We start from the raw sequence: 288358 nt of genomic DNA, 5'->3' as shown, positions 1-288358 counted from the left end.
ACAATCTTGAAATTATGACCCTTAGTTACCTCAGCATAGCAACTAGTGGATTGCTCATAACCTTGAACACTTCAATAAGTTCACCTCTCTATCTTCTCTGCTCCAAGGAGAATGAGGCCAAGTTCTCTCATCTTTCCTTTTATTTAAAAATTTTCATTCCTGCTATCATTCTAGTAAATCTCCTTTATATTCTCTCCAAGGCTTCAGCATCCTTCTTTAAGATACCCAGAACTGAATACAATATTCCAAATCTGATCTAACCAATGATTTGTAGAGGTGCAGCATCACCTTCTTGCTTTTATACTCCATGCCTCTATTTATAAAGCCAAGGATTCTGTAAGCCTTTTAACAAATGTTTCAATTGGCCTGGCTGCCTTCAGAAAATTATGCACTTGAACCTTAAAGTCCCTCTGTTTCTGTACACCCCTCAAAGTTGCATCGTTGAGCCTGTCTCTCCATATTTTATCAAATGTATTACCTTATTTCTCTGCATTGAAATTCATTTGCCAGATATCTGCCTATTTGGCCAACTTATCAATGTCCATTTAAGTCACTCAGCATCATCCTCACAATTCACTATTCTCCCTAGCTTAGTATCATCTGCAAAAGTAGAGATTTTGCCCTTAACACCCACCTCCAAATCATTTATATAAAATCAGAAAAAACAAAAAAGGTCCCAACACCAATCCCTGGGGAACACCACTTTCAAATCATTTCCAGTCTGAGAAATGCCCATCTATACCTACTGTTTCCTACCTTTTACCCAATTTGTAATCCATTCTACCAAGGACCCATCAATCCAAAGTATTTCGTATTTGCTAACCAACCTGCCTAATGGCACCATATCAAATGCTTTCTAAAAGTCTAAATATACAACATCCACAGCCTGTGCCACCTCGAAGAACTCAATTAATTTGTCAGACATGACCTTGCCTTGACAAAGCTATGTTGACTGTCTAGAATTAACTTTTCATAAATACATATTTCTCTCACCCTATATTGTGACCTCCATTAGTTTTCCCACTATTGATATCAAGCCGACAGGTCTGCAGCTTCATGGGTTATCCATTGTCCCATTTCTTAAACAATGGCATCACATTTACAATACTCCAGTCCCCAGGACCAATTCTGTATTCAGTCCTGTATTCAAATTTCTGTCAACAGCTCCACAATGTAGGAAAGACAACAACCCATTAGGCACAACATGATTCTACACTTTGCAACACAATAATGATCAGAATCTCTCAATAACATTTGATCATGGATAAATATTGCTCAGAACACCACAAATAACTTCTTTGTTCCTCTTCAAAAGTGTTGAAGAATCATTTACACTTGTACAGATATGGTTTAATATCTCCATCTTAAAAACATCTCTGACAGCACAAAATAATACTTTTAAAACACAGTATGAAACACAGTGCCTGGAGAGTAATGGGGTCTTGTTTTCATAAGCATCAGCTGCGCATGAGAGAAATGGATCTGGGTCTTGTTTTTTTCCAATCTGCTTCAGAAAAATGCAGATCATTTGAAGAATGCACTTTTTGTTTTGATTTGCAGAAGTCTTAGCTGAAACTGAATATGTAAGACAGTTGCTCCTGAAAAAGTAGATTGCTTAGAACTGTTAACAAATAATTTGCTTCAATGTAAGGAGTTAGTTTGAAAAAAGTTCCAAATCAGAAGAGCGTGGTTAAAATCATGCAGAGTTTATTTGAAGCTGAAAAAGTCTAAGCTCAGCTGTAAGGAAACATCTGGAAGGGGCTGCGATATTCTCAAAATGGGAAATTGAAGCCACAGTTAAATTACCCCCACAGATCTGGTAGAAAAAGAAATTCAGTGTGGGGTGAGTACTGTAAAGGATTAGTTGAGATTAATGGGACTGTATTTTACCACATGTTTTGAAATCTTTTCACTTGTATTATATGTAAATAGGATGGCTTATTCTATTTTATTTTCATTTATTTTTCTTAATATACTTCTATTTTATTATTAAAACCAAATCTGCAGCATTGTGCGCTTTTGTTTGAATAAAAGACTACCTTGTTAAAAGCAGCCACAAACCAGATATGATCCACAAAGCTATATGATGGTTCTGGACAAAGAACAACTATGTTGTGGTGAAGTTTACTGTACTAAATTTGCCTATGGCTGTGAGTGTTGCTAAGAGTTTTCTGGAACGGAAGATATAACAGAGGATTATTTGAAATCTTTGACCATAGCTGAACTGAGAGACAGTTAGCAGCTGAAAGGAGGGTAGAAGTAAAAGCCTTGATCTTAAGGATAAAATACTTCATGTAATTATTCAGCATTCAGAACTGGAAGAAAGGAAACCTAAATTGGGGTGTCAATGCTGAAATTAGCTAAGATACAGTTAGAAATGAAAAAAAAACACAAGTTAAAAGAAAAACCAAGTCTAGTGGACCGTGTAGATAAAGGAAAAATGTAATGGAGAGGGATACAGAGCAAAGAAACTTAAGTGAGAAGGGAGGAAAACCAGTGGAAGATGAAAAGTGAGGAAAAAGACAGGAATTAAAAATAAATTTAATGTCCAAGGACAGAGAAACTAGAGAACGAGTTGTCCAAAAGAAAAGTTACAGTAAAGACGAAAGGAGGAGGTGGTAGTTTACAAGATGATTCTGATTCCAATTATGGATATGACTTAAAAATGTACAATTAGTTTAAATTTACCAAAAAAGTGCCTTATTTATGGAGGTTGCTGAACAGACGAAGTCACCGAAGGAGACTTGAACATCAATGTTAAGGGTGTTTTGACGGGAACAGCTAAGACAGTCAATGCCAGTTTGTCAGAAAAACAATATACAAGATATGAAACTGTCAAAGAGGAAATACTCAATGTTTAAGACCATGACCCTGAAACTGATCAACTAAATTTTAAGATTTCAAGAAAGAAATCTAAATCAGATATTTGTCAAATTTGCAAGAGGAAAAATGCACTGTGACCAGTGAGTTAGGTCATTCAAGCTAGAGAAAGATTTTGAGAATGTAAGGGAAATTATGATCATGGAAGAATTCATAAAATAGCATTCCAGCAAATTCGTAACCTTATCTAGACAAGTATTCAGGCTCAAAAAAAGCAGCAGTTCTTGCATATGCCAATGATATCTCTCAATTACAGATGTGGAGATGGTCATATAGAAATCCCTCACAGCTTAAATAGGAGATCCATTGCAATTGTAGTAATGCCCAAAAAACCGTTAAAAAAGGGGCATTGGGAAAGGATACAGGTATTAAAACTGCAGCAGTAGTACAAAGAAAACTGTTTCCTTAGAATGTACTAAGAGGGGAATGATGGCTCAGGATAGTCATGAAGATTCTTTTCCAATTACTAACACGTAGAATTAGGTCACAGGATATTTATCGCAGAAGGAGGTGATATTTCCTTCTGCTTCAAATCTTGGACATAATCCAATAAAGATACTAGGAGACATTGGAGAAAATACCAGTCATTGATGCTGGCTGCTGATTTTAACGAAAATGGGTTAATAAATATTAATTGGAGATAAAGATGGAGGTTACAAACCAGCATCATTACAAAGAATTGGTTAAAGAGTGACTTGATAATTGGAGAACTTGGAGTAGTCAAACAATTTCATTTGAAAGGAATGTACTTTTGGGAAATGGTCTGGCAGGTTCAAGAATACTGATCTTACCAAGATTGGCAAAACAACCAGAAAAGGTAAACAAACTTAATTGTTACAAGAGAAACATGTTGGAATGCCTCCTGTGTATGTTGTGAATAAATCTCAGGTACAAAGAATTAAACAGGAAGAAGTTTTTGAAGCAGGGAGATTATTTGAAAATTCATATGTCAGATACAATTTTCAAAAGTTAACTAAAAAGATGAATGCGATTTTGGAGAAGATTTGTTGATCAGATTGCAAGTTTGCTCACTGAGCTGATAGATTTGTTCTCGGACATTTTGTCACCATGCTTGTTAACGTCATCAGTGAGCCTCCAATGAAGTGCTCATTTTCTGTCCCACTTGCTATTTATCTGTCTTGGTCTGCCTGTTGGGATGGGTGATATCACTTCCAGTTCTTTTTCTGAGAGGTTGGTAAAAAGGGTCCAAATTGATGTTTGTTAGTGGAGTTCTGGTTTGAATGTCAGGTCTCTAGGAATTTCTGTGCATGTCTTTGTTTAGCCTGTCCGAGGATGTATGTATTTTCCCAGTCGAATTGGTGTCCTTCTTCATCTGTGTATGGATATGAGTGATAGCTGGTCATGTCTTGTATTCGCTAGTTGGTGCCCACTTATCCTGGTGGCTAATTTCCTACCTGTCTGTCCAATGTAATGGTTACTGCAGTCCTTGTAGGGTATTTTGTACATGACTGGGAGAAAGTGAGCACTGCAGATCCTGGACATCATAGTCGAACAGAATTCATTTTTACTCTAATCTCTAGCATTTGCAGTGCTCATTCTCTCCTAGTTGATTATAGCCTTACTGCAAAGCCTCTTCCAAGGATGCCTTCCTGGATCCGTGTAGTGGGAGGGTCTTCCACTTCAAATCTCCTACTGCTCAGATGCTGCCTGACCGACTGTGCTTTTCCAGCATCACACTCTTTGATTTTGTATATGATGCTCATTCTGCTGGTTGTTGGTACAGGGACCTTTAAATTCATCACGAGCTGTTTCAGTGAGATGGTAGGTTTGTAGCCTACCATGATGCCTAGAGTCTGGTTGTCATCTCAGAGATATCTTTAATGTATGGCAAGGCATGTTGTGTCTTCTTGTTTAGGTCTGTTGTGGAGGAAATGACAGTCTGCGCTTATTTTGGACCTGGTCTTCCTGGTGTTTTTCCTCTGCTTTGCTTAGTTCCTGGGTGGTGCAGCGTGTTGTGGTTTGTTTAAATAAATGTCCAGATACTCAACTATGGGAACAATCATCTCAATATGCACAAACGAAGCTACATCTGGACATTATTTAAATGAGCCACAACAGATTACAGCACCAAGGAACTAACAGAAGCTGAGGAAAAACACCTGTACAATGCATTTAGGAACAATGGGTACCTGATGAGCACAGGCCGCTGATTCCTACACAACTTAGACTGGTCTTGGTAGAGCTTAATTCTTATAATTTAAAAATTTGACAAAAATGGAAGTCCTGTTGTTTACCACTCAAGATCCATCTACTGAGTTTTTGATTTTTTTTCCAATTAGTTTATGGACAAGTAATAAGATGTCTTCTGAAATAAGTCAAAGAAATTGTTTTAGGACAGAAGGGCAAAACTTCCATATTAAAGTATACATGTGTCCCAGGAACCGCTCATAGGTAACGTAAGCTCAAGTACACTTTAGAGCAATCCAAATAATTTCATGAAGAAATGGACAGATATGCATGCTTAATCCCAAATATTTCAACCAGGGAATAGATGTTAGTATCATTGCCTTAACAAGGTGAACCACTGAAAACAATTCAGTGGTCCACAAGGGCATTCAAAAGAATTGGTGCAGTAAGTTATTTGACTGACATCAGTCAAATTGCTGAAACAATAAGTGGCTGTGTCACATCAATATGTTGAAGCAATACTACTGTGACAAGGAGGATTAGAAAGTGCAGGCATGTCAAGTGGTAAGGATAGTGTAGGATGAATGCAATAATGAGAATTGGCAAAGAGCTGCACCACAGACAAATTTGCTCCAAGGGAAAGCAAAGATATTAGAGTCAGGAGAATGCCAGGCATCTTTTGAGAAACTGAAAACAATCTTATTCAATGAATCAGTGTTGGCTGTCCCTAATTTCACCAATCCTTTAAAAGTAGTAATTGATACTATGACTTGATTGGTTGGACAAAGCAGCTCGTGGAATACTTTTTCAGAAAGTGAAATTACAGAGATACTCAGCAGTGGAAAACAAAACACTGGGCTGAAACACTTTATTGTAATGTATACCATGCCTTTAGGGAAATACTGATACTTTGCTTGAACTCACTTCAGGAAAAGTATCTGACTATTGTTACAGCTGAAGTTTATGGCCATTCTGTGAAGACAGTGTTTTGCAGGGTGAGAGATTGTTTAGGTTTTCAGTTGGGGAAAGCTTGCTTCAGAAGAAGCTGCTCCGCTGATAACAAAAATATTTCAAAAATAGAAGGTCTGAATTCAGTTTTAAATCCGATTGCTCTCCTGAAGAATGTCTGGAATACTTAAATACCAGCTGAGCAAGCTGTGTCAGCTAACATTTGAGTTGAGAGTGTAGTGCTGGAGAAGCACAGCAGGTCAGGCAGCATCCGATGAGCAGGAGAATCAACATTTCGGCCAAAAGCCCTTCATCAGGAATGATCTGAACCAAAACCTGAGTCAACTACCTACGTTTAGTGATACAGATCTATATATACCAAATCCAAATAGCCATGTGGAGTAGAGTGGTGCTGGAAAAGCACAGCAGTTCAGACAGCATCCAAGGAGCAGGGGAAAAAAAGAAAAACAATGTTTTGGGCAAAAAGCCCTTCATCAGGAATACAGGCAGACTGCCTGAATGGTGGCGAGATATCCACCATTCAGGCACTCTGCCTGTAGTCCTGATGACAGGCTTTTGCCGAAAACATCGATTTTCCTGCTCCTCGGATGCTGCCTGTACTACTGTGCTTTTCCAGCACCACCGTACTCCAGCATCTGCAGTTATTGCTTTTACCCTTTTAACAGACATCTGAACATATCTTATTCTTTTTGTCTTCCAGAACCAAGACAAACCAATCAAATGGGTTTGTGTGTACTACAGATTACTTTGAGGAACAAATAGTTTTAATATGAAAACATGAAGAAGTAGATTAACAATTTTATCCTAATTGAATAGGTTTGTTATATAATTTTATTTATTAAAAGAAATCTTTGATAGATCATTTTACTTTAAAGTAAAAAATGAGGTCTGCAGATGCTGGAGATCACAGCTGCAAATGTGTTGCTGGTCAAAGCACAGCAGGCCAGGCAGCATCTCAGGAATAGAGAATTCGACGTTTCGAGCATAAGCCCTTCATTCCTGATGAAGGGCTTATGCTCGAAACGTCGAATTCTCTATTCCTGAGATGCTGCCTGGCCTGCTGTGCTTTGACCAGCAACACATTTGCAGCATTTTACTTTAAAATCTAACAGAAGCATACCATTAGTTCAATCAGAAACCAAGAATAACAACCACATTTATGTTGTGGCCCAGTTGAGAAGTGAATAGAGAGAAGGGCAGTGCATATTCTCATATTGGTTATAAAAAATGGTCTATGAATAAAAATAGGCATAGTGATCGCATGGATATGTAGTTGATTTCAGGATCAAAAATGGGATCAAAGTTGTAAACAGTCTGGTTCAGCTCAGGCACAAGAATGGAGTACATCAACACTTTGGTGAAAGTGAGTACTGCAGATGCTGGAGATTAGAATCAAGAGAGTGTGGTGTTGGAAAAGTGCAGCAGGTCAGGCAGCATCCAAAGGTGCAGGAAAATCGACATTTTGGGCAAAAGCCCAATTCCTGATGAAGGGCTTTTGCCCGAATGGTCGATTTTCCTGCTCCTCAGATACTGCCTGACCTGCTGCGCTTTTCCAGCGCCACACTCTTGACTACATCAACATTTTGTAATTCTTGATGAACAGTCAGGGGAAACAGCTGTGGCACACCTACTCAGTCTAATAATCAAGACTCATTGTTAGATTCACACATGAAGAATGCCCACATGAACAAAATATTGCATGCCTGCCAATATGCATGAAATCATATTTCAACACCAATTCATCATCAGGACAGGAGTGAAGAAATTGGAGGTAGAAAATACATCTCTTGGAAACCACTTGCTACGTGTCTGGAAGTAAAGAGGGATCTATTAAACACTCACCAGGTTAGAAAGTTTAGAGAGACTGGAAAACTTCTTGACCACGTTGCTCCTGTCTGTTTCTCTGTGCATCATTTTGTCTGAAAAAGTGGCGTGGAAGGACTGAGTACTGAGATGCCCATTTGGCTTTGCCTGTGATAATCCAAATTAACTGTCTTATTTTAGGGCTTATTTTCACATCATTTCAATTGGAAGAATAAAGCTGAAAAGGAAACATTTGTACCATCATGACATTGAGATACTTCTCAATATAAGGGAGATAAAGACTGACTTACATTGGAATTGCACCTTTCATAATCTAGCACATCCCAAAACTGCTTTACAGCCATCAAGTTATTTTTATAAAGCGTAATGATAGTTTTTGTGAGGAAATGCAGAAACCTGTTTGAGTACTGCAAGGGACTAGAAACAGTAATGAGACACATGATTAGACAGCTTTTTTTTAAAAAAGTGGTATTAGTCAGAGCACCAATATAAGTTATGTGTTCTTTTTTAAGCCATGCAATGGTTTGTGTAGAAACTTGTGGCCTCAGGTTTAACATTTCCACCTACAAGACAGCAGCTCCAAAAGTGCAGCATTCCCTAGGTATTGCACTGATATGCCAGCCTGGACAATGTGTTGAAGTGCCCATGGTAACCTAACTGCAAGATGAAAAGGCCATTATCTATCAAGCCAGGGTTTTATTCTGGGATCTGACTTTACTAGTATTACTAGCAACTGGGAATATCACACAACTCTCAGTTTTTGAGCAAAGAAGTTTAGCAATAACAGATGAAGGTAAATGGCCCAGAAATTGCTCAGGAAATAATAGCTGAATCACATTCAGTTTTCATTATTATTTCAACATAAACAAAAATCAGTCAGTATTGTCCAATTTCCCATAAATTACTAGGCAATATTGCTGCTCCATTCTAGACTTGATAAAACCTTAACTGCATTCTTGAGCAGGTAAGTGGCGTCAGTGAGCAGCACCTAGGAAAAAGGACAAGCTAAGGTCGTGGAAGTCTTTCCTGGTCTCTGGTGGGGAGGGGGTCAGAAAATTGCAAATATACAACTTTGTTTGAGGCAGGTTGTAAAGGATAATCCCAGCAATTACAAACCAGTGGTCTAACTTGGTGGTGGGGACACTTCTAGATTATTCAGGATAGAATTAGTAGTCACATGGAAAAAGTTGGTTCATGAAGGGTTAATTGTGCTGAACTAACTTGGAGTCTTTTTTGAAGAAGATAACAGAAGGGTTGATGAGGTTAATGCTGGTATACATGGATTTTCAGAATGTAATTTGATCCAGTGCCACATAACAGACTTTTTTCACACAAGGATTTAGGAGTTGGAATGCACTGCCTGGAAATGTGGCGAATGCAGATTCAAATAAGATTGCACATTCAATAGGTAATGGATGATCATTTGGATAGAAATGATGTGCAAGAACATGAATAAAGGCAGGAGCTTGGCATTGAAATATAACTAGTGCAGGCATAATAGGATAAATGGTCTCCCTTTGCGCCACAACAACTTATGATTCTACGACGTAGGCAGGAAGAGATTCTACATAGCCAGTATGGGGAACATGTCACCAAAAGAAGCAGAATGTCAAAGGAAGGAATATCTCCATTATTGCCAAAAATGCACATTGTCAAATTTTTCATCTTGTACACATGAAGACAAGTCACAAGAATACAGAGTTAAAGGAGTACCAATATTTATACAGTATGACAGGAGAAGGCTGATTCATTGGCACGTGAACTCTGATTAGTACAGATGTTGCCGTGGAGGATGATCCTGTTAAATGATATCTGGCAGTTTGGTTTAAAATTGAAGAAAAATAAACACCTATCACTGATTATGACTGGTCAGAATATTGTCCTGAGAAATGAACCATTGAATGCCTGTCACCTGTTTTTTTCAAAATATATTTTTATTGAAAAATAGATTTTAATATTACAAATACAAAACAGTACAATTCAAACCATACAAAGAAAGACCACAAATGTAAAATCCCCAACCCGTCCTCATATAAATGTATAAATATATACAGAAAAATATATATTGAAGACCCAACTATTTAAATTAAATAAACAATAACCAACAAACTAATCAATAGTAGTAACTCAACTCAGCCAAACAAGACACTCATACTTTCAGAGTTGCTCCACCCTGGATATTGGACTCGTGAAGCATAATTGTTACGGTTATATAAAATCCCTTATTAGTGTGACAGATAAATCCGTGTCTATGTATTCCAAAAAGAGCTGCCATGTCTTATAGAAATTCTTATTTTTGTGGTGTACCATACTTGAGAAAATCCAACAGGATATGGTCCTTAACAATCTACCGCCAGCCCAACAGGCCCAAATGTTTTTCGGATACTCGACCTAGCAAGGTATTCTTTCTTGTGCAGAAGTGAGGATGTTGAAAAGTTTTTTTCTTGCGCGTATCTTCAGGTAACACACTGGGCAGGCCAAGAGAAGGAGAGATTGGGGCCTTCTCCACCCTTACACTCAAAATCTCCTCCATTGGAGTGCTGCGGCATGTGCAGAATGTTTGAAGCCGATCACAGGACCAGAGACAAAAAGGGCAAGAGTGCCTGTACCAATCCTGCACTTGGAGTGTGATGAATATACCCTGGTTTAAATTTTGACAAAAGTCTGGAGTCAAGTGAACCCTGTGGAAATTCTTCAACTGTAGAGCATGGGCCCTACTGCAAATTGATATCTTTCTTGCATTTTCCCCAAATATCTTTCCATGCCTCTGAGGAGATCTCAACATCTATCTCTCTCCCCCACACCCTGCAGAGTTGATTGAACTCGTCTGAGGGGGCACCCCCCCCCAATTGTTGATATAAAGTGCTAACAGAAAGTGCATTCTTAGCATTGAACACCCGCCTCTCGGTCAGATTTGTAGGGGTCAGTCAAAAGTGTAGTTTCTTTTTGAATAAAATCCCTAACTTGGAAAAAAAAATGAAACAGGTCCCTGTTAGCTTGCTCGTACTTCCATGCTAACTGATCAAAGTACAGCATTGTGTCTCCCCCAAATAAATCACCCATGCAAGACACAATATTTGAAACCTGAATCTATCACCTCCAATAGAAAACCCAGCATACCCAATATAGGTGTAAGAGAAGATGCTTTACCAACATTGCCTTCCCTCTGCTGAACTGCCCTCCATGCTTTAACAGTACTTATAACTATTGGGTTATGGCAATACTCCCCAACTGTCCTCATTTTGTCCAGAAACAGGAAATTAGTAAGGGGGCACCTTGCCTGGGAGGTTTCGATATCTAACGATATTGAAAGATGGTCCTTACAAGCCCAATCACTCACATAGGATAATAACAACGAGCTTAGATGGTAGCTTTTAATGCTCAGGAGATCCACGCCTCCCAATCTGTGAGGCAATTGCAGTTTAGCTAATTTAACGAGGGGACATTTATGGTGTCAAATAAAAGAGCTGAACCAGCAGTTCAGTCTCCTGAAATGTTTGATGATTTAAAATCAGGGGGAGCATCCGTATAGAGAGTACAACAAAAGAGGGAGAATATTCACCTTAATAAGCATTATCCAACCCAACCACGAGACCGGAAGCACCTCCTATCTTTGAAGGTCTTGTTTGATTTTGTCAAATAATTGAACAAAATTAGCTTTGTATAATCGATCCAGAACGGGAGTAACGAATATACCCAAATGCACAAAACCTTCCCCGTGACCACTTAAATGGGAATCAATATTTGCCCTCAACACCTAGCACCTTCGTAAGACCACCCATAGGCATAGCCTCTGGTTTTGCAAGATTAATTTTATACACCATAAAAACACCAAACACACTGCTGAATTTGACAAAAACAAAAAGGACATTGGGAACAACAAGATCTTCTGTAATTTTGACCCTATTTCTGGAGCAGATATATTGGGAGCCATACAAACGGCCTCCGCCAATGGTTCAATCACCAATGTAAAAAGCAATGACGAAAGGGGACAGCCTTGCTGGCTGCCCCTAAACACATTAAAATTGCTTGATCACACCCCATTGATGACCGCAGCGAGAGGGCCACCATAGAGAACCTTTACTCATCTTATTAAGACTTCGCCCAAGCCAAATCATTTCAGAGTATAGGAAAGGTACGGCCACTCAACTCAGTCAAATGGCTTCTCTGCATCTACAGAAATCACCAATCCCTGCACTGACTGATGTGGACATGCTTGAATTACATTAAGCAGCCCCTTAACATTATCGGAGGATCTGCAGCCCTTTATGAAGCTAGTCTGGTCCTCAATAGAAGGTAACACAGACTCCAGCCTCAACGAGAGTCTGAAAGAGGATTTAAGTCCACATTTAAGAGTTAAAAGGGCCTATATGAAGCACAGTCCTCCGGGACCTTCCCTAAGAATAAGCGAAATATTGGCTCAGAGATGGCAGGAGACAATCATGGCTATATGAATCATTAATCATGTTGAGCATCGGGTCTGACAATATGTTTATAAATTTCTTATAGAATTCGCTGGAAAATCCATCAGGACCAGGCATCTTTCCACTCTGAAGCTGCTTAACAGCTTTCTGTACCTCTTGTTCTGTTAAGGGGACATTGAGAAAAGACTCTTGTTCAGGGGCTCCTGGGCGGAATCCCAGATCCATGAAAATATACACAATTTTGGCCCACCCCTCCTCACAACCCTCAGACTGGTATAACAGTAAAATCTCTGGGATGCCACATTAATCTTTCTGGAATCATATGTTAGGTTCCCAGACCTTTCCCTAATCGCCGTAATGGCTGGAGGGGCACTCCTTTTTCTGGCAGGATATGCTAAGTATTTGCCTGGTCTGTCACCATGCTCATATAACCTTTGCTTTGCAAAAGTAAGCTCCTTCTTTGCCATCTGAGAGAGCATGGAATTCAATGCAGACCACAGCACCATAATTCTCTGTAGCTTGACCAACGAGAGCCTGTCAAAGTAAGCATGCTTCAAGGCGATGTTGCTGCTCTCCCTTCTGCTGCTTCCTACTGGCAGATTGGGAAATAACTAACCTCTTGGCATCAGCTTTGGCAGTTTTGCAAAGGACAGATGGGCTACTAACCAAGCCTGAGTTAATGTCTAGGAACGCCAGAAATTCCCGAGAGAAGTACTTCACAAACTTATTATCCTTGAGGATAAAGGGATCCATTCACCAATGCCTCAAACCCATTGTAACATCCTTAAATCTTAATCAGCAGGAAAATTGGGCCATGATCAGTGATAGTAATATTACTAATCATCCAAGATGCCACCAAGTCCAGGATTGCCACGGGGGTCAGAAAAAAAACCAATCCTGTTGTGGCATCGTGTGGATTGGAAAAAACCGTAAAATTCCTGCCTGTTGAGTGGAGACGCCTCCAGACGTACACCAACCCTAACTCCACACAGATCCACTAAATATTTAGTTTGTACAGAGGATTTGGGGGCGGGGGGGTAGCAACCTGTCGACTGTGGAATCTGTGAGTGTTAAAATCTCCCCCTATAATGATTTGCCAGGACTAGAGACTGATCAGTTCAGAAAATGGATCTACCAAAGATTTGTGCGGGGGGGGGGGAATGGGCCAGAGAGCAATAAACATTTAAAACACCATATTCTTCCCAGTTTAGTAACTTAAATGGGAGATTCCTCTGAACTAAAAAGAGCCACCCCCCCTTTTTCTGGTATTAAGAGATGAAAAGTAAACCCAATCAAAGCATTCTGCTGTAGTTTCAATTGCTCCCCATCATCCAAGCGTGTCTCATGTAACAGAGCAATATCCACCTTCTCCTTTCTAAGTCTCAAAAGTACCTTCTTCCTTTTAATTGATGAGTGAGTCCGAGAGGAACACAATTTAATCAAGTCATTAGCTATTATCATCTGCAGTAAAATTCAAGTTCCAGATCGGAGGAACTCTAAGCACAAATCGCCAAGCCTTATCCAAACAGAAATACTACATAAACTAAAATCACTACAGTTAACAAACCTATCAAAGATTATGTACAACAAAAACCAAAAAAAAATATGAAGCACCAATGGTGCTGAATAGGGGAACTCAACTACCCATCCCAAAACCCAATTTCCCATTCCATTGCCAAGACTGCAGCCCGGGCATTTAAATACCTGAACTGGATATAAACTGTCCATAAGTAGGCATCTAGCCACCCAACCATTTTCCCTCCTCCAGCAAACACAAGCAGAAAAGAAAATACTCCATGGAATAGCAATGTGAATAAAGAACTTTAAAAAAAAAACAAAAGAGGGGTAAATACCCCACCCATCCTTTGGTATAACTTAACTTAGAAATTGAAAGTACACATCTCAACCACTGCCAAACATCTGATTTAAACCAGATTATTACCAACAAAAAAAAAGGAAAGAAAGCCCCAACCAGACTTCCTCTGTTCTTTTCTAAAGAAAAAAAAATCAAAAAGACATACCCAAACAACACCACTATTTGTACATATTAAATTGTTCAGATTAAGTTAATTTGTCCACAAAGTCTCTTGCCTTCCCTGACATGTTAAAGGGGTGTACAGATCTGTCTAAGGTGAACCGGAGCACTGCCGGATACCTCAGAGTACTGGATCCCAAGCTCCCGCAGTCTTTTCTTAACACGGTCATAGGATTCTCTTTTCTGGATCATGGTCGCTGAGAAGTCCTGGAAGAACATGATCTTAGAGCCCTTGTACATTAGGTCCTTCTGATCCTTCCCCTGGATTGTGGGAACTTCCACAATTCTCTCCTTAACACTATAAGTGATGAAACCACACCAAGAGAGGACATTGACCCAGACTTGATCTCTGCGCCGTGACCCGGTGAGCTCTCAGTCCACAATACAAAGGCAAGGAATTTCAGCAACCAGTCCTCAATAAATTCTTCCGGCCGCTCAGCTTCCTTCCCCTCTGGCAGACTGATGATCGGAGTATTTTTTTCTCCTGCCCCTGTTCAAGATCATCCACTTGGGTCACGCAAATTACAGGCCTGCATAATTTATCCTTGGAGGAACAGGTATCAGCTTCCACCACTGTGACGCTATGTTCAACCTCATCTGTCCTTTTTTCCAGGTCTCCCAGCTGCTGTTCATGCTTCTGCAGCATGATAGAGGCGAAGCAGACCCTGATCTCTATCTGCTTACCCAACATCTTGCGAGATTTTGAGAGATCCTTCACTGGGGCCTGGTAGGTAATCAAGTCCAAGGATCCTGCAGACTGGGCCGCTGGCCTGACATCAGACGCTTCTCCTCCCTTCTTCGGCATTCCTGGTTCGTGAAAATGCAGGTAAGTTGATTTTTCCAAAATTTCTTGGCACTCCACGACCTTTCCAAGGTCCCAGGATATCACAATGGCCCTGTCTGGGTAGGTTAGAAGTTCGTCCCGCTTGCATTGCCACACTTGCCACCATCTTCGTTCCCCTAGTCACCCATTTTGATCAGTTGAAACTGGTGCTGTGTGATGTATGTTTTTTCTCACTACAAAGAGCAGAGTGATATGCATGAAGAGATGGAGTTTCCAGAGGATCCAAGATGGCGATGATATAGAAAGATCGCACTGCATCACAAGCAGGACAAAGTTTTACCCCAGACCACCACGATATCCTAGGACTCTGGAACGGTCGTGGAGGCCCAGGAAACTGTCAGAGAGCAATTAACCTCAGTTTTCGCCGTTCAGGGATGCAGAAGGAGGGAGGAGGTTTGTCTGAGACTAGGCCACTGGCCCAGCCTGCACAATACTGACTATTTCCTACCAGGTCCTGGTAAAAGGAGCTTGCGAAACATCTCAAGGTATTGGGAAAGCATATAAAGGAGAAGCTGGCCTTGATCCATATCATGCTGCAGAAGAATGAACAACAGTTGGAAGACCTTGAGAAAAGGATGTATGAGGTAGAATGCAGAGTCAGTGGTAAAACTGATACAGATTCCTCCAAAGATAGGATCAGGGCCCTGGAGACACAGGTCCATACATTGCTTGATCAGGTTGATGACCTTGAGAATAGGGGCAGGAGAAAAGAAAATCTTGGGATCAGTCCGCCAGAGAGTAAGGAATGTGAGCGACCAGTGGAATTTATTGAGACTATTTGCCGAAATTCCTTAACTTGGAGGCTAGAATGAGAAGCTTGAAGATTGAGAGGATTCACCGGGTCATGACGCGGAAGTTAGGTCTGGACCATTGTCCATGACCTATCTTGGTGCAAGTTCATCACTATCCAGATAAAGAGAGAATCATGGAAGCTTCTAGAATCCAGAGGAAGGATTCGAAGGCCCTAGTTTACGAGGGCTCCAAGATCATATTTTTCCACGGTGGTGATTCGGAAAAGAAAATCCTATGATGGCATCAAGAAAAGACTGAGGGAGCTTGGGATCCAGTACACTGAGGTATCTAGTGGTGCTCTGGAACACCTTAGATGGATTTGTACATCTCTTTGACACGGAGAAGGCAAGAGACCTTATGGACAAATTAGTTTAATCTGAACAATTTAGTATGTATAAATAGTAGTGTTGTTTGAGTATGTTTTGAATTTTCTTTTTAAACAAAGTGGAAGTCCGATCGGGGCTTTCTTTTCCCTTTTTTAAAAAAAATTTGTACTACTCTGGTCTAAATTATGCTTGGGATGTGTACTTTCAATTTCTAAGTTAACTTATACCAGAGGATGGGTGGGGTACTTATCTATTTTTTTCAAAATTTCTGTTCACATTGTTATTCCATGGTATATTTTCCTTTCTTTGCTGCTTGTGTCTGTGGTGCGGCTCTAGCTAGGAGGAGAAAATGGTTGGGATGGCTAGATGCCTAATCACGGACAGTTTATGCCCTGGGCTGCAGTATTGGCAACGGGATGGAAAGTAGAGTTTTGGAATATGTAGATGTCCCCTATGGGCAGGAGAGAGTTCTCCTGTTGGCATGTTTTTGGTTTTTGTTGTAGACAGTCTTTGATAGCTTTGTAGGTTTGTTAGCTGTAGTGGCTTTAGTTTATGTAGTTTTTATGTTCAATGGTCCTTGCAACACTAAGGCTTGGCAATTTGTAATTCGAGTTCCTCCTCTCTGTACTCTAAATAATACTGCAGAAGGTTATGGCTAATGACTAGTTTAAATGATGTACTCTGGAATATTAAGGGGGTTCACTCAGCAATTAAGAGGAGGAAGGTACTTTTGAGCCTTAGAAAGGAAAAAAGGGGGATATTGCTTTATTACAAGAGATGTATTTGGATGATAGGGAGCATTTGAAACTACAGCAGAATTTGATTGGGTTTAGTTTTCATGTTTTAATACCAGAAGTAGGGGAGTAGCTATATTGGTTTGGAGGAATCACCAATTTAAGTTTTAGAGTGTGTTAAAGACACACACAGAAGGTTTGTAATCTTCAAAGCTCTGATAAACGGGGAAGAATACGGTGTTTTAAATTTTTATTGCCCTCCTACCCATACCCTCAAATTTTTGGTGGCGCTTTCTCTAAATTGATCAGTCTCGAGTCCCGGCATATCGTTATATAGAGGGAGATTTGATTGTCTTATGGATCCCACAATTGACAGGTTACCCAAAGACCCCACCGATGCTTCTGTACAAACAAAACAATTAGTGGATCCGTGTGGAGTTAGGTTGATGGACTTCTGTAGGAGTCTCCACCTTACAGGCAGGGATTTTATGTTTTTCCAATCCAGACAGATGTCACCAGGATTGATTTTTTTTCTCTGACTCCCCCCACCCCCGGGACAACCCTGGACTTGGTGGTATCTTGTACGATTGGTAATATTACTATCTCCGATCACACTCCAGTGTACCTGTTGGTTAAGATTAAGAACACTATAGTGGGCCCAGAGGGCCTGGTGAATGGATCCCTTTATCGTCAAGGATAATAAGTTTGGAGTACTTCTAAGGAATTTTAAGGGTTTCCTAGACGTTAATTCAGGCTCGGCTAGTAGCCCGTCCGTCCTTTGGGAAACTGTTAAAGACTATGCCAGGGAGTTAGTTATCTCCTACTCTCCCAATAGGGAGTGGCAAAAAGCAACATCTCCTTGAAGCACGATTGAAGGTTGCCAAGGTTATTTTGACAGACCCTCGTTGACCAAGCTGTAGAGCATTATGGCGCTGCAGTCTGCATTAGATTCTGTGCTCAAGCAGACAGCAAAGGAGCTTACTTTTGCAAAACAAAAGGTTGTATGAGCATGGTGACAAACCAGGCAAATACCTAGTATATCTCGCCAAGGAAAAAAAAAGTGCCCCGCAAGCCTTGCCATTGATTAGGAAAGGGTCTGGGAACCTAACATGTGACTCCAAACCATTAATGCGGCATTCCAGAGAGTTTACTCTGAATTATGCCAATCTGAGGGTTGAGAGGAGGGGCTGGTCAAGATGGAGTCCTTTTTCAAGGATCTGAAGTGCCCAGGTGTGACCCCCAAGAGAGTGTTTTCTCAATGCCCCCTTATCAAAGCAAGAGGTGCAGTAGGCTGTGAAACAGTTTCTGAGTGGAAAGGCACATGGTCTTGATGGACTTTCCAGTGAATTCTATAATGAATTTAAAAGCATATTGTCAGGCCTAATGTTCAACATGTTCAATGACTCATACAGTCATGATCATCTCCTGCCACCTATAAGAGAGGCCAATATTCTTAAATAAGCAAAGGTCCCAAAGGACTATGTTTCTTACAGGCTCATTTGATTCTTAAGTGCTGACTTTAAAAATCCTCTCTAAGACTCTTGCACTAAGGCTGGAAACTGTGTTACCTTCTATTATTAAAGAGGACTAGACTGGCTTCATAAAGGGCCACAGATCCCCCAATGTTAGGAGGCTGCTTAATGTAATTCAAGCGTGTCAACAACAGTCAATACAGGGACTGGGCAAATTCTCTGGATGCAGAGAAGGCATTTGACAGAGTTGAATACCTGTACCTTTATTATGCTCTAGAGCTGTTTGGCTTGGGCAAAGCCTTTATAAGATGGGTAAAGGTTCTCTATGTGACCGTCTTGCTGCAGTCATCACCAAGGGGGTACGATCAAGCAATTTTAATTATCTGTCCCCTTTCGCAATTGCTTTTTACATTGGTGATTGAACCCTTGGCAGAGACCATTCGTAGGGATCCTAACATATTGGCTCCAGATGTGGGGTCAAAATAACAGATTTTGTCGTACGCAGACGATGTCTTCATTTTTTTGTCAAATCAAGCAGTTTCGGTGCTTTGCCTGATACAATGCATCATTTTGATTAGCACATTTTTGGGGTACAAGATTAATTTTGCAAAATCAGAGGCTACACCTATGGGTGGTCTTACGAAGGTGCTAGGTGTTGAGGGCGAATAGTAATTCCCATTTAAGTGGTCACGGGGTGGGGGAATGTGCGTGTTTGGGCATATTAATCACTCCAGTTCTTCATCGGTTGTTTAAAGTTAATTTTGTTCAATTATTCAACAAAATCAAACGAGACCTTCAAAGATGGGAGGTGCTTCCGATCTTGTGGTTAGGTCAGATAGCTCTTATTAAGATGAATATTTTCCCCTGTTTGTTGTACCCTACATTGCTCCCTCTGATTTTAAATCAAACATTTCAGGAGAACAGCTGGTTCAGCTCTTTTATTTGGCATTGTAAGTGGCTCCTTATTAAATTAGCTAAACTGCAATTACCTCACAAACAGAGGAAAGCGCATCTCCCGGACATTAAAAACTACCAACTAAGCTCGTTATTTTTACCTATGTGTGAGTGATTAGGGTTGTAGGGACTCTTTTAAAAACCACTCAGGCAAAGTGCTGTCTTAATAGCTTGCTGTTTTTGGACAAAATGAGGACAGTTAAGGAATATTGCCATAGTTATCAATACTGTTAAAGCATGGAGGGCAATTCAGCAGAGGGGAGGCAATATTGGCAAAACATCTGTTCTTACACCTATATCGGGAATGATGCGTTCAGGATTCAAACACTGGGTAGCTAGGGTGCGTTTTGCAAGGGTGATTTATTTGAGGGAGACACAGTGACATCTTTTGATCAGTTAGCGTGGAAATAAAAACCACCCAACAAGGACCACTTTCATTTTTTTCATGTTAGGGATTTTATTCAAAAAAGGACTACACTTTTGATTGATCCCTACAAATCCAACATAGTGAGGAGGGTGCTTAGTGTTAAAAGCACACTTTCTGTCAGCACTTTATATCGTCAACTGGGGGAACTGCCCCCCAGAGGAGTCTGATCAACTTTGCAGGGTGTGGGAGAGAGCGCTAAGCATTGAGGTCTTTTCAGAGGCATGGGAAGATATTTGGGAAAACACAAGATGGATCCTATTGCAAATTGATATCTATGATTTACATTTGAAGGTTCTCCACAGCGTCCTCTTGGCTTCGGATCGTTTGTCAAAACTCAAACCAGAGGTACCTTCAACATGCCTCAAATGTAAAGTTAGTACAGGCACTCTTACCCATTGTCTCTGGTTCTGTGGTAGGCTTCAAACATACTGTAGCGCTGTGGCAGGTGCAATGGATGTGATTTTGGGTATAAGGGTGGAGAAGGACCAGATTTCTCCTCTTCTCGGCCTGCCCAATGTATTCCCTGTAGATGCACATAAGAAACAAAAAACAAACTTTTCAACATCCTCATATTCTGCGCAAAAAAGAATATCTTGTCAGGTTAGGAGTCCGAAAATGCCCTGGGCATGTCAGGTTAGCACAAGATTATTGGGGAGTATATCCCCTTGGATTTTCTTACAAGTATGGTACACCACAAAACTGAGAATTTCTATAAGACGTAGAGTCATAGAGATATACAGCACGGAAATAGACCCTTCAGTCCAACTCGTCCATGCAGACCAGATATCCTAAATTAATCTAGTCCCATTTGCCAGCACTTGACCCATATCCCATAGTGGCCCTTTTTGGATTACCTGGACACATTTGTCTGCCACATTAATAAGGGCTTTTATTATAGCTGTAACGATTGTGCTTTATGAATTCAATATCCAGAGATGGGAAACAACAAATGAATGAATGTGAAAATTAATGTTCTTGATATTCGAGAGTTAGTGTTTTATTTTGCTGAGTTGTATTATTATTTATCAGTTTGTTGTTAGTTATTATTTATTTAGTTAAGTAATTAGTTGGGTTTTTATGTACTTTTATATATATTTATACATTTGTACATGAGGGTGGTTTGGGTTTTTAAAATTTTTTGTATTCTTTCTTTATATTGTTGCGAATTGTAATTTTTGTATTTGTTGTAATATTGAAAAATATGTTTTTCAATAAAAGTATGTTTTAAAAAAAAAGTGGGGCTTCCAGTATGCACTGTTGCGTAATACTGCAAACCCAGCTGACAATCCTGAAGTGGTTGTCAGCAGAATTCTTCAAATGATCAGGATTATCCAGCAAATATTCTCTAATCACAGAATGAATGACACTGTTGTGCAAGCATGGCCTGGTGGGGGATGGTCAGTACTTGCTTGTTGCGAACAGCTACAAAGCTTCCTCAATGTGTATCCATTTTCAGAAATGTTCAACTTCTACACGAGCAAAAGAATTAAATCTCTAGATTATTACCTGAGCTATACGTAAAATTGTCATTGGGCAAAAACTAAAGAGAGAAATAGCACAAGTTCAGAAAACCAAGATGTAGAAATGATTTTGGAGAAAATGAAAAGACATTAAAAGGCAAGAAGTCACTTGTGGGAGTTACGAACAGGCCCCAGCTAATAAAGCACTGAAAATACAGTTAAAGGGCAATATAAAAATGTCCAGTAAGCATATCTCACACATATGAATGCACTTCAGTCATTTCTGTTCTATTGAGATGGAGCATAGTTGGATCAACTGCCTGCTCACATCCAGACATGGATGGCACTGGAGACAATGACTGTGATGTCCACCAGTTTGCTGGACATTTCCATGACTAACAAATACCAGAGGGACTGAAGTTCCTCATCACTTATGGGAATGTAAGTTAATGACTGGGAATATAATTTTAGTGATTTGTTAAGTTTCCTTTAAAAGTTTAATTTTCATTTTGTTAAAACTTATTAGCATATGCCTCCTGATTAAGGGTGCACTCAATCTTCTTTTAAAAACTGATTAACATAAATATGTAAATGCAGGTGGAAAGACTCTAGGATCAGTCAAAAGTTATGGAAGGAAGAAGACTAAAGTGCTAGTCAGATCAATCTTGAAGACAGCAAAGAGTATGGGAGAAGGCAGGAATAAGGTAATGAGTTACATGATCAGCCATGATCATGTTGAATGACTTAACAGGTTTGAAAGGTCAAATAGCCTATTCATTCTCGTATCTTCTATGTATCCTAACCAACTTAACTTCCTCATCCAACTCAACCAAAATACAATGATCATCACTGACTTCATCAAAGCTTTCAGGGCCTTTGTCTATATATAGCAGAATCGTTTTGCTGCAGAGTATGCAACTTAGCCTATCATAACTGCACCAGAGTATTTGAACATTTTGCCAAGTTTGTGTCTTTTCCTGATTTCTATGGACATTGTTTCTATATAAATAATCTTGAATACCTCATTGAGCTGCCACCACCAAACTAAGGCAGTACAGTCCAAACCCAAACCATTTGCTGTGTGAAAATTTCTTCTGACTTCATATTTGCTTCTTTTGCAAAACATTTTTAAACTGTGCCCTTGCGTTCTTGATCCTTTTACAAGTAGGAAGTTTCTCCCTAAACAAGCAATCAACTTAATTCAATGCATAAAGCTTTAGGGCAGTTGGAGGAGCTTTCCATATTGAAATAGCAGCTGCAATTCAAAAGTACTTCATTAACTGTAAAGGGCTTTGGCATGCACTGAGATCACGAAAAGCACTACACAAGTTATTTTCCTTCGTTTTTCCATACAGGTTTTATTCCTTTTTATTATCCTTTTTATTCCTTTTGATATCTCTATTCTTCAACAACATATGCAACCTACAATCTGTTCAAACACCAATTAAAGTCATAGAGATGTACAGCATGGAAGCAGACCATTCGGTCCAACCCGTCCATGCCGACCAGATATCCCAACCCAATCTAGTCCCACTTGCCAGCACCCGGCCCATATCCCTCCAAACCATTCCTATTCATATACCCATCCAAACGCCTTTTAAATGTTGCAATTGTACTAGCCTCCACCACATCCTCTGGCAGCTCATTCCATACAGGTACCACCCTCTGCATGAAAAAGTTGCCCCTTAGGTCTCTTTTTATATCTTTCCCCTTTCGCCCTAAACCAAATGCCCTCTAGTTCTGGACTCCCCAACCCCAGGGAAAAGACTTTGTCCAGGCCCCTCATAATTCTGTCAAACCTCTATAAGGTCACCGCTCAGCCTCCAATGCTCCAGGGAAAACAGCCCGAGCCTGTTCAGCCTCTGCCTGTAGCTCAGATCCTCCAATCCTGGCAACATCCTTGTAAATCTTTTCTGAACCCTTTCAAGTTTCACAACATCTTTCTGGCAGGAAGGAGACCAGAATTGCACACAATATTCCAACAGTGGTCTAACCAATGTCCTGTACAGCTGCAACATGATCTCCCAACTCCTGTACTCAATACTCTGACCAATAAAGGAAAGCATGCCAAATGCCTCCTTCACTATCCTATCAACCTGCAACTCCACTTTCAAGGAGCTATGAACCTGCACTCCAAGGTCTCTTTGTTCAGCAACATTCTCTAGGACCTTACCATTAAGTGTACAAGTCCTGCTAAGATTTGCTTTCCCAAAATGCAGCACCTCGCATTTATCCGAATTAAACTCCATCTGCCACTTCTCAGCCCATTGGCCCATCTGGTCCAGATTCTGTTGTAATCTGAGGTAACTCTCTTTGCTGTCCACTACACCTCCAATTTTGGTGTCATCTACAAACTTACTAACTGTACCTCTTATGCTCCATCCAAATCATTTATGTAAATGACAAAAAGTAGAGGGCCCAGCACCGATCCTTGTGGCACTCCACTGGTCACAGGCTTCCAGTGTGAAAAACACCCCTTCACCACCACCCTCGGTCTTCTACCTTTGAGCCAGTTCTGTATCCAAACGGCTAGTTCTCCCTGTATTCCATGAGATCTAACCTTGCTAATCAGTCTCCCATGAGGAACCTTGTCCAAAGCCTTATTGAAGTCCATGTAGATCACATCTACTGCTCTGCCCTCAATCTTCTTTGTTACTTCTTCAAAAAACTCAATCAAGTTTGTGAGACATGATTTCCCACACACAAAGCCATGTTGACTATTCCTAATCAGTCCTTGCCTTTCCAAATATATGTACATCCTGTCCCTCAGGATTCCCTCCAACAACTTGCCCACCGAGGACAGGCTCACCGGTCTATAGTTCCCTGGCTTGTCTTTACCACCCTTCTCAAACAGTGGCACCACATTTGCCAACCTCCAGTCTTCCGGCACCTCACCTGTGACTATCGATGATACAAATATCTCAGCAAGAGGCCCAGCAATCACTTCTCTAGCTTCCCACAGAGTTCTTCTGTACACCTGATCAGGTCCTGGGGATTTGTCCACTTTTAATCGTTTCAAGACATCCAGCACTTCCTCCTCTGTAATCTGGACATTTTGCAACATGTTACCATCTATTTCCCTAGTCTATATCCTTTTCCACAGTAAATACTGATGCAAAATATTCATTTAGTATCCCCACCATTTTCTGTGACTCCACACAAAGGCCGCCTTGCCGATCTTTGAGGGGCCCTGTTCTCTCCCTAGTTACCCTTTTGTCCTTAATATATTTGTAAAAACCCTTTGGATGCTCCTTAATTCTATTTGCCAAAGCTATCTAATGTCCCTGCTTGGCCCTCCTGATTTCCCCCTTAAGTATACTCCTACTTTATTTATACTCTAAGGATTCACTCGATCTATACTGTCTATTCCTGACATATGCTTCCTTCTTTTTCTGAACCAAACCCTCAATTTCTTTAGCTATCCAGCACTCTCTATACCTACCAGCCTTCCCTTTCACCCTGACAGGAATATGCTTTGTCTGGATTCTCATTTCTGAAGGCTTCCCATTTTCCAGCCGTCTAATTTTAAAATTAATGAAACCATTTTCACTTTAATAAAAATCAGTTATTTTTATGTAGGTACAAGAAACGTCAATGGATCCCTCAAAACGGCAATAAATCAGAAAAGGAGTCACATAAACTCTGTGAAGGAGTCTAGAGATAAAACGCACCAAAGATAAAACGATTAAACGGTAGCAGCAAAACGAGCAAGACAGTTTAAAACATTGCTGGAGAAACTCTGCAGGTCTGGAAGCATCTGTGGAGAGAAAACCGGAATAAACACCATCTACTCAAAGCAAATTGAAAAAAATAATAGATTTCGAGCAAAACTGGCCTCCATGAATTGCTTTGTTGTTTTCACTCAACGATCCGGGGGGAAAAAGTTATTTAGATGATAAAATACGACGTGTCTATGTCCTAAATTACTTACATCAGTAACATTTATAAGAGTTTACGTCAATTTATTTCGACATATATTTCTTCCGTTATCTTTTCTCCCGGTTGCCCAGGGAAACGCACGCGCTTCCCACCCCCCGACCATGATGACTGAGTTGACCAATAGATTTCACACTCTGACATCACGTGGAGCCAAGGCCATCGACCAGGTCACTAAGAAAGTTCGAAGGTAAAGATTGTTGCTTCACATCAGTGGCATGTGTGTGATATTCTCGGGGTGAACGTTGTTGACTAAAACGCAGGCACCTTTTACTTTTATACACAGCCTGACCTATCATTTATTCGTTGGCTATCGACTCAAAGTTGAGGCAAGATGCTGGGAGAGACAAGATTTTTTTACAATCATGGGTTCACCACTAACCTTGAACCATATGTCATTTTCTAAGACAATATTCAGGCAACCAGCTCTAATTCAACATTCTATATAGATTTTCTTAGAAAGAACATTAGCAAGAGTGATGACTCCCATCTAGTGTGATTCCAAATCATTAGGAGAGGAAGTAGTATACTTGCTGATGATTAAATTTAAAAATCACACGACACCAGGTTATAGTTTAATTGGAAGCAGTAGGTTTTGGAGTGCTGCTCTTTCATCAGGTGATCAACCACTTGATGAAGGAGTACTGCTCCGAAAGCTAGTGTTTCCGATTAAACCTGTTGGACTATAACCTGGTGTTGTGTAATTTTTAACTTTTACACCCTAGTCCAACACCGGCATTTCCAAATCATGATGATTTAAGGAGTCTTCTAATCCTCAGGCATGAACTACTGCTGCTGGCTCTCCAGCCAAAATCAAATTTGAAGGATGAGCTAAATTACCAACACGATTTCTGGGGTATGGACAGTAAATGTTTCCAGTCAACATCAGATCCATCCTGTGAACAAATTTGAAACAAATGTTTCTTAAAGCATCAAGAAGTTTGAAAATCAAGGTCAGTAAGGTGATAGATATGTTGATCATAATTTCTCATGCTACAAGTTCTTAGATTTCTTGCATGGGAGAGGTAAAGAGAAGGGGCAGAAGTATTTCTGCTCACAAAACGACGACTGCAGGGCAAATTCCACAAGTGTCTTATCTCCACTGAGCATTGCATTATGATACACATAAAAACGTAAAACCAGCTGGAGCATTCGTGAAATCATAGAATCCTTACAGTGCAGATAGAGGACATTTGACCCATCCTCCAAACAGCATTCCACCTGAACTCACCCTATTCCCTTAACTCCATATTTACCATGGCTAGTCCACCTGGTCTACACAATTCTGGATACTTTAGGGCAATTTAGCATAGCCAATCCACACTGACCTGCACATCTTGGACTGTGGGAAGAAACTGCATACCTTGAAACTTGTGCAGATGGAGGAGAATATATATACAGACAGTTAGCCAAGACTGGAATTGAATCCTAGTCCCTGGCATTGTGAGGCAGCAGTATCATAGAACTGAACAACACAGAAACAGATCCTTCGGTCCATCTGGACCATGCCAACCAAATATCCAAAATTCATCTAGTGCTATTTGCCAGCATTAGCCCATATCCCTCTAAATCCTTCCTATTCATATACCCATCCTGATGCCTTTAAAATGTTGTAATTATACTCCTCTGGTGGCTCATTCCATACACCCTCTGCATGAACACATTACTCCTTATGTCCCTTTTATATCTTTCTACTATCACCTTAAACATGTGCCCTCTAGTTTTGGATTCACCTACCCTGGGCAAAAGACTTTGCTTACTCACCCTATCCATGCCCCTCATGATTTTATAAATTTCTGTAAGGTCACTCCTCAGCCTCTGATGGTCCAGGGTGAATGGCCTCAACCTATTCAGCCTCTCCCTATAACTCAAACCCTCCAACCACAGCAACATCCTTGTAAATCTTTTCTTCACCCTTTCAAGTTTAACAACATTTTTTCCTATACAGTAGTAGGGAGAGCAGAATTGAATGGAGCATTTCAGAAGTGGCCTAATCAATATCCAGTACAGTCGCAACAGGAAATCCCAACTTGTATACTCAATGCTGATTAGTAAAAGCGAGTATACCAAATGCCTTTGTCACTACCCTGTCAACCTGTGACTCCACCTTCAAGGAACTGTGAATCCCTGCCCCCTGCATGCCAAAGTCTGTTTATTCGACAGCATTCCCCAGAAGGCTACCATTAACTGTTTAAGTCCTGCCCTGATTTGCCTTATTAAAATGCAACACCTCATATTTATCTAAATTAAATTCAATCTGCCATGCATCGGTCCATCTGATCAAGGTCCTGTTGTGCTCTGCGATAACTGTCCATTATACCACCAATTTTAGTGTCATCTGCAAACTTACTAGCCATTCCCCCTGTATTTACATCCAAATCATCTATACAAATGACAAAAAGCAATGGACCCAGCATTGTTGCCCAGCAGCATTCCTTGCAGCAAACACTGGTCACAAGTCTTCAGTATGAAAAACAATCCTCCATGACCATCCTGTGTCTCCTACCTTCAAGCCAATGTTGTATCCAAACTCAATCAAATTAATGAGACATGATTGCTCAAGCATAATGCCATGTTGACTATCACTAATCAGTGCTTGCTTTTCTAAATACATGAGTTGGAAAGAATCGGAAGAGCTTCCTGATGAAGGCCTTCTGCCTGAAATATTGACTGTCCTGCTCCTTGGATGATGCCTCACCTGCTGTGCTTTTCCAGTGCCATTCTTTATAACTCTGATTCTTCAGCATCTGCAAGTATAAATGTTTGGTTAGCTGTCAGCTGACCGTAAGTGAGACCATAATCATCACACTGTGGTTCTGTTCAAGTAAGCTTTCTAACTTGAAAAAAATAATGTCGTCAAGGTGATAGAACCCCAGTCATTGGGCTCTTAGTCTAAGTAGTAAAAACCCACCACAACTGATCATCAATTTATAATATCCTCTTCCATTCGTTCTTATGTACAATCTTTGGGTTTTAATATCCAAGTTTGTACACAGCTGTGGTTGCAGAGTTTTGTGAGATAATGATGAAGTATATGAGTGCCTCTAAGCATTGGAAACTCATTTTGTACATCTAATATACATTTTCAGATCAATTGCCATTTCGTACAGCATTGATATTAAGTTAATTGCAGTTAATGTAATTGAATATTAAGCACTGTGTATAATGGACTCCATTCCAATACTGTCACAACACTCCTGCGCCACCACCCAAAACCAATTTCTATCCCTAAATTCATTAACTTTCTACAACATTGCAGAGTGCAAAACTTTTTTTGAAAACATCTCTTCAGGAAAATTATACATGTGGTTGATTTTGTTCTATTGAAATCTGCACAAATGATAAAATAGGCAAGCTTTATTCTTGATGAAGGGCTTTTGCCTGAAACGTCGATTTCGCTGCTCCTTGGATGCTGCCTGAACTGCTGTGCTCTTCCAGCACCACTAATCCAGAATCTGGCTTCTAGCATCTGCAGTCATTGTTTTTACCTAAAATAGGCAACCACCCATCTATAAAGACATGTTGGGTCTTGTATACTGTAACACTGCTGCTAAGAATGAATTGACTTGCATATTTAAGTTGAGAACATTTCACGTATCTGAATACAGAATAATTTATGCTTGGCTATTGGTGTCATTGCAATACTGATACAAGACCAAGTCAGCATGAGTACAGCAAATATTTAAGATTTTCTGAGACCACTACTTGAAGAAAACTATTCCCTGTATCCATTGCCCTGTTATTTTATGAAGGTAAAATATCTACCTCTAATTCATTCAAACAGGAGTAGATATTTTACTTTCGTAAAATAACAGGGCAGTGGTTGCAGGGAATAGTTTTCTTCAAGTCATTAATTTGGAGTTAATGCAAGGAGATATATTATCTACAACACATACTAAATTGTACAGATCAGAACGGACTAGATTTAACTTACTCTCAGTCCTAAGTCACATGGTTGTGGAATAAAGTTCTACTTGAGCACAATATCAAGTCTGACCTTACAGTAAAAGCTTACAACTCTGTTGAAGGTACTGTCCTTTGGATGAGACATGAAACTGATAGCACATTTGCCTTCTCAGGTAGGTGTAGAAGATCCCATGATTTTATTTGAATTTAAGGGCAGGGCATTATCCCTGGTATCCTGAGCCCGATAAGTATGAACCAAAGATAGGTTATCTGATCATTATTGCATTTTATTTCTGGAAGGTTGCTAAAATAGCTAATATATTTCAAAAGTATTTAAGGTCACAAAAATAGCTAAATAAATTTAAACCTTTCTTACTTTTAACTGATCTCAGGCAAAGCAGGCAGAGTACTGCAGTTCACTTTCACCACCTTAATTGAATACCTATCTATTGTAGAACTGCATGAGGAACATTCAGCCAGGCCTAATCACTGTCCAGGGCTCCTGCTGGAAAAAATAATTTTTCAACTTGCTTCCATGCAGTAACAAAATCAAAGAAACAAGAGCAGGCAGATCTTACAATAGATGGACAATCCATTTTACCAGTTTACCTGCAGGTGAGAAAATTTAAAATTCCTTCTTGACTTTTGGACATCAGCCGAGAACAGTAGAAACAAGCTTCACATGAACTAAGTATCAGAAACGTGTAGCCATCCATAGAATTTCAACCCTGCAAGTAGTCAGCCTTTTTAGGGAAGGAGGTGAAAAACCTAACAGTTACAGTGAAGATGAAAATCAAAAGCCAATCACTACTCAGTTTTAGATTTTTTTCACAGAGAGAAATATTTTCAAGTGTATAGCTCCGAGACCACTCTAAGTGTCTGTTTCTAAACTTATTTTAATCAACTGTTCCTTAAGGCATATTTTAATACCACTTCAGAGCAGTGAGACTTGATCCCAGACTTTCTTAGATATAGGGATACTACCATTGTGCCACAAAACTCCTTAAATGTGGTTCTTTCTACTTAATTAATCATTCTGTTAATGTGTGCCCTCCATCACCTTTATGTACTTAAATTTAGTTTATGTAATTAACAACCAGAAGGGCTAAAAGTTAAGAATTAATAAAAGAGAGAATTACTGTTTGGGTGCAGAGTCTCCAGGGCCAGACCAAATTTATCCTAGGCTGCTCTGGAAAGCGAGAAAGGAGGTTGCTAAGCCACTGGTGAGAATATTTGCCTCCTCACTCTCCACAGGAATCGTACCGGAGGATTGGAAGGAGGCGAATGTTGTTCCTCTTTTCAAGAAGGGTAATAGGGAAATCCCTGGCAATTACAGACCAGTCAGTCTTACGTCTATGGGTCAGCAAAGTTTTGGAAAGAATTCTGAGGGATAGGATTTATGACTATTTGGCAAAGTATAGTGTGATTAAAGGCAGGTCATGCCTCACAAATCTTATTGAGTTCTTTGCGGAGGTGCCAAGACAGGTTGACAGTGGTCAAGCAGTGGATATGGTGTATATGGACTTCAGCAAGGCATTTGATAGGGTTCCCCATGGTAAGCTCATTCATAAAGTCAGCAAGTATGAGATATAGGGATATTTGGCTATCTGGATTCAGAATTGGCTGACTGACAGAAGGCAGAGAGTGGTTGTAGATGGGAAGTATTCTGCCTGGAAGTCAGTGTTGAGTGGGGTCCCGCACGGCTCTGTTCTTGTGCCTCTGCTCTTTTTAGTTTTTATAAATGACTTGGATGAGGAGGTTGAGGGGTGGGTTAGTAAATTTGCAGATAACTACAAAGGTTGGAGGTATCGTTGATAGTAAAGAGGGCTACTGCAGGCCGCAGCATGACATAGACAGGATGCTGAGCTGGGCTGAGAAATGGCAGATGGAGTTCAACCTGGATAAATGCGAAGTAATGCATTTTGGAAGGTCGAACTCGAACGCTGAATATAGGATTAAAGATAGGATTCTTGGCAGTGTGGAGGAATAGAGGGATCTGGGTGTGCAACATAGATCCCTCAAAACTGCTACCCAATTGGATAAGGTTGTTAAGAAAGCATATGGTATTTTGGCTTCCATTAACAGGGGTATCGAGTTTAAATTATGAGATCCCTGGTGAGACCACACTTGGAATATTGTGCCCAGTTCTGTCACCCTACTATGGGAAATATACAGAAGCTTTGGAGAGGGTGCAAAGAAGGTTTACCAGGATGTTGCCTAGACTGGAGGGCTTGCCTTATGAAGAAAGGTTGAATAAGCTCGGACTTTTCTCTCTGGGGAGAAGGAGGAAGAGAGGAGACCTGATCGAGGTGTACAAAATAACGAGAGCAATATATAGAATCAATAGCCAGAGACTTTTCCCTAGGGCAGGATTGACTGGTACAAGAAGTCATAGTTTGAAGATATTAGGATGAAGGTATAAAGGAGATGTCAGAGGTAGGTTCTTTACACAGAGAGTTGTGAATGCATGGAATGCATTGCCAGCTGTGGTGGTGGAAGCAGAGTCATTGGGGACATTTAAGCGACTGCAGGACATGCACATGGATAGCAGTGAGTTGAGGGGTACATAGGTTAAGTTACTATATTTGATATTAGGTTTAAATCTTGGCACAACATAGTGGGCCAAAGGGCCTGTTCTGTGCTGTACTTTTCTATGCTCTATGTTCTAAGTGAGAATAATTGCTTAATACGCCCTTCTCCAATTTTCTACCTGTCACTTCAAGGGTTTGGTGTTAATTTTTGTTAGATCCATTGAGATGCGCCTGCATTGTCAAATGTGCTGTCTTTCAGATGAAGTGTTAAATACTAAACAATATTAACTTTCACATGTATGCTGATGAGATCCAGTTAAGCACCACCCCTTCAGCTTTCCACTGTCTCTAAATTGTCAGACTGCCTGACATCCAGGACCAATGAATAGAAATTTCTTCCAATAAAATGTTGTAATGAACTTAAATCATTATCTTCTGGACCAATCACAAAATTTATTTCTTTGCCAATAACTTTATCCTTCTCAAATCTGTAACATCATCTCCCTACACCTCCTACCCCCAGTGACCTCCACTTCAGATCATCCACTGCTGAAGCCTTATCAATGCTTTTATTATCTTAAACATAAACACACTTTGGTTGGTCTCCTATATTCCATGCTTAAATAAACCTTAGCTCATCAAAATTGTGCTGTTCTTATCCCAACTCTTATTAAATCTGTTCACTCATCATACTATCCTTATTGATGTCCATTGGCTCTCAGTTAAGCAAACTTCTCTAAAATTCTCAAGCTTCTTTTCAAATCCCTCCAGGGTCTCACATCTCTCTCTCTCTCTCTCTCTCTCTCTCCAAATAGTCTTTCAGTCCCACAATGCTCTGAGATAGCTTGAACATAGCTAATTCTAGCCTCTTTGCATGCCTTCTTTTAATTACTGAAATATTGGTGGACATGCCTTCAGTGTGAGTCTTCTTAGATAGTTCCTCATGATTTAGGATGATTAGCTTCCACCCCATTCAATGGATTTGGAGTGGCTCATAAAACAAATGTGTGAAATGAGAAATCTGCCAATGTAAAGCATTCATGCTAGGCTATCAGGTAAACAAGTTGCTGGGAAATTTGTGTACTTTCCAAGTCAGGATGGTGAATGGTTTGGAGGGGCACTTGAAGGTGGTAGTCTCCCTGTGTATCTGCTGCCTTTGTCCTTCTAGATGGAATTGCTCGTTGGTTTGGAAGGCGCTGTCTGAGCATCTTTGGTGAATTTCTGCAGTGAATCTTGCTGCTGTTACTGAGCATTGGTGGTGGAGAAAGTGGATGTTTCTGGATGCAATGCCAATCAAACAGGCTACTTTGTCCTGATGGTGTCAAGCTTCTTGAGTGTTATTGGGGCTGCACCAGTCCAGGCATATTCCATTACGTTGCCTTGTAGATGGTGGACAGGCTTTGGGGAGTCCGGAGGTGCCATACACGCCACGGTATTCCTAGCCTTTGACCTGTTTTTGTAGCCACTACATTTATGTGGCGAGTCCAATTGAGTTTCTGATGAATAATAACTCCGAGGGTGTTAATAGTGGGGGATTCAGTGATTGCATGTAAAGGGGCGGTGGTTAGATTGTCTCTTATTGGTGGTGGTCATAGCCTGGCAAATGTGTGGTGCAAATATTACTTGCCACTTGCTGGCCAAGCCCGGATAACATCAAGATATTGTTGCATTTTGTCATGGACTGCTTCGATCTGAGGAGTCGCAAATGACACTGAACATTGTGCAACCATTGATGAGCATCCCCACTTCTGACTTTATGACAGAGGAAAGGTCATTGATGAAGCAGCTGAAGATGATTGGGCCTAGCACACTATCCGCAGAGATTTCCTGGAGCTGAAATGACTGACCTCCAACAACCACAACCAACTTCCTATGTTTCGGGTATGACTTCAACCACTGGAGAGTTTGCCCCTGACTCCCATTGATCCCAGTTTTGTGAGGGCTCCTTGATGCCACACTTAGTCAAATGCAGCCTTAATGTCAAGGGCTGGTACTCTCACCTCACCTCTGGAAATCAGTCTTTTTGTCCATATTCTAATCAAGGCTGGAATGAGGTCAGGAGCTGGGTGGCCCTGGTGAAACCCAAACTGGGTGTCACTGAGCAGGTTATTGCTGAGCATGTACTGCTTTAGAGCACTGTTGATGATACTTTCTATCACTTTACTGATGATCAAGAGTAGACTGATGGGGCGATAATTGGCCGGGTTGAATTTGTCCAACTTTTTATGTACAGGATACACTTGGGCAATTTTCCATGTTGTTGGGTAGATGCCAGTGTTGTAACTATACTGGAATAGCTTGGCTAGGGGGAACGGCAAGTTCTGGAGCATAAGTCTTCAGTACCATAGCCGGAAAGTTGTCAGTGCCCGTAGGCTTTGGAGTATCTGTTGCCGCCAGTGTTTCTTGACATCATGTGGAGTGAATCGAATTGGCTGAAGACTGGTATCTGTAAGGCTGGGCACCACTGGAGGGGACCGAGATGGATCATCCACTCGGCACTTCTGGCTGAAGATTTCTGTGAAAGCTTCAGCCTTATCTTTTGCACTGATGTACTGGGCTTATCAATCATTGAGGATATGGATATTTGTGGAGCCTCCTCCTCCAATGAGTTGTTTAATCATCCATCACCATTCAGAGCTAAGATCTGATCCATTGATTGTGGGATCAATTAGCTCTGCCTATCACTTGCTGCTTATGTGGTTTGGCATGCAAGTAGTCCTGTTTGGTGGCTTCACCAGGTTGATACCTCATCTTCAGGTATGCCTGGTGTTGCTCCTGCATTCCCCATTGAACCAGGGTTGATCCCCTGGCTTGATGATAATGATCGAGTGGGGGATATGCATTCCTAACCAATAATCTACTGAATTTTTATTGAATTCAAATTTCACCATCTGTCATGGCAGGATTTGAATCCAGATCCCCAGCACATTATCTGGGTCTCTGGATTTATAGTGTAGCGATAATACTACTAGGACATCGCCTTCCCTAAGGTACTGTGCTATGAGAACTCATTGAGGAAGACCTTAATTTTCTGGATGTAAGGTTTATTTTCCCATATGCTTTGAAGAAAGAGTTGATAATGTCATGCAGCAGTGTATCTGTGTACACACAAACATCGTCTTCATACAGAAGCTCAATGACTGGAGTTTGAGTGAGAGTGCTATCGACTGAGCCAAAGTTAACATGACTAATCCTTTCATCTTCTATTCCAACAATGCGTACCAACCTCCATAGAGCATTAGTACTAACCAAATGTTCTTACTCCCATTAACCTTTCTTTTTATTCTGGTGTTGATGGCACTTTTGTTATGTCTCCCTCTAAAAAGCAGTTTATGTTGAAATGTTTGAATTGAATAGTCACATGATTCATTTCTGTATTATCAATGAAAGTGAATTCTGTGAAAATCAACTAATTTCATGGAGTATTTTGCTCCCTTCTCTGTTTTGCTGACTCAGATATTAACTGGGGTGGACAAGGGCAGATACACAGTGTGTTTCTGCTGTCACCATTATTAAACCAGCTCAATATGTCTGTGTGGGAGTTTGTTTATTTTTACAAGTTTGAACAGCACCTGGCTGTAATATTTTTCATAGAGATGATCGTAAAGGTTGTAAATGAGTGTGTTAAGGGGTTCCCAACCCATCAGGAACTGAAGGTTAATTTCTAGGACACTCCTTTTTAGAAGTTGGGAGAATGGTTATAGCAGGTTAAAGAAAAAGTACTAATTCAGTTTTTTTGTACTTTTTTATTCATTACAAAAATAGAATGTGCCATTTAATAAAATGTCCAGATTATTTTGGATATTTCTTTAAAAGTCTAAAATTATCATTTTTATTACATAAACACCTTTAGTAAAGATGATCCTCTTAAGTTCCAGATGTGTCCATCCATATACTGTTTCTTTATACAACACCATCACTGTGTTTAAACTAAGACATGTCACACTACTACATTATTCTGATCAAAGCTTAACTGTTAGACAGAATGTTATCAAAGGTTGACTAAGTGTCAGTTTTGGGGAGTTTCATGATACTCTCCTGGAGCTCTAGTGACTCATCGCATGCAATTTTCCAATGCTCACCTTAGCATGTTTTGCGAAGATTTGTAGCTCAGGTTGAGGTTCTGGATGTAGGTTTGCTCGCTGAGCTGAAAGTTTCATTTCCAGACATTTCGTCACCCTACTAGGTAACATCTTCAGTGGGCCTCCAGGCAAAGCACTGCTGATAATTCCTGCTTTCCTTTTATATGTTTGGATTTCCTTGGGTTGGCGATGTCGGTTCCATGCAAGAACTGTAACAAACACTACATTGGACAAACAGGCAGAAATCTAGCCACCAGAATACATGAATATCAACTAACCACAAAATGACATGACCCTCTCTCACTAGTATCCTCACATACAGATAAGGAAGGACACCACTTTGAGTGGGACAACATATCCATCCTAGAACAAGCCAAACAGAGACATGCACAAGAATTCCTAGAAGCATGGCATTCCAACCGGAACTCTATCAACAAACACATCAATTTAGACCCCATCTACCACTCCCTAGAAAAAGAACAAGAAATGACATCACCACGGGAAATGACATCACCACCCCATAGAAACCCAGACATATAAATAGAAAACAAGAATTATCAGCAGTGCTTCGCCTGGAGGCCCACTGAAGATGTTACCTAGTGGGGTGATGATACGTCTGGAAATGACCCTTCCAGCTCAGCGAGCAAACCTATATTCAGAATGCTCACCTCTTAAATAGGTACACATGTCTCTATGGCACCACTCATGCTATCATTCAGCAGATGTGCTCACACTGCTGAGCCCTTCCAGGATTTCCACCCCCCCCAGTCATATTTAAAGCCCAGCTGATAACCAGGTCAATCACTGCCAGCCATGAGTAACCCTTCACAGTACACATTGTAGAAGGAAAAGAAAAAGCACATCTTCTGAGTGTACATACGTGGTACTTCATTGAAAATTAAAGCTTACATTTGTAAATATAATACTACTTTTCATCATCACCTTTCAATCAACTGTTGTAATTACAGCTGCAAGAATCCAACTTCACAGGCTACCCATCCTGCCATACCACACTGAATCCCCACGAAGGGAGTGCTATCCTTTCCCTAATGGCCAGTGTAGCATAACACCTTATCATCGTTCAATGTGGAAGCGACACCTGTTTAAATGTCTTCAAAAGTTTAAAGTTTTCAAAGTTTCACATATTAACTTTTATTGAACAACAGAAAAAGTAAGAAAAAACAAAATTCACTTCCGGGAATAAACGGGGTTGTTTGCTGTTTGAGCAACTACAAAATTACAGTCAATGAATGATCACTTTACCAAATTCAGATCTAATTGAGTGTCAGTTAAGTACTATCTGGCTTGTTGTGCCTGATGCTGCAGCACTCCATCATGCTGAAGGTAATGTTCCTCTTGCTTAATGTCCTCACCTTTCTCCTTGGAAAATTGCTGCCATTCTCCAAACTCTTCAGTATCTATCACTTTCTCTTCTTTGCCTCTTCTTTGCACTGGATGCAAGACTAATGCTGCACACACTTTCGGAACTGTACTACAATGCCAACAATGCAGACCAATGAACTTCATCTTCAACAAGTCTATCATCTGCTCCATAATTACCTTTTTGGAGGAATAGTAGACAAACAGGAGGTCGGAAGACCATCAGGAAGTAAAGAAGTCGACGTTTCAGGTATAACCCTTTTTCAGGAATGGACCAGCACTGATCAAAGTTCTTCCTCTGAATGACTTTGAAGGACAGTTCCAATGATTGATGAGTGTCCCCTGATTGATCTCTGTGCAGTTCCCAACTGATTAACTGCTAATGCCTTGTCTAGTTGCACTGGACCTGCAGCATTGCCATAGCTGTCTCCTGCACTGCGATAATACTAAACTCCTGACCATGAATACCCCAAGCAGCTGGCTGACCATTATCAAAGCCCCTGACTGAATTGGACACTGTCTGTGACTATCTGTGCTGGGACCCCTGAGTGACGACAATCCCCCTTGACTTCACTAAGGTCTATTCTCTTTTGAGTTTGAGACATGTCAATTTAATTGAAGCATGTTTGATGTGTTAGCTGCATAAGCCACCATATGTAGATATAGCACTGTGGCATACAGTATATGTCCAGTCTCTTGACTAATCACTGCTGACAACCATGCCAAGCTGTCTGGCTTTATATCTGCACTAAAAGGCAAGGTAAGCCAGAAATAAGTTCTGAATAAGGCAGCAAAGTGTAAGGAAATAAGGCAAGGCAAGACAGAGACGTCATGATCTTCCAAGTAGGTGCAAAATGAGTGAGCACTAAGGAAGCAAGCGAACAACCCTGAGATGCACCATGCTCTGATGCATGAGGTGGGTGTCTAACCCTGTGTGCAAAGTGGCTTAGCAGCAACTTACAATGAAAAATGTCAATGCACTCCAAAGTGCAGCATTGAACTAGATAAGTGAGTTGAAGATATGTCAGGACAATATGGTGAGGCTGGTGTTTGGCTGATGCAAACCTCCATGCATGAAGGTTTCAGACTGTTGTTATCCGTGGAACATGCCCTAGCTGTTTGGCAATTCTGACAAAGGTGAAGGCCTGGAGGAACATGTAGCAATTTGTATCTGCCAGGTACCTGCTCTGACTTTAACGTTAAGAACATAACAGCACAGTACTGGTCCCTTGACCCTTGCTGTTGTACTGATCTTTTATCCTACTCTAAGATCAAACTAACCAACATATTCTTCACTTTACTATCATCCATGTGCCTATCCAAGAGTCGCTTAAATGTCCCCGATGTATCTGACACTAGTACGACTGCTGGCAGTACATTCCATGCACCCACCACTCTCTGTATAAAGAACCTACCTCTGATGTCTCCACTAAACCTTCCTCCAATCACCTTAAAATAATGCCCCCTTGTGATAGCCATTTCCGCCCTGGGAAAAAGTCTCTGGCTATCCATTCTATGTATGTCTCTCACCATCTTGTACACCTCAATCAAGTCACCTCTCACCCTTCTTCGCTCCAATGAGGAAAGCCCTAGCTCTCTCAACCTTTCTTCATGAGACATGCCCTCCAGTCCAGGCAGCATCCTAGTAAATCCCCTCTGCACTCTGTCTAAAGCTTCCACCTCCTTCTTATAATGAGGCGACCAGAACTGAACACAATATTCCAAGTGCTTTTTAGAGCTGCAGCATGACCTCGCGGCTATTAAACTCAATCCCCCTGCTAATGAAAGCACACCACACACCTTCTTAACAACCCTATCAACTTAGGTGGCAACTTTGAGGGATCCATGGACTTGGACCCCAAGATCCCTCTGTTCCTCCAAGCCGCCAAGAATCCTGCTTTTAATCTTGTAAACTTCATTCAAATTCAACCTTGCAAAATGAATCACGTCACACTTTTCCAGGTTTATCTCTATCTGCCACTTCTTAGCCCAGCTCTACATCCTGTAAATGTCCAGTTGCAACCTTCAACAGCCCTCCCAACTAACCACAATTCCACCAACATTCGTGTCATCAGCAAACTTTCTAACCGACCCTTCCACCTCTTCATCCAAGTCACTTATAAAAATCACAAAGAGCAGAAGTCCAAAACAGATCTCTGTGGAACACCACTGGTCACCGAGCTCCAGGCTGAATACTTTCCAACAACTACTACCCTCTATTCTTCTAGGGGCCAGACAATTCTGTACCCAGACAAACAAATCTACCTGTATCCCATACCTCCTTACTTTCTGAATGAACCTACCACGGGGAACCTTAACAAAACCTTGGTAAAGTCCATGTACACCATATCCATTGATCTATCTTCATCAATGTGTTTTGTCACATCCTCAAAGAATTTCATAATGCTTGTGAGGCATGACCTGCCCCTTGCAAAGCCGTGCTAACTATCTCTAAACAAGCAATGCTTTTCCAAATAATCATAAATCTGTCTCTCCAAATCCTCTCCAATAATTTGCCCAGCACTGACATAAGACTGACTGGTCTGTAATTCCCAGGGTTATCCTTATTCCCTTTCTTTGCCACCCTCCAATCATCTTGTACTACTCCAATGGACAGTGAGGAAGCAAAGATCATTGCCAAAGGCACAGCAATCTCTTCCCTCACTTTCCGTAGGAGCCTTGGGTATATCCTGTCTGGCCCAGGGGACTTATCTATCCTCATGTTTTTCAAAATTTCTAGCACATCTCTGAAGACAGAAACCAAGTAAAGAAGAAATACTTACAAAATGCAACGTTGTGGTATGCCATTCCCAGAAACTTTGATCACTGTGTGCACATGTGCAGAACACAACAACATGGTACACTGTTCCCGGAAACAGCAATCTCTGCGTGCGCATGCACAGAACACAACCTGCGATTTCTACGCACATGCGCAGAACACAAGAAACCATCTTTCATGGGCTTTCGTTGTGCACATCATCCACACTATAAAAACTGCTGTATCTGTTGTTCGAGGAGAGATGGTGTGGTCAAGTCCCGCTGTTAGGGTCAGAATATGCTGCCCCTCCCAAAAGCTTTTGATTTAGTAAGTTTGATTGATCTTCTAAATTTGGGTTTTATGAACTTTGCTACAAGTTGACGCAACGAGCAGGCTCCTGGTCACAGTCCTGGGTAGGGTGGCCACCTCCCAGGAGTCAGAGCAGGACATCAGACAAAACTAGGTCAGACTACAGAAGCTGTTGATCTGGTTAGAGTGAATGAGAGTCTCTGTTGTATGGCCTCTGAGTTGAGTCATACTCAGATGCTAGTGTGATCGTTCCTGCCTGAGATAAAGGCCTAGATTAAATAAGTAGGATACGGGGAAGTGATCAGTCCCTCAAACAGGTATCGCCAGACTCCAATAGGACCAATTGTGGGTGAGACGCAGCCGGTAGGTAAACGTGATCGACCGACAGAGGACCTGTGAATATAAACTTATCAGTGTTATGGCAGGACAGGGAGATCATTGGGGACCCCCCCTGGTCTGTCATTAACCAGTAAATGATAGACAAACATTCAATCATTAGACACATGAGAATTAGTGAGTGGGATCTACCCAGACCCTAGATCAACGGCAAATTTGGCTCACGGGTGAAAAGAAAAGGTAAGACCAAGAAAATAAGTGTCGTTTTGGTCCATTAATTGGCTGGCCTCATAGGTCAGACTTTGGAATCCACAAGGAAATGGACTGAGGAAAAACAAATGTTTCAATCCCAACTAAGGGAACTGGAAAAGAAATATCAGTTCCTGGTGGATAGTCAGTGGGGATCATTGCCACCTTATAATACCTGGGATGGCCTCCCTGAATTGTCAGACAACCCTCCTGAGGAAATTAACTCGGCCCTGGTAACTTGCAGTGGGGAAGGAGCTAACGCAAATGCAAAATATAAGCAGCTTACACCAGGTGAATTGCAGCAGATATTAGCCTACCTGGGTCACTTACAGCCCCGCAGTAATAACACAAAGTTTTCAGCTTAATTAGATACCAACTACATTTAAGGGATATCCACTAACTGTATGGGCTGCATGCCCTCAGGACAAGTGGTGTCTAGTATCTGACGGATCTAACATAGCTGATGCCGCACAGCAACTAAGCGAAGATTATAGGAGAGGCAGATGGACCCAGATATAGAGCAGATATAGAGGATCAGCCAGAGCCCTTCGGCAGATTTAAGGCCTAAATCCAGTGTGATCTGGGAAAACCACCCACCAATTGGACAAAAATAACAAACACCAAACAACAGAAGGGGAGGGTGCCTCTGAATATGGGGAACAACTTTTTAGGGACTACCAAGAATGCACAGGGATTTCCCAAACAGACCACTCTGACCGAGCATTCATTCAGGCTCTCAAGGACAAGCTGTCTCCCACGCATCAGGCAGTCCTAAAAATGGGTGTTGTCGTTCTCCAAGTCTATGACATCCTGGTAGAATGGGCAACAGGCATTAAGCAGGGCACAGGAGGAAAACCTCTGTGCACATAAAGCAGGAAAACCTAGGCGCCATCACAAAGACAAAATCCAGACCCACGTGTCACAATTGTGGCAAGATGGGCCACTTTGCCTGGGATTGTAGGGGGAGGAAACAGAACAACAGGAAGCCCACTTGTGTCTGTCAGTACTGTGGCAAAAGGGGCCACTCTGAAGACACCTGTTGGGAAAAACACGGCAAACCAACAAACATCGAGAAGATATCGGACTGCTATCTGGCAACCCCCATGGGTACAGGTGATAAGGAGGGAAGGAGTTATGTCTCTGTAGGGAGCAGACAATGTGAGGTGCTAGTGGACACGGGAACCTCTATATCTATTACTGACCTACTCCTACCCACAACTAACAAAATGATATATGTGAAGAGGATTAATGGCTCGGATCCCAGCATACTTGAGTGAGACTACTCTTGTAGAAATCAATAACCTGTATATACCAATGCAATTTTATGAATGTAAAAATAATGAAGGAACTATTATGAGAAATGATTTAATGAAGGAGTACAAAGTCATTATAGATTGTGGGAAAGGTGAATTAATTTGGCCCGGTCCCGATGGGAATAAGAAAAGAATGGAGACTTATGAAAACCACTTGAGGCACAAGTTGCCTCCTCTATGGTACGTAATTGGCAGCTAGAGGATAATGGCTTTGGGGCCATTTGCACCTTTGTCCCAGGGATATGGATGGAGACTACAGGCTTGATTAAAATCGAACCCATAGCTGTGTAGGGTCTCAAACAAGCCACACCACCAACACCCCATAAAACCCGAAGCCAGAAGGGCACTTGTGGAAATTGTGGAAGGATTAATGAAGAGGGGAATTCTCCAAGACACTATGAGCACTACTAATTCCCCCCCATGGTCAGTCAGTAAACTGATGGAAGTTACCATCTCACAATCGATTATACAGCCCTAAACAGGGTCACTCCTAAATTACATTCTGTAGTTGCCAGTCTATCCACAATCTTAAATGTGCTCTCCCCAACCCCCCCACAAAATCTTTACCGTACTGGATATTGCGAGTGGATTCTGCTCTATCCCCCTCCATCATGACTCTCAAGATAGGTTTTGTGTATTTACTGTTGGGATAAACAGTATATCTGGACCAGACTTCCCCAGAGCTTCCATAATAGTCCAGTCATCTTTCACCGTGTAATGAGTGAAGTACTGAGGGAGATTGACCTGCTCCACAGCAATACGATATTCCAATACATTGATGACACCCTCCTGGCTTCTGAGTCCAAACCAAAACATCAGGAGGCACTATATTTAGTCCTGAAGCACTTGCAGGACAGAGGGTTAAAAGGCAGCCCAAAGAAAGCTCAAATTGGGAAAACTAGAATTCTTTACTTGGGAGATTTAATCTTCCAAGCATGAAAGAAATGCCTGCAGACAGGAAGACAGTATACACAGATGCCACGGCCCGTGACAGTCCGTGGTGTGAGATAGGTCTTGGGCTTGTTTAATTAATGCAGGAATTTTATCCCTGAGTTTGCCAAAGTTGTCGAGCCCACACAACGATTGGTAAAAGGGGTTAAACCTGCAATGATCCCCGTTGGCTGGGGACCGGAGCAAGATGACTCCTATACAAAATTGAAAGCGGAATTGATGTCAGCACCAGGACTGGGATTACCAGATGCTAATAAAGACTTCCACATTTACTGCAACGAAGATGGAGGTTTTTACTCGGCAGTAGTAGCCTAGCTCCATGGCAATAACCAACGACTTATTGGTTACCTCTCTACTGCTGAGGGTCCCATAGTGAATGGCTTGCTCAGTTGTATAGCTGCTTTCAACTGTGCCTCGTGGGTAGTGAGGGTCAGTGAGCCTATCGTGATGACAGGGAATATAGTCTTGCATACCAAACACACCCTCATAGAAATGTTAAGTATGGGAAAATCACGCACAGTTTCAAACATGAGAAGAGTAAAATGGGAGGCTGTTCTTTTGCCACCAACCAAATCCATTACCATTGAACAAGATACCCGGGAAAACCCAGCAGAAAGGATGTTAGGTGATGGTGAACCATGTGTGTGGGAAAGTGGACGGTGAAGTAGAGGAAAGTGGGATAAAGGATGTACTCATGGATGCACCAGATGAGACCCTGTTTGTGGATGGTTTGCGGAAATATGTAGATGGCTTGTCAGGATGGGAAGTAGTGAATGTGGAATTACAAGTTGTCTGAGCAGGGAGAATAGGAGGCCTGTCAGCCCAGGTGGCAGAGTTAGTGACCCTCACACAGGCCTTCATGTAGGCGACAGGGAAGAGGATTAACATTTACACTGATAGTAGATATGTGTTCGGGATTGTCCATGATTATATGATCATTTGGGGAAGATGGGGGATTTTGTCACCACAGGGGGCACCCCTGTCAAGCAGTGGGCAGATAATAAAGACCTCACTGGAGGTCAGCGAGCTCCCATCAGAGGCTGCAGTGTTGAAGGTCAAGGCCCACCAGAGGGAATCAGATAAACAGAATCCCAAGTGGCACATTTTTAAGGGGAACCAGGCTGCTGATAAAACTGCTTAATCAGCTGTAGAGACAGAAGACGTCCATCTTTTGTCTGCCACCTTTACTGAGGATGGCCCCACCATACGCATTACCCAACTACATACTGATACCTCTGAGGGTGAATGCACCAGCTGGGAGGTGCAGGGGGCCATGCCAGATGAGAAAGATATCTGGAGATTGAATGACAAGGTCCCGGCCCCCGTGTACATCCAACATACTCTTATGCAGTTACACCATGGCATTTCCCATGTGGGACATGATGCTATGATAACCAGCATCAGGAAAGAATGCTAGTGGAAGGGCATGGACAGAGATATAGTTCGATTCTGTCACTGCTGTGTGAAGTGTGCTCAGCACAACCCAGGCAGACCCATTAGAATTAGAATGGGCACCAGCCATGCCCAAAGGGGCCCTGGGAGCATGCACAGATAGATTTTATGGGACCTCTTCCCCCAATCCCATGGGAAGATGTATTGCATTGTGATTATTGATCAACTCACCAGGTGGGTCAAGGCCTACCCTACCTGGAACTGCTCAGCTAACGCTGTGGCAAGGATTTTAGTTGAAGAGATGATTCCCAGGTGGGAGAGTGCCGTCACAGATTGACTCTAACCAGGAGACCCATTTTCCTGGAAGAGTTGTGAAAACCATATGTCAGCTGATAGGCATTAAACAGAAATTTCACATGCCCTACTATCCACAAAGTTCTGGCATGGTGAAGCAAATGAACAGAACTCTTAAAACCTCCCTTGCTAGGGCCATGCAAGACTCTGATAAACGTTGGACTGAGGTCCTGCCTGCTATACTCAGACAACTCCGGTCCACCACAAGCCAGTCGACTGGTTTGACCCCTTTTGAGTTGATGACAAATAGGGCAATGCAACTGCCCAAGTCCATCATCATGGCAGGGGGCGTTCCGATGTTGGCCCACTCCACAACATAATACGTCACTATGTGCTCAAATTGAAGGAGATGCGGAAAACAGTCAAATAGGAGGGGTGGAATGAACAGAGGCAATTAGAGGATTGTCCGCAGGTCCCATCAGCAGGTAGTAAGGTGATGGTCAAGTCTCTACCCGCTAAACCTGTCTTTGCCCCTAAGTGGAATCGTCCCTATGAGGTTATCTTTAGCGGTGACACGTGCCCCTGTATTGACATGCGAGGGAAGAAGGTCTGGAAACACTGGTCACAACTGAAGACATATACAGACACTGATTGTTAAACCTCACCCTCTGCTTTCTTTTCAGACTGACTCCTTTGAAACCTGCTGACGTGTGCACGATTGTGAATGGACCAAGAGTGTGGGCTGTTGCACACGGGTGGTATAGCCTTTGGACCATTGTATAACTCCGTTTGGTAAGCTCCGGGATGTTTCTGTTTACTTTTTGCCTTCACCCTTTGTCTAGTAGCCACTGTGGGGAAGCACTGAAGGAATTGTGCCAACCTAAGTACTGTTCACCAGAGTAGGCGTGGGTTACATGCTAATACTTACTTATACATGTCCTACAGGCATGCGCAGCAAAATAATATCTCTAAATGCTGGGTCTGGGCACTCTCGTGGGGGGATTCCCCTGACACCCATTCCATTTAATAAATCAGCAGGTAGTAAGGTTATGGTCAAGATTCTACTCGCTATACCTGTCTTTGCCCCTAAGTGGAATGGCCCCTATGAGGTCATTATTAGCGGTGACATGTACGCCTCTATTAACATGTGAGGGAATGGGGTTGGAATGCTGGTAGAACCAGGACCGATCTCACAATTATCCACTGGGGGAGAGTCTGACAGAGAATCTCACAAGTCATTCATGCGAGGCCCTGACTAGACCATTTATGCTGCCAATGATAAGGTCACTTGGGAGACTGCGGGTTATAACATGCAAAACTATAAAGGTTGGTTTGAGCCTCACTACATCATTTCACATACACCCCCAGCCCGGTTCCTCACAAACACCACAGGTGAAAAAACACCCATGGGGACATTTTGTTTTAAATGTAATCACATATCAGGGTGAAATGCCAGAACCAGCGAATGTTTCCATTCCCTGCTTCTTACTCCGTCCGGCCGCTGATCATTTCTTTCTGGAAGTATTCTGAGCCTTGAGGTTGTCAACATGACTACAGATAAAACATTCAAAACCATTTGGACCACAATTCAGACTGATTACCTGAGGACTTATGATGGTACTTATTTTGTCTGTGGTCTCAAGGCCTCCCCTTGGCTCCCTCCAAATTGGTCTGGATCTTGTTACCTTGCCTATGTGGTCCATTTTGTTCACCATTACAATTCCAACACCTTCATCCCAACCTACGCCGACTTCGATCCAAACAATCCATCACTGAGACTGAGCGAGTCTTTATGATTGCCTTCCCCGCCTATGGGACAGCTAAGGTTCCTAAGGAAACGATCAATATGGCCTCAACCTTGGAAAGGCTAGCTAATGAGACTGCTGATGGCTTTGCAGCTGTTACCACGGCCGTCTTCGAGGTGTCGGCTGAGGTCATTGCCACATGTACTGTTGCGTTGCTACCCGTATTTGCTTGATGCACGAGGTGGCACCTGTGCTGTTATTGGCCCTGAGGGCTGCACATACATTCTGGACGCTTCAGACAATATAGCTAACCTAGCGGATCACAGCCGCTTGAAGGCTGATAAGATCTGGCAGGAAGGGAAACAGTTTTGTGATTATAATCCCCTGGGGTGGCTAGGATGACTACAAGGTGCATCTTGGGCCTTGTACCTTTTGCATGCCTTCATCATGTTCATTGTAATTGTCATCGCTTGTTGCGTTGTTATGGCTGCCCTCAACTCATGTTGTAAAGTTTTGACAGCGAGAATTATGCTGGGTGGTATCCTCCACTGGGTGCCTGGGAGTCACCCCCTTTCTGGTCCCACTGATGATTACTGGATGTAGGTGGTCTGTTTGTCATGCTTCCACATGTCTCAGACCACAAGGGGGGAACTGAAGACAGTAACTAACTAAAGAAGAAATACTTACAGAATACAAAATTGTGGTACGCTGTTCCCAGAACCGGCGATCTCTGCACATGCGCAGAACACAACGGTGTGGTACGCCGCTCCCAGAACCAGTGACTTTCATGTGCGCGTGCGCAGAATATAACATAGTGGTACACTATTCTCGGAACCAGCGATTTCTTTGTGCGCATGCACAGAACACAACGGTGTGGTTTGCTGCTCCCGGAGCCAGCGATCTCTGTGAGCGCATGCACAGAACACAGTGGCGTGGTACACTGCTCCCAGAAACAGCGATCTCTGCGTGCGCATGTGCAGAACACATCCAATGATTTCTGCGCACATGCACAGAAGACAAGAAACCATCTTTCGTGGGCTTTTGTTGTACACGTCAACCAGACTATAAAAACTGCTGTGCCTGTTGTTCGAGGAGAGAGACGGCTTGGTCAAGTCCTTCTGTTGGGGTCAGAATCATGCTGCCCCTCCCAAAAGCTTTTGATTTAATAAGTTTGATTGGCTCGCTTCTAAATTTGATTGACCTGCTTCTAAGTTTGATTGGCATGTTTCTAAGTTTGAGTTTTATTAATTTTACCACAACACCTCCTTCTTAACATCAAGCTGTTTGACTGCCAGTTTCATGCTGTCCTCACAAATGACAAGGTCCCTTTCACTAGTGAATACTGAAGCAAAGTTTTCATTAAGGACCTGCTCCAACTCCAGGCACAAGTTCCCTCTCCACTATCTCTGATCAGCCCTACCCTCTGGCATCCTCTTGTTCTTCACGTAAGTGGAGAATGCATTGGGGTTTTCCTTAATCCTACCTGCCCTCTCCTAGATCCATTCTTCAGTTCCTTCCTGGCTATCTTGTAACTCTGATCCTTGCTTCTTCAACTTTCAGTAAATTTCCCTCTTCCTTTTGACTAATGTTCCACATCTCTTGTCATCCAAGGTTCTTTCACTCTACTATCCCTTCTTTGGCTCAGTAGGACAGATCTGTTCAACACTCGCAGCAACTGCTCCCATAACAACCTCCACATTTTTTGTTGTGCATTTCCCTGAGAATATCTGTTCCCAATTTATGCTCCACAGTTCCTGCCTAATAGCATTGTAAATCCCCCTCCCCCCTCTCAATTAAATTCTTTCCCATACTGTATGTTCCTATCCCTATCGTAAAGGTCAGGGAGTTGCGATCACTATCACCAAAAAGGTCTCCCATCAAAAGATCTGACACCTGACCTGGTTCATTGCCAAGCACCAAAATCCAATATGGCCTCCTCTCTCACTGACTAATGTACATATTGAATCACGGATCCTTCCTGGACATACCTGACAAAGTCTGCTGCATCCAAACTATTTGACTAATACAGAAGTTGAAGTCACCTCTGCAACTTTTACAAAATCTGCCACTTTCCCAGCAGTCCCCATTAGATTGGATTACTTACAGTGTGGAAACAGGCCCTTCGGCCCTACAAGTCCACACCGACTCGCCAAAGGGCAACCCACCCATACCCCTACATTTACCCCTTACCTAACACTACGGGTAATTCAGCATGCCCAATTCACATGACCCGCACATCTTTGAACTGTGGGAGGAAACCAGAGCACTCGGAGGTAACCCATGTAGACACGGGGAGAATGTGCAAACTCCACACAGTCAGTCGCCTGAGGCAGGAATTGAACCCAGGTCTCTGGCGCTGTGAGGCAGCAGTGCTAACCACTGTGCCACCGTGCCGCCCATTGTGCCACCCCATGTCGACTTACACTCCTGTTCAGCCTTCACTCCGCTGATTCACGGGGCAAGTATTTAATATTCAAATTTATCTTCCTGGCCCGCGCTTTCTTGACTCCGGCGCTGAAATGTTGGGAATTGTGATTTTCTAGTTTCTCTTTGCTATGTGGGAGAATAGAAAACTGCATATAAATGAGGAGAGAATAAATAATAATGAGATGTTAATGTGTGTAAATTGGCCTTTTGCCCCACGCTAGTGAGATCCTTATCACACTGTTCAAGTCTGGATGGAAAATTAGACTTTTTCTCAATGTTGAGAATCCCGTTTTCTAATCTCACCATTTTTTCCCAACTGACGCGCCATTGCCCATGTTGTTTAGGGGCCAGGAAAATCCTGCTCAATAGTTTTGTTTCTCTCTACAAATGCTGCTTCACCTGCTAAACTTCTCTAGTTTTTTTTATTTCACACTACCACACATCCTTCCTACACACTACTAGTTTAATTCAGTGTATTGATTCTGCCCAAGGCATAGCATCCCTTGAGAAAAGGTTCTGCAAACGTACTCTTTATATGTGAAGATAGATGAAATAAAGATGTGCTTTCTACATTCTTTGTTAAAATAATAAAACATTTGGGAAACTCCCAGCTGACTGTCATTGTTTGAAAAAAGAAGAGATGTTATTGTTTGAGGTACCTTTTCTCAGAGATTTAAGTTCTCGCATTTCCTGTAGGGAATCTAATCTTTGAATTTGTCCAAATGTTGCATGTTTTAACTTTGAATTTTTACTTTTTATATTGTTGTCAATTGATTCCAAATGAAAACCTGAAGATGACTTGTTCCTCTGATTATTCTCTGTATCTCCTAATGAGTCCCAGAAGTAAGTTCTCTGCCCTTCCCTACTCCCCACCCCTGGCAGCCAAAGGAGACACTGTGAATAAGAAGACCAAAAGAGTAAAGATGAAAAAGGAACTGCTTTGTTTCAGGAAGAGGAAGGACAAAATGGATGACAGATTACATCCAGCAAGAAATCAAGATACTACGGAAGCAAAGCTCAGAAGAGGAACTTATTCAAATGGAGAATACAAAAAAAATTATTAAATAAGCTTGCCAAAAGTTGCAAATAAAAACCAAGTGTAATGTTAAACAAAACCTACAATAGAATGTAAAAGAGAGCAGTCTGTCTTTTTTCTTCAGTGAACAATTCTGGTTTCTATATAATGAAAAGAAGTTAAAGACACTGGAGAAGGTGCAAAATATATGCATTAGACTGAGAGATTGTGTCCATAAGGAAAGACAAAACAATCTAGGTTTCTTTCTTTACAAAAGAGAATGCTGAGGGTAATCTTATTAAGTATTTCATGATTAAGAAAGGGTGGATATACAGGAGATGTTTCCACTTGTGAAAGTGACTAAGACTTGCGACTATAAAAGCTGAAAATGTGTTGCTGGAAAAGCGCAGCAGGTCAGGCAGCTTCCAAAGAGCAGGAGAATCGACGTTTCAGGCATGAGCCCTTCTTCAGGAATGAGGAAAATGGGGCTGAAGAAGGGCTCATGCCCGAAACGTCGATTCTCCTGCTCTTTGGATGCTGCCTGACCTGCTGCGCTTTTCCAGCAACACATTTTCAGCTCTGATCTCCAGCATCTGCAGTCCTCACTTTCTCCTTGAGACTATAAAATACAACATAGTCACTAATAAATCCATTTTACTGCCTGATTACATAATCCTCAATTCCCAGTGAAATCAAAGATAAACTGATCCTAATACTGAAAATATTTAGCAAACAAGCGCTCCAGGTTCTCTCAGATAAAGAATTCCAACTTCTGAGTGAAGGAATGTATTCTTATCTCCATCTTAAACTTATTACTTTGAGATTGTGTCCCATGGCTCCAAACTCCCTAGCCAGCCTCTTAGCAACTGTCCAGTCTTACACTCGCAACTTAATTTTTCTTCCATTTGATCACTTTTCACATTATTCTAAACCCCATATGATATCGCCTATTCAAGCTGTCTTCATAGGACAGTCCTCTTAATGCAGGAATCAATGTGATGAACCTTTGTTGCATCTTCTTGAAGCCAATTTTTTTCCTTCCTTTCATGCAGAGTTCAGAGCCCAGGGAGTGGGCATTGTTATGGACCAGGCCAGAACAGACTTCCTCAAAATATTTTACAGAGGTAACCTAGACCCTCACTGCTTATTATAAAGGTAGATGTGAAGTGCCATGTTCCAAATGTGATGCGACTGGTCAAACTACTTCTTGTTAAACAAAACAGTATTTATTTAAGCACTATAGTTGGAAAACTAACACAAGAAAGAGGAATTTAGAATAACTTAATTATTGGAAAACTTAACCGAATAATACATACAGTACCAATTACTAATTAACGTGTTCCAATATAATAACATCCCATAACCAAAGCCCCTGGGCAAAAAGGCAAATTCAGACACAGATTATTCCTATATGCAGTTTTTTTTTAGATTGGAAACAGGCCCTTCAGCCCAACAAGTCCACACCGACCCTCCGAAGAGCAACCCACCCAGACCCATTCCCCTACACTTACCCCTTCACGGGCAATTTAGCATGGTCAATTCACCTAACATGCACATTTTTGGAATGTGGGAGGAAACCAGAGCACCCAGAGGAAACCCACGCAGACACTGGGAGAATGTGCAAACTCCACACAGACAGTTGCCTGAGGTCGGAATTGAACCAAGGTATCTGGCGCTGTGAGGCAGCAGTGCTTGCCACCGTGCTGCTCCTATCCAATCCACACAGGAAGAAACATCAAAAGAAAATTCAGAGTGTAGCAGTGACATCCTCTGAAGCTTCCAAGTCTTTTGAGATCCCAAACAGCTTCTGAGTTACTGAAAAAAATCAAAACCCAGAAATCTGGATCTGAGAGAGCTCGCCACACCCATTCAGGCTGCTTTCATTGTTCCAACTTTTAAAAAAAACCTAAAGGTTGTTTAGGTTGTTAAACAAGTTGTTCATTTAAGTCATCTTCAATTAATCAGTTTTGTACGTCTGCCTTACAACCTCTTCAAAAAAACCAGGACAAAATAACTTTTTAACATGATAGCATTGTCACATGTACCCCACCCCTCCTTAATGAAAAGGACCATCGATATACAAAGCTGGCTTCACTTCTAAAACTGTTAGTCTGACTCTATTAGTACACTACTATATATATTTTCAGAGGCGCCTCGATTATCCAAACGATACGGGCAATTCAATTATCCAAATTTGTTTGGATAATTGAATGTCTGGGTAACACTGTTTAGCCAGCATCAAGACTTCGGATAATCTGAAATTCAGACTATTGACGTTGGGATTATCAAGGTTCCTCTTTACATTATATTGACTCTAAGCATGCAAACATTCACTACTACATTCTATTTCAGTCCGTTTACTCCCGCCACCAAACACCTCCGTCTTTCTTCATCAAAGCCACGGCAATTATATTTTCTCATCCTGCCATGAACATAACTTTCAAATTGAATGGTTGCAATAATAAGTTCCATCTAAACAACCTGGAATTTTTGACCTTATATTTCTCCAAAAACTTTTAACGGGTTATGATCAGTATATATAATTATCTCAAACATATTACTAACAGTATTAATGTTGAAATGTTGTAACACCAACACCAAGCTCAGCACCTCAATTGTGCAATATTTCTATTGATGAATATTCAATTTTCCAGAAAAATACCTAACAGGCCTTTCTACCTTCTTGGCACCTCCTTGTAAGAGTCCAATACTGACACTCACATCATTCGCATCAATAGCCACCTTGCATGGCTTTGCGTTATTAGGTGTTGCTAACATCAGGACAGAGGTTAACACAGATTTCAGGCAGTCCGCTGTTTTCTGACAGTCTGTTGCTCATTGAAATTTTCTGCACTTCTTCAGTAGTCAGTCAGTGGAGCAACCACACTGCTAAAAATTGGTACAAACTTCTGATAAAACCCAGTCAATCCCAGGAATCATAGAACTGCCTTCTTCATCCCATGGAGTCATAGGTCCATGTCCAATAACATGGCCCAGGAATGTGTCTTGAGCTTTTACGAATTCACTCTTAGTCAAGTTGATCACCAAGTCTGCCTTCCGAAGTTGGCCAAACAATTTCAATAAATGTTGCATATGTTCCTTCTGTGTGTGACTAAAAATCACCCGGTCATCTATGTTCACCACATAATTGGTTAATCCAGCAATAAATTTGGTTATGTGGCTGGCACATTCTTCATACGAAATGGCATGACTTTAAATTGGTGTAGTCCATTCGGTGTCATGAAAGCCAAAATTGTCTTCACTCTTTCAGATAAAGGTGCCTGCCAGAACTATAAGTTGCTTGTCTCACCTTCTCAAGACAGTCTTCCAAATATGGAATAGGATTTGAATTTGTAACTGCATTGACTTTACAATATACCACACATTGGATATCTTCTGGTTTTAGCATCATTACAACGGGTGAGCTCCAGTCACTGAAACTCACTTTCTTTATATAGTCTTTGAGCATGTGTCCACTTTCTTTTCGAACCTGTGCCAAGTTTAGAGGGTTACGTCTATAAGCATGTTGCTTAATTGGAATAGCATTTCCTATATCTACATGCATAATTTGTATTTCCCAGCTAATTCCCATTTATCTTCCCATGCGGTCGTAATAATTCCTTTAGGTCATTTTGATATTCCTCAGAAAGTAACTCAATAATTTACCCCAATTTTTGAGAACTTCTTCATTGTCCAATGTAATTTGAGGAATGTCCAATTCAGAATCCTCTGAACCTGGTTCTTCAAATCATATTGCACATTGAAATTAAAGTGGGAGACTCCTATGAACAACTGAAGAGGAAAGCACAAGACTGAAAAGCGTGGAGAATTGAACAGAGGATCTGCCTAGCAAATCTCTATTACAGATATAAAGATCAAAACTATACCCAATACTCAAAAGATATGATCTTATCAAAGTTCTGTACAGTTGCAGCGACTTCCTAGTACTTGTACTCAAACCACCTTGCAACAACCACCAATTGAGTAGAATATAACATTGATGAGCTGAGATGGGAAAGGTGGGAAGAAACATCTTTGGACTATAAATACCAACATGAACCTTTTGAGTCAAACGGATTGTCTTATGCTGTAAATATTTTTATTTTTTATACTTGAAGAAATATTACAACTTATGGAATAAAAGGCACAATAGACATAGATGTAAAATTGGCTACATAGTGGGGAACAGAGATTGATATTTAATAGATTTTTTTGATGTTCAGAAAAGAAAAACAAGTCCTTCTCATGAAAGAGCCTTCACCTCTAAGCAGGCATTGTCCCTGAAGGTTTTAGCTAGTCCACCGTCATTACCAAAATGTTTGGGACCTTAATTATACTGATCTATTAATGATCTGCATCTGTGTTAACAGGGCACAATTTCAGACTTTCTTGGTGATTAAAAACTGGGAAGCATCACAAATGGAGAAGGTCAGTGTAGAACTTAAGAAAGACAAGTTGGTGGAGTAGACAGATAGGGGCAAGTGAAATTCAATATGGAGAAGTGATACATTTTGATAGAAAGAGAAGCAGAAGCTATATAAAATCTAGCCTCAACTCTAAAGAGGGCGCAGGAGCAGAAAGACCTGGATGTATATGTGCAAAAGTCATTGAAGATACAGAGAAGGTAAAGAAAGCAGTTACAAATGCCAACAGTATCCTAGGCTTTATTACTAGGGATTTAAGCGTACAGGAGCAAGGAGATAAGACACTAGTTTGACTTTAGCTACAGAATTGAGCCCAGTTATGGACATCGTACATTGGGAAGGATGTGAAGGAATTGAAGAAAGTGCAGAAGAGGCTAATGAAAATGATTCCAGGTATGAGGATTTTCCATTATGAAGATGGATTGGAGAAACCGGGATTATTTTCATGGAAAATGGATATCTGAATGATATAAAATCATGGAAGGTCTGAACATAGTTAAAAATGGAGAAATTATTCCCATTCGTGAAAGGATTGAGAGTGAGAGGACATAGATTTAAAAGAATAAGTAAAACAAGCAAAGGTGATATGAGGAAAACATTTTTATGCAACTCGTTCGAGAATGTACAGCCTGAGAATGGTGGAAGGAAATTCAGTCAAAGTATTTAGAAAGGAATTAAATGGTTATTTGTAAAGAATCCTGAGATTTCTGGGAATAGGCAAAAGTATGGCACCAGGTGAAATGCTTATTTGGATATCAGGCAACACAATGAGTAGAATGGCCTCTTTCTGCACTGTAGTAATTCTATTTCAATCCTGTGATATTATGTTGCATTTTCATTTTTACCTGTCTCCATTACCTCAATAGATAAGAGTGATTACTAGTATTTACCTGAACTATACTGCCAAGAAATGTGTCTATTCTAAGCTGCCTGATGACTTAAAGTATGGTGGAGGTAGTAAGATTGGTCTAATTACCCTGGTTCTGGATCAGTGGTGCTGGAAGAGCACAGCAGTTCAGGCAGCATCCAACAAGCAGCGAAATCGACGTTTCGGGCAAAAGCCCTTCATCCCACTCCTGACATATCTCCCTAATTACCCTGGTGCTGAAGAGGGTCGAATAAACTAGTGACCTCTAATGGAAAGAATACTCATATGAAATTATGTCATTGGACTTAATTGCTATGTAGCTTCTGCTCTTTGTGTTTGCTAACAAATAGCCACCAGAATAAAGCCATCAACGGGGAGGCGATGGCTTAGTGGTATTATTGCTGGACTGTTAATCCAGAGACCCAAGACATGGTCTGGGGACCTGGGTTTGAATCCCACCATGACATATGGTGGAATTTGAATTCAACAAAAATCTGGAATTAAGAGTTTAACAATAACCATGAATCCATTGATAATTATTGGAAAAACCCACCTGGCTCACTAATGTCCTTCAGGGAAGGAAACTGCCATCCTTACCTGGTCTAGCCTATATGTGACTCCAGACCCACAGTAATGTGGTTGACTCTTAACTGCCCTCTGGGCAATTAGGGATGGACAATAAATGCTAGCCTAGCCAGAGACATCTTCATCCCATGAAATGAATATTAAAAAAAAAGAAAGCATGAAAAGGAAAAGAACTAGAGAAATGTTTGGAAGAAAATAAATTAGTGCAGCTCAACCATAATTCTTCTTACCTCTATGTACCACACGTGTAGGTTTCATTTCTTCTGTAAGACCCATTTGACATATTGCTCAAATTCATATCGCCAAGCTGAAGGATACTCGCATTGGAGAATGGAACAATATCAGTACAAACACTTGCTAGATTTTCTTCTGCACAGTTGGGATTGAGAATGAAGTCCCATTTACTCTGTCCCAAACTCTGCAGTACTCACTCATGCATATAAATGATATTTTCCTAATTCTCTAACAGACAAGCCTTGTGTCACTGCAATCAAAATGTTTAGTTTATTCTGTGGACCTACATAGATCCTATTTCAAGTTATCTGTTCATACCTAAGGCTTGAATCAAGTGGCTTGTTTCTGTGCTGTAAAATTCTAGAATGATTCATTTGGATGTTAAAAGAGCCCATAACAAGAATGACAGTGAGTTCTCTCATTGAATTGTATACAAGTGTAAGAGTCTAAAGTGTTAATACTGAAAGTGCCTTAAGCATGTAGTCATGTCGACTTGGTCGAAAATCAGCTTAGGATCCTGAACATTTAAAACCTGCTAATCCAAGTGTTGATAGCCTTGAACAACATCTATCATATCATTCAGTTGCCAATATACAATAAATTACATCTTGTTTCAGAAAAAAAGTATTTTCTTACTTGATTAGGAGCTTGTTTTCCTTGACTACAACAGGCCAGCGGCTCAAATATTCCAACTCTAAAAGAGAATCATGATAATTCACAGTGAGCAATACTACACTGTTAATGATGAGTGGCATGGGTTGCTTGTACAACATGATGAGCAACAGTAACGATCCAATTTTGCTGCCTTCTACCACGTACTGGCAGTGTTGGAGCTTGGAGATTTATTCAGATGCAGACAGCAGCAGGGAGAGCTGAACATTCAAAAGCCCAACAAAAGAAAATCTTGGGCAAGTTTCAACAATGCAGAATCTGCAATCAGTGGTTTCAGATCTGGTAAGTGACAGTAAGAGAGCATTAGGAACTTCTTCGAGCTGGAGTATTAGTCACTCCACAGCAGGTACGGATTGTGTCGGGTGCCAATGATCTGGGAGCAACTCCAAATTGGGGTTGAGTCAGAGAGCAAACAGATTTGGATGATCCATGAGTTAAGTTTTTATAAAGTGCAGAATTATTGGTTGGGAAAGCAAGAAGTAAGGAAAAGTACTTATAGTCATACCAAGTATCACTGCCAAAATGAGCAGGCACCATGAACATGGCTACAGTGAGTGAAACATTGAGAGCCACGGTAGTAATCAAACCAAGTTTCTAAACCCAGGAGTATGTAAAGCCAGAATTAAAGCAACATTTTTAGTGGAATAGTAAAAGTCTGAACAGACAATGTCGAAGAGAGGAAGAAAGTTAAGAAACATTATTAAGGTTGCAGAAAAGATGTGAACGTTCCATTTTACTCCAATAGTAGCACAAAGTAACAGCACAGCTTTCACAGCAAAATTACGACTCTCCTAAGCCAGTAAGTTAAATAAACACATTGGGAAGACAAGCATCAGAAAGAATATTACCAGGAAATTTAATTTCAGAGAGGAGGGTACGCTTCTTTGCATTGTATATTCAACCACTTAAAATGGTAAGGGCTGCAAATACATGGGAATACTAGCCCTGCAAATTTCCAGAATGAGATAGACTGAGATTTTTAACCAATGAGGAAATCAACGGTTAAGGGGCAAAGGTAAGAAAATTGAGTTGAGGATTATCAAATCAGCCAAGATCTCATTGAATGGCAGAACAGACTCAACAGTCTGAATGGCTTACCTCTGTTCCTATGTCTTATTAAACCACTCAGCACGCTGTTCCTTCACCCTCACTGGATTAGAAACCTGAAATTCCTTCCTTAATTACATTGTGGGTCCATCTTCACTAACTGGATTGCCTTAGCTCTCTGCCACTTTCTCAAGGGCAACTAGAGGTGGCCATAAATGCTGGCCCAGCCAGCAAAGTCCATGATCTCTGAATGAATAAAAATATGCCAAATGGAGCACAGGTACGGACGTCTTGGGAAAAGCAATTCTTAAGATACAGAATAGCTTCTAAATTTGATTGTAAATTAGAGGGCAAGCAATTTAATACACTTCTGCATACAATTGGAATTATAGCTGATGACATTATAGCTCACCAAGATATAAAGGTAGCAGCAGACAGTTTTCAAGAAATCCTGAAATCTTTTGATAATCACTTTAACCGCAGAATAAAATAAAGAATGCAATTTAATAGAAGAATTCAGCATCCAGGGATATCTATACAGGTAATTTCATTAATGCTCTCTGCGGACTACTGGAGAAACATGATGATAATTATTAAAAGTCAGAATTCATAAGAGACAAAATTGTTGGAATTGCTGATGAGTTTTTGTCAGATTTATTATAGTCAGAAATAGATTTGTCTTTAGAGAAAATCTATAGTGGTGAATGTAGCTGAAGTTTAAAACAGTGTAGATCAACCCTCAGAGGACAACATCAACCTAATCACAGGAGAGTGGAAAAGTCCACTCAGTTCTTGACACATGAAAAACCAGCAAATAAGACAGACATCAGATACTAAAGAACCTTGTCAGCACTGGAGCAAGGACACCTCACAGTGCTCAACAGGATAGAATACATCCAACAGAGCATTATAGTGAGAAGCGACTGAGGAGGATTCTGTGAGATGTTGGCTTGCTCACCACAATTGAGAAGGGGATTACATAAGATCCAATGTTGAAAAACAGTGAAGCCCCAAACATTACATTACTGTAGTGTTTTCCTCCTCCCCTGCCGTCTCTCTCTAGAATGGTGATCTCAAAATCTTAGCAGAGGTTTGAAAAACATACAAAACAGCATAAACACGTGCAGTATAAACTCCATCAAGCAATGTGTCTCCATGTTGGCTTCCATGGCTAACATCAAAATGGACCACCTGCTTCTGTAAGAGTGCAGGATACTGCACCTTAGTAGTTACAGGAAATAGTACAGCTTGTGAACCCATGGCCATTGATTTGGTCAGAGGTAACAACTGTCATTCTTCCACATAGGTATTCTGATGCTAGGAGACAACTTCAGCATCTCCAAAGTTAAGGAGGCAGTGGATGAGTGTCTCCTCATAGCAGATATTATGTACAGAAACTCTCCCCTGAGATTAATTCATCTGGACACATAAGTGGCAAAGAGGCAATTTTGCTGGTGACGTCCAGGTCAATCACTCTGGGCAGGGAATTTGACTGCGTCGTCAATGTGGCTGGATGATCAAGAGGGCCTGACAGAAAAGTGGACACTACTTCTACATTTCTAATGGAAATGGTAAGCTGCATGATGTCTTCAGCATCCCTGCAGATGAAGAACAACATCAATAAACCTGGTTTTGGCCAGATAGGTCTGTTCGCTCAAGGACAGATTTTTTGTTTGCATCCCAATCATTCTTGATCAGATCTACCATCAAGGCAGTATTCATCTCTGACCAGTGCCTTCTGTGGGCCAACTGCCATTACAGGCCAGCCAGCAGGCCAGCAAGGCAACATGAAAGCTGAGCTTGAAGCTGTTGAACTCAGGACATGTTGAGGAGCTTAAAAAGGATTTCACGGATTAGAGAACAATGAAGCAGTTCTTTGAGTCTCCAGAGGACTGATGGGAAACAATCAAGGGGAACTATCAAGAGGTTCTTTATCTTCAAAGGTGTTCGGAAGGAAGAAAATGAAAGATGGGGTAAACTGTCCAAACTCCAGAAAATCATGCAGCATCTACACCTGCTGCAGAGGATGGGAATCGATGTCAAGGAGGAGTCCAGGAGGTGAACAGCCAACAAAAATTGTTCTTTGTCTCAAGATAATCTTCTGGGCCATGGTCTGCTCTGTGGAGTAGGGTGAGATGTACTTGCATTTCTCCTTCCAAAGTGCACACAGAGAGCTCTGTGATCAGCAGCCTGAAGGAAGAAGATGGCTCAGTAATGTCATCTCAGTCTGACATTTTGAGGATCAACAAATCCTTTTCTGCCACATCGTTTGACATGAAGCTCATGGACAGTACACCTTTTAGTTGTTTCTGTTCTTTATCACGAAAGTCTTTGGCAAAAACACACAGGAGAGGCTGGACCAGTCATTATCTCTGTATGAGCTGACTAAGGCCCTTGAATCCCTTGAGAAGAGCAAAATTCCTGAAGGTTTGGCTTACTAGCTAAGTTGTATTCAACCATGATTGGAAATATTATCCTGCAGTTGCAACAATGCAATTGTATCATCCAGGTGGTATATTAATTAATATTAAAGACATCCTATAAACAACCCTCCAACACAAAGAGTGTCAGTTACTGTAAAACCTATACATTCTTATCAATCAAACTCTTAAGCATGATTGTGTATCTTGACTTCATTCTTCTTCACTTGGCAGAAGGAGTCAAGTTAGTTACAGCCAATCAACAACCAATCCAGGAGTATCCAGATGGAACAACACATCAAGTGACATTATGTTAATGAACATCAGTCACAGAACAACTGGTCAAAGGATAATTGTTTAAAGATTGTTTGAGACACAATTTCCTACACACAAAGCCATGTTGACCATTCCTAATCCATCCTTGCCTTTCCAAATACACCTAGATGCTGTCCCTCAGAATCTCCTCCAACAACTTGTCCACGTCAGGCTCACCAGTCTATAATGCCTTTTGCTGACCAGCTTTCTTTAATTAGCCACCCTCCAGTCTTCCACCACCCCATCCGAGACTTTCAGTGTTACAAATATCTCAGCAAGGGACCCAGCAACCACCTCCCTAGCTTTCCACAACACTCTGGGATACATCTAATCAGGTCCTGGGGATTTAGTTACCTTTGAGCAGTTTAAGGCCATAAGCACCTCCTCCTCTGTAATATGAACACTTTTCAAGATATCACTATTTAGGCTTCCATATCCTTCTCTACACTAAATACTGACACAAAATACTTGTCTTGTATCCCAACTATCTCCTGCGGTTCCACACATAGATTACCTTGTTGATCTTTAAGGTGCCCTGTTCTCTTCCTAGTTACTCTTTTGCACTTCATGTATTTGTAGAATGTCTTTGGATTCTCCTTCACCCTGTTTGCCAAATCTATCTCATGACCCATTTTTGTACTCCTGATTTACCTCTTGAGTATACTCTTACCTGTCTTATAGCCCTTGAGAGATTCACTCGATCCCAGTTTCATTTCATTATCTTCCTAGCAGTGACAGTAACTGAGATCATGCCAAGCAAGAAGGAATCCTCAAATAGAAGAAATGAGCAACTCAACATAGTGCTTTCACCAGTACTAAAATTCCTGAAGCTGAACGAAAACATCCATACTAATCAACAAGTCAAAGTAGGAAATCTGTTCGCTTCAATATGGATAATCCAGCAGATTGAGAATGAAATTAAATCTGCTGAAACAAATTGAAAACATGGCTTATGGAACCCCTGAGAAGTCACAAGCAATGTCCAGAGATCCAGGATATGGTTTAGAAGACATTGCCTGCTCAGTGATCCAGGAAACCACAGGGAAGAAATTCCTGCTTCAACAGTACAACTGATCTCTGCAAATGAAATGCATGTGATCAAAAATGCTCTAGATGTTGCAATGAAGTAATTGCTTATTTCACCAGGAAAGATGCCCTCTGCAGAGGAAATCCAAGAGATTAAAGATCCTCCAGTTTAAAGGAATTTTAAGCCCACATAATGTCGGGTCCAGAATCAAAACCATCAGTCTTTAAACCAGAGATACGACAATCTTCTGTTTCTGAAGAGAACATTTTTTGTGAGAACAGTGAACCACCAGCTCTTTGGGATTTATGATTGTGTAGTGGTAAATGTAATTACATACACAACTGAATAATGTTAATAATGGAAAAATGTTTGGGAATAGATGTGTGCAAGTGTAAGGGTCTGAAAAGTTTAAAACTAAATGACTTAAGCACCACCTTTGATGATGTGATAGGGACTTTGAGGAAGGACAGCTTAGGACCTCAAAGGAGTAAGGTCTACCCTCCAGCCCTCTTAATCTCTATAGGAATATCTTTCACATCAGTATAACCTGTACTTTGTTAACATATAATGAACTACATTTTATAATACAAGAGTCTCTTCTTTTAGATTAACAAGTGTTTTCCCTCTCGCATACCTGACCAAGCAGTCGCTTTAGATCTCTATCCTCAAAAATGATGCTGGCAGCAAACCTACCACATGGTAAACAATAATGCAGATAGCCTCATAGAACATGCTGATCATAGAGCCATAGCGTTGTACTACATGGACACAGACCCTTCAGTCCAATTCATCCATGCTGACCAGATAGCCTAAATTAATCTAGTCCCATTTGCTAGCATTTGGCCCATATCCCTCTAAACCCTTCCTATTCATATACTCATTGAGATGCCTTTTAAATGTTGTAATTGTACCAGTCTCCACCACTTCCTCTGGTAGCTCATTCCATACATGCACAACCTTCTGTGTGAAAAGATTGCCCCTTGGGTCCCTTTTAAACCTTTCCACCTTCAACCTATGGCCTCTAGTTTTGCAATGACCATCCCAGGGAAAAGATCTTGGCTATTGACCCTATTGATTCCCCTCATGATTTTATAAACCTCTATAAGGTCACCCCACAGCCTTCATTGCTCCAGGAAAAACAGCTCCAGCCTGTTCAACCTCTCCCTGTAGCTCAAATCCTCCAACCCTGGCAACATCCTTATAAATCTTTTCTGAGTCCTTTCAAGTTTCACAACATCCTTCTCAAAGTAGGGAGACCAGAATTGCACACAGTATTCCAAAAGTGTCCTGTATAACTGCAACATGTACTCCTAACTCCTGTACTCCATGCACTGACCAAGCATGCCAATTGCCTTCTTCATTATCATGTCTATCTAGGACTCCACTTTCAAGGAACAATGAAACTGCCCTCTAAGGTCTCATTTTCAGCAAGATTTCCCATTACGTGTATAAGTCCTACCCTGATTTGCCTTTCCAAAATACCTAAATTAAATTCCATCTGCCACTCCTCAGCCCATTGGCCCATCTGATCAAGGTCCCATTGTACTCTGAGGTAACCTTCTTTGCCATCCACTACACCTCCAATTGTAGTGTCATCTGCAAATTTACTAATCATACCTCCTATGTTCACATCCAAAGAATTTCTATAAATGACAAAATGCAGTAGACCCAGCACCGATCCTTGTGACACACCACTGGTCACAGGCCTCCAGACTGAAAAGCAACCCTCCATCACCACCCAAGTGGTCAGGATCGTTCAAGCAGTAGTCCTGGTCAACATCGCTCCCTTAATCTGCATCAGAAAAGTTATAGGCTGATTGGTCAGTATTATCAATATTGTTTAAGAATATAAGTAATAGGAACAGCCATTTTGCAGCCATTTAGTAAGATCAATACTGGAGTCCTACAACACTTCCATTTTCTCGTTCTGTAGTAACATCCCTTTAGTTTATTAGTATCCAACCATCCATTGATGAATCTAAAGGTTCTGGGTTCAAGTCCCACAATAGGATACCAACACAAGAATTAAGGCTGGTAGTTCATTGTGATACTTTATAATCATGCTGTCTTTTAAATTAGATATTAAACTGCCTACCATAAGATTCAGAAGCAGAATTTTGAAGAGAGAGGTCTTAATGATTTTGACAATATTTAGCCCAAAACCCACATCATAAAACCACATTAAATGGTTATTATCGCACAGCTGGGATTTTTCTGTCTGCATTGATCTACTAGCTGTGAAAAGCATCCACCACCTTGCGGGTTAGAAAATTCCCAAGATTTATAACCCTCCTGAGAAATTTCCCCTCATCGCAGTCTTAAATGATTGACCGCTTATGTGTGAATGCTGCTTTCAGACTGTCACCCTCAATTCCTCTCAAAAACTTTTATCTTTAGACGAGACACACACACATTCTAAAATCCAAAGTATGATCTGTGTAACCTTCACTATAAACGAATGCATTTGGGATTTCTGTACATAAACAACATTTCAAACAAATAAAGAGTTGTGGTGTTATGGGCGGGGTGGTGATTTTATATTTGAGCACTACCGAAATCACTCTCTGTAACCCTTCCATTACTAAACATACCCTCTCAGTTTGCAAAATGTCTTTGGGGTTGAAGATCGGTTTCATCTCCCTTTAAGTACTCTACCTCTGAGCAAAGAGGTGTCTGGCTCAGGAACCCGGAAGGGTGGGGACAGTGCAAGGAACAGCTGTAAGTTCGGCGTCATTTTACAGTTAAATTATTATAGCTCAGTTTGAAATTCAGGAAGTGACATTGCATTTCTCACATCCTCTATCTGGGAGCTGAAGAAGGAATTAAAATGTACTTTCGGTCTGACTGTCAGTGGTAGTCGAGATCCGAATAACTGTGAGAGAGGTGGATCGTCTTTGCAATATAAAAACAAAATCACGGGTCAAAATCCAGGTGAAAAGGAAGAAATTCCTGGTCCCTCAGAAAACCTGATGTTGGAAGTGGCGTAGGAATCGATCAAGTATGTCCTTGTGACCTGCTTCCGGTCTTTAATCAGTATTCCTGGTAAGAGAACATAAATCTCAAATTTTAAAGAAAATTAGGACCTTGGCTCCAGATTTTATTTGTTGTTTGTATTGCACTTGAAATCAATTGTTTCCGTGTTTGTTTCACTTTTTATTAACATGAATCTTCCAGTTGCATCATTATGTTATAATGGTTTTACCTGTCACGTAGCACACGACAGTAAACCAAAAGAGAAAATGCTGAAAAATCTCAGCAGATCTGGCAGCATCTGTAAGGAGAGAAAAGAGCTGATGTTTCGAGTCTAGCCGACCCTTTGTCAAATTTTACACAATAGTAAATGTTAGGAATTGTCACTTTCTTGGAGGCTTTTAACATGTTTTGAATATGTTGTCATTGCAAGGTTTATAGCTCAGGTTGAGGTTTAGGGTGTAGGTTTGCTCGCTGAGCTGTAGGTTTGATATCCAGACGTTTCATTACCTGGCTAGGTAACATAATCAGTGGCGACTTCCAAGTGAAGCAAAGCTGTTATCTCCTGCTTTCTATTGATATCTTTCTCCTGGATGGGGTTCCTGGGGTTTGTGGTGATGTCATTTCCTGTTTGTTTTCTGAGGGGTTGATAGATGACATCTAGATCTACTCATATGTTATCAAGTCCACCAAAGACAAAATTCCCAGTTTCGGGTCGGTTTGGGGGTTGTTTGACTCCAGTTCAATTGACTGGGACTTACTGGGGATTATTTAATCCAATTGTTTTTAAAAATATGTCTGGAGGGAAGTCCAAATACTAGATACCATGAGACACTGAATTTGTAGTTGACTGTGTTAGGCCTTACAGAAAAAAAAGTGCTAGGAAAACTCAGCAGGTCTGGTTATACCTGCAGAGAGAGAAACAGAATTAACACTTTGAATCCAATATGCTTGACTGGTCTGTTTGTGGTAATATTGTCTCTAGATTTGGAGATATAACAGCCATCCCAAAAAGGACAAACACCGAAGCCAATCTGCATTAGATATCAAATCATCAGAGGTTAATAAGTATATAAGAGAAAATGGACTAAGGCAAGATACGATTGAAGTAAAATTAAGTTTTTTTTTTAATGACCTTTTTTATTTGCAGGGAGTGAGAAGGACTAAGCTTGTTGAGTTTGAGAGATAGAGAGAAAAGCACAGGAAAAACAAAAAGTTTCATATATGGGGTAAGGAATTGGGAAGGAAGATTAAAAAAAGTTGAATGACTGTGTAAGAATAAAAAATAAATGTATACGGGAAGGGAGAGAGTAGAAGTTGTGATGAACACTCAAGGATACCAAGCAATGCTTGAACATGAAAAGGTGGTAGATGGTGCTACACCTTTGAAAACCATACCCTCCAACGCAGGAAAACAAGAGGGTCCCTGCCTGCAAAAATTAAGAAACAACTGTTTTCCAAATCTTGTAATCCTTCTTTAATGCAGTGTCTTTCCATGCCATGTCTTCTGTTTACAGGGGTATGGAATATAGATGTAGGGACATGGAAATATAGAAAGAAAAGACTATCTAGTCCATCAAGCCAGTTCCTTAAATCATGTTGAATGATTTAATTACTAGAACTTTTACTACACCTCTTCCTTAGCCTGACATAATTGGATAATTTATAAACTGGATTAGTCTTTGCTGCCTATTCAACAATTATGGTGCCAATTAGGGAATACAGACCAGAAGATCATGGACTCAATATCAGTTTGTGTTGAAATATAGAAGAACTATAATTGACTTCCGCAAATATGGGTTAGTGGCACCAAAGCAAACTGTAGAACAATTCTGTGATTCTGCCCCATCTCACGCCACCCCCACCCCGTTCAGCTGGGATTTCTACATACTATCCACTACTATTCCCTGAAATATGTGGAGGTGAATACTAATGTAGATTTAGTGTTGCCTGTGGGGGACTTACCTACCAGCTGTCATAAAGACTGATCATTTGTAGGAAGCACCATATGGCAGAGTGTGAAGGAATATGTCATTCTGACTTCACAGCATCAGTGGTTCAGTATTGTACATTGTCATTTCTGTGAGGTGTAATGATTTATGTGATTACTTGATAATAGTACAATTCTGGATTCTAACTTTCCAAACTTTTTTTTTGTCTGGAATCCAGACTGAGGGGACCAAATGTAGTGTGTCAAAGTTTGCGGATGACACTAAAATATGCAGAGGGCAGCTAAAAGTATGCGGAGGGATATAGATAGGTTAAGTGAGTGAGTGAGGTCTGGCAGATGGAGTACAATGTTAGTGAATGTCAGGCCATCCATTTTGGTAGGAATAACAGCAAAATGGACTATTACTTAAATGGTGAATAATTGCAGCATGCTGCTTTGCAGAGGGGCCTGGGTATCCTTGTGCATGAATCGTAAAAGGTTGGTTTGCAGGTGCAGTAGGTAATTTAGAAGGCAAATGTAATATTGTCCTTCATTGCGAGAAGGTTGGAATTTAAAAACAGGGCGATTACGCTGCAGCTGTATAGGGTGCTCGTGGGGCCACACCTGGAGTACTGTGTGCAACTGTGTACAGTTCTGGAAATCTAAAACTAAAAACAGGAAATGTTAGAAATGCTCACCTAATCAAATAGCCTGTGTGAAAAAAGAAACAGAAGCAACATTTCAAATCTACGTATGTTTGTCAAAATTCACAAAATGCTAGAAATGTAACATTTTAAACAAGAATTCTAAACTTTATGAAACTGAAGGAAACTATTCAGCCCATCATGTCTTTTGGTTGAAAAGCACCTATTGTGCCTAATCTCACTTTCCAGCTCTTTGTCCACTACCTTATAGTTACAAAACTTCAAGAGCGTAGCCTAGTACTTTCTAATATAACCAATGACTCTTCACTATAACTTTTACACTGATTCTATCCCACTTATTATTAGGATACTCACTACTGGCATTATAGGCCTACCTACAACACGTGGTCTTCAGCTGTTCAAGAAGGCAGCACACAATCACCTTTGTATGGGCAACTTGGGATAGGCAATAAATTTGGTTCAGTTAGTGATGTTCATGTCCCACAAGTGAATAAAAAAAATTTTAAAAACTCCAAGTATTCCTGCCCTACTGTTTTTTCCAGTTCTCAGAAATTTATCTACATATTAATTATTCTACATCCATCTATTTGAGTTTATAATACAGTTCTAGCTATTTGTCAGTTTAACCTATACATCCTCATTTAATGGTCTTTCCTGCTTATCAATCTTCCTAGCAGTTGTATGTATATCATTAGCCAATATTGTGACCCTTTTTTTTCAATCTCTCCTTTCGTTTATCCAATGAACAATAATCACAAAAATTGAGCTGCTATTCCTGTGCTTCAGTAGGTCAAATTTCAGTAATAGTTATGATATCAAGCTTGCGAGTGTCTATCTCTGCTTTGAGCTCACGTACTAGATTCTTTGCATTGAAATATATACCTTTTAAGGACTGCTAAACTCTTTAGACAATTCTCTAGGATTCATTTCCAGTAAATTTTATGCTCATTTTACTAAACTATTGTTTTTCATTTTCAGTTTTGCCCCTTTCCCTTCTGGATCTATGCTCAGCTGCCAATTTCCCTGCTAAGCCAGTTTAAACCTTCCCACCAGCTCCAGCAGACCTCCCCACAATGACATTGGTTCAGGTCCTGTTTATATGTAACCCAACCAACTTGAATAAGTCCTCCTTTTGCCCAGAATCAGTCCCAAAACCTCAAGAGTCTAAAGCCCCCCTCCTGCACTACTCTTCCAGCTCCGCATTCATTCACTTTATCATTTGATTACTGTGTTCCCCAGTATGTGCCATCTAGTGTGGTCAAATTGTTATTTGGCAGTTCAGAACTTGAAAATTGATGAAAAAATACATTTTGCTGAAGTTTCTTCTTATCAGGACATTGTAAGAATACCGTTGTGATTCCACGATTGGACAATATTTGTTAAATTACTGTGTGAACACTGAAAATTACTCTGACAACGAATTGAAGATTGTCATTTGGGCCTGCAGAGTGACACACTTGTACACACTGGCAACTACTATATTTATACACAGGCCCGATTCTTTGCAAACAAAAAGAACATGTACACACATTGTGCCCATTCACACAACAAAGTAGGCCGTCTGATTAATTTCTTAGGGCAATGCCATGACCAATCAGAGTCATCCTACCTAGTTTAAATTTAAACAAAGCTTGGCAATTTATTGCCAGTCTTCATCTAACTGATGCATTTTCCATGGTAACATCTCATTAAATCAGATTCCATTTGCCAACCAATCAACACTGTTCTCATACTATATAAAATGTTGTTCCCTTTTACATTGCTACTCTAGTGAATGCACCAATGAGTGCAAGATGAAAATTCTCAACAAAATGTGTCTATTCTGCCATATTCAAGAGCAGTTCAGATTATTACCTTTTGAAGTTCTATTTTTTTCATTTATTTCTTTACTGCCTAAAATCTTCCTGGAGGAATGTATCCGTCTTTCTATTTGTGTCATTGATCGTAATTTTGACCATGATCTTTTGCTGTTGCCCTCCCCCATATACTGCAGTCACACAATGAGATCCTTTACCCTGGGACCAAGAAGGCAACATGCCATCCTGGAATCACATCTGTGGTCACAAAAATATCTCTCCGTCCCCTAACAATTGAACTTGATGTTTTTCTGGCCCACCTCTCTCACCGCCTCATATCAAAATTATCTGTAGTGCTATGGATTTGCCTCTGGTTGTACAGTATTCTCCAGAAGAACTATAGACCAGTGAGCCTGACGTCAGTGATGGGCAAGTTGTTGGAGGGCATCCTGAGTGACAGGATGTACATGTATTTGGAAAGGCAAGGACTGATTAGAGATAGTCAACATGACTTTGTGCGTGGGAAATCATGTCTGTCAAATTTGATTGAGTTTTTTTTTAAGAAGTAACAAAGAAGATTGATGAGGGCAGAGTGGTAGATGTGATCTATATGGACTTCAATAAGGCGTTCAACAAGTTTTCCCCATGGGAGATTGAATAGCAAGGTTAGATCTCATGGAATACAGAGAGAACTAGCCATTTGGATACAGAACAGGCTCAGAGGTAAAAGACAGAGGGGTGTGGTGGAGGGTTGTTTTTCACACTGGAGGCCTGTGACCAGTGGAGTGCCACAAGGATCAGTGCTGGGACCTCTACTTTTTGTTGTTTACATAAATGATTTGGATGCGAGCTTAAGAGGTACAGTTAGTAAGTTTGCAGATGACACCAAAATTGGAGGTGTAGTGAACAGCGAAGGGGCTTACCTCCGATTACAACAGGATCTTGACCAAGTGGGTCAATGGGCTGAGAAGAGGTGATGGAGTTTAATTCAGATAAATGCAAGGTGCTGCACTTTGGGAAAGCAAATCTTAGTAGGACGTATACACTTAATGTAAAGTCCTAGGGCGTGTTGCTGAACAAAGAGACCTTGGAGTGCAAGCTCAGGGCTCCTTCAAAGTGGAGTCACAGGATAGTGAAGAAGGTGTTTGGTATGCTTTCCTTTATTGGTCAGAGTATTGAGTACAGGAATTGAGAGGTCATGTTGCGGCTGTACAGGACATTGGTTAGACCATTGTTGGAATATTGCATGCAATTCTGTCTCCTTCCTATCGGAAAGATATTGTGAAACTTGAAAGGGTTCAGAAAAGATTTACAAGGATGTTGCCAGGATTGGAGGATTTGAGGTTTAGGGAGAGGCTGAAAAAGCTGGGGCTGTTTTCCCTGGAGAGTCGGAGGCTGAGGGGTGACCTTATAGAGGTTTACAAAATAATGAGGGGCATGGATGGGGTAAATAGACAAAGACTTTTTCCTGGTGTTGGGGAGTCCAGAACTAGAGGGCATAGGTTTAGGGTGAGAGGGGAAGGATATAAAAGAGACCTACAGGGCAACTGTTTCATACAAAGGATGGTACGTGTATGGAATGAGCTGCCAGAGGAAGTGGTGGAGGCTGGTACAATTGCAACATTTAAGAGGCATTTGGATGGGTATATGAATAGGAAGGGTTTAGGAGGGATATGGGCCAGGTGCTGGCAGGTGGGACTAGATTAGGTTGAGATATCTGGTCGGCATGGACGGGTTGGACCGAAGGGTCTGTTTCCATGCTGTACATCTCTTGACAAGGGAGCAGGATGTACTTGGGGCTTCATTATTAACTGTCTGGATCCCCTTGTCTATTTTGAGGTCACCCTTTCCCTTTCTACCTGCACACGTAAACAGCCAGGTAAAATATCAGCCAAGTGCTGACAGCTGCTGTCGAACCACAAAGCCTGGAGTTGGATCTCCTCTGGCTTTACAACACTTCCTGCACAAGGGCACCTGAGACATGAAATGCAACCTGGAGTTCCCATCTGGCACAAATGCACATTCAATAGGGCAAAAAGGAAAGGTTGTTTAGATTAGATTAGATTAGATTAGATTACTTACAGTGTGGAAACAGGCCCTTCAGCCCAACAAGTCCACAGCGACCCGCCGAAGCGAAACCCACCCATTCCCCTACATTTACCCCTTACCTAACACTACGGGCAATTTAGCATGGCCAATTCACCTGACCCACACATCTTTGGACTGTGGGAAGAAACCGGAGCACCCGGAGGAAACCCACGCAGACACGTGGAGAATGTGCAAACTCCACACAGTCAGTCACCTGAGTCAGGAATTAAACCCGAGTCTCTGGTGCTGTGAGACAGCAGTGCTAACCACTGTGCCGCCCGCCACTGTGCCACCGTGCTGCGTGATGGGTGGCAAGCAATCATGGTTAGATGAACTGCAGTATCACCCCCAGCATGTGATAGCCAAGAATATTAAGCATTACAGTATCAAAGCAAGAATTAAGGTCTCAGTCAACTGAGATGTAATTGAATAGTAGAGCTGAGCACAATCATTTCTTTGTTCCTATGTTTCCAAATTTTCTAAGTAAATCATTATTGCTGTAACATCTTTTATTCAATAAGAATTACTTCTATTTGTCTAATATATTTCATGTAATAAAATGCCAAGACACTTCACAAGGTTTTATAAAATAAAATGAGATACTTGGTCAGTTAAGCAAAATCTTAGCCAGAAAAGGTAGTTTTTAAAGTGTCTAATTTAAGCTTGGGACCAGGCGAGCTCAGGGTTGACCTGAGATGGAGCAGGATAGTGCAATCACGTTAAAGGCTGCAGACAAGCTCAAGAAGCATGACACAGGAAATTTTATCTTTTGTCATAGTCACTTATGATTTTGGAAAATAGCCATTTCAGTAGCTTGGCAGTGGTGGAATCTGGATTGAAGTATTCCAATTTGAAATTCCAAGAAAGCTTGGAATAGATTTTGAAGATAACGACACATTCAAGGAATTTGATAAGAAAAAGAGTGTTGTAGATGGGATGGTGGTTTGCAGGGATAGAGTGGTCTAGTGATGGATTTTTAAGGATCATGTTGACAGCGGCAGATTTAATGGACAAGGAAGTGAAGGGAAAGAACTATTCACAATATTGTACAGAAGAAATTGTGTGGTCTGCATCTGAGTGGAAATAGGATTAAGGAAGCAGTAGGTGGATGTTATGGGCAAAATGAGCTAAGAAGGTGCATAGAAACATAGAATCAGAAAATAGGAGCATGGGTAGATGATTTAGCCTGACCAGGTTGCTCCACCATGAAATATGATTATGACTGATCCTTTAACTCAATACCAGATACCTACTCTCTCCCTATACCCATTATGTCTAGAAATCTATCTCTCTTTTTCATAAGTGGCCTCCACCATGGCTTACATGGTAGAGATTTCCACAGCTTCACCACTCTCTGAATGAAGACATTTCCTATCATCGCAGTTCCTAATGGTATTCCTGGTATTCTGAGACTGTGACTTCTTGTTCTAGACCCTCCAGCCAGGCGTAATATTGTTCCTGTATTCGGTATGTCCAACCCCACCAGAATTTAATGCATTTCATTGATGTTCCCTCTCATTTTTCTAAACTCAAGTGAATGCAGTCTTAGTCAACAATATCTCCTCATAGACAAATCTGCTACCCAAAAATCAGACTAGTGAACATTCACTGATCTCTTTCTATGCCAAATATATTTTTTCTTAGGCAAGGAGACCAAATCAATGCACAGTACTCCAGGTGTGGTCTCACCAAGCCCATGTACAGGGGCAGCAAGACATCCTCCCTCCTCTGCTGAAATACCCTTGCAATAAAGAACAATATGGCATTATCTAGGCCATGGCTGCACCTGCATGCTTACTTTCGGTAACTGCGAAACTAGGGAACCCAGATCCCTTTACACATCAACATTTCACAATCAATCAATGTTTAAATGATATGCTACCATTCTATTTTTCCTTCCAAAGTAGATAACTTCGCATTTTGTCCATGTTATACTGTGTCTGCCATATATTCATCTACTCACTCAACTTGCTTAAATTGCCTTGAAGTTTGTTTATTTCCTCCTCATAATGGGCAGCACACTTGGAAAAACTACACATTAATCCCTCATCCAAGTAATTGATATATGTGAATAGCTGGGTCCAAATCTGATCCCTATGATCCTCGCTAGTCACTGCGTTCCACTCTGAAAAAAATACTTTTCAACTCTGTTTCCTGTCTGCTAAATAATCTATGCTAGTATATTATCCCAAATTCTATTTGCTTTAAAGTTGCATGCTAGATGTGTATGCAGGATTCTATCCAAAGTTTTCTGACAATCTGATACATCTGTGAAGCTTACTGCGGTTGGAGAGAAACCAGAGGAAGATGTGAATTCAGAGCTAGGGCAACAAGGAACTTTAGAGAACGTGTAGCCAGCTTGCATAACAGCCATTGCCTACAACCAGAGATACATATACATTCTTTTTTAAAAAATATTTGTTTTGGGATGTGAACATCAATGGCAAAGCCAACTTTATTATCCCATCCTTATTTACGGTAAATAATGGTGACAAGACACATATTACTGAATTATGTATCAGAAGGTAGTTAAAAGTCAGTCAGATAAGGCAGCAAATTTCCTTCCCTGAAGAGGATTAGTGAGCTAGAAGGGTTTTTAACTGCAGTTTGGTAGCTTTGTCATTATTATTAATAATACTAGGATTTTACTCCAGATTAAATGAATTTAAATTTATCCAACTCCCATAGTGGAGAGTCAAGCTCAAGTATCATTAGTTTTGTTTTGGGCCTATGGATTACTAGGCCAGTAATGTTAACACTACACTATTGGCCCTTATATAATCCTGTCCAAAAAAGGGGGATACAGACATTGAGAAAAAGTGCCAAAAACCCCCAGGGTCATACCAGAATTAAGAGGATATACCCATCAGAAAAGACTGAACATGGTGTGGTTCTTTGAAAAGAGAAGCTTGGGGGGGTAACCTGTTGTTGTGAATGCATCCACCATTTGTGTGTGTGTGCGCATGTGTAAATCTCTCCAATAAATTAGTACTGCATAGGAATCACTGATAGTACCTATTAGGGCTTAAGGAACTCTTTTAAGGTGATGATACATACATTGTATAATCATCTTACTTAATATTCTTCTTCTCCTATAGAGTCAATGGTATGGTGGTATTGTCAATGGACTAGTAAGCCGGAGATCCAGATAATGTTCTGGAGAACCAGATTTCAAATCCTGTCTGACAGATTTTGATAACCAGATGTAAGTCCCGTAGTCCTGACATATCCGCAAATATCCCTTTTATCAATGATAGGAAAGCCAGCACATCAGTGCAAACGAGAAGGCTGAAGCATTTGTGACAGTCTTCAGTCAGAATAAGTAATAACCTGCTCATTGACGTTGAGTTTGGGTCCTGCCAGGGACACTCAGCTCCTGACCTAATGGCAGCTTCACTTCAAATACAGATGAAAGAGTTGAATTCTAGAGGCAGGGTGAAAGTGAATACCATTAACATTAAGGTAACATTTGACTGACTTATTGTCCATTGCTGGTTGCCCTCAAGAAAGTGGTAGTGAGCTGCCTTCTTGAACTGCTGTCGTCCATTTGGAGCAGATAGACCTGCAATTTTGTTGGGGAGGGTGTTCCAGGATTATGACCCAGTGACTCCAAGGCAATGGTGATATATTTCCAAGTCAGTATGATGAATGGTTTAGAGAGGAACTTGCAGGTGGTGGTATTCCCATCCAGCTGCTGTCTTTGTCCTTCTAGATGATGGTGATTGTGGAATAAGCCTTGGTAAATTTCTGCAGTGCTTCTTATAGATGGCTCACAATGCTGTTACTAAGCATCCGTGATGGAGAGAGTGAGTGTTTGTGGATGTGGTCCCAATCATATGGCAACTTCATTCTGAATGATGTCAAGCATCCCAAGTGTTGTTAGAGCTGACTCATTTAGGCAAGTGGAGAGTATTCCAACACATTCCTGACATGTGTCTTGTAGTTGGTGGACAGTCATGAGGTAAACAGGATTCCTAACCTGCTAATGTAGCACTCTCTTTCAACTCTATATAGTTAGTCCAGTATAGTTTCGGATCAATAGTAGCTCTAGGATGTCGATAAAAGGGGATTCAGTAATGGCAATGTCATTGAGTATCAAAGGCTGATGGGTAGATCCTCTGTTGTTGGAGATGGTCATTGCCTGGCACTTGTACGGCATAAATGTTACTTGCCACTTGTCACCCTAAACCTTTATATTGTACTGGTCGTACTGCATTTTGACGTGGACTGCTTCTGTATCTGAGGAGTGGCAAATGGTACTGAACATTGTACAATCATTAGTGAACATCCCCACTTCTGACATTATAGTAGAACAGAGATAGCTGATAAAGTTGGATGGGTCTAGGACACTACCCTGAGGAATGCCTGCAGAGATACTCTGGAGCCGAAATGATTGACCTCCACAAATCATAACCATCTTCCTTTGTGCTACTATGATTTAAACCGGTGAAGAGGTTTCTCCCGATTTCCGTTGACTCCAGTTTTTTGCTCGGGATCCTTCGTGCCACACACTGATCAAATGTCAATGGAAGTCACTCACACCTCATCTCTGGAGTTCAGCTCTTTTTTTCCTTGTATGAACCAAGGCTTTACTGAGGTCAAGAAATTTGTGGACCTAGTGGAAACCAAACCAAGACCAGTGAGCAGTTACAGCTAGGCAAGTGCTATTTGATAGCACTGTTTATGACACTTTCAAACTGTCTGTATACTGTTGCAGAGTAAACTGAGGCTGTAATTGATTGGGTTGGATTAGTCCTGCTTTTGTGTAGAGGACACACCTGGACCATCTTCCACATAGACAGGTAGATGCCAATACTGTAGCTGTACTAAAAAAGCTTGGCTGGGGTAACAGTGACCTCTGGGAGAAAGTGAGGACTGCAGATGCTGGAGATCAGGGTCAAGAGGGTGGTGCTGGAAAAGCACAGCCAGTCAGGCAGTATGCAAGGAGCGGGAGCATCAATGTTTTGGGCACAAGCCCTTCATCAGGAATAACAGTGATTTCTCATTGACGTATTAAGAAAACAAGTCATTTTCTTAAGGATCCCTCCTTTGACTTCCAGCTTTTCCATTATTACCATTGAAAATTTGCTGGTCATGTGGTTACCCATGGCTTATAACTCTGAACATGCCTAGGTAATTCACAAATGCCCAGGGGAACCACCCTCTGAGGTCTCAAATGACCCTTCCAAGTCTCCAAGAGCTCCCTCATAAAGATTGACAGTGTTTCACTAATTGCCTGCACTCTCCCACATGTCACTTTTCTCCCAGTGTTCCAGGATAAGTGACTCTCCCTGGAGAGTCATTTATATTGAGCCTGTCTAAGACTTCCATCTCTGTTGCAACAAAATCATTGACTTTTTACTTGGGAATCTTTGTTTGGAGAAGGCGTGTTGCTCATTACTGCCCTCCAGTCTAGACAAGAAAATATATTTTTCAGCATTTTTGGTGTCTTGTGCTCCTTCTCAGTTTCAAGTTTACTCTCACCTTTTGTGTCTTCCATCAGTTCCCTGGACGCCCTCTTACTGTTGTGCTTCTACAAGGGAGTTTTACAGTGATGTTAAGAGTTTTTCCCGAGTCTCTCCGATCATCTAATTTCCATGGTCATTCTTGTATTTATATGTGTATCCCTTATCCAGGATCATTTCAGGATCTGAACATGGTGTTTTTCCCTTTCTCATTTTTAATTTGCTTGCATAATGAACCTTAGGAGCTTATTGGCCATGGGAATACACATTTTATCCAGCATGCTCAGCCTTATCCTTTATAGATCTTCCAGTTGTCTTCTACTGAAGTGTTATTGAACACCATTTTCTTCAGTTAGTTTGTTAGCGTTTTCCTTGATCCGATCTGCCAACAACTTCTCATGTCCCCTCCTGGCTCTTCTTTGCTCTCTCTTTAGGTTTTTTCTGGCTAACCTGTAACCCTCAAGTACCCTAACTGAGCCTTCACATCTCATCTTAACATAAGCTGCCTTCTTCCTCTTGACAAGAGATTCAATTTCTTTTGTAAACCATGGCTCCTTTGCTCGACCGCTTCCTCCCTGGCTGACAGATACATACTTATCAAGAACGTGCAGTAGCTGTTCCTTGAATAAGCTCCACATTTCGATTCTGCCCATCCCCTGCATTTCCTTCCCCAAACGATGCATCTTAAATCTTGCCTAATCGTATCATAATTGCCTTTCCCCCAGCAATAACTCTTGCCCTGCATTATATACCTATCCATTTCCATCGCTGAAGTAAACATAACTGAATTGTGATCACTTTCACCAAAGTGCTCACCTATCTCCAAATCTAGCACCTGGCCAGGTTCATTACCCAGTACCACATCCTTTGTAGGATTGTCTACATACCGTGTCAGGAAACCATCCTGCACACATTTGGACGAAAGCTGACCTGTCAAAAGTACTCAACCTATAGTATTTCCAGTTAATATTTGGAAAATTAAAGTCCCCCATAACAACTACCCTGTTACACTCAATCCTATCTGGAATTGTCTTTGCTATCCTTTACATCTCTGGAACTATTCGGAGACGTATGGAAAACTCCCAACAGAGTGACTTCTTTCCTGTTTCTAACCTCAGCCCATACTGCCTCAGTTGATGAGTCCTCAAACATCCTTTCTGCCATCGTAATACTGTCCTTAACTAACAACGCCTTCCCCTCTTTTACTACCTTCCCTGTTCTTACTGAAACATCTAAACCCCGGAACCTGCAACAACCATTCCTGTCCCTGCTCTATCCATGTCTCTGAAATGGCCACAACATCGAAGTCCCAGGTACCAACCCATGCTGCAAGTCCACCCACCTTATTCCAGATGCTCCTGCCATTGAAATACACTTCAAACCACCTTCCTGCTTGCCGGTGAACTCTTGTGATCTTGAAACTTTATTTCTGACCTCACTACTCTCAACCTCCTGGACACTGGAACTACAATTCAGGCTACCATCCCCCTGCTGAATTAGTTTAAACCGTCCCAAAGAGCATTAGCACATTTCCCCCACCCCGACCTCCCCAGGATATTGGTACCCCTCTGGTTCAGGTGTAGACCGTCCTGTTTGTAGAGGTCCCACCTACCCCAGAATGAGCCCCAATTATCCAGGTATCCAAAACTCTCCCTCCTGCACCATCCCTGCAGCCACGTGTTCAACTCCTATCTCTCCCTGTTCCTCACCTCGCTAGCACGTGGCACAGGCAACACATCAGAGATAACAACTCTGTTCTAGCACTAAGCTTCCACCATGGTTCCCTGAATTTCTGCCTTCAATCCCCATCCCTTTTCCTACTATGTCGTTAGTATGTATGTGGACCACGACTTGGAGCTGTTCATTTGTCCATGTATATAGTCCAGGATCCCATATGTCTTTTAAAACACTTTCTCAACCTGCCTTGCAACATTCAATTATTTGTGCAACATACTCCCAGGTTCCTGTATCCCATTCAAAATTGTATCTTGATTTTATGTTGCCTGTTCTCATCCTTCCTATTAATATGTATTATATCATACATTTTTGCATTGAAGTTTAATCTGTTATTTGTCATCCCGTTGCATCAGCTTGTTAATACCCTCTTGAAGTGCATCATTATAACCTCATAGTTCTTGAAAATTCCAAGTTTTGCATCTAAAATTTTGAAATTGTGCCCAACAGGGTCGAAAATCTGTAACTCCCTTTCTAACAGCACAGTGAGAGTACCTCCACCCCATGTACTGTAGTATTTCAAGAACCTGGCTAACCTCCTTGAGGGCAATTGGGGATAGTGAGTAAATGATGGCCTTATCAGTGATGTTCACATTCCTAGATTGGAAATATTGAAAACATTTGTCTGGGTAACTAATATACATCAACTCCTGGAAAAGCCCACTGAGTATCTTTTTAATCAGCCCAAAAACCACCCATTCAACAGTTCCTGGCACTCCGCTAACATATTCACAGTTCCACTCACACATGGGCTTCAATCTGTTGGGTTATTTTAAATGTACCATTAAAACATCTTTCCTAAATCTGTACAGTTTGCTCTTCAAGCTAATAAAGTCGCCTGTGGTGGAAAGTTGTAATGTACGTACCTCAAATTTTTCTGCTATAGATATCTTTTCATTGAAGCACATGCTTTTGCCACGGATCCCTGCCCATTATATCTGACAAGATTATTCCTGAGAGTTTAAACTGTACCTTCAGACTCTCTTTTCACTGATGCTTGTTGATACTGTTTGTGTTTTACTTCAGCTTACCTCACATTTTTTCTAGAAGTAATGGGTATACATACAACAAATTTAGACATCTTTGTCTTTTAATTAAGAAAGATGACACAAAGCTAACCACGACTTGGTTCCATGATGGTTAGTTTCACTTGGACATGGGACAGAACGACTGTTTTGGTAGATAGAAATGTTAGTACAGCACAAGAGAAGCATGTAAAATTTGAGGTCAGAGAAGCTGTGTGGACAGTTTTATAACCACCCCAGGAATCCTGACACACCACATCACAGTCAGCACATATTTCACATAATAATGCACTCAGTGCATCAAAAAATTCCTACATAGCTCCAAGTGCAGAGTGCTATAAGAGGGGGATTTCCACACATGCCTGATTTCATATTTCAGGCACCCCACTCCACCCACAATAATACAGAGGACTTTCCTGTTATGGCAGGTGTGCACATTTCTGCAACTACATGAACAGCACTGAGTCACTGGGTGGAATCTGATGAAGGGATCAAGTCACTTATATGTAGACTAATGAATGCCCATGAGTGAATTGGAGGCTGGAATTTAGTCAAGAGGTTTAAGTAGTTTATATGTAGAACAACAGATGCACTTGGTATTACAAAGTTTAGCATCTAATCAAAGTGTTTGAGTAAGTTTATATGTGGAATGATAGCAATTGAGGAATGAGTCACAGGCTGTAAGAGACTTGATGGATTTATAGGCAGAATAAGAAAAGCACAAGAGTGGGTTATAGGCTAATTGTAGGGTTTGGATGACGTAGGAGCAGATTTTGACTTTTGAGATCTGTTTGTGATGCTCTGTGATATCCTATAGTCTCAGGGTCCATGGCATATCTGAGCTAGGGATATGATCTGGATAACGAGGCAGGGTCGAGGCAAAACCACCTCAAAGTCCAAGGGATAGAATTGAGGGAAATTAGAGGTCTATGACATACTAGTAATTCTATAACTGACCACAAAAGACACTTGGGTCCAATTTGTCAGTTTACCCACTTGTGGTGTGTTCTTCACAGGATCTGATGAAACAGACAGAGAGAAAAGGGAACTTTTACTGAAATAAACCACTAGATTGCTAATCCTGCAGAACATGTACTCTGAATAAAGGGCCCCATTTGAAATGTAACCTCTTTCTCTGTATGTGTGTTGACATGTATATTTGTAGCAGTTCCTCTTTTTATTTCAGATTCACAACATTTCGTTTTTACTTCTTTCTGTGGCTGGTGATGTATATTTAAAATTAGATAAGTATTTGAAAAAGAGATTTGAATTTATATAACACTTTTCACATTTTCCGAATGTCTCAGCATTTTTGAGGCGTGGTCACAGTATAATAGGAAATGCGGCAGCTAACTTGTGTACTGCAAGTTCTTTCAAGCAGCAATGTGATAATGACCAGATAATTTGGTTTTGTAAAGTTGGTTGAGGGCTGGATGCTGCCCAGGGCACTGCAGTTATAACTCCCTTGCCATGGTATATGAGAGAACATGGGTCTCAGCTAAGCGTCTTATCCAACAGTGCAGGTAGTCCTATAGTGAAGTGTCCACACTGGTTAATGTGCCTAATCCCTGGAGTGGATTTTATCCCACAGCTTTCCAACTGAGATGTAAATATTCAACCATCTGAATTCTGGATTTTATTCAATTTTGGATCATTCCTGAATTCAAGCATATGGGTAGGATGAATTAGTCACATAAGAGTGTTTGCATTCATGTGGGATGTCATATTCTGACCATATTGTATGGTCAAGTGTCTGCACAGAGGGTACATTGGAAAATTGCTGTGAAGCCCCCACCATTGGATCGATTGCTGATCCAAAGCCATTACAAAGCCTTGAATAATAACCTCTTGGATGAACTGCTGGCATAAATGTCACTATATCATAACAAAGAGGACAATTGCACAAATCGTAAGGTGATCATTATGTTGACAGTAATCACAGAGACTATTCAACACAAAATGAGTCATACCTGATGAGTGAATTATTGACTAATCTAGCTCTTTACATCTAAAAATACATCAGGCATGAAGCTGTTTGGTTGGTCTTGCCTCCCTGGATCTCAGGAAGCAGTCACACCTGGTCGATTAAGTACCACAAATTCAGTCAGTGGCCGGGTACAGCAGGGTGTGACTGCAAGTAAGGCACATTGAGTTATCCTGCATTCAGGAACGGAGGGGTCTCAGTTCTCGACCTTGTCCAATAGGTATGAGGTACCTCTCCTTCCTGTGTGAATGAATAAGATGGCGATAGGAAGGATGAGCCAGCTGACCACACCACCATAGCACAGGAGGCCATTCAAGAGGGGAGAGTAAAAAGACAAGTGGTAGCTGTGGGGGGGGGTATTTTATAATTAGGGGAATAGATAGCATCCTTTGTAAGCAGGATAGAGATTCCCACATTGCGTGTTGCCTGCCCAGTACCAGAGTGCAGGACATTTCTGACCAGATTGAAAGGATTTTGGGGAGAGCTGGGACCAGTGTTCTAGCGCAAAGGGTAAATAGAGTGGTCAATCTTTAAACTAAAAAGTAAGGGGGAAGGGAAGGGAAAAACTCCAAGAAGTTTAATGGCCAATGGGAAACAAAGCAGCAGGTTAACAGCTGCTTGGATTCAACTGTTTGGAAAAGTATGACAAAAATGAAAAGAAAGGAGAACTCAGGAGAGGTTATTAAAGCCACCAGTACAGAAAATAGGACAGAGTGTTTGGAAAGCATTAAGAATCAAACTTCAAGCACACTGGATAAATGAATGACAATGAGAAGAGGAACAGTAAATACAGGACTGAAGGTGTATCTGAATGTACGCAGTATATGAAATAAGGTAAATGAGCATGTGGTACAGATCAAAATTGGCAGGTATGATGTGATGGCCATTACAGAGATGTGGCTGCAAGAAGATCAGGACTGGGAGCTAAATATCCAAGGATATACATCCTATTGAAAACACAGGCATGTGGGCAAAGGGGCTGAAGTTGCCTTGTTACTACGAAATAAAAATAAATCAGTAACAAGAAACAACATTGGGTCAGATGATATAAAAGCAGGGATGTACTTTTGTGGCTTCATGAAGCTCTGGTCAGACCACGTTTAAAGTATTGTGAGCAATTTTGGTCCACAAAGCTCAGGAAGGATGTATAGGCTCTGAAGTGGGTTCAGAGGAGGTTCATGAGAATAATCCCAGGAATGAAAGGCTTAACATTTGAGGAACATTTGATGACTCTGGGTCTGTACTCAATGGAGTTTAAAAGGATGAGAGGGGATCTAATTGAAACAAACAGAATACTGAATGGCCTGGATAGAGTGGACATTGCGAAGATGTTTCCATTGAGAGCAGACAGTAGGACCCAAGGGCATTGCCTCAGAGTAAAGGAAGACCCCTTAGAACAGAGGTAAGCAGGAGCTTCTTCAGCCAGAGAGTGGTGACTTTGCAGAATGCATTGCCACAGAAGGCTGTGGAGGGCAAGTCATTGAGTATATTTAAGACTGAGATAGTAACTGGAAGAATAGGTTGTGAAACTTGTGAATGGCAGAGCAGACTCAATGGGCTGAATGGCCTAATTTCTGCTCCTCTGTCTTATGTCTTATCTCTCTTTAGAATACTATTATGCTAATCAGAGTGATTGCTATCAACTAGAAATAAAATGTTTCACTAGCAAAAGCCTATAGGGCACAGAATGCTATAAACTCTAAGCAAAGCAAGTCTGCCTTGTACCAGACTTGGGAGAAACCAATGACTATGTCCTAACCAATATTAAACTGACATTGCCAGAGTTGTAACTCCTGTCAGCTGCTGAACCACCATGATCATCACAGTGAAAACTGACCCTGTCTTCATTAAACATATATGCACAAGCTATTTCCAGGTATGGTCACTGTATACAGAGTGCTGGAACTTCCTCAGCATGAGATGACCCTTCTACCACTCAGTCTAATGTCTGCTGCCTAACCATAGATTGGGAGTTCATCTCACTCCATTATGTATAACCATTGCTATTGGAAGTCCAAGAATATTCCTTTTAGTCGCATGGGAAAAGATATTTGTACACTTGAAATATGTCCTTAGCCTATTGAAACTCATAGTTTGAATGTGATGGACCTGATGGAGGCAACTTATTAATGATAGGGGATTTGTTCCTGTTCATAGGATATCTTGTGACACGAGAAAGGCTACATTGTTTTTATTACTTCATGGGATATAGGCATCACCCAAGAGGCCAATATTTGTTGCCCATTAATAATTGCCTTTATGAAAGTTGTGGTAAACTGCCTTCTTGAATCATGGTTAAAAATCACACAACACCAGGTTATAGTCCAACAGGTTTAATTGGAAGCACTAGCTTTCGGAGCAACACTCCTTCATCAGGAGGTACTACCACCTGATGAAGAAGCGTCGCTCTGAAAGCTAGTGCTTCCAATTAAACCTGTTGGACTATAACCTGGTGTTGTGTGATTTTTAACTTTGTACACCCCAATCCAACACCAGCATCTCCAAATCATTTTTGAATCATGGCAGTCCATGTTGTATAGGTATATTTCTGTTATTGTTATGGAAAATGTCATAGTATTTTGACTTAGCAGTAGTGAAAGAATGGCAATAAGTTCTAAATCAGGATGGTGTGTGGTTTGGAAAGGAACTTGCAAGTGTTAGTGTTTCCATGTATCTGCTGCCCTTGCCCTTCTATGAGGCAGAGGTTGCATGTTTTAAGGATGCTGTTGAAGGAGCCTTCATTGTCGCAGTGTATCTTGTAGATAGTACATATTTCTTCCGCTGTGTACTGATGATGGAGGAGGTGAATATGAAGGTGCGGGAGTGCCAATCAGTTTGGTTGCTTTTGTCATGGATGATGTCAAGTTTCTTGAATGTTGTTGGAGTTGCACTCATCCAGGCAAGTGGGGAGAATTCTGTCACTCGCCCAACTTGTGCCTTCTAAATGGTTGACAGGTTTTGAAGAATCAAGAGATGGGAAATTTAGCCTCTGACCTGCTCTCTTAGCCACGGTATTTATATGGCAGGGTCAATTCAAGTTCTGGTTACCACTTCAGACCTTATTATGACAGGTAGATCTTTGACGAAGTGGCTGAACATGGTTGGGCATGCACGTCCTCACTGGTTATAGGAAGTCCATTGGTGTTAAATATCATTTTTCCCATTGTAAGGAATGGATGATAACTGTATGCAAAGAGCTAATTACAGGTAGCCCCCCATATCCCGCGGATGCCCAAAAGTATGGATAGTAGCAAACCCTATCATTTAAATGGAAACATATCTCCCTAGTAGCCCCCTGTAATTATTTCTGGAATGTTCCGTGAAATATTTTCAGGCCACGGTAAACCGTGGAAATCGAATCCATGGATATGGGGGTTCTACTGTAACTAAAAAAGGCCTGAGAACGGGACTAGTGGCTACTAGTGACCATTAGGTTGATAAACTGAAAACAAAAAATGCTTGAAATCACACCAGGTCAGGCAGCATCCGAGGAGAGAGAGCAAACTAAGGTTTCAAGTCTAGATAATTCTTCATTAGCTCTGACCTACTGTGATTTCCAGCATTTTCTGTTTTCAGTCCAGATTCCAGGATCTGCAGTAATTTGTTCCTACATTAGGTTGAAAAAGTGTTTATCTGAAACAGTGGCCCACTTAATGCATAGTGATTGATACTTTTGTGATTGATTACAATGGACATGGGGAACAGTTTATAAAAATCATTCACATCGTGGAAATTGTATTTCTATAGCATCTGTTTTTATCTTGGGATGCCCCAGTGCACTGAACGTGCTGTAAAGCCGTTTTTCAAATTAAATGCATATGTTACTATACTATATGGGAAAACATCAACCATATAGAGCAGATTGTCAGGGCCCTTGTGGCATAATGATAGCTACCTCTGTGCTAAAATGACCAGGTTCAAGCAGCACTTGCCTATGACCGGGTTGTAAAATGTCTTTGGCTACTTCATTAAAAATACCAATAAAGCAGGCTAGTAGACATGTAATCTAGTCCAAGGGTAGGGTGGCAGGTTCCCCCTCACATTAGCAAAGCAGTTCAACTTCTACAACTATCTATCTGTTGAACTCTGTTTACGGATTTCTCATTTAGGGCCATTATTATATTAATATAAATTTATATAGATAAAATTGGGAGGGGTGGTGATGGTGGCTCAGTGGTTAGCACTGCTGCTTCACAGCGCAAGGGACCTGGGTTCAATTCCACGCTCAGGCAACTGTCTGTGTGGAGTTTGCACATCCACCCTGTGTCCTGTACAGCTGCAACATGACCTCCCAACTCCTATATTCAATACTCTGACCAATAAAGGAAAGCATACCAAACGCCTTCTTCACTATCCTATCTACCTGCAACTCTACTTTCAAGGACCTATGAACCTGCACTCCAAGGTCTCTTTGTTCAGCAACACTCCCTAGGACCTTACCATTAAGTGTATAAGTCCTACTAAGATTTACTTTCCCAAAATGCAGCACCTTGCATTTATCTGAATTAAACTCCATCTGCCACTTCTCATGCCATTGGCCCATCTGGTCCAGATCCTGTTGTAATCTGAGGTAACTCTCTTTGCTGTCCACTACACCTCCAATTTTGGTGTCATCTGCAAACTTACTAACTGTATCTCTTATGTTCGCACCCAAATCATTTGTGTAAATGACAAAAAATAGAGGACCCAGCACCGGTCCTTGTGGCACTACACTGGTCACAGGCCTCCAGTCTGAAAAACAACCCGCCACCATCACTCTCTGTCTTCTACCTTTGAGCCAGTTCTGTATCCAAATGGATAGTTCTCCCTGTATTCCATGAGATCTAACCTTGCTAATCAGTCTCCCATGGGGAACCTTGTTGAACACCTTACTGAAGTCCATATAGATCACATCTAATGCTCTGCTCTTACCAATCCTCTTTGTTACTTCTTCAAAAAACTCAATCAAGTTTGTGAGACATGATTTCCCACACACAAAGCCATGTTGACCATCCCTAATCAGTCCTTGCCTTTCCAAATACATGTACATCCTGTCCTTCAGGATTCCCTCCAACAACTTGCCCACCACCGAGGTCAGGCTCACTGGTCTATAGTTCCCTAGCTTGTCTTTACCGCCCTTCTTAAACAGTGGCACCACGTTTGCCAACCTCCAGTCTTCCGGCACCTCACCTGTGACTATCGATGATACAAGTATCTCAGCAAGAAGCCCAGCAATCACTTCTCTAGCTTTCCACAGAGTTCTCAGGTACACCTGATCAGGTCTTGGGGATTTATCCACCTTTATCCATTCCAAGACATCTATCACTTCCTCCTCTGTGACCTAGACATTTTGCAAGGTGTCACCATCTATTTCCCTACAGTTTAAAAATTCCGTATCCTTTTCCACAGTAAATACTGTGGAATCTGTACATCTCTTTGACATGTCGGAGAAGGCAGGAGACTTTGTGGAGAAATTAACCTAATTTGAGCAATTTAGAATGTACAAATAGTAGTGTTGTTTGGATTTGTCTTTTTTTTTCCCCTTTAAAAATAGAGGAAGTCTGGTTGGGGCAGCTCTTCCCCCTTCGCCATTACTTTTTATGTCGGTGATTGAACCATTGGCAGAGGCCATTCGTAGGGATCCCTATATGTCAGCTCCAGAAGTGGGGTCAAAATTACAGAAGATTTCGTTGTATGCTGGCGATGTCCTAATTTTTTTGTCAAATCTAGCAGTTTTGGAACCTTGCCTGATACAATGCATCAGTGCATTTTGCGCTTTTTGGGGTACACGGTTAATTTTGCAAAATCAAAGGCTATACCTATGGGCGGTCTTACGAAGGTCTTGAGGGCGAATATTGATTCCCATGTAAGTGGTCACAGGGGTTTTTTTTGTGTGTTTGGGCATGTTTGTGGATTGGCTGTTCAAAGTTAATTTTGTTCAATTATTTGACAAAATCAAACAAAACCTTCAAAGATGAGAGGCGCTTTCAGTCTCGTGGTTGGGTTGGATTGGATAGCGCTTATTAAGATGAATATTCTCCCCCATTGACTACACCATAGACAGATGCTCCCTCTGACTTTCAATAACCAAACATTCAGGAGACTGAGCGGCTGGTTCAGCTCCTTTATTTAGCATCATAAGTGACCCCTCATTAAATTAGCTAAATCGCAACTGCCTCACAGACTGGGCTGAGTGGACCTTCTGGACTTTAAAGGCTACCAACTAAGCTTGCTTTTATTCTACATGAGTGATTGGGCCTGTGGGGATATGGTTAGATATCAAAATCTCTCGGGCAAGGTGCCCCCTTACTAGCTTGCTGTTTTTGGACAAAATGAGGTCAATTAGGGACTATTGCCATAACCCAATAGTTATCAATACTGTGCAATCATGGAGGGCAATTCGGCAGAGGGAAGACATCTTCCCTTACACCTATAGTGAGTATACTGGGTTTCAACTGGGGATATTAGATTCAGAATTCAAACATTGGGCAATTAGGGGTGTGTCTTGCATGGGCGATTTACTTGAGGGAGACACAATGATGACCTTCGATCAGTTAGCTCAGAAATACAAGCTAACAGGGACCTCTTTCATCTTTTTTCAAGTTAGAGATTTTATTTTTAAAAAACTACACTTGTGACTTATCTCTACAAATCCAACACAGAGAGGAGGGTACTCAGTGCTAAGAGTACACTTTCTGTCAGCACTTTATATCATTAATTGTGGGGTGCCCCCTCAGATGAGTTCAATTGACTCTGCAGGGTGTGGGAGAGAGAGCTAGGTGTTGAGGTCTTCTCAGAGGCATGGGAGAATATTTGGGAAAACACAAGAAAGATATCAATTTGCAATCAGACCCATGTTTTATAGTTGAAGATTCTCCACAGGGTCCACTTGACTCCAGACCATTTGTCAAAATTTAAACCAGGGATATCTTCAACATGTCCCAAGTGCAGGGTTGGTACGGGCACTCTTACCCATTGTCTCTGGTCCTGTGGTGGGCTTCAAACATACTGGAGCACTACGGCAGGTGCAATGGAGGGGATTTTGGGTGTAAGGGTGGAGAAAGACCCCATCTCTCCTCTTGGCCTGCCCAGTGTGTTCCCTGCAGGTGCGCACAAGAAAAAAAACTTTTCAATATCCTCAGTATCTGCACAGGAAAGAATATCTTGCTCGGTTGGGTTTCCGAAAACCCCCAGGCCTGTCGGGTTGGCGGTAGATTGTTATGGACTACATTCCCTTGGATTTTCTCACTAGTACGGTACGCCACAAAACTGACAATTTCTATAAGACATGGCAGCCCTTTTTGGAATATCTGGAGACAGATTTGTCTGCCACACTAATAAGGGTTTTTATATAACAGTAATGACTGTGCTTTACGAGTCCAATATTCAGGGAGGAGGAACTGTGAATATATCAGTGTCTTGTTGGTTGAGTTGAGTTATTACTATTTATTAGTTTGTTGGTTTTCTTTTAAATTAATTAGTTGGGGTTTTTATTGTAAATTGTTCTATATTTATTTATACATTTGTACATAAGGACGGGTTGGGTATTTTTAAAACTTTTGAGTTCTTTCTTTGTATTGTTTTGAATTGTATTGTTTTGTATTTATTGTAATGTAAAAAAAATCTATTTTTTCAGTAACAATATATTTTAATAAAGAAGTCTCTTCATGCCATCAGTAGTTCTTCTGCCAACACCTTAAATGTGTATCCTCCGATTACTGCCATTTCTGTAAATAATATCAAAGAACCAAAGAATCCCTACGTGTGGAAGCTGGCCATTCAGCCCATTGAGTCCACACTAATCCTCCAAACAGCATCCCACCCAAACCCACCCTATCCCTGTAACCCCACATTTCCCATGGCTAGTACACCTAATCTACACACCCTGGACACTGTGGACAATCATACACAATGTACCTAACCTGCACATCATGAAGGAAACTGTAGGAAACCCATACAGACAGGGGGAGAATGTGCAAACTCCACACAGACAGTCGCCTTAGGATGGAATCGAACCCGGGTCCTGGTGCTGTGAGGCAGCAGTGCTAACCACTGAGCCACCATTCCATCCCCAATATATCAAAACCATTCATGAGTTTGAACTCTCAAATCTCTTGTTGTGCTTTGCTGTCAAAGGAGAACAAACACATTTCTCTAAGTCTCTTAACATAACTTCAGTCCCAGCTATATCAGAGCATTATGTATTCAAGTTGTACTCCTCAGATTACTCTATAGAACAGTGGTAAGAGACCATTACATGGCAGTTTTTGGGCGAGAGGTTAAACTGAGGTCGTACTTGCTTGTTCCAAAGATTCAGTGGCATTACATTGGGAAAAGCAGTGAGGTCTCTGGAGACTTGGCCAAATCTTTCCTTTGATAATACCATCATGAACAGATTAATGTGTTATTTATCTTATTACTATTCAGAATCTTAAACTGTGAGGTAAATACTTCTGTCTTCTGAATAATTATGCGCACAGCTTTGAGCTTCCAAAAGGAGGATATTGGGCAGGGACGAAATCCTAAATTGATTTCTTATCTTAGCAAGATAAGAGATAATATATAAATTTTAAAAAGTGTACAAGCAGTCCCCAGGCTGCAAATAGATTCTGTTATGGAGTCTGTTGGCAAATCAATTTTGAGAAGATTTGTAGCTCAGGTTGAGGTTCTGGATGTTGGTTTGCTCACTGAGCTGGGAGGTTCATTTCCAGACATTTCATCGCCATACTAGGTAACATCTTCAGTGGGCCTCAGGTGAAGCACTGTATGGGTTTCCTGCTTTCTATTATATGTTTGCTTTCAGAACACAACGCAGGACAATATAAAGGAACTTTAAAATCTCCCTGTATGAGAACGCATTCACAAGTTAGATGTTCCTAAATCAAATGCCCCAGTTCCCCATTTTGGACAAGTTAGTGAAGCTAAAGGGAAACATATCACCAGCACCTAGTGGAAAACATCCAAATATCCCGAGCGAAAGGAAGGTGGAATCAGCACAAGACTGAGACATTATAGACTAAATTTTACAGTTTCCACCTGGACTTGAAAGCATGGAAGGAGTCTTCTTATTCATTTGTGGGATGAGTGCATTGCTGGTTAGGTCAGTATTTATTGCCCATCCCTAATTGCCTCAAGGGCATTTTAAGAATTGGCCACATTGCTATGGGTCTGGAGTCACATGTTGGCAAGACCAGGTAATGATGGTAATTTCCTTCCCTAAAGGATTTAACTGAACCAGGGTAGGTTTTTCTGACAATTGACAATGGTTTCATGGTCATCATTCAACTCTTACTTCCGGATTTTTTTTTATTGAATGCAAATTCCACAGTCTGCCCTAGCAGGATTCAAATATGGTCCCCAAAACATTACCTGGGTCTCTGAGGTAACATTCCAGCGATAACACCACTAGGCTATCACCTCCACAAAATACATAAAATATACAAAAATATCTCATAAAATGCAGCACCTATTTTGCATGCTACATAACCTCCTGCCTTGATCTGTCTTCCATTTTATGGAGGGGAGATGTCAGGCTATTCGCTTTTGGGCCTTTTGAGGCCATTAAGTGACAGGGACATAAGATGGTCTGTCTCTCCTTCATAAAGTCATACCTGCTTTTAACCTCCACCCCTAGCCTCACAAACCTGGCTAATTCACCTTGTGCCTGGTGCCTGCTAGCCAGATGCTGCTGATATGCCAAATTAACCTGAAGTCCAGTGAATCTAACTTCCTCTTCTTTAGAGACTGTCTGTCTGTCGTCCCAGAAGTGGACATCACTTGGATTCGATTGTTGCAGCCATCTCGAACTTGAGAGATTAATGTCCTGTCGAGCCTTAATTGGCTGTGGGGCAGCTGACATTATTGAGATACCTTCTTCATCAATTCTTCAGGTGGGGTTATGGAAAACCTCACCTTCAAAAAATTCTGCCCTATATTTTAGGGTTCTATTGAGAGTGGACAACTACTAGAGAAATGGAAAGTAGTTAAACTAAGTTTCTTTTTCAGAAGGGGAGCTAATATTAATCCAAGTAATTATGGAATAAACAAGCTTAACAATTGAGGTGGGAAGAATTGTACAGACTTTTAAACATTTTTGATGAAAAAAAAGGACAACCTTCAGAAAGAAAGATTGTACTTGGCCAATTAATCAAATTATTCAATTTGAGGTAAAACCAAAGAACTGTGAATGCTGGAAATCTGAAACAAAAACAGAAATTAGGAGAAACTCAGCAGGTCTGGCAGCATTTATGGAGAAAAATGAGAGTTAATGATCTGAGGCCATTCTTCAGAATATTCTGAAGTTTCTCCAGCAATTTCTGTCTTCACTTTGAGGAGTTTGCGGTTATGCATAATGTGATGAACAAACTTCACGAAAGTCTACGGCAAAATGCCATACTAGAGGTTATTTCTTGAAGTTTACGCATAAAAAAAATTAAATTCAAACTAGTTAAAGGGGAGGAAAGAGAGCATTATGTGAGGAATAGGCTGCACTGTCCCAACGGAATCTCTTCTGTTCACAGAAAGTATTGCTGATTTGGATTTAGGACTGGAAGGTGTTTAAATTTGCAAATGATACTGAAATAAGCAATTTAAGTAATTTTGAGGAAGAAAGGAATCTGCAAAATAACACAGACAGGATGGTGGAATGGACAAATGTGAAGATGGATTTCAATGTCAGTAGATGTGAGATGGCACAGTTTAAATACAAGTATCGCTACATTCTGGTGTAGAGGGGAAATTGGGTGATGTCAAAGAGCAGAGGAAATTCGGGTTTTAGGGTTAGAGGAAATTTAAAGCAGTGCTTGAGGTGGATAAAGCTATAAAAAGCAAATTATTCTTGGCTTGATGGCATGAGGTGTAGAATATGAAACCCAAACATGTGTACTTATAAAACTTTAGTATGCTATAATTGGAGTACTGGGGTACGCTTTTGGACTCCATGTGAAAACGAAGGAAAGAAATGTATTTATATAGTACCTTCCATGATATCAAGACATCCCAGCATCGTTTCAGTCAATGGCGTACTTGTTGAAGTGCAGGAATTTGCACACAGCAAGCTCCCATAAATGCAATGGGATAGTTATATTTTAAAATGTTTGTTGAGAAATAAGTGTTGGTCAAGAAATCATAGATATACCCCCCTGCTTTTCAAAGTAGACCAATGGGACTTTCTATATTCACCCGATGGGACAGAAAGGGCTTCAGTCTTATGTGTTGTGCAATAAGAGCAGCCGCTCCTCAGTGGTGCACTGCAGTAACAACCTTGGCTTTTGTGCTAAAGTCCTGGAGTGAGACTTGAACCCACAACCCTTGATTCAAAGATGCATCTAACTATGGCACAGCTTATATGTATATAAATATACCAAAATAAAATATTGCAGATGCTGGAAATCTGAAATAAAAACAGAACATACTGAAATACTCTGGGCTCTTTCCCATAAGTACTGTCAGACCTGTAGAATATTTGTTTTATCTCCTGCGTATGCTGCCTGGTATAAGTACATTTACACAAATACCCAAGGTCAGATCTGGACAAGCAATACTGGTTGTGTTTGAATAAAAAGTTTAGGGGATAAATTAATGAAGGTGTTTAAAGTTATGAACGATTGTGTGATAGGATAGGTAGAAATGGACTGTTCCCACTGATTGAGGAATCTTGAAAGAGGAGCTGAAAATGTGTTGCTGGTTAAAGCGCAGCAGGTCAGGCAGCATCCAAGGAACAGGAACTTCAACGTTTCAGGCTAAAGCCCTTCATCAGGAAACATTCCTGATGAAGGGCTTTAGCCCGAAACGTCGAATTTCCTGTTCCTTGGATTCTGCCTGACCTGCTGCACTTTAACCAGCAACACATTTTCAGCTCTGATCTCCAGCATCTGCAGACCTCACTTTTTACATCTTGAAAGAGGAGACATACATATTAAGAGGAGCTACAGCAGACAAAATAGGGATAATCTACAGGCTAATGATTGAAACCGAGACCATATTAATATGCAAGACCAGAGAAAGATCCGTTTTTGAATGAAAAGGGATTAAAGGGATATGACAACATAGAGTTCTAAACTGAAAATACCAGTTTTGTTTTGTAGAAAAAGAGAAGTGTGAATTAATTCTCTTGGTGTGAAGCAAAAATGGAAATTTGATTCAAAAAGATTATTCAAAATAAGTGTTTATTGACGGGTTTTGTTATTATCAACTTGGGATTGAAGGGACTTCCAAAGTTAGCTGATTTGTCATGAGGAAGTTCCTTCTGGGTAAATAATATTTTCATTTTTAGTCTAACTGAATTATTCCATAGGAAGTTGTTACTTCCTTTTAGAAATTTGTTCTGTATTCAAAAAGAAAAAGGGTTTCAAGCAGAAAGTCTGATTTCCAATCCTTCATCCAACCAAGATGGCTAAATTCCTGTAATCCTGTTTTTATGCACACTCCCAGTTTCGTTTGGTCCATTATTGGCAGACATACCTTCAGTGGCCTCAGCCCTAAGCTCTAGAAATTTTCCCTAAATAATTTAAAATTAAAACCCACCACTTTGATAAGGCTTTTGTAACCTGTCCTAACATCTCCTTAAATAATTCAGTGTCACAATTTCTTTTTTGATTATAGTCCTGAGAATCGCTGAGGGTGTTTTACTGTGTTAAAAGTAATTCTTATCAGTTGTGCAAGTGTGCACCCACACCAATAATAAATAGCCTGCACACGAACAAAAAATCTTGGGGAAAACATTGATTAAAGGCATGCTATAAATGTAAGTGGTTGTTGTTGTAAATATTTAAGTAGTACTATATCATTGTCTTCATTAGTTTCAGGTCAGACATTCCAAGGAATTTACAATGATGGCAATGCAACCACGCAGGATTCGCTTGAAACCATGGCTTTTGGCACAAGTGGATAGTGGGCAATATCCTGGGCTTCAGTGGCTGGATGACCAACGGAAGCATTTTCAGATCCCTTGGCGACATGCTACCAGACACATCCCCACCCAGGACGATGAAAACACAATTTTCAAGGTAGCTTCTTGTTTGCTTTGTGCTGAACAATTTTGCTGTAAATTGTTCTGCTTCTTCCACCTATTCAGTGGAAATACTTGGGGGCAGAGTAATTTGGAGATAACTCACTGGGCATGAAATCAGGAGATAGAATGTTATGCTTATTCCATACCCATTGTCCTGGAAAAGGTGGTGGAGAGCTGCCTTGAACCACTGCAATTGGTGGTATGTGGTTAAAAAAATATTAAATTAACCTGTTTGGACATGTTATGTTATCACATCCTGGCACTTCAGGCTGTTACTTCTGACCCATAGGCAGGGAAACCATTACTGCTTTTGTGTGTTCTGTAGGTATATGCACCTATGTTAAGGATTTTCAGCAAGATGTTTAACACAGACAATAATATCTTTGCACATAACCAAAAGAACAGTTATTTAAAAAGTCATAAAATTCTTGTTGGTTTTCCCAATTCTTTTCATACCACAAACAAAAACAGAAATTGTTGAGAAAGCTAAGCAGATCTGGCAGCATCTGTGGAGAGAAATCAGAACTAATGTTTCTGGTTGAGTGACCCTTCCTCAGAAGTGAGGAACTACATCAGCAGTGTTCATACCATACCGAGCTTGTGAAACATGTTAGAGCTACATTAGCAGTGTTTTATATATATGTAAAGGAAGTAATAAAGACATTGCATTTCACAATCTTGATTCCCAAAGTGCTTTACTGTTGGAAACAGTGGCGCTGGAAAAACACAGCAGGTCAGGCAGTATCCGAGGAGCAGGAGAGTTGATGTTTCAGGCATAAGCTCTTCATCAGGAATGTGCTTTACAGTCAAGGGCTGGTTTTGAAGTGTTGACATTTTTGAAAATTAGGAAAAATAGTAGCCAAATAGCACAAAGTAAGCTCCCACAAACACAATGTCAGTAACTACATCATCAGTTTAGGTAGTATTGTTAGTTGATGAATAAATATTGACCAGAACAACAGGGATAGTTAATGGAGCTGTGCGCTTTCTTACACCTTCCTGAGAGAGCAGGCAGGATTTTTAACACCTCATCTGAAAGATGATGTTTTATGTCTGTAGAACCAATCACTGGTAGCCAGTGGTGAAAGTGGAATGCCACCAATCCACTGTTCTACTGTGTTTTTAAGTGAACAATAGGAGTTTAGACAGCTTTTGGTGGGACTGTAACAAAAAGGTTGCAAGATCAACAGAAACTTAGCACAAAAAATTATCAAAATTCAATCATAATATCATTACCAGGCTGATGTATCCAGCCCCTAGGGGTTGTTCCTTTCCAATTATTTTTAATCAACCTGTCCAGACGTGTAATGCATCAAGCTATGGTGCTGGAAAAGCACAATAGGTCAGGCAGCATCCGAGGAGCAGGAGAATCAACATTTCAGGCATAAGACCTACATCAGGAATGTTGGGGGTTGGGGGAGGGGTCTGAGAGAAATAGAAGGATGAGGGTATAGCTGGGGGGGAAGGTGGCTGGGAAGGCGATAGGTCTTTGGAGGTGGGGGGGTGATAGTGATATGTCGGAGCAGGTATTGGAGCAAATAGGTGGGTAGGAAGATGGACAAGTAGGACAGTTCAAGAGGGCAGTGCCAAGTTGGATGGTTGGATCTGGGATGAGGTGGGGGGGAGGGGAGATGAGGAAACTGGCGAAATTGACATTGATGCCATGTGTTGGAAGGTCCCAAGGCAGAAGATTAGGCATTCTTTCTAATTAAATGTTGTAATTGTAGCTGCATCCACCAATTCCTCTGGAAGTTCATTCCATACACGACCCACCCTCATCTTTTTAAATCTTTCTCCTCTCACCTTAAAAATATGCCCCAACTTGAAATCCCACATCCTAGAGAAAAGACACCTGCCATTCACTTTATGTATGTGCCTCCTAAATTTACAAACCTCTAAAAAGTCACCTCTCACTTCCTACGCTCCAGTGAAAACAGTCCCAGCCTATCCAGCCTCTCTTTATAACTCAACCCTCCAATCCTGGCAACGTCCTGGTAAATTTCTCCTGCTTAATAATATCCTTCCTATAACAGGGACACTATAGTGTCCTGGGATGTGCAAGCTAGGTGGGTCAGCCATGAGAAATGCAGGGTTACAGAGTTGGAAAGGGAGAATGGGTCTGGGTGGGAAGCTCGTCAGAGAGTCAGTGTGGACTAGATGGGCTAAATGCTCTGATTCCACACTGTAGGGATTCTACGATTCTATACTGAATTTAGAGGCCTGTTTGATTAACAGTTGTAGAGGATGAACCACCTGTGAATCTTAACGAGAAAACGTAATTGTCGTAACAATAATTTGTAGTTTATTGCATGGTAACAATAGCTACAATTTACAATGCCAGGTAGACATATTACAATGACTATCAAGAGCCAGAGAAGACACATCTAGCACCATTGGGATCTGGAATTGGACTCCTTGATTTTGTACCCAAGACTGTATAACCCCATCAGATTGGGAGGAGTCTAATGCTATTTTCAACATGAATGTTTCAGAATCATTACTTGATACAACAGATAACCCTTCTGGTAATATAGCACTCCCTCAGCACTGCATTTGAGAATCAGCATAAAATAGGTGCCAAAATGTCTGGAGAGGGACTTGAATACGTAACCTTCTGACTCAAAGCAACAATGTGGGTTTATATAGTGCCAATAAAGTGGTATGACATCATAATTTGCTTAATGGAAACATAATAGATATTGAACTAAAGAAGGAGAATTTAATGGAGTGGGCTAAAAGTTTGATCAAAGAGAAATGTTCTGGAGAAGTTTGGAGACAAGAGATTTAGCACACAACCTGCTGTCATTTGTAGTTCTATTTGTTTTATATTTGATTTGTCGTCATGTTCTTTCCAAAACTAGGCTTGGGCAGTGGAGACGGGCAAATACCATCAAGGTGTTGATGGGCCAGACCCTGCCAAATGGAAAGCAAACCTCCGCTGTGCCCTCAACAAGAGCAGGGAGTTTAAACTGATTTATGATGGCACTAAAGAGACCCCCATGCAGCCATATAAGATCTACCAAGTATGTGACCTACAGCAGTCCAACGGAGGAAACGGTACTCCAGGTACAAGCTGCAGAATATCTTTGAATCCCTCTCAGGTCTTCCTTCCCTCTTCTTTCCCTTTTTGCTTTATTCTGCCCTGAAACTTAAGGCAAACGTAAAACTCATTTGCATCATATATTGATCTTTCTTCATTCTCCTCCCCAATATGTGAGTAAAGGTTTATAACAGTGATGTGTAATTATGCCTCACTTAATGATTATTGATATTGGATCAGCAACCTAGAGGTGATTGATTCAAGATTCTACCATGACAAATGGTAATGGTGAGTTCAGTAAATGTTGTTAATGCTGGGTTTCATTCAGAAAAGAAGTGGAAGCTGCCAGATTATTACAAAAACCCAACTGCTTCCTTAACCTGCCAATAACATCCAATCCAGCGGCTCTAGTTCCACATTTTAAATTGGACTGTCAGTCATGCTTATCATCTTATTCCAAAAAGCAAGGTGAGTTGGATATCTTTCCAGCTTTGCAGCAAATTGTTCGACTAGTGTCAAGCTCACCTGGTTTTCATTCCATTCAAAAATCAGTAGAATAAAGATCAACCCATCTCCAGTCTAATATAGGGGAGGTGGTGGCCTAGTGGTATTATTGCTGGACTGTTAGAGACACAGCTGAAAAATGTGTTGCTGGAAAAGCGCAGCAGGTCAGGCAGCATCCAAGGAGCAGGAGAATCTCCGGCCTATCACCCTCACCTTAACCTCCTTCCACCTATCGCATTCTCAGCGCCCTTCTCCCAAGTCCCTCCTCTCTACCTTTTATCTTAGCCTGCTTGGCACACCCTCCTCATTCCTGAAGAAGGGCTTATGCTTGAAACGTCGATTCTCCTGCTCCTTGGATGCTGCCTGACCTGCTGCGCTTTTCCAGCAACACATTTTTCAGCTCTGATCCCCAGCATCTGCAGTCCTCACTTTCTCCTGTTAGAGTAACTTTTATTTGTCATTTCTACCATATACAACTGATACAGTAAAAACAAGACAGAAGTTTCTCCAGAACCAAGGTGCTACATGGACAGCACAAACTACTCGATCATTACAACGAGTGGCATAAAGTGCACAGAAGTGCAAAACTCACAAATGGCAGTGTAATAAGAGAATGATAATTAATAGACATTGTTCTTGCATTAATTCGAAGTCGTGCAAAGAATTTCAGATTAAAAAGAGTCCAATCATACAGCATTAAGAAGCCTGACGGTTTGGGGGAAGAAACTATCGCACAGTCTGGCTGTGAGAGACCTAGTGCTCCAGTATCTTCTGCCAGATGGCTGGAAGGAGAAGAATTTGAGCAAGGGGTGTGTGGGGTCTTCCACAATTCCCTTAGCCTTTCGGACGCAGCATGTGGTGTAAATCCAGAGACCCAGTTAATGTTCTGCCGGCCCAAGTGCAAATTCTGGCCAGTGGTGGGATTTGAATTCAGTAAAAACTGGAATTCATTGAAACTAAATTAACCTGAAGCATTGTCGAGAAAAACCCTTCCAGCTCACTAATGTCCTTTAGGGAAGGAACTGCCTGTTTCTGGTCTGGCTTATATGTGACTCCTGACCATAATGTGGTTGACTCCAAACTGCCCTTTGGGCTATAAATCATCCTTCATCCTGTGAATGATTTTTAAAAAAGAAACCCAAGAATAAATCAAAAGAAAAAACATTCAGGACAGCTGTTTGGAATCACGCTGAGGAATTCATCACTGTATGAGCTGAGGGTATAGAAAAAGGAACAATCTTTTAATTATCAGGGCACTTGGACATTGCCCTGGAGAGATTGTTGGTTTCAAATGCAAAAATAGCCTCCATCCTATACGTATATGTTTATCTAGGTAATGTGGCCAGTCTCTACAAGATAGTGACTGATACAACAACCAGAAAAGTTAGCTTCAAAAATGCTAAAGCTGTGGTATACCTCGGCAACAGGAAAATCTGCACTGACTACTCAGATGCCTTTCCCTTGTCTCTGGATCGCTCAGCCAGATACTCTCCATCACTGTGGGATTTTCACTATCTCTTTCTTTCCTCCTCCCTAAAAGCCACACCTCTCCATCTCTCTAGCCTGTTTTGTGCGATCAGCAAATCACAAATTACAGTATCCCAATTGTAGAATGGCCTGATGCACAATATAGAGTCATAGAGTTACACAGCATAGAAACAGACCCTTCGATCCAACCAGTCTATGCCAAACGTAATCCCAAACTAAACTATTCCCATCTGCCTGTTCCTGGCCCATATCCCTCCAACCTTTTCCTATCCACGTACTTAACCAAATGTTTTTTTAAACATTATAATTGTACCCACGTCAATGCTCTGATATTTTCAAAAGCCTTGTTGGTGTTCCCTGTTGAAAATTTCTCACTGAGTCACATAACACACTACAGGTCGTTCTTCTATAACGCAATGTGAATTCGCTGTAAAGTGATTGACGAATTGGGGACATTGTTTCTAATGCGCAAACTTTTAAAATATGTGTTGGCTGTAATGCACTGTTTCAAAAGCACAATTTTTCTATAATGTGGGGTTGTACAAGAACACAACCATCGCGTTGTAGAAGAACTACTGTACAAGTGATGGCCATTCAGCCAATCAAGTTTGTGTGAGTTTTTGAAAGTGCTCTCCATTTAGTTCCACTTATATGCTCTTTCCTCATAGGCCTACGTATACTTTCCTTACAAATATATATCAACTTTCTTCGAAAAGATAATATTTAAAATGTGTTTCCACCACCCTTACAAACAGTGCGTAATTATAACTTAAGGAAATTTATTTTACATCTCTGGGTTCTCCTGTAGATTAGAAACCTGTGCCATTTCCCTATATAAACACTTGCATTGTGTTATAGGCAAGTGTTACAGCATCCGTGTATTAGCTGGAGAATGTTGTACCATATTTGGCTTCCTGGAATCGGAAAACTAAAACAGATAAAAAGTCTGTGGTGTGGAAATGAAAGGCAAACTGTAAATGCTGGAAACACCTGGCAGGGTTAAACAAGGACTGGCTAACCATTTTGAATCTGACTGTTCATTAGAATTCAAATCCGTTCCAGGGATCAGTGAATATCCATTGTTTCTTTAATTATTATCTGATATGCCTTTTTCCTTTCCTTCAGAGGCTATTGACTGTGAAGTGGACGACGAGGAAGAGGTAAGTCTATCAATGATTTTAACGAGTTTCTCAAAGTGCCAGCTTAAGTTTGAAGGCCAAGGAGTCTCCTTCTGTGCTGTAATGTTTTGCCATTTGCATGCCCAGCTATCTGGAACTAACGTTTTATCAACTCCAGCCCTGCAATTTGAAACACTGAATTTCCTAAATATGAGACCTTTGAGCATTAAGTTCCTTTCTGCATTTGACAGAAAGCAGCTATGGGACTGAAAATAAACCCACCACAGAAATGGCCTCAAAGTTGGAACTAAAAGGATGAAATAATTAGGACAAATATTGCCTTGAATTCCCTGGAGTTAGAGGGTAAGGAGGTGTTTAAAATGATCAGGGGATCAAATAGTCTAAATACAAAGTAATGATTTGCTCTGGTAGGATACTTCAGGAAATGGGACCTGACTTGAAGAATGCGGCTGAAAATGTGTTGCTGGAAAAGCGCAGCAGGTCAGGCAGCATCCAAGGAGCAGGAGAATTGACGTTTCGGGCAAGACCCCTTCTTCAGGAAACTTGAAGAATGTAGACATTCAGAGGAGAGGTTAGGAAATGGAAGACTAGAACTTCTCCCTAAAACTTTATTTGCTGGGAGTCAATTAGGGCTTTCAAGGTGTGATTGATAAGTTATCGTTTGATAAGTATATAAAGGATGTGGAGCAAAAGTAGGTGAATGTAGATGAGTTACAGGTCAGTCATGATCTAATAAAATGCTCCTTGGAACAGGCTTGAGGGTTAAATGGTTTCCTCCTATTCCCATAAAGCTATATGATCCTCTCTCTAGGTCAAGGACACGGAGGTCAATTGTATACTCCACTAGTATCCCACCTGAGACCAGTCTTACACATCTGAAATAGAAACTGGGATCTTGCTGATAAGAGTTGCTCAGATCACCCTAGGCTGCACCTGCCCAAAGATGCCAGAGATGCTGCTAATTATTAACCTGGTGCAACTAGCGAGGTCTTCTTTTAAACAAGTAATGTTTCACAATGTTTTAACAAACCTCTACTCAGTGACTGATCAGTTTCTTTTATTTTTGCAGCAACAGCTCCAAGTTTTGTTTCCATCGATGACCTTAGAAGGTGAGAGTGGACTTCATTGTTCATTTGTGGTTTTTGGCAGGGGAAATGGCAAAATGAATTACTTAGTATGAAATGAGGTTACTTCTTCTTAGGCATTTCTCAGAATCAGGAACTCATATTCAATGGGTTTTTAGATGGTCAATAATTGCAATTCATGTTCTACAGCCTCTGCCACAAGTGGGAGGTTCTGTCAAATTGAGTGGTTGAGTTACTGGCAAGTTTGTGCACACTCTCCAACTGGGTTTGTCAGTGGCCAGGGACTTTTATGGGCAGGGGTGGGGATGGGTGGGAGTGGAGAGATTATGTTTGATCCCTTCAGCAATACTGTAAGGACTTCCCTAAAGTGTTTGAGTGGTTCTTCAGAGAGTCTCCTGCCAAATTTTGAGTGGAATAATTAATTCAGGAATCTGGACGTCAGACTTGGCTTGATCCTTGAAAATGGTGACAATCACAGTTTATCCCCCAGTACACTCCTCCTTCCCAGATGAGGGAAATTAGGTCATGCAGTTATGCCAGGAATATCTCTCTGTCATTCAATGGGAATTTCAGCAGGGATTCCATTGTGTTTTCCTGGCAAACACCAAAGCCAGTGCCTGACCCAGTATTCTATTGCCCTTTATCTTGTCTTTTAGAACAATATTTTCATTTTATTTTTCCTGTCCTTTTGATTTGTGCCAGATAAGATCAGCCTACCACCATACCCAACACAGACCTGGTCGAAACAGGAACTTACAGTGCCTGATTCCTGCATGAATGGAAGACTTGCTAACCCGACACTCCCGCAAGGGGATCTTTCCCATGCAAATCTAGACCACAGTGAACTCTCTCAGCCCAACCTTACTCATGGAGGCCTCCTTCAACCGAATGTTACTCCAATTGCTCAAGGAACTCTTAATCCACTTTCAACACAGCAAGTGGACCAGTTCCCCTCAATGACCACGTCTGAAATGTTTATCAACTCTCTGCCATGTAAGTTGCTATTTCTTCTTATTGGCTTCCTCCTGCATGATTTGAGAAATATTGGCAGTTTGCATTCAGGAGATGACTTTATAAATTGGATGTTCAGAACATTTAGATATAATTTTAACTTGTGCATTAGTGTTACATAGGCATTATACAAGGGCTCATGCCCGAAACGTCGATTCTCCTGCTCTTTGGATGCTGCCTGACCTGCTGCGCTTTTCCAGCAATACATTTTAAGCATTATAAAATGACTATCTGTTATACATCTCATTTGTTATTCAGTTCTGTTGAAGGAAGTGGATCTAAATATCCAGAAGGTAAAAGAACCTGTGGTTCACACAGTCTAGATTAGAGTGGTGCTGGAAAAGCACAGCAGGTCAGGCAGCATCCGAGGAGCAGGAAAATTGATGTTTCGGGCAAAAGCCCTTCATCAGGAATAGAGGCAGGGTGCCTGCAGAGTGGAGAGATAAATGAGAGGGGGGTGGGGGTGGGGAGAAAGAAGCATAAAGTATAATAGGTGAATGGGGGTGGGGATGGAGGTGCTAGATCAGAGAGGAGGGTGGTGGAAGATAGCAAAGAGAACAGTGGGTGAATGGGGGTGGGGATGAAGGTGATAGGTCAGAGAGGGGGGTGGAGTGGATAGATGGAAAGGAAGATAGGCAGGTAGGCTGTTTCAGGACATGGTTGAAGAGCTTCAGGGCAGAGGAGATGACCGGGGGGTTGCAGTGAGAGAGAGAGACTCACTGAGATTCTTGTAGAGAGAGGAGGAAAACTTCTTCAAGGCAGGCATCCTTGCAAGAGGATTCGCAGTAGGGTCAAAATCAATTGGTAAAAACAAGGGCTGCAGATGCTGGAAACCAGAGTCTAGATTAGAGTTTTTACCTAGTTTTTACCTTTTTACCTAGTCCACACTGTCCAACCTGTATAGGGATAGAAATAAAAGATTATGCTGATAGGATGGAAGGAGGTCTACGTGTAGCATAAATACTGCCTTAGGCCAGTTGAGCCAAATAGCCTGTTCCTGCACCATAAATTCGATCCTATTGTATTAGGCCTGAGATGAACTTCGTAAAGCTGTGTTGGAATACAGAGTTTGTTTGTGTCACAGCTGAGCTTTATCCTGCCCTTGCTGAACATTTGTATAAGTAATTTGCTAGGAGGAATTAAAGTTCTGGGGTATTTAGTCTCTCCTCCATCTTAAAGAAATAACCTAGTTTGTTTTATCATCTTGTCCAAAGTATTTTTATAGTGAAATCAGTGTTGTAATGTAGGAAATGTAGTAGTCAGTTTGCACTTAGCAGGTTCCCAGAAATTGCAATGAGATTAATGGCTAGATAATCTGTTTCTTTGGGGATTTTGACTGACAGACACATTCTGATCTTTGTGCTTTGAAGTAATGCCATGGAATCTCTTCATTTCTTAGCTGAAAGACAGCACCTCTAACCATGCAGCTTTCCCCCAGAGCTTTACTGGGAGTCTTAGCCTAGGTTTTATCCTCGTATCTGGAGTCAGACTTGAATCTACTGAGTTGAAGAACAGGAGTACTCCTGACAAAACAGTGGATGACACTGCATAACATTTGGTTGCTGTAACTACTGTACCATGGCCCTCATAAGCACCATCTGTGTCATCCTTTTTGTGTACTATAGCACATATAGCAAAGAAACGGGTCTTCTGTCTCAACTGCCTGTGTTTACGTTCCACCCATGACTCCTCCCATTTTTAACACCTCTAGCTTCTCTACCTTTTTCCTTTCTGTGTTTGTCTAGTTTTTCTTTAATTATATCTGTGTTATTTGTGTTAATTACTCTTCATGGTAACATGTTCAACATTTTATTTACAATCTTGGGCAAAGATGGTTCTCCTAAATTGTCTATTAGATTTAGTAGTGACCACGTGATATTTATGACCACTAAACTCTGCCCTCTAGGTGGTAACATTTCTACAGCTACTTTATGAAACTGTTCCTTTAACTTAAAAACTACCATCAGTTAACTATCAGCCTTCTCTCGAGAAAGAGCCCCAGCCTGTACAAATTTTCCAGATAGATCTGACCTCAGTTCTGGTGACATTAATGTTCTTTACACCTTCTCCACTGCCTCTATATCCTTATAGAGACCAGAACTATTTACAATGCACCGAGTGTGGTCTAACCAAGGTTCTGTCTCTTCTTGTGGGGCAGTGACTGACCTGGATGTGAAGTTCCAATACCGCGGAAAACAAATGGGATCGTTGATCACTGTCAGCAACCCTCATGGCTGCCGTTTATACTATGGTGATCTAGGCCCTATCCCAGACCAAGTGGAGCTCTTTGGACCCATTACCCTGGAACAGGTCCGTTTCCCCAGTACGGATCAAGTCTCTCATGAGAAGCAGCGATATTACACCAATCACTTGCTGGATGTCATGGACCGGGGTCTCATCCTGGAGATCCATGGGCAGGATATTTACGCCATCCGTCTGTGCCAGTGTAAAGTGTACTGGTCTGGGCCCTGTGCTATTGGAGCACCAGGACCCAATCCCCTTGAGAGGGAGAAGAAGATCAAACTCTTCAGTTTGGAGAACTTCCTCAGTGGTGAGTTGGCCAATTTCTTTTAACCTTTTTGTTTTGTTTTGTCTGTTTGAAGCAAGGTCAGGGATGTGAATTTGGGAATGGAGTATTTCCCAGTTTGGTTGCTCATTAGGTAAAGCATTTCCAGCTCAGATATAATGTGATTAAATACAATGTAAAGGTAACTATAATTCATCCAAACAACTTGCTTTAGCTTCAGTTTCAAAAGAATGTTCTCGAACACAACAGGGAATACAGCACCTCGACAATATCCGGATATCTTGGATAGCTTTCCAGCAATGAAGTGTAGTCACAATCGTACGGAAGAAAATGAAATCACCAAATTGATCACAGCAAGGTCACACAAACAGCAATATGACACTTGCAAGATAATAGTCTTTGGTGATTTTGGTGGTTGAGGGATAAGTATTGGCCAAACACTGGAGATTAGAGCCATGAGATGGATTTTTTACTTGCTTTTACTTTCACCTCAACAGATCAGCAGATAAATTTAATACGTCATTGGAATGATGGCAATAATTTGCATTAATATAGTACCTTTTACATAGGAAAACATTACAGGAGAGAATTCTAGAGCTTTGAGATGAGACAACTGAATGCATATCCAGTAATGGTGGACCAAAGGAAATTGGAGGTGCACAGAAACTAAAACTGATGGACAGAGTAGAAATCGAGGAGGGTTTTGGGGCTAGAAGAATTCACAGAGATAGGATGTAGTAATGCTGTGGAAAGATTTGAAAACTGGCATGGGAATTTCAAAACTACACATGGGAGTGCCTGCAGATTTTGTGCTCAAGATTTTAGATTAGGACATGAACCCTTTACTTTCTGACTCAGAAATATATGGTCCATCAGGATCCAGCCATTGTGCTGAAACAACATCTATCAATGACATTGATAATTTATCATAAATGATATTGTATGTGATTACAATAAGGATAAACAATGCTTCATCCTCCTCCTCCTCCTCCTCTTGAACTGTCTGCAGCCTTCAATATGGTTGATCGTAACATCCTCTCCCAAATCTCTCCCCATTGTTGTCCACTGGGTGGGACTGTTCTCATCCAGATCCATTCTCAATTACTTAATCATAGCCAGTTTCTAGATTAGAGTGGTCCTGGAAAAGCACAGCAGTTCAGGCAGCATCCGAGGAGCTTGAACTGCTGTGCTTTTCCAGCACCACTCTAATCCAGAATCTGGTTTCCAGCATCTGCAGCCCTTGTTTTTTACCTAGTTCATCATAGCCAGTGTCACTTGCAATGGTTTCTCTTCTTGTTCCTACATCTTTACCTCTGGAGTCTCCCAAGGATCTATCTTGCAATGAATCCAGCAACATCTGTGAAGTCGCTGACCGACATCACCACCTTCTATTTAAGCAGTATTTGGAATTTAATGTTTTCATGGGTTTTTTTTCTCTGTGACTCCTCCCTGGTCCTCTGGGATATCTATGAGAATTTCTTAACCATTCCAATTTTAATTGCTACAGGATTGCCAGCTGCAATTTCAACTTCCTAGGCCCTAGCTCTTGTATTTCCTCCCTGAACCTCTCTATTCTCCTTTCAGACAATCTCTTTAACCATGTTTGTGTCTCTCTACTACAATATCACCTTAGCTGGTTCATGTCAAATTCTGGTTTGAATGTCAAAGTGTCTTGAAGATATTTAGGGAGAGGATTCGAGAGCTTAAGGCCCAGACACCAACACTGGAACAATGTTGGAACAATTAAAATAGGAGATGCACAAGGGAAGAGAATTGGAAGAGCACAGCAATCTCTGAAGAATACTGTCTAGACGTTACAGAAGAGGGGAGGGATGAAGCCATGGGGATATTTGAAAACAAGATGAGAATTTTAAAGGGAGAATGCATATTTGTCTCCATTCATTATACTCCTTTCTTTCATAGAATTGATAATGTATCAGAAGGGACAGACTAGTGTTGCCCCACTTTACGAGATCCAGCTCTGCTTTGGTGAGGAATGGCCAGATGGCAAACCCAAGGAAAAAAAGCTGATCATGGTGCAGGTAACAGTCTTGGAATGGGGCAGAGTGGGTAGTTGGTTTCTCTGATCTGGTGACTATATAAATTCCTTGGAGTTTTCTCACATCTCTGGGCCCATACATATAAAGGCAGAGGACTGAATGGCTGCTGTCACGTTTGAACAGACACCATCCTGGGGAGGATCACACAGTGTGAACACTCTCTCATATGAGGAATACAACTGTCTGGACACTCTTTCCTGATGTCTAGATACATGTCTGTGAATGGATTCTCCTTCCCATGAGAGAAAAGGATCTTGTGCTAAATGTTTGTGATTTATAAAAGTGCTTGTGTTAGTGAGTTAGCCACTTTGGTTGTTGCCAAAAACGTGATTCCTACTACAAAGGAAATCCTGGTCAAAAGCTGCCTTTTGGTGGTGAACGCCATAAGATGATAAAATAAAGGAGAAGTGAGCCATTCAGCCCCTCATTGGATTAGATTAGATTACTTACAGTATGGAAACAGGCCCTTCGGCCCAACAAGTCCACACCGACCCGCCAAAGTGTATACCACTCAGACCCATACTCCTACATTTACCCCTTCACCTAACACTATGGGCAATTTAGCATGGCCAATTCACCTAACCTGCACATTTTTGGATTGTGGGAGGAAACCGGAGCACCCAGAGGAAACCCACGCAGACATGGGGAGAATGTGCAAACTCCACACAGAGTTGCCCGAGGCAGGAATTGAACCCAGGTCTCTGGTGCTGTGAGGCAGCAGTGCTAACCACTGTGCCACCGTGCCGCCCTCCACTGTGCCACCCTCAATTCCATTCTACCATTTAATTAAATCATGGCTGAGCTGACAATCCTCAATTGCACTTCCCTGCCTTATTCCAATAGTCTCTGATTCCTTAGTGATAATAAAGTTGTCTCAGTCTTGGATGTACTTAATGTCCTAGCCTCAACAGCCTTCTGTAGTAAAGATTGTCGGGAACCTAATCTAATCTAATTCCACAGATTCAATTCTGAAAAAAAAATTCCTCCTTATCTCTGTTTTAACTGAGTGACTACTTACTCTGGGATTATGCCCTCTGGTCCTATAGTCTCTCACAAAAGGAATAACTCCCTAATGGGAGTTCCCTCCTATGGGCATGTGGTTCTACTTACAACACATGGACTGCAATAGTTCAAGAAAGCAGTTCACCAGGGGACAGGCAATAAATGTTGGCCCAGCTGCAATGCCCACATCCAACATGTGAATAAAATACTCTCCCCATCGACCCTATCAAGCCTCCTCGAATGATATGGCACAGAAACAGACTCTTTGGTCCAACCAGTTCATGCCAAACATAATTCTAAATAAAACTAGTCCCACCTGCCTGCTCATGGTCCATACCCCTCCAAACCTTTCCTATTCATGTATCCATTCAAATGTCTTTTAAACATTGGAATTGTACCCATCTTGTATGTTTCAATTTGGCCTCATGAAGTCACTCTTAATTTCATTCTTATGAACTCCAGTTTTGTATGCTGAATTTACTCAATTTCTGCTCAGATGAAAACCCTCTCCATAGTTCAGATCAACCTAATTGACCTTTCTCTGAGCTGCCTCCAATGCCAATATATCTTTCATGAGCTAAATGGACCAAAACCATTCACAGTATTCAAGCCGAGATCTGGCTAGTGCTTTTTATAATTTTAGCAAGACTTCCCTATTTTTATACTCCATTTCCTGTGGAATAAAGATTTAATGTGAGTAACAACGTGCAATATGGTAACTTGACATTTAATTTTTTCCTTTTCATGGTGGTTCAGGTGATTCCGGTTGTGGCGAGAATGATGTTCGAGATGTTTTCAGGGGAGTTGTCATTCGATAGTGGGAGTATCTGTCTGCAAATCTCAAACCCAGACCTTAAGGACAACGTGGTGTTTCAGTTTAAAGAACTTCATCGATTACTTCAGTCCCAGCAAGGCCAGGGACAGTGGCCAGTGCAGCCTGCCAATCTACAATGAGGTTACAAAGTACCTAAGAAGAGGATATATTCCAGAATGCTGCCAATGGTTCTTGGGCTGTCATTCTAAATTTGCTGCTGACATGTTTTAAAACGAAAACTAGGAGTTGGAGCTCAGCGGTTTTTGGTCCTAAATGCTGGAACTCTAAGTGGGAGTGTATACGGCAAACAAGCACCTCTTATTCCTTCATCATTGATTTATGCATTTGACTTTTTATTATTACCTTCTCTTTAAAGGATTAAGGGCCGCTTCATCTTGCTTCTATCAGATTGCAACACAATGGACGCCATAGCAACTACTCTGAGGCAACTCATTCTTAATCCTAATTGTAATAAAAAGCACCTGTTAATGATTTAGCACCTCTGATTTGGAAATCATGTCTCACTATGTTTACTTATTGCGATCTTTGAAAATCTTTGAGGAGATTCCCTACTACTGTGTTGCTACATTGGTTTGGATTAGAAAAACTGCAGCTGTGGTAACAGTAGAATCAGGAACCATCCATTTCTGTGTGTGTCCACCAGGGTACTTATCTCTCTCACTCTCCAGATTTTGAATTGCATGTTTCCGCAGTATAAACTTTGCATTTTTTTATATATAAAAGCATTTTTATAACTTCCTTTCTGGATTGATTTGTTGGGAAATCTAGCACTTCAGGGTTATTTATGTCTTTAAAGGTGAATGTACATTAAATTGGAGCTAAAGAATTCAGTATGGCCTCATCCCAGCCACCTGTTCTGTGGAGCAAAACTGAGTTAATGTGTAGTGTTAGTGGCACAACCTGACTAGTGAAACTCATTTGCAGTTTCAACAGTCATGATGCTTCCAATCATGAAATGTGGCTGGAGAGCGCACTTTGGAGTTGTATAACACCAGAGTACAGTACTGGTGAATAAAGGTCAGTCACCGAGTAACATTGGGTGACAGTACTGATGAGTACAAATCTTGTTGTATAACAGGTGAAGAATTGGCAAGTACAGGTCTATTACTCCATAGAACTACGCCCAATACTGTACTACAGTTATCACTAATGTGTACCGATCTCACCATGTACAGTACAAATAGTTCCTAATCCATGTTCCATTCTACAAATCTTTTCTGCACCATTTCTTTTGACATCTTCATGCAATTTGGTGCCCAGAATGAAACATAATATTCCAGCTGAACAACCAGTGATTTTATACAGGTTTTTGCATAAATTCTATGCTTTTTATATATGGAAGTTCAGGAATAATATGCACTTTAATAGAATCATAGCATTCCTATAGTGTGGAAGTATATCATTGGGCCTAATAAGTCCACACCAGACCTACCCCATCTCTGTAACCCTACATTTCCCATAGCTAATTCACACACCCTGGACACTATGGACAATTGAGCATGGAAAATCCACCTAACCTGCATATCTTGGAGGGCAGAAGGAAACTGGGGCACCTGGAGGAAACCTGCACAGATGCAGGAAGAATATGCAAATTGCACACAGATAGTCGCTCAAGAGTGAAATCAAATCAGGGTTCCTGGTGCTGTGAGGGAGCAATGCCAACTACTGAGCCACCATGCCATCCCCAATGATTTTGAACTCGATCAGATCTCCTATTTGTTTTGCTGTCAAAGGAAAACAACCACATTTCTCTAGTCTCTTCACGTAACTTCAGAAATCCCCATACTACAGTATCCTATGTATCCTTGGATTTCTGTTTTCACTGGCAGCTCCCTTTTTCATCAGAGTAACACAAAGGTATTCTCACCCTTCAGCCTGTTCCATCATTCCCCAAATAGTGAAATCTAAACTGTTCACTTTCCCTCCAAACCTGGGACATACCTCTCGGTACATTGTTCCAGAAGGCAACGTATTTGCAGTTGTCCTTCTTGTTACAATGTCTAATTACTTAAGTGTTTTCTGTTGTAATGTTGATTCAGAAGATTTTTTTTGCATTAGGGGAATTCTTAACTTCCTCTTTTTCTAAAATCACTGTTCTGCAACATCAGGTCTGTTTTCCTTCCTCTTTTCTATGACTCTAGTCTGTGTGTCACACAGCTACTATAAAAGAGAGAGAAAGAAAGGAGGTTTTGTTCTGACCTGTATTGCTCTTCTGTGCGGAAAATTCTGGAGTAAAAATTGTAATTCAGGGTGAAACTGCAGTGTGACACATTCTAATCTAGTTACTCTTCAGCAGGCTTTGATACTGTGCAGAGTGTGACCCACAATACCAAGGGTTGAGCATTGGGCACAAACACATTCTCAACATTTCCGCAGCTGACATGTTTGAATCATTGATGTCTAATTTTAGTGTGGAACGTTCAATACTTTACAACATGTGGAAACAGTTTTAAATTAAATTCCCTATTGGAAGGGTTAAACTATTGGATTAGCTGATTTGTTCTCTGTTACTGCAGTAGTTGGGTCGATGGTCCCTACCTGAACCAGAGTTGCATAATGCTAATAGGAACTTTTGGGGTGGGTAGAAGGACACGAAGGATTATCATCTTACAGATGGGCAATAGAGAACTTTCAAGATGCGCAATAAATATTGTCTGAACTTGATAAAATATTTAACCAGACAGGGAGGAGGGCCTCAGCATTGCCTTAGGCATTGAATTAGACTTGTTTCCACAACAACGGGCACCTCTTGTATTTCAGGTTTGATCAGTGATTAAAACTTTTGACAATGATCTTACAGACAAGACAGGAATGTGACAGTCTAGTTGCCAACCAAATACTTGTCCCCCATTTACTGAATATATTGACTTATAAAAACAAGTGAGAAGTCTTGAAGAAGGGCTTATGCCCGAAACGTCGAATCTCCTGCTCCTTGGATGCTGCCTGACCTGCTGCGCTTTTCAATCAACACATTTTCAGCTGTAAAAACAAGTGCTGTGTTATCGTTTCCTGAGAACTGTACATAATTATTGTAATGTTGGGGGGGGGGGGGGGGGGGGGGGGTCAGTCATCCATTATTAAGCCACAAGTTCAACCGTCCCAAAACAAGAGGTTTACAGATACAGATTGAGTTTATGTAATTTCTGGTTATGATTCCAAATCACTTGCTGTCTGAAGTATTGTAAAAATGTAGAAATTTGACAGAAAAGACGCATGAGAATACCAATGAAAGGTTGCAATTGGGGAAAATAAAAATCAAAATATTGTACTTATCACCTGCTCATTATGAATGGATTGAGACAAATATACAATTAAAGACTGATAAGGGCTCTTACAGTGCAGTGGTAGTGTCCCTATCTGAATCGGGATGCCTTCCCCCTCCTGCTCTAAATGTCATATCTAAACAAGTTCTTCAGAAATATCTTATTATTAAAGATTTTCACAATTTGAGGTTATAACCAGGAGCCTAAACAGCTGCTTCCATTTATTCATTTTTAAAATTGGTTTGCAGAGATACTAGGTAAGAAATCAGAAGGAGGAGAGTAGGAGGGTAAAAAGACAGGATTTGAGAGCGTATGAGTGGCAGGAAGAGTCATGGAATGAATCACAGCATTATGCTTCAAGAGCTGAGGGCACAATCACGCAGTCGGGTAGAAAGTGATATCCCATGCTTTCATTTTTTTAAAAAATATGAAGCCAATTACTGCAGCAGTGGCAGTCGGCACCCTGTACCCTAATCCCATTTGTCAATTCACACCACAATTTTTAAGCCATCTCAGGTCATCTCGTAAAACAGGTTGATAGTCAAATGGCTGTTGGAAAGTCTTTGGAAGAAGTTTGTTTTTTAAATTTGATGAACAGCACATGTCTCTAAAACCTACATGTAAAAAAAAATCCTAAATTGTACACACATCCTAGTTTACCATGATAAGATTCAGAATAACCAGTTCTTCAGCATTTAGAATCATACAGCTTTGATTCCGAAAGAATAAATTATCAGTTCCAGAAAAAAAAAGGTTCTACAGAAACAATGATCTGCGTGGTCAGAAGATCCCTGGTTACACTGCTGCATGAGAGGTAATCTTCTGGATCACAGATCTCCTACGGTGTGGAAACATGCCATTCAGCCCAACAAGTCTATACCAACTCTCTGAAGATCATCCCACCCAGACTCTCCCACTCTTTCCCTATCCAGGTAATCCACCTAACCTACACATCCCTGAACACCATGGGCAATTTAGCATGGCTAAACCACCCAACCTGCATTTCTTTAGACCATAGGGGGAAACCCTCACAGATACTGGGAGAATGTGCAAACTTCACACAGTGTGTCGCCCGAAGCTGGAATTGAACCTGGGTCCCTAGCATTGCGAGAGAGCAGAGGTAACCACTGAACCACCATGCCACTGTTAACAGATGATCAAGTCTGCCTGTCATTCCTCTGAAATTAACCATCCCTTACAGTGATGCATTTCAAGTGTTAAGTGTAGTTATGAGTCTATTGAATTAGGAAGGTTACAGTCCTGGTCTTATGCAACTAGACAAGAACAACAGGTTTTTGGGAACATCCAGCTAAGGGCTTGATTCATTCAGCTCAGTGCAATTTTAAGAGGGCTCAGACTCTGACTTGAATATGACGTCCCTGATAGACCTCTACCTTCCACATAAAGTCATTGCTTAAGATCCAAGATAATGAACCTGAGTTTGAGTAAAGGACTTTTGTAGAACTTAAACCCCATCAAGAAATGGCAGTGGAACATAGGAAATTTTATAAATACAAATCAAGTCCACATTCCTCCAATCAGACCCCAGGTGTAGCCCTGAGTTTCCAAAGTTTCATTTGCCATTTTAATTCTCTATCCTCTGTTCCTACCCTTTTTGAATAATGCTTGAAAAGGAATGTCACCTTTCAATCCAGCATTTTACAGCCTTTCAGACATTGTGTTCAATAATTTCAGATCATAATCATTATTCCCATTGTTTTTCTGGCATGTGCGGACAATGTTGCTTCTGATCTTAACTCCTGTGGGTTTTTTTTGTTTCATTAGCACTTTGTTTTCCTTGCACCTCATACCTTTGTCATTTAAATCTTTCTTCCCAGCCTCTGATTGCTTAAACGCTGTTAAATTTGTAACACTTTCCTGTTCAGGGGTTACAGATGTGAAATGACCTATATCTACAGAGGTGCTGCCCTGTTAAGCATTTCCAGCATTTTGTGTTTCTTCTTAATCACATTTTTATTTATCTGCTACACAAGAACTTTTCCTGCCAAACACAGACCACCCCAGTTTTCTCACTGCAACTCAGATTCATTGTATAAGACTGTGCCTCTATGAGGAACTGGATTTGGATTATCCCTAATTCATCATCCACACAATCTTTACATCCTTGTGACACACTGACTACTCTTTACCTCTGGACCAGGAGGCCTTAGGTTCTCACTTGCTCCAACGTGTGTAATGACATCTCTAAACAGGTTGATGAGGAAATGTTTACACATGTAAACATTACAACCAGCAGATAGATATCTTACCTCCCATCAATCTGAATTGGCTCGATTCAAAATCCCAGAGGTGAATTCACATTAATTGACTTTTTGCAACAACCAGAGAGGACCTCACGAAAGTTTCTCCCTTTCCAAAGGAGCCCAACATTCTCTCAGGACTTACATTATTACAAAGTCAAGAAATGTCAATTATTTTAAACACACCAAATCTTAAGTTTATTTCACTTTTTTCATTTAAAAATGCTTAACATTAACATTTCTGAAGAGTAAACTTAATACTAACAGTAATAAAAATCACGAAGTGAAATTCCTCAATCGTAATGAAGCGTCAAATGAATCACATGTTTCTTATTTCAGGAAGGCCAATTCAGTGACTCATGAGCATATTCTGCAGTGCACTGCAGAAATAAATGAAGTGCTCTTTCAAAGAGTCTCTCCTCATCACAGTCCGAAATGAGCTTTTTGCCTTCTCCCAAAGGCTGCTACACACTAAGGGGAGGAGGATTTTTCGACGCTAATTCAACAAAGTGATGAAAGTGGCATAGCTTGCAATGAACCCTTGAGTTTGACATTGATGCTACAACAGCCAGACCGAGTTAGGAGCTGCAAGGTCACATTAAAAAGCTTTTTAATATCTTTAGCTAGAGAATGGTGAGAATGTGGAACTTGCTCTCACATGGAATAATTTAGGCAAATAACAGATTCATTAAGGGGGAGCTAGGAAAGTACAAAAGATAAAAAGGAAGAGATGGACATGCTGATAGGTCGATTCATGTGAAGCAAAAATACCACCACAGCAGTTGAGTTGAATGGCGTTTTTCTTCATTATAAACTCTATGTGCTAGAATTTCACTATAAAATAGCCAAACACATTTACTATTGTTTATTTTTTTTAATTGTTCTCGAGATGGTTACAACACCAGACGGAACAGCACTCGCGCACTCACTTCCCCATGAATTACCTTCTACCCGCCAACTCCCAGGACTCCCATCCTTCACACCCAGCTCAACAGTGCTGTCCATGTACGCTTATGTAAACAGCCACTGCCCACCCACCCCTTCACACTTTTTTTGTTTTTATTGACCTGCTACTTGGTCTCAGTCAATATCTTCACAACCAATGGAAACTCATCCACACCCTCCTCACGCAAGGTTGGGCTCAGATCCACAACTCCACATCCCAGAGATCCATGGCTCCATTTCTTTATCAATGCACTTCCTAAATTTTTTAAGTTGAGATACAGCTGAGGTTTCATAGCCCCTTCTGTCATTCGTCCATTAATCATGAACACTAAATATGATTTTCATTTTAGAAATCATTAAGAAAGTCTCTTGTGCTATGCACAAAAATCTTCCCAGCCCCATCCCACCCTCCCCTCCCTCCCAAAAAAAAACAAACTCCTCCCTGAAGGAACTCTGGCTGATTTTAAAAGCTGGTTTATTCTAGATCCTCCTTTTACATACAAGCTGAGGCAACATAATTTTCACCACCTGTCATTTTGGCATGCTGTTGATCCTCTGCTAAAGCCATCTTGAAGCTGGGAGGGGGGCAAAAAATCCTGGACTATCCCATCTCTGCATGCCCTGATGCACAATGCCAGGCAGGCTGCACCCATGTGGCGTTATGCAGTAGGGAGTTTGGCACTTCTCTCCCAGTCTACAGACCTCTGCTTGTGATTTTTTGCCCCGTTTGCTCTCGCTGGGAACCGGCCATGGCATTTTGGGTTCATTTTGATTTGCATTTCCAGTCTTGTTTTTGAGACACAGTCCTCTGTGTAAATAAAAAAACAACAATTTTAGAAAACCTTAGATAATTTCTGAAATTCTTTTCTATGTTGAATAGAAATGAATAAAATAAGTTGATTCTGAAAGCAGTTTTCATGTATATTTCCAGTGAAACCCTGAATACCTTTGAACTCCAATGTTTCTAAACCATCAGACCGCTCATCTAAGATACATCACTGGATGACAAGAAATTTTCTCCAAATAAACACTGGTAAGACTGAAGCGAACTGTTTCCATCCTTGTTATATATCATTTTCCTATTATGAACAGCATCCCTCTCACTGACAATTATGAGCAAAACTAGGCCAATTATGTCATTTTGACTCCAAAATTACTGCAAAACCCTACTTTATGCCTTTATTACTTTTAAATTTGACTATTCCAAGCCCACTCCTGACCAACAATTTATTTTCATAAACTTGAGATTATTCAAAACTGCTGCCCGTGTCCTTACTTGTATCAAGACCTGTGCCATGATCACGTGTTTGCCGATTTACTACTTAACACCTAACTAACCAACCTCGCAAATTTTAACATTCTTATCCTTTTGAAATCCCTTACATACTAAGGGATATTTCATGGAGCTTACAAGGTCAGAAAATATGACTGTGGGGTGATTTAAATAGGCAAGATGGAAAATTTAAACTTCCTGATGACAGGTTGAGATGCAGAATAAAATTAGTGGGATGTAGAACTTCGCTGGCTATGGCAAGTTGCTTCTTGTAACACATTTGTAAACCATGAATACTCATTAGTGTAAAATTTTATTAAAAATAATATCCTGCATTTAAGCTAAAAGATGCAGGAGGATCTTGTGTCATGATCATGTGAAGGTCTGCTTTGTGCAATTGAACACAAGGTTTCCTTCTTTGATTCTAAGGCACAGAGAGGAAAGCAGATGAATGCATGCTGGGATTAAGGCTGAGAATCATCAAGAGTCAGTGGTGAAGAGGATTTTTGAAGTGGGAAGGATCTGCTGTTGCAATGTAATTGGGGAGGGGTGTTTTAGATAAATGGAAAAAGAGTGGAGAGAGAGAAGACATGCATGTCCTCCTTGGATGCTGGCTGGCACATTCCTTGTAAGAGCTTTGCATTCTGGAATCAGAGGTTTGTAGCACAGAAAAACGCTCTTTAGCTGATGGAGCCTACACTAATCAAAACAACCACTTAACGATTCTAATACCATTTTCCTGAACTTGGTCCATAGCCTTCTATGCCTTGGCACACTACATTCATCCGTAACATTTCAACTTCCTTACTGGAGATTGTTCTCGGGCAATGTCCTTTTATTGGTATAAAAGAGGGAGAGCCAGCTGAGCTTGCAAGTTCATCCATGTCCCACAGAGTTACAAGCACAACCTGGAGAGTAACATGAACACACTGAACAACAGAAACAAAACCAGTGTAGCTTTCATAATAAAGGAAACGCCCCATACTCCCATGTAACCAATGACTGTCAACTATGTGATGTGCTAATATATTTAGCTCTCTGACTAAGTTTCACAGGTTAGGACAATACACACATAAATAAAGGTAAAGTCATTGTGAAATATTTACTGGCAAAATTTAATTTTGGAAAACATTTTTGCTCTCCATTGTTATGCTGATGGTGATATTATTAAGTAGGAAAGTGACTCCCAAGATGCAGAGGCTCCCTGTTTGGCCAGGAGATTCTAATAGGTTGTCTGTTGAGGCAGCATGGTCTACTGACAACTATCGAAAGGATGTTATGAAACTTGAATTGGTTCAGAAAAGGATGTTGCCACGGTTGGAGGATTTGAGCTATAGGGAGAGGCTGATTAGGCTGGAGCTGTTTTCCCTGAAGCATCAGAGGCTGAGGGGTGACCTTATAGAGGCTTATAAAATCATGTGGGGCATGGATTAGATAGACAAAGTCTTTTCCCTGATGTGGGGGAGTCAGGAACTAGAGGCCATAGATTTAGGGTGAGAGTGGAAAGATATAAAAGGGACCCAAGGGGCAGAGGATGTGGTGGAGGCTGATACAATTACAACACTTTAAAAACATCTGGATGAATATATAAATAGGAAGGGTTTCGAGGAATATGAGCTAAGTGCTGGCAAACGGGACTAGATTAGGTTGGGATATCAGGTCAGCATGGACGAGTTGGACTGAAGGATCTATTTCCATGCTATATATCTCTATGACTCCATGATAGCAGGTTTCAAAGAAAACCTTGCCCTGTTGTTAAATTAGCCATGCTTTAGATGAACTCTGCTGGCACTTATCAGGGTGTGGGAAACAACAAAATGAGAGAAAATAGAAGTAGCACAGAGTTCCAGTTACAATGCTAAGATCGGTATTCAGTTGACATAATCCTGGTCCTAATGCCTGATTTCCTCCAAGCGTTGAAGCCAGAGTTAGCTACCATCATCCAGTTCTTGAGGATCTCAACCTTCATAACTCTTATTAGCAGCAGTGCATGTAGATGTCAAGAATCTAAGCTCTGGAATTTCCACTGTCATTCTTTCCTTTATTTAAGACCTGCCTTAAATCTACATTTTTGACCAAGAGTTTTTTGGCCATTCACCTACTATTTCCTTATGGGGCTTATCAAATTTTACTTTATAAGGCAATTTTCAATTACCTGTGATAGTTAATTTTCCCAAGAGCACTAACTGCAAGTTGATATCGAAATTTAATCAAAGCTGGCTGGGGCAATGGGTCAAGGATTGACAACTCATTGCTGTAATCGGAATCCCAATCCAGCTAGTCTGTTTAGTTTGTGTGTGACATTATTTTGAACAGTTTCAAATCGTTTGCACAAAAAAGAGACTCCACAGCAACTGCATTTACAAATCCTTCTCTATTGCAGAGGAAGGAGGTACGGCAAGTTTCAAGAGCAAGATTTCTTCCAAAGTGAAGTCAAAATTAAGTGGGCCCCCTCCCACTGAGTGAACATTGTGCAGAAGGAAACAAGCTAGGATTCTATGGTGAGAGTACAGAATGGGTGATAAGACACTATTGCTTATACTCAGAATTCTTTGAAATGGGACCACTACTTTTTTAAGCTTAGATGATTAGATCAGCCCTGATCTCATTGAATGGCTGAGCAGACTCATTGGACTGAATGACCTACCACTGTTACTATGACTTATGCTCTAACAGGCTACATCTAGCTCAGCTGGCTGGACAGCTGGTTTGGAACAGTTTGCAAGTCAACAGTTTGGAACCAGTTTCCACATCAGCTGAGTTTATCACAAAGGACTCTCCTTCTCAACCTTTCCCCGTGCTTGAGGCATAGTATTCCTTAAGTTAAATCACCACCAGAGGTGTCTCATGGGTGGCATGTCAGCAGTTGCCTCAGAGCCAGGGACCGATGTTTGTTTCCAACCTTGGCCAACTGTCTGTATCAAGTTTGTACATTCTCACTGTGTCTGCTGTTTGAAGGTCAATGCAGACTCAATGGGCTGAATGGCCTCTTTCTGCACTGTAGGGATTCTATGAATCTACTTCTCAATTTTGCCTCTCACCAGAAGCGTGGTAACCCTCAGGTTAAACCATCACCAGAGGCCTGTCTGTAACAGCCCTTTGATCTGGTAGACTATGGAACTTTACAAACAATAAAATTAATAAAAAATTTACCCAGGAATACTTGATGTTGGAACTTCATACAAAATTCATTCATTCTGACAGCAAACTCTTCCCTAGATCTAATCTCAGTGAGTTTCAGAAGCACGTGGAAGGCAGTTTGACCAAGTCCCTGAGCCACAGTTGAAGGCTGTAAGATCAGGAGACTTTGTGGTAAAGGTACCATAGAATAAAAGGCTAAGAAATTTCCCTCTGCGTATCAGTGAGACTGGAAGATCCTGAGTTATTGAAAGTCAGAACAGATACTAACTTGGGTACTGCTACTTATCTTGGAGGTGATGAGTTCTTAACAGGAAAGTTGCCAATGCTGCAATGCAATGAATCCATACTAGATGCGAGTGAGGACAGTATATAGTTCTTCAACTGCTCAATGAGGGAGTGAGCAAGGGAGGGAGAGAGAGACAGACTTTAAACTCTCCTTAAACAAGACAGTGAATAAGGAGACATACATCAATAATTCCGACACACTGCTCAACTTAGAGTCAGAGACGGAATAACATGGAAGAGTTATTTTTTGTAATGAGTAGGAACATTAGGTGAAGTGAGGAAGAAGTATATTAGAAACTTAGAACAAGACTGACCTCAAACAGAGATTGCTCAGAGACATGTTTTTTCTTGATTCTTTTCATATGAGGGATTATAGAATAGTTGAATGGTCTGGATGGTCAATTCCAGGCTATCTACAGTTTATGGAACCCCAGGACTGGAAAGCCCGGGTTCAAGTCCCACTTGCTTCAAAAGTGTGCAATAACATCTCTGAACATGCAAATTAGAAAAATAGGTCCAAGACAGTTCTTACCTGGGAGACTGATGCAAGTCATGGATTTGTGAACACAGCTATCGGAAGAGGCGTGTGAAATCTCTCAAAGCCCAGCAAACTTTCTTACATTCATCAGCACTACAAAAGGTTAAAAAGATGCATTGAAAATCAACAGAGCACTAACTTAACTTTGAATACGGAGTTAAAATAACATTGATCTATATAGATTATTAGCATATAGCAGTAGCTTAAATTAACAAAGCACTGCGTTTAAGTAACAGGGGATAATGGATCTCATTAACACTAATTTTCATAAAAACTAGCACACAGCCGTGGGTTATAGTAATGCTCCATTTATCTAGACTCACACAATCAATGTACACAATCATAAGGCTGGCTCTGCTATAAAGTGAAAAAGATTAAACATTAACTCTAACTTGCAAAGGAATTTATACAAAAAGTTCGAAGTTAACAATTCTATGACTGAAAGATCAGCTTGTATACAGTAACAGCAAATGTTAGGAACCGTGACTCTTGACAGTTTCTTTTTCAGGTGAGTGAGCTTCTGCTGAGGTGACCTCAACTCTGCACAATAAGGATTAACTGCTCCTTCCAGACAAACCTCCTGCCCAAGGATATTGCTCTATTTATTTGATAAGATTGATAATTTTTTGTTTCATTTTGATTTTTTCCTAAGCTTTTGATTGCCCACTTCAAATACTTTTTCTTCTTTCTCAGACTGTGAAACCTTGCTGCTCATGGTTCCTCTCAAAGTGTGAGGGACAGTGGAACTTAAGGGAGATAATCACCGCACATATCTAGTAGGGAGGGTCAGTGGATCACAATCAGGAGCCCTAGCTACCAGCAGCTTCTTGATCCAAAGACAGAATTCCATGGCTGCTTACTAATGTTAACATACTCCACTCTAATTCAGAATCAAACTCTCACACTCCCTGATCAATGGCTGAATGAGCTGGGCCAGCGACTCCATCCAGCTCATCATCCAGAGAATCCTTTGGACAACTTAATAATATAAAAATGCAATTGCAAAACCCCACTGTACTGAAAAAGATATTTCCTATACAAATGGAATAAAATTAAGGTTTTTGTAAGTGAGCCAACTGTCCAAAAGATGGTGGTTTCCTTTGTTTAATTTGGCACATGGATAAAGTTCATAAAGTCATCAATCATGTTTTGACTAACTCAATGACAAATTTCAATGAGTGAAGTTAAAGTCAAAACTCGGGCAGCTATCATCTATTAAAATGCACATCGATTGTCAATCAAGACCACAGGTTCAAGCTGAAGTCTGGACAATTAGGATTGACATTTAATGTCTGAAATTATAGCATTGGCCATACTTTTGGGTGAGGTCATACGGACTACAAAAAGTTCAATTATCTCTTTCCCAAGCAGGAGAATTAAATCACAGAAAAGTTGCAGATAAAAGGTTTTCAGCCCATTGCACCTGCATCACCTTAATAAACTAGCCACCCATTTACCCACTTAACAGAACCTGGTCCATAGCCTTGCATGTCACAGCACTTCTGGTGCAGATCCAGATTCCTTTCAAATGATGAATGTTTCTACCTCAACCAAACTGGTCTGCAAATTCCAGACATTCACTACTCTCTGGGTGAAAAAGGTTAATCTCACATTCCTCCTAATTCTTTCACCAAGAATTAAATCTGCGCCATTCCACAAAGAAAAACAGGTCTTGCCTGTCCACTTTATCCCTCAGTATTTTGTCCACCTCAAATAAGTCACCCATCAGCCTCTCTGTTTAAGGGAATGAAACAACCCCAGCCTATCCAATCAATTATCAGTAATTTATTAGAGTAAAGAGACAAAAGATAAACTCAACAAGTGTCACTACAATTGCTCCTCGGTCAGCTTGTGCGACAGATGAAGCCAGGTGTAATGCTGGATTCAAAAACCAATTTTGCACGGAAACAAACAACTGCTGACTCATCCACCATAACCATTTTCTTTCAACTATCAGTAAAATTCAACCTTTTGATACAACTCTCTACTGTTCAGAGTTGAATAATATGAAAAACATTTTCAGAGCATGAATAACTCAGGAGGCGTGGTTTCAGACCAAGTCATTCCTGACTACAAAGTGCGATCATACGGACGAGGCAAACCATAAGGTATAATTCAAGTCAGGACTTGCTCAGTGTCAACACTTTACCATATGGAGAAACCTCATGATTGTTTAAAGGTGGAAGTCAGTCGGCCCTTATACAGGTCTGAGCATGTTGTTGATTGTTAATTCATTGAATGCTTTCTTCCTCTGTAACTGGCCTTGTGTTAATTTGCCTTGTATTGATAGAAGAACACTGGGAAAATGTCATGTAATCAGTGAGTTGCAATCTCTGAGTGCCACTACATTATAATATTGTTCTAGACCTATTAAAAAGGCCTCAGTACAGTAATCTTACCGGTTCCAGAGTGTGCTAGCTGTAAACGCTAGCTGCCATTTGAGGAAACCTTCCCGTCCCAATTGTCCAACACTGGCACCTTCCCAAACCATCAGAATAGTGCTAGCTTTGCATGCCCACTGAGCAGTTACGCTCACAACTACTCTCACCTGGTGACTTGCTTGTGGAAGTCAGTCAGCTGCTTGTGTGTTACTGTGATAGCACCCCCTGCTGTCTCTTTTGGTAATGACTTGAGTGAAACCTCCAACCATCTGCAAAAGGTCTAAAGGGGACAAGAACAAAAAAAATTCAAAGATTCATGGGAAGTATGCTGAAAAGACACTAGTGTTGAGGGTGAGAATTGGGAAGGGATTAATACACATTGCCTGAATACACTGTCTAAGCTTCAACGAAATGGGATTTCCTGGTTTTGATAAAATCGGATAGCCTTAAAACAGACAACACAGCGCCTCACTATATCCATTTCTATATATGATGAAGATGAAGGGTAATCAGATTTTTGAGAAACGTTGTCACACATATTATGCTTACTTATTCACCTAAAACATGCATTAGACCTCCCACACATACGTTCTCTCAGATAGCAGGAGTGCAGTTTAACATAAGACATTGATTAACTTGGTAGAGTCTAGGTTACAGTACAAAGCACAGCACTAACATTACACCTGAATACACATGGACACTTGCAACTACTCCTGATTCAAGTATACAAGCATCTGTGTACATGGGCACATTGAAAGGCAGAACACCAGTCTAACCTTGGATTTAAATGTTAAATAGAAAGATCTCAAGGCACTACAAAATTGAAAATTGCATGCTAGTTAGTTGGTTTTGTTATAGAACACAATCTTCAGAGTTTCTGCTCCACGTATTGCAGAGTAGTAAAACATTGCTCTCCAAATGTAATTACTGCACAAATGCTCCATTAAAGCATTGTTGGAAATCTGTGAAACTCTGCTTAGACAGCTTTCATTCTGAATTCACAGTATTTAATATTCAACACATCACAGATATTTACAGCACAGGAGGCCGTGATTTGGTCCCATCATGTTCTGCATCAAAGACCTGGCTCCAATAATCTCATTCTCTAGCTCTTAATCCATAGCCCTGGAGGCTACATTGATGCAAAAGAACACATAAATAACTCTTCAATGTTACAAGAGTTTCTAACTCAATTATCCTTTCAAACTGAGTTCAAAACTCCCACCACTGCCTGGGTGAGGATGAGCCTCAACTCCCCTCTAAGCCTTATATTGCTAGACCTAAATCTATGGCCCATGTTTAATGACCCATCTAGCAATGGAAAGAAGTTATCTTCTCAATCACCCTACGTCCCTCAATTGTATACACAACTATCAGGTCCTCTCTCAAATCTTTGCTCTTCCAAGAACCAGCCTATCCTTGTTTTCCTCATACTTCTGGTCCTCCGGCCCAGGCAACGTCTTGGTAAATCTCCTCCATAATCTCTAGTTCAATCATGTCAATCCTACAAAATGGTGACCAGTACTTGCACAATACTCTGCTTGCAGCCTAACCAGCATTTTATACAGTTCTACACACCATCCCTGCTAATAAAAGCTAGTGTTCCATCTGCCCTATTTCCCGTAACTACCTGCCCTGCTACATTCAGGGATCTGTGCAGACACACATTAAGGTCCCTCTGACCTTAAAAACTTTCTAGCTTCTGACCATTCATACTGTCATCCTTTGCCTTGCTAGACTGCCTAAAGTGCATTACCTCACTTTTCTGGATTGAATTCCATATGCTATTGCTCTGCCCACCTGACTAATCCACTGATAGGCCCCTGGAGTCCACTGCTACATTTTTATTTACCTCCACAATTTTCATGTTACACGCAAATCTATTAAACATTCCCCCTACATTTAAATCCAAATTATCATTAATGTACAACATAAAACAGCAAGATCTCCAACACGGAGGCCTAGGAAGCTCCACTGAAAACAGACATCCAGTACAACGAATATTCCTCAGCCATCACTTCTTGGCTCTCTACTAATTTTGGATCTAAGGTGCCACTTTGCCTTGATTCACTGGGCTCTTATTTTCTTGACCAGTCTGCCATTACAGCATCTAAAGCCTTGTTAAAGTCCATGTAGACCACAGCAAATGTATAATTTTTATCAATACTCCTGGTTAGCTCCCCAAAAGAATTCCATTAAATCTGTCAAATATGACCTTGCCTGAATAAACTGCAAATATATTCTGCTCCTCAGAATTCTTGCTAATATGTTTTCCACTACCAAACTTAGATTGTCTGGTATGTAATTTCCTGGTCTACCCCCTCCTCTTTTTTTTAAAAAATACTGGCACAATGCACAGATTACTTCTATTCCCCCAATGGGCCCTACACTTAACTTAGTTATTCGCTTGCCCTATACTTTTTTCTCTTAAAAATGGGTTTTCCTTTATTCTACATGCCAATGCTGTCTCATACACTCTTAGCTTGTCCAATTTCTTTCTCTAAATTAACCCCTACAATCTTTTATACTCCTCTTGGGACTATGCTATATTGAGTGCTCAGTATCAGCCACAGGTTGCTCTTATTTCTTACTCAATGTTTATATTCCTGCATAGCCAGGGTTCTCTGGTCTTGGTGCCACCCTTTGTCTTTACAGGAACATAATTGCCCTATACTCCTACTATTTCCTTCTTGAGTGCTTCCCTTTCTCCCTCCCTTCTTGAGTGCTTTGATAGTAAAATGAACTAAGAGTAGTTACTTGAAGATAAAACAATGATAAGTTAGCCTTTCTCCAGTTTACAAATTCTATTCCCAGCCTACACTTATCCTATTCCACAAATATCCTTAATTTGTGACTAATCATTCAGCTCTAGAACTGTCCTCACTGTGCAGTTTGTTACATGGAGATACTAAATAAGCTATGGTTATTTTTGTAACAGCAAGGCAGGGGAGATTTAACAAAGTTTTCAAAATTGTGAAAGACTTTGACAGATACAATTAAACTATTACCACTAACAGACCAGTTGAAATCCAGATTTAAGGTGATCACCAGAAGAATCATGGAAATTGGAAGACTTTTTTAAAAATGAAGCGAATTGCTGTGATCCGAATTGTCTGGCAGAATAGCAGTGGAAACAATTTCAGTAAAACTTTCTAATGATAATTACCACTTAAAGAATTTGTCTTGAAAGATCAGTGAGGAAAGAGCAAAGGGAGGGGTCTATTTGGGTGGATCTTTCAAAACGCAGCAAAGGCATATAGACCTGAATGGTCTCCTTCTGTGGTTTATGATTCTATGGTTGCAGAATTTTACTTGAAAGTCATAAAAAGCGAATGAAACTGAAAATGCTGTGCCATGCAAGTGGTTTGAATAATATGCCCATCTGCCTTTAATTAGCAAGATAAAGCCTCCAGCCATTAATCAGGTACTATTGTGATCTTACCGCTCTGTCGATTTGCATGATTTCCCATATAACCTCTGCTAGGTCTGGCAAAGTATACGGGGGAAGGCAGAAGCACACAGCCTGGAGCAGTTGATTGACCAGTTGTTGACCATGTTGGGTCATCACCTGTTTGATTAGTTCCTTCCGTAGTTCAAAGTCATCCTCGTGCTGTGGAAGCGAGATCCAATTATTACTACATTTTTTTGTTCAGTTCATTCAGCCATTGTAATGAGGTTGATACATAACTCGGCAGGTATGAAAACTCCATTCTTTGAAATTGAGAAATCGATGAATTCCACAGTACAGATCAGCAAGCAAGACTGTAGAGGAGGCATGATGTCTCAGTCATCAGTGCTGAGGTCGACTTCAAGCTTGGGTTTTAAAAGCCTACAGTGCGTACCACTAAGCTTTAGCTTTGTAGGTCTTTATACTGCAACAAGGTTGGATTTTAAGATTTTAGAGACGCAGATGTGAATGGCAGACCACAGCCAAGTCCCACAATTTTGGGAAAGACGTTTCAGTGTAGGACTACTTTAAGATTAGTAGTTCAGTAATGCAGCAATACCTCCATACGTGGTATCTATGCATTCATTATACCTTCAGTACACAAACAAAAGATGATATCTGCACATGTGGGGAAGGCTTAAACCACACATCATACCTAACAAATATTTTATTGTGTTTTTCATACTGGAACTATATTGTAGTAAAGAAACAAGCTAGATTAAGTATTTATAAATTGAGGGTATTTCTAGAACCTAAATTGTAAAGGAACTTTAACAGTAAAAGTTTGAAACACAAATGTTGAAAAATAAAACTTTTCTGAGAAAAGCTAAGTATATGCAGCAGTCAGATGTAAGGAGTCATTTCTTACAAGATCCCACAATCAATTATCATTGGGCATGTTGGCTAAGGGTTAAATATTAGTCAGGACACCCAGCACGTCAAACAATGCTGCATTATCTTTAACATTCACCTGAACAGAGATTAGTGCACATACAAAAAGGACCTCAGATGGTGTAGTAAGGGATATCAATAGGACACTGAAGCCACACAATAGGGTATAACCCACAAACCAATAAACCTGGGGTAGGAGCACTGCCACTCAGCTGTCTTCTCTGGATTCAGGCACCAGTATTCAGTGCTCAGGCAGGCAAAAACTTACATCTTTGGCAACACCTGTGTGGATAAGATCCCTCAAGAACTTCATGATACTGCAGTTGGCATCTCGGTGGTCAAGAACGACAGCTGCAATGGCACAGTTCAGGATGTGAATAATGATCTGGCTCTGCAAAAGCGTGGTTGGGCTCCGTTGAATAAATCTACATGGGGAAAGAAAGGGGAACCCCATAAATACTTGCAGAGATGTTTCATGTTACAAGAAACTCTAGAAGATTCAAAAATGATTTACAAGACTGATACCGAAAGATCATACTGGTCAGAAAATACTGAACATGCTCAATTGCTTTTGTCTTGGAACAGCCTGAGAGGTGGTCTGTCAAATATTTTCCCACTGGAGGCTAAGCAAAATCAAGGAGCATAATATACATGGTAGCTGTTGGGGTCTTGTGGCACAGTAGTAGGGACCAATGTGCCCTGGAGGTGTCATAAGATGGCCGGACAAATTGACTAAAATAACTATAACCTTAAGATAGCCATTAATATATTCAATTAAAAGTAAAGATAGTTCTTTGCTCAAAGAGTGGTTAGAATGTGGAACTTGCTGCACATTCAAATGTGCATGGAGTAATTAAGACAAATAGGAGGAAACTGAATATGTGAAGGAGAAAACAAAAAGAATATGCTTATGGTGTTCAAAGGTCTAGCAAAAACTTCATTAGCACACCACATGTTCGGAAGGAAAGTTGTGCAAAATATTTTTGCAAACTTTCATAGATAAATGAAACACCACAATATCAACCAATATTTACACTGCCACTATTCAAGTTTGCTATCAAGCATTCAAGAGACTAAATTCCCACAGCCTCGGGAGACAGAATGAAGTATGTAATCTAATGTTAAAAAAAAATCTGAATAAACATCCAAATTGGAATAGATTGAAGTTAACTGACACATTTTAAGGAAACATCTATTACACGGCTAAAAAAAAAATCAGGTGTATTTTTTTTAAAAATACTGTGATTTGTTATGATCTGGTATGCACTGCTTGAAAGGATAATGGAAGATGATACAATAGTAACTTTCAAAGGAAAATATAAAGTGAACATTTGCAAGGCTATGGGAAAGAAGTGGAGAGTGGGTTTAATTGGATCGCTCTTTCATGAAGTGGCAGGAGCTCAATGGGTTAAAATGGTCTCCTTCTGTGCTGCACAACTCTCCAGGAGGCACAGAAGTGAAATGTTAGAATAATGGACTAGAATAAAGGAATCCCTTCTGTGCAGAAAGAGGCCATTAGACTTATCAAGTATACACTGACCCTCCAAAATCCTGAGTTTCTGTTTTTGAGGCAGGACTAATTACTTTGCTGAGACAGGTGAAATGATAGAAACACTTTTCCAAAGAAGTGTCAGTGCTTCAGAGATTTGGTTAAAGAGATGTATACAAATATACTGAGTCACCAACAGTGCCAAGCAAGTACTATTACATCCTTACCAGACAACAAATTACTTCACTAAATCTTCCAAGTACCTGGTTGCTAAACGGAAAAGATCATCCACTGTGTCTGGGTGATCCCGAAGGCCATTTGGCTGTTCAAGCAGTTGAAATGTTGGCATGCACAAAGCCTGCAAAAAATAGTGAAGAGTTAAAGGCACATGTCTGCAGGCCAGAGAAAGATGGCCACCATCACTACCCAGCAGGGAGGGTTGGCCCACCTTGGGATGGCCTTTCTTACCTGTAATTGAGTGATGCTAAGTCCAAATGCAGCATACCTGCCCTTACAGATCAGACGTTGCCCAAAGCTCAGTGAAGGAGATAGTTTGAGGGAAATTTTCAGCAGCTTGCCAGCCAGAGGGTAAACATGTCTGAATGTAGCACAATTAATCACCCATTCTATTATGGCAAAACACACTTCAAATTTTAGACAGAGAGAGAGAATCTATGTTGGTCTGATCAGTTGGTTTGAGGGGATCTAAGCACCTTCCATACCAGGCAACATCCTCATAAACCTTCTCTGCACCCTCTCCAAAGCGTCAATATCCTTTAGGTATTTGGCGGCCAGAACACAGTATTCTAAACGCAGCCAAACCAAAGTCTTGTACAATTTTAATATGACCTACCTGCTCTTATACTCAATATCCCAGTCAATGAAGGCAAGTATACCATATGCCTTCTTGACCACTACCCACCGGTGCAGCCACTTTCAAGGTACAATGGACCTGAACTCCCAGATCTCTCTGCTCATCCACTTTTCCCAAAGCTCTTCTGTTTACAGTATAGTTCGCTCTAGAATTAGACGTCCCAAAATGCATCACCTCACATTTGCCCAGATTGAACTCCATCTGCCACTTCTTCACTCAACTCTCCAGTCTATCTATATTCTCCTGTATTCTTAGACAGTCCCCTATGCTTTCTGCTACTCCACCAATCTTAGTGTCATCTGCAAACTTACCGATCAGACCAACAATGCCATCTTTCAGATCACTTATGTATAATACAAACAACAGTGGCCCCAGCACTGATCCCCGTGGAACACCTTATGTACGCTTCCCTTTTCCTCTTGGCTAGTTGCACAATTTCTCCCATCATCCACTGTTCACAAATCTTGCCTTTTCTATCCCTCATTTTCAAAGAAGCATGCCTATCCTGCACTATCTTTGAAAGCCTCCCACATATCAAATGTGGACTTCTCTTCAAATAGCTGCTCCCAATCCATATTTCCTAGCTTCTGCCAAAATTTTGATTGGCCTTTGCCCAGTTTAGTAATCTTCTCTTACACACTCATCTTTGTCCACGAATATTCTAAAACTTACAGAATTGTGGTCACTGTTCCCAAAAAAAAAAATCCCCCACTGCAACTTCTACCACCTGGCCTGGCTCATTCCCCAGGTCCAATATGGCCCCTTCCCTCATTGGACTATTGATGTACTGCTCTAGAAAACTTCCCAGGGATGCTCCTTACAAATTCTGCCCCATCCAGATCTCTGACACTAAGTGCATCCCAGTCAATATTGGGAAAATTAAAATCTCCTATCACCACCACCCTGTTGCCTATACACCTTTCTATAATCTGTTTACCTATTTGTTCTTCTACCTCACGCTCACTGTTGAGAGGCCTTTAGTACAGCCCAAGAATGTAACTGCACCCTGCTTATAGCCTACCTATAATGCCTCACTGCTCAAGCCCTCCATAGTGTCCTCCTTTAGCACAGCTGTGATATCATCCCTGACCAGCAATGCAACTCCTCCCCGCCTTTTACTTCCTCCCTGTTCAGCCTGAAGCATCTATATCCTGGAATATTTAGTTGCCAATCATACCCTTCCTTCAACCAAGTCTCTATGATAGTAATAACAAGATGGAAGGTGCTAGCTATAAAGGGAGGTTGAGGTTAGGATTGCTTTCATTAGAAAACAGGAGATTGATTGCAGTCTACAAAATCATGAAGGGTATAGATAGGGGGTATAGAGATAAGCTTTTTCCCAGGGTGAGGGATTTAATAACAAGAGGTCACGCTTTCAAGGTGAGAGGTGAAAAGTTTAAGGGGGATACACACGGAAAGTACTTTGCACAGAAGGTGGTAGGTGCCTGGAATGCATGGCCAGCAGAGGTGGTAGAGGCAGGCATGGGCAGATTCATTTAAGGTGAGTCTGGACAGATGCATGAGTGGGTGGGGAACAGAGGGATAGATTTAGACAGAGGATTTGGATTGGCACAGGTTTGGAGGGCCGAAAGGCATGTTCCTGGGTTGTAAATTTTCTTTGTTCTTATGTGACTGGTCAAACCTCATTGTACGCATATCACCAAGGCTGCAGAGCACAGAGCATCTGTGATAGAAACGCAGATGTCATTAAGGGTAAACCTAACAGTTCCAGAGTTCAATGAGAAACAGTGATGCATGTTAGACAAGTTTAGTTCTTCAGGCTCTAGGAGGATTCTTGTCGCACAGCAGTATTTGTCCCTGATTCAGAGCCTGGAGACTAGATGCATGACTTAACACATCGGAATAAGTCAATTAAAAATATCTGCAAACCAGGTTCTCCCCCAATTTTTACAAAGGGGTCCAGAAGGGTAAGGCAGAAACTGTAGTTTTGCACTAAAATTCTTTTAAATCATAGTTTATTTACTACTTAACTGAACCTATGAATATCAGTCTGTTAAACACAGAGGGGTCAATCAGGACTAATAGTAATCAGTTGATAGTGTCCAGTTGTAAAAGATTGCAGAAGGAATGGAAGTGTTCAGGAGTTCCACAAGTCTGCAGACAAAGCCCAAGAGACTTTGAGTGCCTCAACTCTGTGGAACCTACTTTCAATAGTATCAATACCAACTTAAGCACCTTTCCGTTAAGTATTGTTAATAATATGCATTTGCAAATGTCTTCATCATTATAAAATGTCCCAAGGTGGTTCACTTCAATAATATCATACAAAAATCAGGTAAATAGCTACTAGGACTGGTCTCTAATAGCGCGGTGAAGGAAATAGTTTTAAGAAATGTTTTAACAGAAAAAGAGGGGGCTAGAGAGCAAAGAAGTTTGGAATGAAATTCCAGAGTTTCGGGCCTAGACAGCAGAAGGTTGGCACAACCACTAATGGTGGTTCAATATATGTCAAAAATACCCAAGGAATGCAGGTAACTGCTTAGCTCTCTCACCAATGCACCATTACCCCTGTCCTACCCTCCAATCCCCTCAAGAGTCCCCTCAAAGCATCCACTTGCAAGGAGACCTCAAACCATGCCTTGTCCAGGATGAATTTCTTCAGCACCGAGGGGAGATATCTTGTGGCACGGGGATACCAAATCCTACACTACCTGTACCATGTCCAGAAGTCCTTGTCGGCAGCCTTCTTCCATTCCATATTCATCAACCAGAATACTGCCCAGGTAGAGGAAGCAAGAATGTGGATGCACGCGATACACATTCACCATCTATGTGGAGAGGAGAAAGAGAAGTATGAGTGGGAGCAATAACAAACATTGCATCTCCAATATAGTATACAGCCCCAAGTCTTAAATTTGCAACTTCCGCCACAGAACACCATTTAGCTTTTGTTTGCTACCAGATCACGCCGCAGGCTTTATTCTGATACCTCACTCAAATTTCTGATAAAATTTAATGAAAAAAAACCTCAAATGTAAGCATGTAAAGTTTAAAATCATTTCTGGACATGAGCTAAATACCCTGTTGCTACAGTATTTTACCACGAAGATGTCTATTAAAGACAGAAATCACACTCTTGCTTTTCAATTTTTCAATGTTTTGTTCTGATCATCCAGTTGATCTGATTTCAAAGGCAATCTGAGTCACAAGGACAAAATTAAAGAACCTCAAAAGCACTGAAACAGAACAACTGAAAGCTGACTTTATAGGAGGAGTTTATAAAACAGGTTAGAAAAAAAATATATTCAGAAATTAATGACACTCAAACCTAGGCAGATTCAGAAACAAACATAAAATGCTCAAGGAACTCTGCAGATCCAGCAGCATCTATGAGGGAAATAGAGTTAACAATGAGCTTTAAAGAACAAATCATACTGGACTCAAAATGCTAATTTTGTTTCTCTCTCCATAGATGCAGCAAGACCTGCTGAGTTTCTCCAGCAGTTTGCTGGAAAAATACTGTGCTGTTTGCTTTAGACTTCCAGCACCCACAGTATTTTGTTTTCATACCAAGCATATTCAGAATTGATTTCAGAATGCTCTTCACACAAACTCTAATGAATCTTTAGCACAGGGAAAAAGAGGCAAAGGCTCTACAATGATAGTGTGGTGGCTATGGTAGTGAGCTAGTATCCAAAGGTTAAGACCAATAACCCAGAGAATGTGGGTTTAAGTTGAACATGGCAATCTACACATGCTTGGAAAGCAAAATTCAAAACTAAAACGATGTCAAGAAAAGTGATAGCAAAATATTAATTGTTGTAAAACTCAAACTATGATGTTCTTTAAAGATGGAAGCTTGCAGTCTATACTGTTTAAATCATGTGTCAACAATACCACACCAGCGTGATTGGCCCCTAATTGCCCACTTCAGTGGCCAAGCAGTATGCTCAATTAAAGCAACCAGGGATGGTAATAAATATACTTGCACTGTCTATATCCAAAGAATTAGTAAAGATTACAAAACAGATACCGCAATGATGGTGGTAGGAAAGATCTAGTGTGTAGAACTTTTTCCAGGTGAATAAGCTAATATGGACTACATGACCGTCCCCACTTGCAGCTGTCCCTGAGTTTCTGAACACAGCACAGTGGCCAACGTGATCTACAGTACCTATCAGCACACTGGCAGCACCGTGGCTCCTGCATCACATGGTCAACCATCTTAGTTGAGTGACTATCAAACTGGAATCCTGTGTAGGTTTAGAAAATACACTATCGCGCACTTACTTCCAAACTAGTCACAGTCAGATTAAGAATGCTTTGTGCCCTTTCACCCAAATCATAATCAAATAAAACACAAACAACCCTTTAGAACACTTGCATACTGCATCAATATTAAAGCAAATCATATTACAATATGAAATAACATTTTATTTTTGCTAATTCTGTTGTTGAGAGATCAAGTTTAATATGGTTAAAGATAATTTCCATATGCCTCAGAAATGCCATAAAACATTATGCAAATTATATCTTCAAATATGGTTCCTGATGGAAGCAACTTATCAAATATTATGCACCCAACACAATCCCAAAATCTTCAGTTCATCTACTCTGGTGGCGTTATTAAGAGGGGCATGGGAATAATGGGTTCAGCCTTTGATTTACCTCACAGAGAAAAAAATATAAGGTCTGTGGGACAAATTTCCTGCTGCCTGCTAATCACCTTCCTGGGTCAAAGACATTGCAATAGCAGCTGCTTCTGTCTGCCATCTTGAAACAACAAATGCCTGTATGGACATGTCCTGCATGAATCAAAAAACCTGAACCCGATCTATCCTGATGTCTCAGTCTGACAGCTGATGTTGCCCACTGGCCAAATTTGGAATACCCCGATGCAGTGTCGGAATGCCTAAATAACTAAACAAGGTTCAGACATTCAGCAGTTAAGAAGTGCCCAGCATAAACGTTATCTCCAGGGCCAGGAACCCGACTTGCAGGTCTGATCTGCCACAGCCCTCAGCTCCTTGATATTTCAAAAAAATCCATCTACTCCCCACTTTAAATTCTTTCAATGATCCAGCTGCTACAATTCTCTGGGATAACATTCTCTCTAAGCTGTGCCACTCCAAAGACTCAGCAACTAGTGGCAAAATGCCAAGTTCCAGAAGTCATGGGCACCCAGAGTTCTCCAAGGCCAGTCCAATGATTACAGGGACTGAGGCCATAAATTGCTGTTCTGAGGCCAACAATTCCAAACATACACTAGCTTCTGGGAGAAGACATCCCTTTGCATCTGTTTTAAATGAGAGTCCTCTTATTCTGTAACTATTCCCTAGTTTGAGACTTTCCCACTGGTGGAAACATCTTCACAACATCTAACCATCAAGCCCCTCCAGAATCTTGTACGTTCAATATAACATCAACCCTCATTCTTTAAACTCTAATGAGCCAATACGTACTCTGTTTAGCCATTCTTGAGAAATCAATGCTTTCATCTCAGCAAATAGCTTAGTGAATCTCTTTTAAGCAGTCTCCAATGCTGGTACATCCTTTCTTCAATACAGATAACAAAACTGCACATAGTATTCCAGATGTGGTTTCACCAAACTGCACTGTTGTAACATTCTTCCCTATTTTTAAACTCCCTAGCCATAAGGGCCAAAATTCCAATAACTTAATTACCTGCATGCTACTTTTTGTGTTTCATACACAACACCTAATCCCTCTATGTTGCAGTCTTTGGGGTTTCTCTCCATTTAAATAATAGTTGACCTTTTGATTTTTCCTATCACATTTTCGCGCCAACTCCATCTGCCAAGTATCTGTCCATTCACTCAATCTATCAATCAGTACCCCTTACAGATTCCACATCACAACATGTCCACCCACTGATTTTTATGCCACCAGCAAATCTGGATGATTTACACTCAGCCCCCTACTCAAGTCAGTAATATAGACTGTGCATAATAAACTCCCCAGAACTGATCTTTGAGGCACTCCAGTAGTTACATTTTTACAACCTGAAAAAAAAATTAACCCCAACTCTACTGTGTTTACCAATCCTCAATCCATGCTAATACATTACAGCCAACACTATAAGCTCCTACCTTGTAAATTAATCTTTAATGTTGCATCCACTTGGAGTCATCTGGAAATCCAAATACAGTGCACAGGCCATTTTCCTTTTATCAAATCTGCTTGTAATAGTCTCAAAGAATTCTAAAAATGTGTCAAACAGGATTTCCCTTTCACAAATCATGATTGATTGCATTAAGCTTTTCTAAATGTACTGCTATTTCTTCCTTAATAATGGTCTCTAGCATTTTTCCAAAGACAAAATGTTCGGCTAACAGACCTGTAGTTTCCTAATTTGTATCTCCTTCATTTCTTGAACAGGGTATCACCTTACTTTTTTCAATCTGCTGGAACGCTCCTGGATTTGAGTGTTGGTCCTGACAACTTGTCTGCCTTCAGTCCCATTAGTTTGTCAAACATTTTGTCCCTCATGGTAGAAAGTGTTACAAGACCTTTCCTCCCAATAGTACCTTGCTTATCCAATACTTTCAGGATGTTTACAGCCTCCAACATGAAGACCAATGCAAAATAATGGTTTAAATTACCTGCCATCTCCCTATTCCCATCCAATTCCAGTCATATCCTCCAAGGGTCCCAGAATCACTTTTCATACATCCATACAAGCTCTTGCTAGTTGCTATTTTATATTTCTGGATGATGAATTACTTTCATAATCAATTACCCCCATCTATTAGTCCACAACTGCTAGTTCTTCAATTCTCAATCCTCTGGCCTACCACTAATTTTCACTACTTTGTCTGAGTTTTTGAGTGGATACTCCCATTGACTGCCTTAGTTAACCATGGGTGGTTCATCCTTTTCATTAAATAATTTTTTTTTTAAGGCCAGAATAAATTATTAAGCATTACAAAATATCTGCTTAAATGCCAATTATTGGTCTTCTACTGACCTTTCCCTTTTTTTTCCAATCCCACTTTAGACAACTCTCTCCTTATACCTCTACAATTGCCCTTACCTAAATTGATGACACTATTTTAAGACTAGAGTTGTTCTCTCTCAAACTGAATTGGAAATTTTATTAAAAATAAGATTGCTATCCCACAGGACCCTTAACTAAAAGTTTCAATAATCTTCTCATAATATGTTAATAGTCTAAATTAGCCTGTTCCCATTTGTCTAGTCAATATATAGATTAAAATCATTTGTGACAATAGGAGTATCCTTCTTATGTGTCTACATATTTCCTGAATTATTTTTGACCTATAGTGAAGCAGCTTTTTAGGGGGCCTATAGACCATGCTAATTAAGACTTCTTTGCCCGTATTATTCCTTATTTCCACTCAAACTGATCCCACATCATAATCTAATACTCAGTCACACAATTATATTTTCCTTTATTGACAATGCTACTCCACCTCCCTTACTTGTTTGCCTATTTTACCCGAACTTTGAATACTCTTGAATTCAGAGTTCCCAGCACCAGTCACCTTGCAACCACAACTCTGTAATAACTATTAAGTAATAGTTATTTAGTTCTATCAGTGCTATTAATTCCTCCATCTTGTTATAAATGCTGTGTGCGTTCTGAGAAAGAGCCTTAAGCTTGGACACGTTACCATTAATACTTATTTTTAATGCTAATTTTTACTGCACGGATTATATTTTCTGCCTCTTTCTGCAAAACTTGGGAATATCATTCATCTCTTCACTCCCCTGCACCTGTGCTCGCTCATTTCTTTTTGAATATTTAAGTTTCTCTGCCATTGAACCCTTGCCCACATTAATTAATTTAAAACTTCATCAACCACCCTAGTTATTGATATGTTTGCTCGCTGAGCTGAAAGGTTTGTTTCCAGAAGTTTCGTCACCGTACTAGGTTACACCAGTGAGCCTCCAGTGAAGCAATGGCGTTATGGCCCGCTTTCTATTTACGTGTTTAGGTTTGCTTGAGTTGGTCATGCCATTTCCTGTTCTTTTTCTCAGAGGGTGATAGATGGGATCCAAGTTGATGTGTTTGTTGACAGAATTCTGGTTGGCATGCCATGTTTCTAAGAATCTCGTGCGTGCCTGTTTAGCTTGTCCTATGATGAATGCGTTGTCCCAGTCAAAGTGGTTTCCCTCCTCATCTGTATGTAAGGATACTAGTGAGAGAGGGTCATGTCTTTTTGTGACAAGTTGATACTCATGTATCCTGGTGGATAGCTTTCTGCTTGTTTGTCCAATGTAGTTCTTGCAAGGTATTTTGCAAATGACATTCATTTTGCTTGTTGTTTGTGTAGGGTCTCTCAAGTCTGATGTTGTTATCGAGTACGGGGATAAAACATCCAAAAACAAACCTTCTAGCTCAGTGAGCAACCTTACATCCAGAACCTCAACCTGAGCTACAAATCCTCTCGAAACTCACTAACCCTAGTTATACAATTGGACAGGAGATTAGTCTCAGCATGGTTCAAATGAAGCCCTCCCTAATAGGTCTCTTTTTCCTCCCAGTAATAGTACCAATACAATCATGAATTGGAACCCATTTCTCCCAAACACTCTAATCTTATTTAGTTTATGTCAATTTTCAAGCGCCGCAGGGTGTAATCCTGAGATTACACCATTGTGCTTCTGCTTCTTAATTTAGCCCAGAGCAGTTCATAATCTCTCAGCTGAACCTCTTTTTTAGTTCTAGTTATATTGTTGGTACCTACGTGGACAACATCAACCAAATCCTTCCCCTCCCATATGATGTTCTTAACCACGGCACCAGACAAGTAACACAGCCTTTAGGAAACTATCTTTGCTGCAACGAACTGTATCTATTCCCCAAACAATGCAATTCTCTATTACTACATTTTTTTCTCCTCCCATTTCAACAGTGCTCCATAGCACGAGCTCACCCTCCTTGCAGTCTTCGCCCTTGTCTACACTGGGACCAAGAACCTTGTACCTACTGGACAACAGTGGAGGCTCCTCCAAAACTTAATTTTGGATTCCTATGCCTGCCTCACTCCCAGTCACACCTGCCTGCCCTTGACCATGGACAAATTTGGTTGTCTGCTGTAACACTGTCCAGGTAGCTGTCCATTGTCTAATACATTGCAGTTCCACAACTCATTTCTGAGCAGAAGTGCCTTGAGCTGTTGATACTTTCTGCAGATGTGGTCACATTGATCATATTAATATCCACCAACTCCCACATACTACAAGCTGCAGTCTATCGCCTGCCCAGCCATCCCTATTCCACTTAATTGATTAACTTGGAAGTTAAATATTTTAAAAGTGAATTTCAGAATTGTACTGTTCAGCCTTAATAAGTATCTTGCTTTAAACCACTTGGCCAAAAGAGTAAGAAGAAACACCCACCAATCATCTACCAGTTTTCCTCTGATGTCATACTTCGTTCCAACAGTTACAATAGGTTGAAGGGACGCTCTGCCAACAATTCATATCTCCTGCTGTCACTGTCCTTCTCATGCAGCTCCATGCACTCATTCTGTGTCACAGTGATGCTGACTTGCTGCACACTCTTCCTAGCTTGCTTCACAGTGAAACTGACCTGCTGCATACTCTTTCCTATCTGGACTTTGTTGAATATGGGATACAGTAGCTCTTCTGGGTCTGGAGTACAGTAGAAAATCTGAGCGGAGGCAGCATAAACAATAACTCTGGACATTGCTTTCTGCTACATTGGGGCCAGAGCCCAAATGCTCCTTGCCATTGACATGAGGCTGCCTGGCAGGCTGGCACTGTCCTGCCTTCTACTAACTGCTGGGGCAGATGGCAGTATGCAGAGGCAGCCAGTGGCACAGAATCTACGCAGCTCAACTTTGGCTACACCAGATTTGTGTGCTGACAACCTATACACAAATGGATAGAGGCAGGTAATCACCCAGACTGGTGCCCAAAAAGAATGCAATTTTTAATTCTGTGTTTTTAATTCCTATTCAATATCCCTTTTCATTGTTTGCTATATCTGGTCTGCTTATTGCACAGTGCAGCTTTCCCTTTGCATTCTTAAAGGGAACATTGGGATAAATTCCCCCATCACTGTGCTTTATAAGTATTTCATACCAAAGTGGCTGCACTGTTCAATTATATTCAATATCTAATCTGTTGGCAAGTAGTGGCAATGCAACAGCCTGAAATATTGTGAAATACCAAATCTGATGGCAAAATATTGCATGGCACTTAATCAGCCATAATTCTAGCGGAATATCACCCTCTACTGACGAGCCTAAAATATAGCAAGGGCAGCACATTTTCATCGCTCACTTTTCGGAGTATAATTGCATTGGTGTTTGTAATGTGTCGTCGAGACTTAGTGCAGAACAAAGGACCACAGTGAAGGTCATCACTATAGCCAACACATTCTGTAGATACAATAACTGTTAGCACACAGGAAATGCAGTGTATAGGAGTTCATAATCCATCTGAAGATACGTGGACAAGCTGTTGGACCAGAATCTCAATTGTTATGGTACAGGAGGTGGTCATTTAGGGCAACATACCTGCATGGGTTTAATAAACTAGTACCAATCTCCTGATTTTTCCTCATATCCCTGATAATAATCATCCAATGCCTCAGTTGAACTGGTCTCCACTATACTTCTAGGCGTTGCATTCCATACCCTAACTACTTACTATGTGAAAAATTCTCCCATTACCCTTGCTTTGTTTATCAATCACTTTAAACCTATGCAGTCATTCTTTTTGTTTCTTTTAGCGTGGAATCAGGTTCTCCCTATCTACTTTGTCCAGCTCACTCAATTTTGAAAATCTCTATCAAATCTCCTCTCAGCTGCCTTCTCTCCTCAAAGTGCAGTATCCAAATTTATTCAATCTAATCTTATAACTGAAGCTTCTCATTCCCTGTAAATGGCTTTCATACTGTCTCTAATGTATTCACTAATTTCCGGTAACATGGCACCCGCAACCGTACACATTACTTCAGGATAGCTCTTGCAAAAATTCAACATCACCTCCTTGCTCATGTATTCTGCCCCTATTAATAAAACTGAGAACACTGTACGCTTTATAATTGCTCCCTCCTCCTGTTCTTACACCTTTGACGATTGGTACACATATACATCTAAGTCTCTGCTGCACACACTTCAGAATTGTTTCTCCTATTTTATATTATCTTACAACTGACATGCATCACCTCTCACTTCTCTGGATTGAATCTCATCTGCCACCTATTCATATACTCCACCAACTTGCCTGTGTCTTTTAGGAGTTTTACACTGTCGTCCACAGTTTTCAATTCTTCCAAATTTAGTGTTATCTGCAAACTTTCAAATTGTCCCCTACGCACAGATCCAGACCATCGGTAAAGGGGAAGTTGCCATTATCCTTCTGGACTTATAGGGCTGCTCTCCCATGAGAGAGACCACGACTGATGGTAGTTTAACCATATGTTAGCTAAGAGGAGAGGTAGAGAAAAAGAGCAGTCTTTCATGGAGACCTGGGATGGTGCAGGCATTGAATCCATGCTGATGACATCACTCTGCATCACAACCAGCTGTCCAACCAGATGAGCTAACCATTCTTTTATTGTTTTGGGGTTTCCTTTTAGGTCAGCTGCTAGTGTTTTTCTCATAGTTCCTCCTTCCTGCTCTCATTTGGGTTTCACCTCCAGCCTAATCCTTCAGTTTTCCTGCTGGTTTTCAGTTATATTTTCTGCCTTACATCTGTCATAAGCACACTTTTTCTTTCTAATGTTAATTTCTATTTCTTGTGTCATCCAGGGAACGCTGGATTGTTTTTCTTACCTTTTCCATTAGATAGAGTATACCTCAATTGTATTCAAAACCATCTGTTCTTGGAGGCCATTGTTCAATTACTGTTTTTCCTGCCAAACTCTTACACCAATCAATCATGCTCAGCTCTGTGCTTGCCTTTTAAAGTAAGCTCTCCTCACTTTTTTTTTAAAAACTGTCAATTGTTGTATGTCATTCTCCAAAACCACCATAAACCATACTATACAAAGATCACTGTCTCCTAAACATTTCTCCACTGACACTTGATCCACTTGGCCAACCTCAGTTCCAAGACCAGGCCTAACAATGCATCCTTCCTGTTGGACTGGATGTACCAGAAACTCTTCCAAACACAAGTCCTCCAAAAGAACCACAGAGTTAATCGCAGAGGGATCTCTCTCATTTCTAGAACAATACCCACTTGCAACAAGAAACCTCAAATAATCAAATGGGTCAACACTAAGTCATGGCTTTGAAGCAGCAAATGGTACAACTACATCCCCCAGCTAAGTGGAGCATCGCCGAAACTCAACATGACAACAGAAAGCGAGTTGCCAATTTGCTGGCCTGAACAGAGAATGACAGAGATATAATGCTGCAGTGCAGGAAGAAACCGTGCAGGAGGCACGGTGGCCAGTGGTTAGCACTGTTGCCTCACAGCACCAGGGATCCAGGTTCAATTCCAGCCTTGGGCGACTGGCTGTGTGGAGTTTGCACATTCTCCCCTTCTCTGTGTGGGTTTCCTCTCGGTTCTCCGGTTTCCCCTCTCAGTCTAAAGATGTGCAGATCAGGTGAATTGGCGATGCTAAAATTGCCCATAGTGTTAGGTGCATTAGTCAGAAGGAAATGGGTGTGGGTGAGTTACTCTTCGGAGGGTCGGTGTGGACTTGTTGGGCAGAAGGGCCTGTTTCCACACAGTAGGGAATCTAATCAAAATAAATGGAACTGAAGCACCTCACTCAAACCTAAGGGATGACATTTTGAGAGACAGATCTCTTCCTCAGTTATGGTACTGCAATATATTCTATATTTGAAAACAGGATCAGAATGACACAATCCAATAGTAACAAATCTAAGAAATTTGCGTAGGAGTCTCATTTAAGACGTCTTTACAGAATTGCTCTTGAAACAAAAATTTCAAGGATCAATCTATGTACCTTTGGCTAGCACTAACTTGGTTCAAATGGTGTCAATTTCCTCTCTGTTCAAAGGCAGGGGGCTCAAGTCCCAGCCTCAAATTTGAACAAATAATCTAGGTCAACACTACTTTGCAGGATTAAAGCACACTGCAACCATCCTCCATCAACCAAGAGGGATACAGGCTTGCAATCAAGTTTCCACAAGCCGATTCTAGTCAAGCTATTCTGAGTATTGAACAGGAGAAATGGAGAAAGAGTTGCCAATATCTTATTGCCTGCTACAGCACAAGCTGCTAGAGGACTGGGAATAAGTCACTCATAGCCCTCAGATGGCATGCAGAGAAGAAACTACAAGTATTTCTTCTATACTGCATGCTTTATCAGTGCAAATTGGCCTTAATGTGATCGATGAATTGTGGATGTTGTTTGCATATTGCAAACTTTCCGCTGAATGTGTATAGTGAGTTTTCCATAGCGTAATCTGTATGGCAGTTTCCCATAGTGCAATTTTCTATAGCACAAGAGTGCAGAAGAACTGTTGTGTCTCCCATACAGGTTGTTCTGCTGTAACACTTCAGTCTCAGTTGAGAAGATTACTCACTGAACCTGCTGCATTAGAGGGAATCCTACTACCCATCAACAGAATTTAGAATGCAAGAAATTTTAAGAACTGGATAAAGCAATTAAATCCAAGTTCATCCCTTCATTTGAATATAAACATCACACCTTCTGATCATGACCTTTATCTCAGATTTTTATCATATCTCTGCTCTCATCCCAGACATAGATCTAAACTGCAGATTCTACAATGCTCATTTCAAAGTTTCTTCCCTTATAACTTAATTCATTGGTCCACACCATAAAACAGAAGAGGTAGTGGTAATTCCTAGATGGGAATACCATTACAGAATTTTAGATCAGAATACACATTTTACAGGCTTAAGTGCAATGAGTAATTAAGGCAGCACATGAAACTTTGGTCTTTATTATTATAAGTTGAAAAATAGGGAAGATGTGTTGCAATATTACACGGTGATGGCATAACTGTATATGGTGCACTGAAGAGTTTTGATCCTGTTAATTTCTTAAGAGGAGATACACTAGTATTCAAAAGAGATTCAATAGGCTAATTATTGGGATGAAGGGGTTAATTTATTAAGAACAGCTAAACAGATTAGGCCTTTATTCATTCGGGTTTAAAAAAATGCTGAATGATGTTTGAAATATATATGAACTTGCTAGGACTTGACAGGCTAGACGTTTCCACTTGGGATGGAAGCTTGAACTGGGTTCACAAATAAAAAATGAGTAACTCATTTAAAACCGACATACAAGAGAATTTCTTCTCAGAGGATGAAGAATGCCTGGAATTCTCTACAAAGAGTTATGGATGAGTGACTGTTGGAAGTATTTAAAGAGGCAACAGTAGACTTCTGAAATATCAAGGAGTTAAGGCATGCGGCAGTGTTATGAGGTACTGAGTAACCAGCTCCTGTTCCTATTTCTAATGTTCTCAGAAGATTTTAGGTTGCTGGAAATCAAACAAAATTTCACATCCACTCCCACCTACAGAGCTCAGATGAAAAAGAACATTTTAAAAGAGCTTTAGCTAAAGCCATACAAGAGATCGGGCAGATTTATTGGTTAGTACCCTAATGGGACTGAAGGCAACACCCAATGGAGTGACTGGATTAATTCCATACCAGTTAATGAAAGGATGGGCAATGAGATTACCAGGGAATGCTGTGACTGGTTGCAAGGAACTAGGACCCTTAAGTGAACAAGTTAAATTAATTTGTGAGAAAGCAGTTCAAACAGCTGCACAAATGGTAACAGTAGATTAGAGATTAGCAATTTCTGCACGATATCGAGGCAAAGGTGAAAGCAGAGGTTCCCAGTGAGAGAGATGAGGTTTGTAGAGGTGGAATGAACATAAAGTCAGTATGATCAGTATGTGCTTACAGCCGTAAAAGGAAAAGGGCACAGGAAACACTGGTCATAGCTGAAGTATTTGACAAATTAATTTTTAATTTTGTCTTGCAGAACTAACCCCCAGCCAACTGGTGACAACCACAACAGTTATTTAAAGTTACGGAATGTTGTTTGTCATGCTGATACTTATAGGATTGATGTTCTAAACATTGGGAACGGGGAACACTGCCCAACGCACACCCATGTTATACTGACTTATGCTAATTGAGGATGAAATCTTGTCTTACAAAGTGCACCATGAGCTGACACAGTGACAATATTGGTTTGCTCGATTTTGGTCAAACTCTAGCACTGTTTACAGCTTTGGTCAAACAAGTGGGAACACAGACAGCTTGGTTTTACAGTGGGGTGTGGAAATGGCTGCATCTCCAACCCAGGTACCAGGTCGCCTGAAATGCAGTTTAGTCAATGATACACAGCAATAAATTCAACGGGGTTGGCAACAGTAGACCAAAAGTTTTGGACTTTAAAATTATCAACCCGAGGAAACCTTCGGACAGGCAACTCAATACAAACCAAGATCTATTCAGAGCTTGGCTAAGTACTAGAGAGCCTGATGTGTAAGAACTCCTCAATGTTCTACAAAAAAATTACGAGGAGATGCAGAAAATCCTTCAAGAAATTAAACTTTAATATTGCAAAATCAAAGCTGTGGGAGCCAGCAAAATGTCTTCCCTGACTCCCCAAAGATCTATGTTCTCCGCCAGTTTATGCAATTTGTTGGTCTCATGCTTATCAGAAAACATTAACATAGCCAATCATGCTGGCTTGCTTTGTCTCTCTAAACTAATCATCTGCTACACTGGTTCCCTCCATCATACTTAACCTATCATATTACAACACCACCATCAGCATTAGCTCATCTACCAGTGATTTAATTAGCCTGTCACAACACACTGCCATTATCTGCTACTGGAGCCCTGTAACATGACCCTGGGCATACATTGCAACACTAAGTTAACTACATAACTGCTAGAATAACTTCCATAAGCCATGCATGGTCTATTAATAAATTGACCAGGAAAAGTTCTCAAATGATGAAATCAGAAATGATGTCTGCAACACACGTATGAATCATGGATACATGAACAGACAAGGTAAATATCGGAAATAAATTCATAAAGGTGAGACACCCTCCTCTGGCTGCCAGCTCAAAGGTTTTACATTTGCATATAAGACTACTGTGAAATGTGTTACATGTGATAATATGTTGATCATCATTGTTCTGGCAACCTCAGTTATACCAGAGTTAACACCCATTAAGGCACTATATTGAGTAAAGAATATTCAGGTCATGGAGGTGGTTATTGAAGTAGTCAGATCTTCTGTAACGCTTTCTTGCATTCTTGTGCAAACCCGTGTTACAGAAAAATTGCACTTTAGAAACAGCGCTTAAAGTGTTAGTGCTGTAATTGTATTACGGCCAACACACATTTTAAAACCTCGTGCCATAGAAACAGCATCCCCAATTAGTCAATCGTGTTACAGCGAATTTGCATTAAGAAAGAGCATGTTATAACAGAATATCCTGTACTAATATACACCATATGCATTGGAGATAAGGGGACTCATGGCCCAAGGCTGAGCACTTAACAAGAAGGGCTGTAAAGTTGAACTTTTTCAAATACATTTCTGTCTTTAGATTCTATGTTCTGATTTATTTTTGTGCTTTAAAATGGCACCAAAGAGTGGCAACAATATACAACACTTTTCATTGTATTTTGTAATAAAATACACATTACAATAAATAAATCAAATATACTAAGTACTAGTTTAAACAGATGTAGAGTATACTTATCTAATATACATAACAGAAGAGGAAAGATGTAGATTTAATACTACAATGGAGACTATATGGTCAGTAAAAGAGTCCTGTCTCATAGGAGCGGTGGGAACTATATTTCTGTGCGGCAAGAGTTTGGATACAGTTGATTATGTCCATCCATAATCACTGTGGTTATATCCACAGATGCCAGTGATAAAGATAGAGCCAGTTGAAAGATATAAACAGGCAAGTTGTGGAGACCATAATAGACAACCCGATGTAATACTAAAACCTGTTTTCCTAGATTATCCCATTATTGACTAAAAACCTCACCCTAGTCCAGGGGAGGGCATTTGGATACTCCAATAACTGGACTGAGCCTTAAATGACTCCACAACCTAGTGCAAGGAATGGTGGAACAAATATAAATATACCAATGGATTCAAATCACCTCCCATGCCCAAGTGATTATAGAATTGCTACTAATTTTATTTCAATCTTGCCCGAGTTATTGCACTAGGTGGTCACATAGAAGGTGGCAGTGGGGATTCAGAAACCAGACCAACAGGGCATTGGGTCAGGGACCTCTACCAAAGGACCAAATAGTAAAAGCCGTTTGACCCATTGCCTTTAAAGCCAAATCTGGATATCTGGCCAGAATCAACGGGTGGCAGAACATAAGGGAAAGGGATAAGACCACTGTATTGAGTACCTTGGGCTAGGCCAAGAACCAAGAGACGAGGGGGGCAAGCTTAAAGAGTTAAATTAGTTAGGCCTAAAGTTTTAACTATATAGTAAGCTAAGCTAGAACTAAAATAAACCAAACTGTCAAGTTAGTAGCTTTCAAAAGCCTTAAGTGAGGAGCAGAATGCCTATAAAGAAAAGGGACACACTAATATGCTTGTTGCGATCTCTATAAAGCTTGAAGGTGTTCTGTAATTCAGTAGAATATGATCTGTCCTCCGTGTTAAAGCTTTTCTCCATGTCTGCTTATGAAATAAATGATCATTACCTTCTTCTGGAGTCTTCTATCAACTTCTCAAATATTTCTACAACAGCTCATTATCTAGCTAAAGCATCTGACTATTACGAGTAGAGCTCTCTCTAAAATTCTTCTTCTTCACCCCTATCAGCTGGCAGAATCCACAGATCGACTTACCTGAGTGACCAAGGGCTGAAGTAATGCAGCGGACCCTTTTCCTACACATCGGACAGCAAAACGCAAACAACGACAACAGCGCTCCACAATTCGATTGTCAGCTTGATGCTTGTTCAAGGTTTCAGATAAGACAGGCCAGATCTAAAAGTAGGAAAAAGGAGAGACGTTAAAAGGAAATAACTGCAGTTACAGAACTCAAAGTAACCAAGAAATAAGAACTTGTCTTTTAATATCTTTCATGGCCTCAAGTCAAGCCAAAGCACTTTGAAAATGTGTGTGTGTTTTAACTGTTTTAATACAGAAATACATCAGTTTATTTGCACACAACAAGCTCCCAGGAGGGGCATGTGAAAAAGATGAGACAAATCTATTTCTTTAGAAATGCAGATTGTGGGATAAATATTAGCCCAAGACAATAGTAGTGACTTCCCAAATAATCATCAAAATAACGTGCAGGGAATTTTACATCCACCTGACAGAACATAGTTTTGTCTGAACTTCATCTAAAAGACCAGGATCTCAGACATTTTCAATGTTCCAGTGGAGTGTAAACCCTGATGTTTGTATTTACTACTCTGGACAGGAATTCAAATCAACAACCATGGCACAGAGAGGCAAAATATTTGAAACTGCACTGTAGGCTGAACCAGGGAGGTTTTCAACAGGCCACCAGGGTGCCCTATAAATCACTATCGCTTTGCACTAACACTGCCTTACTTGGTGGGAGGAATTTTGCACTTCTAATACTTCACTCACTTTTAGGGATACAAATTTCAATACTGAAGTACCCAAGCACATTTTTCATTTTAACGCAAGACTTGTTCAAATTAACTTCTTGAAGGGGAAGTTCATGGTCTGAAGCAAGAAATGTTCATGCTGAGCAACAGAATACTTATCTATCCAGATCTATCTATTCAATATAATTGGTCAAATACTCCTGATCCTGAATTTTTCTTTTGATTAAATCATCAGATGTGAGCCTTGTTGGAGTTGCACTCATTTAGGCAAGTGGGGAGTGCTCCATCACCCTGCTGAAATGTACTTTGTAACAGCACAGCCAAGTTACCTCTGCAAAATTCCCAGCCTCTGACCTGCTGCAGCCACAGTATTTTTTTGGCTAAATTTCATCAAATTGAAGTTGAGACTCGGTGGGTCTCATTCAGAAAAATGACCATGAAAGCCAAAAGAACTTGTTTCCTTTCCCCTTCCACTAACAACATATTCAACTTTCAATAACAACAGAGTGCACCATCTACAAGTTGTACTCCAGAAATTCACCAAGGCTCCTTAGAAAGCATCTTGCAAAACCACAAATCACCACCATCCAGAAGGACAAGGGCAGCAAATGCATGGGGGCATCACTACCTGCAAGTTCAACTCCAAGCCATCGACCATGCTAGCTTGGAAATACATTGCTGTGCTTTCAGCGTTACTAGTCAAAATCCTGGAATTTCCTCTCTCACAGCATTGAGAGGCTACCTACAGTAGATTATAGTTGGCCAAGATACAACAATCACATTAAACTTCAAACAATATAGTGGGAAATTTTGTATTCTTCTGAAATCATCTAAGCAGTTTTATTCAGCATCTCAATGAGCAGCAATTCAGCACTGCCAGGCTAGAAACCTACTCCAAGACTTGAAGTAAGGCTTAAACCATAACTGTACAACTGAACTTAGCCAAGCTGTTGTCACATCACTTAATTTAATCAGCTGTCAAACATCACAAGGACTGTACAATATGAACTCATATGCCAATCACATAGCACGTTTTGAAATAGAAGGGAAGCAGTTCAATTGAAAACAAATGAAATCTGTCTTCATCACAGGGAACAAATAAATGAGAAAGGAGTACATTAGATAACAAGAAGTCTGGATTCATCTATTAAAGAAAGGAGTCACTGACACCACACAAGATAACATCTTTGGTAAAGAGAGGGAGCTGAAAATGTGTTGCTGGAAAAGCACAGCAGTCAGGCAGCATCCAAGGAACAGGAGATTCGATGTTTCGGGCATAAGCCCTTCTTCAGGAATGGGAGAACAAGGCCATCTTAAAAAAAAATTCTCTAGAATTGGACAACGTTGACATGACTGAAACTAAGTGGTCATTGTGGCTCCCCTTGAGATGGGGAAAGTGGATTTTCTATTTAAACCACTCCACTCTACATGGTAAAAGACCTCTCAGTGCTGCTAGATCGGAAGTTTTAGAATCTTGACCCGGAAATAATGAAGGAACAGACTTATGTGTTCAAGTCTAGACGGTAGGGGACTTCAAGAGTATGATTTTCCAACACCACCATTGTTCATTCCCTTCTAGATAGAGGAGATTGCTTGGTTGGGTAGAGGGGGGTGATGTTGCCAAAGGCACGTTGGCAAATTGCTGAACTGTATCATTTAACAAGTACAGTCTGCAGCCTCATATGTCAGTCATGGAAGAATGAATGCTTCAATTCTGAAGCAAATCACCCTTACCTATTGCTCTCGGATCTGCTGTTCCATTTATCACTAGGTTCCGCAACATTGACAAAACCAAGATTCATTGAAGGGAAGGGATGAGATGGACGAAACACCAGGATTGATATATCAGAACAGACCCTAATCACATTTTACAAATGCGTGACTTTCAAGATGGGGTTAAAGAATAAACCAAAAGCACATTCCATATCCACAACAAACAACACATCCATCAATAATACTGATTGTGCCCTTCTGACACATGCACTTACTTCATGTATCACCTTCTGACATGGATGCGTCTGACCATTTTCAACAATAGGGTTTGTGTGCCTGAAACATGACCAAGTTAAATCATTAATACCTCATTTGACATTCTGTACAGAATTCAATAAAGTAAGAACATGAAAAGACAATTGTTGATGCAGAGGAGAATTTAAGAACAATATTCAGAATCTGTGGTCACACAGCCTTCTCACACTAAGTTAGCACAGCTGGGTACAATGACAACAACCACAGATAGTAAATTCATCTAAACTGCCGACATGAAGGTCCAATCAGTTGGACATTCAATATTCTAACCTGATTGGGTGCTCAAATTAGTCACAAAATTTCAAGTCCTGTGGTTAGCAAGGTTAAATCTCATGGAATACAGGGAGAACTAGCCACTTGGATACAGAACTGGCTCAAAGGTAGAAGACAGAGGGTGGTGGTGGAGGATTGCTTTTCAGACTGGAGGCCTGTGACCGGTGGAGTGCCACAAGGATCAGTGCTGGGTTCACTACTTTTCGTCATTTATATTAATGATATTGATGCATACGTAGGGAGCATAGTTAATAAGTTTGCAGATGACACCAAAATTAGGTGGTGTACTGGACTGCAAAGAAGGTTACCTCAGAGTACAACGGGATCTTGATCAGATGGGCTGAGGAGTGGCAGATGGAGTTTAATTTAGATAAATGTGAGGTCATAGAGATGTACAACATGGAACCAGACCCTTGCGATCAAACTCGTCCATATCGAGCAGATATCCCAACCTAATCTAGCCCTATTTGCCAGCACTCGGCCCATATCCCTCTAAATCCTTCCTATTCACATACCCATCCAGCTGTCTTTTAAATGCTTTAGTTGTACCAGCCCCCATCACTTCCTGTGGCAGCTCATTCCATACACGCACCACCCTCTGTGTGAAAAAGCTGCCCCTTAGGTCTCTTTTATATCTTTCTCCTCTCACCCTAAACCTATGCCCCCTTACTCTGTTCATTGCAGCTGTACAGGACATTGGTTAGGAAACTTTTGAAATATTATATGCAGTGCTGGTCTTCCTCCTATCAGAAATATGTTGTGAAACCTGAAAGGGTTCAGCAAAGAATTACAAAAATGTTGCCACGGTTGGTGGTTTTGAACTATACGGAGAGGCTGAATAGGCTGGGGCTGTTTTCCCTGGAGTGTCAGGGGCTGAGGGGTGACAATATGGAAGTTCTGTAAAATCATGAGGGACATGGATAGGATAAATACATAAGGTCTTTTCCCTGGGGTGGGGGAGTCCAGAACTAGAGGGCATAGATTTAGGGTGAGGGGGAAAAATTTGAGAGAAACTTAAGGGACAACTTTTTCACACAGAGGATGGTGAATGTATGAAATGAGCTGCTAGAGGTAATGGTGGAGACTGGTAAAATTGCAACATTTAAAAGCCATCCAGATGGGTATATGAATAGGAAGGATTTGGAGGAATATGGGCCAACTGCTGGCAAATGGGACTAGATTAGGTTAGGATATCTGGCCAGCATGCATGAGTTGGACTAAGGGTCTGTTTCCGTACTGTACATCTCTATGACTCCAAATACCTTTGCAAATTTATTCAATATACTTAAACCTAAGTGTTGCAGTTGACAACACTTTTGACCATTCTGCCACAAAGAATTTTGCAGTGGGCTTTTAAAAGCAAATACAAGCTAGTGCCAATGTAAGGCCACAGAGTTTAAATGCTCACACTGCTTCTCTCTACAGAGGCTCCCTGAGCAAAAGAATTAAATCTGTTTTGATCTTAAAAGCAACAGACATGCAATTTACATTTTAAAGACAGATACCCACGCAAAGGTTAATTAGAGTGCTCATCTTGAATTGATCACTCAATAAGTAGCTGCAGCTCCTGCTCGTTCCCACTGTGAACGCATAAAAGCCTTCAAAGTAGTTGGACATTATTATAAACCTCACTGCTGTGGTTATACATGAAGTCCAAAAAAGGGGCAAAAGGATTTATTTTAAAATGTTCTCTACTTCATCACTATTTTCTTTTATACCTATTAGTCACTTCTTTTTTTATTCAAAGCGTTAAAAGTTCAACAACCAGATCTTCAATTCTTTTGGCTCTAAGTTCTGGAATTCTCTCCTCTTCACTCCATTTCCCTCCCTAATATTTACATTCAAATCTTATGATTGCCTGTGTCACCATCTCCTTACAAAGCCTGCTGTCCAGTTTTGTCTAAATTGATAAGTGTAAGAGCCTCAAGACATTTTAATACATTAAAGGCACTTCATTAACAGTGATTAGTACAATGGCAGCACAAGGGTTAATCACTGAGCCTAGTTCCACATTTTCCAAATTTAAAGAGCTAAGAAAGACTCATTATTGTGGTGTGCTATCCAACAACTTGTACTGCATTAGGTTTAATCGTTAGCCAATTTGTGTGCAGTTTGTTTTGTAAGACAGTACATTATGACAAATTTCCCAAGAATGTGCTAATTGCAAAAACAGTTTTCACTGCAACATTCCCTTGACAGATCATCTAGTTCAGGCCATGAGCAATCGAGCCATGGAGACCGGAGAAGTCCCAGGTTTAAATACTACTGTGTTCGGTTAGCTGATCTCAGCTGGATTGTAGCAATAAACCACAATGTTCTTGTTCCCACTGCTGGAAGCAGAGTACGAGTACAAGTGCATGTGCAGGCAGCTGGCAGATATGGAATTCACTGCAGGATTTCAACATTTGAGAATTACAACACTGGCTGCATCCATGTTACTTTCGCCTTGCATGGAGTGAGTAGCATCAGCAGCAAGGAAGGACTAAAGGGAAGAAAATTTAAAAATCCTATATGAATGATTTTTTATTTTTTCCACTTCAATGCAGAAGAGGAGTGGGAGGCCAATTTTCCACTGTTTACATAAAGAAGAACACAAAAAAAGGCTATAGAAAACAGAGGAAAGAGAAGTTTATGACAGCATACAGGTCAGCGATATGCATTCACCGTTCCAAGGGCAAGCATCTTCATGTCAATCTTGCTGCTCCGGCAAGGGAAGCTGTTTAGAGAAGGTTTGGAGTGTACAACATAGAAACCTATGGTTTCTCATATGTGATAGTGTTGACAGTGCAGGAGAGCTAGGAGATACAAATGGAGACCAGGAGAAGAGGAAGATAAACAGTTTTTAAAAGATATATAACCATTGTGTCAGCGAGAGCATTAACTCATTGAATAGGTTATCTCTAACAGGTTATTGTGAAAAGACAGATGAAAGGGAACTCCAAAGAAGTGATAATCATCGAAAAAAAAATGACATTTTTGGTTGAAGCTTTTCACCTTGCCCTCTTCAGGGCATTCCCTCACCAATGCAAGATGAAAAACATCAACAAAATGTGTCTTTTTCCAATAATACGGAACTCTGTACTACCAAACAACAAAATGGTAATATAGACAGTAACCACAACAGAGCTACATACCCCAGTCTCTTCCCAACTGGCCCAAACATTCGACTGAATGTGGGTCATCCAAATAATGAAAAAAGGGACAAATATCATTACAAGGGAAACACATTGTTGCTGCTTGAAAAGCAGTCAGCCAGTCTTGCAAATCGGACCACTCTAAAATAACATACAAGATTAGTAATATGGATTGCGTCTTGGATTTTATTTAGTTTTGTGAACAACAGTAAGCAGCTGAGTTCACATGCATCATGAAGATTGAAATAAGATGTCTGGTTATAGTCAAATTCTGAAGTTACCAACAGAGACTGAAAGTAGGGAAGTGTTGCTGCAACTATAAAAAGCATTAGTGAGACTGCACTTGGAGCATTTCATACAATTTTGATGTTTTTACTTGAAGAGGTATATAGTTGTACTGCAGGTAGCTCAGAGGAGGGTCAGATTTATTCTAGAGGTGATGGATGTGTCTTATGAAGACAGAGTAAACTGATTAGGCCTATACTCTCAAGCTTATAAGAATGAGATGAGATCTAATTAAGGTTTATAAGATGTGAAAGGTGATTGACAAAGCATATGGAGAAAAGATGTTTCTTCATGTGAGGCAATCTAACATGAAAGATCATAGTTTTGAGATAAAGGGGCACAGACTTGAAATAGAGATGAGGAGAAATGATGAAAGGGAAGGAGACCCTTCTCTCAAAGGGTCATGAATCTGTGGAAATGCTGGGACAATGATTAAATTTAAGGAGATAGACAGATTTTCAACTCATAATGGAGAGAGTGTTATGGAGAGTAGACAGAAGAGTGGATGGTAGAATATCTACAGCCCATTGAATCCACACCGGCATGCCGAAGAGCATTCCGCCCAGATACAACCCCTGCCTCCACATTTCCCCATGGCTAATTCATCTAGCCTGCACATCCCTGAACGCTATGGGTAATTTAGCAAAGGAAACCACGCAGACATGGGGAAAATGTGTAAACTCCACACAGACAGTCGCCCAAGGCTGGAATAGAACCCAGGACCCTTGTGGTTTGAGGCAAAAGTGCCAATGAAGTTGAGGCCAAGAGAAGGTCAGTCATGATCGTTTAAATGGCACAGCAAGCTTGAGGGGATAAATTGGCTATTGCTTCTCTTAGTTCTACACTCTTATGGACAAGCAAACTGAAGAATGATCACATGCTTTTAAATAACATACAAGAAAATAAAGCCATTTGGACATATCATTTGGAAGTCACGGAAAGATTTTAGGGGTTTCACAGACTGAAACAGTTTATGAAAATCAAAAACACAGGTTGATAACATAATACAATGGGAAGATGGGAGACTGGTACAAACTGTGAGTGTAGGTTAGAAAGCATGTCATGCATTATAGATTATGGTTCCTGAAATGTCAATGAAGCCTAATGATTGTTGTGCAAAATACTGGTTGTTCCGCTATAACGAGCCTTTCATTAACACGAACTCGCTCTAACGTAATTGATTAATTGGGATGCTGTTTCGAAAGCATGAACTTTTAAAATGCATGTTGGCTGTAGCATGATTACATCACCATTACGGTTTCTAAAGCATAATTTTTCTATAATGCGAGGTTGCACAAGAACAGAACATTATTATGTTATAAAAGAACATACTTCAGTAACTTAAATATCTAAGAAAACAGAAGAGCTGATTTCGCTCTTGTAAACGTAAACTGCATCAATTTTGGATTTACTCCTCCAACAGCAATAAAATCTGTACCCATCAGAACTTCATCCCAGATGGCTGATTAAGCAACTATCACAACAGGCCTAAAGTGCAACTTTTTGGAGCTGATGCACCAAATCAGATGAGAAAACATTCTGATCCTATATTTTGGATGTTTGATCTAATGAACTGTATTGTAATAACAAAAGCTTTCTGCAATTTTAGTTTAGAAACATAAGTATGTAGCATTGCTACGAGCATCTTTAAGAACTGACTTTCATTATCACAATGTATGAAATAACAAGGTGCATAAGAGTTTCCTCCCAAAGTACTGCACCACAAACTATAGAAAGAGGGGGAACCAGTCCTAAAATCCATCTGAAGAACTAATGGTTTCAACAAATCAACACACAAAAAAGGGAACAATTCTTTTCTTCATTCACAGAGCCATTGTGTTGCTGACAAAATCATTATTCATTGTCCATTCCTACCTTGTGAAAGTAGTTGCATGCTGATCTTGAACTATTACCCTACTGTCAGTGTAGTGAAAGTGCTGCCACAGACAAAAGGTAAGGAACTCCAGTAATGATGAAAGCAGTGTGTGTCCAAATTAAGAAGTTGTGAAACCTAGTAGGTAACTTAGAATTGGTGGCTATTCATAAGCCTTTTGGCCTATTGAACCTTACTGACCCTTTCTCAAAGCATTCAACTAATCAAATCAAAGCTCTACAATCAGCATTCATTTAATATTAGGGAGTTAAACATTTAATGTTAGGAGGCTCCAAGAACTGACAGCAAAATGCAACACCAGAGGCGAAAGACAAGCCTGCAGTACCTTCAATCACCTTCAGCCACAAATGACAAGTAAGTAACCCAAATTGCCTTCTGCAGGGATCTCCAATATTGGAGGCCTGTTTTCAGCCAACTTGATTCATCCCATGAATATCAAGAAGCCATCAAGCACAGGGTACAAAGGAAATTCCATATACACCAACATCTTTCTTAGCTGAAGGCTTGTGCTCTAAGCTAACTGCACTGTACTAACTACACCAATGGCATTTACTGTATCATATGGAAGGTTACCAACGTATACCCTGTTCACAAACACACATCGAATTTAACCTGCACAACCGCTGTTCCACTCTTAACTATCAGTAAAATTATAGAATGTGTCACTGATATTGCTAGCATGTAGAATTTACTTACCTGATCATTCTGGGTTTTGCCAGTGCCAGAGTTTTAAGATTCATTACATCATTAGCCTAAACACTGACAAAGCAACTGAGTTTCGACGTAGAAATGAGAGAGACTGCCTTTGACTGCAATACGAATGATTGCAGCATCATGGAGTCAAACTAAAACTGCAACCAATGGGAAACACAGAGAAACCACTCTACTTAGTGGAATCAAGCCAAGCATGAAAGAAGATGGTTGACCCCCAGGATTTTACTGCAGGCATGCCTCAGAGTAGTGCCCTAGCTGGAGTATTCTTAAACTGCTTCGATCCATTACTTTCCCTTCATCAATGTCAAAAATGCAAATATTCACCAATGATTCAAGGGTTTAATCCCATTCCTAATTCTTCTCAATGAAACAGACAGCACACAGTCAAGTTTGAAGGGTGACTGGACAGATGCCGCTGGACCTGCTAAATTTGTTTTTGTTTGTGTTTGTACTACAACCAGTGATATAACTGTACCATCATAGCAGCACAGTAGAGATAGTTTTGAGAAAATACATCATACCTAAAAATAACAGCCAACCGATCCAACCATATGGTGGGGTCTGTAGCAAGGCCATTGGCAGGCTCTTGTGCAAGGAGCTGCAAATAAAATAAAACACAAACAACCTATGAACTGGAATTGAACAAATGGGGAGATCAAGTGGGAAAGCATTGTTTCACAAGAGAGAGTTATTTGAGATGGAAAGTGCACCACTGTTAGGTTTGAAACATACACAATACCTGCAGCCAAAGAACGAAAGTGCCCTATGTCACAAATATGGTCTAAACAACAGTTCAGTAGGTATTGTGTTGATCCAAATGCCTTTTGTCCACTCTCTTACCTTTTTCAGTGACAACACTTGTACAGCGCACAACTCGCTGAGGCATTCAGTGATCTTCTCCAAAGGGAGCCGGCAAAGAACAAGTGCTGTGCCTAAACAAAGAAAACAGAAGCTATTTCGCAAAAGATATACAATAATTATCAACATAATAATCTATCCTCCACTTTAATATTAATAGCTTCGAAACAGATTGCGGGTACTCTAAATATACCAAGTGCGTGCAAATAGAACAAAAACAAAGCTGATACTTTTAAACAAATTTGCTGCAGAGAAAATGGCAGGGTTCAGTTCAGCCACATCATTTCTTAACTGACGTATTAGGTAAAGATTACCTTGAATAATAAAACAAAAAAAAACAAGGAACTGCAATGCTGGAAATCAGAAACAAAAATAGAAATTGTTGAAAGACTCAGCAGGTCTTGCAGCTTCGGAGGAGAGAAAGCATAGTTAGCATTTCATGTCCAGTCACTGTTCTTCAGAATGCTGGATCCAAAATGTTAACTCCGCTTTCTCTCCACAGATGCTGCCATACCTGCACAGTTTTCCAGCAATTTGTTTTATTACCTCCAAAAATGTCTTTTTTTGAAAAGGAGATCATCAGTCTCTGAGACTGATCACATGCCTCAGTGACTTTAACAACCCAATATTTCAGTATTCTAGACAGGTTCCTTAAACTCTGATCTCTCAAAATATACTCTTGGTTCTATTCAAAATAAACCATAATCTGTAGATCATTTATTTTTCTCTGCCATGAAAGGTCTTAAGTGACTGATCAGAAAATTAAAGAAAACCAAATCCTGTTTTCTCTAGTGTCACACCTATTCACTAAATCCACCACTTACATCACCGGGAAAACTTACTAGATTTATCCAAACTATCACAGAAACGGGAAAGAGAAGGAAAGAAGAAATTGGCAGGATAAAAATATTACAGGGGACACTGGTTTTGGACTTCAGGATATTAGTACATCAGCCATTTGGTCAGGATATTAGTACATCTTCGGCAACCATCATTAAGAAACAAATCCTGTGTCTTCAATAGTCATTGTGCTGATTAACATTTTGAATACCTTTCAAGAGGCCAATGGCAGCTTCGTGAGAGAGGCTGAATGTCTCAAGGGAACGAACGATTTCCAGGAGGCCCTCAAAGTGCTGAGTCATGTGATCACGGCAGGAGGAACAGATATTTTGAATGGCTTTGGCTGATGCTGATGCAAGTTCTTTCTCCCGTAGTCCCTTCATTAAATAATTTAACACTGGATCTTGTGGGGTAGAGAGTAAAAAACAATACATAAGATTGATTTTGGGTTTATATATTTGCAATAGATAGCATGTTTCTAACATGTTAATACTATCTGATCCAATCATGCAAGATGTTTAGATTCCACACCAGCCTACTCCAATTTTATTTCATCTAACACAATGTATCTAACTTTCAGTTCCTTTTTAACTCATACTTAACTGGGCTCGACATGAAGATAAAATATCTATGCTCTTTGCCTCAACTTCTACTTGTTAGCAAGTATATGGTCCACATGAGCCTCTTTCTATTCCATTTAATCACATCATTAAAAAATCTTTTAATTCCATCTCCACCATATGTTTATAAATTAATTTACCCATTTTATGTCAAGTTTTGGTTTAAGGATGCTAGGAAAACTCCCTTCTCTTCAATAGCATCTTTCGATCCGCCAGGTAGAGAAAGGTAAGTGATATTACATAACATACAATAAAGACAAGCATAGAGCACACCACCAGTTGGTGTACACAATGATTCTACACACCTAAAAATCTGGGATTTCTATCAACGACTTCATTCAGTTCTCCAACCAGTTCAATGCTCGTGAATCGGACTGCCATGTGCACAGTGTCTGGGAGGTGAACTACAGCTTCAAGCACTTCAGCCAAGGTAGGATTATTATCACTGAAACAAAAAAATCACGAATTATGTAAGCAAACAGGGATTTTGTTTTTGTACGTCTAATCTTTTGCAATAGTTATATAAGTATGCTCATTATTAAAAATCTCAACGAGTCTCAAAAACTACCAAAGCTCACCAGATACACCAAATTTTCTGACATGGTCAGCATAAATTAGGTAGGGAGAAGGAGCAAAACTTTTCAAACAAGTTGGTCAAACAGAAAATAGACCGGTGAGCAGATCTTGGTTGAGGAAGACATTAGGAGGACTCATAACTATTCTTTGAATAGCAAGACAAGATCTTTTATGTACCATCTTACTGTACAGGAGAATAAAGAGAACACTACATAAAAGGTCTTGAGTGGGTCTTATGAGAAAGGAGCATACTCTGAACGTTGCACTGATGTGTAAATGCAGACTTTGAGCACATGTCTTGGAAGCAGGACCAAGAGAGGGGGAAGGGAATACCACCATGCATGAGAATACCACCAACTGCAAGTTGTCCTTGAAACCACACATCAGTCTAACCCAGTGGAACTAAACGGCCATTTCTTCACTGTTGTTAGATCAAAGTATTTAAATTCCCTTTCTGACACCAGTAACTACATTACATGACTTCAGCAGTTCAAGAACGTGATTTAACACCACATTCCAAATTGTAATTAGGGATGGGTAACAAATGATGGCTCTGCCAGCAAGACTCACATCGCATGAAAGAATATCCCTGCCACCTTTGATATTAGAGAGCCAAAGAAATACCAATTGAGCAAAAACTATTAGAAAAAAACCTTAATTTTCTTAGGATTATATTACTAACAGTTCCAAAGTTCCAATGCGCACAATTTCTCACCAGAGAAAACGAGCTGTCTTGTCCAGAAACTACTGTGAAATCCACACAACCAGTAGCCTCGTATTCAAGGGGAGGGCAGCTCCAACATGGCAAATTTAAAGTGCCTTCTTGGCTCCTATTCAAACACCTTGAACACACAGCTCTCTTCAACTATCATCTACACGGTTACACAATTCAACCTATAATCATGCGACATTGATCAGGAATATGATATATAAAACTGACAACGCGATCTTATTCTTAGAAAACAGGTGTACTATCGGAAAAAAAAAATCTTACTTTATAAAGCAAGTGGCCGAATCATAGGAAACAAAACAATGGTTAATGGGCGAAGGAGATTTGTGGTGGAGTTCTCCAGGGATTGGTATTGGGATCCTTGCTTTTGTTGATTTCTGTTAATGATCTACATCATTGAGTGTAGGGGACTATTTCCAAGTTGATGAATGACAAAACTTGGGAACATTGTAAACAGAGGATAGTGTAGAACTTAAACAGGACTTTGACAGTTCTTGGAGTTGGGGGTATAGATGGCAATGATGTTCAATGTGGAGAACTGAGAGATTATGCATTTTGCTAGAAAAAACATGGATAAACCGTATAAAATGCTGTCAAAATATCTCTAAAAGGTTGTGTAAGAGCAGAGAGACCTGAGTGTACATGTGCACAAAGGTGGCATGATAGTTGGCGATATGGTTAGTAAAGAATATAGTACTCTAGAATTTATTAATACTGGCAAAGAGTACAACAGCAGGGAGGTTATGCTGAATCTGAACAAGGTAATCTTAAATAAAAACAAATTGCTGGAAAATCTTAGCAGATCTAGCAGCATCTATGGAAAGAAAGTAAGGTTAACTGTGTTCTGAAGAACAGTCACTGGACCTAAAACAATGACGCTGCTTTCTCTCTAAAAGATGCTGCCAGACCTACAGAGTAGGTAAGCAATTTCTACTTTTGTATTAATTTTCCAGAATCTACACTTTTTGTTTTCCATTAAAAGATAAATGTTAGAGCTGAGCTACAATATTATTTACAGAGACACTGCAATAGGAGGTTTACAAGATTTTTTGTTATTTTGTTAATGGGATGCGTGGGCTTCGCTAGATGGGCCAGCAATTAAAACCCATCTCTAACTGCCTTCTTGAACCCTGAAGTCCGTTTGGCGTAGCCAACAGTTCTGTTAGGAAAGAAGTTCCAGGATTCTGACTGATCAACACTGAAGGAACAGCAATACATTTCCAAGTCAGGATGGTAAGTAGCTTGGGCGGTAACTTACAGGGGAAGAGGGGAACTTCATAGTATTCTCATGCAGTTACTGCCCTTGTCCTTCGAGATGGTGGTGGTCATGGGTATGAAAAGGTGCTGTCAAAGGAATCTCAGTCAATTCTGCAATACATCTTATAGATTGGTCACAGTGCTGCTACTGAGAGTTAGTGATTCTATGAATTCTATGAGTGAAGTGTCTGAGCTCTGGAATCAATTACAAAGACAAAATGGAGAAGTTTGTACTGTTTTTCTTGGAAAGAAAAAGGTCAAGATGTCGTCACATATTAGATCACAGCAGTCAAAACTGTTCTCGATCATAAACACATCAAGAGCAAAAGGATGCTGATTTAAAGTGATTTTCAAATGCAAAGTGAGAAGAAACTTTTTCATGCAGCGAATGGTTCGGGTCCGAGTACACTGCCTGGAAGGGCGGTGGAGGCAGATTCAATTGACACATTCAAAAGCGCATTAGATGATGATTTAAACAGGAATAATGTGCAGGGTTATGAGCTAAGGGCAGGGGTTTGGCACAATGTCACTGGACTGTTTGGGTGAAAATATTTTACCTTTCTTACTCCAAATTAATTTTTAACTTGTATCTCCTAGCATTTAAACCCGATGACTCAGTGATCAACTTGTTGAAATTAGATATAAATCAGTTCACAATCTCTTAAGGCTTTATTAGGCTGACATGAAGTTTTGATCTTGATGTATTTATGATCGAGAACAGTTTTGTCTGCTGTGATCTGATATGGGATTACCTCTTGATCTTTTTCTTTCAAAGAAAAACAGTACAAACTTCTCCATTCTGACTTTATAATAGATTCCAGTGACAAGAAGGTTAAGTTGTCTTTTTCTGTACTGTAACAATGCTGCAATTCTATACAGACTTCCTCTTCCCTTCTTCTGAACTACAGGAAACTTCACGTTAACCTAATAAAGCCTTAAGAGGTTGTGAACTGACTTAAACCCGATTTCAACAAATTGATCACTGGGTCATCGGGTTTAAATGCTAGGAGACACAAGTTAAAAATTAGTTTAGAGTAAGAAAGGTAAAATATTTTCACCCAAATAAGTTACCCAAACAAGTTACAAAGGCGGTACAGTGGTAGAGTGGTTAGCACTGCTGCCTCACAGCACCGGAGACCCGGGTTCAGTTCCCGCCTCAGGCGACTGACTGTGTGGAGTTTGGACATTCTCCCCATGTCTGCGTGGGTTTCCTCCGGGTGCTCCAGTTTCCTCCCACAGTCGAAAGATGTGCAGGTTAGGTGAATTGGCCATGCTAAATTGCCTGTAGTGTTAGGTGCAGGGGTAAATGTAGGGGAATGGGTCTGTGGGGTGCGCTTCGGAGGGTCGGTGTGGACTTGTTGGGCCGAAGGGTCTGTTTTCACACTAAGTAATCTAAAAAAAATCTTTAATTCAATCCTAAAAGTGTATTACTAATGGTGTATGAATTCAAAAACAGCATCAAAAATGAAGGGGGGGGGTCAAAAGGTGAGTGAAATAACGTACATGCGCCTTGAAACAGGATCAACTGTAATCGAGGGAGAAGTGAGAAAAATGTTAAAAAATGCAAGCAAAGAGAATAATTTATACTTGAATGGGGTGCAGTACAATGTTTCAAAGCAAATGTTGTTTGTCATGACATTTTCAGAACTGTTTAGTACTATTTATTTTCCAATTACTTACGGATCTACACTCTTCGCTATGGAAGCCATGATGAAAAGGACAGCTTCAGTGATCTCCCAGAATGGCCCACTGTCTTTCAATGTGGAATAGAGCTTTGAACATCAATAATACATTCCAATATTATTAAATAGAAACATTTACAAAAGTACTTAGAAACTGAGAATAGCATAAGTTAGCAATCCCTCGAGACTGTTCCACTATTCAATTAGATCAGCATCCCAGTTAATTATTTCACGATTTGAAAAACAATGAAATGGATAAAGACTATTTTGCTCACAATGCACTTTTCAAAGCTCATATATGCTTCATTCTAAATTGGATTCTAGTCGTCATCTATATAGTTGCCATCCACAAGTATATCTATGTCTACTACCCTCCAAGTCTTCAGCGGTGGTCCAATTCTGATCTTTTATTACATCCACTATTTCCTTTATCTATTTTTTTTTGTCCTGTCAGCTCTAGAATTCCTTCCTTAAATCTCTCTGCTTCTCTATTGTCCTTTCACGCTTCTTTAAATTTATCACTTGATCACCTGTTCTCTAGTCTCCTTTAGCTTGGTATAACATTTACCTGACTGCAATTCTGCGAAGTGCCTTGGAACATTTTACTACATTAAAAAGTAGCATATAAATAAATATCACTGCTGTTACATTAATATGTACTTCATTCATCCATGTAATCCTTAGATTATATTCACTATGCCTGATCATCCACCAAATGATTTTATACAGCAAATACAAACTCTCTCTGAACACACCTGGACCTCAGAATGACAATGTTAAAATTCTATTTTTGCTTCAAGTGAAGTAAGTACATTATTATAAATGGCTGCTAAAACTGTAAATGAAAAAGCTTCATGATTCATTGTGTCATTGTGAGCTATATTCACTTCAGGGGGAATTTTTCTTCATTTTCAACTTACTTTTCTGAATGTTCTGACTCCTGATAATTTATTCCACTCACGACAGGTTGTCACCAGAGCCTCACCATTGCATCTTACGTATATGAGCCAGAATGCTAGCTGTTAACCAATAGGTCCTGGACAGGAAAAGTCTAGACATCTGGCCAGGACAAGGTTCCGATTCAGTCATCACGACACCCATGGTTTGCATTAACAAATGAAAGGGGAAATCAACTTGCAAAATTACTGCATAGCATGCAGCAACTATTGAATTTTGCCTGGACAGAGGTCAGTACATTCAGGAGTCAAATTTAGAGTGCACTTAATACTAGTCCTATTAAATTATAATCCATGTTCAGATTCTTTCTGAAACTTGCGTCACCTGCGTGAAACATTCCATCGAACCAACCAGGAATATCACATCCTTCACAAGATCAGACACCCTCATCCGGAACTCCCCAAAATCATCAGAGTCTTCTGGAATTCCTTCCTATAGATAAAACAGTCAGCACAGACTTTAAATAATAAAGGTTCCCAAGACGGAAGTGAACAAGCTAAATATCTTGGGCATAGATTGAAAGGATTAAAGGACACAGATATAAATTCACAAGTTTTTACTAGAGCAAGAGATAGAATAATAACACTACCCATCTATTTAATCTCCCTATACAATCTTATACTATCATAGATTCCATTCCACCTGTTTGGGGAAGCAATGGTCCAGTGGTATTAGTGGTAGACTATTAATCCAGAAAGTCAGCTAATGTTCCAGGGATGTGGGTCTGAATCCCACCATGGCAGATGATGGAATTTGAATTCAAATTTTAAAAATCTGAAATTAAGAATCTACTGACAACCATGAAACTATTACCAATTATTGGAAAAACTCATTTGGCTCACTAAATACCTTCAGGAAAGGAAATCTGGCATCCTCACCTGGTCTCACCTACATGTGACTGCAAACCACAGCAATGTGGTTGACTCTCAACAACCCTCTGAATGGCCTAGCAAGCCACTTAGTTCAAGGACAGCTAGGGACAGGCAATAAATGCTGGCCTGCTAGTGATGCCCATGTCCCACAAGTGAATATAAACAAAATTCAATCTACTTCAACATGTACACTCTATCCCATACTGGTATCCATTTCATCTTCTGAAATCATCTGTGTGCGCTACCTTTTTATCCAAAGATAATTTTTAAAAATTTGTCTATCTTATATGCCAATCACTTATTCTGCTGCCCCTCCAGATTTACTCACCTGCTACTGCACATGAGCCACTGGACTCGGAGGAAAATTAATTGGTTTTACTGAGGAGCAGAGAAGAACTAGCTGGTAAGATTACTGTCCCTCTAATTGCCAAAGACATTTTACTCATTGTTCAGATACACCTGTCAGTGTGTTATTCCCTATGAGCTTTCTTTTTAAATACTACAAAGTTCTCACCAGGTCATGGAGATAAAGTAATTTTGAATTTAGATCCATCAACACTGTTGAATCAAGAGGGACAGACAATTCTTTTTAATAATTCTGGGAATGGTATGAAAGTAAAAACATTGAAGTCTTCTAAGCTGCTGATCAAGTAAGTGATCCCCTATTGGAAACTGATCAATTCAGATATTGGTTGAGCACAGAATCAAGTTTAGCGCTGCTGTTTATGCCCCATAATTGTACCTAAACACTCACCACTTTGGCTCAGTGATAAAGACATCAGTCTGGAAGACGAATGGGGATATAAATGGAAACCTACTGACATTATGTAACCAGTTTCTTGAATGCTGTCAAGATACCATATCTCCAGATCACCCACATCACAGCATTCTGTTGCTACTGGTTATGAACATGCACATCATGCTCCTTCACTTAGATTCCATCAACAGATCAGCTCAGAAGGCTACTCCAGTTTAAAAAAAAGTCATGGACGAACTTCTGCAAATCTTACATGATCTGATTCTAGTTGGCAGTGTCGAGCCAGGGCATGAAGCAGTCGCTGAATGTATGGACGAAAGACAGCATGACGAGATGGGTCATTCATTTTGTAGAGATGTTCGCCCAATCTATACCAGAAGTTAAAGCTGATCTCCGCCACCTGAATAAACAGAGATGATTCAGTAATCAAGAGAACTAGAGAAAGTCTAATGGCAGTTTATAGTTCTTCAAAAATCACAAAATTAAATATAGGAAAAGGTTAAATAAGCCGTTAACATTACTTAAGATATCCACTTTGTGATCACAGGGACATCCTTACTTCTTCTCAATTTCTAACAGTGAGAATTTTGTATCCACCTGTGTTTCAGCTCTTAGAAGCAAGACGATCTAGAATTCAAAATGGGACTGAGGGAATGTCACATTGTTGGAGTTATCATCTTTAGCACTGGTTATCTTTGTAGGTGGATGCAAGTAATCTGTTGGAACAGTTCAACAAAAAAATTTCCCCAAGCATAACACTGAACGATCAAAAATCAGATTATCCTATCAGGTCTCATTTGCTGTTGGTGGAATCTTAGAGTGTTTAAAATGGTTGCTGCCTTTTTGGATAGAATAGCAGCTACAAAGTGATTTAAAAAGTTGCTCTATTAATACAAGCTCTTCATTACACAACTCAAAGTTCTCTCCAGATAAAACTCAACTTCAGTACACCATCTGTTTCCTTTCCTACTCTTGCATTTGAACCACTGGTAATTCCTAAAGGATTCATCCTTGGTCTTATCTATTTTCTCATTTGCATATTACCCTTGCACATCACCTAAAAACAATGTTTTCACATGTAGGTGGAAGATACCAGACGTTACTTCAGCATCACCCCTTGCAACACCTCCACAAATTCTACACTATCAGACTTTCTGTTTAACATTCAGCTCTGCAATTAATTATTGACAAGATCGACTATTTTCTACTCCCATTACAAAGGCCACAACAAGTCACTGACTCCATCACTCATCCAGTCAAGTAACTGAGGCTGAACAGGCTCTTCTAAACCACGATGTCATATTTGACCCTAGAGTGAGCTTCTGATCACATCTGGAACATCAATAAAACTTCTGTAACTTTGCCCAACTCTGCCTCTGTCTCAACTCATCTGTTTTTGAAATTCTTTCATATAATTTTGTTTCCAAGAGACTTGAGTATTTTAACACAGTTTGCTGCTCTCTCACATTCTTTCCTCTTAAAAATGGAGGATATTGAAAACTGTACTATCCATGTCCTTTCCTGTAAAAAGGTCCTACTTACCAATTATTTCAGTACTCAATGAACTAGATGGACTTCTCGTTAAGAAAGATTCCCAGAATTAAAACAGTCATTCATTTTTTAAATTGTTCCATGACTTCATGATTCCCATACTCTTGCAACTTCTCATTTCTAAATCATCTCTGGCTTTCTGAGCAACTCTGACCTACGCTGCTCCCCTCCTAGTGGTGCTGCTTTCAGGTGCCAACATCTTAAGCTGTGGAATTTCTCTCTAAATCTCCACCTTTCTAGCTTTTTAAAAAAAAATTCCTTAAAAGCTACTTCCAGGAGTGAGTTTTTTGGTTATAGAATTTCTAGAATCCCTAGTTTGAAACAGGCCATTTGGCCCAACAAGTCCACACCGACACACACCCATTCCCCAACTATATTAATCCTACATTCCCCCTAACTAATGCACCTACACATCCCTAAACACTATGGATAATTTAGCATGGCCAATTCACCTAACCTGCACATCTTTGGACTCTGGGAGGAAACTGGAGCACCCGGAGGAAAGCCCACAGCCATGGGGAGAATGAAGAAGGGCTTATGCCTGAAACGTCGATTCTCCTGCTCCTTGGATGCTACCTGACCTGCTGCGCTTTTCCAGCAACACATTTTTCAGCTCTCATCTGCAGTTCTCACTTTCTCCATGGGAAGAATGTGCAAACTCCACACAGTCACTCAACGGCTGGAATTGAACCCACGTCCCTGGCACTGTGAGGCAGCTGTGCTAACCACTGAGCCACCGTGCTGCCCTTGAGATGGTTATGTATCCTAATAGATGGCCTGATGTCAGACATTGCTTTATACCATCTTGTGAAATGCCCTGGGACATCTTACTATACTAAAAGTACGATATCAGTTGTTTCTGAATTGCCATGTTTGTGCTGAGTCTTCCTGTGCTGCTAACTATAAACATCACTAAAAGGTTATCTGGTCATCTTTCTCATTGCTGTTTGTGGAACCTGGCTGCATGCAACTTGATCCCCATATTTCAACAATACAAGAGTGACCACACCTTACAACTGGCTGCAAAACACTTTAAATTGCTCTGAAGTCAAAGGGACTACACAATTAATTACAAGTTTGATTGTAAGTACACACCTAAAATGGACACACAGGAAAGCTTTACTTCAAAGTACAGGTTTCGAATTTCCATGGTCAGTGTTCACCTCCATGTTTTGAGTGTCAGTCACTACTGTGTAAGAAGTTAACTTGGGAAATGCATAATAATTCATTACTAACGGTAGAATAAAAAACGTTCATCAGGTTCGCCCAACAAATCATCCTCTGCTGGGAAGTGTCCATCAGATAAGGATGAGTTAGATGTGATTAAAGTTGAAAGCCTCAACACTTTGCCACCATTCTCAACCCTGCCCCGCAGCTGGGAACAGAAAGGCAGCTGAAAATACATCTATTGGAGACTTATGCCTTCAGAAGAGAGGAAGGTGACAGTGCAACCTGTCAAAACTAACGTAATTGCCAGGATTTTCCCATCACACTGTGACCAAGCCTATCGCCATACCTCGTACTGTGCATGCCCTGCACAAATCAATAGCAGTTCCAGTGTCCGCAGGTCTCCAAGCCCTTGCCCTGGGGTCTGTACAATAGTCTCTAGAAACGTCTCACATAACTCAGTAAAAATCCGACAATAATTCAGAACCCTGGGCAGAGAAAGAATGACGATTAGGATCAGGACAGAGAAAAATCTGATAAATGCAAGTAATCCATTATTTATTAATCAATCAATCAGGGTAGGTCAGAGCAGTACATCTAGAGAGCAATATGGCATGTTCAGCAACCTGATGCCCTGTTAATTGGAAACAATATGATAAAATAATCAAAACACAAAGTTTACTCCAAGTTAGCTGGTCTGAACCGAGGAGGAGTTGTGTGCTACATTTTGTTTACTGCTTACAAACTGGAGCAACAAGAACCAAAATTCCCCATCTGTCATGCAGATGTACATCAACTGAAGATCAGACTAATTAGGAAGGGTCTACATGGCACAATCATAAATCATGTATAAATAGTTGCATTTTTAATCGATTCTTGGGATGCTGATGTAGTTGGCAGATTAGCGAGTTGATACTGGAAAGTGATGTGATTTAACAGATTGGCTCACAAAGCCACTTCAGAGGACGGTTAATAATCACATTGTTGCAAAACTGGAGTCACATATAGAACAGACCAGGAGAGATAACAGGTTTCCCTCCCCACATCCCCTAACGCATAAAGAATAAAAGGAAACGTTTCTTCCTTTTGAAAAATATGAAAATGTCTTTGTCACTATACTAATGCCAACTTCAACAACAGATTTTGTTTCTAAACTGAATACAAATTTGCTAAGTCCCATGGCATAATTTAAGTATCATTCTATGAATTACTAATACTGGATCTGAATCACTAGCTTAGTTCAGCAATGCAACCACTAGATCACTGAAAATGTGAGGTCAGGAAAAAGAACAAATATAAAGAACACACAAAGAGAATTAAGAAAGGAGGACTACACCATGCAAAGAATTGCAAGACATCAAACTCATGACTGAGAAACCAAATAATATTGGATCTCTTACTGTCATTGACACCATGTTTAATACTACTTTGGAGGTATCTCCCTCAAAGCATCCCACTACACATATATAAACCCGTACTGTCATTCCTTCATCATCGGGTCAAAATCCTGGAACTCCTTAACTTTTACTACGTGGATTGCAGAAGATCAAAAAAAAAGCTCACCACTTTCTCATGGGCAACCAGGAATGGGAAATAAATGCTGTCCCAGCCAACAACATCCACATCCGTGAATTCTTATTTTAAAAATAGTGATGTGATTTATGTACGGAACTGCAGGAGATGGGCGAGATACTAAACAAGTACTCCATGTCAGTATTTACTGTGGAGAAGGACATGTAAGCTAGGAAACTTGGAGAAATAAACAGTGATATCTTGAAAAGGGTCCATATTACACAGGTAGTGGTGCTGGAAATGTTAAAAAGCATAAAGGTGAATAAATCCCCAGGACTTAATCAGGTGGAACTTTGTGGGAAGCTAGAGAAATGATTGCTGGGCCCTTTGCTAAGATACTTGATTCATTGCTAACAATGGGTGAGGGACCAGAAGACTGGAGGATGACTGATGAGGTGCCATTATTTAAGCAAAGTGGTAAGGAAAAGCCAGGAAATTACAGACCGGCGAGCCTGATGTCAGTGGTGAATAAGTTGTTGGAAGGGATTCAGAGGGACAGGATTTACATGAACTTAGAAAGTCAAACACTGATTGGGGAGAGTCAATACAGCTTTGTGCGTGGGAAATCATGTCTCACTAACTAGACTGAATTTTGTTGAAGTGACAAGGAGACAGAGTGGTGGACGTTGTCTCTATGGACTTCAGTAAGGCTTTCCACAAGGCTCTGCATGGTAGACTGGTTAGCAAGGTTATATCACGTGGCGTCCAGGGTGAGCTAGCCATTTGGATACAAAATTGGCTTGAGGGTAGGAGACAGAGGGCAGTGGCGGAGGGTTCGTTTTTGGACTGGAGGCCTATAACCAGCGGTGTGCTGCAAGGATTGATGCCGAGTCCACTGTTTTTTGTCATTTATGTAAATTATTTGGATGTGAATATAGGAGGAAGGGTTAGTAGGCTTGTAGATGACACCAAAATAGACGGAGTCGTAGACAGTGAAGGATCTCAGGGGTGTAGTAGACAGTTATCTCAGTACAACGGGATCTTGATTAGATGGGCCAATGAGTTACAAATGTACACTTGCCTTTATTGGTCAGTGCATTTAGCATTGGAATTGGAATGTCGTGTTACGACTGAACAGGACATTGATGAGGTTACTTTTAGAATTGTGTACATAGTTCTGGTCTTCCTGCAATAGGAAAGTTGTTGTTAAACTTGACAGGGTGCAATAAAGATTTATATGGATATTGGCAGGGCTGAAGGTTTTGAATAAAAAGGGAGAGACTGAATAGTCTGGGCCTTTTTGCCCTGGAGCGTCAGAGGCTGAGGGGTGACCTTGTAGAGGTCAATGAAATCATGAGTAGCATGGATGGGGTGAATAGTCCAGGGTTTTTCCCTCGGGTAGGGGAGTCCAAAACCTGAGGGCATAGGTTTAAGGGGAGAGGGGTAAAATTTAAAAAGGGACCTAAGGGGCAACTTTTTCACACAGAAAATGTGTATGTATGAAACAAGCTGCTAGAGGAGGGGTGGAAGCGGGTACAATTATAACATTTAAAAAGCATCAGGATGGGTATATGAATAGGAAGGGTTGAGAAATATGGGCCAACTGCTGACAAATGGGACTAGGTCAAATTGGAATGTCTGGTTGACACAGATGAATTAGATTGAACGGTCTGCTTTCGTGCTCTATGACTCCAGTTAGTTTTTTTCCCTTTCCCAGTCACAACACAAATCTAATCCTGACTCATTTTGTTTACTCCCAACAAAAGAGATGGGTGCTTCCATTAAAGGTAGCCACTGTGATCTACCTGTGCATGTCCAGTTGCACCTGTGGCATAATGACATTGGTAAAAGGCAGCCTATCGTGTAAAGGTAGTGTGGCTCTCAAGACACTTCTCAAACAGTTGATGCATTTCTAAACAGTTGCAAACCACAATATATCTTTGCTGTATCTTAAGGCCATTATCTTTGAAAACCTGATGGACTTTAATGTCAGTGATTTGCTAAACAAAAAGCAGTAAAGTACATAGAGTTTATCAAAACAGATAAAAAAGTACACACAAAATTTCAAAACACATCACTTGGAAGGGCTCTTCCCAAATGTATTTTAATTTATTTAGGCCTGGTCATCTTATTTACATTCATTTATAATTCGTGGTATGTTGCTGCTGGTTGAGAGTTGAAAGCAATGCTCCAATTTAGTACATGCACACAGTATTGCACCTAACAATGGTGCTGGCCACAAACACAACCATCTTAAAGACAATTTGCTAGATGTGCCAAGTTCAGGAAATGGGGAACAGGGTGATGCAATCTACTGATTTATTGGGGCAAGTGATTGTGTTTTGGCACTATACTGATGATAGTTTCTGCTGCTGTCAATTTTGTTTAAAGCATATTACATTCAATAACTTATCTTCCAATTTCTCTTCATACCCTAAATCTGTTAAAAGATTTGTCCACCTTATTGCTGCAGTCTTCACCAGCCTTAAATCTCAGCTCATGCCATTGTTTGATCTGATATCACAATGAGGGACAGCAATCATTTCTAACTGCCATCAGTAATAGCTTATGTCTAGTGATTTGCCAGGGTTGGATAGTTTGAGCTATAGGGAGAGGCTGCATAGCCTAGGGCTGTTTTCCCTGGAGCACTGGATGCTCAGGGGTGACCTTATACAGGTTTATAAGGTCATGAGGGACATGGATAGGTTAAATAGGCAAGGTCTTTTCTCTTAGGTGGGGCAAGTCCAGAACTAGAGGGCATTGATATAAGGTGAGAGGGGAAATATTTAAAAGGGATCTAAGGGGCAATTTGTTCACACAGAGGGTGGTGCATGTACAGAATGAGCTGCCAGAGAAAGTAGTGGAGGCTGGTACAATTACAACATTTAAAAGGCAGCTGGATGGGTATAGGAAATATTTAGAGGGATATGGGCCAAGTGTGGCAAATGGGACTGGATTAATTTAGGTATCTCATTGGCATGAACGAGTTGGACCGAAGGGTCTGTTTCCGTGCTGTATGACTCTATGACTATATAATACAAGGGAATAGCCACTAAAGACAGACACACACCCTGAAGATGCAAAGATAATACTGTTTTTTAAAAAATAAATGAGTACAGCTTCCAGCCTCTATGTAGATAGAGGAAAATAAATTCAAGACTAAATTTAATTTCCACCATGCCCACATCTATTTCACTCTAATTTACATTGAGACAGTTGAGTGCCTCAGAGATGGGAAGCTCTGCTGTCAATATTACGTCAAAGCAAAACCTTACAATGATAAAATTTACAAGATGCTTACTTGTCCAGATCCTCACGTGCTACAGCCATGTGATATGCAGATTCTAAAGTTAAAACACCCTGGAATAAGTGCAGAGCAAGAGGTAGGGTTGTCTCTACATTCTCAATGGCATACAATGCTGAACAGATACAGTCAGATGCAGCCTCATGCAGGTTTGTTGAGGTATCATCACATTGCTGAAACAAAAAGACACTGTATTAAAATTCTTAGTTTAGCTTGGGAGGAAGCAGCCAAAGATTCTATACAGAATACTGTGCATTTAGCCCCAAAATACTCACCAAGACCTGAAAAAGGATTAGTAGCAGTCGATTATTTGCCATGAAGTTGCTGTCCAACACACCCAAGTTAAACCAGCTCCCCAAGCATCGGAACACCTTAATCAGAGTCTTCTCCTCATTGCCGCTACGTTCTGTACAGGCTGCCTGGGGAAAAATAAAAAAAAGAGGTAGCCATTATGACTTTTCTTTATACAGAACAAGCTTTTCACAGAGTATGGTGCACATATGGAATGAACTGCCACAGGAAATGGTACAGGCAGGTACAATTACAACATTTAAAAGACATTTGGACAGGTACATGAACAGGAAAGGTTTGGCGGGATGTGGGCAAATGGAACTCGTTCAGTTTAGGAAAAATGGTTGACGTGGACAAAAAGGGTCTGCTTCTCTGCTGTATGACTAAGTCCGAATCCTTGCCGGAATTACAGATTCAAAGTTGCTGCCAGCAATTTCCATACCTCAATATGGCAATTATTTGAGTCTCAATACTTTGAACTAGGTAAGTTGATCAACCACTGCTGTAGATCATCCTATTCTCACACTCATAACTGGTAAAGAACAGGAGGATTTCAAAAAACATACAATATGATGGATTCTCCAGTCCCTTCAAAAGACGAGCATACAATAATGATCCATTCCACCCAACCAGTCCATTATAGCATTTAGGCACACTAGCCTTTTTGCATTCTTCCTCATCCAATAATTGATGGAACCCTCAATTCCCTTCTCCCTTGTGTTTATATCTATTTTCCCTTCAATTTGTCTATTCTGTTCACCTTAAACATTCCCTGTGCAAGCAAATACTCATTCTTACCATTCATTGGGTACCATTTATTTAAAACTTGGGACTAATAAAACATTTACCCTTCAAGGTTCCATAATCATTAACACCTATACTTCACAAAAATCTAACATTTTCGGTTCTGAACTTTCAACTAAACCCTAGCCTCAGGGGTTTAGCTTTTCAGGGCACAGGACAAGGGATTTTTTGACTATTAACTATAGTCCATTGAACTATTAGTAAAAATTTTATGGTCAACTTTTTTTCTCTGGATTCTTTATCCGGCAAAATAAACCCTTGCTGTTTAAAATAAACTCCTTTTGTCATCTTAAACATTTCAATTATGACACCACCTCATCCTTTTACTTAAGAGACTGTTTTCAATTTTGTTAGGATCGTCTGCAAACTGGACTCATAAGGACTTCCTAGAAATAGAGACACCACAACTGGTTTGAGCATCTCTATAATATCTAATGGTTAAGGATGTCAGACAGAAGGAACATAGGTCCAAGGCGTTGACCAAAAGTTTAGTAATCTCAAGTTTTAAGTTTTCAGTCTGGTCATTTCATACTGTAGCAATTTATCAAGGCTCTAAACTCAGTAGTTCCCTCTTATCAATTCTCCAATGAGTATGGAGGGTGGCTTATTGATTGGTGGGATTACTGCATGGACAGGAAAAGAGAAAAGTCCCTTCTGCTCCATGGGACATTTCAACTCTCCCTGAACTTGCCATGCATCTGCGACACCTCATGCTGCAATCTTCAAAAGGTTAGTCAGATTTTCTGTATGCGTGGGTACACATCCCTAAGCTTGTACAGCACAAGGTGCTCCTGCTAGTCAAGACCCCACAACAACTGCATTAACTGTATTTTTCCACATTCCAACATAATATACTGTTTCACACAGCCGCAGCAAAATATAATGTGTGCTTTCCTATTCAACTATCAAACAGCAAATTCCACACAGCAAAGTTAGAAATAGACCCTTTGTATAGTAAAGAGAAATATGAACTTATGAAAGGAAATGGGAGAGATAGAGAATTAATGGAAAGGAGAACATTTGAACTGTTATTTTTAAGAACAGAGCTTCTTTGAAGTTAAAAGATTCCTGCCAGATCCGGAGAACTCACTAAGTCAGTCAGACATGAGCCCTGCATACATCATTGTGAGGAAAGCCCAATACTCACCTCCAATGCCACTTCGCAAAGTAATTTTAGGACCAGGTTTAGTTTAGACAGGCAATTAAATTCAAACATGTTTAAATTCAGTCACACATGCATCAGGCAAGTTTCACTGCAGCAAACCACAGGCACTGAGAACAAAGGTCAAGGGTAGTATTCTTCACAAAAACATCTCTCCAAGTAATTTTTTTTTAGATTAGATTAGACTTACAGTGTGGAAACAGGCCCTTTGGCCCAACAAGTCCACACCGACCCGCCGAAGCGCAACCCACCCATACCCCTAACCTAACACTACGGGCAATTTAGCTTCGCCAATTCACCTGACCCGCACATCTTTGGACTGTGGGAGGAAACCGGAGCACCCAGAGGAAACCCACGCAGACACGGGGAGAACGTGCAAACTCCACACAGTCAGTCGCCTGAGTCGGGAATTGAACCCGGGTCCACAGGCGCTGTGAGGCAGCAGTGCTAACCACTGTGCCACCGTGCCGCCCACAAATGTATCCATCCTGGCAACTGAGGGCTCAACAGCTGCTTGTTTAATGCAAAGACTGAATCATGAACAAATATTGGAGAAGTCACAATTCTTCACTTTTCTTTCCCTTTTTGAGGAGATGTGGCAAAGAAAGGATGTGACAATAATGATGTTAAGTTCATCCAAAACATTGCTGCACGTATCTTAATTTAATTTTCATCAAATCCCAATCACCCATTATCCCACACTTTAGCTCTTGATCTTGCAACACAATTTAAAGATCTTGTTTTTTCTACATGCAATAGTATCTGTTGAAACTAATTCTCTGGCAGCAAAGGCATTACTTAAATATAAAAATATGATAGCTAAGAAGCCTTTGTATTGGATCCAGTGTTTCTTTTGGAAAAAAATGGATGCCAAGATTAATTGCAACAGATCAGATAGTGCATACAAACTAAACAGAGAACTTTACCTTGCAGGCTGAATCCCACAGGTGAAACAGCCTCACAAATTTGTTAGCTGATCTTAAACAGCATGCCAGCTGTGTTAGCACAACTGACCTCATTGGTCAGGTCAAGGAAGGTGGAAAAAATTAGGTAAAGACACGGTACGGCTTGGTTCTGATTTGCCTTTCCATTTCCCAAAATATCCCCACCCCTTTTATAGTTGAGTAGCCTCCTGATATTCACTGTCTCTGCTTCACATGACAAGATACCAGATGAGAGGAAATGGTTAGAAAAGAAAAATGAAATGTGCGCCATCTAGTCATTTCTTCCCCACTAGGTATTAACATTATGTACATACCAGCAGTGATACCACAGTGCTCGAGGAGTATGCCAGATCCTCAATTATTTCTGTGCGGCGGTTGGCTCCTATTCGAAGAGAGCGACTATGAACCTCCTCTGGAAGGACGGTCAGGATTTCCAACAGGAAAGAAAGGGATGATGGATCATTACTATACCTGAAATTGAACACATTATGGGTCATTGGCATACCTGTGATTAATGCAGACTGTCAGCTGATTTACCCAAGCACACAGAAAACGACATGGCAGCATTTTTACTCTAAACAACTTGACCGACATTTAAATTTTTCCTTCTAAACAAAATTTGAGATCTATACATAACCAATTAAAAGCATATTTCACTAGTATTATCAGCATGAAAATATATTTTGTCAGTTTGATCTCATTATGACAAAAATGCATGCTTCAAAGGAACACAGAAATTAGGAGCAGGAGTAGGCAATTCAGCCCTTCGAGCCTACTTCACAATTTAACATGATCATGGTTAATCTTTTCCTGGTTTCCACTCTACTCTCCTGCATGCTCCCCATAGCCCTTTATTCCACTTTTCATCAGAAACCAATCTATTTCTTTTTTGAATCTTGATTGATTCTGCACATGGGGCACAGAGTTTCTCATCTCAGTTTTGAACCTACTTCCTCTTACTCTATACCTATGATAGCTTGTTCTAGACTGTCTCATAAGGGGGAGCATTTGTAAAACATCCACCTTAATCAATCCTCTTTAGCATTTTACATACCTCAATCAGATCCTCCCTCATTCATCTCAACTGCAGCAAGTACAAGCCCAATCTATTCAACTGTTCCTCATAAGACAGCCATTTCATTCCTAGAATCAACCTTGTGAACCTCCTCTGAACTGCCTCCAGTGCCACCTCATCCTTCCTCAAAGCAGGAGACCAAAGTGGAACTCAATAAGGCCTCACCAGTGCCTTATATAATTGTAACACTTCTTTATTTGTACAATCCAGACCTTTTGCAATAAATGCCAAGATTCAGTTTGTATTTACTGTATGCCACACCTGCATATCCACTAACTGCAATTCATGCACAAGGACACCCTGATCCCTCTGCAATGAATCTGCTTCCTATTTAAATAATAAATTACCCTTATATTTCTCCAGCCAAAACGGATAAGCTCGCATTTATACACATTAAACTCCAAATGCAGGACTCTGGTCCATTTTCCTAGCCTATCAATATCCATCTGCAAATGCTTTATCTCAGCTCAAGCCTGCTTTCTCACCCATTTTAGTATCATCTGTGAACTGTGCATTGCTACATTCTGTACCTGCTTGCAGATCATTTTTATAAACAATAACTAGTTGAGGTCCAAGAATTGAACCCTGTTGCACTTCACTAGTTACAGTTCACATACCAGAGAAGGACCTATTTATCCCAACCCTCTACTTTCTGTCAGTCAGTCAGCCATGACATGATAAAGGAGTGTCTTATTTTGACTAGCTTATTCTCTTAATGTATATGATCCTGGAAAATTACAGGGCAGGAAGTACTGAGGTGGTGTGCAAGATGCAAAAGCTGGTTACTACCACCAACAATCTTTCTACTGAAATGCTCTGGGCTTTGAGAAGAAAACATGAGAAACCGAAAGACCGTCCTTTGCTCACTAGTATGGCGTAGCGAGGCAGATCTTCTACACGTCCCAGACCTATAGACACTTACTTTTCAGTTAGCATTTGCACACATCCTTTCCATGAGGCCATTTGCAAGGCAAGATCTGCAATCGCCAGTGCCAGCTAAAGAGAAGGGAGAAACAAATGGTGTTTCAGAAATTTTAACCTGCCATAAAACTCTCAGGGTGCTGCAATGTTTCCATCATCAGTTCTGATATAGGTCTCTGTCTGCAGCTCAATCCAACCGTAAAGTCAAGCAAAACAGCCAAGCCCAGAGTGAGGGAGAGAATTTGACAACACAATTCAACATCAAACTAAGGGTTTATACAGACTCACTCTTTGCTCGAAGTAACTCGCGTTTACTGTTGAAATTACAGAGTGTCGCGAAGTTTTATTTCCTTTGCTGAAGGAAATTGAGTAGGGACTGAGGTTCCTTAATGAAGTGCTGCAAATGTGTTGCTGGTCAAAGCACAGCAGGCCAGGCAGCATCTCAGGAATAGAGAATTCGACGTTTCGAGCATAAGCCCTTATGCTCGAAACGTCGAATTCTCTATTCCTGAGATGTTGCCTGGCCTGCTGTGCTTTGACCAGCAACACATTTGCAGCTGTGATCTCCAGCATCTGCAGACCTCATTTTTTACTCCTTAATGAAGTGATTCACACTGTGATGAGATACAATGGGTATACAGCTTCTGCAGTATTTCACCTTTTTGTTCAAATTACAATAGAGTTTTTTGCTTCTGTATCAGTACTGTTATGAAGTTTTTTTGCATTAAGTTCCTGTAAAATGTGTGGTTCAATCTGATTCTTCTTAAATCCAGCTCTTTAATTAGTTTTGGAGCATCTTAATACAACTATGATTGGAGACCTTGGTTCCAGTTCTAGTGGAACAACAGGTCTCTGAGAAACACATTCAGGTCACCATGTCCATCACAATAAGAGAGAGATTCAGCTGGTTATACAGTAATAAGCAAAATGAAGTGTAATCCTTTTCTTAATCGCAGAAACTTTGACAAAATTCAGCATTACATATCTGCTTCCCACCAACCAATATCTTTGTCCAACTGCCCGTTTTTTTACTTCTCTCAATTAAAAGCCAACAACCACATTTAAAAAGGTGGCAGCCACTTAAAAGGGGTACAATAAGAAAATCTTCAAATTAATCTTGAAAAATTTAAATTCAAATGCGATTTTTTTGGCGGAGGGGGCAGCTAATGTGAATGTCGAGTGAATAATGTTTCTTTTCAATTTCAACTTGGGATCCATGCGCTCAAAATTCTTAATCAATCAATATTCCTGTTCGTTTATCCTTCAGTTGTGTTTATTGACACAAAATGCATTCACACTCTGCACTTCTTAAAGTCACATGTGTGCATTTAAACAGGTCCATCTTTAAACTTAGGGTGACTGTGAAGAGGAGGCCAGACAGCAATGGGTAAAGAGGATGAGTGGAGTGGTCTCTTCTTTCCCCATCACTGCCCTCCCCTGTCTCTTTAACAATTGTCCAAAGTTCAAAGCCACTTCACTTACATGCAAATGCACAAATTTAAAGAAAGCATAGACTTAACATGGGTGTCAACAGATGAGGCCTTAACATAAAGTCTAAACTGACTGAATGGATAAATGGAGGTAAGGTTGCACTTTCCACATCAGTCAGTGTTTTCAGATAGATGAGGAAGAAAAGCAAGCATCAATTCTTGAGAAAGGTGACAGCCATGACACTGTCTAGTTTTGCCCCCATTAATACTTGTACTAAAGATAACTCACCAAAAAAGTTGGAGAAGAACTTACCTGTGTAACAATTACAGGCGACACATCTTTCAAGTTTTGAATGTGGGTGAGTAGCGAGTCTCGCAGAGACGCATGCGTTTCAGGTGGAAGTTCATTAAATGATGCCTGAATTTTCATCTTCATTGTCTGTGCTGCAAAATAGCAGAGTTCCACCTCTTGTTGCAACTGCAGCAACTGATCAGCAATTTCCCAGGCATACATCTGAATGGGATGGGATGGGGCGGGGGTGTGTGCGTGGGGCAAGACGGGGGAAGGGAGAGATCGGGATCATGGTAGGGGAAGGTCAGAATCGAGGGGGTGGAAGAGGGTGAGAACAGAGAAATAAATAACACTTTAAATCGAGTCATTTTATTTTTGTATCGAAAAGCTCTCAATTCAGTCAGGATCCCCCACCCCAATGCAGTTTCAGGACGTAAATAAGTTCCTAAACAGCTCCTATTTTATCCCAAAAACATTTACAACAAAATAAACTGAATTCATTTGCAGAGCTCTATTTTCACAGCAAATCACTTTAGGAAACCCATTTTTGCAATTTAACAACATCTGAACTATTGATATCAAAATTACGACATTGTGACATTAACGTATTCAAAATACAAATGGGTGTGCTACCCAAGGTAGAATCAAATGGAGTATAACCAAATATGCAGCACATACAAGTCATTATCCTTTGAAAACAATCAAGGTGTCAGCACAAGATTGCCACTCAGTCTCAACCAATATCCTGATTGACCGATCATCTCACTCCAAACAAAATGTCTTGACTGACTCTTTTACTTATTACTTTCAGTAAAGTTAATATAGCTCAAACATGACAAAAAAAATTTTAGATCTTACTGTGCAAACATTGACTGCCAAGTTTGCTACATCTATTCAATTATACACTCCAAATAATACTGCATTGATTGTAAAGGCTTCTGGAAGGTCCAGAGGTTGTGAAAAACATTAAATGTTTCTGTGTTAAATTTATTCATTAAAAACCAGCACCGTATAATTATTCCAGGACTGCATTAGTACAAAGATAATGGCTGAACCTTCTCATAATTTAAAAACTTATGAAGTTATTTTGATTAAGTTTTCAAGAAATTAGGAGGACCTGATGGGTAATGAGAACAGAGAAACAATTGCCACTGGTTGGGAAATCTAGGACAAGAGAACACAGCTTAAAGAAAAATCACAGTCAGACCACTCAGAAGTGAAGCTTAGAAACACTCTTACACAAAGGCTAGAAATGTGAACCTCACTATCACAAACAACATTTGATGATAGTTTAGGAATTGACTTGCAATCTCAAATTTAAAATTACTAAGCAAAATGTACAAAGGGGTGTAGGCCACCCACCAACCAGTCATAATCTCTCTGAATGCCAAAACACCCTCAATGCACTAAAGAGCCTTATGTTTCCAAGTTTCTACTGAACTGCTAAGAGGAAGCTTAAAATTAGTACACATGGGGTGTGACTTATGGCCCTGTGAAATTCATTCTCCTTGCACAGATTCCTTGAGGTAATGGTCAATGCTCAAACATCTACTTCAGAGGTTTCCTCACTCTCCTTTAGCCACTTCCCTCTTTTCCCATACAGGGAAGATGCTTGGACTCAACATGGGATGTAGCCATGTTAGGCTCAAAGTATCATTCCATCAGATACAGGCTGGCAAAGAGCAAAGAGTTCAGTTAATTTTAAGGAGCTGCACTGCCATGCGAAATATTCAGTCTGTAGTAAAGCATACTGACTGGAAGAGGTTCCCAAGTCAACTGTTCGGAAGCTGAATCAGTATGCTGGATAGGATGACAATGGTCCCCAGGAACCAAGATGAAGATGACCACCAGCAGACTTTTGGGGTATGCAGAATAATTTCACTCCTTTATTTTGTTGGATTCAATAGCTCTCATCACTCAATTCTTCCAACTAATCCATCTTCATTCTTTTCCACAAAATAGAAAGCACAAGAAATAATAGGGAGGAGAAACAAAAACCTTCAGCTGTTCTGCAAACTTCGTATAACAAAGAGAGGCCTCGCTCACTCTATTCCATTTAGGACCCTCCAATGGCATAAACTTGGTATACATTCATAATAGTCTGAGAATCAGAATGGAATGCAAAACAGCCACACGAAGACCAGAAGGAAACTGGAAAGGCACCTTCAAAAGGAGAAGGCTGAACTACATTATGGGCTAAATACAAGAGGTTTACTGTAAATGGTGCTTTGTCAGAAGGACCAATCTAGGCCAACCAACTTGTAAAATCAAAGCTGCAGGTAAATATAACACACAACAGATTTTCACAAGTAGCACAATGAAATATCAATATCACAAAGTAACACCACAAAGAATATTAGGCTAACAAAACCAAAACAGTTATGAAAAAGACGTTTGAGGCAAACTAGTGATTACTGTGCCTAAGAGCCAAGCAATGAGGGGTTCAAATCTCAAGATGGTCAGTTATAAAAACAAATTAATCAGTTTAAAAAAAAACGTTTTTGCTAATGGAACCTGCTTTCCTGAAGCAATCTAGAGCTCTCCCTTCATATTATGCAGTTGGCTTTTATTGCACTCAGGGCAATTGGAGGTAAATGTCACCCATACTCTTAGTGCAATTTTATTTCTGAGAATAAATATTTTAAAATTCTGACTTTACAAGGATACAACAGAAGACATCTGTAAAATCAAAGAAGTGAAATTATCTATTTTTAACCGGCTTCTCTTCAGGACATCTTTTCAAAACTCTAAAGATGTAATAGGTGCAACACTCCAACAATATCAGAAATGAGCTAGTAGAGCTGAATGACAGGATCATAAACACATTTGTGAATATCCTTTAAATGCATACTGGAATGAGGAAAAGTGGATTGGAAAAGGTAAAACAGATCTCCCACCACTAAGGGAGTAGATGGTAATCCTTCATATAACAGACTAGAACGCAATTATAGCTAGAGAGATGAATACTTGAGATGTTAATGAAGGATATCCAAGGGCTCAGGTACCAGGTCATGCTGTGGTTAATGAAAGCTACCATGAAGCTATGATTTTCTCCTGTTCAGCATATTATTGTTTTGTTGAAACCTGATATCAAAATGTTACTCCCTTTTAGGTTGGCTTAGCTGCATGACTCAATCATTGGTTAAACAAAAAGAACATGATTTCAATAGTTCAGTGATATTACATTGCAATTATTCTCCCAAAAGTGATTGCAATCAGCTGGGTTAAACAGTATTTACCACAACCAAGTTCACACTGCTGGGAAGATGATCATATTTAAAATCGTAGACAAGTTACAGCACAGAATGCTACCATTTGGCCCATCATGTCTGGCTCTCTATAAGGACAAACCATCTCAGGCTTTTGCCCTGTAGTCCTGCAAATTCTTCCTCTTCAGACAATGACCCAATTCTCTTAGGGAACTCAAAACTGAATCTGCCTCGACTACACACTCATGCAGTACACTCCAGATCCTAATTTCTTATCAGATATTTCTCATGTCACAATTACTTCCATAATTATGGTATCATGTGCAACAAGCAGATACTACACAGCATACAGGGTTGATAATCAACAGATTTTATAGCAGTCATTGGAGTTAAAATCTAACTATAGGCTTCCATTTTATTGGTCCAAAATCTCTCAATAAAATGGAGAGATTGGCATAGTGAGTCACTAAAGCACCTTTTTCATTTTGTACCCTGTCAACACCTTAAAATCCCAACATTGTTTTTGTTTCTGAAGAACAGGGTCAGGCAGACTCTTCAAAACAAAGAAAGCAAGCAAAACTGGAAAGGAATGTCAAAATGAAATTAATCACAGGGGCACTCAACATTCCAATACAATGTGTTGCATCAATCTCTTTGACACCATGACTTGTTAATTTCAATTTTCATACAGACTACAAAATTCTGTTAAAAGTAGTCCTTTGGATACCAAATGATTCATTGCTTAGTTTTCTGTTCCACACTGCCATCAACCTTCATAATCTTGCCTGCCACTTCTATTTAACAATGAAAGTCTCAAGCTCCAGACAGGGAATCATATAGCTAGAAGTGAGATTTAAAAGAGGTATACAATCAGAAATAATCCTTAGCAATTAATCAATTTAATAAGACACACCGGAATGAGTTCCAACTTACTTTACGAAAAGCAAATAAGAGAATGAACACATTCACTTATGTCACATTATGCTGGAATCTGACACCTTTCCCAATCGTAGAACATACCCTCCATACTCCCATACACATTACCTCTCACTCCCTAATCCAAACACTCCTCTTCAGCACTTCATTTCTCACATTCCATGCCGCACACTCGCCCCATAATGGAGCACACTCTTATCACAACTCCCCATACAACACACTTTACACCTAAAAGCAAAGTGTTGGAAAAAGTCAAATGTCAAGCAGCGTCTGTAGAGACAAAAACAAAGTTAACATAATGTGGATATGTCGGTGTTGGACTGGGGTGTACAAAGTTAAAGGTCACAACACCATGTTATAGTCCAACAGGTTTAATTGGAAGCACTAGCTTTCGGAGCGCTGCTCCTTCATCAGGTGGTTGCAGAGTACACAACTGTAAGACAGAATTTTTAGCAACGGTTTGCAATGTGATGTAACTGAAATTATACATTGAAAAATACCTTGATTGTTTGTTAAGTCTCTCATCTGTTAGAATGACCACGTTAGGTTCACTTCTTTCATATGTAAATCAGAAAACTTTTTTTTAAAAAGTTACATTCTCAGGTTAACTTTAACAATTGTTATTAGCCCAGAGCGCTGCTGTCTGTGCCATAATGTTTAGACTGATTCTAATCTAAAAATGAATTAACAAAATCTTACATGGATTCATGCAGTTTTTGAGCAAAGTACAATGTAACACTGCAAGTACAAATTCATCCCATAAACTTGAGTGTGTGCGCGCTGGGAGGAGATTGAGAGCGTATGTGAGATAGAGTGTATATGTGTGCGTGTATGTGTGAGAGTGAAAGGGGTCTAAGTCTGTGAAAGGGTGCATGCGGGGGTGTAGGAGTGTGTGCGTCTGTAGGAGTGCGAGACTGCGTCTGTGTGTGTGTGTGCGTGTGTGTGTGTGTGTGTATGTATGTATGTATAGGAGTGGCCAACACCTTCAACATATTATCTGGGCTGACATCAATTGTTAAAGTTAACCTGAGAATGTGAGTTTTTTAAAAAAAAAGTTATGTGATTCACATAAGAAGGAAGTGAAACTAACATGGTCATTCTAACAGATGAGAGACTTAACAGACAATCAAGATATTTTTCAATGGATAATTTCAGTTACATCACACTATAAACTTCTGCTGTAAATTCTGTGTCTTACAGTCTTCTACTCCACAACCACCTGATGAAGGAGCAGTGCTCCGAAAGCTAGTGCTTCCAATTAAACCTGTTGGACTATAACCTGGTGTTGTGAGATTTTTAAATTAACGCAAGTCCAGTATGACTCTTCTTTGGAATCTTAGGAATAGAATAAACCTTAGTCTCTTCTCAGATACAGTACTAACCAAATAACGAGCTCTTCTTGCCAAAACAGAATAAAAATCAATTGCTGAAGCAGTAAAAGTTTACGCAAAACAAAGAACATCTTATTCCCTTCCTACCTTAACTTCCATTCTCTATTGGATGTTCATAAAGTGCCAAGTCTCACTAAGTAGCGCATAAAACTAGCCAACTATGAAAGGCCGAGCTGAATGAATTAATGAGAATGCTGTCACAGGAAGTTCTTAATTAAGCTGAAGCCAAGGCTGACAATTACAGAATGTAAATTGCAGGTTTTGGTTTAATGCCAACTAAAAACTAAATTAAATACATAGAAAATATTTAGACTTTCTTAACCAACAACTGCACACAATCAGTTCTCCCACTTACCTGACCATTCTACTTTATGCAAAATACAGCCCAACATTCCCTTTTGCATTATCCCGCTTTAAAACATGGGTTGATACATAATGAGTGACATATAAAATTGTGTTGTACCTTCAAACATTCCCATGGCAGGGACAACATACATTGGAGTGGGTAAAGCTCTCTCTATACTGTCCCAAACACATGCAATAATGTACAGCAAGACACATAACAGTCCTGATGAAGGGCTCTGGCCCGAAACGTCGAATTTCCTGTTCCTAGGATGCTGCCTAACCTGCTGTGCTTTAACCAGCAACACATTTTCAGCACATAAGATACACAGGCAACACAATTCAATAGACTAAAACACCTCCAAACTGAGTAATCAATTTTACTATGTTGCAACATTATGCAGTATATTTCTATGTTTTAACATGTTAAAAAAAATCTCGATGTATCATTACGCCCTCTTCATGATATCAAATCAGCCTGGGTCAATACAAAATGCTTCTTTACATATGTAAATTTAGAAGGTCAATGAAATAAAAACAAAGTACTGGAGAAACTCTGGTAGCATCTGTAGAGAAAGAAACAGGGTTTACATTTCACATCCAAAGAGCCATCTTCAGAACTGTCTTTCTCAGAAGGTACAATTGAACTAAAAAAGTAGTCTTTTTTGTTCAAAGTTAATTTACATAACCATTACACTTCAGTAAAGTCATAGTAAGTATGCTATACGAAAAGCAGTGTCAATGAGACCAGGCTGGTCATGCTAGTTCTTACCTTTTCAAAGTTCTGATTTGAACAAGTCCAATTCTTATGATGAACATGGCAACAAATTAGCAAGTCATTGGAAAATCTCAATTTTCAAGACTTGTGGGTGTGCACATTACAGTTTCATTAATGACAAGGGATCAATTCTCTCTCCTCGAGCCTGTCAAACCTTTAATTTCCTGTGGCATTCTGCCCAGGTCCCTTCAATTTCATCCACACCCCTGCCCGAAAACCAATACCCACTCAGCATACATGATGGCAAGGATCACAGGCTGGATTAGGATCTATTTATTCCCTCCCCGAGCCACAGCCAGGGCCATCTGCAGTGATCCTAAAAGAGGTGATCCTGACAGACATTCCAAAAACAGTTCAGTTACATTTCACTTGCAAGCAAATAGAGATAGGAAAACTAGTAACACCATTATTAGCATGTAAAATTCCTATAAACACCTCCGCTGTGGAGAAATTCTTTCCTTAGAAGACAAAAACAACTCTTACACAAACGGTGAAGAGAAATTATGTCTCAACTTCAAAATTCATCCAAGCAAAGGCAAGTTAAAGTAAATCCTTTACTGTATTGAAATGTGAAGTGCTGAGAATTTGCTCAAATTACACATCTTGCAATGTAATGTTCAACTCTCAAACTCACGATAAACTGCATTAAACTGTATGAACATGTAACAGGAAAGACTTATCAAATATTTTTTATACTTACTTTTGACTAACCTATCTTTTCTTTGCTTTAACATTGAATTTTTCATGACACAGCATCTAAAAGTGATTCAGCACCAATAAAATAACACTAAAGTCTAGTCACCTCGTAAAGTAGGGAAATGCAGGAACCAATTTGTGCACAGAAAGCTGCAACAAGGAGCGGCTAGTACTGCTGCCTCACAGCGTCAGGGACCCAGGTTCAATTCCCACCTCAGGCAACTGTCTGTGCGGAGTGTGCACATTCTCCCCGTGTCTGCGTGGGTTTCCTCCAGGTGCTCCGGTTTCCTCCCACAGTCCAAAGATGTGCAGTTCAGGTGAATTGGTCATGCTAAGTTGCCTGTAGTGTTAGGTGCATTAGTCAGGTGTGAATGTAGGGGAATGGGTCTGTGTGGGTTGCTCTTTAGAGGGTGGGTGTGGATTTGTTGGGCTGAAGGGCCTGTTTCCACACTGTAGGTAATCTAATCTAATCATAAAAGGCAAGATACTACTTTAGTGACTTGGCGAGGACATTAGAAGAACACAACCACCCCCTGCACTCGCCTTCAAAACCACACAGTATTTTGTATTAACCTGAAGAGGCAGATGGTTTAACAGCTGATTTGAAATATCATACCTCCAAGAGAGCATATTGCCTCAGCACTTCACTATGTCTGAAAAATGTGGAGTGGAACTTCTGACCTAACTCAAAAGGAGCTGCAAACTGATCTGGAGCTAAAGACTAAAACTTTGTTAACCAAATCACACCAAACAAGCAGCTCACTCTCCACCCAACACAATCACTATCCATCCAATGAGAGGTGAGCCATTAATAGTAATCTATAGTTGTACTCTAGATTATCACTGTCCATTCTTTATCTTGGTTCAACATTCCTGGAAGGTGGAGAAATCACCATTTGGTACATAGAAAGCAGTAGTTCAAGGACAAAAACACCAGCACCTCATACAGAAAAACAGCAATTGTGGCCTTGTCAGTATCATACACATTAAACTCTGGCAATGTTGAAAGCTTCTGACGCAGTCAGACAAGTTTGAATAATCTGAAATTGATTTAATAGCCTAAATCAGTGTATTTTTCTATTCTCCATCCTTTACATCAATATCGCAAATGAAGCTCAACAAATAAAATTCCTAATATGAAAATGTGGTTTGGCATGAGGATTTATTTAAACTCTTATTTTTATGTTTGGAAATGCTGCAGACTTTGCAAATGTAACCTTTCAGCAATGATTACAAAGTAGGAAATAAATTATAAAGTAGACTGCATTGAATTTGGTAAAAAAAATTAAAGTCCTTTCCTGGTCAGGTTACTTTTGCTTTACCACTTTAAACTCTTGATATTAAAGTGAAGCCCTACTTTTCTCTCCAGCAGTTTATCATCCTCCTTCAGCATTGTATCAGATTATTATAGATTACTTTCAATTGATTTAAACCTGACTAAATATAAAAACCAAATGGAGAACACTCGATGTAAAGTTATTCTTAATAGGATTAGTTTCACTTTAACAAGTTTATATTTAATATTTACCTAAATATATAGAGTTAGTATCACCAAAGTAGAAGGTGATTTTTTTTATAGTTTCCTCTTGTCAGGTTGCAACATTGAAAGGTTCGCTGACTGCATTTCACTTGGTGACAAGTTTAGATAAATATCTAACTAAAAGTCGCTGAGATGAAGTCAGAGCTGATTGGCTCCGCCAACACAAGGATATGCCAGTGACAAATTTCCATTCTGGATTCACTGAGCTGGTTTTTATCTGAAATCCTTGGGTTAAAGTGAAGCTAATTTGAATTTCACAAACTTTTCTATCTGCTGACTCCAAGCTTTCTCCACACCCCAGGGATGTTTATTTCCTGCTTCTCCTCCTCTGCCAGTGACCATCGCCGACTCAGCCTCTCCTCCAGAGCAGGCCCCAAGTTGAAGCCTGGACCTCGATTTTCACGCTACTCTCCCTTACCGATCTCTGGAACTCGCCGAGCCAGACGGAAGCGCGCTCCTTGCCGGCCGGGTCCGGGTCATGGTAAAGTGCCTTGACGGCCTGGTAGACGACGGTGAGCGAGGGCCTGTCCCCAGCCATGGCGCCTGGAAACCCCCCGGCACCGAGCGTTTGGGGCGGTGGTACTAAATGCCGTTCGATACTTGCCCAACACCGCTCCTCCGGCTCTTTGAATTAAAACCGTTAGTAAATTCTTCGCTAGTTTTAAATCTCTTCACAATCTCGCACCGCCGCCGCCATTGAGCCCGCACCGGAAGTCGGCTTCACAGAACAAGCGCTCCGACTGGAATATCACCCCCAACTCCGCCTCTTGGGTTCCGCAAAGGGAGGAAGCTGTCCGGTCGGAAAACATATCTGGGTACACTTCGAGCCTGGAGCCTATCTGTCTCTGTTTTCCATTCCAAGGCGGTCATGCTATTTTTCAGTAACACCCAGACTTAGAAAGTGCCACTCAATAGAATATCATGCTCACTTAACTTGGAGAGAGAGAAAAAAAATTAATATTATTTCCTCTGAATAAGCTGCCGACCCGTGACCAAACAGTCACGAGACAGTCAAGTGATGCCAGCATCCCAGATATAATAATATAAGCAGGAAAGGAGATGCCGAAAAAAATAACTCTTGTGCTAATTTCAACTTTATAACGAAGAAGTTTCGACCAAAGAGGTTATAATCTGAAAATTGGAGCTCAGTCTTCCAAGGAAATATTTTTCCACATAAGTAAAACGTAAAAATTTGGAACCGTTTCTTCTTAGCCAACAGAAAAATATCTGCTGAGACTGGATGTCAATTGAAAATACCTAAACTGAAACAATTGATTTTATTGCTTAAGGATTCCGAACCCAAGATTTATTTACATCATGTTATAAATAGCTACATGACTTAGTTAGGTGAAGACATCAGTCTAGAATTAGCATGTGAAGAGAGAGGTCTTGGATGCTGAACTAGAGAATTGTATTTGATAACCTACTATGTACAGATATAAGTAAAGGAGTCTAAAGTTAGAGATAAGCAGCAAGTAACATCAGGGACAGTGTATGTGGGTGCACCAACAGTCTGGGTGGCACAGTTTTTGCCACTGCTGTTCCACAGTGCCAGAGACCCAAGTTTGATTTCAGCCTTGGATGACTGTGTTTGCATGTTCTCCCTGTATCTGCACAGGTTTCTATCAGGTGCTCTGCTTTTCTCCCACAGACCAAAGACTTTTAAAATACTGCATACAATTCTGGTTGCCCATCTATAGGAAGGATGTTGTTGAACTTGAGATTATGCAGAAAACATTTACAAGGATTTTGCCGAGACGGGAGGGTTTGAGTTACAAGGACAGGCTTGGTTTTTTTCCCCAGAGCATCGGAGGCTGAGGGGTGACCTTATGGAGATTTATAAAATCATGAGAGCATGGATGGGTGAATAGCTAAAATCTTTTTATTAGGATGGGGGAGTCCAAACATAGAGGCATAGATTTAAGGTGACAGGAGAAAGATTTGAAAAGGACCTTAGGGGTAACATTTCACATTGAAGCTGATGCAAGTATGGAACAAGCTGCCACGTGAGATTGTAGAGGCGGGTACAATTAACACATTGTTGTATGGTGGTTTCGTGGTTAGCACAGCTGCCTCACTGCACCAGGGACCCAGATTTAATTCCACACTGAGGCAACAATCTTTGTGGACTTTGCACATTCTCCCCATTACTGCATGGGTTTTCTCCAGGTGCTTCAGTTTCCTCCCACAGCCCAAAGATGTGCAGGTTAAGTGGATTGGCCAAGATAAATTGCCATTGTGTCCAGAAATGTGCAGGCCACATGGATTAGCCATGGGAAACATAAGGTCACAGGGATAGGGTAGAGGCCTGGATCTGAGTGGGATGCTGTTTGGAGGGTCGGCATGGACCTAATGAGCCAAATGGCCTGCTTTCACACTGTAGAGATTCTATGATTTAACATATCTGGATGGGTATATGAATAAGAAAGGTTTAGAGGGTTGTGGGCTCAATATTGACAAATGCAACTCCGTCATCTCGGGATGTCTGCTTGGCATTGACAAGTTAGAGTGAAGTGTCTGTTTCTGTGTTGAATGATTCTATATGCAGTTTAGGTGGATTGGCTATGCCAAATTACCATAGTGTCCGGGGATGTGTCGGCTAGGTGAATTAGCCATGGTAAACATAAGATCACAGGGATAGAGTAGAGGCTTGGATCTGAGTGGGATGTTGTTTGGAAGGTCGGCATGGACCTGATGAACCAAATGGCCTGCTTTCACACTGTAGTTACAGGGATAGGATGGAGGATATGTCTGGGTGGGATGCTCATTGAAGGGTTGGTCTCCATCTGAACTGTAGGGATTCTATAAGATACTCCAGACCTGTATCTCAATATACTGGTTGTGGCACTGGTTTAAAGCACATGATAAAGCAGTAGAGTGGAGTGAAAATGCAGTTCAGCAATGACCTAATTGAATGACAGAATAGACTTGTAGCACTGAATTGCCTCCTCCATGTCACATCCATTACAGTTTTGAAGACTGTAAATTCAAACCACACTCTAAGACATCAGTAAATAATCTGGATTTTTTTTAATATTCAAGTCAAAACAAACATTTGCCATCTCTCATGACAACAGTTAAGACTCAATCACATGAGGTCTGGAGTCACATGGTCAGACCAGGTAAGGACAACCTATTTCCTTCAACAGCCAGTTGTTTTTATGACAACTAGTGATGGTTTCATGGTCATGATCACTGAGACTAACTTGTCATTCCAGTATTCATAGCTGCCATGACAGGATATGTACCCATGTATCGGAATGGTAACCTAAGTCTAGGTTGATAGTCCCATGACATAAGTGTTATAACCACTAAGTCGACTTGCTGTTGTTCATGGGTCTCCACTTACATAACAAATTAAGATATAATTTCAAGGAAAGTTATGAGACTAGTCACAGTCAAATGCAAAAGGAAGTGGAAGACAATGTTTAGCAAAGTTGTTATGAAAACCAAAGGGAATTGGAATATTTTGTTGAGGAGGGATTATACAGAACCTTAGTCTAATTTCATCCAGAGTCCTGTATTTAATTTTGATTATTAAATCCCAGGAATGATATGTTGGCATTTGAGGGTATAATGCAGAGTTAGCAGAATAAACCATTGATTACTTGGAAGCACTCTTGCTTTTGATTTGCAAAGTTATACGTTTAAACTTCACATGAGAAACTAGAGCACAAAATTTTAGCCTGACACCCAGCATAGTACCAAGTGAGTGTTGCTCTGTCAAAACTAGTAGATGAACTGAGGTCTTCCCTGCTTTCACATGCAGTCACCAAACATCCCATGGCACTAATTGAAAGGAGAGTGTTGTCTCCAAGTGCCCTGGCCAATATTTATAAGTTAATCCTATCATTAACAAAAGCTGTGTGGTCATTATCACATTGTCATTTGTGGGATCATGTACTCAAATTTGCTGCAATCTTCTCTATATTGTGTAGGTTTTTATTCTCACTTTCCCTGGTCTGTTGGGATTACTCTGGATATTAATAATCTGAGATATTCTAACAATGGAATATACCCAATGTTCTTTATTAAAGCATACTGTATAAAAAACTGCAAATATCTTACTCATACAATGCTTACAATATTAAGTAACCTTATTATGTTGACATGTCCTCAGATCAAACCAAACAGGTTATCAGCAAGCTCCGTTTCTACCCTTAAGCACTGATCAGATGACTTCTTGAGCTTTCTAGTAATGATCTGATGCAAACTTTTTTTATACTCTCCCATTCAAAGAAGCTATCTATTCAAATCTTGATACTATCCAGTCTCCAGCAAATGGTCAGTTTGACCACTAGCAAACATCACAAATGTGTCATCTGCTATGGTAAATTTGATTAATGGCTCATTAAGACTTGCTTATGTCTCCCTAGAAAGAGGTTTATCTCTTGGACTTAACAAACTTTGACCTCAACTTAACCTTACATTTGCTGTCGCTAGCATTGTGTCACCCAAACAACCGTATGAAACTTACACAGACACAATTCTATGACAGTCACAAATTCTGCTGATAAATAGTCCTCGTTATCGAATCTGATTCACTATGTCTGCTTTAAACAGAATTTCTGCTTTATCAGAGTTACTATGGCAGTTCAGTTCATTATTGTTGAGTTACAACACTCGATATAACAAACCCACACATTGCTACAACAAATCACAGAAACTCTATAAAATCAGTGATCATTCTAATCATCAGATCATCACCATACTTCATGTGTTTTCTGCCTCATTTCATTTCATAGAGTCATAGAGATGTACAGCATGGAAACAGTCCCTTAGGTCCAACCCGTCCATGCAGACCAGATATCCCAACCCAATCTAGTCCCACCTGCCAGCACCCGGCCCATATCCCTCCAAACTCTTTCTGTTCATATACCCATCCAATGCCTCTTAAATGTTGCAATTGTACCAGCCTCCACCACATCCTCTGGCAGCTCATTCCATACACGTACCATCCTCTGTGTGAAAAGGTTGCCCCTTAGGTCTCTTTTATATCTTTCCCCTCTCACCCTAAACCTATGCCCTCTAGTTCTGGACTCCCCTACCCCAGGAAAAAGACTTTGCCTATTTACCCTATCCATGCCCCTCATAATTTTGTAAACCTCTATAAGGTCACCCCTCAGCCTCTGACGCTGCAGGGAAATCAGTCCCAGCCTGTTCAGCCTCTCCCTATAGCTCCAATCCTCCAACCCTGGCAAAATCCTTGTAAATCTTTTCTGAACCCTTTCAAGTTTCACAACATCTTTCCGATAGGAAGGAGACCAGAATTGCATGCAGTATTCCAACAGTGGCCTAACCAATGTCCTGTACAGCTGCAACATGACCTCCCAATTCCTGTACTCAATACTCTGACCAATAAAAGAAAGCATACCAAACACCTTCTTCGCTATCCTATCTACCTGTGACTCCACTTTCAAGGAGCTATGAATCTGCACTCCAAGGTCTCTTTGTTCAGCAACACTCCCTACGACCTTACCATTAAGTGTATAAATCCTGCTAAGATTTGCTTTCCCAAAATGCAGCACCTCACATTTATCTGAATTAAACTCCATCTGCCACTTCTCAGCCCATTGGCCCATCTGGTCCAGATCCTGATGTAATGTGAGGTAACCCTCTTCACTATCCACTACATCTCCAATTTTGGTGTCATCTGCAAACTTACTAACTGTATTTCTTAATGCTTGCATCCAAATCATTTATGTAAATGACAAAAAGTAGAGGACCCAGCACTGATTCTTGTGGCACTCCACTGGTCACAGGCCTCCAGTCTGAAAAACAACCCTCCACCACCACCCTCTGTCTTCTATCTTTGAGCCAGTTCTGTATCCAAATGGCCAGTTCTCCCTGTATTCCATGAGATCTAACCTTGCTAATCAGTCTCCCATGGTCCAAGGTCCATATCAAGACTTGTTCTCTGCAACAGCCCTCTCTTAACTCTCTTCATTTAACTCTTGTCAGCATATCCTACTGTTCTTGTTCTTGTTTATCTAGCTTCTCCTTAACTGTGCCTATATACTGTTTGTCTCAAATGATTCAATCACTCTGAGTCAATAAATCCTGGTTCCTTAACTTTGGACTCGCTGCAATGTCTCCACATTTTTTCACTAATTACCCTATCCGACCTTTTGATAATAATATTTGTGGGTCACTCCTTCACCTACTCTTTTTGAGAGAATAGAGCCCCAGTATATCCTTTCAATTCTAGTATTTGTATTGTGAATATTTCTTGCAACTTCTCAATGCCTCGAAACCCTACAAAACAGCGATCTGAATTGTATCTGGTACACCAGGAGTCTTCTAACCAAGATTCTTTATCTGTTTGGTGTGATTTCCCTGATTTTCAATTCTATCTCCGTAGTATCATATCCTAGTGCTTGATCTTTATTCATAGTCTTGTTATCTGGTGTTTACTGAGTTGTGAACGTAAATGTCTAGATCGCCCCACTCATGTACTCTACTTAAAGTCTTATCCAAGGAATATGTGGTCTCTTTAATTTTGGCCTTTTAAAAATACATCATGTCTCACTTCACTGTTTTGAAATTCATTTGCCATTATGTACTTTAACACCTTTAGTTTTACACCAATTACACACACATCCCCAATTTATGCACTCTGCAAATTTTTAAATTGCACATCCAATTTGCCAAGGTCCCCAACTTCATGTCCAACACCATCTAGAAAGATAAAAGCCGCTGATTAATGGGAACACCAGTACCTGCATTTTCCCCTCCAAGCCATTCAGTATTCTTACTTGGAAATTTAATTATTCCTACAGTGTGACTGGGTCAATATCTGGGAACACCCTGCCGAATGGCATGGTGGGTCTATCTACCAACTGGACTGCCGTGGTTCAAACGTCAACTCACCATCATCTTCTCAGAGGCAAATTGAGAAAGACAATAACTGCTGGCCCAGCCAGCAATGCATATTGCCCATGAATGAATTTTTAAAAATTGAGTTCAAATTTTTAATGTAAATTGTGAACAACAGTTCCAGCACCAATCCCCATAGAAGATTTTCCTGACTTACTGCACTCTGAGTAGCTACTTTGCTTAAAAATATTTTTATTAAAGACCTTTTTAAATCTTTTTCAAAACATCTATATACAAAAAAAACCCATCAAAACAGAAAGTAGAGGCAGTACAACAAAACCATAACGTGGTACTATTATTATTCAACCAAAACAAACGTATCTACAAATGTATTAAATAAATATTAAATTAAACTAAATTCAAGTAACATAAATTAAATAATATCTCACTACTTATTTCTATTTCACACATCACACCTCCACTGAGGCTCCCATCCCTGGGAGCACCAGCTACAGTACCCGGATTCTTTTTCCCCCAGCCTCCCCCTCCCAGGGTCCCATGGGAACCCAGACTGATTCCCATGGCTATACCATGGCCCTAATTAATATTGCTGATAAGTCTGTGTCAATATAATTTTAAAAAGGGCCGCCACGTCAAGTAAAATTGTTCCGTTTTGAGGTGCACCATATTGGGGGAAATGCTCCATCATCAGCCTATGCCACCCCATAAGACCTGGTGGTTTTTCTGACATCCAATTCACTAAAATGTTCTTTCTCGCACAGTAGGTAAGAATGTTACACAAGCTCTTCCTGTGTTCCTCCAGAGAGGGCAAATTTGGCAACCTCAAAAGAATTTCAATCCCCAGGATGTCCTTTAGCTCCCTTACTATAGCACTCCAGTATCTCTGGATCTTAAACATGACCAGTAGCAGTGTGTAAGAGTCCCTATACTTATTTTACATTTAGGACACCATGACATTCCTCTTTTGAACTTAGCTAACCTCTCTGACACCATATGAGCTCTGTGTAAGATCTTCAATTGCGTGGCTTGCGCTCTGTTGCATACTGAAATTTTCCTTATATTTCCCCAGAGCTCTGATGAAATATCCTCTCCTAGCTCTCAATTCCCTGTCCTACAAGTCCTTCCACGTTCTCCAAGGCACGACGTTTCTGTAAATGATATAAAGTACTGACTAAAAGAGCACCCGCACACCAGAGTACTTTTTTCTCCATGTCTGAATTGTAACACTGAGCCAGGAGCGTGGTCTTCCTCTGTATATAATTGCTTATCTGAAAGTATCAGAAAAGGTCCCGATTAGACAATCCATATTTCTGACTTTACTGACTAAATGACATCAGGACCTTCCCCTCGAATAAATTTCCCAGACAGGAGATTTCTCTTATTCTCCCATGCCGTAAAGCCAGAGTCTATTGCCCCAGGTTTAAATCCTTGGGCTCCCACCAGTGGGGTAAAACATGAGGTCTCAGACCAATTGCCCTCATCTTGCCTCATTATCCTCCAGGGTCTCACCATATTTAAAATAATTGGGCTCTTACACTGCTTGGTCATGGATTTTATCTTATCCATAAAAAATAAATTAATTAAAGGGCACCTCGACTGTAAAGCTTCAATATCAACCAAATTGAATCCGAATTCCCCCGTACCTAGTCACCAACATATGTTAACAGAGCACTTACTTGATATTTGTTAAAAACCGGAAGATCCACCCCTCCCTCAGCCTGCAAAAGCTGCAATTTAGTGAATTTAATGAGAGGACGCTGGTGGTATCAGATAAAGGACCCTGGCCAACTATCGAGCCTCCGTAACACTTGTCCAGGTAACAACAACGGGAGCATTCTCATGGGGTACAGCAGTCGGGGAAGAACATTCATTTTAATCAGGGCTATTCGGCCCAACCACGATAGTGGTAACCCCACCCACCACTGCAAATCCTGTTTTATCCTCTCTAGTAGTTATGCATAGTTAGCTTTATACAGCTGATGGAAGGAGGGGGTAATAAAAATTCCCAAATATGAAAAGCCTTTTGACAACCATCTAAACAGGAACTGCATTCCATCCTTCAGATTAGGCGCCTCTATTAATCCATCCACCGGCATGGCTTCCGATTTTGTAAAGTTGATCCTGTAGCCTGAGAAACAAATTAATTAAATGTCAATTAAAGGTAATGTTATGCTCCCCTATTCCCACCCTGGGCCCTACTATTTCAGGATCCCTCCTGATAGCCTCAGCTAACGGCTCAATCATCAAGGTAAATAGCAGTGGTGAAAGAGGACAGCCCTGTCGACTACCTCTCCCAATGTTAAAGTTATCTGACTTTGCACCATTTGTAATGTCTGTCGTGTTAGGACCATTATGCAATACTGCCACCCATCTGGCAAAAGGTCCCCCAAACCAAAGCACTGTAGGACCCCAAACAGATACAGCCATTCTATCCAATCAAACGCCTTTTCTGTGTCAAGGGAGACCGCCAATCTTGGAATCAATCTTTGCTGGCATTCCTGTGCTATGTTCAGTACCCTCCTGATATTGTTGGAGGAGCTACAGCCCTTAACAAAACCCATCTGGTCTTCTTTTACAATATAGGGCAGGACCTTCTCCAACCTTAGAGCCAGCATCTTGGATGGAAATTTAAAATCCACCTTCAACAGTGAAATTGGTCCGTATGAAACACATTCCTCAGGGTCTTTCCCCTTCTTTAAAATGAGGGAGATATTAGCCTCCCTAAGAGAAGGCGGCAGACAACCCTGTGCATATGAATGGCTATACATCCCCAGAAGTGGCTCCACCAACGTGTTTATGAATTCCTTACATAATTCACTTGGGAATCCATCTGGCCCCAATGCTTTTCCACCCTGGAGATGCCTTATTGCTTCCTGCACTTCCTGTACCATTATAGGTGCATTCAAAAGGGAAGCCTGTTCTGTGTTTATACTGGGGAGGTTCAGATTTTCATAAAAGGAGTGCATTCCCATTTGTACCATGTTCAACCCCTCTGACTAATATAGCTCTGCAAATTATTCCCTAAACCTAACATTGATCTTCTTCAACTCAAGGGTAATCGTACCAGCTTTCTCCCTAACAGATGTAATAGATTGGGAAGCTTTTTTCCTCCTAGTCAAATATGCCAGATATCTACCTGACTTATTTCCAAATTCAAACAGTCTTTTTTTAGCCACTTTTGTGTGCAACAAGTCCAGAGCAGCCAAGAGAGCCGTGACCCATTGTAGTTTAACCAATGACGGCTTATTATAATACGTTTTCTCAGCTATCTTTAGCCGGGCCTCCAGCATCCATTGCTGCTCCTCCCTCTGCCTCCTTCTAGTCGTCAAATATGAGATGATCAGGCCTCGTAAATATGCCTTAGTGGCCTCCCAAAGTATTGCCGGATTACTGTCCGTACCCGAGTTGATATCCCAAAAGGCCCTGAACTCTCTTCTAATATACTCAACAAATTTGCTATCCCCTAACAAAAATGGATCCATGCTCCGGTGACGTGCATCCATTTACACTACCCTTGATTTTAACATCTAGATACACTGGCGCATGATCTGAATCAGCTATATTCCCAACTTTGTATGTTCTGTCCAAACCGTCAGTTGGCATAAAAAAAAATGTCAGTTTGCTTATGGCACTTGTGTGGGTTGGAGGAGAAGGTAAAGTCTCTTCCATTAGGGTGGACATGCCTTCGCACATCCACTATTCCCAACTCTTCACACATATCCACCAACTGTTTAGACTGCATGGGTGTAGTCTTTGGCACCCTGTCAATCTCGGATCTATTAGGAGATTAAAATCCCCTCTTATAATCGAATGGCAAACCCCAAGATTCATTAATTTAGCCACTGCATCAATTAGAAATTTAAGAGGGTGCGCCGGGTATAATATACATTCAAATCACCATACTCTTCTCCATGTATTAAGGCTTTAAGAATGATAAACCGTCCATGTTCATCTTTAATCTGCTCCTTTACCTAGAAAGGGGGATTCCTCTTACCAGTATAGCCACTCCTCTACACTTAGAGCTAAAGGAGGAGAAGAATACCCAGTCATAATCCCCCTGCTGCAGTTTCAGATGCTCCTTATCAGTTAGATGCATCTCCTGCAGTAGGGCGATGTCCACTCTTTCCTTCCTAAGACTTGATAACACCTTCTTTCTTTTAATAGGAGAATGGCTCCCTTTTATATTCCAGATCCACCACCTGAACAAATCACTAGCCATGGTCATCCAGGGCAGCCCATGGTTTCCCAGGAGGAGGGAGCTTATCTGAGGCGTGGTGAGTTACAAAGAGATCTAACTTAGATCTAATTTAGAACTCTATGAGATCTAAAAACTACTCCTATAAAAACTAAAATTAATCACTACGCTTAACTGAAGCGAACGTCCAAATAACCCCAATTTGCTAGAGATCTTCCCATTGCCCATAGGGGGCACCCTTCCCAAACCTTACTGCCATCTTAACTCCCTCTAGCTGAGGCCATATCCGAGCCCCAGCCAATTCACAAATGAGGAAAACCTGTTATTTACATTCTGAAAGTTAACAATGGATGCCCATTCCTCCTCCACTCATCTTAACGACAGATATAGCCACCCCCAATACAAAATCAAAAGGACAGCAGTAAAAAAAAGGGCCCTAGATAATACCCAAATGACTAATATATAAAATAATTCCAATTTTACAACAAAGTTCTACATATATAAAATCAATACCACAAAAAAGAAAGGGGGAGAGAGGTTAAAAAAAGGGGCAATAGAAAAAAAGCCCATACCATTGTCTGCAACGATGCCCCCTCTCCTCCCACCCTGACTCAGGTCCTTCAATTCAAAGACTTCACAAAGTCCTTTCCTTTTCTGCATAGTTAAAGTTATATATCATTCCTTCCATGGGCAAAATGCAACATGGCGGGGTACCTCAAAGAATATTGAATATTCAGGTCCCTTAATTCTTTTTTGACATCATCAAATGTCCTTCTTCTTAATAAGGGCTCCTGAAAAGTCCTGACAAAACATTATCCTTGAGTCTTTGTACATTAAAGCTTCCCAGTCTTCTTGCTGTTTCAACTATTAACTGTTTTTCTTTATAATACAGGAGCTACAGTATGACCGCGACGAGGGGCGCAGGTCCAACCCAAACCTGCGCATTGCAATCCGGTGGGCCCGCTCCACGTCTGACTCCAACTCCAGCCCCAGGAACTTCAGGAGTCACCCCTGCACGAAGCCGACAAGATCCTCGCCTTCCTCGCATTCTGGAAGACCCATGAGCTGTAAGTTTTTCTTTCTATTTTTATTTTCCAGGTCGTCGACTTGTTCCTGAAGAACCAGAACCTGGTCTTCCAGCGTTCGGATCCTTCCTTCCGAGACCTCTGCCACGGTTTCCAATGCCATGGTCCTCTCCTCCACTGCCTCCATTCTTCGATCCAGCAGTTGGATTTCCTGCTCATGTTTTTTCAGCATGGCAGATAGTGGCTCGACTGCTGCTTAGATCCACTCATGGAGTTTGGCAAACTCCGAGAGTAAATGCCGCTGTCTTGTTGGATCCAAAGGGGCTGCCACGGGAATTTGAGTGCTGGCTGCAGGCACCCCCAATGCAGTAGGGGAGTGCCCTGTCTGCTGTACTCCTTTATGCCCCCTTCCTTTATTTGATTTCACTCTGGCCTTAAAGCTGTCCCCCATGGTTTCAGCAGCTCCAGATGATCAGTAAGTTTAAAATAATATTTTCTTCTCCTGGGCATGATTGGTGAGGGGAGGTATATGGCACAGAGCCCAGCACAGCACACCACTCAGACTGCTACTTTTAACTCCTACTCCTATATTATGTTTTGTATCCAGTTTGCTACCCACTCTGCTATTTGATCCCTGACTCCACACCTTCTGAACTTAGTCATGAGTTTAGTATCCAGTACCTCAAGTGAGGCCATTTGAAAGTACAAATATATTTCATCTATACATTACGCTTGTTTACTCTTCCTGTTACTTCATCAAAGAATTCAACAAGTTTCAGCCAAGGATGACCTAGTACTTTGGTATATATGTCAATATTTATGATTTCTTTTTTGCACTACATTGCTGGTTAAGAATTCCATTATCCTTCCTACCATTGATATTTAATAAATTTGTCTAGTTCCTTGGACTTGTTTTTTTAATAGAGAAACATATATTGACAATCTTGTCTGGGGTATCACTGATGAAAGATTTATTTAAAATAACAAAAATGGTCCATTCAACCCAACTGGTCTTTGTAAGCATATGTAATCCACACTCTAGTTTATAAGCATAATCTTTTATTCCTTTCTCTATCAACTGATTATTTAGCTTCCTCAATTTCACACCGCCTGTGTTTTAAATGGGTGACCCTTTTTTTTAAACAGCAAACATTAGTTCTGGACTTTCCCAGAGAAGGAGAGATATCCTATCCATATTTACATTGCCATGACCCTTCAGAATCTTATATGTTTCTATAGTCACCTCTTACTCTTCTAAACTTCAGCTGTTACAAGCCTAACCAGTCTGACTTCCCTTCATAAGACAGCCTACCTGTTCAGCTTGGAAAGCTTATGTGAACTGCCTCCAATGCGTATACATCCTTCCATAAAAAAGGTGACCAGTACTGTGTGCAACACTTCAAATGCAGGCTCATCAGAGCCATGTATAACCTCCTTGATTTTGTAATCATGATCATCCCCTCATGGTAAATAATAACATTTATTCATAAGAATCATTCCAAAGCTGTAGGTAAGGCATTGCCTGCTATAGCACATCGGGCATGAGTGCACAGATGGGGTTGCCATCCATATGGTTGTGCAACAGGAGAACTCATACACACATTTTACGTACAAAATATTGCAACTATGTAGAAATTTGGTCTTTTGATGCTGAGTATGTTGGTAAACTGACGTTTGAAGATTGGTTTGGTTGTAATTGCAAAATCAAAATGTATTCATTGATTAATCTAATATATTATCTTGGTTCACTGTAATTGTTAGATATTTTAGTACTTTAAGATCATGTGACTCTGCTTGGCCTAACTTGGCCGAGAAATACATCATGGGATTATGAATAGAATGAAGGAATACACTAGTGTGTTCCAAATTACAGAAGGAGGTCACTGTTAGAATACTGCGTACACTTCTGGTTGCCCTTCTCCTTGCTCATTAAATCCTTATCAGGCATCAGAGGATAGCTATGAGGGAGTTACTAGAAGAAGAAATATGCAATAATAGATGTGTTCTGTGTTGGTATTGTTTCCATTTGTAGTGCCTTAAATGAGAAGCAATTACGTTTAACTAAATGTAAACTTTGTAGTAGAATTAACTTTAACTCTGTGTGTTTAAATTAGTAACTATATAATCCTTTAAAATTTTATGACTCAAGACTATGTTTTAAATGAATGTATAAGATTATCTCACTACTTCACTCTTTATAAACATATTCATATTCGTGCTTTGAAGTCTTCTGTATTCATTTCATACAGTCTTGAAGTTTTAACCAACTTTTCCATTATATTCTTGAATTTAAAAAATAAACTCGTTCTAGGCATCCATAACCAGAGAGAGAAACATTACCTTTCAGTTGGCCTCTATAATAACATTTACTAATTTAAGGGTTTTGATTTAGTGATGGACTCTTACAATTAAGTGAAAATAGACAATGGGCTCAGGATGAATTACTGGGGCCTGACAGGATACATCTCCAAATCTTAAACAAATTGGCAAAGCAGAGATTGTTCGGGATCCTCTTAGCAAGAAGCTGTAAAAATAACAATGATACAGTGTAGCTCTTCATAAATCTTAAGGATCTCTATCTGGTTAGTAATCTCAGATTAAGTCCCATTGCTACTTGCAAGTGATCAGGAACAGAATAGACTTGTTCAGTGTGTGGCTGGAGGGATAATGTAGGAGGGAAGGATTTGGATTCTTGAGGCATTGGGATTGATTCTATGGAAGATAGAATCTGTAGACGCTGGATGGGTTGTGCCCAACAAGATCAGGACCAATATTCTTACAGGCATTTGCTAGTACTTTAGGGGAGAGTTTAAACAAGAGTGGCAGGGGGTTGGGAATATGAGCAAGGAGAAATGATGGTGAAAACAAGGATGGAAATGGAAGATAGTAAAGTGGAAAGCACTAAGGCTAACAGTAAACAGTGCTATTGTACAAAAAGAATATCTAAAACTGTAAATAAAAAAAAACAAGTTTTAGGTATTATATTGAATGCATCTATTTGCAATAAGATACATCAACTGACAGGACAAAGATTTGTTAATGTGTATGATATAGTTGCAAGCACAGATATATACCTCTGTGGTGACAAGGGCTGGAAACTAAACATTGAAGAGTATTCAATGTTTGGGAAAGGCACGCCGGAAGGAAAAGGAAGTGGCATGGCATTAAACTGAAATATGAAACCAGTGCTGTCGTAGGAAAAGATTTTGACACAGGAAATCTAGATGTGGAGTCAATTTTGGTTGAGCTAAAAAGCAACAAGAGGTGGAAAACATTAGTGGGAGTGGTCTGGAGGTCTCCAAACTATCGTGTTAAGGTAGGGGATGGCTATAAGTGAGAAATTAGGGATACACGTAACAACTGATTTTAATCTACAAATAAACTGGGCAAACTACATTAACAATAATACTTTGGAAGATGAATTTCTGGAGTGTAGGCAGAAAACTTTTTTTAGACCAGTACTTTGAGGAACCAACTACTCGACTTAGATTTCCTTTCATGCAATGAAAAGGGGGTTAATTAATAATTTGGTAGCGAGAGCTCTTTTAGGAAAAAGTGGCCATAACGTGACAATTCTTTATAGAAAGTGAAATAGTCCAATCTGAAACTAAGGTCTTAAAACAAAACAAAGGAAACTGCAAAGGTATGAGGAGTGATTTGGCTACGACAGACTGGGTAGCATTATTAAAAGATATGGTAGTGAATAGGCAGTGGCTAATATTTCAGGAATGAATGCATGAATTGACAAAAGACCACAAGACCTAGGAGCAGATGTAGGTCATTCAACCCACTGAGTCTGCTGCATGGTTCAATGAGATCATGGCTGGTCTGATGATCAGCGATTCCACTTTCATGCCTTATCCTCATAACCCCTAATTCCCTTACTGATTAAAAATCTGTCTTTCTCAGCCTTGAACATACTTAACAACCCAGTATTGATAGCCCTGTGCAGTCAAGAATTCCACAGACTGACTACCTTCTGACAGAAGAAATTCGTCCTCATGTCTGTTTTAAAGGCACAATCCCTGAATCTAAGATTATGCCCTCTGGTCCCACAAAGGGTGAGTCTTACAGCAGTTATACGTTCCTTTTGAACAAAATCAACCTGTGACCCACCTGTGACTAATACAAGAAATTAAGTCTAGTGTGAGATTCAAAAAGAAGCCATATTAAGTTGCTTGAAAAAAGTAGCAAGTTTGAGGATTTGGAGCAGTTTGGAATTCGGCAAACATGGATCAAGAGCTTGATCAAGAGAGGAAAAATAGAGTATGAGAGTAATCTTGCAAACATCATAAGTGCAGACTGTTAGGACTTCTATAATTAGATAAGAAGAAAAAGATTAGTGCAGACTAATGTAAGACCCAGACAGTATGAAACAGGAAAATTGATACATGAGAACAAGGAAATGGCAGAGCAATTAAATAACTATTTTAGTTTCATCTTCATAGGAGGAAACAGAAATAAATTTCCATAAGTGTTATTAAAGCAAACATCTATTGGGAAAGAAGAACTGAAGGAATTAATACTTGTAAAATAGCAGTTATTATTAGTAAAATTAACTCTAGCTCCTGTGTTGATTTCAGCATTTAGGGAGAATTGTCCTGCCTTTTCAGGATATATTATATGAATGGTTGCATAAGCTTCCTATCACCTTATACAGTCAACATGATTTGTGATATTAACAATATTAAAAACTCGGCCATATCCTGATGCTGCTTTTTTGACTCAGAACTTCACTGATGTGTTTGCTTTGTGCAAATTCTTAACACTTTTCTTACCACCAGTGTTGTGTCTTATTGGTCATCAGAGTTTTGTCTTGACCTGTTGCTTGACCTTTCGAACCAGATTTCCTGTACATGCATGCCCAATGTCCCTTAGTGCCATAATATCTCTTGCTTTCCAGATATCAAGAAAAGTTGGACAGTTTTTGAATGCAACAAAAGCATTTGATACAGATGTTCTTGTTTTGCTGACCATAACCAAAGTATTGATTACACATAAAGCATGTAGTTGTTGTTGGTCTGCCATTATAGCTTCATATTTGCTTTCATTCTAAAGTAATGCTTCAATGCTACAATGCTATCTCTTGTTGAAATGATCATTCCTAAAGGCTTCAAATGGTTTTGTGCTGATGACTAACTTAATGAGAACCTCTGACAGTCCCTCCTTAGAAAAGTAAACTCATGCCTTTTGCTGGGCATGTTCCGACAAACTGGTCAATGGATTTTTGGGATTACTGTCTGTACAACAAGAGCTTGAGTTTGTTAATCTTGAAGTTAATTCATACCTTGAGCCGATTTGAAATGATTTCCCGGATCTTTCTGATCATCATTGAAAAGATTAATTCTGCAAAGCCCCTACTCATTAGCATGAAACAACATTGTTATGATTCTTTTCTCAATTATACATCACTTTATGTGTAAAATAGAACCATTGTAATTTAGTAAAGGTGTCATTACATGCCCATTCCATAATACAGTTTCTGCTATCCATGATTCAGCCTTTAAAAAATGAAAAATCTTAAAAAGATTTTCTTCTTGAAAATCACCTTGACTGTGTGTCAGTCGAAAATAAAAGTGCTTTCTTTTAGAACCAGACTGTGCAGCTGTAGTGAGAGAGTTTACTCGCATATCAACTGTCAGGACAGAGCAAAGTAAGTTTCCAGTTCTCTGTAGTATCTCAGCTGTAAAGTGGACTGTGACTTCTTTTTCATATTCTTAATTCAGGCAATTTTAAAAATAAATTATCTTGAATGAGATTACATTTCAATGAAAAGAAATTAGCTCAGGCTTATTGGTAGATAATGCCCTATTTACAGATCAATACAGCATCTATACACAGCGAAACTGATATTGTTGATCGTCTGAATTCAAAGCAGTTGTCCAGTTGTTCTTCAATTAGTTTACCAAATATTTTCCACCAAAGTATTCGGTTTTTTTATAGATGGCCATTGCTTCTAGCCAGGATATAACCTTACCTCTATCAGGATATTTTTGCCGATACAGTAATGTTTATGATATTTCACATAATATAAGAAACATATTATAGTATTGCAGAATCCAAGATATTTATTATAACTAGCTATTGCATACAAATGTTACATTCAAAACACATTATTGTCTGGGCTAATATTCATTTGTTAGATTACAACTGAGCAACATAGTTTGAATAAAATGTCAGGCTTCAAGTGATCTCTGGCAAGATGAAGTGTAGGACTTTTATACCCTCAGATATAATACCGTTATGATGTTGAGCATCCCTCTTAAAGGTATGTTTATTATGAGACATAACACAATAGGGTGTGGATGAACAGGTCATAAATAGGGAAAATTGGCAATACTTAAGTTCATTGGGGATGGGATGGGGGGCAAGATTGGTTGAGATTGAATTTATTTGAGATGCTAGAGTAATGACAGTAGAATTATACAGCAAAGAAACGTTGTAAAATAAAATTGTGTAATTCATTGTTTTTAATCTATCTGGTGAAAGAGTTAAAGAAAAAACAGGGCTCGTCCGGGATTTGAACCCGGGACCTCTCGCAATTTCAGCTTTGGTAGTACCCTAAGCGAGAATCATGCCCCTAGACCAACGAGCCTCTCTGTTGTTGTTATGTTTCCTGTCCTCTCTAAGAACAGTCACATCTGTGTGATTTCCCTGCACATAGCAGTTTAAGGAATGATGCTTGAGTTACCAAAGCGTAGCCTCCACATACATGCAGCACAAAGAAAGTCTGTACCATAGTATGCTCACAAAGATGAACCTAATTTTACTATTCCCATCCCAACCTTCAGAGGACACCCACTAACTGTTTAAATAAAGTGCAGGATAGCTGTGTATTTATATGCATTTATTTAGTTCAGATTCTCCTTAACAGATTTATGGCAAACTTCATGAATTTCACAGTCGAAGAAGTTCTATAATCTATATTCTAAACCTGAAAAGAAAAGGAAACACCTTTCCAAATGCCTGAAAAGGTGATTTTTAGCAAATTAAATATTCTGAAGTGTAGTGCATGTGCTGACTGTCAATCTATTTGTGTGAGATTTTGGAGTGTGTCTTGAATCCACAAGTTCCTGATGCTGTAATCCTAGTTGAGACCCTTACACTTTTCAAACCAGCTAGTTGATTATACGGAGCAGCACGGCAAAAACTTTACCATATCCTCACCTGTATTCCCCAGCAAAACTGTTGCTTAATGATCTGAACCTTGGCTGATTCCTTTGAGTTGCCTGGCATAGTAAAAAACAAGCACTGAGACTAATTATATTACTGCAAATACCAGCTGGTTTAGATCAGAGGACTCAATTCAAGTTTAAAATTTGTGTTTTACTGATCTGCACAGCTCCCTTAAACATTGCCGAGCTGATGAGGAACATGTGCGTATATTGTGCTGCTGTTGAGTCTCTATGTAACCTGATCCACATTCCATAGAGCTCTGATGTGCAGCTTGAAGTAGCAGAGACGTGGCAGTTCTGAGAAAGAACTTAAAAATCTTCAGTTATGAGTAGAAGAGGGCTCGTTGGTCTAGGGGCATGATTCTCGCTTAGGGGAAATTACCACTCTAAGCTGCGAGAGGTCCCGGGTTCAAATCCCGGACGAGCCCTGTTTTATTTGGTCGAATGATAGAAATAAATAATCAGGACTTAGAATTTTTGAATGATCATCCAACAACCAGAATAGTTTATTTTCTGTTTAGAGATCACAGCCTTACCTTTAATCCATTTGTTAGTTTTTTTGTCCTTTCTCACACATTTGACTTTCACTGAACCATGTCAATGCAATAAATTTTCTATCAGCTGTATGGTTTTTTACTTGTGGAAGGCATTACAAACCAAGTCCAATCCTGCTTAATTGTGGATTCAAGTCCCACAGAGGAGTATCATTTGACCTAATGTTCCCAGTGCAGGACTAATGGTGTCAGTCCTGTCAGAAGTGCTATCTGAGACATCATATCGAAACTCTATCAATTGGATGTGAAAGATCCCATGACACCACTGTAGAAGAGAAGTGGAGTTCTTCATGTGCCTTGGACTAGCTTGATCTACTCACAGCACTGCTAGTACAAATAATCTGGTCATTTATCTTATTTCTGTTTGTTGGAGATAAAGCAGCTGTTGAACTTCCTATGTTATACCAGTGACCAAACTCAAAAGAAGTTTTTTAGCTGTAAAGAGCCTTTGACTGCCCTGAGGCTGCGTTTTATATATATATATATATATATATATATGCATTTTCTTTTCTTTTACATTAATATCTATATGCACACCCTTCCTATTAGAGGATACCAGATATCAAGTGGATCTGGACATCTGGCTAAGTTCCTCCATCATCTGGAGAAAGTCTTCCCAAACTGAGACCAGTTAATGCAACACAGGCCATGGTACCAGAACAAGGAGAACAGTTTCTAGTGGCAGATGAACCTGAAATAAAAGGATGCAGATTGAAGTTAATTGACATAACAACCAAAACCACCTTTACATAATGAGGTTAGGATTTCAAAGGTTCTGCCTAAAGGAGTGGCAGAAGAAAATTCAATTCCACCTTTCAAAGGGGCATTTAATCAATCCTTAAAGAGAAAATATTTGCAGGGCTGTGGGGAAAAATCAGGGAAGTAGGCAAGGGTTCAGTGGACTGAGGGCACTCCATTTTTTCTGTGTTGTATAATTGTAATGTGAAGCCAGAAAAGCCTGATAGTACAATGAGAAGCATCCCCATCTCTGAGTCAAAGTCTTCAAGATCATGTCCTTTTCAAAGACTTGATGGCTTCAGAAAGTGGGTTCATGATGTAGCCAAGCTGGCTGGTTCTTAATCTGCAAATCTTTCTGATAAGCCAATGCCAGACAACAGGAGTGAGATAGTAGAATCATATTGTAACTGAAGCACACTAGCACTAAAAGATGTCCAGGTTCAGACCTTGGGCTGTACTCTGTGGCAATTTCCTCTTGGTTCACGGGGTTACCAGCAGAAGAACACAGAACTGTTAGATCTAAAATGCAGTACTGGACAATCAGAGAAACAATTAGCACAACTCATTTGGTAATACTACTGTTCCCAAATCGTAAAGTTAAGCTCCACTTCAACACAATCATTAAGGCCAATGCCTCATGGATCTGGTATCTTTCAGATATGATGTTAAACTGAGAGTTTTGTGGAATCTAACAAGTTCCTCGTGATATTTTGAAGAAAACCAAAGGAAAGCTATTTCTGGTCAGTAGTCATCTCTCAATCTACAGGTTGTTCTGCTATAATGCATGTTTTGTTAATGTGAATTCACTGTAACATGATTGACAAATTGGGGACTCTGTTTCTAAAGCACAACCTTTTAAAACTTGTGTTGACTGTACCACGATTACATCGCCAACATCTTAAGTGCTGTTTCTAAAGTGCAATTTTTCTATGATGTGGGGTTAGACAAGAATGTAATGATCGTATTACGGAAGAATTACCTGTACATCTCAAAAACAGATTATTTAGTCATTACTGTTTGAGGATAGCTTATTCTGCACAAAATTGGGTGCTGTGTTTCCTAACAATGGTGATGACTTTCAAAAGTACTTCATTGGCTGTGAAGTGCTTTGAAGTGTCTCGTGTTTTTTTCAAAACCGCATCAATACACCACCATGTTCACATGCCAACATTTTTAACTCAGGTCTGCTACAGCTCTCTAGATAAGCTCATCTTCTTCTGTGACTTACTATCTACAATCCCTTTGTGTGGCAATCCATTTTTCTCTCTATATGTGCTCATTCCTTCTGCCATCTCCTCCCCCACAACACTCAAATATCATCAGCATACATCTTCTCCTAACCACTTCTGGTTCTGAAGGATCACAGGTCTTGAAATGTTAACTCTGTTTTCTCTCCCCAGAAGCTGTCAGACCTGCTGAGTTTCTCCAGCAATTTCTGTTTTGTTTGTTTCAGATCTCCGTTTCCTGAGTTCTTTGTTTTATTTTATTAATAAATGGATCTTTCTCCTGAATGGCAAGCAGCGCCTTGTGGGGTACCGCAGGAATTAGTGCTAGGACCCCAGTGATTCCCAATTGTTGTTAGTGATTTAGATGAGGGAACTAAATGTAATATCTGCAAATTTGCAGATGACACAAAGCTGGGTGGGGAGGCTGAGCTGTGAGGAAGATACAGAGATGCCGCAGTGTTGTTTGGACAAGCTGAGTGGGCAAATGTATGGCAGATGCAGTATAATGTGAATAAATATGAGGTTATATGAGCTTTAGTAGAAAGAACAGGAAGGCAGATTATTACCTGAATGGTTACAAATTGAGAGCGGAGAAGTGCAACAAGACCTGGTTAACCTTGTACACCACTCGCTGAAAGTAAGCATGCAGGTGCAGCAGTCAGTAAAGAGGGCAAATGGTGTTTTTATCTTTGTAGTGAAAGGATTCAAGTACAAGAGCAGAGATGTTAGATTACTTACAGTGTGGAAACAGGCCCTTCGGCCCAACAAGTCCACACTGACCCGCCGAAGCGCAACCCACTCATACCCCTACCCCTACATATAACCCTTACCTAACACTACTGGCAATTTAGCATGGCCAATTCACCTGACCCGCACATCTTTGGACTGTGGGAGGAAACCGGAGCACCCGGGGGAAACCCACGCAGACACAGGGAGAACGTGCAAACTCCACACAGTCAGTCGCCTGAGGCGGGAATCGAACCCAGGTCCCTGGCGCTGTGAGGCAGCAGTGCTAACCACTGTGCCACCGTGCCGCCCCTAAATGTCTTGCTGCAATTATACTGGGAGAAAGTGAGGACTGCAAATGCTGGAGATCAGAGTTGAAAATGTGTTGCTGGAAAGGCGCAGCAGGTCAGGCAGCATCCAAGGAGCAGGAGGATCGACGTTTCGGGCATGAGCCTGAAGAAGGGCTCATGCCCGAAACGTCAATTCTCCTGCGCATTGGATGCTGCCTGACCTGCTGCGCCTTTCCAGCAACACATTTTCAGCTGCAATTATACTGGGCCTTGGTGAGACCATATCTGAAATATGATGTGCAGTTTTGACCTCTTTACATGAGGAAGAATGATCTTGCTATGACGGAGTGCAACAAAGGTTTAGCAGACTGATTCCTGAGATTGCAGGATGAATGTATGAGGAGAGATTGAATCAGTTAGGATTATATTCGCTGGAGTTCAAAGGAATGGATGGGAATCTCATGAAAACAAATAAAATTCTAATAAGACAAGTACAGGGTGGATGCTGAAAGATGTTTCTATTAGATGGAGAGTGCAGAACTTAGACCAACAGATAAAGATATGGGCTAAACCCTTTAGAATTGAGATGAGGAGAAATGTCTTCACCCAGAAACTAGGATTTGTAATCAAAAGTACAGAAAGCAGTTGAGGCTAACACATTGCATGAATTCAAGAAGGAGTTGGATATAGCATTTGCGGCTAAAAGGATCAAAGGACATGGGGGAAAAACAGGAACAGGCTGTTGAGTTGGATGATTAACCATGATCCTAAAGGATCGCCAGGCATTCTCTAAAGGCCAAATGGTCTACTCCTGTTCCTATTTCTCTGTTAAAGTTATACACTTCCCATTCACCTGCAAGTTTATGCAACAAAAACTTTAAAAAGTGCTTTCATTATGAAGACTACAATAAAGATAAAAATTTAAACACATACTGTATGTGTGAATTTTAGCTCAAGTAAATCAAAAAAATCAAGATAAAGTATAAATGTGAGAGTCTTGCTTAATGGACTCTCTTATAGGATAGCTGTAACAGACAGTGACAATAATTGCAAATACAGCAGAATATAAGTATAGGTAGTAGATAACTTAGATGTTCATATTAAATTATTTTTCTTCCCTGGATGCATTTTCTGTTTGTTTCATGTTTGTTGAGGGATAAATATTGACTGGAACCACATAGTAAGTGTTGTATAAGACACTTATAAATGTTTCATATGAAATAATTAATTCAGAAGTTATCTGAAATTCTGCCTATTCTGGTATAGAATAAAGCCATTGGGTGGAGCATCAGGCAATTCCGGTTAGTTGTAATTGAAGACAGTCATGTCATTTGCTCCTTATGTGGCCATTAGTAAAATAAAACCTGCAAATAGTTAATAAGATGTAATAAACTTTATATTATTACTAAAGACATGAGCAACTTCCTCTGAGACATACAACCACAAAGACCAATGCTAAAGAAGGATTGGTGGCAGCTACCCAGTACAGGATCACTATTATGACATGCTGGCAGACACTGTTTTGTGCAAAGTCTTAAAAAAAATATCAGCAATGAAAAGAACTCAGAAAAATCTGAAGGAAACAGGACAGAGAAAATTGTGTAAAAAGTGAGTTACTATTTTAAGGGCATACACCTTCTAAGAAAGGAACGGCCAGTCAGCAGCATTTAAACAGATTTGCGACAGCACAGGCTTATGGAAGCTGAAGCAGCTTGAGTACAAAGGCAGGAATGTAATGCTAGAAATATAGAAACATTGGTTAGGCCACATCTGGTCTTGGTGTATAGTTCTAGTCATCACATTACAGGAAGGACATAATTGCTTTAGAGGAAATTTACAAGAATACTCCCAAGACTTATAAATTGCAGGTAAAATGAAATATTGTATCGGTTTGAATTGTTTTCCTTGGAGTACAGGTGTTTGAGGGGTGATTTAATTGAGTTGTACAAAATAATGAAGGCCTTGGATAGAGTGGACAGAGAAAACTGGTTTCTCCCAGCAGAGAGGTCAATTACTAGGGTTACAAATTTAAGGAGATGGAAGGATTAGAAAGGATAGGAGGTAAAACTTTTTCACCCAGAGGTTAGTAGGTGTCTGGATTTTGCTGACCAATTGGTGGTTGAGTGGGAAACCTCAATTCATTTAAAAGGAATCTGCACGTGAAACACTGCATGGATGCAAAAAGTCAACCAGAACTAGGGCGACAAGTCCAGAAAAAGCCACTTTGGAACACTGATAATTCCCATGGAGGCAATAGGGGAGCAGATTTAGTCAGGAATCTCCAAGGTCCAAGTGGATATCCAACCTCCAGCAATACGTTAGATTTCTAAGAGACGAGGGTAGTAAATTATCTAAAAGATGCAAAAGCCCAGAATGAGCAGCTGCAAAAACAGAATGGGATACTTAGCAGTGAAAATGAGCATTGTTGCAGTTGCAAATAGACATCATAAGATGTAGTGGCATAATTTAAATGGGGCTTTGTTTTGAATTTAGGAATATTAGAGACAAATTTAACACAGTAAATCTACTGCAGAAGAAGGCTAAGACCAGTAAAGCATTTCAGAGGCAAGGGAAGTTGTTTTATAAATTGTAGTATTTAATTGTGAAAGGGCATGATCCCACCACTTTGTCAGAGGAAATATGGTGTCAATCATCCCAATACAAAAAAGAGGCCAAATTCTCTGTTTTGTTTTAAAAAAGGAAACTTATCAGGATGAAACAATTAAGATGGAAATCTGTCATTTTAATTCCTAAAATTGGAGACATTATGATAATATTGCAGAAAAAGTATTTAATGGATTTTATAAGCTTGAAAGCTTTTTTCTCAACTAAAGGCTTTGCTAGAAGAATATTGCTACAGTACAGAATTTCAAAACTTTAAACAATTTGAAAAATACAAGTACTCTACAAGAAATTTCAGAGCTGAACACTAAATTAGTACAGAATAACCACAAAATAAAATTTAAGCTTTATTAGAAGGATTTTTTTCCATAATTAACAAAGACTGACAAATAAAGATAAAACCTGCAAGGATACTAGCCAGTTTTACAGTTATGCAAAATAAAACCGTATTCCAGAATACAAAATAAGTTTCTAGAATATCACTTTGAAACAACATTGTAATTACTGTACACAATTTAGACTGCTTTCAAAATAGTAGGATTAATCAACACATTAAAGAGAAATGGAAAAAAGCATACTAATTCTTGGCAGAGTCAACATCAGAGATGGTCTGAAAAGAATACATTATTGGAATTCATAGAAAAACCTATGATACTGGAATGCTTCAATATTGAAAGCCAATCAGAAGCCGAACAAGTTAATAGACTATTATATTGAAAAGGTTCTAAAGCTGATAATATTTTAAATTTCCAATAAATAAAAAAAGAGTCGACGCTTTTGGCATTACAAAAAGTTTTTTACAATTACTTTAACTTAAGAACAAATAGAAGAGTTCAACATCCAGGAAAAATATTCATTAATAATTTTAATATGTTAGTTGAAGCCTGTGAATATGGAGCATTACAGTCATAGGAGACAAAGAATTAATGGGAGTCAGAAATTGAAATTTCTTATCAGTTTTTATCCGATCTTTTACAGTCTAAGATTTAACTTTGGACAAAACTATCCAAATCATCCAGAAGCAGAGACCAGGAACAGTAACAGACAAATCCTGAGTGGAAAAGGATAACCTTACTACAGACGAGCAACAGGACTTATTAACTTCATAGGATACAAACACTCTCAACAAATAAATGACAAGCCAAAATAAAAAGTAAGCAAAATATCAGATACCAAGGGCCTGAACTATGGCAAGATTTGTGATTGAATCAGGTGAGAACTCTGGCAAAGTCTATCTCCACGTGGACAGCATCTTTCATTCATTTGTTCATCAGCAAGGAGGGTTCCAGTTAAGTAGCAGCATGTTGCCTAGTAAGGGGATTTACAGCTTGTTAAACACCTTATTAATGCCGCAACTTACCTCATTAACATTCAGTTTCTCATCTTACCAAAAGCACCAAACAAGCTCGGCATTGACAATTTGAAATGGAAGTCTACTTGGTGATTTCAGCTCACCACTGGCTACAAGGAGCCTTCATGATGCTCAGCACCAAACAGCATCTCAGAGCACAATCCAAGTGTACCAGCCATGAGTACCCCTTGCCCAAGGACATAGGTATCTGACATTTATCAACTTGTCATGACCATCATGGCACCTGTCCAATCCACTTACAGGCTACTTAGAAAGTACTAACTTGCATTACAGAACACACTGGCAACTAGCATTGAAAGGCTGCTATAAGGGCAAAGTCCATAGCAACAGAAACCCAACTCACGATTGGACCAGACTGCTCACTTGCTTTCTTAGCACTCACTAGCTTACCTGATGAATGTTAGGACTTTGAGAAGCACTTCTGAGGATCAGAGGGACCTTGGTTTGTATATCCACCAGTCCCTAAAGTTAGCGAGAGAGGTAGATGATGAGTTCGGAAGGAAAATGGGAAACATGCCTTCATTAGCCAAGACGTAGAGTTTAAAAGGTGATGCTGGAACTGTATAAAACCTTGATAAAGCTATAGTAAACTATTATGTGCAATCTACATCATAAGAGGGATGTAATTGCATTGGGGAAGATGCAGAGGAGATCTACCATAATGCTGGAGAGTTTTAGTTATCAAGAGAGATTGATAACTAAAAGAGAGAATTTTGAGAACATTTGTAGTTCAAGTTGAGGTTCTGGATGTAGGTTTGCTCACTGAGCTGGAAGATTCATTTCCAGACATTTCGTCACCATACTAGGTACCACTTCAGTGGACCTCTGGGCAAAGATTCCTGCTTTCTATTTATATGTTTGGGTTTCTTTGGGTTGGTGATGTTATCTCCTGTGGTGATGCATTTCCTGTTCTTTTCCTCAGGGGGTGGTAGATGGGGTCTTACTCATTGTGTTTGTTGGTAGAGTTCCGGTTGGAATGCCATGCTTCTAGGAATTCTTGTGTTTGTCTCTGTTTGGCTTGTTCTAGGATGGATGTGTTGTCCTAGTCAACGTGGTGTCCTTACTAATGAGAGAGGGTCATATTAGATTAGATTACTTACAGTGTGGAAACAGGCCCTTCGACCCAACAAGTTCACACCGACCCACCTAAGCGCAACCCACCCAGACCCATTCCCCTAACACTATGGGCAATTTAGCATGGCCAATTCATCTAATCTGCATATTTTTGGACTGTGGGAGGAAACCGGAACAAACCCACGCAGATACGGGGAGAATGTGCAAGCTCCACACAGTCAGTCACCTGAGGCAGGAATTGAACCTGGGTCTCTGGCACTGTGAGGCAGCAGTGCTGACCACTGTGCCACCGTGCCGCCCGTGTTTTGTGGCTAGTTGATGTTCATGTATCCTGGTGGCTAGTCTTCTGCCTGTTTGTCCAATGTAGTGTTTGTTACAGTTATTGCATGGTATTTTGTAAATTAGTTTTGCTTGTTGTCCGTATAGGGTTTTTCAGGTTCATTAGCTGCTGTTTTAGTGTGTTGGTGGGTCTGTGGGCCACCATGAAGCCAAGGGGTCTGAGTAGTCTGGCAGTCATTTCTGAGATGTCTTTGATGTAGGGGAGAGTGGCTAGGGTTTCTGGACGTGTTTTGTCTGCTTGGGTTTGTTGCTGAGAAATCGGTGGACTGTGTTCATTGGGTATCCATTTTTTTCAAAAGGAATAGCAGCCGTCAGAATATTCAAGAAGTATTTAGATGTGCAGTTGCAATGCCAAGACATAGAAGGTTATGTGCCAACTGCTGAAAAATGGGATTAGAAGAGTTAGGTGGTTCTTTTTGACTGGTGCAGACTCAACAAGCTAAAGAGCCCTTTTCTACACGGTAGATGTCTGTGACTTGATGAAAGTTACCTGGAGGCTCACAGCATCCTTGCCTATTAATGCAGTCACAAGGCAGCAGTCCCCAGTCAAGGGAGTGGACATCTTGCTCCGTTAATCTACATGCCAGATGTATATGCAGCAAACATACTGCATATGTAGCATGTAGCCATATCTGAAAGTGCTCACTGCAATCCAGGAAGACACCTGTCAAGTGTCCCAACATAGAATGTTAAGAGCAGCCTCCAATATCAATTCACGGGATTGGTCATGGTCAGGTGTACGATCAGGAAGTCCATGCCTAAGCAGTCCAGGAAGTCAGTATCAGTCCTGTGGTTCCATAGTGGACAGTCCAAGGATAGGGCTAACACAGTTTGGGATATTACATGGGCATCTGTCAGGGGTCTGGGCACTTCGTGTTTGGGTGGTTTGGTTAGATCACTTGAGCAAGTCGACCACAATAGGTCAGCTGGGTCTGTCCACAGAAACAATGGAGATAAAGAGATGGGGAGGTTACGCTGTAGACGTTGCTGCAGGAAGGACCCTTAGGAACTTATTCTTCATGGTTGGGGTTGTGGATTTGGATGGAAAGGGGTATGAAAAGCGTGAAGCTTAGAAGATATGGATTTAGATCAGAGCTGGAAAAGCACAGCAAGTCAGGCAGCATCTGAGGAGCAGGAAAATCGACGTTTCGGGCAAAAGCCCTTCATCATGAATAGGGCTAACACAGTTTGGGATATGCACAGGCATCAGTCAGGGGTCTGGGCACTTCTCATCTGGGTGGTTTGGTTGGGCCCTATTCCTGATGAAGGGCTTTTGCCCAAAAAGTCGATTTACCTGCTCCTCGGATACTGCCTGACCTGCTGTGCTTTTCCAACACCACTCTGATCCAAACTCTGGTTTCCAGCATCTGCAGTCCTCACTTTTGCTTAGAAGATATGGTACTTGTGCATGCTCTCATCTCAAAGGTCAAGGAGATGGCCTCTTTACACCATGGAGGTGGTGGACACCTTGTTGGTACCTGCAAGACAAAAGACTGAGATGTTAGACCAGTGGTTAGAAGTAGTGTGTAATGAATGAGATTGACTACTTACTCAGTTGACAGGTCATGGATGTCTCAGAACCTCCACAGGAGCAGTCCCAGTCCTCTGCTATGAGGGCCAGGACTCTCAATATAGGGGCTGAGGTGGTGAATGCTGGGCACACTTCCTCCCCACCCTTCACCCCCCATACCATCACCCCCGCCCCTTTCTATTCAGTCATGTCTTCTCTTGTATTGAAAGGTGGGGATTGAGTGAGCTGAAAGTAGGTGACATGACTGTTAGACCTAGTGTAAATGGTGGAAAGATCATGGTGTTCAGGAGTCAGAAAGCTTCCCAGAAGCCGATAAGAGTTAGCAGTGTGGGGAGTTTGGGGGAGCTGAGAGAGTGAGGGAAGGTGTTGAAGGCAGTAATGGGAGTGGCAGAGCATGAGCCTTGAATGGTGGTGGATGCAGTAACAGAGAGAAGAGTGCAGGATTTATCCTAGCAGAGTGGAGGACGATGACCTTTTCATGGCACTGCGAACTGTACCTTTGTACTACTGAAATGGCACTTACCTGATTGGCAGCCTCAAATCAGGTTGTCAGGTTCTGGTGTTGCGGCCTTCTCTGATAGTAAATAACACATCCCTTCTTCACGTCATCCCCGACTCCCCAACATGTTCAGGGCTTTGTAGGAGAATTATAGTACCATCCTCCCCTCCTCTAGCATGTTCAGAATCTGTCCATTAAAAAACAGGGCAACTTCAGAATGCCCATGCTATCCAGGTAAACAGTGGCCTTTTAAAAATAGCATATGTACCAAGAATGTGATTCACTACAATAGGATTTGCTGTGTACAATAGTTGCCTTAACTGGTCCAAGGGTATGGATACAATCAACAAGAATGGTATGGTTGTCCAGGAGTGGTAATTCAGCAATGATCATAGTTTGTCTGTACAGCAAAGGCAGTTGAATGGAGAAAACTTAGTAATCCTTGTCTCACTGCATAACCATCATTCCTTAATGCTTCAGTAGGATGAATGAATAAGGAACATTATGATGCAAAGAGTTCATGGACCATTCAAAATGATGATCAATCTGCCAATCTTCCAAGTCTGAAATAAACACATTCTGGAAGAATTATCAAACAGGTTGCTTAAATTTGAGTGTCAGATACTTGGAAGGAAAAGGAGTAGCATTAAATGTAATATTCTTGTTTGTATCACTGTGTATTAGGTTAACTAAGGGGGAAAAAAAACTTGGGGCTTAGGAAGGGTGGGGAGATGCTGTACAAAGTAATAAATGTGAAAGAGTTAATCCAGGAGTTAAACTGAAGCTCTACTTCATTGATATATAACACAGTCACTGGGTCGTGCATTAGATAATGGTTGTTGGAAACAGGCAAGTCTTTTACTCCTCATGTGTTACTATGAGTGCAACATAACTTATATGTAGAAAATTAGATGTTATAAATTTGTGGCTTTTTGGCATTTCTTCTGAATTATCCTGAGTTCAAGATGAAAAGTTTTGACAAAAGGTCTTTTCTCATCAAAACTCAATTTTCAGATGGAATAGGCAGCACTTCGGGACATTCTGGGAGATGTGATGAAGTGCTAAATAACTAAGGTTTTTTTTCTCTTTAAAAGTTGACTTCCCTCAGTATATCCCTGCAGAGACTGCTGATGCCAAACAGTGTCTAAGTAATCTGAGCCTCTCTCCCTCTGTTCAGGCTGAGGTTGCAGATACGTGGCAGTTTTCAGAAAGGAGTGATAAACATCTGGCAACACACAGTACTACGTACCTTAGTTTAGGAGTATGGTTCTTGCTGAAGGTCCTTTCTAAATTTAAAACGTGAAATCAAAGATTGATCTGAAAAAAGCTTTGTTTTGTACTTGGCGAAAGGTTTTTTTAATTTGGAGTTTTGATTTAAAAAATACAGGAAGATCAAATACTTACTTTTCAACTTGAAGACAGCAGGAATTTAGAACAATTTTTAAACCCTTCCTGAATTCTCAAGTCTAACATATCTCCAAGCATGGCATTAATCTTTAGAGAGTAAAAATTACCAGAAGTAACAGATAATCAAGGAAAGGATCAGAAATCAGTTGCTATGTAAATTCCAATTTATCTAAAACTATGACCTTGTACCAAGATACATTCACTGATTATCTTGTTGGGAGCTGGGTTTGATTCCACCCTTGCGTGACTGCCTGTGTGGAGTTTGCACGGTTTCCGCTGGGTGCTCTGAATTCTTCTCACCATCCAAAGATGTGCAGGTTAGGTGAATAAACTATGGGAAATGCAGGGTTTGAATGTATGGGAGAGTGGGTCTGGGTGGATTGCTGTTCAGATGGTTGGTGTGGACTTGATGAGCTGAGTGGCCTTTTTCCACATGGTAGAGATTGTCCTTTCTAAAGTACATCCATTCCTGATTCAGTAATTCCTGCATTTAAATAGTCTCATCCTTGTTTTCCCATGTCATTAGTGCTGTTTTAACATATAAACTGATACTCAATCCTGCTTTAACATAGTCCATAGATGGGAAGCTGGAAAAGCACAGCAGGTCAGACAGCATCTGAGGAGCAGGAAAGTCAACAGTTCAGGACTGGGGAGGGGTAGGGGGCCCGGAAGCATATAGAGGGAGGGGGGAGTGAGACTTGGGCGGAGAGGGGAGAAGGGTAGGTGTGGTGGTGATAGGTGGATGCATGTAGGGGGTTATTGCAATTGGTCGGTGCGATGGGTGAACAGAGCCTGATCCCATGTCCAGCTCCACCCCTCCTCCTCGTATTCCTGACCTGATTTAACCTGTCCATCTTCCTACTCACCTATCCACTCCACCCTTCCCACTCACCAATCACAATAACCTCCTACCTGCATCCACCTGTCACCATCCCACCTACCCACCCTTTCCTCAGCCCCGCCCTTCTCCCCAAGCCTGATGAAGGGTTTCAGACAGAAACAATGACTTTCCTGCTCCTCGGATACTGTCTGACCTGCTGTGCTTTTCCAGCTCCACATCTATTGACTCTAACTTCTGGCATCTGCAGGCCTTACTGTCTCCAAGTCACTGAAAATCCAACCTTGCTATAACACAGTCAGTCACAAAAGAGAGATAAAAAAGAAAGATAAATTTATGGAGCACCATTTCACATCTCTCATGTCACAAAATGTGTCATGACCAATGGATTAAAAGATAAAGGTAAAGTCATCTCTGTCTTAACAGACCATAAGGCTGCTCTCTAAATAGAGAAGGATGACGGATGGTGGTTTAACCTGAGGGTCTTTATATCTGTTGGAGGGAGAGGTTGAAAAGGAGAATGTTTCATAATAACCTTTGCTGCTGCAGGAAATGAACCCATCATTTTGGGTTGCAAACCAACTATCCAGCTAACTGGCTGCTAACTGAATTACAGTACTTAAGAAATCATGTGGTAATTCACCTTTCTTCTCAATGTTTATCTACCATTTACAAAGTACAAATCAGGAATATGATGGAATATTCTCCACTTCCAACATTAAGAAGCTTGGTATTGTGCAGCCCTTTGCCACCCTCTTCACCACCTTCAGTATTCACTCTTTTCATCACCAATGCAGAGTGACAGCAGTGTGTACTGTCTATATGATATGCTTCAGTAACTCACCAAGACTCCTGCTATAGCACTTTCAACACCCATGACCTCAACCACTGCAAGGGCAGCATGTGCATGGGAAAACTATTACCTGCAAGTTCCTCTCTAATCCATATACCACCTGTCTTAGGAACTATATTCTTTTACTGTCACTGGATTGAAATCCTGGAACCCCCCTTCTAACAACCCTCTGGGTGTCATCCTGAAGACTGTAGAACAAGACAGCAGCACACCAATACCTTCAAAAGCAATTAGGGATTGGTAACGTGATTGTGATGTCCACATCTCATGTTTTAAAAGAAATACAAAAGGCACGGTCAAATATAATTTTAAATCTGACCAAAAATTTGAGTTAGGTTTAAAGGAATATGATAAAAGACAGGCACACAGATAATGAGGTGTAGAGATGGAATTCCAGACTTACAACTTAGACCAATGGAGGCACAGTCACAAATTTTAGGCAAGAGGGTTAATCGAGAGCAAATTTGGAGAACAGATCAGGGAGTTGTAAAGCCAGAGGGCAGGAAGGCTACTGATGAGTTTGAAACATTGAGATCTTATTTTTGAAAAAGGCATTGCCAAACCAGAAGCCTGTTTATGTCTGTTTGCAAAAGGGCGATGAGTGATCAGAGTGCAGTGAGAGAGTGACAGAAATTAAGAGTTCTACTTCAGACTTTTCATTATCAAACGGTTTTGAAAGGGCAGGAAATCATAACATCATACATACCATGATAATTAGTACGTTAAAACAATCAAATAGAACCTGCTCTATTATATATGTTCAGTTTAAAAGAATTAAAATGTTTACTTGAACCCAATGCAAATATATTTTAATGGATAGAAAGGTTTAGAGGGATATTGGCCAAATGGAACCAGCTCAGTTTTGGGAACCTGGTCAGCATGAACGAGTTAGGCCAAAGGGTCTGTTTCTGTGTTATATGACTCTATAACTATGTACATCAGCTTCACTCATTTAGTCCAGTCCCTAATCTATTAATTCATGCAATTATTCACATGGATTGTGAGTAAAAAGACATTTTTCAGGGATTTAAAAACTTGAGACCATGGTCTTTTCCAAATCTGTAAGTGAAGAATTTTGGAAGCAGGTCTACATAACCATAAAAATGTTGGCCCTGGAAATTTCCTGGAGTGGTTCAGGAAATGGTTGACGAAATTCAATGTGAGCAAGTGCAAGGTCTTGCACTTTGGAAAAAAAAGAATACAGGCATGGACTATTCTTTAAATGGTGAGAAAATTCATAAAGCCAAAGTACAAAAGGATCTGGAAGTGCTAGTCCAGGATTCTTTAAAGGTTTACTTGCAGATTCAGTCCATGATTAAGGAAGTGAATGTAATGTTGTAATGTATCTCAGGAGGGTTAGAATATAAAAGCAGCGATGTGCTTCTGAGACTTTATAAAGCTCTGTTAGGCCACATTTAGAATACTGTGTCCACTTTTGGGCCCCACACCTCAGGAAGGACATACTGATATTGGAGTGTGTCCAGCGGAGATTCACATGGATGATCCTTGGAATGGTAGGCCTAACATATGACGATCGGCTGAGGATCCTGGGATTGTATTCATTACAGTTTAGAAGATTTAGGGGAGATCTAATAGAAACTTACAAGGTAATGCATGGCTTAGAAAGAGTGGATGCTGGGAAGTTGTTTCTGTTAGGCGGGGAGAGTAGGACATAGCCTTAAAATTAGAGGGGGTCAATTTTGAACAATAAAGAGGGACATTTCTTCAGCCAGAGTGTGTTAGGCCTATGGAATTCATTGTCATGGAGCACAGTGGAGGCTGGGACGTTGGGGGTCTTCAAGGCAGAGATTGATAAATTCTTGATCCTGCAAGGAATTAAGGGCTACAGGGGCGTGCAGGTAAGTGGAATTGAAACGCTCATCAGCCATGATTAAATGGCGGAGTGGGCTCGATGGGCCGAGTGGCCTTGCTTCCACTCCTATGTCTTATGGTATAACAGTTCAGAGGAATACCAAGTTTAGCTGAGTGATAACAAAAACTACAGCTAAATATTGCTTAATGCAATTTCTGAAGCGATCAAGAATTCCAGAGGAAAGGAACTGCCTAAAGGAACAGGTATTGTTTTAAATTCAATACATCACAGGTAGGTTGCAGTGCCAACTTTCTGGCATGAAGAAAAAGAACTAAACTTTGGTAAATTCATTCTGCAGCATTGAATAAAAGATTCAGATGAATATTTAAAGACAATTTGAAGACAAGCATCCAAGCACTGAATATAACCTTCAATAGTCAATCAGGATGATAACAATTGCAACAAATGTGTGTGGGAGAAATGCTTACTGAACTGTTCCTGGATCCAGCTTACTCTTCAAATACTCTGGCCAGAATTGACCTCACTGTCACATAATACAGCCAAATATGTAAAATCTCAATATATGCCTATACAACGGCAAAGAGTTGGATATCTTAAACTGCAGTTATGAATCAATAAATCCAATTTTAGAAACCATTCTTTTCAAGCTACAGGAAATGCATGAACATTTAAGAAAACGTGATCCACCTGACATTTATAAATCATAGTCATACAGCATAAAGACAAACCCTTCTGTCCATGTTGAACAAGTTTCCCAAACTAAACTAGTCCCATTTGCCCATGTTTGGCCCATATCGCCTGCAGACCGTTGCTATTCATTTACCTGTCAAAATGTCTTTTAAATGTGGTAACTGCAGCTGTCACTTCTCAGGCATTTCACATATGAACTACCCTGTGCATGAAAATAAATTGTCCCTCAGGTCGCTTTTAAATCTTTCTCCTTGTGCCTTAAAAATATTGGAGACCTTACAGTGCGTAAACAGGCTATTTGGCCCAACAAGTTCACACTGACCCTCCAAAGAATAACCCATCCAGACCCATTCCCCTACCCTTTTACTCTACATTTACCCCTGACAAATACCTCCCCCAAGGTTACAGAGGTAGGCAATTAGTGCAGAAGTCTTCTGTGGCTATCCGCATTTCAAACAAGTATGCTGTTTTGGAAAATGTAGGGAGTGATGGATTCTCAGGGGAACGTAGCAAAAACAGCCAAGTTTCTGATATTGAGACTGGTTCGAATGCAATGAGGGGTATGTCGGGTTCCAAGAGATTGATTGTGTTAGAGGACTCTTTAGTCTGAAGTACTCACAGACATTTGTGGCCAGCAGCAAAAAATCAGAATGGTGTGTTGCTTCCCTGGTGCCAGGAGCAAGGATGTCTCAGGATGCAGAGTGTTCTCAAGGGAGGAGGGGCCAGCAGGAGGTCATTGTCCACATTGGAACCAACAACATAGGAAAGGAAAAGGATGAAATTCTGAAGGGAGATTACAGAGATTTAGGCAGGAATTTAAAAAGGTCATTGAGAATAGTAATATCTGAATTACTCACGGTGCTATGAGCCAATGAGGGCATGAATAGGAGGATAGAGCAGATGAATGCATGACTGAGAAGCTGGTGTATGGGAGAAGGATTCACATTCTCAGATCATTGGAATCTCTTTTGGGGTAGAAGTGATTTGTACAAGAAGGATGGATTGCACCTAAATTGGAAGGGGACTAATATATTGGCAGGGAGATTTACTAGAGCTGCTTGGGAGGATTTAAATTAGTAAGGGCGCAGGGGTGGGGTCACGCAGGGAGTTAGTGAGGAAAGAGATCAATCTGAGACCAGTTGAGAACAAAGTTGACTCAAACACTCAGGGACAAAGCAGAGAACAAGGTAGGACTGCTAAATTAAACTGCATTTGTTTCAATGCAAGAGTCCTAACAGGGGAAGGCAGATGAATTCAGGGGGCATGGTTAGGAACATGGGACTGGGATATCACAGCAATTACAGAAACATGGCTCAGGGTACATTTTTCAGGGACTGGCAGCTTAATGTTCTAGGATACAAATGCTGCAAGGAGGGAAGAAAGGGAGATGAGAGAAGAGGGAGCGGAGTTTTTGATAAGGGATAGCATTACAGCTGTACTGAGGATATTCCCAGAAATACATTCAGGGAAGTTATTTGGGTGGAACTGAGAAATAAGAAAGGGATGGTCACCTTATTGGGATTGTATTATAGACCCCCTAATAGTCAGAGGGAAATTGAGAAACAAATTTGTAAGGAGATCTTGGTTATCTGTAAGAATATTAGGGTGGTTATGGTAGGGGATTTTAACTTTCCAAACATAGACTGGGATTGCCATAATGTTAAGGGTTTAGATGGAAAGGAATTTGTTAAGTGTGTACAAGAAAATTTTCTGATTAGTTATGTGGATGTACCTACTAGAGAAGGTGCAAAATTTGACCTACTCTTGGGAAATAAGGCAGGGCAGGTGACTGAGGTGTCAGTGGGGGAGCACTTTGAGGAAAAGTTGAAGTTCTAAATCGGAGGAATGCCAATTTTGCCAGTATTAGGCAAGAACTTTCAAAAGCTGAATGGGGTAGATGTTCACAGGTAAAAAGGGACTGCTGGAAAATGGGAAGCCTTCAAAAATGAGATAACGAGTACACAAAGTATATTCCTGTTAGGGTGAAAGGAAAGGCTGATAAGTATAGAATGCTGGATGACTAAAGAAATTGAGGGTTTGGTTAAGGAAAAGAAGGAAGCATATGTCAGGAATAGACAGATCAAGTGAATCCTTAGGAAAGTACAAAGGCAGTAGGAGTATACGTAGAGTCTTCGTCATAGAGATGTACAGCATAGAAACAGACCCTTCAGTCCAACCCGTCCATGCTGACTAGATATCCCAACCCAATCTAGTCCAACCTGACAGCGCCATATCCCTCCAAACCCATCCTATTCGTGAACCAATCCAAATGCCTCTTAAATGTTGCAATTGTACTAGCCTCTACCACTTTCTCTGGCAGCTCATTCCATACCCAGACCAAGTTGCCCCGTAGGTCTCTTTTGTATCTTTCCCCTCTCACCCTAAACCTATGCCCTCTAGTTCTGGACTCCCTATCCCCAGGGAAAAGACTTTGTCTACTTATCCTATCTATGCCCCTCATAATTTTGTAAACCTCTACAAGGTCACCCCTCAGCCTCTGACACTCCAATGAAAACAGCCCTAGCCTATTCAGCCTCCCCCTACAATTCAAATCCTCCAACCCTGGCAACATCCTTGTAAATCTTTTCTGAACTCTTTCAAGTTTCACAACATCTTTCCGATAGGAAGGAGACCAGAATTGCACGCAATATTCCAACAGAGGCCTAAACAATGTCCCGTACAGCCGCAACATGACCTCCCAATTTCTGTAGGAGAAAGTGAGGACTGCAGAGCTGGAGATCAGAGCTGAAAATGTGTTGCTGGAAAAACGCAGCAGGTCAGGCAGCATCCAAGGAGCAGGAAATTCGACGTTTCAGGCATGAGCCCTTCTTCAGGAATGAGGAAGGTGTGCCAAGCAGGCGAAGATAAAAAAGGTAGAGAGGAGGGACTTGGGGGAGGGGCGTTGGAAATGCGATAGGTAGAAGGAGGTTAAGGTGGAAATGTGATAGGTGGAAGGAGGTTAATCTCCTTCCACCTATCGCATTTCCAACACCCCTCCCCCAAGTCCCTCCTCCCTACCTTTTATCTTAGCCTGCTTGGCACCCCTTCCTCATTCCTGAAAAAGGGCTCATGCCCAAAACCTCAATTCTCCTGCTCCTTAGATGCTGTCTGACCTGCTGTGCTTTTCCAGCAACACATTTTCAGCTCCCAATTCCTGTACCCAATATTCTGACCAATAAAAAGAAAGCATACCAAACGCCTTCTTCACTATCCCATCTACCTGCGACTCCACTTTCAAGGAGCTATGAACCTGCACTCCAAGGTCTCTTTGTTCAGCAACACTCTCTAGGACCTTACCATTAAGTATACAAGTCCTGCTAAGATTTGCTTTCCCAAAATGCAGCACCTCGCATTTATCTGAATTAAACTCCATCTGCCACTTCTCAGCCCATTGGCCCATCTGGTCAAGATCCTGTTGTAATCTGAAGTAACCCTCTTCGCTATCGACTGTACCTCTAAGAGGGAAATCAGGAGGACAAAAAGGGAAAATGAGCTAGCTTTGGCAAATAGGGTTAAGGAGAATCCAAAAGGGTTTTTACAAATACATTAAGGACAAAAGCATAACTAGGGAGAGAAAGGGCCCCTCAAAAGTCAGCAAGGCAGCCTTTGCATGGAGCCACAGGCAATGGGGGACGATACTAAACGAGTATTTTGCATCAGTATTTACAGTGGAAAAGGACATGGAAGATACAGAATGTAGGGAAATAGATGGTGACATCTTGAAAAATGTCCATATTACAGAGGAGGAAGTGCTGGATGTCTTGAAATGCGTAGAAGTGGATAAATCCCCAGGAACTGGTGTACCCTAAATCTCTGTGGGAAACCAGGGAAGTGATTGCTAGCCTCTTGTTGAGATATTTGTATCGTCAATAGTCACAGGTGAGGTGCCGGAAGACTGGAGGTTGGCTAACATGGTGCAACTGTTTAAGAAAGGTGGTAAGGACAAGCAAGGGAACTATAGACTGGTGAGCCGGGCATCGGTAGTGGGCAAGTTGTTGGAGGGAATCCTGAGGGACAGGATGTACATGTATTTAGAAAGGCAAGGACTGATTAGGGATACTCAACATGGCTTTGTGCATGAGAAATCATGTCTCATAAACTGGAGTTTTTTTGAGGAAGTAACAAACAGGATTGATTAGGGCGGAGTGTTGGACATGATTTATATGGACTTCAGTAAGGCATTCATCAAGATTCCCCATAGGAGATTGATTAGCAAGGTGAGATCTCATGGAAAAGAGGGAGAACTAGCTATTCGGGTACAGAACTGGCTCAAAGGTGGTGGTGGAGGGTTGTTTTTCAGACTGGAGTGCCACTACTTTTCATTGTTTATATAAATGAATTGGATGTGAGCATAAGAGGTATAGTTAGTAAGTTTGCAGACGACACCAAAATTAGAGATGTAGTGGACAGCGAAGAAGGTTACCTCAGATTACAAAGGGATCTTGATCAGATGAGCCAATGGGCTGAGAAGTGGCAGATGGAATTTAATTTAGATAAATGATAGGTGCTGCATTTTGGGAAAGCAAATCTTAGCAGGACTTATACACTTTATGGTAAGGTCCTAGGGAGTGTTGCTGAACAAAGACCTTGGAGTGCAGGTTCATGGCTCCTTGAAAGTGGAGTCGCAGGTAGATGGGATAGTGAAGAAGGCGTTTGGTATGCTTTCTTTTATTGATCAGAGTATTGAGTACACGAGTTGGGAGGTCATGTTGCGGGCGTACAGAACATTGGTTAGGCCACTGTTGGAATATTGTGTGTAATTCTGGTCTCCTTCCTACTAGAAAGATGTTGTGAAACTTGAAACGATTCAGTAAATATAGGATGTTGCCAGGGTTGGAGGATTGGAGCTATAGGGAGAGGGTGAAAAGGCTGGGGCTGTTTTCCCTGGAGCGTCAGAGGCTGAGGAGTGACCTTATAGAGGTTTACAAAATTATGAGGGGCATGGTCAGGATAAACAGGCAAAGTCTATTCCCTGGGGTCAGGGAGTCCAGAACTAGAGGGCATAGGTTTAGGGCGAGAGAGGAAAGATATAAAAGAGACCTATGGGGCAACTTTTTCCACACAGAGGGTGGTATGGGTATGGAATGAGCTGACAAATGAAGTGGTGGAGGCTAGTACAATTGCAACATTTAAAAAAGTATCTGGATGGTTAAATGAATAGGAAGGGTTTGGAGGGATATGGGCCTAGGCGCTGGCAGGTGGGACTAGATTGTGTTGGGATATCTGGTCGGCATGGACTATTTGGACCAAAGGGTCTGTTTCTGTGCTGTACATCTCTAGGACTCTACACATTCCGGAACACTATGGACAATTTAGCATGGTAAATTCACCTAACTTGCACATCTTTGAATTGTGGAAGGAAACAGGAAACCCACGCAGACTTGGGAGAATGTGCGAACTCCACACGGTCGCCAGAGGCTGGAATCGAACCTGGGTCGATTCACCTTATGTATGGCCTTCATGATTTTATATATGATTAAAAGGTCACCCCTCAACCTCATACTCCTGTAATAGAAGTCCCAGCCTATCCTGAGAATTCAAACCTTGCAGTTACATCTAAAGACCTCATAAATGGTAATTAACACTGCAGAGAGGAATATTTTCTACTTACATTAACATTTATAATGAATTTACACAAACATAACCAGATTAACTTTACTACCACTAGTAGAAAGCACAATTATAGTAGGACAAGTTTACATTCAGGAGCTTCAAATGGAGTAAGAAGTTGTATGTCTAAACTGGGGACTCAATTCCATGTGCACATCAATTCTTATATTTCCACTTGCTGCTTCACTGGACGATTAAAGTTAGATTACAATTGCTCATTACTTCATTCACTGGGGCTTGATTTAATCAAAGAAACCTATATAAAATGAACACAATATCAAAAATAATCAGTTGTCAAATATTGTGATAGTTACTCCTGGATGACTGATGTGCTTTACTTCATTTTCAATTAGTTTGGAAATATCTGGTTGGGTAGTGACAAGTACTCCATGAAAATAATTTGCAGGAATAGCTCAGCAGCTATCAAAGAGGGCAATATAGAAAGAGGAAAACCTACAAGACTGTGGGAGGAAAAAGGTCTTGTAGAGAAACAACAATTGAAATAAAGAGTTGATGATCAATAACGTTCAAGGGCTAGAATAAAAAGATGGCAAAACGAGATCAAAGCAAATCACACACAACAATTGGAACATCAGAGAAAATAAAAGCAAATACCTTGTTATTTTTAAAAAAACACTTTATTGAGGATTAGAATTCAATTCAAAGCAGACACAGGCAAACATTTTACATGAAGAAAATGTGCTCGTGTAGACATATCAAAAACGTGCAATTTACTGATACTTCAAGTACAGTGTGAGTAACAGCTCAGACCCGCCCGATAGCCTTAGGCAGCAAAACCAGACGTTTAAATGGATTTGCAAAACATACATCACAGACATGTGCTGAATATGCACTGCAACTGATTTTTCTACAATATCCCACCTGCCCCATCATGATAGACATTGTTCACTTTACAAAGCATACATCTACTCCTCTCACCCTGTACCTGATGCAGTGTGATTAGTTTAAGCAGATTTGCACCTCCATCTCAAACAAAAATTATCTACTGATTCATTCTCCTGTATCTTCTCTCCTTACAAGCTGCTAGTATTTCCTGGGATAGATTTTGACAGGCAATAGTTACACAGCAACACATTTCTAACATACGATTCCCGATGAAGGGTTTATGCCCGAAACATCGATTCTCCTGCTCTTGGATGCTGCTTGACCTGTTTTCAAGCACTAGACTCAACTCTGATCTCCAACATCTGTAGTCCTCACTTTCCCCTAGTACATTTCTAACATAACCAGAGTCATAAATGGATGATAAGTGTTGAGCATCAATTGAACTCTAGAGGTATCACATTTCAGCCGAAATGGGATCATTACATGATATTTCTAATTGCTGTCATACAATGGATAGAACTTCATTTTGATCTCTTCTTTCAAAACAAGACACAAAATCTCTCTCAAAGCACTGATATTCTAACTCTATCGAGGTGTGTAACAATTAAATTAGATTTAATCAATATTTAAAAAGGTTTGACAAAATCTAAATGAAACCTATTAACTTAATCTCCAACAAGAAAACAATTGAATCCACTTGTGAATTTGCATGGCAGGGTGGTTGGCCAAGTCACAGAGGCTTCTGAGGCTGGGAGTAGGAGGTTTTAGTCACTTACCAAGCAGAATGATGAAATTACAAATCTACTCTACTGAAGATAATTATTACAACTCAGGTATCCTTTTGAAGTCCTCAGTTAGACTCCAGACTCGAAGTCTCAGAATTATGTTAGTCTAACATATAATTCACTCACATGTACTTTAATACACAAACCCCTTGATTAGATTCTTGTCTGTAAATGTTATTGCCCAGTTATATCCTCTTTCAAAGAATATTCTTTGAAGAACTGTCAAGTAAAGCAAGTTTTGAAAAAAAAAATCAAATATTTACTGAGGGGAAAAAACCTCAGCTGCCTGGTTAGAAACAGGAATTGGGGAAGAATCAAAACTGCTCTATTACAGCACAAGGGAGAATGGACTTGTACAAACTCAACTCCAAATCTCATGTCAATCACCCAAGGAGATGACATCCAATCTGATTGTCATTATTACAAAATATTTCAGAGTCTGGCTGCTCTCCTAATTATTCAATGAGCTCAATGTGAAGTGAAATGCAATTGACAATTAGATGCCACAATGATCAACTCTTCAAGTGTCCAGATAGTTTTAGATTAGAAGTCAATATTTACCATCAGTTGACAGGGCAGGAAAAAAAATTGTGCAGCTGTTGAACATGAATCTGATTTGTCCTAACAGCTTTAATGAAATGTGGAGACTATCCAGTGCTGTGTTGGGCACTTAACCGGAGGTTATGGGTTATCCCTCAATCAGCGTCAGTTTTGGTGTTTCATTTCTAAATAATCAAGGTTAGATCCTTACATTGGAGGAGGATTTGGGCAGCACAGCATACGCTTCAAAAAAATTGCTCATGCTTATAGATGGAACAAAAAGCAAAGTAAGGAAAGAAATAATGCATCTTAATAGCCTAGAAAGACAGATTAATATTTTGGGTGCAAATGTGACTGACAATAGGTCTCATTGTATACAAAAGGCAGCGAGCTTACTTTTGAATGCTGCTAAGTCAAGGAAGGAATCCCATAATTCATTAAATAGTGTATGAATACTGTTCAGAGCAGTTTGACAAATTGAAGTGGGAAGAAGTCAGACAGACTATGGCTATTCCAAGCATTGAGTGCGGTTATTAACACCATAGATACTTAGAACTTTAACCACATGTCTCTGCAACTGCAGGCTAACCATACCACTGTTAAAAGTCAAATTCACAGCTGTTAAACACTGTGCAGTAGTTTTGATGCATATTTCCTTCCTTTGTCCCCACAAACTATGAATACGAATGGAAGAATTTACAACATTTGTGTCTCAACACTAAACAGCACTACACCACGCGCTTTAGAACGTTAATTTAGTCAAATGCAAAAAATGCAAATTATAACCGCAACTATACGAAAACTTAGTCAAAAACACTGTCAATATTAGTCAACTTTTGATTTCCTGCTCAAATGGAAAGGTCATTCACTTGAAACATTAATTGTCACTTTCCACATAAATGTTGTCTGGTCTGTTGGTTATTTCCAAATTTACTCTTCTCAGCCAAGGAAATGGACTACAAGAATACATTCCTCATGTACACATAAATGCATTAGTAACAAGAAAAATCAACTAAACGTCTCATTGTATGTACAAATATAACACTGAATTGACTTAGTAACTGAATGCAGGCTTCTTTTTAAAATAGTATGTAACTTCCATGAATGTTTATATTAAAACTCTCCAAATATATATTTCTCCTCAAAACACAAGATGGTAAATATAGGATTAAAAAAATGACCAAAGTTAGAGCAACATTTCATGTTAACCTTCACAGAGATAGAATTCTAACAAAGGATGCCCAGTTAGTTTAATGATCAGCAGAATGCCACACCTACCCTCATCACAGTGAGGAGATTAACCTGCCTTTAACTGATTGCCAATTGGGTTAAAAAAAACATATTGCTGCTTATTTCTAAATACTGTTACATTTTAACCTACAGATGGCAGCCGAGACCAGTGAAAGGCTGAGAGAGATAGGGAACAAAAAAAAAGATACATAACAGCTATTAATGCGTATTAACCTGATCAATACTACACACATTTATTCTGCTTTCCAGGAGGGAGTGGAACTGATTCTTGACTGGGAAGAGACTGCATTATACAAAAGGAATGAGTCTTTATCAATGATTCTTGGATATCAGATCTCCTGGACAGGGAATTACATAGTGGTTCAAGGGGCCAAGGATGTTTAGTCATGGTGCTGCAGCCATAGATCAACTTCTCCAATTTCATGTGAATAGCATAATTCAATTCTTTTTCACTTTTTGGCAGTATATTACAGTATAGTAGAATGCTGTAGAACACAAATGCAACAGATGACCAAGGTAATTTATTGAGGGCGTATCTGGCTCTCAGTATTTGTCCACACATATGTTTGAACTCCAAAATGGCAATTGTACAAACAAACCTCTCTTAAGACAGGTAACAAATAACCTGACCAAAAAAAATGCTTCCATAATCTAAGCATTTCTTGAACTTCATGCATAAGCAACTTTTTTGAACTGTTGTTATAAACCAGACCATGGAGCTTCCTGAAAGTTAAATGGATGCTGCATGGGATAAAGAAATCCAATCAAAAGAAGAAAAAAAATATAAAAATAAATGTAGTTAGGAATCTACACATACATGGGAAATATATACCAGTAATTACACATCACTCTCTAGGCACAAGATGGCTGCTTCTTTACAACCACCAACTCTCCTTCTCTGCTTCTGAATAGAACACAGTTAACAACCTGAGAACAGAACACCGAGTTAAAACAGCAAATTGTAAAAAATAAATTATCCCTTCTTTATGGAATGGATTCTTGTTCGTTCTCCACAGTAGTTATCAACACACTCAGAACTCATCATGTCTTACTAAGGCCTCTCCAAAGTCTGTGGCCTGGCTTCCCACAAACAAGTCATACTTTTTGACTATTTCTTCTTTGGTGAGTTTTCCATCCTGGAACAAATTTGGAGGCAAACAGTTATAAAAGGTTGGCACATACAGCAGAAAGGCTGTTGAGAACAAGGACAGGCCATTAGATCAATAATTTTACTTTTTGGATAGATCAAGCAAATTCATCATATCAAGAATTCAATCACTCTTCCTTAGAAATGCTTTTCATTGCCTTCTGAATTTACTGAATTCACCCCTGTCATATGCCTTTCCCTCAACTTACTTCACAATAATTTCCCTTTGAGTGGAACCATGTTTGTTCAACATCTTTTCTAACTCTTGAATACTTTCTAAATGTTTAAAACTAGTCTCCACTTTAATTTGAGTGGTAAGAACATTACCCCAATGAATTGTGCCAATTCCCTTGCTAATTTTAAGAAAAACACCGTAGTTTATCCATACCTGTCAAAATTTTCCTTCCCAATCTATCCCATACAGTTTTATTATTGGTCAGCTCCAGTAAAGAGAATGCAGGGAAGTCTAGAGCTTAGATGCTAGGCAGCCGAAGGCTCAAGCACTTATGAAACACTGATGAAACTTTCATTCACAGGACTAAATGTTTAATACAATCAAGGACAAAAACTTGAATGAGCAATGTGAACAGCTCACCTTGTTTTCATCAGATTCATAGACAAGATGTCGGGCTTCAGCCTCAGCATGGTCATAGTCAGCTGGCAGGATCCAGTCTTTGGTTTCATCCTTGTCCATTTTGCCATCTTTGTTGCGATCTCTGAACTCTGTGAATTGCTCACGCTCGGTTTTTACCCACTCTGGCTCATGGCCATCGCTGTCTGCAGTGTACATATCACCTGAAAACATTGAGGGATAGTCAGACACATTGAAAACTTACCCTTTGTCTTTCTGTGCTCATAACCCTAAATTAACAAAACAACTTGTGCTTAAAATGCACAAATGTGATTAAACAAAGTAGCAAACTTTAATTTGCTCCAAACGTTCTGGCACCAAGGGCTCTGCCTCCCAATAGTTCTGTCTATCAAGGATGACTTACTGCAGTAAAAAAAACTCAGCAGAAAGAACATAGTAATTACTCCACCTGCAAACCCTCCCCTCCCCTCCTCCAAACATCCCCATGTTAGCACATGATAAAGTAAATGGTCAAGACACCAACTTAATATTATAATCCACATCATTTAGTTCTGACTGGATAATGAATGTAAATGGAATTTCCACAGCCCCACTATTCTAGACCAGTGCCTCAGTAGCAGGCTATATCCAAAATTAATTGGTAAGTGCATAGAAATATAATCAGTTAAATTACAAATCAATCTCTCTCTCTGAAGTCCTAGTCAACGTTACACTATCAGCATCACAAAAACGCATCTCATTGCTGGAATGATAACTTGCAGAGGACAAATTAGGTGGTACAATTCCAATAATGCAATAAAGATGCATTTAAAAAGTACTAATCAGATGTAAGCCATTTTAGGATTTTCTATTGTGAAAGATGCTATATAAATACAAAAGTTTTCACCTTAAGTATTTGCCCCATTCAAGACATCACCTGGCTTAGCATATGCCCCCTCGTTTCACTCCCTCAATCCCATATTTCACCCACCCCTTTCAGTGGAACTTTTCTCGATTGAACTTGTATTCTGTTCAAAATCAAGACAGTCAGTCAGGTATCCAACGTACCTGCCACATGAATGGTGTTATCCCTTTTCAACATTCTTGATGTGTGCTTTTTGTTTGTCCAATTGGCTAGTTCAACTTTTATCACCACTATTATCACCATTCTACCTAACCATTGTACAATCACTATACTTCAGTATTGCACACAGTCCACTCTGCAAATCCTTTGGGCTTTAGTTCAGTGTGTTCCTTTACTTGTCAGAAAGGTGCTCTCTTGTTAGCAACCAAACAAATCAGGGTTCAACTTCCAAAAGCTTGCCCACAACTATTTTTCAGTCTGTGTTTTGTTAAGCACAAGAATATTAATTCATGGATTACACACTAATTAAAATCTGGCAACTCCAAAACCAATTATTCAATTCTTGCCTGTAACATTTTAGATTCCTTCCTCTTTCCCCAGTAGTGATGTGTAGCCTGATGTGTCCATCCTCACTGAGTTGAGCATGATCCATCTATTACACCAAAAGTACTTAGATATGCAGAGTAACATCCTGTGTATCTAGTTTCACCAACACATTTGCTGATTTCCCAATGAGCTTCAATTTATTTCAACTCCTGTGCATATTTTTTACTCACCAATCCCTATACCCACCCCAACACTTGGAATACCAAAATTCTCCAGTATCTTTCACTTGTTGTGAAAGTGTGCTTCAGCAGTAAAATGCATCACTCATATTCCTGCTTGCAATTGATCAAATTGAACTTTTAAGCTCCAGTTTTTAAATCTCTGATCCCCTACTCTTCCAATTCCAATCTACTTACCAATATACTCCTCCAAATCAATAAAGCCATCTCCATTCTTATCAATGTCTTCCATGGTTTCCTGCCAGAAAAAGAAAGACAGCTTTTGTCCACTTCTGAATATAAAAACTTAGAACAGTAGGAGTTAGAGTTTTATGTGCTTTTCAGATAGTAAAGCCTACTTTAAAAGAGACCTAATGTAACTTTCCATAATGGCGAGCCTTCTACACTTGGCAAAGTCTAAAGGTCCCAAGAATCAAAATTGTTAATGGAATCATTACTGGTCATGCAATTATACAAAAATTGCAGTTATGATTTGTAAACTAGGAGAGTACATCATCAAAATTAGGGGAAGAGCCAGAAAAAAATGCCAAAAGTAATAAAAAGTCTCTAGTACACTAGTTGTAAAAAGAGATACAGACTACTTGTAAGGAAGTGAACACAGTTCAGGTTTAACTGTGCACAGTGACAAGCGTCCACAAACATCCTACAATGAAGGTAGAAAGAATAATCTTGAAAGTCCAGCAAAAACTGGATCTTGTTAATTTGTTGGCAACCAATGCAGTTGAGAGTCAAGGTCACTCGCGTAAACTTTGTTTCTTTTGGATTCAATTAAATGGGTCACAAAAAGGTCTTTTCTGGGTTGTGCGTGCCTCATACTACCATGTTACTCAATGCTAACCAGTTACATAATTCCAAGAAGCTACAGTAGTGTTCATTCTTTAAATCCTCCATCTCATCTCTCATCAAATATTATTTACTTCTTCTGTATTTTGACATATTACGTACTGATTTCTCAATTACTTAGAGATACTGCGATGTCATGATAACAGAATTATATGAAGTAAAGTAGAAGCTTGAGCACAAACAGATACCAGTGTATATCAATTGGTCTCAATGGTTTGCATCTGCTCTATACTCTGCCACTTGAAATAGAGTTGGGAGGTCGGCTCTTATGGTACAGTGGTAGCGTCCCTGCCTTTGACCCAGAAGGCTTGGGGATCATGTTTCACCTGTTCCAGATTGTGTCATCACATCTCAATAGGTTGATCAGAAAACAAAAACAACAGACCAATATTGACCATAATGGGCTTTGCATGTAAATATTAAATAGTGTTGGGTGAAAACAAGGCATCTTCAAAATACTGACCAGCACAACAATGTCTTTCATATGGTCATATTCCTCTGGATGCAGGAAGGCTGTGAACTCCTCTTTTGTAGCAAACAGGTCACCATTCTGGTCAGCCTTTTTGAACCTGCGTTCATCTCTTATCATCATCTGTTTATAGTTGTAGCCATCGTCAGCATCCACATCATCTTGGAGATCAAAAGAGTGTAGAAAGAAGGAAGGGAAAGAACAATTCCAATATTAGTAAATAGGTTGAAAACAGAGGCATGTGAACATTCGATCAATTCTGGAAAGAATGTTAGACCCCAGATAAACGTTCTGGTAGGTAACTGACAGTGACTGAATGCTAAAGGAAAAGGTTTGTTTATACATCAGTCTTCAAAATATTTCACTCTTGCCTTGGATGCTACAGGAATCTCTGCTAAAATAAAATTCTGCATTTTCTCAAAATTACCCTGTAAAGAAAGGAGAGAAAACCTGATTATTCAATCAGCACTACAGTAGTTACCACAATTCTATGGTAGCAACCTGGTAAAACTAAACATCAACTCATTCCTAGTGAGTTTTCTTTCCATGTTTTCTTGCGAAGATGTACTTTGAAAACATAGTCAACAGAAAAAAGTTTGGTTTTGATTTGGATCCATGCCAAGGTAGTGAAAAGCAGGTTAGATCAATAAAACAAAAAAGAATTGCAGGTGCTGGAAATCTGATACAAAAACAGAAATTGCTGAAGAAACTTAGGTCTGGCAGCATCGGTGGGAAGAAAGCAGATTTAATGCTTCAGGTCCAGTGACCTTTGTTTTGAATGTTAACTTTGCTTTCTCTCCATACATGCTGCCACTTCTGCTGAGTTTCTCTAGTAATTTCTATTTTTGTATCAGGTCAGATCAACCGATCAAGGAACAGAGTGTAACAGGAAGCCAATGGAAATAGCTCAGTTCCATTCACCACGATGAACACTTAGATGATCTACCAACACTAGAATCGACAGGATACCAATTTGTTGTGAAAGAGGTCACGTTACATGAAGGGATCAATTTATACTTTTCAGTGTTGAATATTCAATACCCTTTATAATGCAACAATAGACACTTAGGGGTTGACGTATCACAAGCGACAGTGTTAAAACAAATTCTTTTTAATTTGCTTCAAATCAAGACACTGATTCCCACAATTTCCTGCATCCCACCTATAAATCTTTTTGTATATCACTGATATTTTCAATTTTAGGAAACATTATACTGAACACAAAGACTGGCAAATACAGCATTTTAAATTATACAGTGCATAGTTAAATCTCTGGCAGGGTTTGGTAATCAATCATGCAATCAAAATCAAAACTCAAGACTTTAAATGAGTTTCACCAACTCTATTCACCAGTCATGAACACGCAGAGCTTATTCAAATACTAATTAGAACACTCAGCTGCACAAACTTTGACATTTGCTGGCACATTAAGCTGGGCCATGAGCATAGTTTAATTACAGAGGATGGACTGTGGAATGGTAGGCCGAACCTACTATGAATGGCCGAGAATCCTGGTATTGTATTCATTAGAGTTAAGGTTGAGGGGAGATCTAATAGAAACTTACAAGATAATGCATGGCTTAGAAAGGGTGAAAGCTGGGAAATTGTTTCCGTTAGACAAGGAGACTAGCACCCATGGGCACAGCCTTAGAATTAGAGGGGGTCAATTTAGAACGGCAATGAGAAACATTTCTTCAGCCAGAGAGAGGTGTGCCTTTGGAATTCATTGTGACAGAGTACAGTGGAGGCTGGGACATTACATGTCTTCAAGGCAGAGACTGATAAATTTTTGATCTCACAAGGAATTGAGGATCATGGGAAGAGTGCAGGTAAGTGGAGTTGAAATCCCTTCAGCCATGATTAAATGGCAGAGCGTACTCAATGGGCCAAATGGCCTTACTTTCATTCATATGTCTTATGGTTTTATAAAGTCCAAAACTAACCCAATGAATTTCCTTACTACATGTATTGTTAAGCTGTCTATTTGTTACAAATGAAGACTTTGAAAATAAGTTGTCATTTATTTAAAAGACTTTCTCATCCTCCTAAAACCCCATGCACCAAATGTTGTTATAACTAACCAAGGCAATTATTCAAGCCAGTTGAATTGCTGAGATTAATGAGAAACTATGCTTTCCAGCATTTGGATAAAACACTACATTCAGCAAAGATGAATTTTCTCTTTGCACAAATCACGTTGCGAGACTCAAAAAAAGTCACATGTTTTGTCATTTATTCAGGTGAAATAGGTTTTACTGGCGTGCTCAACATTTATTACCTGCCCTATATTTTGTGGACCCGAGTAGCCTTCATGAACTACTGCAGACTATTTCATGTCGACACACCTACAAAGTTGCCAGAGAGGGAGTTCCAGGATTTTGACTCAGTCGCAATGAAGGAATAATGATCTTGTTCCAGTCAGGAAAGGGAGTGATTGGATATGAACTTGTAGGTGGTGTTGTTCCCACAGATCTGCTGCCCCTGTCTTTCTAGAAGGTTTGGAAGGTTCTGTCTAATTCTGATGCATTTCTGCAGTACAGAGTACATACTGCCGCTACTGTGTGCTGATGTTGGACAGAGTGAAGTTTGTGGATGTGGCATCGATCAAATGGTGTTTTTTTTTGGCAGATGTGAATGTCCTTGAGTGTTGTTATTGTTTGCATCCAGGTAAATGGTTATTCCATCACACCCCTGACTTGCACCTTATAGATAGTAGACAATCACTGGGGAAACCAGAGGGGAACTATTCACCATTGAATTCATATCTAACCTACTATTGCAGCTGGAATATTTACATGGCCCATCCAAGTCAATTTCTGGTCAATGGTAACCCTTAAGATAATGGTTGAAAACTACCAAGCAATGATAATGCTACTGAATCTTAAATGATGATGGGTTAGATGCTCTTGTGTCAGATAGTCATTGCCTGACAGTAGTGTAAGGCAAATGTTACTTGCCATTTATCAGCCCAAGCTTGAAGGTTGTCCAGATCTTACTGCATTAGGACAGACAGAGTATTTGAGTAATCATGCACAATGCTTAGGACCAATCAACAGCAAAAATCCCTATTTCACATTTTAATGATGGAGACCAGGTCATTATTATGGATTCAAAGATGGTTGGGCATACAGCATTTATCCTGAGGACCTGCAGCTGTGATGACTGGCTTCTAATATCCACAGAGACTCTCTTTTGCAATAAATGACTCTGAACATAGCAAGAAAAATGCTAAAGGAAATCTATAACTCTGACTCTAAATCAATGCATATGGAGTTAAAGCAGGAAGGTGTGGTCAAATTAAAAGATCAGCTACAATCTTATTAAACCAACCTACTCTTACTGCAACTTGTATTCATAAAATGAATAAAGTTCCCTCTACTTTGTCTAACCATTACATGTCATTTTATACTTGTATCATTTTGCATTTTGAATTAGGGGCTTTACATACCATGTGTCTGCTTTCAACAAGAGCTTTAATGAAGTTATTCACAATTAAGTTGACCCTAGAGACAAACTAAAATAGACTTCCACCCCAGAGTGCCTTATTTAGCTTCAGGTCTTCATGTGTACAGTACAACTAGAATATTCAAGAACTTGCCAAATATACTGATGTGGAGACACACCCTGAAAGAAAAGGGTATGGATCGTTCTAATGAGTGCAACTGTGACAATTCTAGAAGGAAATTACCTGGAGAAATATTTAGCTATTCTATCTCAAAATTAGAGCATTTCTACCAGATAAAAAAGGTGAGAAATGTGGAACTTGCTCCTCCAAAAGCTTGTGAGTGCAGCTGAGTTAACTGAATTTTATGATTTGAGATACAGATGGACTGGCCATCATTAGAGAAGACTTGGAGAAAAAAAATGCACAAGCATCAGATTAATGATGGGAAAACAGCATGAGCAAGGAGGACACTGAGACAGTCAGCATACCTGAAAAGAGGTAAAGAGAAAAGTACTCTGTTCTTCAAAAATAGCACAACAGACAGCAAAGTCAGCAACTTAAACAATACAAGAGAAATAGGGTCATGCTTTCATGAAGGAACAGCGGACCTACCCGAGAAGGACAGCAGCAGCGTGAGAAAAAAAACTGATAGCACAGAGACCATTTAACCTGTCAGCCGAAGAGTGAGGTCGCAGGAAAACGTGTGAATGGTGAGAATTTCTTCCAGGTATCACGATTGGACAATTGCTTTAATCATGGATCATTACTTAAAATAGTTAACATCTAATTAATTAAATTGAATACGAATGGATGAGTAGGTGATGTGTTGCAGCCGTAGTTATGTGGGAGCTGCTGGTTGCCAATGTGATCCACAGTGACCACATCTGCAGCATGAGTTGGCTGCTCAAGGAACTTCAACTCAGAGTTGAGAAGCTAGTATCTGAACTTCAGACAATAGGAGAGATCAGCAAGAGGGCAGCGACACCTGGAAAATTTTAAGAGACGAGCACACCCTTAAATTGAGAGTCAAATTTAATGTTGTACAGATGGAAATATAGTGGAGTACCACAAGGATCAGTCCTTGAACCTCAATTATTTACTACCTGTGTTATGTTTTGGGTGGCACAGTGGTTAGCACTGCTGCCTCACAGCGCCTGAGACCCGGGTTCAATTCCCGACTCAGGCGACTGACTGTGTGGAGTTTGCACGTTCTCCCCGTGTCTGCGTGAGTTTCCTCCGGTTTCCTCCACAGTCCAAAGATGTGTGGGTCAGGTGAATTGGCCATGCTAAATTGCCCGTAGTGTTAGGTAAGGGGTAAATGTAGGGGTATGGGTGGGTTGCGCTTCGGCAGATCGGTGTGGACTTGTTGGGCCGAAGGGTCTGTTTCCACACTGTAAGTAATCTAATCTAATCTATGTCTTGGAGGAGGGGACAGAGTGTAATGTATTCAAATTTGCTGATGGCACAAAAAATAGGTTAGGAGGCAAGTTGTGATGAGAACGCAAGGAAGCTGCAAGGGGTTGTGGACAGAGTGAGTGACTGGGAAGAAACTTGGCAGACGGAGTTTAACTTGGGAAGTGTGAAGTCATGCACTTTGATAGGAAGAATTAAAACGCAGATTGACATTTCTCTCCATTTAAATAACAAAAAAGTACAGAGTAGAAGGATCTTGGTGTTCTTGTCCATCATATGGGCAGCATGGTCCCAGCTCACAGCACCAGGGTCCCAGGTTCGATTACAGCCTTTGGCGACCGTGTGTGGAGTTTGCACATTCTCTCCATGTCTGCATGGGTTTCCTCCCACAGTCCAAAGATGTGCAGGTCAGGTGAATTAGCCATGCGAAATTGCCCATTGTGGTAGGTGCATTAGAGGGAAATGGGTCTGGGTAGGTTACTCTTCAGAGGGTCGGTGTGGACTTGTTGGGCTGAAGGGTTTGTTTCCACATTGTAGGGAATCTAATCTGAGCGTTAGCATACAAGTGCGCTAAGCAAGATAAATGAAATTTTGTCCCTTAAATTTTAGACAGTTTGAGTTTAAAAATGGGAAAGTCTTGTTCCACCTGGAAAAGGTGGTGGTCAGGCTGAACCTGCAGAACTGTACAATTTTGAACACATATTTAAGAAAGTACATATTAACATTGGAAGCTGTTCAAAAGAGATTCACTCTTGATTCAAAAGAAATTCAAAAGGATGAAGTGGTTGACAGATCAGTATACCTAAACAGATTAATTCTTTATTTATTAAACGTTAGATGAAAGAAAGATGACCTTATTAAAACATACAAAATACAAGGCAAATATTGAGAAGGTGAATGGCTTACTCCTGCTCCTATTTATGTTCTTATGAATGTAATGTACTGATGGATGTGAACTTTTATTGCTAAATTACAAAGTTGCAATATAACTTGAAGTCTCTAGAAGTATCAAAAATCATCTTGAATCATTTTTACAAATCATAGCAGGGTAGTTCAGCACCAAAATTCCTCCTCCTGTTTACTGCCACTAACTGCTTTCCCTTTAGTATTACATGCAGCTCAATGTCTCGCCTGCTGCTCCTTACCCAGGTAGTAGCCGTATGTTACGTTTCTGTATTCCTCCCAGGAGACAAGCCCATCCTGGTTACTGTCGAAATCTGGCCACTGGCGCCCAACATTCTCGAAGATGTATCTCTTCTGAGCCCGCTTTATCCAGGCCTTCAGCTCTGCCTCCGTCACAAATCCGTCCTTATCCTCATCTATTTTATCTACTATCATTCTACAAAAAGACAAAAAACGTGTAGATGGCAGGGTCAGACTCTGGACTTTAAAGAATCGTCATAAAAACCTACCCAACAGGGACCCATAGGTCGCATTTTTGTACTCTTCCCAGGACACGAGGCCATCGTTGTCTAGATCATGACCCTTCCACTGACGTTCGATATCCTCGTAAATCCAACGCTTTTGTGCAAGTTTAATCCATTTCTTAAGTTCCTCCTCTGTAACAAACCCATCTTTGTCTCCATCGATTTTATCTACAATTTTTCTGTTGGGAGAGTCAGAAAACCCGGGAAAGGTTAGGAAAGGAGCTTGGAGAAGTTGACCGACTGGTACTTATGTTCAATGTAGAGAAGGATTCTGCAGAGTTATACTGAAATGGACTTCTGTGGGTGCACTCCCCATTAACTTTGATCTAACAGCCACCTTAAATTACTTACAACAGGTGATTTGTATGTAAAAGTCAAAACTTCAGCTGTGGATTTAAGAGAAGAGATGAATTCAAACTCCCCAACACAGAGACAGATAAATTGCAATGCCCCCACTTATATTTCACCATGTGGAATCATCAAATGTAAAACCAGGGACTAACTAGAATTGTCCTGGTAGTTTCTCAATCAGAAAAGCCATGAATCCTAAAAGGGCCAATTTGAAAAAAAAAATCATTTAATCTAGTCTTTCGCCTGTAGAATCAGAGCTCAAATCCAACTCAATTACTATAATGAAATAAATCTGTTCAATTTATTTGTGACCTTCAACCACATATCTGGTGATCCCAAATGTTCTTAATCTAGAACTCAAAAGTCGCATAGCCGCACTGAGGAAATATCGAAGAGTTGCCAGAGTACAGCTTTAAAACTTTGTAACACTGATCTGGACTGAGAGAACTTGGTACCACGAAGTATATACTTTGCACATTGCAGTCTCTTACTTTTAAATCTCAGCATGGTACTAAAAAAGTATTTAGGAGAGGTGAGCAAAGGCAAAAGGAAACTGTTTAACTGGCACCTTATCAACCAGCACTCTCAAACTGAGAAAAATTATATCACAAATACAGAAGTAGTTTTATTTTGTATTATCACAGTCTCCCCAATGTCTGAGTAGTCGGTTGAGAGAGTGAGAGTGAGAATGAGAAGGCTCTCTATCAATAAGTTAAGGCAAAGTTACATTATTTATAGTATAAATCACTTAAATTAATAAAGAGTGAGGTGTGTCTCCCCTGCATTAGGTTTCTATTACTGTGTAATTTTACATTAATTATGTGGACCTTTGATCAATCGGCATATTTGATCAACTAATACACTCCTAATCCCATTAGGTGCCAGTTAATAAAAGGTTTGCTGCAGTACCGAGTTTTCTGACGTGGAGAAGGGAAATAGCAAGGACTGAGTGGAGGAATAAAGTTTCCCACCACTGACTGTTGATGAGGATGGGGATGGGACAACCATTAAAAAAAGGTTGTTACTGAATAGTGACATCCAGTTCTAGATTCTCCCTGAAAAGGAAACATGCTCTTCACATCTGCCCTGTCACCCCCCTCAGCATTTTGTATGCTTCAATCAAGTCACCACTTTTCTGAAGCCCAGCGGGTACAAGCCTAACCTGTCTAACCTTGTCTCAAGGTAATTCACCCTTTCCTGGAATTAGTCCGATAAGCCTCTTTTTGAACTGCTTCCAAAGCATTTATGTTCCTCCTTGGGCAGCACGGTGGCTCAGTGATTAGCACTGCTGCCACACAACACCAGAGTCCTGGGTTTGATTCCCACCTGTCTGTGTGGAGTTTGCACATTCTCCCTGTGTCTGCGTGGGTTTCCTCCCACAATCCAAACATGTGCAGGTCAAGTGATTTGGCCATGCTAAATTGGCCATTGTGTTAGGTGCATTAGTCAGGGGTAAATATAGGGTAGGGGAATGGGTTTGGGTAGGTTTCTCTTCAGAGGGGCAGTATGGACTTGTTGGGCTGAAGAGCCTGATTCCACATTGTAGAGAATCTAACTTAATCTTAAATAAGAAAACCAATAAAGCACATTACTCTAAATGAAATTTTGCCAGTCCTGTGCATTATTAAACTGTAAATATTCCTGCTTTAGTATTCAACCCTCTTGCAATAAATTTGCTGTAGCGATACTAAACATTATGATTTATGAACTAGGAAAGCCAGACCTCTGCAGACTCTGAGATGCACAATCTCTTACTATTTAGTCAACGTGTTTTAATTTCTCCTGCCAAAATGATCAATTTTGCATATTCCCATGATACTTCATTTGCCAGATCTTTGCCCACTTACTTAAGGAGCCTATAAAAAAGGTATATAGATATGTTATGTCCACTTCATAACTTCCTTTTCTGTTTACTATGATGACATGTAGATAGACTTAAGTCAATGCCCCACAAGAGATTAGAAAATCAGAAGGCGGTTTATGAACACAAGCATGTGATGATCAAATGCTGACTCAACAAAAATGCATTTTAAGTTACAAGCTGCAGAACAAGGCTATTCTCTGTAAGGAAGTAAAATGAAAGCAAAACACTCAACACACTGGTGAACAAAACCAGTGTTGAAGTAGTCCGTTTTACAAGGGCCTTAAAAAGAAAGGAGAATTACTTACGGAATTAATATGCACTTTCATTGCATATTCTTCGTAGAGACTTCATTCCTTTCTTTCTCGAAGGTGACAATTCTTGCTTGGACATAGTTTCACACACCCAAAAAACCCATTATGGGAAGATCCCAGCAGCCAGGAGGGATATAATACAATCATAACCACTATTGTCCACAATTGTGAAGGACGGAATAGACTCACGAATGACTTAGATAAATGACATGTTTCAGAAAACACAGTAGTATTATTACAAATCAGCACAAAGAGGTTACTGACCAAGCTTGTCATGTTTCTGCAGAGGAAACTATCAACTGAACTATTGTAATCTTGATGTGGAGGAGCCGGTATTGGACTGTGGTGGACAAAGTTAAAAATCACAACACCAGTTTATAGTTCAACAGGTTTATTTGGAAGTACTAGCTTTCGGAGCGACGCTCCTTCATCAGGTGGTTGTGGAGCAGGAGCATAAGACACAGAATTTATAGCAAAATATTACCATGATACAATGATACGTTGAACAGTCTTTCATCTTTTAGAATGGGTTGCAGGTTTCAGTTCATTAATATGTAAATCCCAGAACTTCTTTTAAGTCAGATTCTCGAGATACCTTTTGTGATAAAACCTTAAGGTGACATCTCAGCTCAAACAATGCATTAAACGGTGTGAGGTTAGAATTTGTCTGTAACCCAATCTTGAGTCAGACTGGTTCTATTTCTAAAGTAGAATTTAGAAAACACATTTTTTGAGCAAAATAGAATGTATCTGCAAAACCCCATTGACTTGTGTGCGCGCATGTGAGATAGACAGATAAAGAAAGAGTGAAACGTGAGTGTGTTGGCATGAGTGAAAGCTTGGTTAAGTGGGTGTGATGGAGTATAAGCCTGTTAGATGGGGGTGTGTGCGTGTGTGTGTGTAAGTGTGTGAATGTGTAAAGAGTGTGTGAGAGAGTGTACTCTCTCTCACACACTGTTTACATATTCACACACTCACGCAGACCCTATCTCATATACATACTGTCACAGGCTTATACTCCATCACATCCACTTAACCAAGCTTTCATACATTCTATTTTGCTCAAAAAATGCACAATCTGCAGGCAGTCAATACATGTAGTATTTTCTAAATTCCACTTTAGAAATAGAACCAATCTGACTCAAGATTGGAATACATACAGACTCTAACCTCACACCTGTTAATGCATCATCTGAGCTGAAATGTCACCTTAAGATTATAAAACCTTAAATTTATCTCGAGAATGTGATGTAAAAGAAATTCTGGAATTTATATATTAATGAAATCAAAACCTGCAACCCATTCTAAAAGATGAAAGACTTAACAACAATCCAGGTTTGTTCAATATATAATTTCAGTTGCATGGTACTAATCTTTTGCTATAAATTCTGCATCTTATTCTCCACGATCACCTGATGAAAGAGCAGCCCTTCGAAAGCTAATGCTTCCAAATAAACCTGTTCGACTATAACCTGGTGTTGTGATTTTTAACTATTGTAATCTTGTTCTTATTTTAAAAGATAATATCAAAATTTATTTTGCTAGGTCAAAATGGCTTTAAGTTCATAATCCCATTGCTATTAAGAGTGACTTATGGCCAAGGATTCCCATCTATTGTAGAAACAATATTAAAGCTTTGTTTCCTAATGAGGGAAGATGGATACACAACACAATTAACATTGATACATTAAATTCTCACAGAGGAAACAGTTACACTTATGAAGTTTAGAATCCAACTCACATCAAGGAGTTTCCCATAAGTCTAGAAGTAGCTATTCAAAATCAATATAGTCCCAAACTAAATAACAGTTATTGTGTGCTCTTTAAAATATGTTTAAAAGTATGGTCAACAGTACAACTTTAATGTAAATCATTATTGGTTTCATATTTTCTGTCATGTTCTTACATACCCAAGCCTTTCTTTGCTTTCCTCAGGAGTGAGCTGATCAAATGTCTTTGCCTCCTCAGCCCCAAGGAAGGCATCATGGTCATATTCAAAGTTCTCAGAATCATCATGCACCTTGTCGCTCAGTTCTTTCTCATGGAAGGTACGATCCTTCTTTTCGGTTGGTTTGCTCAGGGCATAAACACCACACATGGTCAGGTACAGGATCAGCTTTGTTAAACCCATCACGTCTGTGGTCTTTCTGCAAAGGAAAGAAAGTATGTTAAACCTTCCCAAAACGTGTTCTAAGTTATTTTTAAGTACATATTGGGTTGAATGGAGAAAGGTGGATCAAGAAAATAAATAAACCTTTTCCTACATTCTAAAGAAAACAAAACAAATGTTGCGTACTGGAGCACCTGAGAAAAAAAAATAAGATCAGACCATTCAGAGCACTGATTAAAGCATTTAGAATACCAATTAATTAAGTTTTGTTAAATTTCCTTATTTCTGCCAGAGGTGCTGGATCCACTGCTTTTCGTCATTTATACAAAGAACTTGGATGTGAATATGGGAGGCATGATAGTAAATTTGCAAATGATACCAAAATTGGAAGTGTAGTGGACAGCAAAGAAGATTATTTCAGAATATAAGGGCCAAGGAATGGCAAATGGATTGTAATTTAGATAAACATGAGGTGCTGCATTTTGGAAAGGCAAATCAGGGCAAGACTTACTTACTTTATGGTAAGGTCCTGGGGAGAGCTGCTGAACAAAGAGACCTTAGAGTGCAGGTTCATAGTCCCTTGAAAGTAAAGGCAGCATTTGGTATGCTTGCTTTTATTGGTCAGTGCATTGAGTACAGGAGTTGGGAGGTCATGTTGCGGCTATACAGGACATAGGTTAGGCCACTATTGGAATACTGCATGCAATTCTGGTCCCCTCACTAAGAAGGATGTTGTGAAACTTGAAAGGGTTCAGAAAAGATTTACAAGGATGTTGCCAAGATTGGATGGTTTGAGCTATAGGGAGAGGCTGAATAGACTGGGGCTATTTTCCCTCATCGGAAGCCGAAGGGTGACCACATAAAAGGTTTATAAAATCATGAGGGGCATGGATAGGGCAAATAGACAAGGTCTTTTCCCTGGCATTGGGAGGGCAAAACCAGAGGGCATAAGTTTAGAGTGAGAGAGGAAGATTTAAAAGAACCTAAAGGGCAACCTTTTTTTAATGTAGAGGGTGGTGTGTGTATGGAATGAGTTGCCAGAGGAAGTAGTGGAGGCTAGTACAATTACAACATTTAAAAGGCATCTGGATGGGATATATGAATAAGAAGGGTTTACAGGGATATGCACCAAATGGGACTACATTTATTTAGGATATCTTGTCAGTGTGGACGAGTTGGACCGAAGGATCTGTTTCAGTGCTGTATAACTATAAACTCAATAACTTCTCAACTATCACTCATTTGGTGGTAAGATAGCCTCAACAAACCATACCTATGCCAGGGATCGTGTAGTTGATATATTAGGTGATACACAAGCTGTGTGGAGCTAGTTAAAATACATTGCATCTTTTTTTCTTTGACCATTGACAAGATGTTCTTGCAATTCTGTTACACCCATTAAAAGGACTCCTGCTCCCAAATGCCATATAAGAACTAACCCTTTTTAAGAGAGCAGGCATGTAGATGATTTAAGCATTGCCAGAAATCAGGGACTTGGTTTATTGTCATAATCAGGAACTGGTTTCAACTGCAATGTTTACCAATTGTTGACGATTTTATGTTGGTCATTTGGGTGATGTGCTGCAAGAAACTTGGCATCAATGGAACAGCATTCTGCTGGAGAAAGCAGGTTCAGGAGTTGGAAAATTGTCAGGTGGGAAACTCATAGCATTGAAACTGTCATCAGTTAAGTTGACACTTCAGTGTGATACCAAAGTAGTGCTACAATATTGGTGTATATCATTCTTTCAAGTTACTAAGAGACTTCGCCCAATGAGATGGATGGAAAAGAGAAGGTACTTGAAAAAGGAGCTCAAGTGTCCTCTAGGTATCCTAGCCAACATTTATTCTTCCACCAACAAAAACAGATCACCGATTAAAGTGTTCTTGCTATAAATTCCATTTTATACAGTCACACAATAGTATTCAATAAATAATGTACCTTATTAGGAGCTATTCTACAAGAGAACGGTTTTTGCTCTCAACTTTAAAAGAAACAGGAAAATTAACATGCAAAACCATGGATAAAAGCCTACAAGTAACTAACTTGATTTGTAAAAACAATTGACCAATAAAATCAAAGTCCAATTTCTGAACTCTAACTAGTATAAAATGTTCAAAAAACAAAACAGCTAATTCCTTACCAAATATTGCTAACGATTCACTAGGATTTAGTAGTGAACAAATGTTCTACATTAATGCTAAATACAAGCATAAAATGTCTATTAGCTAAGATAGAAGTCTTTTTAAACAATTAAATCTCAACTATTGCAGGTTACCAAAATGATCACTGCTTGGCATATGGGCAAGAATGGGATAGTGTAGGTGAGATGGGCTTCAGATTGGTTTCACAGGTCGGTGCAACATTGAGGGCCAAAGGGCCTGTACTGCACTGTAACGTTCAATGTTTCTCTATACATAAAGCAATCTACTTTTGTTCATCTTTTTCTTCTGCACTTCCCGCCTAAACCCAACGTTAAAAAAAATTTCCTAACAGTATCAACGTATGCCTGTCCTGCAATAAACTATTTCCTAAGTTTGCATCATACGAATTTCATGAACTGCTGCCAATTCGGTACAACTTTTGTATAGATTGCTTCATTTTTCAGACTTTTAACTGCACTCCACTGATCTCACAATGAGGTTCTTTAATGCATTGACCTATTCCATCTCTTCTCTAGAAAGATATAAACCTAAAATTCTAAACACTGTGCTCCAATTCTTTTTGATATCTTGATCAATCTCTATTGTATCAGACATGCTAAATTAACCTTACAATTGTCAAACATACCTCACAACTGTATAATTAATAAATGGATGCAATTTTACACATTGCTCCCCTAAAACTTTAGTATTGCCGACTACTTGAATAAAACTCAATACATTGGTAATTATTTATTGGTAATCTGCTGGTTTTATAATCCAGAAGCTCAAGATTTGGAGGAAATAGGTTCAAATCCCATTTAAGTTAATTTAACAGAATTGAATGTTTTATCAGTTTCATGCTTGCCATTCCTCTCATTAGTTGTTATAAATTGGCTTAATAATCTCATTTACAGAAAGAAATTTCCCATTCTTACTCTAATTGGCCTATACAGAACTCCACACCCACAGCATTGACTTAACTGCTCTCTGGGAAAAGAGATCACATGCAAGTCACTCAGCTATATCAAACAATTCAAGAAAAATTGCAATGATTCAGGGGAGCAACTAGCGATGAACAAGAAATGTTGGCCTAACCAGTGACCCAGACATCCTTAAATATTAAATAATTTGAAAAATTAGCAAAGTGGAAAGGGTAGAATATCATGTGTTCAAATTCTTGGTGCATCTTATACTTGGGAGAGAATGCGCTTACAGTTCCATGTGCTCCTTTAGCAAAGTGCCCAAAACATCACAATATAAAATTCCTGACTGATAGAACAGCAAGTTTTTCTTCCACAAGCTTGTGTTAAAACTTAATAAACAGTGTCATTCGATGATGATAACTCCTCATGCCTTTATTAGCCTTACAATCAATTTAGAGAGTCATAGAAATGTACAGCACAGAAACTGATCCTTTGGTCCAACTCGTCGATGTCTCATATCCTAATCTAATGTAATCCCATTTACCAGTACTTGGCCCTTCCTATTCATATACCCATCCAGATGCCTTTTAAAATGTTATAATTGCACCAGCCTCCACCACCTCCTATGACAGCTTATTCCACACATGCACCACCTTCTGCATGAAAAAGTTGCCCCTTCAGTCTCTTTTACATTTTTCCCCCTCTCACTCTAAACCTATGCTCTCTAATTTTGGAGTCCCCACACCCCAGGGAAAAGACCTTGCCTATTTATCATATCCATGCTCCTCAGGATTTTCTAAATCTCTATAAGGTCATCCCTGAGGCTCTGAATAGCCCCAGTCTATTCAGCCTCTCCCTGTAGCTCAACCTCTGCAATCCTGGCAACATGCTTGTAAATCTTTTGACACAAGTTTTTATTTTAAAATTTCTCCCATGTCACAGTTCACAACGTGCAGCTTTGAAACCACATTGCTGCATGTACTTCACACTTTGCAGTAAACCTCAAAATGTTCTCCACTGTGTTTCACTGGAAAATGGATGTTATTCTGCTGAGGTTAGATCTTTGAAGTTGTGCCTCACTATTGGTGACATCACCTTTTCTGTTTTGTAATGAATGTTGGTCACCGTTCCTCCATTACAATGCTTATTATGTTTCAAAGCTATTTCTTCATTCATTTCAGGAAGCTTTATGCTATGCTCTTCGCTACCTCAAAGTATTACTTTAATTACAAATTCCACTAATAAAGATTACAAGTGGACGTTATGATCTTTTGCAAGTCAAAATCAAAATTTAGTGACAAAGGAAAGAAAGTATTGAAATTTTCCAAATCTTTTTTGGGCATTACAGACAATTACAAATTTTCAAACTGCATTTGCCACTGAATGATACATTTACGTGATTACAACTGTGTGTTAATAGACCAAGTTAAAAAAATAGTCAGCAGCCCAAGTACTTCATTCTCAAATAGCCATAATCTCATGCTGTTTGCAAACATGGAATGGGGGCAGTAATAGGTATTTACCCCTCGAGACGGCACTGCTATTGGTCTTGGTGATGGCTGATCTTTGATTTCAACATCATTTTCTCATATTACCTCCCATATCCCTAATATTTAGAAATCTATCAGTCTCCCTTCGAGTACACTCAATTACTGGGAGTATCACACCCTTCTCGACAGAGGATTCCAATTTTTTCAACCACCTTCTGAATGGAGAAATTCCCCCTCATCCCCCTGCTTCTCAGCATTCCTTGTCCTCTCCTGTCCTGGATATTTCAGATTCCTATCCCCAATGCCAGGGGAAATATCTTTCTTGCATCTAGGTGCTACACATTTCTGGAGTAGGTAGGACTTGAACCCAGGCTTCTTGGCCCAGAGGGGAGGAAAATATGACTGTACCACAAGAGTTCCCTTTCTTGCATCTACCCTATGCAAATTGTGTATAATTCAATAAGAACATCTCATTCTTTGAAACTCTAGAATATGTAGGTCTCCTCAGCCTCTCCATATTTATCCAAACAGTATTTCAAATCAGGGAGGGACATCATACAAGCACACAGTGTAAACTGCCAATAAGAAATTATACTTGCATGATGAAACTTCAGGTATGCTCAGTAAAGTCATTTCTTTCTCCTTCCCTCAAGCATTTCCACCTCCTCGGGCACTAAATTTCTCACTCCAAATGGTAACTCTCTGTGGAATTAGTTACCATGGTTGTGTATAGGTGCATCAGCAATAGGCATTACATCCCCATGCTATTTGACTCTATGAGAGAACCTGGCTGACACATGGCACAGTAATAACAGTTGATTGCTATAAGAAAACTGAAGCGGTACCTCAGATCTCAACACCTTAGAAGGAGGTGACACCTGAGTTCAAAGAGTAACAGTTATTAATTGTGAGGCAAATTTCTTTTAAAACTCATTATAAAACTAATTGGTGCAATGTTGGAAAACTTAGGTCTTTTGGAAGCTACTGAATAGTTTGAGGATGCTGAGCCAATTACCACACCCTAACAGAGGTCAGGCAATTGAATACAGGATCAAAACTTGGAAATTAAAATCTGGTCTCCTTGTCCAAGATAAAGTGAGGATCAGTAGATGCTTAAATAAGTTAATTGATAGCTACAGAATTCAAAAACTAATAATCTAGGGAATAACTCATTATTGCTACCAACTTTGAAAAAAAACAAATTCACCCACAATGTCATCTATAATTAGCTTGGTGGGAACTCAAAAAATAAATGAACTTAAGCAAAATAAAGACAAGTGAACAAAATATTAAACTTAAGCAACATCCAGCCTCTCAGATGGAGATAGAAGATTTAAGATTATTATTCAAAGAACAGGAGGGATTAATTTCCTATTCCTTGGATGCTGCCTAACCTGCTGTGCTTTAACCAGCAACACATTTTCAGCTTTTCCCAGTGTTCTAACCAATATCTAAACTTTAATCACCATAACAAATTATCAGATCATTGCTGTCTTAGACACCAAGAACACATGATGTAAACCTTTAACACCATAAAGTTATTAAAGTTAATATATTTATTCAGGTCTGAAAATACATGAAAAATTTTCTTTAGGGCTGAAGATCATCCTATATTATCTAATTTAAAAGTTAGAACAAAAGCAATAATAAAATTTAATCACTCTTGCTAAGGGTGTATTCAAATTGTTTGTGATCCATCCTCAAAACCTTTTTAAAAATCAAAACTGGAGGAATGTAATTACAAGTACAAAGGTCAATCCACAAACATTTCCAAAAGGCAGGCTCTGCCCAATGATCTTCATGGTTAAATGAATTGGGTAACTGTTCAACGTTACAACACAACGATCAGTTTAACAGTTTTAATAAAATTATCATAAATGGAAATTAAAATCAAATAATGAAATACAACAACGAAAAATAAACAGCTACATTATTTTTGTAACTATTAAGTTGAAAATTTACCTATTAAAAGGGAATGCTTACCACTTTCTTAGTTAGGCTCACAATTATCTTGCAGTTAATTGAATAGCTAATTAGTACATTAATTCCCACCAGTTACTACAACCGAACTAATTATAAATGCCAAATTTCTGACCCCTTCTTCGGCTTTCTATCCACTCTAAAGGGGTCTACCGGAAACTACCCACCCCTGCAGTAAACGGAAATAAACTCACCCTTATTAGCCAATCACACCTCGCCTCCTGTATTCCAGCCTCTCCTTCGACGTCACGGTGACCGTTTTTCATTGGTGGGTTATCGCGCGGGCTGCTATTGGCCGTAAACCGCCACGTCGCGCGTCCAGTTGTCCCGTTACGTGAGCAAGCGCGTGTCCCAGGGTATGCGCCGGCGCAGTGATGTTAGCCATGGCTGATCGCCATGGGAACCGGGGCGGTGCCTCTGCTTTCAGCGCCTTACATGGTATTGGAGCTTTGAAGAGTAACGGTTGTCGATTGTGAAACAAATTGCTAATTGGCGTATTATAGCCAAGTCCACAGAAATAGGACATTCTTTCCTACAGTTTTGCTTCAACTACGCAGCTAGGGAGATTAAATCGTTGAGGCGGGGTGAAATTAAGGACATTTTGTCGTGGAAGACGTTCTTTGGCTTGGAGGGGGAGGGGTGAAGTTGAACTTTAATTTGCAAGGCCAGCCTGAGAGATCCCAAACAACCAAGCAGACCAGATGACCACCACCAGAGTCAGCACGGGAACAGAGCCTTCGGACCAACTTGTCCATGCCGGCGTGATATCTGAAAATAAACCTATTCAATTTGCCGGCATTTGGCTGACATCTCTTAAACCTTCCTAAACATATACCCATCCAGATGCCTTTGGAGTGTTTTTATTGTACCTGTCTACACCACTTCTGGCAGCTCATGCCATAAATGCACCACCCGTGTAAAATAATTGCCCTTCAGCTTGCTTTTAGACATGTTCCCATCTCCTTAAATTTATGCCCTCTAGTTTTGGACACTCATAACTGTGGGAAAAAAAGACCTTGGATATTCACCCTATCTATGTCCTTTGTGATTTTATAAACCTGTATAAGGTCACCCTTCTGATGCTTCAAGAAAAAAAGCTCCAGTTTGGTGGATGTCCATGCTGAATAGCCCATAGTATACAAAGATGTGTAGGTTAAGTGCATTACTCATAGGAAATACAGGGTTACAGGGATAGAGTAGGGCTTGGGTCTGGATGGGATACTCTTCAGAGAGCCAGTGTGGACTTGTTGGGCCGAATGGCTTGGTTCCACAGTGGGGATTCTATTCAGCCTCTCACTGTAGCTCAAACTCTCCAATCCTGGTAACATTCTTGTAAGTCTTTTCTGAGCCCTTTCAAATTTAACAACATTTTTCCTATAGTGGGGAGACCAGAATTGAATGCTGTATTCTAAAAGTGGCTTCACCAGTATCCTGTGCAGCCACTAAATGATGTTCCAACTCCAATATGCAATGCACTGACAAATGAAGGTAGGTATGCCAAACATCTCCTTCAGCATCCTATCTGCCTGTGACTCTACTGCTAAGGAACTATGCGACTGCATCCTGAGGATCTATATTAGGCAACACTTCAGGAACTCACCACTAAGTGTATAAGTCCTGCCCTGGTTCACCTTACCAAAATGCAGCACCTCACATTTATCTAAATTAAATCCCACATGCCATCCATTGGCCCATCTGATCAAGGTCCTGTTGTACTCTGAAATAACCTTCTTCACTATCCACTATACCACCAATTTTGGTGTCATCTGCAAACTTACTAATCATATCTCCTGTATTCGCATCAAAATCATTTATATAAATGACAAAAAGCAGATGTTGAAGAAGTCAGTGCGAAACTTCAAAAGGATTATAGATAAGCTGTGGAGTGGGTGGCAAGGTGGTGGATGAGGTTCAATGCAAGGAAGTGAGAGGTGATGCATTTTTGTAAGAACACTGAAAGATAATATAAAATAGGGGATACAATTCTAAAAGGTCTGTGGGAATAGAGAGACTTCTTGGGTGTATGTGCACAGATCATTAAAGGTAGTAGAATATGTGGAGAGAGCAGTTACTAAAGTGTCCCTTGACTTTATTAATGAGAGCATAGAGTACAAGTGCATCAGGTGATGGTGAATGTGTATAAGACGCATGGTAGACCCCTGCTTGTGTACTTTAGTGGATGCCACATTATATGGCAAGATGTGAATGTATTGGAGAGTGCAGACATTTTTAGAAGAATGGTTCCAGGTATGTACCAAAAGGCCTCTTCTGTGCTGTGTGACTCTGAGAACAGATTGAAGAATTTGGGACTGTTCTCTATGGAGAGAAGGCTGAAAGAAGAATTGATAGAGGCTTTCAAAATCATGAGCAGGTTGGATAAAGTAGACAAAGAGAAGCTGTTCCTACTAGTGAAAGGAACAAGAGTGAGTGGGTGTAGATGTGAAGTGATATACAAAAAAAGCAAAGGCAATGTGAGAAACATATATTTTCATAAAATGAGTAGTTAGTGTATGGAATACATTGCCTAGAAATGTGAGGCAAGTTCATTTGGGACGTTCAAGGGCATTGGGTGGTTATTTGGATAGAAATAGCATGCAAGGGTATGGGTAGAAAGCAGGAGATTGACACTAGTTAAAGATGCTCATTTGAAGAACTAGTGCAGATGTGATGCACTGAATAGCACCCTTCTGCGCCATAACAATTATGAAATAAGGAACAAGCCTATAAAATCCAGGATATTTGGTGATCCTGTTCTAACTCTACTTTGATCCAACACTGTAAGGGATCATAACATGTCACTCCTTTATCATCATATGTTTATATATTTTCTAATCAACGTATACAGAGATGTTATTACACACCACTGGAACAGGTGGGGTTTGAGGTAGCTAGTTTCACAAACTTCTTATATGATAAACACATTTTGCTTTGTTGCCCACTGGATGGTAAAAAAGGAGGGAGGGTGATTTAAAAAAAGGAGGGGGGTGTGACGTTGCTAATTAGAAATGATATAATGGCTGCAGAAAGGCAGTTCGAGGGGATCTGCCTTTGGAGGTAGTATGGGCTGAAGTCAGAAATAGGAAAGGAGCAGTCACCTTGTTGGGTGTTTACTATAGGCCCCCCAATAGCAGCAGAGATGTGGAGAAACAGATTGGGAAACAGATTTTGGAAAGGTGCAGAAGCCACAGGGTAGTAGTCATGGGCGATTTCAACTTCCCGAAAATTGATTGGAAGCTCTTTAGATCAAGTAAATTGGACAGGGCAGTGTTTGTGCAGTGTGTCCAGGAAGCTTTTCTAACTTAGTATGTAGATTGTCCGACCAGAGGGGAGGCCATATTGGATTTGATACTTGGTAACGAACCGGGACAAGTGATGGTCTTGTTAGTGGGTGAGCATTTTGGTGATGGTAAAAAATGAGGTCTGCAGATGCTGGAGATCACAGTTGAAAATGCGTTGCTGGTTAAAGCACAGCAGGTCAGGCAGCATCCAAGGAATAGGAAATTCGACGTTTCGGGCATAAGCCTGATGAAGGGTTGATTCCTGATGAAGGGCTTATGCCCGAAACGTCGAATTTCCTATTCCTTGGATGTTGCCTGACCTGCTGTGCTTTAACCAGCAACACATTTTCAATTTTGGTGATGGTGACCACAATTCTGTGACTTTCACCTTGGTTATGGAGAGAGATAGGTGTGTGCAAGAGGGTAGGCTTTACAATTGGGGGAAGGGTAAATATGATGCTGCAAGACAGGATCTGAGGAGCATAAGTTGGGAGCATAGACTGTCAGGGAAGGATGTCGTTGAAATGTGGAACTTTTTCAAGGAACAGATACGATGTGTCCTTGATATGTATGTATCTGTCAGGCAGGAAAGAGATGGTCGTGTGAGGGAACCTTGGTTGACAAGGGAGGTTGAATGTCTAGTAAAGAGGAAGAAGGAGGCTTCCATAAGGTTGAGGAAACAAGGTTCAGACAGAGCGTTGGAGGGATACAGGATAGCCAGGAGGGACCTGAAGAAAGGGATTAGGAGAGCTAAGAGAGGGCATGAAAAATCTTTGGCGGGTAGGATCAAGGATAACCCAAAGGCCTTTTATATATATGTGAGAAACATGAGAATGACGAGAATGAGGGTAGGTCCAATCAAGGACAGTAGTGGGAGACTGTGTGTTGAGTCGGAAGAGATAGAAAAGATCTTGAATGAGTACTTTTCTTCAGTATTTACAAATGAGAGGGACCGTATTGTTGAAGAGGAGAGTATGAAATGGACTGGTAAACTAGAGGAGATACTTGTTAGGAAGGAAGATGTGTTGGGCATTTTGAAAAATTTGAGGATAGACAAGTCCCCCAGGCCTGACGGGATATATTCTAGGATTATGTGGGAAGTGAGAGAGGAAATTGCAGAGCCATTGGCAATGATCTTTTCGTCTTCGCTGTCAACGGGGGTGGTACCAGGGGACTGGAGAGTAGCAAATGATGTGCCCGGGGAATAGGGATAACCCCGGGAATTACAGGCCAGTTAGTCTTACTTTGGTGGTAGGCAAAGTAATGGAAAGGGTACTGAGGGATAGGATTTATGAGTATCTGGAAAGACAATGCTTGATTAGGGACAGCCAGCACGGATTTGTGAGGGGTAGGTCTTGCCTTACAAGTCTTATTGAATTCTTTGAGGAGGTGACCAAGCATGTGGATGAGGGTAGAGCAGTGGATGTAGTGTACGTGGATTTGATAAGGTTCCCCATGGTAGGCTAATGCAGAAAGTCAGGAGGCATGGGATAGTGGGAAATTTGGCCAGTTGGATAGAAAACTGGCTAACCGTTCGAAGTCAGAGAGTGGTGGTAGATGGTAAAAATTCAGCCTGGAGCCGAGTTACAAGTGGAGTTCCGCAGGGATCAATTCTGGGTCCTCTGCTTATTTTTATTAATGACTTGGAAGAGGGAGTCGAAGGGTGGGTCAGTAAATTTGCAGACGATACGAAGATTGGTGGAGTTGTGGATAGTGAGGAGAGCTGTTGTCGGCTGCAAAGGGACTTAGATATGATGCAGAACTGGGCTGAGGAGTGGCAGATGGAGTTCAACCCTGTCAAGTGTGAGGTTGTCCATTTTGGAAGGACAAATAAGAATGCAGAATACAGGGTTAACGGTAGGGTTCTTAGTAAGGTGGAGGAGCAGAGGGATCTTGGGGTCTATGTTCATAGCTCTTTGAAAGTTGCCACTCAGGTGGATAGAGCTTGTAAGAAGGCCTATGGTGTATTTAGCATTCATTAGCAAAGGGATTGAATTCAAGAGTCGTGAGGTGATGTTGCAACTGTACAGGACCTTAGTAAGGCCACATTTGGAGTACTATGTGCAGTTCTGGTCGCCTCGCTTTAGGAAAGATGTGGAAGCTTTGGAGAGGGTGCAGAGGAGATTTACCAGGATGTTGCCTGGAATGGAGAATAGGTCGTATGAGAATAGGTTGAGAGTGCTAGGCCTTTTCTCATTGGAACGGCGAAGGATGAGGGGTGACTTGATAGAGGTTTATCAGATGATCAGGGGAATAGATAGAGTAGACAGTCAGAGACATTTCCCTGGTACAATAGAGTGTTACAAGGGGACATAAATTTAAGGTGAAGGGTGGAAGGTATGGGGGGATGTCAGGGGTAGGTTCTTTACCCAGAGAGTGGTGGGGGCATGGAATGCGCTGCCTGTGGGAGTGGCAGAGTCGGAATCATTGGTGACCTTTAAGTGGCAATTGGATAGGTACATGGATAGGTGCTTAAGCTAGGACAAATGTTCGGCACAACATCGTGGGCCAAAGGGCCTGTTCTGTGCTGTATTGTTCCATGTTCTATGGATTAATTGACTGTATTTATTGACCCTAGTTTTAGACTGTCCCACAAATGGAAATATTTTTTCAAAATATACCTTAATTAACTCCTATAACTTTAATCAACTCAGTTTGATCACTGTTTGTGTGTGCACTTAAGACCTTCCCTTAATCTTTCATTTTGCCTACTTGTATTGCCCTTTTTCTCCACAAATCAGAATCACATTAAAAGGGTGTTCTTTAGGTTACAGTTGAGTATGTTAATTAATCACTCTTAGCCTTTTTACCTAGCAGTGTAAGGCAATTATTTGGCATATCAAACCATCATTCAACATAATTACGCAAAAGCAAAACATGTGGATGCAGAAAATTTTAAATAACAGAAAATGCTGGAAATACTCAGGAGGTCAGGCACATCTGTCAGGGTAAAAAAACTTCCAATGAATGACCACTCATCAGAACCTTTAAGATGTTGCCTATCTCCTGAGTATTTCCAATAATTTCTGCTTTTGCTTGACATACTTCACAGAATTCAACACAGTAAAGAAGATAGTTAGCTCTACATGCCTTAGCAGCGTGGTTGTTGGATTAATCAAAGACTAAAATTAGCTATCAGCAGATACACAGGTTCATTTCTTTAAAACATGGTGGATTAAGAGGTGATTATGGAGTACTCAAAATGAAATTTCAGTTTGTCCATTCCCCTCATGTACCTATTTCTGTTCATGGTAAATTGATACTTCCGGGCTAAAGATGATTCCAGAGCAGTTTCCCAGCCTTGAGATGAAGCCCAGCTTGGACTAGGTGTTAGTGTCAGTATGGACTGGGTTGGTGCCAGCATGGACGTATTTTGAACTTTTTTTCTTTATTTTTCTGATTTATGTTTTCCCCTAAGAATTTGTACTTAAAAATCTGTACCTAGGTACCTTTGTACCTAAGGTGGCGCCATAAGTGGCGATTGTAAACTGTACTCATGAGTACATGTGACAATAAAGCTGGTTCTATTCGATGGAGAGGACTGAAATATGAGAACACAATGAATCAAGGGAAAGGGAGATTTCTTTTGCATCGAGGGTAGTTAGGATGTGAAAATACCTTGCAGTTTTTAAAGCCAAGTGGATAAATATTTGAGAAGAAAATTTCAAATATGTATTACAGAAGGACTTTGTATTTTTTTGAACATATTTCAAAGAGAAATACATGTTCAGAAAAATCTATTCTCACATCCCTCAAATTCAACAGAAAAATTTGTTCTCCAATTCCATCTTTTCCTAGACTTAAATATTGATGGAGTTTCTGCTTCATTCAGTAATCCAGTTCACTGAGTGAATTCCAGAGCTTTGCTCTGCTATTGACACAAAATTTCTAATTCAACCTTGTCTCAATGACCTCACATTCTTGATTTCACTTGACCTTAGACTGGAAACAGTCTGCTTCAAAACCACCCTATCTCATCTTTCCATAATATGGCCCTGCACAGATATTCCTGTTGTTCTAATTTTAAAAAAACACTTTTATGCCTGTTCATATTTGTATATGAGTTCGATACAATGGACAGAATAGATTAATTTCTGTTAGCAGTAAGGTCAAAAACCAGGGAACATAAATTTAAAGCATTTAGTGGAAGAATGTGAGAAATTATGGGAAAATTCTCTCAATCACATGGTTATACTGTTTTTGTCATAGGGTTTAAGTCAAGTCTGGTAGAGGCCTCGTCACATTTAACATACACTTGGATGGGGGGATCCAAGATGGTGGCAGTCTGAGTGGCCTGTTGTGCTGAGGTATGGGCCATACCCACTGGCAAGGTGGACCTTTACCCCCCTCACCAACCACCCCCAGGAGAAAAAAGTACTAATTTAAACTTGCTGACCATTTGGACCTGCTGAAATCGTGTGTGACAGCCTTAAGGCCAGGATGAAATCGAATAAAGGAAGGCGGCCTGAAAGAGCACAGCAGAGAGGACACTCCCCTACTGCCTCGGGGGTGCTTGCAGTTTGTCAAACTCTGAGAGTGGATTCAAGCAGCAGTTGAGCCACTATCTGCCATGCTGAAAAAACATGAGCAGGAAATCCAAATACTGGATCGAAGAATGGAGACTGTGGAAGAGAAGACTGCAGCATCGGAAACCGTGGCAGAGGTCACGGGAGGAAGGATCCGAACGCTGGAAGACCAGGTTCAGGTCCTTCAGGAACAAGTCGACTACCTGGAAAATAAAAATAGAAGGAAAGACTTACGGCTCATGAGTCTTTCAGAATGCAAGGCAGGCGAGGATCTTGTCAGCTTTGTGCAGGGGTGACTCCTGAAGTTCTTGGGGCTGGAGTTGGAGTCGGGCCTGGTAAGCGTGGAGCGGGCCCACCAGATCGCAATGCGCAGGTCTAGGCTGGACCTGCACCCCTGCGCTGTCCTAGTGCAGCTCCTGCATTATAAAGGAAACCAATTAATAGTTGAAACAGCAAGAAGACTGGGAAGAAATTCACAAATTTTAATGTACAAAGGCTCAAGGATAATGTTTTCTCAGGAGCCCTAATAAAGAAGAGAAGAACATTTGATGAAGTCAAGAAAGAATTAAGATACCTGAACATTCAATACTCCTTGAGGTACCTGGTGTGTTGCGTTTTGCCCATAGGAAGACAATATATAACTTTGACTCCGCAGAATAGGTGAAGGACTTTGTGAAGTCTTTGAATTGAAGGACCTGAGTCAGGGTGAGAGAGGAGGGGGTATCATTGCAGACAATGGCGTGGGTTTTCTTATTGCCCCCCCCCCTTTTTTTTACTTCTCTCCCCCTCTTTCTTTTTTGTGGTATTGGTTTTAAATATGTACAGCTTTGTTGTAAAATTGAAATTATATATCGGTCGGTCGGATATTATCTAGGGCTCCTAATTTTACTGCTGTCCTTTTGATTTTGTGTTGGGAATGGCTACATCTGTGATTAAGATGAGTGGAGGGGGGAGATGGGCATCCATTGTTTGCTTTCAGAATGTAAATAACAGATTTTCATCATTTGTGTATTGGCTGGGGCGAGGGCATGGCCTCAGCTAGAGGGAGTTAAGATTGGAGTAAGGATTGGAAGGGGTGCCCCCTATGGGCGAAGGGGATGATCTCTAGCGAATTGGGGGTTACTTGGGTATTCATTTCAGTTAAATGTATGTTTTTTTTTAGTTGTAGTAGTTCCTATAGGAGTAGTCTTTAGGTCTTATAGTGTTAATGTCTTTGTAGCTCATCACACCTCAGATAAGGTCCCTCCTTCCAGAAAACCACAGGTTGCCCTGGATGACCATGGCTAGTGATTTGTTCAGGTGGTGCACCTGGAATATAAAAGGGAGCCATTCCCCTCTTAAAATAAAGAACGTGTTATCAAGCCTTAGGAAGGAAAGGTGGACATTGCCGTGCTGCAGGAGACGCATTTAATTGATAAGGAGCATCTGAAGCTGCAGCAGGAGGGTCATGGTAGGGTATTTTTCTCCTCCTTCAGCTCTAAGAGTAGCAGAGTGGCTATGTTGGTAAGAAAGAACCTCCCTTTCCAGGTAATGGAGCAGATTAAGAATGAATATAGACAGTTTATCATTCTTAAAGCCCTAAACCATGGAGAAGAGTATGGCATCTTGAATATATATTGTCCCCTGGTGCACCCTCTTAAATTTCTAATTGATGCAGTGACTAAATTAATGAATCTTAGGGTGCACCATATGATTATAGGAGGGGATTTTAATCGTCTGATAGGTCCTGAGATTGACAAGGTGCCAAGGGGCCTGGCAGGTACGCCTGCGCAGTCTAAGCAGTTGGTGGACATGTGTGAAGAGTTGGGACTAGTGGATGTGTGGAGGTATCTCCACCATAATGGAGGAGACTTTGCATTCTACTCCAACCCACACAAGTGCCATACGTGAATTGACATGTTTTTTTAATGCCAGTTGACTGTTTGGCAGAACATTGGCAATATTGGGAATATAGCTATTTTGGATCTTGCGCCAGTGTATCTAGATGTTAAAATCAAGGGTGGTGGAATGGATGCACGTCACTGGCGCATGGATCCATTTTTGTTAGGGGATGGCAAATTTGTTGACTATATTAGAAGAGAGTCCAGGACCTTTTGAGATATCATCTCTGGTATGGCCAGTAATCTGGCAATACTCTGGGAGGCCACTAACGCATATTTATAAGGCCTGATCATCTCATATTCAACGACTAGAAGGAGGCAGAGGGTGAAGCAGCAACGGATGCTGGAGGCCCAGCTGAAGGTAGCTGAGAAAACATAATTGGCCGACATTGATTAAGCTGCAGCAGGGCACAGCTCTCCGGGCTGCTCTCGACTTATTGCACACACAAGTGGCTAAAAAAGACGTCTCCTTTGCCAAGCCAAGACCGTTTGAATTTGGAGATAAGCCGGGTAGACATCTGGCATACTTGACTAGTAGGAAGAAAGCTTTCCAATCTATTACATCTGTTAGGGAGAAGGCTGGTACAGTTACCCTTGAGTTGAAGATCAATGTTAAGTTTAGGGAATAATTTGTAGAGCTATAACGGTTGGAGGGAGGGGTGAACACTGTTACAATGGGAATGCACTTCTTTTTTGAAAATCTTAACCTCCCCAGTAAAAACACAGAACAGGCTTCCCTTTTGAATGTGCCTATAACGGTACAGGAAGTGCAGGAAGCAATAAGGCATCTCCAGGGTGGCAAAGCACTGGGGCCAGATGGATTCCCAACTGAATTCAATAAGAAACGTTGGGATAGGTAGTCGACAGGGGTGTCCTCTTTAACCGCTGTTATTTACCTTCATGATTGAGCCGTTAGCTGAAGATATCAGGAGAGATCCTGAAATAATGGCGCCAAGGGTGGGAATGGGGAGCACAAGATCACCCTATACACTAACAATGTCCTTTTGTTCTTGGCCAATCCACAGAAGTCTGTTCCTTGACTGATTCAAACAATTAATTTATTTTGTAGTTTCTCGGATTATAGGATCAATTTTACAATATTGGAAGCCATGCGGTAGGGAGGAATAGTGGAGGTGCCTAATCTGAAGGTTTACATGGTCGTCAAAAAATTTTTTATGTTGGGAATTTTTATTACCCCTTCTTTTCCCCAGCTGTATAAAGCTAACTGTACAACTACTAGAGTGGATAAAACAGGATTTGCAGTGGTGGGGAGGCATTAACATTATCGTGGTTGGGCCGAATAGCCCTGATTAAAATGAATGTTCTTCCTCGTCTGTTGTATCCCATGAGAATGCTCAGATTGTTGTTACTTGGACAAGTGTTACAGAGGCTCAGTGGTTGGCCAGGGTCCTTTATCTGGTACCACAGGCATCCTAATTAAATTCACTAAATTGCAGCCTTCACAAGGTAAGGGAGGGGTGGATCTTCTGGATTTGAAGAAATACCAAATAATTGCCCTGTCAACATACGTGGGTGACTGGGTACAGGGGAATTCTGAGTCAATTTGGCTTGATATTGAAGTCTTGCAGTCGAGATGCCCTTTAATGAATTTATTATTTATGGATAAGATGAAATCCGTGACCGAGCAGTGTACGAGGCCAATTATTTTAAATACAGTGAGAGCCTGGAGGATAATGAGGCAAGGCGAGGGCAATTGGTCTAAGACTTCACCATTTACCCCATTGATGGGAGCCTAAGGATTTAAACCTGGGGCAATGGACTCCGGTTTTAAGGCATGGGAGAATAAGGGAATCTCCTGTCTGGGAGATTTATTAGAGGGAAAGGCCCTGATGTCATCTAGTGAGTTAAGTCAGAAATATAGATTGTCTAATAGGGACCTTGTCTGATACTTTCAGATAAGGGACTATATACAAAGGAAGACCACGTTCCTGGTTCAATGTTACAATCAGATGTCAAGAAAAGAATGCTCTGGTGTACGGGTACTCTTTCAGTCAGTATTTTATATCATTTTCAGAAAGGTCATGCCCTGAGGGATGTGGAAGGACTCTGTAGGACGTAGAACCGAGAGCTAGGAGAGGATATTTCATCAGAAGTATGGGAAGACCTATGGGGAAATGTAAGGAAAATTTCAGTATGTAACAGAATGCAGGCATGCAATTGAAGATCTTATACAGGGCTCATATGGTGCCAGAGAGGCTAGCTAAATTCAACAGAGGAGCATCATCAGGGTATCCCAATGTAAAATTAGTATAGGGACTCTTACACACATTGCTACTGGTCCTGTTGTAAGATCCAGAGATACTGGAGTGTTATAGTAAGGGAGCTAAAGGACATCCTGGGGTTCAAAGTTTGTGCGAAGATTTGTAGCTCGGGTGCTTATTGTAGTGGTTCTGTTCGCCGAGCTGGAAGTTTTTGTTGCAAACGTTTCGTCCCCTGGCTAGGAGACATCATCAGTGCTGTGGAGCCTCCTGCGAAGCGCTTCTTTGATGTTTCTTCCGGCATTTATAGTGGTCTGTCCTTGCCGCTTCCGGGTGTCAGTTTCAGCTGTCCGCTGTAGTGATTGGTATATTGGGTCCAGGTCGATGTGTCTGTTGATGGAATTTGTGGATGAATGCCATGCCTCTAGGAATTCCCTGGCTGTTCTCTGTCTGGCTTGCCTTATGATAGTAGTGTTTTCCCAGTCGGATTCATGTTGCTTGTTGTCTGAGTGTGTGGTTACTAGGGATAGCTGGTCGTGTCGTTTCGTGGCTAGTTGGTGTTCATGTATGCGGATTGTTAGCTGTCTTCCTGTTTGTCCTATATAGTGTTTTGTGCAGTCCTTGCATGGTATTTTATAAACTACATTAGTTTTGCTCATGTTGGGTATTGGCTCCTTTGTTCTAGTAAGTTGTTGTCTGAGCGTGGCTGTTGGTTTGTGTGCCGTTATGAGTCCTAGGGGTCGCAGTAGTCTGGCTGTCAGTTCTGAAACACTCCTGATGTATGGTAGTGTGGCTAGTCCTTTTGGTTGTGGCATGTCCTCGTTCTGTGGTCTATCTCTTAGGCATCTGTTGATAAAGTTGCGCGGGTATCCGTTTTTGGCGAATACCTTGTATAGGTGTTCCTCTTCCTCTTTTCGCAGTTCCGGTGTACTGCAGTGTGTTGTAGCTCTTTTGAATAGTGTCCTGATGCAGCTTCGTTTGTGTGTGTTGGGGTGGTTACTTTCATAGTTTAGGACTTGGTCTGTGTGTGTTGTTTTCCTGTGTACCCTTGTGGTGAATTCTCCGTTCGGTGTTCTCTGTACTATCACGTCTAGGAATGGGAGTTGGCTATCCTTTTCTACTTCTCTCGTGAATCGGATGCCTGTGAGTGTGGCGTTGATGATCCGGTGTGTTTTTTCTATTTCCGTGTTTTTGATGATTACGAAAGTGTCATCGACATATCTGACCCAGAGTTTGGGTTGAATTTGTGGTAGGGCTGTTTGTTCTAACCTTTGCATAACTGCCTCTGCTATGAGTCCCGAGATTGGTGATCCCATGGGTGTTCCGTTGATTTGTTCATATATCTGATTGTTGAATGTAAAGTGTGTAGTGAGGCATAAGTCCAGTAGTTTAAGTATGCCGTCTTTGTTGATAGGTTCCGCCTCCTGTTTTCTGTTATGTATGTCCAGTAGGTTGGCTATTGTTTCTCTGGCTAGGGTTTTGTCAATCGAAGTGAACAGTGCCGTCACGTCGAATGAGATCATGGTTTCTTCTTTGTCTATGTGTGTATTCCTGATGGCGTCCAAGAATTCCTGTGTTGATTGTATGGAGTGTTTGGATCCGCTGACCAGGTGTTTCAGTTTCTGTTGTAGTTCTTTGGCCAGTTTGTATGCTGGTGTCCCTGGTAGTGATACTATGGGTCTGAGTGGGATGTCTGGTTTGTATACTTTGGGTAGTCCATAGAATCTGGGGGTGTTGTTGCTTTCCGGTTTCATTCTTCGTAGGTCCGCTTTGGTTATCTGTCCGTTTTTTTGTAGATTCCTTAGAGTGTTATTTATTCTATTGGTGAGTTGTGGTGTGGGGTCCGAATCCTTCATTTGGTAGGTGTTGGTGTCTGCTAGTAGGTGTTGTGCTTTTTTGATGTAGTCTGATTTATCTAGGATGACAGTCATTCTGCCTTTATCTGCTGGTAGTATGATTATGTTCTTATCATTTCTTAGTGCTTTCAGTGCTTCCCTCTCCTTGGTGTTGAGGTTATGTGTTTGTCTTTTTCTTATCATCATAGGTACGACCGTTTGTCTCACTGTTTGTTGTGTCTTTTCAGTCAGTCCATTGTTCCTGAGTGTGCATTCCAGTACTGCTAGGAAGTCTGCTGTCTTGGCGTCCCTGTGGTTTTAGTTCAGTCCCTTGGTCAGTATAGTTCTTTCCATGTCTGTGAGCTGTCTGTGGGAGAGGTTTTTAACCCAGGTGTGTGTTGTAGTGTCCTCTTTTTTGTGTGTTAGTTTGGCCAGTTTTTCTTTTAGTGCCGTTTTTTTGCGATGTGTTGTCCTGTTCTGTCCTATAGTGACAAAAACGGATACCCGCGCAACTTTATCAACAGATGCCTAAGAGATAGACCACGGAACGAAGACATGCCACAACCAAAAGGACTAGCCACACTACCATACATCAGGAGCGTTTCAGAACTGACAGCCAGACTACTGCGATCCCTAGGACTCATAACGGCACACAAACCAACAGCCACGCTCAGACAACAACTTACTAGAACAAAGGAGCCAATACCCAACATGAGCAAAACTAATGTAGTTTATAAAATACCATGCAAGGACTGCACAAAACACTATATAGGACAAACAGGAAGACAGCTAACAATCCGCATACATGAACACCAACTAGCCACGAAACGACACGACCAGCTATCCCTAGTAACCACACACTCAGACAACAAGCAACATGAATCCGACTGGGAAAACACTACTATCATAAGGCAAGCCAGACAGAGAACAGCCAGGGAATTCCTAGAGGCATGGCATTCATCCACAAATTCCATCAACAGACACATCGACCTGGACCCAATATACCAATCACTACAGCGGACAGCTGAAACTGACACCCGGAAGCGGCAAGGACAGACCACTATAAATGCCGGAAGAAACATCAAAGAAGCGCTTCGCAGGAGGCTCCACAGCACTGATGATGTCTCCTAGCCAGGGGACGAAACGTTTGCAACAAAAACTTCCAGCTCGGCGAACAGAACCACTACAACATCCTGGGGATTAAAATTAACGTGTATCCGACATTTCTTCATTTGGGGTTGCCAAATTTGCCCTCTCTGGGGGAACACGGGAAGAGATTGTGTAACATTCTTACCCATTGTGTGAGTTGGACATCAGAAAAACCACCAGGTCTTATGGGTGGCGAAGGCTGGTGATGGAGCATCTCCCTCAATACTACCTCACAAATATGGTGCACCACAAAATGGAGCTGTTTTACAAGACATGGTGGCCCTTTTTAAATTATATTGACGCAGAGTTATCAACAATATTAATTAGGGCCATGGTCTAGCTGTGGGAATCAGTATGGGTGCCCCTGGGGCCCCAGGAGGAAGAGGCTGGGGGAAAAAAGAGTACGGGTAGTATAGATGATGCGCCCAGGGATGGAAGCCTCAGTGGAGGAGTGATGAGTGAAATAGGATAAAGTAGTGAGATATTATTTAATTTAAGCTAATTGAATTTAGCTGAAATTAGTATTTATTTAATATGTTTGTAGTTTAGTTTAGTTTAATTTAGTTTAAGTAAATATGTTTGTTCTGGTAGAATAGTAGGTCGTTCATTAATAATAGTACTGCGTTATGGCTTTGTTGTACTGCCTCTATTTTTCCGTTTTGATGATGTTACCTTTTTTGTATATAAATGTTTTATAAAAGATTTTAAAAGGTTTTCAATAAAAATATTTATTAGAAAAAATACACTTGGATGTGCAGTTGAAGTGCTGTAACTTCCAGGTCATGAATATCCTTTTATCTCCCTAACTGTTATGAAGGGGTGACCACACATCCTAATATAATCTGAAAATGGACCAGGTTAGCTTTATCAAAAATGTTCTATTGTGATGATTTATCTATTGAAAAATCAAACCCACCCCAATCTCCACTACATTTTCTTTATCAGCACACTCCAATATTTTCTCAAGGAGCTGCATTATGCTTCACCCTCATTATCGAAGGATGTTCATAAAAAAAATCTGTGTGGTTTCTCCAATGTAACAGTACCTTGTGTGTTTACTGCATTTCTAAAGTATGAGACAGACATTTAAAAAAAAGTTTTAAACTCCGTTCCCTTACAAATATGACTTTTGCTTAGTACTTAAAAAGAACTTGAAAATTGCTAAAAAAAAAAGAAATTATGTTGAAGCTGTTTGTCTTACAGATCACAGGACAACATAAGAATGCAAAATTTTAAACAATTCATAGCAATTCATGATATAGGAGAAATGAGTGCTAATTAGTTGATGAGTTAACTTTGATTGACTGAGGAATTGCTATAAAGTAAGCAATGCGAACTAAGCTCCTGGATAATTCAAAAAAGGTAGTTTGCTGAAAATGGGTGCCTGCATATGAATACACATTCTTCTAGCAAGCATAAAGTTAGCCACATCATAAATGTTACTGATTACCTGAAATTGATGGTTTGTGTGACAATAGCACAGTCCGTCTTACTTGGCAGTGCTACCCAGTAATAGAATTACATCTAAAAGCTTCAGCACAATGTCTTTATTTTCGGTAATATTTAAATCTGCTTTGTGGAGAAATCTGTACTGAAGGTAATGATGACAATGCTATGAGAACTCAAATTTTAATCCATCCCCTTAAAAATCCTGCCCCAGCATTTTTTGTTCTTGAACTTGGCACAAAAAGGGATTAAGATACTGTTAGATAGTGTATAGGAAGCTTTATTTTGCATATACCTATATGATCTCAAGAGTGTTAGATTGTGTGAACAGTTTTACTGTGGATCTAATCTGTAGTGCATCTGACTTGGTCATTGTGTTGAGGAGCTAAACTGTTTATCTAACTTATTGCATCTGACCTGGAGAAGCTTTGCACAGCTCCTACTCTGTGCTGTACCTAGCCTAGAGGTTGATGGAAGCTGTACCTTATTTCCATGAATGTCTTTGGTAACTTTATGAAAACCTGGACTGCACCATGTAAACTCTGTGTATTACAAGAAACCTTTGAGGAAATTTCCAGTGTATATCAAACCCATGCTATATTCAACCTGCTGATGAATAATCTAGAGAAAACTTTACTCTGTATATGGCTCATACTGTTTTTGCCCTTAAAAGGACTTGATGGGATAGGGTAGAGGCAACCTTCCAGTAAATTTAAAGATAAATGATAGTAATCTTGAATTGCGAGATAAGCTGAGAAAATATTCAGCAATGAAATTATTGTCTAGTGTATATTGACAGTTTGTTGTCACATCATAATCAAAAAGTGTCAGATACAGATAATTTTTTAATATAAATCAAACAGATTTTGTCTTCCAAAATACATAAAATTTAAAACTATCTTAGGCCAACAGCAATGAGGCTGCTAAGCCTGGAAAGTGGCATTAGTGTCGGTCGGTCACGTTCCCAGAGTCCGAAATAGGTACGGTCTTCATCTTCTGCCTCAAATGCATTAGATTCTCCTTCACCTTCTTCCTCCTCCTCTTGTTCTCCAGTTTCAGCTTTCTTCTGTTTACAGGGCAGGGTGTGTTGTGCCAAGTCTTGATTACACGTTTTGCAGTGATCACAGGAGCATCTTTCAATAATCTGTTCCCACTCGTCTCCTACACACAAAACGAACTGATGTCATCATGAAACACACGAGTGTCAGATAATAGATCCTCTGATTTTAATGCTCATCCTCATTTACACCCTAAGCCTAGAAATCTCTAATTACTGAGGACAGAGAGTCTAGGAAGGGATGTATTTGCTTCAACATTCCATCCCATTTTTGGAGGTTTCACTGGAGGTGGTCCAGAATATATGGGGTAACAATCTCTCTTTCACTGCCCTACCACCCCTCCAGTAAAAAAGTGCTTCTTAGGAATTTCAGACATTTAAAAATAAATTTTATATTTTTATGAGTGTATGTTTTGGTCTCAACAGTATACAGTGTATATGCTTGCAGTAAACTTGGTCTTTCTAGACTCACCAACTCCTTTCACAAAAACTTTGATCTCAGACATGCTAGTTCTGGAAATGAGTTTTATCAATACCAGTGAGATTGACATTTTTATCATTGAATATTCTAGGTGAAAAAACAAAGCACAAATGTGCAAAGAAACCATATAAATGAAGAGGTAGTGAAGCCAAGTGGGGTTTTAAAGGTCGAATCATTCCTCCCTTACATACAAATGAGAGAAAAAAAAACTAATGGTTCAGTGGGTAACTATGATTTGGTAAGTTACTGAGTTGCACAGATTGGAAAACAGCAGCTTCAATCCCTAATCTCTGTACAATGAAATAAATGTAGCTGTGAGAATTCTACAGTTAGCTTTCTGAATAGAAAAATCAGCCATAGTTGCTCATTTTTGAACCCTATCTGGTAACCTCTATTGGAAAGTGCACAGTTATGGTGTTAGGGAAGATAGGACAGCATTAATGGTTACCAACGTCCATTTGTTGACTGATTGTTAATACTAGGTTCTCACATATGGAATGGCCACTTTGGCAAGGTATTAAAGCGGCTGCTAATGCATGAATAACTATGTTCCCATCATTACTTTCAAGACAAAAAGCAGGAACAAATGAGGAAAAATGGCAGATTACATGAAGTAAAGCATATTCAAGCAAAAATGGAGAATCATTTAATGGAAGGGAACTCAGACTAAGGTTCATAAATGACACACAGTCAACTGAGCCCTGATACCTGCTTTTTGTGCCTAAGTGAGTTAACCATTGTTACCTTTATTTCTCATTCATTAGTTTGTTATCTTTGAGGATTATGGGCCTGAAGATGTGTTAGAAGTATTATTGCCACATTGATGGATAAACATCAATATTAGTATTTTGCATGTATCTTAAGTGGTTAATAATGAGAGGGTGAATTGAAATATTGAATGCAACCCCAGAGATGTACATTTATGCAGCTCTCAAACTCAAACGCTTGGAAGTTAGAATATTCTAAATGAGTTTTTAAGAAGAGATCTGAAGTCTACAAGACTCAGAAAAGCTGGCATTCTTGTGTTCATCATTATAGGTACAACTTGTTATATAATATGCAAAACAATTTCCATGATGTTTTACTTGCTGCTTAGGACAGTTTTCAGTTTTGGATGGCTTGCTGATGAGAGAATTAATGCACCTTACATGAAATGCAAGGCTTTAGATTTATAATCAGTAAGCACCATGACCTCTGATTGCAACCATATTATCAGGGCATGGAAGTGTGGTGAGAGAATTGGATGGTGAAGTTATACTTGACCTTTGATTATCCAGAAAAAAAATAAGACAGGTAATGGAAGGAAAGTTAGCTCTGGTTGGCCTTGTTAACCTTGTCCCATCTAACAATCTTATTTTTTTTCCTGAAGCAACTAAACAAAAGAATTCTCTATCTGTCCAAACAAAAAATTGTAGGACTAGGAATTATTCCTGTTAACATTTGAATATGTGCATGTTTCGCCTTGTAAAGGTGGTTCTTCTATAACGCGTTAGTTGTGTTCTTATGCAATCCTGTGCTTCAGAAAAATTGAGCTTTAGAAACAGCACTTAGTGTTGGCAATGTAATCGTGTTACAGCTAACACACATTTGAAAAGTACATGTTTTGGAAACAGTGTGTCCAATTTGTCAATTGCATTATAGCGAATTTGCATCAATGAGATGCGCATTATAACAGAATGACCTGTACTTAAGCTGTGCTGAATTTAGCATTAGAATGTTCAATGTTAGCATTAATTAATTTGTACACAACCACAATAAATTACAATAGAGTGATAACAGCACAGAAGCTACAAGAAGTGTAAAACAAGGATGAATTCCAAGGACATCATGAAGTACAGATGCAAGCAAGGGGTTGGGACTGTGTGATGTCTCATAACTCTCTCCAAACAACCTTTATTTAAATAACATATGTTGACTTTGAATCAATAAATGTTACAGTAATTAAATTCTGCAATATCTGCAGTTGTCACCAGGTTGGAGGTAATGGTCATATAACATGACAAGATGTGATCTAATAATAGTTATAACAACCATCTGTAAATCATGCCATTGCCACGGGAAACAGCACTAATGCAGGAGGAGTGTTTGAGCTAGCGAGTAAATGGATTAATAAACACCACATATGCATTATATATATTTACAGCAAATTTACGTGTCACCTCTGGCATTCACTGCTTCCCTCCAAACATTGGATCCTTGCTATTTTTCCAAAGGAAACCGCTCACCATCCTAAAATTACATCCATTCAATTACGTCAAATTTATAGCGCAGAGAAAACCCATTTCACATAACAGGTTTATGCCAGATTCTTTGCTATGTGAATTTCCTCCCATTCACCTAACTGTATCAATAGATCCTTCTATTCCTTTTTTCCACACTTATTCGAGCTTTAGAAACAGTATCTAGTTTCCCCATAATAATCTGTGTATTTTATCTGATCTACTACATGCGGTTGCAAATATCAGTTCTTGCCATTGTCTAAATTTAAAAATTTCTCCTGAATTCCTTAATAATGATGTCGCTTTTCACTGGTGACGAAAAAAAGCTATTTAACTGTGATTGTATCACAACATGCCCTGATACTGTGCTTACCTATATTCATGTATTCTACTGTCTGACAGAAAGCAAACAGTGGGGATAAAAGGGTCCTTCTCAGGATGGCAGCTGGTGACAAATGGTGTTCTGCAAGGGTCAGTGTTGGGGCCACAACTTTTCACTTTGTACTTTAAATGATCTAGATGAAGGAACTGAGGATATTCTGGCTAACTTTGCAAATGATGCAAAGATAGTTGGAAGGATAGGTAATATTGAGGAGTTAGGAAGACTACAGAAGGCTTTAGACAGGTTAGGAAAGTGGGTAAAAAAAATGGCAGATGGAATACAATGTGGGAAAGTGTGAGGTCATGTGCTCTGGTAGGAAGAGTAGAGGTATAGACTATTTTCTAAATGGAGTAAAAATTTGGAAATCTGAAATGCAAAGGGATTTGGGAGCCCTGGTCTAGGATTCTCTTAAAGTTAATTTGCAGATTGAGTCAGTAGTTAGGAAAGCAAATATAATTTATTTCAAGACAGCTAGAATATAAAAGCAGGGATGTACTGCTGAGATTTTAGAAGTCTCTAGTCAGAATATTGGTCACATTTAGAACATTGTGAGCAGTTTTGGGCCTCATATCTCAGGAAAGATGGACTGGCCTTGGAGCAGATCCAGAGGAGGTTCACAAGAATGATCCCAAGAATGAAAGGCTTAACATTTGTGGACATTTTGAGGACTCTGGGTTTATACTTGATGGAGTTTAGAAAGATATGGGGGGATTTAATTGAAACTTACGGAATATTGAAAGGCCTGGATAGAGTGGACGTTGGGAAAATATTTTCATTAGCAGGAGAGACTAGAAGCTGAGAGAACAGCCTTCGAGTAAAGGGAAGACCCTTTAGAACAGAGATGAGGAAACATTTCTTCAGTCAAAGAGTGAACTGGAATTCATTGCTGTGGAGAATTCATAGAAGGCTGAGGCCAGGTCATTGAATATATTGAAGACAGAGATAGTTAGGTTCTTGATGGTTAAGGGGATCAAAGGTTATGGGGAGAAAACAGGAGAATGGGGTTGAAAAACTTAACAGCCATGATTGAATGACACAGCAGACTCTATGGGCCAAATGGCCTAATTTCTGCTCCTATGTCTTATGATTTTATGTACTTTACAGCTGGGCTCAAGGACAATAGCCAGAAACAGCAAGTCTGGCTGATTTTACATTTCCTGAATCTGTGGCTGTTGAGGTCACCTGAGCATCCTCACTATAAACCTGGCTACACTCAACCTGGAATGAATCTGTCTAGCTCAGTATCTCACAAGAAATTTACTGACTTAGCAATTGGTTAAATAAACTGATACATTCATTCAATTCTATATATGCACAATGCCCATAATCCTACATGGCTTAAAGAGAGAAAAAAAGTTCTCATTTCAACTTTGCAACGGCCAATTTGAAGCAGTGATACCATCCCATATTTGAAAAAATAAATAAATGTTTGGGTATTAGCAAGACTAAAATATCATTAAGAGATGGACTGGGATAATAGTAACGATGACAGTTATGGAGAAGAGAACATAAGTACATATCCTGACACCCATCCTTTTGGACATATTCATAAGCATTCTTATGTGAACTTAAACAAGTAACCTTGCATTCATTCACTATTTCTTGAACAGTACTTGAGATAAAAAAAAGGCAGGGCAGAAAACAATAAGTTTATGTTAATATTTTAGAAGCAAATGAATTGTTGGAGGATGAGGAAATGGAGGGTGTTCAAAAGTTGCACAGCATTTAGGCCCTGGCAAAGAACGAGTTAAAGTAAAATATAGTATGCAAGTTGACTTGTAGCTATATTTACAATCACAGAATGTTCAGATTGAACCCTTCTGCCAAAGACGTCACTAACGTAAAGCAAACTGAAACATAAACACTGTCTTCTTTGTACCTGGGCTTTTCTCTTCTTTCACATCGAGTAATTGTTCAGTTCTTGTTCGTATTTTTTGAGGCTCCTGAGTATCAGGCACCCTGATGGAAATACATTTTATTATTATTTCTGATAACATCATTAGGTATGCCTTTGTTAATACTTGTCTAGAGTGCTTTTTTCTTAAAATACAACTCAAACACTATATGGATTCCTATTTATAGTGCTAATCAGTGCGCCAGACTGGCAAAATTTCTAAAGTATATCAGATTAGTACTATTTTCAATGCCAATCAGATTGGCACTGTTTGTAATGCTTATCACTCTGATAATTATTTGTAGCATCTTTGTGTCACCACTGGAAGTCACTTGTGATGTTTGCTGCTTGTTTTCCTATTTGATGTCAAGAAACATTTCCACACCAATAGTCAACATCTAAAAATGAGGTACCTGCCTTAAATACAGATGATTGACATTCCTCAAGGAAAGATGCATTGAAGCTGAAGCTCTTTATGCAAGCCAACACCTTTTATATTGCATTTTGTGTATGCTGTGTAAACATTTTGTTTACTTAATCAACTTAGATCTATACAGCCCTTTTGATGTGGTAAAATGTCCCAGAGTGATTGACACATTCATGAGGTAAAACATGCACCACGTCATAGAGGGGTAAGTAAGAACAACCAAATGTTTCCAATGTCACTGTTTTGTCTGGATATTTAGAGAAAGAAAGTGTCTCTCAGCATTATGTTGTAAAACTCTAGTTATTACTGTGGTGAGAGGAACTTCCACTTGTCAACATTGTGTGGCAGTGATTTTAAAGATGTGAATTAGGATAATCGTGGTAACATAGTTGGATTAGTAATCGAAGGCCTGGAAGAATGCCCAGTGACAAAAGTTCAAATTACACTATGGCAGCTAATAAATAAATCTGCAATAAAAAGGCAGATTCAGTAATAGTGACTGTCATGCAAGATGTGAGGTTTATATATACTTTTGAATTTTGAACTGATGACAAATGCTTTTCTGTGTGTCTGATGGATTTAATGAACTTGAAGGTATTTCTGCAACCTTAGTGATTTCACTTTGTAGAACAGTGAGAGAGTGTCCTGGAAAGCGACTAGAAATTTGTTGACACTGGGAGATTTTTTTTGTACAACAGTTTGTTTGCTCGTATTATGTTTTCAGGTTAGAAGGTCAGGGATTTATTTTATTCTTTCGATTGGGGGGGCACTCAGCTTTTCATTTCAGTTGGACAGGAGTCTTACCTTAAGTTGGATGTGATCCTGAGAAAGCAAAGTAGTTCAGGACTATTACACTGAGGAATCGCTTTCTTAAAAGGTTTGCTTTAAAATTTCCAGACAAGAAGTGGTTAGTTAAAATCTTGAAGGGATTATTTGAAGCTAAGCAAATCCATGCTCAGTTGCATGAAGTTTCAAAGAAGAGACTTGCAGATTCTCAAAACTGGGAGTTGAAATCACATTTAAGTTAAATCCTATAGATGTGAAAATGAAAGGAATTTCTTTAGATTGAGTACTATAAAAGCAGTGGCTTTGGGATTAATGGGATTGCACTTTATGCTGTGTTTCCAAATCTTTAAATTTGGATTATATGTAAATAGTTTGGTTTATTCTATTTTATCTTCAGTTCTTGTGTTATAAACTTCTGTGTCATTGTTAAACCTGAATCTGCTGGTTTGCATGGTTGTATTCCAAAGAAAGACCACCTTGTTAAAACCAAAGCCCCATAAAATATGTATCTATCAAACTAGATTGCAGTCTGGGATCTAACATATCCAGTAGTGACATCAGCTAGGAGTATAATATGACCATGAAACTACTAGATTGTTGTAAAAACCCATCTGTTTCACTGTTGTCCATTTGGGAAGTAAATTGTCATCTTTATCCAGTTTTCCCCACAGGTAACTCCAGACCCACAAAAAACATAGCTGATTCTAAAGAGCTTTCAAAAATAGCCAGCAAGTTGCTTAGTTGTATCAAACAATTGCAGAAAAGTTGAAAAGAAAATTGAGTGGACCACACAGCATCAACCTAAACACTAGAAATTACAAATGCACACCTGTCCACAAGCACACATCCCTCATTTTATCGTTATCTTCAAGCTAAACAATCAATCTTGGTTCAATGAGGAATAGCTGAGAGCATGCCACAATCAACATCTAAAAGTGAGGTACCAAACGACTGAAGTTACAACACAAGGCTATATAACATGCTAAGAAGCATTTTATACTTATTAGCAATTAACTCTACAATCATCAGATCAAATCAAAACTCTGTAGATCTGCCACATCCAGTTGTGTGTAAAGGAACAACTGACAATTAAACAACTTACAAAAGAGGAGGCTGTGCAAACATCCCAGTCTTAAGATAGGGAGCCAAGTAGCCAGTATAAAAATCAAGCATAATAATTTGCAATTGTCTTCAGTTAGAAGTGCTGTTTGGAAGATTATCTTGGTCTCTTCCTAATGTCCCCACCATAACTAAGTTTTTGACCAATTTGATTATGGAGAGATAATGGGATTATCGCTAAATTATTAATGCAGAGAATCAGGTAATGACCCAGTTTCAAATGCCATCATGGCAGATTTGAATTTGATTACACATATCTCTGGTATAACACATCAGTGCGAATTGGCCATAATGCAATTGATGAATAGTGGATTCTGTTTGGATAGCGCAAACTTTCTACTGCTTAAGTATGGCAAGTTTCTATAGCAATCTTCTGCAACACTCGACAATAAGTGCAGGAGTAGGCCATTCTGCCCTTCGAGCCTGCACCACCATTCATTATGATCATGGCTGATCATTCTCAGTCAGTATCCTGTTCCCGCCTTATCTTCATAACCCTTGATTCCACTATCCTTGAGAGCTCTATCCAACTCTTTCTTAAACAAATCCAGAAACTGGGCCTCCACTGCCTTCTGGGGCAGAGCATTCCACACAGCCACCACTCTCTGGGTGAAGAGGTTTCTCCTCATCTCTGTCCTAAATAGTCTACCCCTTATTTTTAAGCTGTGTCCTCTGGTTCGGGACTCACCCATCAGCGGAAACATGTTTCCTGCCTCCAGAGTGTCCAATCCTTTAATAATCTTATACATCTCAATCAGATCCCCTCTCAGTCTTCTAAACTCAAGGGTATACAAGCCCAGTCACTCCAATCTTTCAACATAAGATAGTCACGCCATTCCAGGAATTGACCTCATGAACCTATGCTGCACTCCCTCAATAGCCAGAATGTCCTTCCTCAAATTTGGAGAACAGAACTGCACACAATATTCCAGGTGCAGTCTCACCAGGGTCCTGTACAGCTGCAGAAGAACTTCTTTGCTTCTATAAACAATCCCTCTTGTTATGAAGGCCAGCATGCTATTAGCTTTCTTCACTACCTACTGTACCTGTATGCTTGCCTTCATTGACTGGTATACAAGAACACCCAGATCTCTTTGTACTGCCCCTTTACCTAACATGACTCCATTTAGGTAGCCTTCCTATTCTTGCCACCAAAGTGGATAACCATAACTACTTTCTATAGAGTGATGTTGCACAGGAATGCAAGCATCGAAGGGATTCAAGATGGAAGCAATCTAACAGGTTTGCCTTGCTGAGCTCTGCACCACAATTCAGGCAAAGTGGCGCTTTCACCCTCCCCTTATCAGCCATTTTCGTGAAAATCGGCAGTGTAAAGTCCCTAGAATTTCTAAGTATCACTTTTAATGTGACTAACGGAATGGGGCCATGTGGATCGCAATATGCAGGGCATTCCCCACAGCAATGACGTGGCCGTTGCCCCTGCCCGGTCCTAGCTCGACTTCAATGTTACAGAGACAAACAAATGGTTATGGAAGCTTCCAGAATGCTGGGGAAAGATCCACAGGCCCTGATCTACACAGGGTTGAAAATCATGTCTTTTCAGGACTTTTCTGGGGCTGTGATCCGAAAGAGGAAATCTTATGATGAAGTAAAAAAGATACTGAGAGACTTGAACATTCAGTATTCTGTAAGGTACCTGGCAAGTGTTGCGCTTCAGCCATGGAGAATCTGTGCATAATTTTGATTCAGCAGAGAAGGCAAAGGATTTCCCAGATACTTTAAAATAGACTGGTTGGGTCAAATACTATGGACAATAGTGTTTTCTTTGTTCTCTCTGCTGTTTATTTTGTGTGCCTGGCTTTGTTCCTCTAATATGTGGAGTTGCATCTTTTCCTTTCTTGTTATTTTTGCTGTTATGTTTTTTGGTTGGGGTGGTCATTTCTTTTACTGACAACAAGTGGGGTCGATGTATAGGTGGGATGGGTTGGATGCCCACTTTTAATTTCCATGTGTATAAGATATATGTTTTCTTTGTTTCTGTTTTGCCTGGATTTAGGGCATAGCTTCAGCGAGGAGGAGACATGGCATTGTGAGTGAATAGGGTGAGTGCCCCCTGTGGGCAAGGGGGAAAGTCTCCAGTTATTCGCCTTTTGTTTATTTTGGGAGTAGTTATTAGAATTTTTGCTTTGGTAGTGTTTGTACTTGTATTTTTTAGATATTTTGAATCTTTTCTAGTCTCCATTTGGTGCATTATGAGTAGGGTCCTTCCTCTCTGGTGGTGGTAGTTGCGGGGGGGGGGCATGAGCTGCTGCTTTAGACAGTTATGGCTAGTTGTTCATTTCAATGGTGCACCTGGAACATAAAGGGGACTCACTCACCTATTAAAAGAAAGAAAGTGCTCTCCAGTCTCAGAAAGGAGAGGGTCGACGTTGCTCTGCTACAAGAAACTCACTTAGATGATAAGGAAATCTAAAGTTACAGCAAGGAGGGTTTGGCTGGGTGTCCTTCTTGGCTTTTAATTCCAAAAGCAGAGGAGCAACTATACTAATACAGAATAATCTATTTGGTGTTAGACCAAATTAAGGATGAGCATGGGCGATTTGTGATCCTCAAAGCCCTTATAAATGAGAGGAGTATGGCATTTTGACTGTCTACAGCCCCAGCATACACCCTCAAATTTTTAACTGATGCACTTTCCATGCTGACAGCCCTTGGAGTGCACCACGTGATTATAGGGGGAGACTTCAACTGTCTTATAGATCCCAAGGTGGATAGGATGCCAAGGGCTCTTTTGGGCATCTCCCCACAATCCAAACAGTTGGTGGACCTATTTGGGGGTAGGGGGAGGGGTCTTTGCCAGTTGAGTGGCGGTGTTGTATAAGCGATCCCATGGCAGCGGTTCTCACAAATGGCATAAAATTGGTGGAGGCAGCCGACAAAGATGCCCCCTTTCATTGCTGCTGATTACTTTAGTGATTGAACTGTTGGCAGAGAGTATTTGGAAGGACCCCAAAATAGTTGTCCCAGAAAGGAGAGCATAAAATCACTCTCTATACAGATAATGTCCTTCTGACAATGTCTGTGACCTGTTTAATACAAAATATTTGGCTCCTTTTCAGGGTATAAAATTAATTTTACAAAATTGGAGGCCATGCCCGTGGGGGGTCTTGTGGGAGCACCTGATCTTGAAGGTGGAATTCTATTTCATTTTGGGTGGTCACAGGGTGGTTTCCTATATTTAGGTATTTTCTTTATCCCTGCCTTTCACCAATTGTGCAAAGCTAATTTTATACAAATTACTCAAGAAGATAATACAAGACCTTCAGCGTTGGGAGGTGCTACCAATATCCTGGTCGGGTCAAAAAGCTCTGATAAAAATGAATGTTCTTCCTTGCCTACTATACCCCATGTGAATGTTCCTTCCAGTGCTACCTAAGAAAGTGCTGCAGAGACTTGATGGTTGGCTTGGATCTTTCATTTGGCACTGCAGGCAACGTCTTAAGTTTGCTAAGCTACAGCTTCCAAAGGGAATGAGGGGTAGACCTTTCAGACATCAAAAGATATCAAATAAGTTATTTATTGTCTTATGTGAATGATTGGGCTTGTCAGGATCCAAGGTTGATCTGACTTGATATTGAGGCCTCCCAGGCAAAACATCCTCTTATTAATTTGCTATTTATGGATAGGATGAGAACTGTCATGGAGTATTGTAAAAATCTGATTGTCATTAACACAGTCAAAGCATGGAGAATGATGCAACAGAGCAAAGGTAATTTAAATAAGACCTCCCTGCTCACCCCCATAGTAGGAATACCAGGATTTAGGCCAGGATCAATGGATTCAGGCTTTATGTTATGGGAGTCTCAGGGAGTCTCCTGTTTGGGAGACCTATTTGAGGGGGAAGTCATGATGTCTTTTGACCAGCTGAGTCATAAATATGGGTTATTCAGTTGTGGCCTCTTCCACAATTTTCAGATTAGGGACTTTATACAGAAAAGGACCACGCTATTGGTTCATTCCGATAAATCCGATGTAGAGAGGAGAGTGCTTCAGTCCACAGGCACTTTCTTGATTAGTACCCTCTATCATTTACATGGAGGGGGTGCCTCGGAACATATTGAAAGGCTTTACAGAATCTGGAATCAAGAATTGGGAGCAGAAATTTCGTCAGAAGTATGGGAGGATATCTGGGAGAATGTGAAAAAGATTTTGATTTGTAATAAAATGCAGGCTACGTAATTAAAGATTCTCCACAGGGCCCATCTGGCCCCAGAGCGGCCAGCAAAACTTTAAAAAGGAGCATCTCCGAAGTGCACTAAATGTAAACTTTCACACATTGCTTGTGGCTGTGCCATAAGATTCATAAATATCGGGGCGCCATAGCAAATGTGTTGGAGGAGATCTTAGGGACTGAGGTTAAGGCAGATCTAGTATCCCTCCTTCTGGGATTATTGAGTCTGTCTTCTCTAGATGAGCATGGGAAGAAACCGTTTAACATTCTTACATATTGCCCGAGGAAGAACATTCTGAGGAGCTGGGTCTTGGGAAAAACCCCCTTGGGTCTTTCAGGATGGCATACATTAGTGATAGAGCATGTTCCCCTAGACTCTCTTACAAGTATGGTGCACCAGAAACTGGAACTTTTCTAAAAGGCATGGCAACCGTTTTTGAATCACATAGATGCAGACCATACTAATTAGGGCCTTTGTGTAGCAACGGAGACTGTATCTGGTGGGCCGGGGATCCTGAGAGGAAGAATCCTGAACAAGTACAGGTATGTTAACCGATGCGTCGGGAGGTGGCACTGAGTGGTCTAAGTTACTTTAGCTCAATTCAACCTAACTTAATTTAACTTATTATGCCTGATTATTTATCGAATTGTAGTACAGGAAGACTGCTTTTTTTCTTTTGGTATTTTTGATTTGTTTTGTAAAGTAGTAGTTAGTTTATTGTTGTACTATAAGGTTGTTATACTGTTTTGTAATTTTGTAAAAAAATAAAAATCTCTTTCAATAAAACAAAAGGAATGCACCCATCACGTTATACCAGAAATACCTGTATCAAATAAAACTGGACTAAAGAGTCTAATGATGACCATGATGATGTTTTCGATTGTCAGGAACACTCATCTGGTTCACTAATGCCCTTACCTGGCCTGGCCTATATGTAACTATGTTACCTGGCCAGACCTACAACAATGTAATTGCCCTCCGGGCAATTAGCGATGAGTAATAATGCAGGTCTAGCCAGCTATGCCCACACCCTATGAATGAAGTTTTAAAAACTCCATATGATATTGAAGATATGCAGATTAGGTGGACTGGCCATGCTAAGTTGCCCATAAGCATTCAGCGATATGTAGGTTGGGTGCATTAGCCTTTGGAAAAAAAAGGAAGGTTACAGGTATAGTGTAGGGGTATGGGTCTGGGTATGATACTCTTCAGAGGGTTGGTGTGGACTTATTGGACCAAATGGCCTGTTTCCACACTGTATGGATTCTAAATTCTAAAACAAAATTCAAATGGGTGAAGGCTTAGGATATACCAAATGCCATGTGGCCTCTCAAATTCCTGATTCTAGTACTAAAATGTTCTCCATAATACCAAAGTGTTCCAATACATTCAAGAGACTGGTGTCTACTGACAGGGTGGAAAATTGCCCAGTTAAAATTTATCCACAAAAAAAATCCCAGGAAAAATCTAACTTTGCCATAACTGTGCCATCCCCATCCCTGTCTACCATTGGTAAAATGATAGTGCTGTCAATGAAACCTATCAAATGGCAATAACCCATCAAAGCAATAATCTGCTCACCCCATGCTTAGTTTGGGTTCTACTAGCAACACTTGGCTCCAAACCTCAGAGACTTGGTCCAAATGTGGACAAAAGAACTGAATTCCAGAGGAGAGATGAGAATTACTGCCTTTGAATGAAGGCAGCATTGGATTGAATATGGCATCAAAGATCCATAGGAATTGAAATCAATGGGAATCTGGTTTCTGGGAGGAGGGGAGACCATACTCTCCACTGTTTGAGGTCATACTCAATTCAAAAGGATCATTATGGTTGCTGGAGGCCAGACATCACATGCAAAGTCTCATGAGGTTAGTGTCTTAGACTCAACCATCATCAGTTGATTGTTCATGACTATTCCTCCATCATAATATTAAAAGAAATTAGATATTCATTGATTGTTGCAGAGTGCTCAATATGATTTGTAACTCCTCAGATCCGCAAGCAATCCACACCTGCATGCAGCAAAACCTAGAAAATATTCAGACGTTGACTAATAAGTGACAAGAAAAAAAAATGCATCAGCTAAGTGCCAGGCAATGACCCATCTTCAACAGGAAAGAAGCTGCCACTTGATTTTGACCAAGTCTGACTGAATACCCCAGCATCCAAACTGTGGGAGTTAAAATTCAGTAGAAGCTCATTTGGATCAGCGATTAAATACGACAACAGACTCACACACCTCCCACAAAAGCATTATCCACTATCTAGAGTGCATTAGTTAGGAGAATAATGGAATATTTCCCACTTATCTGGATAAGTACAGCTCTAACAACAAACAAGAAAGTTTTAAAAGCTTTACACCAATCAGGTCAAAGCAACGCATTTGCTCAACGTGCTAACTATGACGGTAAACATTTGCAATAAGGACAGCAGTGTATACCATCCATAGAAGCTCTGCAGCAACCCACCAAATCTCCTTTGGCAGCTTTTTGCAAATCTACAACATCCATCAACTGGAATAACTAGAGAAACAGATGATCTGGTGTGTTGCCTGTCTGGTGCCAAGGTGCAGGACATCTCTGGCCTGAAAGGATATTGGAGCAGGACGGGGAGGATCCAGTTGTTGCAGTCCACATTGGGACAAACAACATTGACAAGGTTAGGAAGGCAGACCTATTTGTTGATTATCAAGCACTAGGAACGAAATTAAAGAACAGGGCCCCAAGGGTTATAATCTCCAGATTACTACCCAAATCACATCCAGATGGGCTTAAGGATAAGAAAATTAGGGAAGTAAACATATGACTAAGGAAGTGGTGTGGGAAAGAAGGGTTCCATTTCATGGGGCATTGGCATCAGTTTTGAAACAGGAGGGGTCTGTTCCGATGGGATGATCTTCCCTTGAACTGATGTGGAACCAGTCTTCTAGTGAAAAGGATAAATGGGGGGGGTCACTAGGACTTTAAACTAGTGAGTCAGGATGTATGATGGTAAATGTAAAGGTAAGCAGCAGGTAGCATGTGTGCAGCAGGGTTTAAGTACAAGGCAGACTATGAAAGAAATGAAAAGAAAGGATTACTCAGAGTCAGAGATGTACAGCATGGAAACAAACCCTTCAGTCCAACTTGTCCATGCCAACAAGACATCCCAACCTAATCTAGTCCCACTTAGAGTCATAGAGATGTACAGCATGGAAACAAACCTTTTGGTCCAAACTCTCCACACCGACCAGATATCCCAACCCAATCTAGTTCCATCTGCCAGCACCTGGTCCATATCTCTCCAAACCCTTCCTATTCATATATCCATCCAGATGCCTTTTAAATGTTGCAATTGTACTAGCCTCCACCACATCCTCTGGCAGCTCATTCCATACACGTACCACCCTCTGCATGAAAAAGTTGCCCCTTAGGTTTCTTTTATATCTTGTCCATGTCACCCTAAACCTATGTCCTCTAGGATATTTATCCTATCCTT

General features: G+C 40.4%; 3 protein-coding genes and 2 non-coding genes across 6 annotated transcripts; 2 read left to right on the top strand and 3 right to left on the bottom strand.

The window, feature by feature from the left end:
• Positions 1-64234: 64234 nt before the first annotated feature.
• Positions 64235-109319, top strand: LOC132826687 (interferon regulatory factor 6-like). Its single transcript, XM_060842756.1, has 9 exons — positions 64235-64547; positions 93942-94148; positions 97015-97219; positions 100311-100345; positions 101394-101433; positions 102112-102402; positions 104579-104971; positions 106871-106989; positions 108766-109319. The coding sequence occupies exons 2-9, from the start codon at positions 93972-93974 to the stop codon at positions 108961-108963; spliced, it is 1458 nt and encodes a 485-aa protein (XP_060698739.1). The 5' UTR covers positions 64235-64547; positions 93942-93971; the 3' UTR covers positions 108964-109319.
• A 5903-nt stretch (positions 109320-115222) lies between these two features.
• tnpo3 (transportin 3) lies at positions 115223-189718 on the bottom strand. Its single transcript, XM_060842755.1, has 23 exons — positions 189410-189718; positions 180121-180321; positions 178379-178452; positions 176696-176852; positions 173456-173599; positions 173178-173353; positions 168714-168852; positions 165900-166046; positions 164342-164449; positions 163059-163150; positions 159121-159260; positions 158407-158598; positions 157338-157429; positions 157019-157095; positions 150158-150218; positions 147433-147573; positions 132306-132422; positions 129023-129117; positions 127539-127695; positions 126374-126541; positions 123099-123211; positions 120545-120643; positions 115223-116121 (listed from the first exon to the last, which is right to left on the bottom strand). The coding sequence occupies exons 1-22, from the start codon at positions 189527-189529 to the stop codon at positions 120583-120585; spliced, it is 2772 nt and encodes a 923-aa protein (XP_060698738.1). The 5' UTR covers positions 189530-189718; the 3' UTR covers positions 115223-116121; positions 120545-120582.
• A 17835-nt stretch (positions 189719-207553) lies between these two features.
• On the bottom strand, positions 207554-207643 carry trnap-agg (transfer RNA proline (anticodon AGG)). The gene is given in 2 exon segments: positions 207554-207589; positions 207608-207643. It is a non-coding gene; the product is annotated as a tRNA-Pro (tRNA).
• Positions 207644-208561: 918 nt separating this feature from the next.
• Positions 208562-208651, top strand: trnap-agg (transfer RNA proline (anticodon AGG)). Its single transcript is given in 2 exon segments — positions 208562-208597; positions 208616-208651. It is a non-coding gene; the product is annotated as a tRNA-Pro (tRNA).
• Positions 208652-231042: 22391 nt separating this feature from the next.
• LOC132826684 (calumenin-like) lies at positions 231043-256145 on the bottom strand. 2 transcript variants are annotated; one of them, XM_060842754.1, is made up of 7 exons: positions 255991-256145; positions 249250-249486; positions 244799-244992; positions 238523-238689; positions 237394-237454; positions 235591-235790; positions 231043-234984 (listed from the first exon to the last, which is right to left on the bottom strand). In XM_060842754.1, exons 2-7 carry the CDS (start codon positions 249468-249470, stop codon positions 234880-234882), a joined length of 948 nt encoding a protein of 315 aa, XP_060698737.1. In that variant the 5' UTR covers positions 249471-249486; positions 255991-256145; the 3' UTR covers positions 231043-234879. The 2 variants fall into 2 exon arrangements, with proteins under 2 accessions (XP_060698737.1, XP_060698736.1); XM_060842753.1 differs by lacking the exon at positions 244799-244992 and adding an exon at positions 244532-244725.
• Positions 256146-288358: the final 32213 nt, after the last annotated feature.

The sequence above is a fragment of the Hemiscyllium ocellatum genome, chromosome 23 (assembly GCF_020745735.1).
Source record: "Hemiscyllium ocellatum isolate sHemOce1 chromosome 23, sHemOce1.pat.X.cur, whole genome shotgun sequence".
NCBI classification, from domain to species: Eukaryota; Metazoa; Chordata; class Chondrichthyes; order Orectolobiformes; family Hemiscylliidae; genus Hemiscyllium; species Hemiscyllium ocellatum.
The sequence above is the reverse complement of the archived record's forward strand: the minus strand, read 5'-3'. Positions and strand labels throughout refer to the sequence as shown.

What these genes read in the sequence shown, in the direction of transcription:
- LOC132826687 (XM_060842756.1), top strand. Translation starts at nt 93,972, where the DNA reads ATGATGGCAATGCAACCACGCAGGATTCGCTTGAAACCATGGCTTTTG. An exon ending in ATGAAAACACAATTTTCAAG is followed by an intron (nt 94,149 to 97,014) that starts GTAGCTTCTTGT and finishes TTCCAAAACTAG; the next exon opens with GCTTGGGCAGTGGAGACGGG. An exon ending in AAGTGGACGACGAGGAAGAG is followed by an intron (nt 100,346 to 101,393) that starts GTAAGTCTATCA and finishes TTATTTTTGCAG; the next exon opens with CAACAGCTCCAAGTTTTGTT.
- tnpo3 (XM_060842755.1), bottom strand. Translation starts at nt 189,529, where the DNA reads ATGGCTGGGGACAGGCCCTCGCTCACCGTCGTCTACCAGGCCGTCAAG. An exon ending in GCACTGTGGTATCACTGCTG is followed by an intron (nt 173,600 to 176,695) that starts GTATGTACATAA and finishes ATTTTTCCCCAG; the next exon opens with GCAGCCTGTACAGAACGTAG. An exon ending in GCACGTGAGGATCTGGACAA is followed by an intron (nt 168,853 to 173,177) that starts GTAAGCATCTTG and finishes TTCTCTGCCCAG; the next exon opens with GGTTCTGAATTATTGTCGGA.
- LOC132826684 (XM_060842754.1), bottom strand. Translation starts at nt 249,470, where the DNA reads ATGGGTTTAACAAAGCTGATCCTGTACCTGACCATGTGTGGTGTTTAT. An exon ending in GAAAGCAAAGAAAGGCTTGG is followed by an intron (nt 244,993 to 249,249) that starts GTATGTAAGAAC and finishes CTCTCCCAACAG; the next exon opens with AAAAATTGTAGATAAAATCG. An exon ending in ATGAATCTGATGAAAACAAG is followed by an intron (nt 234,985 to 235,590) that starts GTGAGCTGTTCA and finishes AATTTGTTCCAG; the next exon opens with GATGGAAAACTCACCAAAGA.